The sequence below is a fragment of the Haemorhous mexicanus genome, chromosome 6 (assembly GCF_027477595.1).
Source record: "Haemorhous mexicanus isolate bHaeMex1 chromosome 6, bHaeMex1.pri, whole genome shotgun sequence".
NCBI classification, from domain to species: Eukaryota; Metazoa; Chordata; class Aves; order Passeriformes; family Fringillidae; genus Haemorhous; species Haemorhous mexicanus.
In genome coordinates this window covers 26,788,858-27,074,606 of record NC_082346.1, presented here as the reverse complement: position 1 = coordinate 27,074,606, position 285,749 = coordinate 26,788,858, and the positions used below count along the sequence as shown (strand labels likewise).

The window sequence follows — 285,749 nt, the reverse complement described above, 5'->3', positions numbered from 1 at the left end:
CTCCTTATCTGAGCCTTGCATTTGTGTCCCCAGAGGATCCCAGAGCCAAGGGTTCTCCTTATAAACACCCACATCTGTGGCTCGCTGGTCACCTGCTCAGCACTGGCCTCCTCCAGGAGGTGCTGAATCTCGCACTCCTGGGATGCTCTGTGTCCCATGGGCTGCTGCAGCCCTCCTCTGCTTGTACTCGGTGGGGGCTTAATTATTAATAACAAATTCCTTCAGCCCTGCTAAGGAGCCACAGACAAGCTTGTAGCCCCCTGAGTCTCCCACACTAGACCTAGGCAGGAGACACGGGGGAGATTTAAATCCAGCCCTTGTGATGGGGGGTCCTGGGCTGCCAGCGCTGCAGGGGGCAGGGGCTGCCCGAGAGGGAGATTTAAAAAGCACAGCGACCTGGCAGTGGCAATGCGTGCTAGGTTGGAGTTAATCTCCATTTAATTCTTTTCCAGATAATCCGGTCTCGGCTGTGGTCCCATGCTCCCTGACCCCTTAATCCTATTGCCACAGAACCTGTTTAATGGGGAAGCTGGTGAGGGCTGCTGTGAAATGGCTTGGGACATCCCTCTGGACCCCAGCTCTTTGTCTGCCCCACTTGTCTCTTCCATTCCTGAGGCATGGATCTGGCATTGACAGATCCCTTTCTCCCCCTTCTTTCTCAGCTCTCTTTCCTCCCCATTGGCTGAGAGAGACCCTCAGCCCCAAAGCGAAGAGCGGGCAGGGAGGGGGGACCCAGCTCCCAGGCACATTTACTGGGCAGGTGTGAGGTGATCTATCTGGCAACACGAGCTAGACACCAGTTCTGCAAGCTTTGCTCTGCTTTGGAGAGGGGTGATTGTGATGGAGGCAGCTGCAGGGGGAGAGCAGAGCAGCCATCCCTCGTGTCCCAGCTTTCAGGAAGGAGGCTGGAGCATGGCAAAGCAGCCTGTCAGCAGTGGTGAGGACATGGCTGGGAGGAAATTGGGGTTATAAATTTCAGAAATAGAGCTGGTGGAAAAGCAGGTGGGCTTGCATTACAGAATCTCCCCCACAGTTCTCCTCGTCCAGGGGCCAGAGCAGAGCACAGCCACCGACCGGGGCTGGGTCCTCCTGGCTTTGGTCAGCTGGAAACATCCACCCTGCCGTTCCTACTGCTGCTGACACATGTTTGCCTTTGTACTTCCAGAGCAGTGGGGCTGGAAGCATTGACCCTGATGTGCAGATACACACACACACTGCTGAGGGTTCACTTGAGCAGCTTCCCTGGGTGCCCAGTGAGCAGCCTGCAGCTTCAGGCATTCCCTTGGGATGGGTTCTCTGCTTGTGAGGGATCCACGTAGCTCAGCTGGGGGGGTCATTGCTGGTGCCTTGCCAGGGCTTGCTGGGCAGCTGCCAGGCCGTGGAGGACTCCGACCCTCCTCTGTGGCTGTAGAGCCACTGATTCATGAACAAGATGTTCCTGGGAGTCACGCAGTCAAGCAGTGTGGTGCTCTGGGGACAGGAGCCGTGCCTGACCCACAGACTGCGCTCCCGTGTTGGCTTCCCACCATCCTTCTCTGAAAGGCTGGTGGGGTTTGGATGCTGCCATGCCCTGCAAGTTCCCAGCAGGAGCCTTTACCCTCCACTGAATTTGGGAGTGAGAGCACAGATGTTCAGCTCCTTGGAGCCAGACAACAGGGAAACAACCTGTTCCTGTTCCTCTTCACGCTTCCCTGGACTGACACTAAGGGCAGATTCAATCATTTGTGAGCCCGGAGAGGAAACAGAAAGGTGAAGTGTCCTGAATTGCCTGGGAAAGTTCATGTCTTTTCTGCCTTGCTCATCACGCCTCATCCCTCCTCAGTGTGAGTAAGGCCACAGAAGACATGGGATCACAGGGTAGTGGGTTCAATGCAGGCTCTGAGTGGCTCCCAGGATGCTCTTTTCTGTCAGCTTTTCCTGCAGTGTCTCTCCTTGGCTCTCCAGTAGTGCCCACAGAGCTGGAACTCCCTGTGGAGGTGGTGGATGGCTCCGCTAAACCTGTCTTTTGTACCTGAAGTTTTGCAGGGAGACACTTCATCTCTTGCTCCTTCGCTCTTGCACGCATGTTCAGCCAGAAAAAGTGCTGTTCCCCTAAGGTGAAGTGGTAGGATATTAATTTTCTGAAGCTCTCGATAAGCTATTGAAGATTAATTTTAGGGAAAGCCAGGGGATATGATGGATTGGAGCCCAAGCTTGCTTAAATATGCAATATTAAAAATTGATCGTTGTCTCTCCTTGTCATACACCCTGCCCTGGTGTCTGGGGCAATCCCACAGTCTGACAAAATGCCAGGAAGATACTCAATAAGCCCCACGCCCAGCTGAGTGCAGATTTTAATAACTTGTGTTGTCATTATTATTTTTTAAATCACTTTTATGAGTTTTTGTTTTTTTAATGCCTGGCTCTGTTGCGCAGATTGGCAGCTGGGGGCTTGAAAATCCTTTGCTACATGCCAGGCTGTGAGACATCAGCACCCAGCAGAACCTGCTTCCCTGTCCTCCCCACCAACCCCAGCCACGGGAGTGATGCTCCAGGTGACCGAGGAGCCAGGGTGAAGGCAGCCCATGGTGGGATCAGGGGCCCTGGCCAGGGAGGTGCAGAGGGCTGGTTCAGCCTGGAGACATCCAGAGGTGTGGGTGCAGCGTCATTCACACTTTTGAGGTTTCTTGGCTGCAGGAGGCAGCACTTGATGCGCAAGTGGAAGTTTCATCTCAGTCTTACCTTCCTCAGTTGGAGCTTGTGGGATGTTAATCCTTTTGCATCAACATGGCGTTGTAAACATTAACTCTGATATTTCTCACCTGCTGAGAAGCAACAACATTTTGCCAAAATACCGGAGTTCATCAAAGCAGTGAAGAACTCTTACAGGTATTTTTGAAGCTGGCTGCAAAGTGAGGGTCCCTCTGCAGTATAGAGGCCACAATGACTCCATCAGGGCGCTCAGCAGCAAGAAGAAAGCTCAGTGGGATTCCCATTCATTCCTGCCTGGCTGAGGGAAGTCCAGGCAAAATCCACCTTATCCACTCTAATCAGAAAGCTGCTGACATTATTTTCCTCCCTGCAGTTAATGATTGCAGGAGGAGGGATTTGCTGGCATTTGCACTTCACAGAGAGCTGCAAGAAGAGAAAGTGGGTCCCACTGAGGTTTCAGGGAGAACAAGAGGCATGGTGTAATCTGGCATCAGGCTTTTCTAGCCAAGGTCCATGAGCAGCATAACAATACTGAGAAACTGGAGTGCCTGATGCAACATAACCATCTTCACAGCCAGTTTGACCACTGGCAACTCCTTTGTTGTTGGTGGCTGAGTTTCAGCTGGACTGCAGAGGCATGTATGTGGGACCCTGGGGGTGGCACTGTGACCCTTTGTGCCACACATCCCCTGAGATGAGGTCAGCACGAGGAGCCACAGCTGAATACAGAAGAGTAGCATGCTTGAGCAAAGAGCTATTATTTGCCAAAGGTCGAGTCTTCCCTGATTTGCACTTGGGCTGTAGTAGCACTTGTCCTAATGATTCATCCATGCTCTTCATTGCAGCAGGCTGGTGGTGAGGAGTGATGTGTTTCCACAGCTCCCAGGGGTGTGCTTGGAGTGCTGTGACCCTTGTCAGCAGCCCCTGCAAAGGGACAGGTTCAAAGCACTTATCTGGCCAGTTTGAAATAGATGGCAACTGGCCTCCACAGCTGTAGTCAGTGGTGGCCACCTTCTTCTCACCCATGTCCAGAGGTCGAGGAATGGCCCAGCAGAAGGGGCAGGAGCACACCACCAGCAAGCCCTAGCTTGAATGGACAAGCAAAGCCTGATCTGATCTCAGGCAGTGACATGCTGGTGTGTGTGCTGGGGGACAGCGGTGATGCAAGCACTGAAGAGTGGTGCCTGCTACAAGGGCATTGGTGACAGGATGGTACAAGCTGAGGCCACACTGGGTCACTCTGGGTGACAGTTCAGGACACAGCAATTTTGTGACTACATTTAATGACACACTAGGGCGTGGCTCTCTGCAGTGTGACCCCCTCCATACCCAGCAGCTCGGGCAGGTGTGCTAACGTTGTCCTCTTGTGCAGATAAACTCACCCCGCAGAAATATCAGCTCCATGCACACATCAGCAGCCATACTGTGTTCCACCATTGGCAAGGCCAGGCAAGGGAAGAAAGACAGCAGGAAGGGGCAAGGAGTGGGGTGTTCCTTTTCTCCACCAAATGCAGTTTTATTTCTATGTTAAAAATTTATAGAGCCCTTCATCTAATATTCATAAAGTGAGCGTCTTGGTGATAAATTACTAAGGAACACAACAGGGCAGCCTTTGTGCTTGTCTTGGAGTGCTGGATGGGGACTGGGAGCTCCCCTTTGATCCAGTCTGCCCATACCCTTGATCCAGCACCCCTAGGTGATATCTTGGTTTGTGGGACTGATAGAGACACAGGAGTGGAAGGAGGCCCCTCACTTTTCCTAGCCAAACTTCAGAGTGCCTCCGACTGAGCTGCTTTCTCCCATCCACCCTCAGTTTGAAGAGTGAGACTGCTTCGAGCCATGAAGTGCTGTGAGGGACCCTGGACTGGGATCAGAAGGGGCTCCCAGGCAGCCTGCAGCATGTGCTAGGGACAAGGAAAATTGGGGTTCAGGTGAGGCCAGAGAGCAACCATCAAGAGCTCTGGCTGGAGGAAGAGTGGGTTTCCATGACCTAGGACAGCATTTCAAGGTGACCTGAGCATCCTTTGAAAACTGGGCTGGATCAATGCTATTGATACTCTTAATCATGTCCTTTCCAACAAATCCTGGAGCAGAACTCCTGAGTTCACAGACAACCCATCAGCCTCCTGCCACAGTGTTCCAGGGACTAGCCAGGAGCCCATCCTTGTGGATGTGGACCTCTGTGACACCTCCGGTTCCTTCATGATGTGCCAGAGCTGAAGGGACACAGGGCAGTGAGGAGGGTCAGACCCTGGCATTGGGGAAAGGACATCCCTTCCACACTGCTCCCCCCACCCCTGAGATGGGGCACAGGGCAGTGGTGCTGGCAGGAGAAAGGGGTGGTTATGACATGTTACCCAAGCTCTGTTCCACATCTTCCACGTAGCAGCCTCACATCCCTGAGCTTTCCTGCTGCTGCAGGTTGTACCTGCAGCCAGCAAAACAGTGAAAGCATCAGTGTAGGCAAAATATCCCAAACTGCCTGCATTTCAGCTACAGAGTCACCGTCTGCTCGGGGCCGGGTTAAATGGCACTTCCCTGGAGCATTCCAGGAACATTTTCTCGCTCGCTCAAGCTTCCTAACTAGGCCCAAGGAGGCAGCAAGGGAGCAGACGAGGTGGCCGAAAGCAATTTCAGCCCTTCTCAAGAAATAACTGGCATGTAACAGTGACAGGAAATTGTGCAATTAGTACAACAGGGCAGTGTCAACAAGCTCTTAACGCCAGTTGTTATGGCAACACCAGGAAAAGCGATGTTGGTGCTGGAAAAATCCAGAGACTGAGAAATAACAACAGGAGCCGTGGCTGCCGGGATGGCTCTGGCTTTGCCCGCGGGGCTCCGGCACAGGCAGCGTCCCGAGAGCAGCCCGGCCCCTGAGCACCGCCCCAGGCCAGCCCCGGCCCCGGGCCAGAGAGCACATGGGCAGGGGCACAGCACCTGATCCAGAATGCAGGAGGCCTGAGCCATCAACAGGGACCAGGGAAGACTTTTCTGCATGCAGCCCCATGAAGCTCTTCCCTGTGGCACTGCCCCACAGGAGGGACACCCTGCAGCAGCCCCCATCATCCCCGGACACAGGAGTGGAGCATCAAACAGTGGAGAGCTGGCATCCCCAGCTTGGCTCATGTGCCAGTCAAGTGGCAATGAGTGAACTGGTGAGAGAGAAGATTGAGGGTTTTCTGCTGGCAGAATTGTGGTGCTTTGGGTCTGGCAGCACGTTCTCTAATCCCGGTCAAACGTGTGGCTGAGCATGTCAACCAGGTGCGTCTCATGTGGCTCTGTGGGCAGCTGGCTCCTTTGCATCCATGCCAGGCACAGCCAGGCCTTTCTAGCCCCCTGTGTGCCCCCACTTTAACGCAGCACTCACTCTCCATGCCCACAATGGGGTTGGTGCAGGGGAGCTGCCCTGGAATTAGCTCAGCCCTCTGTTCCCACCTGAGCCCTGCTACAGCTGTGACCTGCACCAGCACACAGACCCTGAGCCACTTTGGAAAGCTCTGGATTTCCAGCTTGAGCCTGGGGTTGCCTGGCTGAGCTGAGGCTGTCCTCGCTGGGTGCCACCAGCACAGCTCTGCACCCCTGGCTCAGCTCTGGTGGGAAGTTCAGCTGCCTGGAGAGGCTGTGATTTGTGGGGTGCAGATGGAGGGGTCTGCAGTAATGTGAGAGAGAGCCATTGATGCTGGAGCTAAGAGAAACTGTGACACTCACCAGTAGAAAGGCAGGGAATTTCTCAACATGTACAAAATGTGCCTCTTTTACCCTGTCCCAAAAATGTCAAAATGGAAAGGATTTGATTTCAGCTCACTGGGGCGTACAGCAGCTCCCTCCCTCCCTCTCTCCCTGTGCTCCTGCCAGCCAGGGCAAGTCTCTACAGCAGGGTTCCCCCAGGAGTCATTCAGACTTCTCTGTGGTTGTGCCCTCTGGTTTACCCCAGAATAAGCCAATGTATACTCCTTTCTCAGCATTGATAGAGCTCTCTTGGTACGAAATTTGGTGCCCACAGAGCAAAGCAAAAGATTCGGGTTACTCCCTGCTCCCTTTTTGTGTGACATTAGATCTTCTTGGACAAAAAGCCTTTGCAGGAGGAGCAGGAGAGACTGTAAGATGCTTTCAGAGAGAGCCAGGACTCCCAGAGTCACAGAGAGCATCATCCTTTGTAGCTCAGCTCTGTTGTTGAGGTCTCCTCTAAGGCTTTAGAATCTGGAGGGGGAACAGCAGAAGGATGCGGGTCTATGAGAAGCTGCTGCAACATGCACACCCATGAAAGTTAAAAGCATATGGCTTCAAAGGGAGTAACATTCTGAGCCCTATGGAGAAAGCTGAGCAATGGAAAGATCAAAGCACTAGAGAGAATTATGTTTTGTTCAAAACTGGTCTTACGGCAGCTTTTGAGGGATTCTTAAGAAAATGTAATGGGATCTCTTAGAAAACAGCAATGCAAGACTTGCAGCTGGTACAGTGAAGACGACCAAAGAATTCCACGTGTTGTTTGTGAAATGTTATTGCCCTTGAAGCAGTAGCTGACTTAGTCATTCAAGTAATTTTAGATGTTGGTGACTGAGTGTTTTTGTTGGTGACTCTGTTTTGAGTACAAGGAGGTGCTTCTCTACCAGCAGACAGCTACGTGTTGCACTTCCATCTGACCAGACAGTAACACCTTTCTTCATTCCACAAAGCATCTTTCCTTGGGACTGCTCTTATCGATTTTGCTGGAGCTGTTTGCAGAGCAAATGCTGTAAAGTGTCTGTAAGGAGGCACAAGTGAGTCCTCAGTGAGGTGGAAGTTTCTGGAAGGCTAATGAGCTCCTAATGAATGTGGCCGATTACCTGATGCTCTTGCCTGCGAAGGCAGTAACAGCATGTGTACGAAGGTAGATCACTATAGCCTAGCTTTGGAAAACCTCTAGCACTGATCCTTCCCAAAGATGGCAGAACCATCAGGTCTCTGCACTTCTGGGCCTGGTGGGATGTGATGTGGTGCATCAGTCCACTCTGCAGGTCAGATCCAGGTGAAGGAGCATGACAGCAGAGTGCAGAGGGTGGGGATGGACTTGTGCTGCCTCTGCACCCCTCTGCAGCTGCTACATCAATATCAGAAAGAGAAAACTATTCCAGAGAGGTAACAGGGAGCTTTGATAAGCCTATTTCCCATCCCACCTGCTAGGAAACATCTGGAGAGCTTCAGCATGACATTCCCTCCAGCACAACTGGTTGGTTCCTTGCTGGGGACCACAGTGAGCATTCTACACTGCCTATGGCTGTTTGGTCGCTCACTGGTTTCCTGGCTGGGACCAGAAGCAAGGCAGGAGTGATCCCATGTCTCACACTGACCCTCAGCTCCATTTCATCCTTGTCTTCTTCCTTCTCTTCATCTGTTTGTTCCCTGATCCTAAGTTATCTGCTGGTGTTATTTAGAACTGAGGGAGGGAGACTTTCTCCCCATGCCAGTGAGCATGGTCACTCTCCAGCCCATGCTGAGCATCAGTGGTCAGAAGGACCCTTTGTCCACACTAGGAGAGCAGCTCCAGCCTGTTAATACATTTCTTTCATCCTTGACCCTAGTGAGATCACAAGGAGGGCAAGTCTCTGATGCCACAAGCAGCCCTGGGACACCTGTGGGAAATCAGCTTCCTCCTGGAGACACCATGGGTGGATGTTCATTTACATCTGTTCCAGCTCTCTACTCTGCATGAATACACAGAGTAAAGAAACTGGCAGTTTTGGAGTGTAGCTTGTTTGAGTTCCTGATAAGTCTGTCCTGGGCAGACTTCATCTTTTTTGGGAGGGGATAAAGTGAGTGGGCTGGAGAATATGTGTGAAGGAAATGTGGGCAAGAGGACAGCCCACCGGCAACACAGGAGGCAGGAGTTCTCCAGCAGCAATCCCAAGCTCACATTGGCACACTTGGGCTCACAGCAGGGAGGGAAAGATGAAAAATCTTTATCAGGATAGTCAGTTCTCTCCTCTTCCTGTGCTCCTTCTCTCAAAGACAACCTTGTACCTGGCAGCACTGTTGGTGTGCTGCCAGGACACATGGCTGCTTCAGGTGAGTGTGGCAGAGGCTCTGCTCAAACACCTCTTTGTGCTGTAGTCTAAGCCCAGGAGAGGTCAGAAGCAAAGGGAGCCTGAAACATTGGAAAAGGCTTGCTTCTCTGGCAGGAAAATCTCAGCAAGGATTTTTGAATATGAATGGTTACGGTTTGGACAGAGGAAGAATGTGCAGAGAGCACCAGAAATAGGACACAGCACAGGGCCTGTTGCCCTGGAGTTTTTTGCAGGTGATTTTTGCACTCTTGTGTATAGTTTTCCAGAGGCTGCAGCAAAGCTGCAGATGAGAGGAAAGATGTCCCTGAATCACTGTCTTCTTAAGGGCCAGGAAGCACAATGTGAAAACACATGGTGAAAACAGTGTGTGCAGTAGGACTTCTCTTAATGAATGGTGCAAAGAGGAGCAAGAAAGTAATCTGATTTACCCATCACCATGTATTTCAGCATCCCAGCTTTTGTGCTTCTGAGGCATGCAACTCGAGGGACTCTCCTTCCTCCAGTAGTCAAGGTTTCTTATGTCCTGGCTTTTCCTCTTGCTCCCAGCTCAGTTTTCCAAGTCCTGTGATCAGCTGAGGCTGACCTCACCCCCTCCCTCCTCTCTCTGGACCATTCCTTGGATAATACTTGCAGGAACAAGAGAGAAGTCATAACTTCTCCAGCCCTGCTACTGAGTGTGTAAGTTTAACTCCCAGTTCCCTTGCTCCTTGGCCATACTGAATATGCCGGTTCTGTGCAGCCTCCTTTGATAGCTGCAGAGGAAGCCTTTGCCAGCAGTGGATCTGTCTGATATTTCTCACTTCACCGTGGCAGCTTTAGAGCTGCTGAGATCCCTGGAGACTCAGCAAGTCTTCAAACAGTCAAAGGAGCTGAGATCCGGTCTCCTGAGACGGCTGAGCACAGCACAGCATCCGCTTCTTGATACAATGCTATCAAGACGTTTCTCTGTATTTCTTTTTTTTTTTTTTTTGCAAATCAAGAGAATGGAGCTGGTTTCTCTCCTGCTGTTATTGGGGGCCATTGGAGAAGGAGGTGTTTTCATTTCAGCTCTTGAGTCAGAGAATAAAGGAGGAGGAGAGGGTGGGGGAGAGGAGGCAGGAAAGGAATATCTGAGAGGATGACAAGGGAGAACATCTGCTCATGGCTTTTCTGTGGAGCTGATCCTCTCTGAGTCACAGGAGGAGGCAGTCAAAGGGCATTGCCTGATGCTGGAAAGCAAAGCCCAGGTTGCTTCAGGTAAACATTAATGAAGGGGTGGTGGACAGCTGGGGGGCTGCAGGGAGCTAGGACACACCAGAACTTGGAGCCCAGCAGCACTTGGCAGGACAGGACTGAAGGAGCCACTGGCTTTGCTGAGCTTCCACCAGCTTTCAGATGCCTTGACCCTTTGACAAGTAAGTTGGTGTGGCACAAGCCGACCTCCTCGTTTCACCCTTGCAGGGGAGGTATTAGTTTTGCCTCCTCCCGGCCCTGTGAGGCACCTTGTTGTACCTCTAATGCCATGCAAAGCCACCCACAGGGCTTCCTGACCTGTCCTGTGCTCTGCCCTGCTGCCCGAGCACACCCTTCAAGGACTCGTGGCTCCCTCGTCCTGGGAGCCACCTCTGCCAGTGCTTCCTGCATCCCAGTCCCTGCTCCTGCCCTGGAGTGCTTCTCACAGAGAGTGTCACAGGGATCAAGCTGCTCAGATACAGTGATGCTCCAGGTTATTTGATGAACACCCTCTTTGTCCCTGGGTAGCACCTGCCAAGCAGCTGGGCCTGGAGCAGGATCTGGCAACATTCAGCCTTGAGTTGCAAGGCAAATTGAGTTGAGCTCCTTCCTTGGGTTTAGCTTCCACCATTAGTATAAAAAATAGCCTTGGCATACAGTACCCCTCCTGCTTGGCTTAGCTCCAAACTTCTCTCCCACTGGACATCCCAGAGCCTTCTGCAGGAATCTGCTTTGTCCCAGTTCTGCTTTGCCATGCTGTAATTTCTGCCTCAATAAAACCACCTTGAAACCAGAGCCTTGCTGAAGCCCTTCAGGCACACTCTGTGTCCATGCAGGTACTCTCTGTTCGCTTTCCTCTCATGTCCCTTGGCACCAGCAGGACAGAGGATCTTCAGCCAAGTTTCTGCTGTCTTGGTGGGTCATCTCAGCAGGGACCTTGCTTTCCCTTGGAGCTGGCTGCAGGTATGGTGCCACTGATAATAGGCCCTTAAAAGTCTCTCTGTACATGCAGGGAATGCATCAGCTGTTAATACCCATATTTCCCATACTGCCCATACTTATTCCCTGCTTCCATATGCATATTCTCTGACAAGCTTCCTTTCTTCTGCCCGAAGCAGGTTCATTTTTAATTCATCTGTGATTTCCTCTAGCTGCTCAGGGCACACAGACTCTATGGCTGCATCCCTGCATGAGAGGGAAGGGAGAAATGAAGGATGCTGGCAGACTATGGCACTCCTCCCCCACTTCTCTGCACTTGATCCCAGGATCTTGAGAGTGCATCTCTCCCTCATTCTCCCCACAGAGGTCTAAGAGGCTTTTAAGCCCCCCTCACACAGGCACGCACTCAGCTCTCCACTAATCTGTGGTGCTATTTATTAACAGACACAGCAAAGGCTGGGCAAAACTAGCGAGTCATTAATTCAGCTGGAATGATGAGCTAATGAGAGGAACCTTGCGAGCTTCCCTCCCCACTCCTGGTGGTTCAGTGCATATTAATCTTCCTGAGTACATGTGCCAGCAGCATCCCCGGCAGCTGAGCACACTGCTGCATGTTTGCTTTATGGGCCCTTGTTCCCCGTGCCCAAGACCTCTGCTTGACTTGCTATAGTTCTTCCCAGTGAATTTGTTCCAAACCAGATGATTTAGTGGCAAGCAGAGACCTCGAGATAGCGAGGAGAGGCTGTGCACATTAATGAAGCCCCTGTTAGCACTCGTGTGCTCTCGCCTGGGCGGGGCCACAGCCAAAGTCCCAGTCCCCTTTTGCCTGGTGGGACCGAGCATGGTGCATCCTTCTGCACGTGGTGAGGGGCTCTGGGGTATGGATTTGTTCAGATGGGCTGGATCACGGCACTTCAGCTGCTACAGGGCAGTCCTAGCATCGCTGAAGTATAATTAATTCTGTGCACTACCCAGGGGGCAGTGGGGAGTTTGAATATGAAGGCTGCAGAACTCTCCTGGGTGAATGCATCCATCCTGATTTGAGCTTTGTGAGCTTTCCCAGTTGTATATCTCCTAAAAATATTCCCACAGAGTCACAAATTCTTGTAGAAGAACTGAAAGGCTGCCAACAAGAGGCTCACTTTTCTCACTGATCGAAATAGCCCACAGCACTCTGGAGATCCATTGACCCCCAGCTGTAAACCACTGACCTGCAGCTCGTAGGGGAGGGAAATGAGAGGGCAGCACTGTGATTCCCACCCAGGTAAAGCTGTGCACTCCAAAGGTACCAGGGCAGGCCATTAGTTAAAAACCCCTGCCTGGCAATATAAACCTGGCACCATCAGGCCAGGGGCTGCATGGTACCTGAGATGCTGGGAACAGGAACCTGTCTAGTCCCTGCCAGGGTCTGGCACAGGATGAGGCTCAGCACACGCTGGGCTCCAGTGCACATTGTCTGCAGTTTTCAGTTTATCTTCTGATCATAAATGTTTGCTTTCTCTTTAAAGGAAAATTTCAGAGGTCTGGTAGCTGCCCCCAGTGGAAAGACAACCACTGGGTCTCAGCCTGGGCCAGGAAAGAGCGAGTGTGGTTTGATGCCATCAAGCAACAACCCAGTTTTAGGTTTAAGCGTGGGAGGACTCTGCTTCTTCCTCAAGCTCAGATGGCTGCTATTGCCTGAGCCCTAAGAGCAGGATGTGTTTAAATATTACTGCTAATTGGGAGTATTTTAGGTCTGTATTTCTCCTAAAAATTAGTTCTCTTGATTGGAAACTCTAAGTCAAGGCATAAAATAACTGTAGGTTGATAAACCTCATGTAAATGTAAGTACTCACAAAATGCATGTTTATTGCTCAAAAGTTAACGCTGAGCCAAGAACTCAGGGAGCAACCAAAACCTGGAATGAGACACAGCACCAGAATATGGCAGCAGCAATGGGCTTGGTGCAGCAGAGCACTGTCCTTGGCTCAAGGATGACCTTGGTCACACTTGAGAGTCTGCTGCAAACACCAAAAAGGAGAACGGCTCATTTTCCACCCTTGTCCTAGCAGTGACATCTTCAAGGCTGAAATCTATACTGCTGAAAATCCACAAGGACCCCATAGCCAGAAACCAAGCCAGAAACTGCCTCTAATGCTGCCTTTAATAAATTGTATGGCTTTTAAATGCAAACATATTTTGAGAGACCTCTTTTGTCTTGTATCTAGGACAGGTAAGGCAGGATCGTAAAACCAAGCGCAGATTCTGATTTTGCACATGTTTCGGTTAATTAACATCCAAATTAAAGCTTATTCAACTGATGAATTTAAAAAAATCATCTAGTGAATAAATGCAATATTAAGCCTTTCAACACCAAGTGAAAAAAAATTCCGAATAAATGTTAATTACATAATAGCTCTAATAAGCTGGTTTAACTACAGTGGAAGCGGCAAAAAGCAAGCATTGGGTTTTGCTGACCAGCACCAGTCAGCTTGCTTCAGGAGAACAGGGAAGTAGCTCAAATGTGAAACAAGATTAGAGTGGATTATTTAAAGGCTTCCTGTTTACAGATTTAGATCAACTTGAATTGAAATCAATCTATCCTTCCTGCCTGGAAGCGATTTGGTGAGGAAAACTATGATGGTGGCAGATCAGGGATTGTGGCAGGTGTGATTCCCCCTCACTACCTTTTCACCTCTCTCCACAGAGAGGTGTTGTACCTAGTTTATATTTTTCAAAAGAAGGCTATGAGACAAGTGGATCATCTAGCAGTACTTCTACTGAAGAGACATTATTGAGCAAGGCATTTCCATTTAACCTAGGATGCCACAGCTGCTGGATCATGCCATGGATCTGCATGGTTGGCAAAACCCTCTTGAAGTCCTCACCTTTGCAAGGAGGGAAGCAGGATGCTGGGTGCCTGGCCACGGCTCCCAAGTGCCCCAAAGCTGCAGCTAGACCCTTGTGTCCCCATCTGCTCAGCCAGGAGAGGGCCTCCTCCTTGCCACTCCCTCAGAGAGCTGCTGCAGATGGGGCTGGTGTGACAGACAAATCCCCAGCGCCCCGGCCCTGCCAGATGCCTGGCACGTCAGTGTTGCTAAGCGAGGAGAAGTTTTAACGTGTTGATTAATGCCCTGACTCTGGGTGAGTAATTAGAATTAATGTGGGATATCAAATCAGGAAATCAGGCATTATTAGGAGGAATTAGTGATTTATTTTCATTTTACGCCTGGCTCACCCCAATCCCCCAACACAGACGGGGGATTTGGCAAGAGATGAAGTTCCTTACTTAGAGCACAAGGATGGAGAAATAAGTGGTGATGGGAGGAGGAGAAAGAAAGTGGAGAGACAGCTCCTACATAGTTAATCTCATCACAGCCAAGTCTCATCACCGCCTGTGACTGCTGTGAGCAAGGTGCACAGCAGCAGTGAGGGACCATCGCTGCTGCTTGGAGTCCCAGCCGGCCACAGCTGGAGCCATGGCGAAGGCCCAGAAGCCACTTGAGCAGGGAAGTGCCATTCTGTGGGTAGGACAAACATGCCAGAGGTTAATCTGTGCCCCTACAACAGCACAGGCAACAAGGCAGTATGGCAAAGCAGGGGAGAGCCTCAGTGGTGCTGATGCTGGGGATCTTGGTCCTCAGAGGGGTCCTGCTCTGGCGCAGCAATGGTGGCCAAGTGGGCTGCAGAACCCCACTGGGCTGCAGAACCTTTGCCCAAACACCCTGCCACATCACACCCAGCCCACCAAAGCTGCTGTCAGTCAGGACGTCGCTGTAAGCCAGCACCTGTGGCTGACAAACAGCTCGCAGCAGACAGCTTCCCAAGCCACCACGGGCAGGCTGGAAATAGACTTACAGGACTTACAGACTTACATAGACTTACAGAATTGCTAAGTTTGTAAAAGACCTTCAAGTTCACCAAGTCCAACCATTAACCTAGCACCACCAAGTCCACCACTAAACCGTATTCCTAAGTGCCACATCTACACGTCTTTTAAAATACTTCCAGGGATGCTGACTCCAACACTTCTTTGGGCAGCCTATTCCAATGCTTGACAATCCCTTCGGTGAAGAAATTTTACAAATATCCAACTTAAACATCCCCTGGCACAGCTTGTGGCCATTGTCTCTTGTCCTATCACTTGTTACTTGGAGGAAGAGACCAACCTCCACCTTTTTACAACCTTGGTGAAAGGAACAGGAATGTTTGAGGTGGCTTAGCAGGGACAAATGGCAGCAGAAACATCCCACTAGCCTTTCACCACCCAAGCTCTGCATTTGCAGGGAGAATTTAAACGCTAAGGAGACCAGAGCTGGTGGTGGAGTAGTAGACTCAGAACTGCTGGTGCCCAGCTGGTAGGAAGAGGCAGGGGGTAACCTCAGGGGACAGTGCCCCAAAAAGCTCCCTTTCATGATCAGACCCATTTGCAAATTCATCTTCTTGGGCAGAAGTTTTAGGCAGAATTTTTTCACTCTTTCTTTTTTTTCCCCAAGATGAAAATGTCATTGGTATAGTTCATAGTACCCCCTGTAGCATCTCAGCCGTATTTAGTGCCTTTGATATGTGCAGCGTGCGTCCTCTCTCCCTCCCATGCAGAGGAGAGAGCTTCAGGAGCAGTGCTCAATATGCACAAAGGCTGTCTCTCAAGAAGTTTATCTTCACCAAAAAAGGCAGGCAACCTTTCTATTTATAATTACTTTGAGTCTGTAAACACGTTAAAAAGCTTCTCTCTCTCCCTCTCTCTCTCTCTCTCTCTCTCTCTCTCTCTCTCTCTCTCTCTCTCTCTCTCTCTCTCTCTCTCTCTCTCTCTCTCTCTCTCTTTCCTTTCTGTTCACTTGCCAGAGAAGAGAGGAAAGCAAACAAGCATAATACAAGATGCAGCACTGTGTGGCTCAGCCAGGCTGTGTAGTGGAAAAATCCTGTGCCATCCTGGGCACTGCAGATGGAGCCTGAGTGCCACAGCTCAGCCTTTACCTCATACCTGAACTTCTCGTCCCAGCTGAAGAGACAGTCGATCTGCTCTTGCACAAAAAGAAAGCAAGACTTAATCAATGAGGTGCCCAGGAAAAAAACAGTCCCTGCCCTGGCACACAGTCCTGTGCAGGGAGGCAAGGATGAAGAGCTGGGTTTGGCAGGGTATGAAGACAGCAAGAGTCCTGTCTCCCAAGCAGAAGGGCTTGGGAAGTTTCAACCCCCACTAAGGTTCATTGACCATGCCCTCTCTGAGGAGGCATAAGAAATTTGCAGAGCCAACTGCTAAAATGCAGCCTGCTGTGAAACATCACAACGATTTACATGTAGATTTTAATCAGAATTGAGATGTATTTGTTTAATTAGCACCACAGGCTTGGATGGAAAAGCTTCACTGGGGAGTCAGGTTAATGTAGAGCTGGACACTGGGCACTCCAGGAGAACAGGCTGCATCCAAAGAACTGCTGCATCGGGACAGCTCAGTCATTCCTGCACCAGGAGCCAGAAGAGGCTTTCTAATGTGGCACTAGCAGGGCAATCAGCTCTTGGCTTTGACAGAAGATGCTTTAGCCTGAGGAACAAAAGCTAGGGGCCATCACAGCAATCTGCAATCCCAGCCCAAGTGTGGCAGGAAACAGTGGTTTTCCACCAAAAGCAGCTTATGTCACTCAGTTGAGGCTTTAAAACAAAAAAACCCCAAACAAATCTAAAGAGAAAAAAACATGTCTTTAGAATAGTCTGCTTTCTCAGCCAGTGTCTGGAACATTTAGTCTCTGCCTGAAGACACCCCAACCAAACCTGGAGCAGGAAGGAAGGGGTGGTGCCAAGTGGCACCTGCCAGCCCAAACACAAGGACATTCTTCAGAGCAAAACCAGGAGCTGCCTCAGCTGCATCTGAAGGGACAGGGTCATCCAGCTGGGGTTGCAACATGCTCCCAGCTGCTCTGTGGTGGCACTGACAGCCCAGCTACGCAGTTGCACGTCAGCCATACCAACGGCCAAGAGACACAAAGGTACCATAAAAAACCTGCAGATGTCTGCATGTAGATTTTTGCCATATCAGGTGTTTCCAGCCTCACAGAAAGAAACTGGGCATCTGCTCAGACCTGCTGGCAGAGCAGTGGTATTCTGGGCACAGCTACTGAGGGACACCATGGCAAGGAGCTGACAAGGGGCAAGAAGCAAAGCTGAGGCTGGGGAGAGAGAGACAGACAGAACTATGTGAAGGGGAAAGCCCAGTGCAGAAGGATGTGAAATCACCAGTGGGACAGGGCAGATGGCAAGGGACAGAGGTCCCAGCTGGCAGGTGTCTGCTGCTGGCTGTGGAATAGGAGCTGTGTCCACCTCTGGCCATTTTCAGGCCACACAAAAAGTGGACAGCAACTTTCCCTGGACAGCAACTTTCCCTGACCAGCTGGGTGGGAAAACTTGGATTGCTGCAGGTGTCACTTTTGGTGCTCACTCCTGTACAGGGCAGGAGCAGGCTGAGGATGTTAAATAATGAGGCACAATACGTCTGTGAGCTCAGTGATGGATAGAGAGTGGCATTAAATGGGACTTGGTGCCTGTCTTTATCTTGTCTTTAGTCATCACAGAGTGGGGGACATAAATGCTGAGCACTGAGGCCATGGGATCTGCCGCCTTTGCTGGCCTGGAGGCAGGTAATGCCAGCAGCAGAGTGCAGAAGGGGCTGGGGGCATCACAGACCCCACAGCTCTCTTTGCTCCATGGTGCTCTGGAAGGTCCCTTCTGAAAGGAAATGTGTTTGGAAGTCCTGTAATCCTAGCTTACTAAAAATTCTTCTCACATTCATCCTCAATTCAAAAGAATTTGAGGAAGAACAAGTCAAATCAAATCAAAGCTTTTCTTCCTATGAGGTACTCTATCTTATCACATGGAGCTAAAAGATGTGCCCACTGCCTCTTACGTCCCTGTGAACCTCTTCCTTTGGTGCTGTCAGCCCTGGTGTCACAGGGATGGGCTTGACTCACCCTGTCCAGGACTGCAGCTCCTCCTCCCAGGGCAGTACTTCCAAGGGAGTCCAGAGTAGGAGAGGGTGGATGGGCAATCCCCAGTGTAACCCAGCCTTAATGCTGGGCTCTGCAGAGCTTGTCTCAGGGACTGCCATCCCTCTTGGCACATGGGTTGCCATGCTACTTTCCACAGTGCCCCTCTGCTCCTTCTTGTCCAGGGGCTGGGATAGGTCTGCCTGCTGCCAGACACCAGTGCCCTTCTCCCCCTCGTCTCCTGGAACCTGCAGGCTCACTTCAGCCAGCCCAAATCAAGAGGCTGCTGAAACAAAGCGCTAAGGAAGGGAGCAGCAAGTGCCACGTGGGGACAGGCCAGGGGCCAGAGCAGGCATAGAGGTCCCTGGCTGCATCCCAATGCCTCACCTGCTGCCCTGGCCCCGGGATGGAGCCCTGCACTCCCAGTACTGCAGGATGGGCAGCTCCCAGGCAGGAGAGAAGGCAGGGCGGCGGGCTGGCCACAGGCAGGAGGCTGCAGGCAGGCTTTGGCACTGGCAGTGGCAGGCACACAGACAAAGCTGGGCTCCACTGCGGCAGATTGATAGGTGTCTGGCGGAAAACATCCTACTGATAGTTGAGAACAAAACGCAAACAGGGAGAAATGACAGCTGTTCCTGTAGCTTTTCCATCATCTCTGCCGATAGCAGCCGCAGCGCCTGCAGCTCCGCGATTGATGCATCTCCGGGGACGCCGGGAGTGCGGATGCCACAATCAGGAAGGATAAAAGAATTGCTGCTGGAACCCAGAGGAGACTTCGGATCCTTATCAGGAACAAAAAGGACATCAATCTGGTGCCAGCACAGGCCCGTCAGATGCAGCCACACACTCAGCAGCCAGCCCAGCAAGGCTGGCAAAGCACGTCCATTGCTGCCTGGCCCCCTTCCCTCGCTCCCTCGCTCCCTCACTCCCTCGCTCCCTCCCTCCCTCTCAGGGCAGCTCTGTTTCAGCCAAGCAGCATCGGGCAGCAGCACCGAGATCCAGCCACTGCTTGGCCGAGAAAATCCTTGGCAGGAAGGATGTGGTAAACAGAGCAGATGAGTCTCTTCGGAGTCCCAGCTGGCTCTGGAGGGGTTGGCCCTCCGGCCTCACGCAGCCTGACAGACCAGCTGGCTGCCCGGTGAGCCCCAGCCAGAGCTGAGGTGCCTCTCAGCTGGCCCCTGCTATCCAACCCTTCAGAGTCCTGGTGCCCTCAGCACGTGGTACTGCTTTGCACAGCACTGTCAGTGGTGAGTATCAACTCCCACAATGCACAAAGCTGGCATTTCTCTTTCAGGTCTACAATCAGGTTTAGTTTCTGGGCATGCTGAGAAGTAGGGAGGAGGCACAGAGCATGTCTGTTGGCTGAAAAGCATCCAGGTGCTTGTGTAAACTGGTCTCCTGGGACTTCCAGCCAAACCCTGCTGTGGGAAGCCCAGCTGCTGCACCTCTGGTCTGTGTGAGGGGCCTGGTACTCATGTGCCATAGCAAACACCTGGTACTCACGTGCCATAGCAAACACAAGCAGCATCTCTTTGTCTGTCAGGACTCGTGGCTTGGAGTTCCCCACTCGGGGCACAGTGATCCCAAAGGACCTTGCTGCTGCCTCTCCTGATGCAACCTGGCTGGTATGCCTCCAGCTTCTTCTGGGGTTGGACAAACCAGCTGCTTGTTAACAACACCCTTCAAACATGCAAATGTTAAAGACAGCCTCACAGGACAGTCTGTCTCCTGGGCACAGCCAGGTCCTGGGCTGGTTGTCATGGGTCCCTCTGTCATGGGTGGCTGGGGCAGCTGGGCTGGTGACTCTGGAGCTGGCCAGAAGGATGGAGGCTGCCAGCACTGACTCTGAGGCTGCTTTCTGCAGCATCCATGCCTCCTGCTGTAGGCTTACATCCCCAGAGCCAGGTGTGGAGATTCTTTACTTTCTGGTGTGCCACAACAGGGCTGAGAGGACCAAGGCTGCTTTCAGGACTGCACCCATCCCCATCACCCACTGTCCTCCACCCCAAAGCAGATGTATAGCACCATCCCCATAAAGCCAGGAAGAGCTGATTGACATCACCGTGCAAAGAGCTACTGCCTAATGCACTTGTGACAGCTTTTGGTGAGAATACAGCTATTTCTGAAAGTCCACTCCCTGTCTGATGGGGGGAGTAGGACAGCACACCAGCAGCCTGCTCTGAGCTGTTCCCCAGCCTGAAGACTGCCTCAGGGATCATGGAATGTCATGGCACAGAGATATTCTGGGATGTGCAGGTACACCAAACCTCTTCTTTAAGCTTTCCTGGTCATGGTGATCAGTAGCAAAACCAAAAGATTTGGGTGGCAAAAAGGGTTTTTAGCCAGAGAGGTGTTTTGTTTGGCACACAGACCCAGGGCCCTTGGGCGTGCAGGGAGCAGTGCTGATGGAGAGAAGCGTGCTGAGACCTCGCTGCAGTGCACAGCAAGGGCTGAGGCTGTGCAAAGTGTTCTGCTCAGCTTAGAACCCAAGCCAAGAGAGAGTTTTCATCATCATGGGGAAATTACATTGTGGCTGTTTGAATGTCCACTGCTACTGCCCTCCGGGGAAGGCTGGAGATACTTCTCCCTCTTCTGGAACGTTTGTGACTCTATTTTGCAGAGGCACTTGAGCTGATTCAGGGCTACTGGAGAGCTGAGCTCCAGAGGGGGAAGGGGTTTTGGGATGGGTTTGAAGTGCTGCAGCCCACACACTGGGCCATGCAGGGCAAGCTGCAGTGGTGAAGGAAGGTAATACGACACACTTGGAAAAATATGAGGATTTGGGGACGAGGTTTTGAGACTCACAGCAAGCTGGAGAGCTGTAAAGGGTGACCCCACTGCTGTGCCTTTCTCAGGACTAGCTGTTTCTTCTGCAAACCCAGATCCTGATGGCAGGAGCATTTTTTTCTCTCTCTCCCACCTCACTTCACTTTTAAATAAGCTTCTATCCCTCACTGCTTGGAGAAACACTTTGAAAACCTGACCCTGATGCACCCTAAAAGCTCAGAAAGCAAGAAGTAAATAAAAAGAGCATTTTTTCTTCTAACTTAAAAAATCACATTTAAGAAAAAAAGCCCAGCAATATTCTAACCCTTCTTGCCCTGATTCAGGAGAAATTTTTTTCCTCTTTCCTTTCAAGGCTAGAGCCTCTGGGGGATTTGGAGTTGTGGTGCCAGTGCAGAAGAAGCCAGTGTGGCCTCTGTGCCCCTTCCTGAGGACGTTCAGTTGTCCCAGTAGCTGATGAATGCTGTCACCTGCCAGCCAGCACTTAGTGGCTGTGGGGGACCATAGCACTGCTCTCACTGACATCCCTTCCTGATGTAGAGCTTTTCCATGAGCATGGATGCAGCCACAGAAGTTGTACTTGCGCTGAGAGACTTGCCACCCTTCTCTGGCCACAGCGTCTTTGCTAATGCAAAGTCTAGTTTATAGTCTGGCCAGGGGCTAATGCAGCCACCTTGAGCTCTCTGGTGGCCAGAGCTCTTTTGGCTCTTCTGCTCCCTGTCCTAGTCCTAGAACCATGTCCTGGGCACATGGCTGTCTCTGGCAGAGAGGGCATCCAGACCTCAGAGCATCCATAGCTGAAGGTGCCTGGCTCCATATTTGCTCCTCACTTTTACTCATCAGCTGTAGGTGCTGGCAGGAACTCTTGAGCTGGAAGGCTGTGAGGCACTGGCAGGTAATCGCTAAAGCGAGCAGGGCTGCATTAATGGGGATGGCAGCAGCCAGCAATGTGCTCTCCATTAGGCTTGGCTCTGCAGCAGCCTGTGGGGAGGCAGGAAAGACAGGGGAACAGGGGACAGAGTCTGCTTGGCTACAGTGCTGCTTCAGGCAGGGCACTGCAAGGGGGCAGATGGGAAACCTGTCTCCCTCTGGGTACTCTGAGCATCGTTAGCTGCACCTCTGCCCCTCCCTGTGGCTCCACACCCCGCTGCTGTGGCTGTGCCTCATCCAGCACCAGAACTGCTTTGCTGATGTGCACTGGGGGATCCCTGCCCGCTGGACAGTCGTGCCAAGGAGATGCAAGTGGCTGACGCAGCCACAGGGTGGGAGGCAAGCAGCCATCTGTGACAGGCATGTGCGTGCCCAGCAGGGAGGGGCGGGGGATCTGCGCCCCCCTTTTCTCCCCCTCTCCTCCCACCTGTTCTAGAATCGTGCTTGGAGGTACTGCAGGCCCTGGGGGGATGTTGCAGCACCCTCTTCCCAAACAACTCGTTAATGAAAAGGGAAGATATTACTCATGCAACACGTGAGAGTGAGAGAAGAGGGAGGAGATGCAGGCCAGGAGCAAGGGCTGTAAACTGAACTGAGGAGGGAGCTCAGGGCTGTCGAGGCAGAAATTTGGCCTCTCGGAGCTGGGGAGTGGCTGCAGACCTGGCTGGCTGAAGGTGTAGCAGGATAGAGGGGCACAGCACAGCCAGATGTGGTTCAGGTCCTACTGCCTCAGATCTTGCCTGGGGCCACCCTGCCAAGCTGCTATCCAAGAGCCGGGATGCTTTGGGTTAGCCTGGGCTTGCCAGACCAGAGGATTCACAGCACAGTCCAAGGCTGCTCTGCCACTGTGGAGGAACTGGGAGCTGTGGCCACGGGAGCTAATGGTTGCCAAGTGAATTGGAAAGAAACAGGTTAGTTGCTGTGGTTTGTCTGCAGTGACAATGAGATGAGCAGGGCTGGAACGGAGTGCCCAGAAGATGGGCAGCAGCCAGTGACCACCTGTGCCATCCTCCCTGCTGTGTGTCATGGGCTGGGCTGCTCTGGAGATGGATGCTCCTGAAGCAAGTGTGTCCCATCCACCAGGGATGCACCACTGCCCAGGGAAGGCTGCCAGCAAGATGAGGGACCTTGCTGTGTATGGGGGCCAGAAAGAAGATGCAGCTGCCCAATGCTGTGTGCTGTAGAGATCAAAGCCACCCTCAACACAGGTGCTCCTTTCAGCTCAGCCACCATGCTGCCCACTGAGCTGTAGGGCAATGGTTCAGTCAAGGGCTTTAGGAGAAATGGTTCAAAAGACCAGCCAGTGTCACTGATGTGGGATGTGAGAGCCAAGGGTGAGGGCAGAGCCCCTCCCTGTGTATGAGAGGGGCTTGCAGGCACTGCATGGCCCAGAGATGCTCTTTCAGCAGGCTGTCTCTCCCACACCCAGCACACAGAGGGATGAGGAGGGACACCAACCACCTGCAGGAGTATACACATCTCCTCTGGCCCCGACCACCAGGGGCTCAGGGACCCCAAAGGCAGAACCTCACTGCACCCCATAGTGGGGCAGCTGGCAGGGAGAAGGGAGGAGCTGGATGCAGCTGTTATGGCAACAGAAGTTCTCAAGATAGGGAAGGGAAAAGGCACTCTTTAAAGCATGTTTCCATGGCAACAAGCATCTTCAAAGGCCTCTATAAAAACAGAAATTTAAAAAAATAATAAAAAGGTTTCCATAGAGGTGGGGACTTCTGTGAGCTGAGCTGCCCCAGGTGCTTTGAGAGCTAAGTGAAGAGCCTGAGACTTCCTGGGAGGGGCAAAGGAGGAGTGGGAGGCAGAGTTTTGCAGCCTGGGAGCTGTGTCATGCCCCCTTCCTCCACTCCGTGTTTGCTGGTTTTTTCTAGGTGGGCCTTTGCCCCATAAGATGGCCAAGTCTGGCAAAGATGGCAGGAAACAAATAGCCTGGAAGAAGATGAGGGGCAAAAATTGCCTGTGCTCTTGCTCTGGCTCTTCCAGCCTTGCTTTCCCTACCCAGGGAAGGACAACCTCACAACCTCCCTGCTGCAAAGATTGTGAGCTCTGCACCTCTGCACCTCCCAGGGATGGAAGGCTGTAAATGGTGAGCTCTGGGTCAACACTGCAGCTGGGAACATGAAGAGTGAGCTGCCTGCTGAGGACAGGGATGTGGCAGCGTGGCCATGGCTGATGTGCCAGCAAAGGGCCAGCTGTCCATGTGGGAGCAGCAGTGACAGCCTGCTCTGTGTGGGGATGGGCTGGCATGGCATGGCAAGGCATGGCCTGGTGCCACCGTGGTCAGGGATCAGGTCCACCCTGCACAATTCTGAACTCTTTTCGTGCTGTGTGTGCTATGGTGCTACAGGAACTTTGCAAGCATAGACAAAAAGGATTTTCTTTCTTCTTAGCACACACCCCTTCACTAGAGAAATATCAGACATTCCTGGAAGGGCACAAGCTCCTGATAAAATTGTATTTGGCCCTGGTCCTGGCTGCACTGTGTGCTGGGGGGGTAGGTTACCTCAACTGGGCATCACAGCAAATGCTTTCAGAAGGGGGCTTCAGCCTGCTTTGTGTTCTTTCCCCTCTTCTCTTCAAAGGCAAATTTGCCCCAGCTTTCCCTATTGTGTCACCACAAGTCTTGGGCTCTCTTTCCTCCCTCTGTGGGGTTGCTGCCTGGTCTGCAGCAGGGACTGGCACACAGCACTGTGAGCAGAAATGGGTGTCCATGGGCTGGCTTTAGAGTAATGAATTTCATTCGTTGGTGCTGAACTGCAGTCCCTTTCTCTGCTTTTACCACTGCCCTCACACACCCCCTTACCAGGCAGCATTATGGTTGTTCCACCCTAAAAACAAATCCTCCCTTTGCTTGCTCAGAAATGGTGAGCACTGACTTTTCTCTACTTTGGGGTGGGGGCAGAGGGGTGGTGGGTAGGAGAACTGCCCTGATGATGAACAGGTCTTGGCTGGAGGAACTTTTTGAGACTGTGGGAAACCATGGGGGCTCCAAATCTTTAAGAACTGTTCAATAAGACAGATGAAAAGACATGTCCCAGATAGCCTTTGCTTCCTGGATCTCTTCAGTGTGGGATGCACTCAGTTTTAGCTGATATAATTTAATCTGTGGTCATTCTTCAAAGAAAAGAGCTTGCAATTAAAGGGAGGGACAATAGCTGTGAGAGTCCTGGCCCTGCAACTGCCACTGGTTTTCTCAGATTACTCCCTGAGGGGTTATGGACTTCCCTGAGAGGAGATTGACCACCCTATAGTGCCTGGCTCCACATCAGAAGACTGTCCAACCCCTTGTCTGCAGAAATCTGGACTTCCATGCCTTATTTAACACTGCTGTTTAGCTTGTTGACTAACAAACTCTACACTCAAATGATCCTGATGCAGAATAATGCTCCTAATCCTGCCACTAGCCCTTGGGATGCTGGAGAACAAGCACTTTCCCAAATCCATGCTCTACAATCACATACTTCCTCTCCTCTATGCCTGATGCAATAGTCCTGCACATGCTCTGGTCCCCACTTTTACCAATAGATTTTGGATGTAGAGAACCTGAAGAGTTCTTTGAGAGGCTTTTTTGTTTAATTGTCTGCCACAGCACAGTATTGTTGGCAAGTGGTGCAGGAGAGTTTGGCTTCACAAACAGGCTAGAGGTATATTGAAAAGGACAAGTAATAAACCAGAAGTCCATTAAAGGGCTTCCTTCAAGTGTGTGAGGGAGATTCTACGAAACCAAAAAGATGCAGCTTAAAGGACTGTCTGAGCTAGCTGGATGCAGCAGGGCTGCATGGCAGAGCCTTTTCCTAGCTTGGAGGAAACAGGAGGGGAGCGATCCAGAGCACGGCACTGACTGCCCAGGAGTCCCCTGTGCTGCTGCAAAGGCGGGAGGCACCACAGCTGCACTCCAGCTACTGTTAGCTCCCACCAGCAGCTCCAGGTAGTAACACCAGGATAAACCACTCACTTCAGTTACATTTATCAGGCTATCAGAGTCATATCAGCAGCCCCACGAGCACAAAATGAGATGTGAGAGCCCATGTGCTGGAGAATGTGGAACTCAGCACAGGGTGTGTAACAGAGAGTGTGGTTAGTGATCCTGGGAGGATCAAGGGGATGCCATTCCAAGTGTGCTGAGAAGTGTGAGCAAGGGATGATGCACACCAACAGACCTCACTCCTCTCCTTGTCAGCCCTCAGGACCTGCATCAGGACCAATTAATGTGGAGCATGATGTGGGACTGGCTGTGCCAGTGAGATGATTCCCCTCCAGCCTTTGGTATTTGTTTTTCTCTAGCCTGTCTGCCTGTCCAGCAGGGGATCCTGGAGACCAGACAGAGCTGGAGTGGGGCAGCAGTGAGTGCTTGTGTTCAGTGAGCTCTCGGGCATTATCTCCACACCCTTTTTATATCCTTTGATGAATAAGCGGATGCGAGGAAGGGGTGCCTACCTTTTGGTTCTTACTATCTGGACCCACACAGAACAGGGCATCAGGGAGGCCATGCCACAGGATGCACTTCTGTTATCAGAATACAAGCTGCTGCAAGGAGCCCTGCAGCTCTTGGGTTATGTTACAGTAGCCAACAGCTCCTCTGTGAGGCATAAATTGGCTCTTCTATGCTTTAATCCGTGGAATAATTTTTCAGGCTGCAACTTGCTGTGCATTGGAGCACTGTCAGCAGCCCTCTTGCTGCTCATATCCTGCGTTCTTGATACACACAGAAAGATAAAAGGGATTGTTTCAGTTCCACCACAGCAGGAGCACTGAGCCACCTTCCTGGCCCCATGCCCAGCCTGAGCCTGCTTCTCAGCCTCACACAGGCTTCTCCTCAATTGCATTTACCTTCCTATTCACACAGAATCAGAGAAGATGCTGAGTTGGAAGGGACCCACAAGGATCATCAAGTCCAACTCCTGGCCGTGCAGAGGATTATCCCCAGAAGTCAAACCCTGTGTCCAAGTGTATTGTCTAAACCTCTTGAACTTGGGTCAGGCTTGGTGCTAGGACCTTTTCCCTGGGGAGCCTGTTCCAGTGCCCAGCCACCCTCTGGGTGAAGAACCTTTTCCTAATATGCAATCTCAACCTCCCCTGACACAGCTTCAGGCCATTCCCTTGGGTCCTGCCAATGGTCACCAGAGTGAAGAGATCAACATCTGCCCCTCCTCTTCCCATCATGAGGAAGTTGCAGACTGCAATGAGGTCTCTCTTCAGTCCACTCTTCTCCAGGCTGAACAGACCAAGTGACCTCAGCCACTCCTCATACAGCTTCCCCTCCAGGCTCTTCAACATCCTTGTGCCCCTCCTTTGGACGCTTTCTAATAGTTTCATGTCTTTCTTATACTGTGGCACCCAAAACTGCACACGGGGCTCAGCTTTACTGAAATCCAAAAAGATGACATCAGCTGGCTTCCCTTGATCAACCAGATGGGTTTCCCTGTCATTAAGGAAATCAGGTTTGATAAGCAGGATTTTTCTCTCATGAAGCCCTCTTGCTGTTGCCAGTGACTGCATTGTCTTTCAGTTGTCTTTCAATATCTCCCAGAATAATATTCTCCATAACCTTACCAGGCCCTGATGTGAGATTGACAGGCCTGTAGTTTCTGGAGTTCTTCTTGCCCTTCTTGAAAATCAGGATAACATTCACCAGCTCCCAGTCAGCTCAGACCTCTCTAGAGTCCCAAGACTACTGAAAAAAACATGGAGAGAGGTTTTGTGATGACATCAGCAGCTCATTGAGGCTTCTTGGATGAATCCCATCAGGGCCCATAGATTTGCAGGGATCCAGCTGGAGCAGCAGATCCTGCACAATCAACTGGGAGGTGATCATTCTCACTGTCATGGTCCCCAAGCTCAGGGCTCTGAGACTCCCTTCAACCCTCATCTGTGTTGAAGATGGAGGCAAAGAATGCATTAAACACAGCTGGACATCCAGCAGCTCCTGCTTGTGGGAGGACCTGCACACTTGCTTTCCTGCTGCTTCAAGAAATTTGGGAGGTCAGGGTTCCTTGTCCCATTTCCTCCCATCCATTCATGAGTGCTGGAGTCCTGTGTGTCTTTAAATCTTCTTATTAATATTCTGAATGTGAGAATGTTCAACATCATCTCAACAGGAGCCAGAGGTTAAAAAGCACAAATATAATGACATGAAAATTCTCCTGTGCAACCAAGTGGAATGGCAGGGGAGGAAGCATCTGGAGAGAACTTTGCTGTCAGCCTCCACTCTGCCCTGAGTTCCTCTGACCAGGACTTTTTATTGACTTGGGGTGGTGCCTCCTCAGTACCAAGATCCCAAGCTACAGGGAGGTTAAAGATTTCAGCTTATAAGTTTTGGAATACACAGCTCCAACTTGATCCCCTGTGCCCCGGGCCAGCTCCTGTCCTCCCTCATTGCTCACAGGTCCTACAGGTGTACAGAACTGGCTTTAAAGCATCCACTCCCGCATTTGCAGCATGGTCTTCATGCTATACATATTCATTTGATAATAGCCAAGGCCCAGTGTATTCCCAGCCAAGCTTGACCTAAATTCAACAGCAAGGTTTATTCTGCAGCTTGAACTGCAGTGGCTGGAGGAAAAAAAACAAACCTTGAAAGGGAGAAACTTGGATTGAATTAAATCTGAATCAAATCACAGCCATCTCCTCTGTGTTTCTTTAATTGGAAGTTCAAATTCCATTTATTGCTCTCAGCTCCATCATTTTTAGTTTCCAATGTGCTGCAGGATTTGTGATCTCAAATGGCTGTAATTGTTGTGCAGGGAAATTTTGACTGCTGTGGCTGCTAGAAATTGAGCAAGGGCTGTGGTGTAGTTTGGATGATGGTTTACCAGGTTCAGAGCTAGCCCTGGGCAGAAGGTTACTGCCTCTGTGAGGCATTACTGGTTTGTTCTTTCATCACCTGTGGAAGGTATTCACTGGGCTGATTTATTTTGTGTTACTGCCGTGACATTCAGGCATAAAGGACATAAAAAGATAGCTTCAAAAAACTCTGTTCTCGGGGAAAAAGAAAATATTCAGGGCTTAATAATGACAAGATAAACAGGTCTTACTCACGTGCCTTTAACCACTGTAACCCCAGGAGGGTTACAGCAATGATATGCTTAATCCTGGCCTGCTTGGCCACCTCTTAACTTTGTTAGTCAGCTCCCTGGAGGAGGAACAAAGCTGCTCATGTATGTACAGCTCTGAGCTATTGGCTGTGCTCCAGAAAACGGTCCTCTCTGTTGCTGGAGAAGGATGCTCACCAAAGCTTTGCTTGTGCTCATTCAAACACAACCCCTTAAGAAATTAATGCTCAACGGATCCCACCTGAAATGTGCAGAGAAAGGAAAATGCCACTCTTCCCTGATGAGTGGCACAGGCACACTGTTGGCTTCAAGAGTGAGCAGGAGCCAATGATGGGAGCTTTCTTTTAATGCCTTGTGTTCCTGAAGAAGCTCAGGCTCTGACACCCTCTTTAGCAAAGCCTTGGGTCCACCTCCACCATCTCAGCCAGCTCAGCAGTGCTGGAAGAGACTGGGAACGAGCTGGATGGAGTAGGATGAGAAGGGAGATGCCTCAGCTGGCCCTCCCCAAAAACACATCAGAACAAACCAAACACCTGAGGGAGCCAGGCAGGAGTTTTCAGAGCCCAGTTAGGGGCAGGCACTGGGCCCAATTGGCCAGCAAAGCAGATGCCACAACTGATCCACATCTTACCTGAAAAGCCACCTTCAGCCCAACTGCAGAGAACGAGGTCAGAGCAGAGCAGCAGCAGAGTCACCCTTTGGTTTCTCCACCTGACCTAGCCTTAAAAACTCAATTTGAAGGTGGCATTAGGGAAGTAAGACATCATTTATCAGGAGTGACAGATACAATCTATAAATTAGCATGCTCAGCCTGGGAGTCAGGAGGCAGAGATATCCATCACTTCCTCCCCAGCAGGCTGATACAGGCACAAAAATTTGCCCAGTTCCCCAGAGCATCATCTGGTCTCCAGCAGATCTGACGACCCAGAAGTGCTGGGGAGGCAAGTGGGGATATTATGTAGGAGAGACATGGAGAAGAACACAGACCCTGACTCCATCCCACCCTGTCCTCTGTGACCTGGGGACAAGTGGGCCCCCAGGAAAATGGGGTCCACATCTCAGTCCAAAGGCACACTACATTTTTAAACACACTGTCAAGGCATCTGAAATAGGATGAGTTGCAAAATGGCTGCAGTCCATTAGAGAAAAGCTGGCTCTTTAAGATACTTCTACACAGCTTGCATCTAGAAGAAAATATAATCTACGGATATTATATTTTCTTTTTATGCATATAAACTACTGTCTTGTGCTCAGTAAATCTGGGGTTTTAGGCTAGCCCTGGGAGGTTCGGGGTGGCTTTTGGTGATACCTGGCATGACTGCTGTAAAAGACACACAAACAAGGACATTTACAACATTGTCACGAGGCACTTGTCTCACTGAATCCCTTTTTTACGTAAAACCAGGGAAACTGGCCCAAATTATGGAAATGGGTTCATCAGGATTCCCCAGCACAGCCTCACTCCCACCCCAGGTACCTGGGTCTGTGATTTAGCCAGTCCCTGTGGGGAGGAATGGCTGTTGGGGTGGCTGAAGGGACCACACCTCCCAAGGCGCATGGAAAGGAAATGATTAGAGGGCTCAGATGGTGCAGCCAGGAAGACTTTTAAAGGCCTCGTAAATAAGAGCCCATGTAGACAGCAGGTACTGTGGGCCTTTATAGGGCTATAAAACACCCTGAGCTGCCACGAAGGCTGGAAGGGTTGGGTAGGAAATCTAATTTCACAGGATTTAAAGCAGGTGAGAGAGATATAAATGTATGTTTTTAATAGTAATTAATGCTGCCATTCAGAAGCACTTAAGCACTGGGTTTGGAGAGTTTCCAAGGGCTTGCCTCATAAATCACAGCCCACTACCTGTCTGCCCTGCTCCTAAGGGGCTGGGCTACTGCTCCCTCACCTGACCTGGCCTTGACAGCAGGGGCATTTCCAGCTCCAGGCAGAGAGCTCAGCATCACTGCAGCAGATGCTCCTGAGCCATGGCAAGTAGCTCCATCCCCAGCCACCCTTTTGAACTGGGGGTCACCCTGGGATGCTGTCCACCTTCCCTCAAGGCAATCCCCTCTTCTTCAGAGACAGAGGGACAAAGGAGCATCTTCTTCACGTTTTTTTTTTTTTTTTTTTTTTTTTTTTTTTTTTTTTTTTTTTTTTTTTTTTGCTGTGAGCTGCCAGTTTTCACCCTGCCTCGTAGTCATTTCTGCTGCACAGGCAGTTGGGTCCCAGCCAGCTCCTGCCTGGCATGAGTGGAAAGCAGAGGCTGCTGCAGCCCACAGGGATGAGGTGGATAGTGGGGGGTGCCCAGGAAACATTCAGGAACTGGGCAATGTATTTAATCCGTGCTGGTTTGTGTCATGCTGTGATTTCTAATTTGTCACCTGGGCCTTTAAGGCTTGCTTCCATACCCTTCTTGGGTGGTGACAGAGGCTAGCATGGGCAGCTGGAGATGTGCCCCATGCACCCCAGAAAGCGGTCTGCACCTGCACCCCAGTCCAGCCCTCGGCTTGTCCCACCCCGGCTTGGGAAGGCTCCAACCGTGTGCCAGCCCTGCCCTCTAGTGTCACTTCTGCCACAGCCGCTCCTTGCAATCCAGAGCGCTCCCCCAGCACCGCTGGTACAGATGTGCAGTCGGAACTTCGGTGGGACTGTTTCAAACAGAGCTTGGCTTTCACGCCAGGGGAGAAGGAGAGGGGAAGAAGGATCGAGGCTCAGATATTTGATGATGATGCAATCTGGGGTGGAAGGAACTTGCTACCTTTACCTCCAGTCTCTGCCCATGGTCAATGCAGGTACCCACAATTTCAAAATTCTGAGGAAGCCAGGAGGGGACAAGACAACCAGGAGATATCTTCATTAACTCTTTCTTATGCACTTCCACTTATGTACAGTGAGAGCATCCCGGCTGGGGATACAGCATGCCCCAGATGCAGAGTCTGAGATGTGGACAATTTTATTGGCTGATGGGACACCTGCACTGCTTCCAGAAACAGCTCAGATTTGCAAAGCTCAGGGCTGCTTTGATGTGGTAGAGCCCTTGTGGAGGTCCTGTTGCCCCTCTACAGAGCTGAGTCAGCATGACTGCTCCAGGGACCTGGCATCAGACGTCCAGAGACGGAAGAGCCCAGGCAGTGTTGGTTTTGATCCAGCTTCAAAGCTAGTTTGGATCCAGCTGGAGTTAGCCCCTTCTGGGCTGAGCTCCAGCAGATTCTGTGTGAGTGCCCCATGTTCTAGGGTCCAGGAAGGTATCTGAGCTGGGTGCAGCTGGATCCAAGCACTTTCCAGATAGTGTCACCAGGCTACTGGAGGACAGCATGTGGGGGAGGCACCAAAGCATCTTTGCAGCAGCTGTCTGGGCCAACAAAGCTGGCACAGAACTGCAGCTAAAATATCCACCTATACCAAAACTGTTCCAATTCCGCAGTGACACCAAACCTCCTCTGCACTGGACTCCCCTGGAGTTCCATGTTTTTCCACAATGAAACTGCAGCAAGATCTATTATCCTGCTACAGCAGCAGGAGGGCTACAGCAGGAAAACTGCCAAGGCCATTTCTCTTACAGACAGGGGGAGTCTCAAAAGAAGCTGCATTGTAATGGGAAACACCAGTGCTAAAAACAGGTGTTCTTTGAGGACAATACCAAGAGATTACTCAATTGTCTCCCCTGGTTCATGTTTACTACCCTAGCAGAGAGAGACCTGATTCAGCTAATCTGATCTGATAAATCTTAGATTTTGCATCAGCCTTCTTCTCCTGTATTGATTATCAGCAAATGCTAAATAACGGTATGACAGCTGAGACCTGTTGTTACCAGGCAGTATCTGCAGTTCAAACTTCAAACCTCAAGCTCAAGCTAATTTTAATGAGATACACAGCAAACCAGAGGAATCATCAGTAGGTCCAGTAAAGTAAAACCCCTGTCACAATAAAGTAATACTGCTGTGACAGATGAGCCCTCCTGGGTTGTTGGTCCCTGCTTGGACACCATTGTGGCACCACACCACCTGTACATATTCTGTGCATACTCACACACATATGCATATGTACAGATATAAATATACTTATATGCTTGTACATATGTGTGTGTTGATACATGTATGAATCTGGATTGATAACTTGTAAGCTCCATACTTTACAAATGTCAGCATCAAAGATGTTTGTGTTAACTGGAAATCAGATACCAATGCTTGTAAGGAACAATAAATTCTTAAATACACTGGAATGACCTCTCTGCTGAGTGGATTTTTTCCCATGTCCCATTCTAGGTAGTAGAATGAGTCCTATTTCTAATCCCAAACCCAGAAACAGAACTGCCAGTGTTTTCTGCTGCATTGTTTGCTCTTCTACATGACTTACAGAGGGCCTATTCCTACAATAAGACAGTGCTCGATAGGTCCAGATCTCTTGTGTGGCCAGGAAATGCAATCTATGCTGTCTCACCACCAGGTTTGATGTACACCCCAAAGCCCATTGCTGTTTTATAAGCCCGGCTGCTGGCTATCAGCTGACTTGCATGCTTCCAAGTAGGTCACCTAATTTTAGTGGGAAGGGGAGAGCTCTCCCCCCAGAGGAGCAGCACCTCTGATATTAAAAAGGTTTTCTGATCACATAGGAAAAAAGTAAATAAGATGCAGGAGTATATGTATGTGTGTGTGCACACCAGCAGCAGGCAGGGCATCAGGCGTGCCAGACACCAGCAGCAGTGCAGGCACCTCACAAGACATGGGAGCAAGAACACTCCCAGCCAGATTTCCCCACATAAAGAACCTGTCAAAGTTGCTTATTTTCCATCCTCAGACCTTTACTAGTGATTTCTTATTTTGTAAGCACTCAGGCAATATGGAGCAGCACACTCCTAAGGCAGGAATAATCCTGAGCTGGCTCCTCACAATATGTGCTACCATGTTAATACACAACCAGGCAGCAGGGCAGGAAAATATTGAGGTCTCATCTGCATATAGAAGTGAATCTTTGCTGCTGTAGCATAATAAACATGCTCTGTAATGAAGTTAAAATTATTTCTCTTCTCCAAAAACAAGGCTAAAAGGTAACTTCATCTGCCTGTAACTGCTTGCTTGTAAAAGAGTCAGCAAAGCTGTAATAAGATCCATTGAACTGGGCAATGCCAACCATGAAAAGGAGTGTGCATTATTTAGTGGAAAAGAACCAGCCAACAGAATAACATTGCTAGTGCCCTATTGAATTCAGTCTCTGGAATTATTTTTAATCAAAATTGATTTTGTTTTTCTCATAGAAAATCAGGTTTAATTCAAGTAAGATTTAATTCAGGGAAGCCTAAGACTGATGTTGTGCAGGAGGCCAGGCTACATTGTCTAAACCTATTTGTTCCTACCTTTACTCTGAAATTTCTAAAACCTATGACTTTAAACCATCTTCCCCCCAAAGCAAAGCACCCGTGGGAGGCAGGTAGGCAGGCAGGGCTTGGCAGAGTCATTCTGCTGGTCAGTTTTTGCACCTAGGAAAGCCTTTATTCAAAGTACTTGTCAAACCATTGCCATGCTGTAGACAAGCTCTACCTAGGGAGGCTGACCAGAACAACTATCACAGAACTACTTCATTATTCAAGAACAAGTCACTTTTATTTTGGAATACACTGTCAGCACCAGGGAGTTATACTGGCAGAGGTGAGAGAGTTATTCTGGTTGATTTTCCCACGTAGACGTGCCATACATGTGTGATAGGGCTGTAGGATAATCCCCCAGGAGAAGCAACAAGGATTTTATTGATTGGGATATTTCAAATTTCTGCAGGCCAAAGCAATCTTCTGTGCACTGAATGAGTCAACAAAATGCAATGGGAAGGGGGTTTTGCCTTCTCCAACTCCTGTGTTTAGTTTAGAGAAGGCACTTTGAATAATGCTAGCAAGTGGCAGAGAGAAGAAAAAAATTGTATCTGACTCTGAATCTGCCAGAGGCATGTCATTGTTGCAACATTAGTGGTAGGAGAGGTCAAATTCCTTGAAATTCAAGCCAAATTATGTGATGCTGAAGCCACAGGTGTGTATAACAGGCCACAAGGACCCATGGAACCAACTGAGTGCCCCACATGCAGACTGTTTGCTTTCCTTTTTTTCTTGACTGACACCACTTATGAGATGAGTGCTGGGACAGGCACTGGAAGAAGGTGGATGGAAGGAACACAGGATAAGAAGTAATGAGTAAATGCTAGCTGACTTCCAGCAGCAGGATCAAAGCGTGGCTGAGCTACAGGGAACACCCACTGGTCATTTCAATAACAGCTTTCCCTGCCTTAATGCCAGCCCCTCTGCAGTCACAATCTGCTGTTTCCATGGCAGGAGCTGCAGGCCCGCATCCAGGGGATGCCACACCCCGTGTGAGCCTGGGCAAGCACCATGCAAGGGGTGGCTCTCCCAGCTGTGCAGGCAGAGCGGGGAGGTGGGGGAGGTGAGCAGGCTAAACTCACTTGGGGTTGTAAGGGCTCTACCAGGCACCTATCACAAGGTGCAGTGCTGAGAAGCGTTGCTCAGAACACAACCCCGAACACTCCCTCACCCTGCAGGCACTTGGGTAGTCCAAAGCAAGCACGTCAGCACCAGCTTTCTTTGTCCAGAGGGAACATGATTCCCATCAGAGCCCAGATGCTGCTTAGAAGGCAAGGGTTGTAAGGAAGGGCAGCATAATTTACTAAACCCACTGATGCACCTGGGAGGAAAAAAATCAAGTGACTTCAGAGTTTTGAGAAAAGCATGTTATGCCTGAAACATTTTCCAGCTGCACCAACTGGCCTAATTAAGTACTTTTCTCCCCAAAACCCCTACTATGCTTCTGTCCTTTCCAACTGTAAGAGCAGCAAAGATTGCTATGGGGGCCAATTAACGCTGCTGGCTTTGCTTCCAAAATCCCCTTAATTATGCCCTGTGCAAATTGCTGGGCCCCAGGACATTGCAAACCAGACACTTTGCAGCAGTCTCAGCTGACAAAAGCGAGGGTCACACTGACCAATGTTTGACAGAGCTCACTGCTGCCTCCCCCACCACATGGAATCTGGCATTAATTCTAATTTATTTCATCCTGTCCAGCAGTTTGAATTCACAACATGCTAGAGTTTCTTATTGAAAGGCTTCTTTTTTATAAAGCACCATTAAGAGAACCTGGGATGACTCGGCATGTGATTATGGGCAGAGGGGGGTTTTGTACCTGGAATGATGGTGTGGCACTGTGGGATGAGTTAGCATGAGAATGTGTGCAGCCTATCCTAACACCCAGGCTACAGTGAAAGCCATTAGCCCCTGTATTGCTTGCAATGTAGCAGGGTAGGGCACAAGTCAGCACAGGCTGTGCTTCAGTTTTGGAGAGGTAAATGGCATTGGCAGAGACATTCTCCTGGTTAGATATCAAAATTATTGATGCAGGAATGGGAACTAGGCAGCCAACTCTTACCTGTGCTGTCCTTGCTTATACATTTCACCATGCCTGCTTCATTTAGGTCGTATTGGGAAGGTTCTATTTACCTCCACAAAAATGCAAACCTGCTTTCTGTACAGAAGATTTAGGCAGCAGAGCACACTGTGCTTTTGATGGGATGTGGGCAAAATCCATGCTAGCAAACCACTGCACGTCCAACACCCAGATCTCACTTGCTCCAACCAGCACATGAAGGATGCTGACACAAGCCAGCAGAGCTGACTTGTTCCTGACACAAGGACCACTATCAGTCCCCTCCTGCCACCCAATGCTCAGTGATGCCAGTGGATACAATGCTGGTCACTGTCAATATCCATGAATGTAGCAGCCCCTCCCCAGGAGTCCCACAGCAAGGCCCTCCCTCCTGGCTGTGGAGGGTGCCCAAGGACCATCCTCAGGTCCTTGTCAAACTGCCCCAGTTGCTGTCTGCCCCTGTTTTCCCAAAACAGGTTCTTTCACCCAGTGTGCAAGATACCAATCCACACACAGAGTTGAGGTATTTGATTCATTTACCATTCTGCATATTAAGGGGTGCTGGGTGGCAAATATACAAGGCCAGTGTGACAGCTACCAAAACTTTTCACTATTCATACATTTTCACAAAAAAACCACATTGTTTGCTAGAGAACAAGGCTAATTCTTGTTGGCTACAAGTTATCTAGATTTTTTGTTGATTAATATTCTATCTTCTATCAACAGATGATTTTCTCACTTCTCATGGTCATTAGTCCGCATGATCAGTCTTTCTCTTCTTTTGGGTCAGTGGGTTTCCTGAGCTGGTGGTCAGGGAGTTGGTGGTTATAATCTCCCCCCAATGGAATTACCTTTTATCCAGTTGAAGCTGACGTCAGCACAGTTGCTGAGTTGCCTTTATTAGTTTTTTCCCTATCTTAGGGGTCCTGCCAAATGTCCTTAGGACCTGTAAATTCTGCATTCTCTGTGTGCCCTGTCAGCTTGTCCCCCAAGTTTTGCCAACTTCCATCTGGGTCTGAGGTCGTTGAAACGTGTCGAAACCTGGACCTTAACCACGCTATTCTGCCGACAAGTAATTTCTTTTTCACACCCGGGCATCACTTAGAGCTTGCTTGTTCGCTGCTCTCTGTTCCACGGATTAAAACTCCTATCTTGTTGATTCGGCCTGGAAGTACATACACAAAGTTCAAATATCAAAGAGCATCCTTTCTTAAGAATTTTTTAATAAATTCCACATTCGCAACAGCCGCGCTGCCGCTGCCGCGCTGCCCCGGGGCGGAGCGGGCGGCGGGGCCGGGCCGGGCCTTCCCCCGACATGGCGCCGCGGCCGGGGCGGTGCAGAGCGGCGCCCGCGGGGCGTGAATAAAGGCTGGCGGGCGGGGCCGCCTCGATCCGGGACGCGCGGGGCGGGCGGAGCGGGCGGGTGAGCGGGGCAGGCGGCGGCCGGAGGAGGCGGGGGCCGGCGGGCGTCGCTGGCGGCCCGGCCCGCCATGAGCAGAGCGCAGCTGACGCGGACGGGGATCCTGCGGATGGCGCTGGGCGGCGGCGGCGCTGACCCGCTGCTGCCGGCGGAGGGCGGCGGGGACCGACGGGCGCCCTTCCTGCTGCGGGCGCTGCGCATCGCCGTGGTGGTCTGCCTCTACTGGTTCACCTCTATCGCCATGGTCTTCCTCAACAAGTACCTGCTGGACAGCCCCTCGCTGCGCCTCGACGCCCCTCTCTTCGTCACCTTCTTCCAGTGCGCCCTCACGGCCGCCCTCTGCCTGGGCCTCAGCCTGGGGGCGGCCTGCGGGGCCCCCTGCGCCGGCCTGCCCACCCTCCGCCTCGACCCCAAGGTGTCCCGCAGCGTCCTGCCCCTCTCCGCCGTCTTCATCGGCATGGTCACCTCCAACAACCTCTGCCTCAAGCATGTCGGCGTGGCCTTCTACAACGTGGGGCGCTCCCTCACCACCGTATTCAACGTGCTGCTCTCCTACCTCCTCCTCAAGCAGACCACCTCCCTCTATGCCCTTCTGGCCTGCGGAGTCATCATAGGTGAGGGGGAGCAGGAAGGGCTGCTCCCATCCGACAGCCAGCCCCGGAGAGACGGTGGTGGGGTGTGTTTCCCTTTCCCACCTGCATGATAGCTCCCTGGTCAGGTGGGGTAGCTCAGGGCTCGTGCCTTGCTCTATGGCAACCAAATTTGTATGTCTGGAGGATGTAGGTGACTCATTAAGAGAAGAAATTGCTCTCATTTGACACAGCTCCCTTTTTCCTTCGAGCACTAAAACTTCTCTACCCTCTAAGGAAGTTTTACTTGCCTTACCTTTTTCTTTCTTCCTCCTTTACAGGCCATAAAATAGCAGGTGGCTTTCTCCCTGTTCCCATGTTCTTGTTGATTATTAACTTTGGTAACAATAACATTTATGTCAGCACCACTGGGACTATACAATAGAGTCAGCCAACTGGTTTTTACAATGGGCTGAATGCATGGGATAAAGGGCTGGTTAGCTGATCAAGCCAAGCGTAGAACACCACCAGAAGACCTGGGTGTGTGGTTAGTATGTAGGGCAAGGCATTGAGTGGCTAAACAGGAATGCTCATAAGTCATTCATTCCAAAGGCAAGATAATCCCAAAAGCTAACTTCCACTGAAGGGCCATTTAGATGCCAAGAATGGTGAACTGATGATTTCAGTCTGGTTCCAGGTGTGCATGCGTTCACTTAGTGTTAGACAGCTGGATGGAATCAGATGGCAATAAGAAAATCTCATCTCCATGGAAGAAGTGAACAGGAACAGAGATACTGTGTTTTCTACAAGTGATGAAAGCAATTGCCTTCAGCTAATCTTTTGTTCAGGCACTGCCCAGGAGTGTGGTGCCTGGCAGCCTGACGGGGTTTCTCTAAGGTTAAGACTCTGTCCTCCTGGCTCCATCTCCTTTTGCTGTGAGAGCATCACCCGTGTCCCTATACAAGCATAGCTGAGCATGCTCTGTGGCCTGACACAAAGCCCCTCCTGTAGGTGCATGGAACCCATTTGTATCTGGGCTTAGTTTCAAGCCTGTTAGGTTGCTTTGCAGGCAACTTCCCAGACAGCCTCCAACAAGAAGCAGCTAATGAAAATGTGGTGCAGTAGCTCATCTCCCTTTTATGGATGGGGGAGAGGTCTCCCTCTCTGCCCTGAAGATGCAAAGCCTGTAGCTCCTGTTTTGGAGGCAGTTAGACAGTGCTTTGCCCATCAAAGTTTAACATGAAGATACTGCACACAGTTTCTGCCTTTTGATTTTTTTTATCATGGTTAATATTACATCCATGTTTTTACTATCTTTCCATCTTCTTCTCTGACCTATATTTTCCTTCATGTTAACAGCAGAGAAAAGTCTATAAAGTTGGGTTTTTCAAACTTTGAAGAATATTTTTTCTCCCCATGTGTCCATTTTCAGCCTTTTCAATTGAAAATAAAATGCTCTCCTGAAAATTACCTATATGCAAAGACTAGCTGGAAAAGTAGTTTCTGAACTGCTGCCTGCTCAGTGTGGGAATTAGTCCTCTGAGGCTGAGTTACCCACACAGTAAATTTCCTGCACTCACAAAATAAATCTTCCCAGTCATGGCATTTTGTGTGTTCATGTAATAGAAGGGGGAAGCCCTTAAGCCTGTCTCTTGCTGTTGTTGTTCCCTATCACGTAAATGATGAATTTTTCACTGTATGTTTTGAGCCTTTCAGCACTTGTTCAGATGATGCCTGATTTGTTTGGTTGCAGGTGGCTTCTGGCTGGGTGTTGACCAGGAAGGAGCAGAGGGTACTCTGTCATGGACAGGTATATTCTTTGGGATCTTAGCAAGCCTTTGTGTCTCTCTCAATGCCATCTACACCAAGAAAGTGCTGCCTGTGGTGGATGGTAGCATCTGGCGCCTGACCTTCTACAACAACATCAACGCTTGTGTCCTGTTCTTCCCCCTCATGGTGCTGCTGGGCGAATTCCGCACCCTCTACCACTTTGACAAGCTGGGGAGCCCCAGTTTTTGGGGCGTGATGACCTTGGGGGGAGTGTTTGGCTTTGCCATTGGGTACGTGACTGGACTTCAAATTAAGTTCACTAGCCCACTCACCCACAACGTGTCTGGGACAGCCAAGGCCTGTGCACAAACAGTGTTGGCTGTTATCTACTTTGAGGAGACAAAGAGCTTCTTGTGGTGGACGAGTAACTTGATGGTTCTGGGGGGCTCCTTTGCCTACACATGGGTGAAAGGACTGGAAATGAGAAAGGTGCAAGAGGATCCTAATGTCAAAAGCGGTGAAAGAAATGAGACTGGTGTGTAGGCGGCTCCTGCACCTCTATTTTTGGGCCTGGGGGGGATAACCTTTGGTGCTCCTTTCCTCCTGGGGAGAAGAAGAGCGAGGAGCAGGAAAAAAATGCACCTGCAAAGTGTATGGGGAACTGTGTCAGGAACCAGAGCCAAAGACCTAACTGGATCATGTGTTATCTCACCCCGTGTCAGAGTTGGAGAGAGCATGTGTTGTGGAGATCAACTGGGTTGGGGGTTTTTTGTGATTGTTTTTTAAAATAGATGTTATTTACCTAATCTGGGAAATTTGCATCTGGGGGGGATGGGTGGGCTCATATCAGACAAAGACTGGAATGGGAGCTTTGTGTAGTTAGGGATCTAAAATTAACTGAACGAATGCAAACTGGAGTTATAAAATCCTGAACCTGCAGGCAAGGAAGAGGCAAGTAGCCAGACTGTTTGGGTTAGACGTCAGTAAACTGTTTTGCTGTATAAGGTTTTTGCAACAGCTGTTCTTCCTGTTGCCCCATTCAGTGCAGAGGATGGAAATTCTCTCCCTTCTGGCTATGTACAAGTCTAAGCAACAGCAGTGCCTCCAAAATGCCTTTCCAAAGAGTCAGTATCACATCCCTCTGATTTTTTTTTCCTGTGTTGCTTTACACCTGGTTTCTCAATTTGAGGAAGCATGGTGAGAGTCAGGAATTAAACTTTTCTTTCTCTCTGCACTGTATCCAGTGAGGCAGAGCGTGCTCAATCTAGTGGCCTTTCTCGCGGAGGAGAGAGCTTGGCCTCTGTGTCACTCGATGACAGGCAGGAGCGGAAAAGTTACTGTGAAACGCTGCTGTAGGGTGGGGATCCCAGTTCACCAAGGGTTTGCAACACTTCTCCTTACCTTCTTTGTAGGGGTAGGTTTGTATTGAAAATGGGTTTGTTACCCATTGCCTTGTTTCAGGGGGCTTGTTCCATGTTTACTTTGTAGCTCCTTTGTGAATCCATCCATGCAATGAGTTTTACTCAACTGTATCAATTCCTTTGCTTGGAACTTGCTGCTGAACGGATCTGAGGAAATCTCTGCCCGTCCCACCCATCCAGTCGGTTCTATGCAATAGAGTATGTCTGTGCTGTGATTTCTGATTCCTGGGCTCAGTAGCAGCAAACATCCTGTGGTGAGCTGTGATGTTGCACCGGCTTTCTAAATCCCTGGCCCTTTTAAGCATTAAGTTACTCCAATAGCGATCCTGGGCAGTCCATGCCATTGCTTCATACCCTGCTCCATGGATCCTACATGATGTACCATGTCCCCTGAGTGATGTCTTACCACACCTACCGAAGAACACTTCACTTCTGCCCAAAATATGTTTCTGTTGAATTTCGGGGGGGGGGGGGGGGGTGGAAGGGGCTCCTGCTCCAGGGTTCACAGCCACAGGTACCTTTCCGGTGCAGGCAGCCATTTGGGGTCTTTGAGCACATTTTGCTTTTTCTTTTTTTTTTTATGGGAATGGAGATTTGCAACGTTGGCCTGTAGCGACCAACCCTGCTGACTAAATTGGGGGGTCGCTCTCTGGGGGTGGCAGCGACATTTCCGGGGCGGTTTCGGACGACGCCGCCCTGCGGGTGACAGCTGCGGCCTCGGCCGCTGGAGGGCAGCACAGCGCCCCCAGCGCGCCGCCCGCCCCGCCCCGCCGCGCTGATTGGCTGCCACCGCTCTCGCCAATCACGCGGCGGGGCGGGGCGGGACCGCGGCTCGGGCGGCGGCGATGGCGGCGGCGGCGGCCGCGCTGGGCCCGGCGCCGGCCCTGTGCCGCTCCGTGCACTGGTTCCGCCGCGGGCTGCGGCTCCACGACAACCCGGCGCTGCAGGAAGCGCTGCGGGACGCCACGTCTCTCCGCTGCATCTATATCCTGGACCCCTGGTTCGCCGCCTCCTCCGCCGTGGGCATCAACCGCTGGCGGTGAGTGGCACCGGGCCTGCGGGCCGCGGGTGGGACCGCGCGGGACGAGGCTCCTGCGGCACCGGAGCGCTCTGGGCGGGACCGCAGCTGCACACGCTTCCGTGTCGGGCTCCCTTAGTGCTGCCTCGACCCTCCTGCGGGAGAGAGGCTGTGCCCCGTCCGCTTGGCCTCGCCGCGGTTTTCTCAGCCATGCTGCCTGTGTGGGAGGATGCCTTCAACTTTATGTAATGTCATTAGACTTTATCAGTGGGGCGAGTGTATGAGAGCAGCAACCGATGGACAGTTAGCTTTGGGAAACCCTTTTCCCGGAATTTAGAGACGAGGGCAAAGAATCCTCAGCTTCGTGGCTGCACCACGCCTCCCCTCTGCCCTTGGGCTGCCGGGCGCGCATAGGCATGTGCGCACGCAACTCCGTTCCTCCCATCGCCCAGATTGTTTAAGGAAATGCACATCGGCTGCTGCTGAGAAACTAGAGATGAAGCTAATGGGCTTTTCCTCATCTCTGCAAATGGAAAAATGTATAGGATGAGTCACCTCCGTGCAAAGATCAAGACCTCAGGTATCTGTAGCCAGTAACATTACATAATGCTCTTGTGTCAGGTCTCAGCAGCCTAAACATTTGGAACCCCAGTCTAGATAGGGAGTCTCCCGGGCAGACTCCCATGCATACAAGTGAAGCAGATCTCCCACTTCTCCCTCAGAGGAAGTCGACAGACAACCACCCAGCTAAAGATGCTTTGAGAGCTCTTGGAAATGTCACGTGGCTGTGCACTAGGGAAACTGTAGTTGTAATTGATTGCTTCTGCTGTGCACCTTGGCTTCATTTCAAGGAGTGAGCTTGTAGGGGTAATATTTGTATGTTTCCCAAATCCCACAGCAGAGGATGGCTTAAAAATTATAAATGTGCAGAAGTTACCTCAGTGTAGTCATTCAAAGTGCGGACAATTGTGAATTCTGTTATAGGAATCTGAATTGATCTTTCCATAGACCAGACTTTCTGCAGGCAGCAGCAGCAGACAGAAATGCCTTTCACGTGCTGCTGTTGTTGCTGACTGCCCTCATTTGGAAGAACCAAAGTGGTGGCACAACAGATTAAATCCTTATCTGTTTAATCCTTGTTTGTTTCCACCAACGTTGTGAAGGGAGGAAAACAGTTAGGAGTCTTCTTTATGTTGTAATCATGGAATATATGAGCAAGCAAAGTTTTTAAAAATATTGTTTTCTTGGAGGTGTGGAACTACTGCAGAAGTCAGAAATGAGCACCACTGGCTGTTAGGCAAAAAACATATTAGCAAATTACTTATGTTGGCCAAAGTTCCATTCATTCCCATTGTGATCCTTGGCTTTGTTTTGCTAATTTTTTTAATCCAAATGTTTGTATTCAGAGTTCTGTTCTTCAAAGGCAAATGCTTATGTTTTACCTAGTTCTCACAAATTTATTTTGTTGGAGAACTTTTATTATTTAACTGCACAGCATGTGTGAGCCATATAGGACTAATGCTTGTTAAAATTTTTAGAACCCCTTGGGCAGTTGATGCTCATACTTAATAAATGGAAAGTGGGCTGGGGCTCAGGGAGTGATTGCTTTAGGTTACCTGGACCTGGTTCTGGGTGTTCTTTGTGGTAGAGTGCCCTTCTTTCTGTGAACCCTGCACCCTTTTCTCCCTCCAGAAGCAGAGCAAATTTGTTCTATCTGGAAGCTCACAGTTCTCATTATGGGCAGTGTAGCTGAGGAGAGAGAAGTTGCCACTTTGCAGTGCAGTTGTAGTAGCTTGGCTTTCTTTGGCTGTGTGTGGGGTCTTGAGGGAGCTGAGGCAGTTCTGGCAGATCACACTGCAGAATGGGCATGGAGGATGGAGGGAAAGGTAAGGGTTGGCAGGCTCACTTACAAAGGGTTGTGGGTTTGCCAGCAGTGCCAGGTACTGAGGAGACATTAAAGTTTTAAAGCTGGTGTCTTTTGCAAGGTTAAATAAAACAAACTGAAGTTACTGTGTAGATGGGGTGATGTGTGACTGGGAAGGTAAATGTTACACATTTGGTGGTTTACAGCTTAGTGGGCATCAGTAAGACATATCATTAAATGCAGAAAGCACTTACATGGCTTTTTAGAGTTTTGGGATGAGAGGGAATAGAGGAATGTCTTGGTATGCTCTCCTCTCTGTGCCTTCATGGTGCAAGGTTAATTGCAGTTCTCTTTGCAATTATTCCAAGTACAGATGATTCTTGCCTTGGGAGATCTTGGTGCTCAGTTTTGTGCTACTGATGAGCTAGGAGAGTACATTTTTCTGCTGTGACATGGTGTATTTATAGCTAGAACTGTAAAACACAGTTTTAAAACTGTAAAGCACAGTTTTTGCTGTATTTCATTACTTTGTTTGGAGTAATGCATCAAAATTTTTCTTCTTCATATGCAAAATCCCTTTTTGCCCCAAAACCTGTGAAAAAATGTACAGTAGGGAATTACATGGTTTATGCTTTCTCCATGTAATGTGGAGAGAAGAATTGACAAGGGTGTTCTTCCATCTCTGAGGGAGAACATGGGAAGTGAGTTGCAGTAAGAAGAAAATCCTGGAAGCCTCTTGGGTCTGGACAAGTACAAATTGCATATGAGTGAATGGGAGCTAGCTGGTGCTGCAATCTTATAAAAGTTGTTAGACCAGAGGTAAACATGAATTCTTGTTTTCTGGTTCTTTTCCAAACTTCCAGTTTCATTTGGTGATGCAGGTTTGCTGGAGTTCCATGCAAATTCTCATTTGCCTTTTAGCTGTAACCCATCTGACTGACACTAACTGCTGGTGTTTCTTCTCTGCAGATTTCTTCTCCAGTCCCTGGAAGATCTGGACAACAGTTTAAGGAAACTGAACTCTCGCTTGTTCGTCGTGCGAGGGCAGCCAACAGATGTCTTCCCAAGACTCTTTAAAGTAAGGGAATAATTTTTTGAAGCATAACAAAGAAAAATTGGTGACCTGGTGCTAAACTTGCTTTCACTCCCTAATGATTGGTGATTTCCTCAGCATCTCTTTAACTATGACTAGTTCTTCACAATAACAATATTTTCTCCTTAACTACAACTAACTAACTACTATCTATAAGGACCAGCTTGAGAGCCAGATCTGCACCTGAACTCAGACTTGCAAAGAAATGTAGTTGTAGGGTGTAACCTACTATCAGGCTGCTCAAGCTTCTGTTTTTGGATGGTGGTCTTGAACTTTGTTTCTCTAAGTCACCTCTCACAGGGCTGTGCTGTGACACACAAGACCCTTCTTTGTTGAGAGCTTCTTCCCTAGTGGCAATTTGCTTATTGCAGGTTTTATTTACGAAGACTGCTGTGTCCATAGACCTTTACAGACAGCAGAAGGAAGTACACTGATCTGTATGTGAATTGCAAGTAGGATTTTGTGTTAAAATTTCAAAATTCAGGAGCTTTTATGTTAGTTGACCTTCCTTTTAGTTTTCTGTTCAAGACTGCAGTTTAGTCATCTCAGCAGCAGGATATAGCTTGGGTCCAAGCTTCCTGCAGATGTACTGTTTAGGAATATGCAGTTACCTTAGTGATCAAAAATGGATTAGTGGGGTACATTTCTAATATGATATGTCTGTGCTGCAGATGTCAGGGCTAGCAAGAGCATCTCCTTGAATATAAGGACTTCTCATACAGTGTCATTCTTCTCCATCCTGCTCTAAGATTGTATTTCCGAAAGTCTTTGAAGCTTTTTGACAATGTCTTTAATAGTGTTACAAAAATAAATGAAAAAAACCCCATGGCTCTTAATAGTCATATGAGTTGGGGGTGTCATGTGGGCTGTGCCTTACATATGGTTGACAGAGCTAATGTCCCCCAAATCCTACTATAGAACAGCTGCCAGAGAAGGAGAGGTGAACTTGAATATGTACCCTCCTTCTGTAAATGGTTCTGATGTGTATTTTCTGGAGGAGGGCAGTTAGTACTGGGGAGGAACTGGACTGTGCAGATGAGAAGGGGCACAGATACTTATTTTGGCGTCTGCATATTAACACATGACACAAACTGTGTGCTGCTTTTAGCCTTTTCAGAGTCTGGATTATTTTTATCTTCTGATCTGCAAGTAAGTTCCAGCTAATAGTAGTTCATGCCCTCTTTAGTTCGTGGTACTCGGGATGATTAAAACTCTATCGGAGAAAAATGCTCAACTGGTTGAAGAACAAAAACTAGTTGACAGAGTCTGAAGTTTGGAGACATTGGTTGTGCAATCAGCCAGAACTGCTTTTTGCTGCAGTCAGTTTTGTGTGGGTAGGTGAGCTGATGAATATCTCATGAGTACTGTAACAGAGCTGAAAAAGGTAGAGGGAAGTTGATGCTCTTACATGATAAATGTATGGCTTTGGTAGGGATTGAGGCCTCTCCAGAGCTGCTGCTCTCAGAGCAGCTCATGCCTCGCTGTCAGCTTTTGTGAAGAGGAGAGTTATGTCACATTTGCTACTGCAATACTTAGACCTAATGTAATTTCTGCTCTCGCTGCCAGTAGCTGAGCTATGTTGTCATTAACAGTAACCGCAAAGGCACTGCTGTGTATGGATACCATGACAGGTGTACTTGTTAGCAATGTGTTAACCTTTGCAGAAGTTTTTTGTCTCACTACTTCTGAATAAACATCTGTAGTTTTACCTCTTCTATAAAAGTGCACTGTTTGTTCACTGAAGTGTTTTCACAATTCCTTTGGCGCTTTTTCCCCTACAGTTTTTCTTTGCTCTAGGTTAGATACTAAGAGGCAAGTCTTCAGTCATGACTTTTCTTTTGTATATCTGCAGCAACTTACTGTCGTACAGGTAACAGATTTTCTGGTTGGTTGTGCTCTTCTTCCTGTGTACTACTGCATCACATAGAGCAGTGGCCTTCTCAAAACTGTAGGAAATACCTGAATTTAAAGTGTTGGCTGCCTACCTAAAATCCCTGTGAGCTTAATGGTTTTTTTATTCTATTCCATTCAGGGTACTAATGTGTATTCCTGTGAGACCAAAACCATCTTTTCCCAGTCCTCCAGTTGCTCCTGGCTTTCTTATAGAAGGAAGAAAAGTTTAAAATGAATCTACTAAATCACATAGGAGCAGGGCAGGGCCTGGAATGTCTGTCTGACCCCTGCTCTGAGTTATGGATGCTGTCATGTTCTTACTTTGAAAAATAGGTGGAGGATCTCTTTAAGATGTACATTCATTGGTACGAAACTTGTTAACTTCCCTGTCCTTCCTAAAATTAATTTTAGAGCTGAATCTGCAAGTTTAGAAATGTAGGTGGCTTGTACAGTTGTTTTCTGCTTCAAAATCCCCTTCCCCATCTTTGGCATTATTTTTAATGGTTTTCAGGGAACTAACACATTTGTTCTTTGTGCTTTGCTTCTGTTTTGCAGGTAAAGTCTCCTGTATGTACAGGGGTGATTTAGACTGTCTCACTTGGAGAATGTGGTTCTTAGTTGTGTGAGGGTGTTTTTTAAATGTCTGTAGATTTCTGGTTGTGTTTGCTAAACAGATCTGTGGGCTGCTGCTCTGCTTGATGGATGTCTTGGGAAGGTCGCTGTGGAAACCATTAAACCTCTTCTCATAGGATTCATTTTCTGAGGAAAACTAGGCCATAGACTTTGAGAACAATTTGTGCTCTAGAAAAGCCTGGAAGAGTCTGAGTGCTCTTTCATAAGGCCTATGCCATGTAATTTGTGAGGGATCTGTTAAAGCTATGAAGCTGAGAATAAGTGCATGGCTTGACTAGGGGGGTTGGAGCTAAGTGATCTTTAAGGTTCCTTCGTGTTCCAACCATTCTATAATTCTATAATTCTAAAATAACTCAGGAAAGGCAGGACTTTAAATCTGAATAGCATTATCATACTCTACTGTGCACACCAGAAAGGTTCACTCAGTTTCTGTCCTATGTCCTGCAATTTCCTGTTTCTGTTTGAGATGGACAATGGTTTCCTATTGTGTGATGTCTGTCTTTAAGGAGATATCAGAAAAAAATTAGACTGTATTGGTTTTACTTAATGTTGCCACAGAAAAACACGGGGGGTTGAGCAGAACTTCTGTTGAAAGAGCTTTCTGAAATGCTTTTTCTGCAAATGCTGGAAAAGGATGGTAAGGTTACTTCAGGACAGCATGTGCAACAAAACGTGTTACTGATAGGCTCAGGAACTGAGCTGAAATCTAAGAACAGTAATAGACAAGAACTGAACTTCCTCTGATGTGTTTTAAACCTGACATCTACAAATTTGCATAGCAGATCTGATGTTTGCTAGAGCTGATAAAATTGTTGCTTCTTTGCTTGTCTCAAATTCAGATTGCTGTTCCTCACAGCAACACTCTCAAAGCTTCCAGAACTTTAAACTGCTCAGGAATTCTGAAATCTTCATTTGTAACTGTGCTGGTTAGAAATAGTCTTTTGTTTGACAGCTGGGTGTATTGTTTTTCTTGCAGGAATGGGGAGTCACTCGTCTCACCTTTGAATATGACTCGGAGCCGTTTGGGAAGGAGAGGGATGCAGCTATCGTCAAACTGGCCAAGGAGGCTGGTGTGGAGGTGGTGATAGAGAACTCCCACACCCTCTATGACCTGGACAGGTATGGGGAGAGAAAGGGCAGAGGTGCGGTCAGGGCTAGGCTGGGATTGTCCTGTCTGCAAAGACTTCAGTCTGTTCCATTACACTGATCACTGTCATCCTGAGTGAGCCTGTAAGGATTACTTGGCACGCTCCACTTTCAATTAGAGCACGTCAAAGTGCTGACAGTGACGTGAATGTACAGAAAGGTGTTGCCTCAAGCTTATTAAACTCTGTACTTGAGTGTCATTTAATTTGCTCAGCTGTGTCCTATTGATTGCTCTCCTTGAGCATGTCCTCAGTGTATGGACTGCTTTTTTTTCGCTTCATTGTAATAAAGGTAGTTGAGCTGTTGTCTCAAACAGGTTATGAAAGCAGGGCTTTTAACTGATGGATGTGTCAGGACAGCTGGAAGAAGTAAAACAAGGTAGATTGGAACAAACTTTCCTCTTTCTAAAACCTGAATGTTTTGTCTTTGTTGTGTGTTTGCTATGTTTGTTGTTTGATGTTGAGTTTTTATATATTTACTTATATGTATAATCCCTCTATATACGTGTAATTTTAAATGGTGGTGACAGTCTTTCAGCTAAGACTCTAAGGTATGCTTGACTTCAAAGTCAGTACAGTGTTTTAGCCCTATTCTTTCAGGTTGCTTTCTTTTTTTACTTTCTCCCTTTTTTCCCCCTTTTCTTTCTGATGTGACTTGTGCCAGTAATGCTGAATGTAGATTTTCTCCTGTAAATCTTTAACATCCATAATTACCTATGGGAAGGAGCTTTGCAGTTAGCATATACTGTGTGGAAATGTTTGTCCCTAGAGTGAGGAGGATTCTTGAACCTGTCTCATGAGCAGGTGCTGTTTTCTAATTCTGCATTAGAAGACCATGTTTATTACCAAAGTTTATTACATCCTCACCCCTCCAATGTCAATGGCCATCACATTCTTCATCACGTCACCTATATCTTTTCCAAAGTGGAGAATTTCAGGTGGAATCTGTTCTAAATCTCTTGTTTTATTACCTTTCCTTATACTTGCAGGTATTTCTAGAGATGGAGAGCAGTGGTGAAAATGACAGCAAATGTGCAAAATGTAGAAGCAACGTGGATTTTTAGAGTGCTATAATGTGTCCTGTCTTTTCCTAACAGTAGCATTATTTCTGTTTTTTCTGAGTGCTGCTAAACATTTAACTGATATCTCAGGGCTTCCTTCCAGAATGGTCATAGCTATTTGAGAGGCTGCTACTGTATAAATAAGATTGCATATGGAGAAACAACATGACCAACACTGTAATTTCATCTGATATTTTTGGCAGCTGGTTATGTGGTATATAGGGAAATTGTAAAGTTGCCTTTTATCTTTAGCTTTCCCAGATAGCTTATTGCGTCAGTAATCTTTATCATCATGCTCTTTTTTGTCTCTTCCCAGATATTTTGTAAAAACTATTGAGCAGCACAAGTCCTAGCTCAGCTCTGTGTAGGATTTCTCTTCCGATTGGAAAAATAGATTCCTTCTCTAATTCTGTAAATCAAAGAATTTTCTGTCTGCATTGACCTTTTCCTTTATTGCAAATAATTGTGGTTTCTTTAATTTTTTTTCAGTGAGGGATCTAGTCAGATGGCTTCTCAAAATTCACATAGGATATATCAACTAAATCTCCCTTGCCCCAGGCTCAAATGTCTCTAATAGATTTTCAGGCACAACTTCCCTTTTAACAAGGCCAAATTAACCCTCTAACATATTGCATATATCCATGCATTCACTGTTCCATTAGTGTTTTCTAACCATCTGCCTAATGTTCACATCAGTCTATTCATTTGTCCCTCTGATGCCCCTGAAATGCTTTTAAAATCTGGAGTGGTATTTACTTTCTTTTTTCCCCCATAGTATTTGGACAGTTTTATGTTACATGCAGCAAGCAGCTATTAGATTGTGTATTTCATGACATCCTTTAAAATTTCTGGGTGAATATTTGGTGGCCCTGGCAAGCTTTTCAAGCATAGCATAGTTTTGTGCACTTTTTTTCACCAGGCACTTTTTCCTGGTCTCCCAATCTGTCACAGCATCTGGTAATGTTTTCTTTTAAAAAACCAAGAGTCATAACCTCCCTAGATACCTCCATAGTGAATACACCTGCAAAAATATATTCAGGGGTTTTCTTGTGCTCTTACAGTCTCTCCTTTGTTTAATGAGTTGATCACTTCTTGGGCATATAAATATATTGGAGTGTCTGTAAATGGGATGGTTTTGGTTAGGGTTTTTTTTTACTACTTACAGTTTCTTTAAAAGGTTTCTCAAACTTTGATTTCAATTAGGAGATGCAAGAAGGCTGTGTTTTTTAATTTAACCTACCAAAGTTTGGTGGGTTTCTGTCTTTGTCTTCATTTTTCCAAAAGATTCTGCCTCTGTTGTCTTAGCTGATGCTATTCTTTAATTGTTTTGACTCTTGTGATCTTTCTGAAGATCTTTTTGACTCTTGTGATCTTTTCACATCTGTATGGTATTGTTGCTCCTGGAAGGGTGTTAAATTGATGCATGCTAAAGTAGCAGAGCAGGCAAGTGATAACTAACATTTTCAGCTATACCTTAGCACTGTCTAAGACTAAATAATGAATTACCACTTCTTGTGGGTTCTTGATTTCTTGTTTCATGGAGCAGTCATTTATGGCAACTAGAAAACTGGGTTTTGGCAGGTGATGGGGTGTGGTAGATACCCAGTCTGTGTGGATGTACTTGAGGTGTCCAGTAACTCTGACAGTTCTTGGTTCTTGGCATCTCTGAGATTTCTCAGCAGCTGGTAATACAGTTTTTGATACTGTATTTCTTGTGGAAGTCTCAGACTATCTCTCCCTCCTGCTTCTAACTCTTGGTATGTGTTGTCCCTCTGCTCACCCTAATGTTTTTCCTGCATAATTAGCAGGTGGTAATAATACCTGGTGGTGGCATCCTACTTCTTATCCTTGTTTAATCAGGTTTCTGACAAGATTGTCAGCCCACTTTCAAACAATTTAGACTAATCTTTCACTCCTACATAAATGAATCCAGCACTTCTCTTGTCCCCTGCAGTGTATTCCTGGTACCACCTTCACCAGCTTCTTTTAAACATTTGCCAAGAGCCTGTTCAGTTAACTTGTGAATTTGACCAGTTTTACCCAGTAGGAAGATTACAATTTGCCCCTTGTTGGCATTGCCAGCATAGCTGTGTGATTATCAGTGCATCTTTCACCTCCTCTTCCCCAAAACAAGGAGAGGGGTGTAGAAAATGAACATCAGTGCTGGTAAATACTCCTAAGAAAATCTGGGAATTCCCAGTCAAGATGAGCAATGTTCAGATTGTAGAAGTCTCACAGAAAAGATAATTTCTTGGGTATCAGCTTAGCCTGCTCATAAGTGTTTACTTACAGTTATTCTGTCTGACAATTTCCAGATGACAGATTGTTTTGTCTCTTCCCTGGATCTGCCTGTTTTCTCCTCCTTAGGATCTAAATCCTTTGTGTGTGTTTACTTATGGTCAGCACTGTGGGTTCTGTAATCCCAGGCAGGCTGGGTTGTTCAGCGGGAGTGGTTTAGGTCAGAAAAGAACACTGTGATCTTGTGTGTTCGTAGCATACATCAGGATCACCTTTTCCTCAAGTACCCGAGCCTAAGGCTGAAATGACAGTAGAATGTGTTCTCATAGGAGCACGTGCTAACTTAATGAACCAAGCGCGGGGAAGCGTGCATGCCTTGGTGCTTCTGCAGTTCAGTACACTGTGCCAAAAAGGTGGGTTATTTCTAAGAAGGTTTAGTCAAACTTCTGCCTGCCACGTCTTGTTATCCTCTCCTGTCTTGCATGGTGCTCTGGTGTCAGGTGTTTTTCCCCACTGCTGATACCCAGCCTGTCATCAAGTCACTTCTTCATCTCTCATCTTCTCAGTATGTGTTTCTGTGGAAGTTGAACTACTTGTTCTTTGTTCAGCATCTATCAGATGGACAGATCAGTTGGTTATCCCTGCATGTCCTCTCTGAATCTGTAGAAATGCCCTTTGTTCTACTAGACAGAGCCCTCCATGAGCTCTCTGGAGCGGAGATTTGGATCAGAGCAATTGCATAAGCTGGCAAGGCTAACAAAGCAGTCCTCGTGAATTGGTACTGGGGTGCTTTGGGCAGCCTGCGTGCCGAGTGCTGGCAGCCAGCTCTTCCTCCCGCAAGGAAGCAGGGGAGCACCTTCAGTCCCTTGCCAGAACCCAGCCTTGTCATTTGCAAGCAAGCTGAGGTGTCAGGTCTTTGGGGCCAGCAGCTTTCCTAAGCCCATTAGCCATCCTGCAGGGGCACTGCTGTGGAGATGACTCAGAAGCTGACACCTGTGAGGGTGGGAATTTGAGTCTGCAGACATTCTGCTGTCACAGGTGACTGACTGTAGGATACTTTATAATCATAGCAGTGCTGGAATTGCTTGGTCTGGTTTGGGTTGCCTGCTTTCCTGAGGTGAGGTGGGACTCATGGTCAAACAGACCTTCTTAACTTCTGGCATCAAGGTACCACTGTCAGATAGTGCTGGGGCAGCATATTGCTAGTTTGGCAGCACAGCCAGTTTTGGGTGTGCTCACTAACTAAGGTTAAGTTCTGTCTGATGAATACAGTGATTCTCTGTTCCACTTCAAGAAAACAAGTGCTGCATGTGGCAAATTGGGCTGGGGGAGATGGGTGAAGTGTGGGTATTAAATCCTAGGGAAGAGCCTCCCTTTTTTTGTCATTGAAAGTCTTGTGAAAGTGTATGGCCTGGATTAGAAGGTCAGTATGAAGAAGGAAAGGACTCCTGCTTGGGGAGCTTCCTGTACAATTTTTTGTATAGAAGCCCTGAACAGTACAACAATACCCAGTAAGTGTACTATAGTATCCCATATTGTGCAATATCCAATATTCAGTACTTCTTTTCCTTGCAGTATTGTGAAAGGTCCAGATTTAGTGCATAATGCCAGTGTCAGGTGCTGTGAAATGTGCAACTTGTCCTAGTCCTATCTTAAAATATTTGTGTCCCCGATCCAATAAGTCTTTAGGAATTCAAGAGCGGTACTAGGTAACTTCACTCATATTCACATCCTTGAGGATTTCAAGTACAGACACTAGCATCCATCTGCTAATCACAGTGATTTGCTCCAAGTAGCTAGCTGTCCACAGAAATTTTAGCTGTGCATCGTGTACAATGGTGTGGATCTCGGGTTCAAAGGCAGCTTTAGCAGGACGGAAAAAAGAGGCAGTGTGGAAGAATAAGCTTCCCTGCCTCCATTACAAGCACCTCAGGGCAAACACGGTGCAGCTTTGTCACATTTTCTCTTCCAAGCTCTGAATTCCTATGGAAACAAGTGAGCCTCTCTAGAGTGCTATAACTGGAAATGCCTCACACCTCATCCAGTGGAAACACTGATTTTCTGCGGATCTTTGGCTGGTCTTGTTTGGGGACACACAAAGCAGCCACAGAGAAGAGTGTGGTGGGTAGTATTCATGAGTTCTGTCATTTCTTGCCATCTCTGGGGTGGAACATGGAGACAGACAGGAAAAAAGTGCATGCAGGAAAGCAGAGGAGATGCACTGTGGTGTGGTGCAGGACAGAACGTGTTGGCTTTAAGGCAAATGCAAATATATCTGTCTCTGTGGCTATGTCTGTGTCAGAGTGCTGTGCCCACACCGTGGCCATGTCTGTTTTAGCCCGGCACTAAAAATGTACAGTACTTAGCACTCTGTCCACATCCCGATGGCCTTCCCTCCCTCCCTGCCCTCTTCGTTAATGTCTTTATTTCCCAGTGTTTACAACTTAAAAGGAGAAAACCGGGAGGAAACTGCAGGAGGCTTCATTTTAATCTGTTCAGCCGTGGTGCCCATGGGGAAGGCTCCGCTTCCCTCGGCCGGGGTGTGTGGGAGGGCTGGCTCCGGGCCGGGGCCGCTGCCGGTGCGGCGGGGAGCAGGGTCACCGCGGAGCACACGTGCGGGAGCCCCGGCGCCGGCGTGTCGCTCCGCCCCGCCACACGTGCGGCCCCGGGGAAGGGGCGGCACATGGCGCCGCCGGAACACTCGGCTTTAAGCCCGGCCCCTTGCATAAGCTGTTGATTGTAATGGGTGGGGAAGGCTGCTGTGCTGCAGCTCCTGTGTGAGCCGTGGGGTTGCCTGCCTCCGCTTTATGTAATGCTGGCGATCCCTGTGCTGTCGGCTTTGCTGTTAACTCCTTCCACTCCTACAGGAGAGCAGTTAAAAATGGCATCTTTCAGCCTGGGGAAGTTGACCTTGCCCAGGGGGCTTCTGAAAGTTCTCTGTCCCAGGAAAAATAAGACTGCATGGCCCCAGCAGGCTGTGGATGCTTGGTGAAGTAGAGGAATGGAGAGCCTTGACTGTCTTTTTCCATAGTGTGATTTAACACAGGTCAATACCATGAGACAGAGCTGCTCGTGACCTTATGATTAGAGGAGGATAGTGATCTCTCTAATCACAGGGAGAGAGGAATGATGCAAACTGGGATTTGTCTCACCCAAGATAGTGGAGGAGGGGTCACTAACAGGCTGAGTCTTCTGTGTCAGAAGGAGGAAGGAAGTATGGTCAGAAACAGATTAGGACATCACAAGGTGTCAGGGGACCCAGATGCAGGTCTAGGATTTGCCACCTTGGGGAGACAGAAAGGCAGTAATCAGATAGAGATTTCATGCAGGGGTCTGATGAGGAGCTCCAGGAGAGGGAAGTGATGCTCAGCTTGATTCAGCTGGAGCTGTTTTGAGGGGGTTTTTTTCCCCTTTGGAGATGAGGAAGTATATGATGCTTTGTCTTCTGATGTATTTTAGAATTTTGTTTGGTTGATTTTAATATCCCTTTGAGGGATGCATCAAGTGAAACGTAGGCCTATGAGGATTTCTGTATCCAGAGTGAAAGGCTATCCTGAGCTATCCTGAGGGTCCAGTTTGGATGTCATTTCCCTGTGTTGTCTGTGGTAGTGAGGCTGTGTTGTTTCACCTTGTTTATTTTATCTCCAGAATAATTGAGCTGAATGGCCACAAGCCACCCCTCACCTACAAGCGCTTCCAGGCCATCATTAGCCGTATGGAGCTCCCAAAGAAGCCAGTGAGCACTGTAATAAGTCAGCAGATGGAAACATGTAAAGTGGACATCCAGGAAAACCATGACGATGTCTATGGGGTCCCATCCCTGGAAGAGCTGGGTATGTGTCAAGAGTGAAGGCAAGGACTACTGCTAGCTGAAACAGGATCTAGTGGAACTGTTTCCAGTGGCTGGCACATGTTCTCACCTGACATGGGCTGCCTCTAGCCATAGCATGGCCTAATTTTTTCAGCAAGTGCCAGACCTTGTGATAACACACTGGCGTCCCTTGCACTGCTGTTGATGCCCAGCATCCCCTTTAGCACTGCTCTGAAGTGCTCTGCATCTGTCATTGTGCTCTCTGCTGTACTGAGCATGTAACCACTGTACTAGGAGCTCATGTCCTCACCAGCTGCTTTCCTCCTACTGCAGTCTCAGGCATGTTGTGTAACAGACCTGAATAGGTAAACTAACTGTGTACCAGGTTTAGATAATTTCATTCTGTTATTGCCGAGCAGCACCAATTTGGGAACCTAGCAAGACAAAAGATATTAGAAAGATTTCTTTTACTCGTCATGCTGTGCCTTACAGTCCTGTAAGACTTGAAGAAGGAGAGTGAATAGCTGACGCATGAGGAATGCAAGACCCACATCAGGGAAATGAATCTAAATGCAAGGGAAGAAAGGACTAATGCAGAATACTGTGTCTGTGACTGGAGGCTCCATACCAGCTTTATAGGAAGTATCTCCTGGCACCTTAAGGCACAGCTTCAACAGTCATGTAAAAGCATGGGGCTTCACAACAGGAGTGTCCTAAGGGCTGCAGTCCTCCATGGGTCTACTTTCTTTATTGTCTAACCAAATGTGAGACTACCTGTAACCTTGTACTGCTCTGCTTGCTGCCAGGGGAGGCTCCTCTGTCTGCCCAGAGCACTGCAGGAGGACTGCATTATTGCTTCCCCCTTTGCAGTGGTTCGTTTGCACTAATCCAGTGCCTTCCCCAGCACCAGCCTCAGCAGAATAGGAGCCTCACCAGGAGCAGCTGGGCTATCTAGTGAGCTGCTGATGTCAATGGCAAAGTTGTAAGGACGAGCTATGAAGCAGATGTTTCATTGCCAGCTGCTCTGGCCTTTGGAGCAGAGCCCTGTGGGTAGTGCTGACACACCAGAGAGAATGCTGGCTGTGAGCAATGGGGAAAGTCACCATAAGGCTGCCTGTAGCATTGCAGGGAGAGGCCCTTGAAGTGCAGTGTCATGAGCAGGCTCTCCCTATATCCTACATGATTTGCCTGCTGTACAAGGATTAAAGCAGCAAATAAGCCACGTTAGGCAACTATAATATGTACTGTCTTGCTGTTGTTAGTGCTTTATCCCATATATATGCCCTTTGTCTGGCATGGCTTCAAATCTTAGAAAGTTCTTTCTCTCAGGCTTTCCTACAGATGGTCTTGCCCCTGCAGTCTGGCAAGGAGGGGAGACAGAAGCTCTGGCACGGCTGGATAAACACTTGGAAAGAAAGGTAACCCCTTATTTAAGTGGCGTTTCCTGCAAACTGTGCCTCCAAATGAAAAATGTAGTGTTTGTTGCCTATTACCCTATTCCCTGCTCTTCCTAGCAGTGATCATAGCGTTCACTTGTGGAAAGGAGTGTATGCTATTGTTGGCATACTCCTGTGGTCTTAGGTTTTGTGCGGAGCAGGGAGCTTATGGGCTTCCTCAGGTCCAAAAATTTAGAGCAGTATGTTATTTATGCTGCTGTTTTAAGCACATTCTACTCTCTTCCTTGTTTTTACTTCTCAGTTTCCTTTAGAGGAATGCAAACTTGGAAATTCTTCTGTTAAGTTGTTCAGTCCCTGCTACACACTGCACACCATCTCTTTTGATCTTTACCTTAGGTATTAGTGGGAGTACCTGCTTATAAAAGAATGCCTTCCCCTTGTCCATCAGCATCTTAATAGGGTGTCTCACTGGCTGGCATTCCTTGAGCCCCTTGTTGAAATAATCAGATTTTTTTCAATGGGGCTGGTGTTCTTGATTATAGTGTACAAAGCAAACAATTTTAAAGTAATGAAAGGTGATCCAGCTGCCAAAGCATGGCTCAGTTTTAACCATTTTGTACTTCTTTAATCCATCAAGCTGGGTGGCTTGATGTCAGTTGTGGAAATCAAAGCATAAATACTTGTGCTGAAGAGGGAATAAATTATCAACGTAATGCTCCACAAAAGGGTCTGAATTTTCCCAGTTTACTTGTTCAGTGTGTCAAATGAGATAGACATACGTGGACATAAACAGTTGTGTTAGCTTGTATCCCTAGGAACCCTCCAGGTTGTTAGCTCCTGTATGCAAAGCAAAATAATCTTCTTGGGCAAAATGACTGGCTCCTTTAAATCCTGAGGCAAAGGGTTTGCATTTTTTGAATGGGGCACGGGGTTGGGATTGCCTGCTGGAGGTGTCTCCCAGCAGTGGTTGGAAGTAAATAGAAGAGTCTGTATTATCAGATGCGAGTGGCCTCACCACCTGCACAGAGGCTTGCCTTTAGTAGTGTCCCACCAATACAAGGGGTTTTTTGCTCATTTCTCCTGAATCTGTCTAGGCATGGGTTGCAAATTACGAAAGACCACGGATGAATGCCAATTCATTGCTGGCCAGCCCTACGGGACTCAGTCCCTACTTGCGTTTTGGCTGCTTGTCCTGCCGCTTGTTTTACTATCGTCTCTGGGAGCTGTATAAGAAGGTAAGACAGAAGGTTCACCTGGAGGGCAGGTGGGGTTTGAGCATATATAGCATGATGCCGGTTGCCAGACAGTGTGCCAGAATTGGTGCAAAATATAAGTTGCCTCCCTAGCATTTAATTGTTGGGCTAAGCTTGTTGCTACTGCCAGAGGAGGCTGTTGGGAAAGAAAGTAATTCCCATGTATGTACTCACACAGGCCTTAAATGTGTTGGTACCTTGTTCTTCAGTCTGGACTTGTGTTATGAGCCATGTAGAGCCATTTACAGTTAGTTTTACATCGTTCCAGTCACTTGTCATTGTACTGAGTGACCTGTGTCAGTGCTCTGACTTTACCATCTGGGCTTTCTGATAAGGGGGGATCTGGCATTGAGCTCCTTTATGGCAGTGGTCAGTAGCTGACGTGGGAAATGTGTTTAAGTGCATGGGTGCCTCATAGCTCAGCTTCAAGAAGCCAGTCCTTCTGTGCTCGTGAGCAGCCGTGTTCCCTCTCCACAGGTGAAGCGGAACAGCACACCCCCCCTCTCTCTGTATGGACAGCTGCTGTGGCGGGAGTTCTTCTACACAGCAGCCACCAACAACCCAAAGTTTGATCGCATGGAGGGGAATCCCATCTGCATACAAATCCCCTGGGACAGGAACCCTGAAGCCTTGGCAAAGTGGGCAGAGGGCAAGACAGGCTTCCCTTGGATTGATGCAATCATGACCCAGCTGAGACAAGAAGGGTGGATCCACCATCTGGCCAGACATGCAGTGGCCTGCTTCCTGACCAGGGGTGACCTCTGGATCAGCTGGGAGTCAGGAGTCAGGGTGAGTCTTGGCATTTTCAGATATTTGCAGGAGGCCATAAGGAAAACAAAGTCTCCCTGGCACTTGCTGCAAGGATGGCACACAGGTATGGCTTTTGCTTCACATGTATAAGGTGCATGGAAGAGAGGATTTGCTAGCAGGCTCTTGGCCAGCCAACAGCCTGACTTCTTTCTGCCTTCGACTGCAAGGCTCTGACTGTGTCACAAGCCTCAAGTAACCATAACTAAATGGGGGTGGCCTTTTCGTTTTGGGTGGGGTTTTTTTGTAAAAATTCTCTCAGTCCATCTGTTTTCTTTGCAAGTTTGATGTCACTTCTTAACCTGACCTTTTTCCTTATTATAAAATCCATCACTGTGCCGGTCAGGGAGTGCTCCATGACTGTGAAATCTGAGTCTAGAGTCTCTCAAGGAAAGAGGTAAAAGACCCTCCTCTTGGGCCATCTGAAAGGACGGACAGCTTGAACCTACCCAGTGTACACAGTACCCTACACAAAAAGTGGAGGCAGGGGTGTCTAGTCACAAAGCTGACAAAAGAGCATAATTGAAAGTGCTGCCTAAAGTGAAGCATTTGTGCATGGATGTAAGTGAGTTACTGCTGAAATCTTTCTGCCCCTCGGTGGTAGTGTGAACTGGGACCTTCAGAAGGGTTCTTTCTTCTTGCTTTGGTGCACGTTCTTCTGTGCAGCATCCTCTCTTTCCCAAGGTTCATGCTTTATATTTGTTATGCCTGCCAGGCTAGGATAGGATCAATACCCAAAGCTTGCTGCAGCACTAGGTAGTGATTTAGTCTGTAGCTGCATGAGAGATGAGCCAGCACTTTATCAGTGTGAGCAGACCATGCCTCCCTAAGTGAAAGTGTCAGGAAGTGAGATGCATTGACCAGCCAACTGACTTCAGCCAGCAGATCCCCTCTGTGCTGCTGCTCTGTTCTCATAGCTCAGTGCCTGCCATTTGAAATAGCATCCTACTGCCACAAAGGTCCTCCCCAGGGAAGGTCTCAGCGCCTTTTCCTTCAATTGCTGCAGGTGTTTGATGAACTGTTGCTGGATGCAGATTTCAGCGTGAATGCAGGCAGCTGGATGTGGCTCTCGTGCAGCGCTTTCTTCCAACAGTTCTTCCACTGTTACTGTCCTGTGGGCTTCGGACGTCGCACAGACCCCAGTGGTGACTATGTGAAGTAAGTGATGTTAACTGGAGCTGATCTTTGTTTCTGCATCTCTAAGCTGAAGTCAGTCAGTGGCTTACAGGTGCATGGCACTTTCTGTGCATTGTGTGTGCTACGCTGCTTTTTCCTTGTGTTGCAGGAGGTATCTGCCCAAACTAAAGGGTTTCCCTTCACGGTATATCTACGAACCATGGAATGCCCCAGAGTCTGTGCAGAAGGCAGCCAAGTGCATCATTGGGGTGGACTACCCCAAACCCATGGTGAACCACGCAGAGACCAGCCGACTGAACATTGAGCGGATGAAGCAGATCTACCAGCAGCTGTCGCGCTATAGGGGCCTCTGTAAGTAGCAGCAATTGCAAAAGTTTGTGTCTTTAATAGGAGGTAAAATGCTGGGAGAAAAGGTCATGATTTAAAATAGGTATTACTTGGCTTCTCTGGCCTGTTCTTGCAAGAGGAAGCAGTGCCTGCCAAATCTGCTCACTTGGTTTCCAGGGAGAACTCCATTATGTTCTCAGGCAACTGAGAGTGGAGTGTTTAGGTCTGAGAGCTGCTGATAGCGTGGCACCATCTATATACCACCAATGGTCCATTCTTCACTTTGTAAGAAAACCTAAGTGTATTCTAAATAAATGCACAGCTGGATCACGGTGTGTGTCTGTAGTCAGCACTGGGTCATTGCAGCTCTGAACTCCTCCTGCTTTGGGATGTGGATGTGCTGGTTAGTGATCACTAAGGTATTTCTGTGAAAAGCTTCTCCCAGCCTAGGTGTGTTTTGTTTCTTAACTCAGATCCTCTTGCCGTTCTCTAGGTTTGCTGGCATCCGTGCCTTCTTGTGTGGAAGATCTCAGTGGCCCGGTCACAGACTCAGCTGCAGGGCAGGGCTGCAGCACCAGTACAGGTGAGTTGGAGCCATTTGTGTGCTTTTAATTTACATGTCACATTAAAGGTTACAGGCAGGAGAGGATCCTTTTCTAATAAGAAGAGGCTATGTAGCTAGGAAAACAGTCACATTCCTTTACACTTTCTTCAAAAGTCCCCAGTGAGCCTTCATGTCTAAAATGGCCGAAGAATAAGAGTTCATTAATGTGAATCTTTTATTGCCTGTATGGGATCTCATACAGCCACTTAAAGGAGAAGTGCAGATCGCTTTAGGGTTAATCAGGTATAATTAAGCTGTCATCTGTCAAAGGAGGATACTTTTGTGTTTGTTTGGGGTGACTTAATTCTGCTTTTAACAAAGATTTTTTTGATAAAAGTTTTCAGGGAGGCTGTAATCAAATGGCTCTGTGCTTGTGGAGTCTTCTTTCTCCCAGCTCTGTGGCAGGTTAGGCATGGGTGTACTTGTGAGGCCATCTAAACACAGGGGAACCATTGCAGTGACTCCTCTTCCTTCTACAGCAGTGAGGCTGTCTCAAGCAGACCAGGCTTCTCCAAAACGCAAACACGAGGGAGCAGAAGAGCCATGCCCTGAAGAACTCTACAAACGAGCCAAAGTGACAGGTCTCCCCACTTCAGAGATCTCTGGCAAGAGTTTGTGATTGTGAGTACTTCCTAGTGTGAGCTGGCTTGAACTACCTGGTTCTGGAAGCTAATAAGGTTCAATTTTTACTCCCCCATTTTAATGAACAAAATGGACTTCTTGTGGAGGGATGTGTAAGGCTCCCAAGTGTAATTCCACAGCCCAAAGATATGGCAGTGGTCTGCCTGCTGGCCATTTGGATTTTGTGTAACACTCTGTTAGCTCTGTTGTCTGGTGGAGAGTGGTGCCCTGCTGCTGGAGCTGTCACAAAGCACAGTTGTTGGTGCATTTGCTCTTGTGAGGCTGCTTCTCCTTCCACAGAGTGGGCTCACAGCCAGGTTCTCCTGTCTGGTGAGGCTATGGGCTAGAGCAGAAGATCAAGCAGGTCCAGTCATCTGCCTGCAATGCTCCAGATCCCAGGAGGCAAGGGGCTGGTCACATGTTCTGCCAACTTTTCTAATGACAAGGGAGGTCAAGGCCAATTGTCTCTTTTACTGTCTCCTACAGCCAGCGACAAGCACCTTGCAAGTGAAGAGAAAGAATGCTGAAGAGGTGACAGAAGAGTAGGAGCTGCTGTCACAGAGGGACTGGAACTCGGGATCTGCAACAGAAAATCCAGGCTCTCATATAACTGTGTAATTCCAATAGCTGCCACAGAAGGGCGCTGCATTACTTGTGTTTGGGAATATTTGGCTTTCTCGTCTCCGGAGAGCCAAATACCTCTCTTCTCAGCCATGCCCAAAATCTGCCCACATTAAAGAGGGCAAAAACATTCTGTCAGCTTGCTCACTCCCAGGTGTATCTTTCTTTTCTGACAATGGCTCAGTGCGTGTGAGTTGATGCATTGATGTAGGAATCAGCATCTGCACATCTGAGAAATAGTGAGCATCCTTCCTCAGCAATAGTACTTGGTAGTGATGTATGCTGATTAATTCAAATTATAGTAGGAGTTAAGAAGGAAGCTGCTACAATGTCAAAAATAGAGTACCCATCCTACGAGAGAACAGGGAAAACTCAGTATTTCTTTCATTAGGCTGACAAGGAAGGAAATGCTTTCTGAGTAAATCAAGGTAATGCTTATGTGGGATGGAAACAAAATGAAGGTCAGCTGTAGCACAAGAACAGGTACACTTGAAAGGCACTTAAAACTTTCCCTGCAAAATAACCTTGCCACTGCAATGTGAGTCACAGTGCTATTGCCTGGAATGGGCAGCTTCAGAGCTGTTTGACATCTGGGGAAGAGGAACTCTCTACAACTCCCTGGAAGGAGGTTGTAGCCAGCTGGGGGTTGGTCTCTTCTCCCAGGCAACCAGTGACAGTACAAGAAGCTGCACTGGGGGAAGTTAAGGCTGAAGAAAGTTCTTCACAGGAAGAATGGTTGGGCATTGGAACAGGCTGCCCAGGGAGGTGGTGGAGTCACCATCCCAGAGGTGTTTAAGAAAAGACTGGATGTGGCACTCAGTGCCATGGTCTAGTTGACATATTGATGTTAGGTCGTATAGGTTGGACTCAGTGATCTCAATGGTCTTTTCCAACCTAGTTGATTCTGTGACTCTGAGAAGGAGAAATTCTTCAGAGAATTGAGGATCATGCCTTTATATGAGCAAAGCAGTATCTCAGAATAGATCTGTTCCAAGTCATAAGGAAGCTACATCTGGGCCCAGCACTCTACAGCATTTCCTTCCCTGATTGAGAGCTCTCAAATGGAGCCTTGTGTCTGGTGTGTAGCTTGTGCAGTGCCTCATACTGATAGAGGATGTATTACACATCAGCTCCTTGAAGTGAGTCTTCCTCGAGTTCAGAGTCCAGTGTCCATTCTGTTTGCTCTCTTCTGTATTGGCATCTGTGTTTTGAATTTGCACACAGTGAACTCCTGTACCTGCCCACTGTTCTCCTTGCCACTTGCATTCACGCTGGTGCTTTGTAGCCTAGAGAGGTGATTGTGTAGCTTTCCTGGCTCTTAACCATACACTCCTTGCTGGGTCCTGTTACTTGTCAGGTCAGCAGAGTGCTGGCAGAGCGCCTCTGCCTGCCACCAAAGAGTGCAAGGGGGAGGGTGCTACTGCAGGACATTCTCTCTCAAGGCTGTTTCCAAGAGGAATTAGATTGAGTAGCTCATCCCGTGCAATGGGCTGCTGTTGGCACTGTTTTCATTTGCTGTCCAAAACCTTTCATCCCTGCCTGACACAGATAGTGTGGGGCTATATGTGAGCTTATGGAACTAACTGCTTGGGGAGTACTGGAGTTGTCTCCCACTGGGATAATCAGATTCAGTTTTGGAGCCTGTGTTTGAACCCAGGGCAACAGGGCCGTGAATAGAAACTGAGTCAAATGTACCTGAGAAACCTGAAGTGATTGAATTGAGTCTGTGAATAAATTTACTGAATAGCTGAATAACCTTTCCTTACCATTCCCTGGGGCTTTGATCTTATGTTCTTTTTCCACAGAGAATCCACTGGGCAGACTGAACAAGTAAACAAAGAGTCACTTTTCCTAACCTTACTTTATTCTAAACTACTATTCGTAGTCTGCCTGGTGGCAGTCATCAACAGGTCTTGTCCCCTTCAGTGTGACCCAGCTGTTACTCCTATTGTCTTGGGGGCAGAAGGTGTAAAAACAAAAGAGATACTCCCCTACCCCCATCTTTTGCTACAGAGAGAAGAAAGGGGAAAGACATGCACTTTGTACACATAGGTTACAGAAATTGTGATTTCTGTCATTTGGAGAGTTTCATGCTTAGGCAATGGTCTGTAAATAAAACTTTTTATAAATGTCTTTAACCCTCTTTTTGATGTCATCCAGTTATTTCACTTGGTAAATGGAATTTTTGGGGCTGGATCTGTGGGGGTAAAGAGTCAAAGGGAGGGGAGGCTACATCTCCTAAGTGATCTAGAAGGCTTTGTGGAGGCGAGGGAGATCCCATTTGCAAGGTTTCTGTCAGTACCTGGGATATGGATGGTGGTATTTGGAAGAACTGCAGCTCAGGCAGTAGCACGGGGAATGACAACACACACATCAGGCCAGCCAAAGAAAGATAAGGGAAAAGCTTCCTTCAAGAAACCTTGTAAGTAGGCTGGGATTTATCCACTCTGGCATCTTTTCCCAACTGAAATGATAAAGGTGGGTAAAACTGTGTGACAAGTAGGGAATGACTGTTCATTGTTTTCATTAATATTTAGAATTGGGCATGCTTGGTTAAAATACAAGATGGCAGATTGAACAAGTCTCTCCCTTGCTTAGCTTTCTGACAAGTTCATCCTCAGTTGTGGGTGCTAACAATTTGAGTTCAAAAAGATTTGACCAGTTTGTGGGGAAGGGAGAAGCCATCAGTAATCATTAGTAAAGATACCATCTTTGTTTCAGAAGCAGCAGAGGACTGCTGGAGGCTGTTGTAAAGAAAGTAGCATGAAATGGATGCCAGTCTGGGGGTTTCTGTTTCCTGTGTTCTGTGTCTCAGAGCAAGCTGGCAATACCTGACCTGACACAGGCACCCCCAGCAGGGGCATAGTGTGAGCTCTTGGCTCAGGCAGAGGGAGCAGTTGCCTTTTGATGCTCTGAGAGCAGTGGCTTTGGGGTGCTCAGCCCTAAGGGTGGTGTGAAGGCTCCTTTCAACTGAGGGTGGATACTGGGGCAGAAAGTCCTACAGAGCTGTGAACAGTTGTTCAGCTTGGGTCTCCTGTCAGTGGTGGACCCTTGGCTAATGACTTCCAAGATAAGTCATGAGCTTTTATTAATACACTAGACTTAGCAATCTAATAACTAGCAAGGACACAGAGTCAAGTTCTTGGGCATCCTGCCATCCTCCTTGGTGCTACTGTGTAGACCCACTAACTGGAACCTCTGTCTTAGCAGAGTTACATGAGGTACATAACTTTTCTTAGTAACCAGCAGGACTTAGGAAGTGCATGTAGCCATGCAGTTCCTTGTTGAGGTTCAGCAGTGGGGCTGATCTGGGACGGAAGTGCCTCAGCTCATGGTATTGCTGAATTGTTCTCTTGTTTCTGGCAAGGACCTTCTGGTCTTGAAAAAATAAAACTTCAGTGCTTGGGGTGCCTCACACATGGCAAAAGCCTTTTGAAAAGAGCATCCTGTGCCTCAGAAGATGACAAGCCAGAATGACAGTAAACTCAGTCCAGCTTTTTCTAGCCCGAGTGGAATAATGTAAATTAAAGCTGGAGAGATTGGGTTTGAGGCTTCTCCTCTGTGCTAGCCAGGATATCTGTTTTACCTGTCACAGGAATGATGGTGATGTGGCTCAGGACTGGAAATGGCTAACTTTGGATTTTTAGCAGAACTGCCTGCTCCATGTGCTGGTGCTTGAGAAAATTCCCATCCTCCATGTCTCTTCTGTCTGCATAAGCAAGGAGCTGGAGTGGCTTCGAGAGGAGCTGGCTGAAAGGTCTGAAAATAGAAAACACACCTGGATATGAAGAAATGGAGCTGGCCATTTGAGGCACGGGGGAAAGAGCAGTGAGAAGGATGGCTGATGGAAAGAGAGCAGTCTGGTGTCACAGCTGTATCTGGGTGGAGACCAGGTGGTTCAGGTGGGGAGGAGGAACAGCAAAACTTCTTTGAGCACGTAACCTCTCCTCAGGTTTCCTCTAAGGCTGAGTTGGTCTGAAGTGAACCTGATTGTCAGCTGGCCAATTTGAAGGAGAAAAATCAGCAGATGCCTTGTGAGCAGAGATGCTGGCTGGGATGGAAGTGCTGTCTCTTAATTTGCAGCAGATGTGTGTGCACTCTCCCAGGGGCCCTGTGCTCTACTGTGCATCTAAGGAATAGACCTGACTGGCAGGTAGGAAGGTCAAACTGGGTCTTCTGCCAGGCCAGCCTGAGCCAGGGCTGGTGACCTGACTAAAGGTCAGGTCACTAAGGGGTGGGTTTTTGTTGCTTGGCATCCAAGCAGAAGGTGAGCTGCAGTGGCGGTGATCTGGCTGTGGGACTGGGCAGCATCCTTACCTTCTGCCCCAGGTCAGAGGCCAAATAACAGCCATGCTGCAGAGAAATCACATTTTGGTAGGCAGGGTTTGTGCTTTGAGATGGAGCTACATCAAAGCTCCCCCAAAGCTCCCTGAATGAATGCTGGTGAGTCTCTTGGGTCCTGCATGTAATACAGTTCAGTCTGCGCATCCAAACGGCAAACGGGACACTTAGATCACCCTCAAGAGGCTGCCTCAGGATTACCTGCACATGGTGACCCCGGGGATGTGTGCTTGTCTCCACACTAGTACAGGAGTAACATCTCTTTCCAGTTTGTCTGGCAGGAGACTAAGATTTCTGAGAGAGCAGGACTGTATGCCTTGGAGGGCTCTGCTTGCTCTTCTCTGGAGGAGCAGCTGACATCCTGGGTCCTGGCCAAGAACTAATACATCGCCTCAATGGCAGTCAGCTCTGCGGTGTGAGAAACACTGATGGGACCGCTTGTTTGAACTGCTAAAGAAGTGCCACTCGTGCCATCCAGGACTGTCACAGACAGGACTGGGAGCACAATGGGCATGCAGGGAATAAGGAAAGGTCTCCTGTTCAGGTACAGAAGTAGCCTTGAGATCTAAAAATACTGATGCTGTCCACTTCTGTCCACAGCACAACCTGCACAGTTTTCAGAGCTTGCAAAGCATGGAGAGGAGAGGCAGGGAAGGGAAACCTGCTCGGGTTTGTAAGGAAGAATAGCAGCAATGAGTACCTACCCAAGACAAAATGCTTCTTGAGACATAGCTGGGTACAAAAATGGGTCTGCCCTTTCTGGGGAAGAGACCTGAAATCTTGAGATGCATTTTTTTCCCTCCTTTGTGCCTGTGGAAGGTGTGCGTATGCTGCTTTTTAAATTCCCTTTGCAGTACTTGCAGCCCTGGCGAACTTCGACAGGGACAGGGTTTGCACTGGGGCTGCCAGACCTGTTGCCAGGTGCGGCAAACGTGCCATGGGTGCCAAAGCGCAGCGTGGCCGTTCCTGCTGCTCCTGCTGCCCAGGAGACCCCTGCAAGTGCCCCTCTGTGTCCAGCCCCTCGCCCTGGGCTCCTGCCTGCCCGCTCGGCCGGCCGGTCCCGCTCCTGGCGGTGCTCCTCCCGGCCTTGGGAGAGCCCGGCCGTCCCCCGCACCTGCCCTTGAGGGTGCAGCCTCCAGCTGCGGGCACATCTGTCCCGCCGGGGCCGGCGTTCCCCGAGGCCCGGGCGGAGCGGATGGGGTCGGGGTGCGAGGTGACGCTTCCATCCGTGCCGTGCCTGTCCTGCAGCTGCCGCCGGGAGCCGCGGGATGGAGCCTCCGGGCCGCGCCCCCGCTCCCCCCGCCCCGGCGGCAGGTATGTCCCTCCCCGCCGGCACCGCCAGCATCCCCCTCCCTTCATCCCTCCTTCCCTGCCTCCCTCCCTCCCGCCCGCCCTCCGCCTGCATGGAGAGAGCCACAGAATGGCGGAGCGAGAGAAAGGAGCTGCATCCCCGCCCGCCTCCTCACCCTTCCTGGGGCTGCACCTCGCCTCGCCCCCCAATTTCAGGTACCGGCCGCCGACCCCCCCGCGGAACCCTCTCGGGGCTGCCCCTGCCCCCTGCCCGGGGCAGCGCTCCCCATCTGCTGCAGCCCCCGCCCGCACGGCCGCGCCGGCCCCCGCCTCCTCCAGCGCTTCTGCCCCCTCGGCGCGCAGCCCCCCGGCCCAGCCATCCCTTCTGCCCCCAGCCCCAGCCACCGCTGAACCCCCACCGCAGACATCGCTCCAGCCCCCCATGGCTGCTTAGCCCGCCCACCCAAGCCATGTTGGCCCTCACCCCACACATACAGCACTGCAGCTTCCCAGCCCCCTGCTTGGCCTCCTGCTCCCCTCGCACCCCATCCCGCCTCCTTACCTGTCTTATCTCCTCTTCCAACACCTCTTCCTCATGGAAGAAAAAAAGCTTCATCTCTCTCCCCTCCCCAAGAAAAGCCTTTTTCCCAGCCCTTTCCTAGAAATCCCAGGTGCTTCTGCTTCCTTCCTGCCCCTGTGAAACAGGAACCCCAAGTGAGACGGTGGGAGAGTGCCAGAATTGATCCTCCTAGCAATACCAAGTGCTCCCATCGATTTGGGATGCAGGGGGCTGTGTCTCCTCTGAAACCCAATGAGGCTTGTCACAGGGACTTCCGATGGCATGGGCCGGGCCAGGCCAGGGATGCCTGTGGGTTTTGGAGCCTCTGGTGCCTGCTAAGGGTAGCTCTGGGACAGGGATGTGCTGGATGGGTGAGGGAGGAGCCCTGCCCCTGCCTGCAGGTGCAGTGTTCACTTGCCATCAGGTGTGGCTCGCTGCTCCTGGCAGCTGTGCCCTCGTCAGCCATTGCTCTCTGCTTGCCTCTGCCACCCAGGGTGCTGGGGGGAGCTGCCTGTGAAGGGAGGAATGGTACCAGCTGCCTTGCATGCTGAGATTTTGGGTGGAAAGGAGGGGGTGGTCCTCACTTGGGACCACAGCTAAGATCATGCCTTCCTCTGTCAGGCCCAGCCCCTGAGGCTGGGGAACCGGTGGGTCCCTGTGAGGAAACAGATGGGTGCAGTCGAGCAAAGGTAGCGTTCAGGCAATTAATACTTGAAGGGCTCTGCTTCTGGCCCCCCATTGCTGGTGGCTCCGAGTCTTTGGCAGCTGCCTCCTATTGCAGCGCTGCCTGCGAGAGCTGCTGGGAGCTGTTGCAACATGGCTGGTGTACCCTGCAAAGCCAGCGATTAAACGCTGCCTCTGGAATCCTCCACCACGGAGAAGGGGCTTGGCCACCGAGCCAGGGGCCGCAGGCTGAGCTGCCGAGCAGCTCTGGGCCTACCACCTGCTGTCCTGGAGGTAGTGGCTGTCCCCTGGGCACCCTCCTGCTTCCCAGCAAACAGCCGTGCCCTGGGAGGGAGAACGAGCTGCTGCTGCTGGCTGTGCCTCAGATCTTTGGAAAAGGAGCCCCGTGTGCTGCCAGCCTGCTCCAGGGAAGAACTGACCTCATAAAGGAGGCTGTGCAGCTGGGTGGAAAACCGGGGAATCGAGGCAGGAGTGCAAAATCTTCCCCGGGCACCAGGCTCAGGGTGTAAGCGGAAGAAAATGCAGTGATGTGTCTGAGCCTGGGGCAGGGTCTGGCAGATCAGAGGCGATGTTGTGGCGGGGAGTGTCGTGTGAGAAGGGAGCCATGCTTGTGAAACACTTGCAAGCTGGGTTGTGTGTCATGGCTTGGCTTGTGCATGTCCCAAGCCCTGCATCCCTGCTGCAGGGCTCAGGAGGGGCTGTCCCCTGCAGATGAGCTGGACCCAGCAGCGATGAGCACGGTTCAGAGTGAAGGCTCAGACCATGGCTGGCAGTGAGGTGGGCCCTGCCCTCTGCCCCTGCTTGCTGCCTGCAGGATGTGGCATTTCAGATTTCTGCCCTTTGGTACATGCACCTGCACTCCCAGCTCCGAGTGGTGACATGCCAGCCCAACATTAGGTGATCGGTTGGCTTGGATTGAGAGAGGGCTTGGTCCTGGCCAGCAAGCCCACTGAAGCTCTGAAGAGACCAGGCATAGTGGCCTGCCAGTGATGGTTTGGTGCTATCTGAGAAGAAGTGGGAGGAAAAGGATGATCCCTCCTTTAGTCTGGAGGTCCTCCAGTGGTGTCTGTTCATCACAACAAGAATAACAGCATTTTAGGAGACAACAGTAAAAAAGTCATTCTCGTCCATCCCCCCTGTTGTCGTTAAGCTTTCCAAAGCCTTGCAGTGCAATCTGTGTTCACTGGACCTCCTCAACATCTTTCTCTGGGACGCTGTGTTGCAGCTCCTTGCCCTGCTAAGAAGCTTTGGCAGTGCTTTGTGGCAGGCTTTCCTGTGAGGGGCTCTCTGGGGCCTCTCTGGGTTAGGGGTCCCTCCACCCAGCATTAGAGGGACAGAGAGGACTGGCACAACTGGGGCGCAGCTGGATGCAGGGCCCTGCAGAGCTCACAGTGTTGCCTGCCCCACTGTCCCCAGGTCTGTGGCTCTAATGTAGCTGGAACCTGGGAGGGGTCACTGAATGATCCCCTCTATCTCCTTCAGCTTTCCCTGATAAAAGGGCAGGAAAGCACCTAGGAAAAGAAACCCTTAGGAGTTATTTCCACAGGTCAGGAGAGAGGGGAAGCTCCTCCACTATTCAGGGGGCCCTCTCAGAAATCACAGCCCTTTGGGAAGGAAGGGGCTCTCTGGGGGAAGAAGTTCTCTCAGTCTTGTCGGGAAGTTCAAAGAGGCACCTTCAGGCTGAGGCAAAAATCAGTTTAGCTCTGTGGTTTGTTTTATGTGTCTGTCGTGCTCACCTGGAGCTGTCAGCAAAGCCTGTTTGGAGGCAATGAATGAGCTGGGCGTCGGAATGGGGCTACCTGTCTTCTTGTGAGGTCAGACAAAAGGGTTGTCTCCCTCTGATGGAGGGGGAGAGGTGCCTTCTCATCCGTTCGAATAAAGCAGTCTCTGTGGCCACTGAGATGGAAGGAAACGACAGGGGCCAGCCAAATGTAGGTTAGTATTATTTTTTCCACTGGTGCTGGTTACAGGACTTGCTCCCAGCACCTAGCAGCAGACCATCAGAGCATGGCTCAGGCAGCTGGGCCTGTTGGAGCGCCCAGCTTCATCACATCATTTTTTTTGCCCTGCATGGAAAATCCTCTGCACTGGCAGTGGGCTGACAGGGGATGGGGTCGAGAGAGGCACAGCAACCAGGACTGATTTTAAGGCTGTTCTTAGGACTGTGATCAAGTTGCTCTTACCATGGGCAGGTAACATCTGCCTCTGTTCATGCACCCACGTGTGTACTCTTGCTCAGAGCTCCTGGGAATCCCAAGTTTATCACTTCTCATGCATACAGCAGGGCTGCCCACCTTCAGGTGCCTCTTGGCACATCCTTCAGGAAAGCACTCATAACCTGCAAGGACAGGGTTCTCCCACCCTCACAAATGGAGACAGACTCCCATACACCTGTGATGCTGTGGCCATTGGCAAGGGAAGTTGGCCAAAATACACGTGTAGGTCCTGCTCAGACCTTCACTGCCAGTGATGGAGCTGAGAGGAGTCAGAGCTGTTTCATTTTGCTGATATTTTTAGCCTCTTTGAGAGGAAGGAAGGGGTGTTTACACCACAGGGAGCAGAGGTGGCTAATGGAGAGCCTTCCTTGTGTTTCCTAGGAAGTCCTGGAGCGTCCATGTGAGAGAAGCAAAGGGCACGAGTAATACAGAGATAGAGATTTCTTTATTCATTGCATTAATTGAGGTTCCAAGCAGATGAGGTGCCTCCAGGCAGAGATGATAGGGAAGATGGAGTCCTGCATGCTGTTCTTGTGAGGCTGAGTGACAATGACCACAGCATCACGAGTGGCATTCACCAGTAGTGTGGCACTGGTGGGGAGAGAGCTTGCAACAGGTTAGCTCAGCAGGGCAGTCCTGGCCCTGAGCTGTCCGGGCATTCCGGGCTCCTGAGACATCACCCCTTTAATCTGTCCAGGAGCAAAGCCAGTGGTGGGAGATGCACCCATTGCTTGAAGCTCCTGGAGTGGGTGTCAGTGAGGGCAAGAGAGCAGTGCTGTGATGGGTGGCAGTGGGGGAGCCACCCCACTGTGTATCAGAGTGGGTGCAGCTCGTGGGAAGGGGGATGCCCTGTCCCCATCTCAGAGTCATGGTGGGTGCCTCTTCTAGAGTTATTTTGGCTTCATCTTGACGGGGTAAGGAGTGAGTGGGTCTGAGAGGCGTGGGGGTGGTTAAGGATTATTTGAGGCTGCTGTACCAACAGTTTGTCAGCAACACCTGATAGCCCCCTCCTGGGAAAGACCCCTATTTCCTTCAGCAGCAGAAGAGGGGTGGGAGCTGGCAGAGCAGCTCGCCAGGTATTTCTCTGGCCCTCAGCATGGGTTAGAGGTTGGGGAAGCCCAGGAATGATCCTGCCTGAGGCAGGAGTGGGTCTGGGGGTTAGGTGGGGGCAGACAGGGAGGGGGCAGTGCTGCTAGCACTGCTCTGCACTGGCTGGGCTTGTCCCTCGGCAAAGGTGCTCCCCTCAGCTTGGAAGTGCAGCTGGCCGTGACGCCAGTCCCGCTGTGCTGGAAACGCTCTGGCCTCTGCCTCAGTGAGGGGCCTCGCTCCACCTGGTGAGAGGCCGGACAGATGCTCCTGTCTGTGTCCCCCTGCTGTGGGAGACAGCAACGCTGCAAGGGCAGGAGGAGGCCGGGTGCTGAGGGTTTCCATGATGGGGTTAGCAGATCCCCTGTGCGACTGTGGGTGCTGAGGAGCCGAGTGCTGGAGCAAGACCAGGAGCCAGGCTGGCTGGCTGGCAGGCAGAGGCAGTCAGCATCCCCAGCAGAGTGCAGGGACTTGGCACTGGCTCAGCTGGGGAGGTTATTTTTTTTTTTTTTTTCTCCCCTCCAGGACAGCTGATTCCATCTATTTTTAATGAGCTTCCCCAGGTTGCGCAGTGAGGATACAGAGTAGCGCCGGCAGCCACAGACTGCGACGGGGCCGGCGGAGAGGCAGTGGGCGCCCAGGGCTCAGCTGTCATCTCCCTCACCGCTCCTCACGGCAGGTCTGGGGGTGTTTTTTGGTGTGGGACTGTGTCCCCCAGTGAAGGGAGGTCCTCCTCAATGCAGCTGCCCTTGAAAATGGAGTCGAGCACCGAGGAGGAGAGCTGGCTGGAAGATCAGTGGGAGAAATGGTAGGGGACCGGCTGGGCCTAGGGAAGGGGGGACTGTCCCGCGGGCATGTAGGGGAATGAGGGGCAGCCCCTCACTGCTGGGCACATCATCCTTCTCTGCGAGTGATGGCCGCAGGACAGGAGCGAACTTGGCACGCAGTTGAGCCCAAAGTTTTCCCGGCTGCGCAGGGAGCTGCGTGACAGCCAGGCACCAGAGTGGCAGGAGGTGTCTGGACACCTCCTGCTGTGCCCCAGCTTTGGCAGGCAGGGCCAGTGCTGGGGAACCCGCTCAGCATCTCCCCATCCCCAAGAGCATGGACAGGGCTGCCTGTCCCCATCCGGAGTGGGGGGCACTGCCGCCCTGTCAGGCTGCTCCTGCAGAGCCAGGGAGCCCCTGGCAGCCCCTCGGCTGTGCTGTGCCCCTCAGCGGGCCCGCAGTGCTCTCTGTGCTCCCACGGCATGGCGGGCGGAGGCCCGAGCATTAGCAGCGGATGATGTCCCACCCTGGTGACCGTGTAACCGGAGAAGAAATCAATTTGTGCTTTGAAGGCTCATCATGAGCCTCCTGCTCCGTATTGCCTCCCTTCCATGGGCATCAGGAAGAGATAGGCAAAGGGGGGTCCAGTCATCCCACCCTGGGCTGAAGGCTGTGTCCTTGCATTCCTGTTGTGCCCTGCAGGGGCTGCCTCCATGGGTGTGGTTGTTCCCAGTTGTCTTCACCCCAGGAGACCACTACTAGTGGGATCCTCAGAAACACAGAGGGGAGATGCTGCCTCCCCCATGGGCTTCTCCCACTCTTTTTCCTCTCCAAGAGCTGGGGCAGGGGAGATGTTACCCCTCCGTGCCACTGGGTTGGGGGAGCCCCAGGATGTGCAAGCAGTGCTTAAAGTGAGAGTGGGAGCTCTGCAGATCACAAAGCACCATTCTCATTCCTTTCTCACTGCACTGCTGGGGACCAGTCCAGAGAGGGGTGATGGACTTGGCACAGCCCTTTCACCCAAGTGTTTCTCAGCCAGAGGAGCTGGGGGCAAAGGGAAATGGTGACAAGCAAAGCAATGTCCATGGCCACTCCAGACAAAACTCAGGGGTCTGAGTAGGTTGGCCAAGGATTTTTGAGCTGGGCTCTTTTATTTACCCCTGTGGTAGCGAGTAAGTGAGAAGAGCATTGAGGTACCACCATGTTGAAATGTTTTAATGCTCAGAAGCCAGGAGTACCTCACCACTCCCCCGGGGCTCATCAGCACATTTTCAGCTGCTGAAAGGATCTCTCTTGTTCTGAAGGGGTGTAAGGAGTCTGTGTGGCTGGGGCTGAGAGCCCAAAGGGACCCCTGAGGCCATGCAGGCCAGCTCAGCAGCACTGATGTTCCCAGGGATGCCCATAGTCACCCTGGGGAGTGATTTTGGTGCAGAGGGAAATCCACTGCCCTCTCTTACTGCAGGCAGCTGGGCTGGAGCATCCCTGGTTGTGGTGGCTGAGAGGTTTGCTGTGCTTACAAGTTCTGTCTTGATGTGGTCACCTGTCCAAGCAGGTCCATCCTCCAGCTGTGCCCTGGACACAGCCTTTCCACTTCCTGTAACCCCGGCCTTTGCCCTGTTGGGTGTCTGTGCCCAGCCAGGACAATTCCAGAGGCTCCCCGGAGTGGTGTGAGCAGAACAAGGCTCCTGTGATGGGGCTGGCTGTGCTGTCTGTTCCATGTTCTCTCAACCTGCATGTCCCTGCTGTCTTTGGTCAGGCAGGGACTGCTTTGGGACACACTCCTCCTGCCTCCCAACAGCCATGGACCGTGCCAAGCCCAGACATTCGATGGGGACAGACCTATGCCCTCTGGGAAGGAGCTGCCTTCCCAGCCTTTCTGCCTAGTAGAGACTGGGAGAGCCTCTCCTGGGGTGTCAGTGCTGCTCCCAGCCCATAGGCACCAGGGCACCCTGCACCCTCCTGTCCACCGCTGGGGCAGTGGGTGACCAGGCCATCTCCACTCCCTCCAGGCTCACCCATGACATCAGCCTTGAGGAATTTGAGGATGAAGACCTCTCTGAGATCACTGATGAGTGTGGAATCAGCCTGCACTGCAAGGAGAGCCTGGCCAGCAGGGTAAGTGTGATGGGGAGAGGGATAGGGATGGGCAGGATGTGCCAGTGGGGCTGGCAGGACCATCAGCCCACATGCAGGACCACCAGATCCCCAGATGAGTGATGCTTGCTCAAGGAACCCACTGCCATGCCCCGAATCCCCTCTGCTTGGCAGTGCCCTCTCCTCACTCCAGCACAGTGCACGTCCTTTCTGAACCTGTCAATCTCAAGGGACTCAATCTCAAAGCTGGTGTGATTTGGTTCCCCCTGTGCTATAGGGGTTGGAGTTTGTTCCTCAGGGATGAGCCCAAGGTTTTGGGTGCAAATTGGGGCATGCCCCTATTTGAGCAGGATGACCAGCAAGCGTCTGGCACCTGACAAGCATTCTCAGGAATCAGGGACATTTGCAAGGTGGTTCCAAAGGTCCCACCTGGGTTGTGCCTCCTGTCCCCACATGCATCCCTGGACCTGGAGATGCAGCTGGGCTGGCAAGGTGAGAGCTGTCCTCTGTTCACAAGAGCTGTTCTCTCTGGATTGCTAGCTAGCTTTAGCTAGAGCTGTTCACAGGTCTTTAGGAGGCTGGAGACCTGGAGACTCCTGAAAGAGGGATGGAGGAGGTCGCTCTGACACAAGCAGGCAGCAGGTGGAATAAGGATGGGAGCTGGGAAGCCTGTGCAGGTACCTCGATTGGGTGTCCCATCCATCTAAGAGCAGGCTGTCAAGAACCAGGTGGGGTTCACACCACTGTTTGAACTTCCCTAGAAGGCCATGGGGGCAGAAATGTGGAGATAAATTGATAATTACATTGGATTTGGAAATATGCAAGGTGTTAAAGGAAAAGCCACGGCCTGAGCATTCTCACACCACTCAAGGAATCACATACACACCTCCTGAGACTTTTAACTGCTGGGAGCAGGGTCTTTTTGTAGCAGGCAGTTCCAGTAAGCTGACAGGTGCCCTTTCTGACCCCTCAGTCAAACACACACTCACTCTAAGGCTGACTCCCCCTCCTTCATGCTCGACCCTAGGTTTCCTGTAGCAAAGCCCCCAGCTCAGATTTTATAAAAATAAATAAATACTTTAGTGGCACAGCATCAGGTCAAGCTGGGTGCCTGTGGAGAGGGACCCTGAACAAAGAAACCCCTGGGCAATTATACCCATACAACTCATGCACCCACCCCTCAGACACTCTCCATGCAACCTCTTGGTCCAGTGGTGATTTTTGGTCTGGGGTCTTCTAACATCTTACTGGGTTCTTTCTCTGTGTCTGTGCAGGCAGGCCATACACTGTTCTTATCTTGTGGAGTTACAGCTTCTGCTGACAGCTGGAGTCTCCTTGTCTTCTGGTTTGTACTTCTGGTGCACCTGCTCACTGGCAGAGCATGGGGAAATAAAAAAGCCCTAGGCTTGGGATAAACACTATTCAGCAACAACCACAGCAGCATCAGCGTGTTATCAATGCTCCTCTCATAAGAAAGACAAAACACAGCATTGCACCAGCTACTAGGAGAATTACTAGGAGAATTAACTCAATTCCAGCCAAATACACCTCTAGGTGTAAACTCACAGCTTGTGTCCCAAGGCTTCAGCAGTTCCAGCTACTGATGCAAGTAAAGCAAGTAAAGTTGAGCAAACAACGTACTAGATCACACAGTATTATAACTCTGTGAATCCATTCTAACTCATTCTGTTGAAAACTTACTTATTTAAGCTAAGAACTAATACCTCTCAACACAGAGTTTCTGCATTTTGTCAATGTGTTTCATGCTAAAGTATGCAAATGCTGGAGGAGCAGCCAAGTGGTTTGAGAATCATTCTGTCCCTCAGAGGAAATACTTCCTCTGCAAAACTGATAAAGACCCGGTGAGGACAGGAAAGGCACAAGAATTTGTCGCAGATTTAAAATTAGAAAGTGAATTTGTGTCGTTTGGAATTCCACACTGCAGGCAGGATGGTACAGGCAGACCTCATCCTTGGGAGGTGAAGGTGTCTTGCTGTGCTCCTTGGTCTAATTCGTGACCTTCCCAGCAAAAATTTGTCTGTTCCCAGCTATGGGGCTGCTGCTCCGTATCTGTGCTCCAACTGCAGGCTCCTCCTGCTGCAGGATGTTATGGCCAGGCTTCCCTGGGACAGTCTGTGCTCATGGGCTGTGTATGCTGAAGGGAGGAGGGATAATGCTGCAGGGAAAACCAAGGGCAAACCCAGTGGTGGGCATCCATGAGGGCAGAGCCGCAGCGAGGGCCTGGCATTGGGAACATCCTCCTGCCTGCAATAGGTGAGGCAGACAGAGACTGTGGGTTTGTTGCTGGATTCTTCCCCTTCCCAGTTCCTCACTGCTGATAGCACCACTGGGCTCAGGGCAGGATTTTCTTTTTCTCTACAGATTGACAGCCCTTGTCTGAAGTTTGGCAGGGAGGGGAAGGGGCAGGGGGGACTTGCATCTCAAGTGCTGCAGCCCTATCTCGAGGGAGAGGAAAATGAGTCTCTTTTGCCCATTTGAAACAGTTTACTCAGGGGTTTCTGTATCCCTGTGCTGCAGCACAAAAACCTGACCCTCAGCAGAGGGTTTGCTCAGGCTCTGGGAGCAAGCCCCATGCCTTCCCTTGGGACAGCTCAGAGCTGCTTTACACAAATGTCTGGGTGCACTGAGAGTCTGCTGGAGCGGGAGGGGAATGCAAGGCTGCCGTAGGGGAAGCAATGAGTTATTCATAAACACAGCAAAGGAGGAAGCTTATCATGCTCAGAAAAAATGCCTGCTAAAAATACGTCCAAATGGTTTATATGGGACACGGAGGATTGCCCGAGGAGCAGAACCGAAAGTGGTGACAACAATGGCTGTGAGAGAGGCTTTTCAATCCCAAATGTTGAAGGCGAGAGCCAGAGAGCTTTCCAAGCTGATTGCTATCCAGAGCGAGCTCGGGGCGACAAGGTTGCAGGATCTGCCTGATGGAAGCAGTCAGGCCCAGAGGGAGCAGCGTGGCCGGGTCTGTGTGCAGCACAGGGGCTGGCAGATCAGGAATGGCCAGCAGGCAGGTCAGGAATGGCCAGCAGATCAGGAATGGCCATCAGGTAGATCAGGAATGGCCAGCAGGCAGGTCAGGAATGGCCAGCAGATCAGGAATGGCTGGCAGGCAGCATCAGCCCGCTAATTCATGGTGTGGTGAGTCAGGGACACTGGGACCAGGGCGTGCCGGGGCCGTGCCGATGCCCTGCCCGTGGCGAGCACCCAGTGCTACAGAGCAGCTGTGGTAGGGAGGCTGAAGGGTCATCCCTGCAGGCCAGGCAGAGGATGAGAGTCTGGCAGTGGAGCAATGTGAGGTGAAAGCAAGCTGCTGGCTCACTGAGTCACACCAGAGCAGAGAGCCATGGGCAAGGGGGCAACAGGATCTGGGGAGCACCGTGAGACAAGGGGCTGGAGTCATCCAGCTGCCCAGCAGTGAGTCTCTGGAGAGGTGGGCAGGCACAGTAACCCAACAGCGAGCAGGAAAGCACTGACCAGTTGCAAGGGGTACAAACCCTGCCTGAGGGCTGTGAAGGTGGCTGCTGGATGGGGACAATCTGAGGTGGGGGGCTCTGAGCAGCACTGGTTGATGACAAAACCTGTGGCAGTAACAGGCAGCCGGTGTGGAGGTCAACACCCAAACAGAGATGGGTTTTGGGGATTTTTTTGGTCCCAGAAAAACGATGACCTCGTTATGGGCTATTTTAGCAGCTCTTCAGAAACAGTGGCTCAGACACACAGAAACTGCAAGGAGGCGTAAGCTGATGTTTGTGCAGAAGGGAACTCTCCACTGACAAGGACCACACTTCATGGATGGGAGACCATGTTCTAAGAGTGAGGAATAATACCATGTGTTGCTGAAAAGAACCTTAATTTCAAGAAGAAGTTCCCAGTGAATGAAATGAGAAGTGAGATAGGCTGAGGAGAGGGCTCGTAGAAGAAGCAGAGCTTTCTTTGGGGCTGTTGAATGGCAAGGCAGGAGGCCAGCTGGGAAGGAGTGGGGGCCAGCAGGGTGAGGGACACAATCTCTACCTCACCAATGGCAGCAGTCAGGTATGTTGAGAGGGATAATTGCAACAAAAACACCAGACTTGGGGTTTGGCCTTCTTTTAGTGGCTTGGAAACGCAGGGTGACAAACTCTGGTTTCACCAAGATGGATCCCAGCAAACAGCCAGGCAGAGGTTAATAGAAGTTTAGTGCCTCATCTATTTTCCAGGAACTGTGGAAAACGGTTAATGCAGGAATGAAAAAAAAACATTTTAAAAAAGAAATACCTCTCTTGGTATTTCTAAGAGCATGAGAACAAGTGCCCAAAAGGAAAAGAGCCGATAAAGGCTCTGCTGAGCCTTCATGGGTCTGCATGAAAAGGTCTGAAACAGCCACAAAGATACAGATATGTGGAGGAAAAAAAAGTTTTTTCAGCATAATAATATTGCTGGAAATGCCAGAGGCTTTTTCTTGATGTTCAGTGCCACTGATCCAAGTGTGCTGCTGCTGGCAGCTGCTCCCAGAAGGCCAGCGGGACCCACTGCAAAGAGGAAAGCAGCTGCCATGAGCCTGCAATCCAGGGACTAGTGGGGAACTGGATGTGTGGGCTGGGAGCAAAGGATAGGGCAGCAAGGTGGCTGCTTTCTCCGTGCAGCTTTACACAGGCTGTCCCGTGAAGCTGCCTCTGTGGTCCTTGGCCAGCTGTGGAGGCTGTGGTGGCTGTGCCAGGCTGGGGGCAGAGAGGCTTCTCCCAGCGCTTTGAAGCCAGCCGGTGGCAGGCAGAAGGGGCACAGCTGTGCCCTCTGCTCAGCAAGTGCCCCTCGCTTCCCTGCACTCACAAAATGCTTTTCCCAGCTGAATGTTTTGCCACTCCTCTGACAGTGAAGGCTGCGAGAGTGCGGCAACAGGGAAGAGACTTGCATCAATTAAGCAACATCTTGTGTATCACCCCACTCTTTCTGCAAGAGCCCTTCATTCCTAGGGAAGCAAGCAGCTTCCTCAGGTGGGCAGCAGCCCTCACACAGGGGATTCCCCAGCTTAGACCAGTGCTCCAGGGATGATCCCAGTACCTCTCAGCTGGAGCAGGGTTGATTCCACTCCAGCCCCTTGGAACCATACATCACAGCATTGGCGCTGTCAGAGAGAGACCAGTTGCTGGACGCTGGGACTTTTTGTCGTGCCGTTGTGACGACACCGTGCAGGTTGGAGGTAGGATCAGCATGGGCACACCAGCATCACATCAGTCCCAGGGATAGGTCTGTAAGGAAGCACGAGTGTCCCCATGACTGCTCTGGGGATAGGTGTGCATCTTGTGTTTATCCTACCGCAAGATTTGGGCACTGGTACTGCTCTCCCATGCACCCTAGTCTCCCCCACAGGGTGAAGGGACTTTGGGAAGTCACCTCACCATTGTGTCTGTGCTGAGACATGAGTGTGCTCAAGCTGACCTTAGGTGACATTAACTTGTTCCTAGAGGGCTCCCAAGGCATCCTGCTCTGGTGTGGCAGTATCCTTGCAGTTAGAAAGGCTTCCCAATGTCTAGTCCCTGCCCTTGCTCTGCAGATCACTGCAGGTCTCACTCACATGGTAAGGCAATTGATTTCTGTGTGGTTTCAAAATCACTTTGTTGAGCTACAGGCCATAAATAATACCTACACTGGCTGTAGTTTCCTCCTAGTTTTTGAACCTGGAATGCTGCACCCCTGCTAGAGTGCCCTTTTCTTCAGAAATGCAGTGATTTGCTTTTCTGCATCCTTCCGGGACTTTTCCCTCTGTGAGTTTTCCAAGTGATTGTTACAACTACAGGATTATGGAAGTGTAGATTGAATGTCACCAGCTGACTCCAATACACCCACTTTGGCTAGGTATAATCTATTCAGTTGCCATTTCCCTCCAGTTCTTTTCCTGTGCCTCGGTTTCCTTGTTAAAATCCATAGGATTTGTCACAGACAGAAATGCAGAACTTGTAGCATGAAGGCTAATGCTCAAAACAAGGGATTTAAATGTTTAAATCCTCAAGAGGACAAGTATTGGTGGCAGTGCTTCTCCAGTTGCTCACCCACTGCAGGACTTCAGCAAGGACACTGGGGGGAAATGACTCCCATGAGAGGGTTTGTACTGTGCCTGCAGCAGGCAGAGCCCTGCCTGTGCTGGCTTTTGTCTGACAGTTCAGGAGCTGGTAGCAACAAGAGCTCTTGGAGTGGCTGCCCGAGCTGCATCCTCCATGCAGTTGGAGACATGGATAGTATTCAGCTGCAAAAACCCTTCCTTCCCCACCTCTGCCTGCTGAGGAGCTTGCAGTCACCACAAACAGCTGATAACACAGGCAATTCAACTCCACGATGCCAAGTTGCTGCCTTTATTGCTGGCTGCAGCAACTCGTGTATGTGCAAGCTCCAGTTAATGCAAGGAGAGGGCCTTGGGAAGGCACCCAGGGACCTTCAAACACACACAGAGGTGACACTGGTGCCTCTTTGCCCAGCAACACAGCCACAAGGAGTGTGGTAGCTCGGCACTTGGGCCCAGCCAGGGTGGTGGGATGGGACACCTGCTCCTTACAGTCCCCACAGGCCACCGTGGCCACCCTGTTCCTAAAGGGTACAGGGGGAAGAGTGGAGCTGCCTCCAGCCAGGGCACAGCCACCACCAGCAGATGACTGGAGAGCCAGTGCTGGGCATCCCTCCCATATGGCCTCAGGCCTGATATATGCAAATGCATTCAAGGAGTGGGCAGAAAAAGCTGTCCTCGATGAGTAAGACAAGGGGGAAGGAGCTGCTGGTCCAAGTGGACATTACAGGGAAGGAGGAGCCTGATTCCTTTCAGAGTAGTGCAGTGAAAATTTCAACCCCCTAGAGAGAAAAAGTAGTAGTAGCAATGCCGTACATGGTGCCAGCATGGTGGTGGGTTCTCCACCCGTGAGGATGTTCAGGTGTGATGGACAAGACCTCAAGTGACCTGCTCCAGTCAGGTGGTAGACCAAGTCTGATCAAACTGATTACATGCTTGCATGAGTCCCACCTGCCAGGACAAGGACCAAGAAAAGGCACAGTCTGCCTTGGAAGGAAGAGTCATAGGGCAGCCCAGGCTGGAAATGACCTCAAAGGATCACCTGGCCAAACCCTGTGTGGGAAGGGGAGTCTGGGTGAGACGATCTGGCACACTCTCTAGTGGCGTCTTGAAAATTTCCAGCGATGAGGACTCTACCATTTCCCTAGGGAGGTTGTTCTGCAGAATGGTTGTTCTCACTGTAAAAAATGTCCTTGTTATGTCGAGACGAAACCTGGGTGTGCACGTTTGCGTGCTTCGTAGTGAATGTGACGGCTGCATGTACCTACAGAGAGACACCTGCCGGGAACAAGCCCCATCACTAAGGGAGGAAGGATGCTGCCCACACCTGCCTGGGGAGGCGGGGAGGGGGCGCGGGGCTCACCGGCTCCGGGAATAACATCGCTGCCCCTTTAAAAGGCAGCGGCCGCGGGTGCCGATGCGGCGGCCCCGGCCCCCCTGCCCGGCCCCGGCGGGAGGCGCGGCGGCCCGTCCCGCCCGCCCGGTGGCCTGATCGCGGGCACTAATCCCGGCAGGGCCATGTGAGCCGGGCGGGCGGCGCGGCCCGGGCGGCGGGCGGCGGGGAGGCCAGCCGGCTGCAGGCCGAGATGCTCCAGCTCGACCTCATCGACGCGGCGGGGGACACGCCGGCCGAGGAGCAGACGGCGCCCGAGCCGCTGCAGAAAGACCCCCCGGCCGGGACCACCGAAGTCTACAGGCCGAAGCGACCCACAACCCTCAACCTCTTCCCGCAGGTGCCTCGGAGCCAGGTGAGGCGGGATGGGGGGTTCGGGGCTATTGGGTGGCGCGGAGGAGGAGGAGGAAGGATGCTCCCGCCGTCTGCCGGGGCTTTTGTCTCGGGCGGATGGAGGGAGGGGGAGGGAATAGAAGGGGATGGTGGGGCTCGGCTGGAGGGGTGGCGGGGCTCGGCTCCGCTGCCCGCGGTGCTCGGCGGGGCAGCCGCCCCCGCCATCCGGGGGTCCCTTCTCATGGCCGCTCGCGTTACCCCGGGCCGGGCGCAGCGCAGGCCGAGCCGGAGGGAGCGATCTGCGGGCCCGGGGGTCCCTGAGTGCCGGGTAGCCGCCCCTGCGCAGCGCCGAGGATCCCAGCACTGCGCTCGGCGGGAGTTCTTTGAGGAGGCTTAGGCGCTGGGTGGGTCCTTCTTTCATCTCTGGTGCCGAGGAGAGGAGAAAACACGCCAGGAATCGTGCCGGCACAGAGATGTGCCCCAGCAGGGTCCGGGTGGCCTGGCAAGAGCCGTGCGGCAGGCGCAGGGTGGGAGCTGTGAAGGGCTCCCGTGGGATGGGGAGCAAACGAGGCGTGGATACCGAACGCGTGAATGAGCCATCGCGGGACGGGGCACCACGCCTCGGACTGGAGAGCCCAGGGCCGGCACCAACAGCTGGCTGGGCTCCAGCTGCCAGCTCTAGGGCAGGTTGGTGACACCAGGTGCCCCATGCCTGGCAGTGGGGACCTGGTGGCCTCAGCTTCTGAGCGGTCTGGCAAGAGAAGCATTAATGTCAGAACCCCGTACAAAATCTGAGACAGAAAAGCAACGCCCAAAATGGTGGCCAGGAGAACAAGGGGGTACTGTTGTCTCGCTCACGCTCAGATTTTGTAAAGATTTTGGATGGTTTTAGCCAAGACTGCCTGCCCACACAGCCATGGTGTTACTGTCACCCCTGGAGTGGATGATGTCTTGGTGCCCTGCATCCTGACCCCCGAGGCAGCGGCTGGAGTCCCTTTGCGCTGCCACTTCTGCAAACTTCACAAGCCCACGCAAAGTGCACGACGTGCAGGGCTATTTTTGCCGCCCTCCTCCATTCAGCTCTGCCTTCTGCCAAGTAGGAGGATTTTCGTCGCGGTGACGTTCAGCCGAGGAGCATGAAGTGAGAGGCAGGTGTCCCCGTGGGTGACAGATGGGGAGTAGTCAGAGCTGGGTGTCACCAGCCCAGCACCCGCAGCTGATGCCAGCTCTCTGCCTGAGGCCATGGGTGGGAGGAGGAGGAGGAAGGCACAGAGCCAAGGATAGGCGCCCGCAGGCAGCTGGCACTGGGGACAAAGGCAGCAGGGCTGGGGAGGGGGGGAGCTCCACTGAGCATAATGGACAAGGGGACAGCAGCAGCCTTGTCCCACCCTGTGCAGGGACCCTCAGGAGCAAGTGGTGTGTGGCAGCCACATCCAGCAGGGGGAGGTGGGGAAGAGCAGGGCCTTCTCCCAGACACTCGGTCCCAACCAGTGTCTGGGGGTGGGAGCAGATGTCTGGAGAGGGATGGGGGTGGGGGGAGTAGATGGTGGAGATGGTAGGCTGGGGAGGGGAAGCTGATGGTCCCCTTGCAAGGAGATGGTGGAGGCTGTGGAGCTCACTGCGAGATGAAGACATGGGGAATGGGAGAGGGGGCTTTGCTGCAGCTGGCAATGGGAGCCTGGAGCCAGCAGGGATGGTGGCACAGGACTGCGGCATGGCTGGCCAGGTAGGATAGCGCTGTTGGTAGGATCTAGTGAGAGACTGGCTGTAAGGTGCGTGGGGTCCCTGTTCCCTAACCAGAGGGACTAGCCAGAGGCACTTTCTCCCTGTCTACATGTGGTGCCCTGAGGAGAGGACAGGGCATCCCTTGAGGACCAGTCTGTCCCCAATCTCTCTCCACTTGTGTGAGACACTGCATCCCCTTGACCTGCCCAGGCTCCCTTCTCCTGCAAGTAGTCAGAAGAGAGGAATATGGCCATGCATCCTCTCTTGAATGCCCAGTTGGGACACCAGGCACTCTGCCAGACAGGGTGTTCACAAAGCAAAGCATCATCCTACCCTCTGCTCTTGTGGGGCCAGGATCCAGTCTGGTGATGTGTCAGTTGCTGCGGGGCCCTCTACGATCATCATCCTAGGCAGGTGGCCTGGAAGTGGTGAGAGGAACATCCCCAGCTTCCCAGAGGGCAGTAAACAGCTATTGTGACTGGCTAGGTTCATCCTCTAAGACTTTGTGAATGCCTCTCTACCCTGGTAGGGCATTACAAACCCCTGAGTGCTCTGGCCTGTGGGCGGGGGTGGGCTCAGTGGGCTGTGCCCGCTGCATTGCTGCCTCCTGTCCCAGTGCAGGCAGCCAGGCTGGCTTGTGTGTGCTGGCCCCCTGGCACTCTGCACACAGAGGCCGTCGTTGTGACAGCTTGCCTGGCCCACATCCCGGCCCATCGTGTCCCTGGGAAAGGCTAGCAGGGACGTGCTGTTATTTGCCTTGGCACAGGCGGGACTCATGGAGGCCATGGTGGGAGGTTGCCAGAGCTCTGTGAAGGGGGTCTCTCCCTCCCCACACGGAGGCAGGCATCTGGCAGGCATGGTTCATCATGTGTGACATGGTGGAATTTTGGGGCAAAGGCTTCCTTCATGTCGGTGAGGAGGCAAAGTAAGGACAGGGCAGCTCCTGTGCTGCTGGGAACAGCTGTGGGTTGGCGATAAGGCCGTGAGAAAATCCAGGGAGTCCCAGCGGGGCTTTGGTACTTAAGTAAAACCTAACAGTGCAAAATGCTGCAGCGGGCAGAAACATTCAGTGCCCCATAGGAGGGGCTGAGAGCGTGTAGCCAGGGACACCCTGGGAATGGATGAGGGCTGGCCCTGCACCAGGCAGGATGCCACACCCTGTGGAGGCAGGCAGGGAGGACTTGTCCCTCATCTGCAGGAGGGTCCTCTTTAGAGGGGCCTTGGTGCTCTTTGCTCCCTGGGTGTTGCAGCGAGGCTGAGCATGTGTTCCCTTGTGCCCAGGCATGGCCAGCCACCCAGGGCTGGGCAGGCAGGGCACAGCACCCACAGAAACACACCCAGGCATGGGCAGCATGGATGGCCTGATCCTGCCTCTCCTCTCATGCTGCTCAGGATTGACATCTGCTAGTGAACTGTGTATGTGTAGATTTGCATACGAGCACACTATCTGTGTACACCCAATACGGGTGTCTCCAGGGGTAGGCATTAATCTATCCAGTGTCTCTGGCTTCTAGCTGAGCAGCAGCACAACACCTGCTCCTTGGCATTTCCCCCATTTCATTAAGCTGGGTGGTTTGAAGGTGGGCAGGGCTGACAGGATGGGAGCAAAGCATGCAGGCAGGCTCAGGTCTTGAATTTTTTGTCTTGGGACTGTCCAGCTGTGGGCTTCTGCAGCCGAGTTTCCCCTGGTGGAGGAATGCAGCCCAGCTGGCTCTTTGCCCACCCTGCTTCAGCCATCATGCCAGCTCTTGCAGCAGCAGCATGGTGAGATATGGGGCTGGTGGTCTCCCCGAGCATCACGTGTCCCAGCAGAGCAGGGTGCTGTGGACCCAGGGAGGAATGGGTGCTGCCGTGCCACATGCTGTTTACTGTTCAGGCTATAAGGCAGCTTTGTTCTTCTCCTCAGGACACTCTGAATAACAACTCTCTGGGAAAAAAGCACAGTTGGCAGGAGCGGGTGTCCCGGTCGTCGTCCCCTCTGAAAACGGGTGAGTTCTCAGGCTTTTGGCCAGGGTCAGCTCCTTGCACCCTTTCATGGTGCTCTGGAGCCTGAGGCAGGTGGTGCTGGAGCAGGAGGTTGGGGAAAACATACCACGTGGATGCAGGGTGCATGTCCATCTTGCTCTCTACAATTACCTGAAAAGTGACTGTTAGTGAGGTGGGAGTTGTTCTCTTCTCCCAAGCAGCACACAGTAGGACAAGAGGAATTAGCCTCAAGATGCACCAGGGAAGGTCTAGGTTGGATATTAGAAAATATTGCTTTGTTGAAATGTTGAACAAGCATTGGAACAGGGAAGTGCTGGAATCACCGTCCCCGGAAGTGTGGAAAATTGTGTAGATGTCATGCTTAGAGACATGGTTTAGTGGTGGACTTGACAGTGTTAATGCTTAGACTTGAGAATCTTAGAGGTCCTTTCCAACTTAAATGATTCTCTGATTCTGTGAGTCTGGGTGGCATCCCTGGACACCTTCCCCGTGAGGGAGCATTCCCTCTGTGTGGCTGTCTACGCTGCTCTCCTCTCCCTACAGGTGAGCAGACCCCTCCCCATGACCACGTTTGCCTGAGTGATGAGGTCAATCACCAAAACAGCACAACCTCCACCAAAGACCGGGGCACATCCACGGAGAGCCCGTGCCGGCGCACGGCAGCCACGCAGATGGCCCCAGCCTGCGTTGCCTCGTCCCGGCCGCCTGAGAAGCACCAGGCCCCCAGCCGGGCCCCACCACACGGTGCCAGCGTCGTGGTGGTAACGAGGGGCCCCGAGGCCCACCGGGACCGCATCCGCTACCAGACGGATGTGAGGCTGGAGGCCACAGAGGAGATCTACCTGACGCCCGTGCAGAAGAACTCGGACCCCCTGGAGACTGACAAGCCGTTCCTGTCTCAGTCCAGTGAGAACCGCATGTCCATCAGCTCCGACATCGACACCTCTGGCTATTCAGCCCTGGCAGGGAAAACCAACCCCTCCATCAGCGAGGAGGATGAGGTGCTGGACTACATGTCCTCCCCTGACAAGACAAACCTGCCCAGGGCCTCCTGTGGTGGCGGGAGTGGTGGCTCCCGGCCGGGGCACAACCTTCAGAGAGCCTCTGTGAGTTCGGACACCAGTGCCCTCTCCTATGACTCTGTCAAATACACGCTGGTGGTGGATGAGAACGTGCAGCTGGAGCTGGTCAGCCTCAAGCAGTGCTACTCAGGCTACAGTGATGAGAGCGACTCGGCCACGGTCTACGACAACTGCATCTCGTCACCCTATGAGTCGGCCATTGGCGAGGAGTACGAGGAGGATGCGCTGAAGCGTGACTCAGTCTGCCTCTCTGAGGACTCCACCCCCGAGGCAGACATCCACTTCTCCAAGAAGTTCCTCAATGTCTTCATGAGTGGTCGGGCACGCTCCTCCAGTGAGTGCAGGGCACTGGGGGAAGGTGGGCTGGAGGCTGCCTGCCTTGGCAGCCCTGCCTGTCTGTGGTAGCTGGTAGCTTCCTGTCTCCTCTCATGCTCAGGAGATAGGAAGCTACCAGCAGACATCAGCCCCGGTTCTGCTTGCTGCAGCCTGTGGCTTTGTCCCTGGTGGTCCAGGAGGCATGGTGGGCTTGGAAAAATGTCGTGAGTGTCAGGTGGGGGTGGCAGTAGGTGTTTGAAGCTGCATTGAGGCATGCCCAGTATACGGCCATGCTGAGGGGAAGGCTGAGTGAGCTCACAAGGGGCCATCATATTCCTGGCATACCACACTCCTCTCCAAGCCCAGAAGAGCACTGTTGGCATGCTCCAGCGGGCAGGGTTTCCCATGGTGTGGCTGGTCCCATGCCAGTGTCACAGCTGTTTGTGTTGGTGCAGGGAGGCCTTGTTCCCAGCAGGGACTGATGGGCACCAGTGCAGCAGCTGCAGCCATGTCTCTCTCTCCTGTGGCATCACATGGCTTTGTCTTGGATGAGCCATCCTGCAGGAGCCTCAGCAGACGGCTGAGCCCATGTCCTTCTCTTGGCTGTGATGCTGATCCCTCAATGCTGACATGTCCTCTTCTGCCTTTATCCTCAGGTGCTGAGTCCTTTGGGTTGTTCTCCTGCATGATCAACGGGGAGGAGCAGGAGCAGACTCACCGTGCTGTCTTTAGGTGAGCTTGCAGGCACCAGGCAGTGTCCCCAGCCTCCATCAGGTGAAAGCTGGTGCTGCACTCCCACCAAGGTGGGGCCATCACAAACTCCAATGTTTCTGCTATGGGAAGCCCTGGGGAACAACCCTGTAGCCTGTAGCTCATGCCCTGCCCAGGAGCAACATTTGCCCAGGCTGCTGCATGGGCAAGACCTCCAAGGGCAGTCAGGGCCTCTGAGGAGCAGCTCGGGTGGTGCAATAGGAGGTACCCTCACATTAGGTGTCAGGATGCTGCTGCCTGTTGAGCCCAAACCTCCTCCAGTGCTTTATTTAGCATGTCAGGTGCCCGTGGCTACCAGGGCACTGCCTGGGTTGTGGTAGGTGCCCCAGCAGTGTGCCTGTGAGAAGGCCACCAGCAGTGCTAGCCAGCCAGCTGCCAGTGCCTCTCTGCCCAGGTTTGTGCCTCGCCACGCGGATGAGCTGGAGCTGGAGGTGGATGATCCTTTGCTGGTGGAGGTGCAGGCAGAAGATTATTGGTATGAGGCCTACAACATGCGCACAGGAGATCGGGGCATCTTCCCTGCCTACTATGCGATTGAAGTCACCAAGGACCCAGACCATGTAACAGGTATTGAGTCTCTGTGCAGTCTCCTGATGTCCCCAGCTTGTGCCACATCCTCCCTGCTGAGCAGTCTGGTGCTGAGCAGGGGGCGAAGGGAGGACCAGACTGGGCATCCAGCAGGGAGCAATGAGCAGGTTCTGCTGTGATGCTGGGAGTTGGTAGCTGGTGTTGAGGGAAGCTTTTCCTTGGCAGGGAAAAGCACAGGGGTGGGAAGGTGGAAAGGGGAGGTGGAGCTCAGCCCGCATAGCTGGTCACCAGAGATGATCCCTGCCACGTGCTCTCTCTTCCAGCTCTGGCCAAGAGCAGTGACTGGGTGGACCAGTTTCGGGTGAAGTTCCTTGGCTCCGTGCAGGTTCCCTACCACAAGGGCAATGATGTGCTCTGTGCGGCCATGCAGAAGGTAGTGTCCCACTCCATCCCAGGGAGCAGGAGTGCTTGCTCCATCTGGCAGCAGGGCAGAGCCTCAGTGGGGAATCATGATCACTGCTCACGTGTCTCACGGCTTTGTCTCTCTCTGCAGATTGCCACCACGCGCCGCCTCACTGTGCACTTTAACCCACCCTCCAGCTGCGTCCTGGAGATCAGTGTGCGCGGGGTCAAGATTGCTGTGAAAGCTGACGACTCCAAGGAGCACAGCAAGGTAGTGCTCCACTCCCTGCTCATCTCATCCCTTCCCTGATTGCTGCCCTGAACTGGCTCATACCCTCTGTGCTACAGGTCATGATTGCATATCAAAATTAAGGGTCTCCACCCCACGTCTGAGGGTGTGAGAAACACCATCATCAGCGTTTCAGGCCCACCGTCGAGGTCCCCCATGCCTCACAAGGCCCCAGCTCCAGGCAGTACTGCCAGCTGATGCTCTCACAGCTGCCAGCCACGTCACTGTGCTGGGATGCTGAGAGCTGAGCCGTACCCGGTAATCTGTCAGCTGCTTCTAAACCTTTCTGCTGCTATTTTGAGTGGTGTCCTCCAGATCTGCCCTGTAATCTCTTTATCTGGCAAGGGCAGGCTGCTGATTAGCATTCTGCGTAAGTAGCCTAGTAAAGCACATTGGGATGCTGAGCAGAGGAAAGTGAGGGCTTTGCAGCAAGCTGTTGGGAAACCTCCCTTCCAACTGAGGGATAGGAGTAGCTCTTGGCTCTGAGTGCTGTGATAGATCTGGGTGAGGTTTCTACAAATCTTGCCTATATCTAGAGGATGCTGTCAACTTAGCTGCATTTTAGACTTGTATAAATAAGTTTTCATTTCTGGCTGGGAGCCTTTGACACCCAGGCTTGAATTGACTTGTTTAGTTCTAAGTTATCCATTCATCTTCTATGTACTAGTGTTTCTGGGAGCCTCTTTAGTGAAGAAGGAGGGCTGTGTGTGCTGGTGAACAGCAACGCTGACTCCAGCCTGAGTACAGTCTGACTCAGGGCCTCCAGGGAAATCCTGCAGGAGCTACTGGCAGTAAAGGCAGCTGAGGTGAGAGCCAGCAGGGCTGCCTGGAAAAGCTCCCTTTGTTCAGGTGCTTGGAACAATCCTGAAACTGCTGCTGATAGCAGCCCAGGATTAGGCTCCAATTAATTTCACTCCTCAGTCTCCAAGTGCATATTTCCAGTGGCCAGAGACCAGCTGCACTGCAGGGTGCGGGGAGAAAAGCTCTGACAGTTCCCCTCTCTCTCTTTCCCCCCCAGGTAAACAAGTGTAGCCATTTTTTCCAGCTGAAGAACATTTCCTTTTGTGGGTACCATCCAAAGAACAACAAGTGAGTAGCAAGGAAGTGTAGTGCAGCTCTCAACACCAGTAGCTCAGCAGTGAGGCTTTGCTGCCTTCCTGCTCCCTTGGGGGTAGCACAACTGGGGCTAGGAAGGGAAGAAAGAGGTTTTCCAGAGCCCTGGTTTGGAGGGCTCCCTGTGAGCCCAGTGCTGCAGCTCTGGACATGGGCTGTGGCATGAGCCTGGGGTGGCCACCAGGATTTATTGGGTGGGGAGGGGTGGATGGTTTCAGATCCCAAATCCCTATGCCTAAGGGAGGGTATGCCTCAGAGATACTGGGGTACCTGTGCCTGTTGGTCTGCTGGTCCAGTCACATCACTTTCTTTGCCCTCAGATATTTTGGGTTCATCACCAAGCACCCTGCTGACCACAGATTTGCCTGTCATGTCTTCGTCTCGGAGGAGTCCACGAAGCCACTGGCAGAGTCTGTTGGGTGAGTCCTGGCTGGGCAGAGAAGGCTGGCTCATAAAGAGCAGGAGGAACAAGACAGTCAGGCTGAATCCTGCCATCTCCCCCTACATGTGGGGCTTGGACCTGGCCCCAGGCTGGCACCTCTTCCTCGAGTCAGCCTGGCTTGAGAGTCAGGGCTGACAGGGCTATGGGCATCATATTCCTGCCAGCACTGGAACAAGTCCCAGGGCAAGGCTTTGCAGGCAGATGGCTGAAAGTCATGCACTGTGCAGGGCACCAGAGCAAGGATGGAGACCCTGTGGCTCTGATGGCAGTTCTGGGGCTAATGCAGAAGAGGTCAGGGCCTGGGGGATCAAACAGGCCACAGGGTAAGGAGTGAGGGTCAGGATGGAAACAAGGATCTATAATTGCCTTGTGGGGAGGCTGCTGCTAAGCTTTGCCTGGTGCTGTGTTGCAGGAGGGCTTTTCAGCAATTCTACAAGGAGTATGTGGAGTACACGTGCCCCACAGAGGACATCTACCTGGAGTAGGGGCTGGCACAGGCGACTCCTGCACAGCCAGGGCTGCAGTCTCGCCCCTTCCCCGTGTCGTGCATGGACAAGAGCTGCTTTGAGCCTGGAGAAGGAGCGGGCCCGGGGCAGGGCTCCCCGGGGCACGGAGCGCCGCCTCTTTTCGTGACTCCCCTTCCTCGGGCTGGGGGGACGGGAGGGGGGAGGGCTGGACAAATTGTGTTTATTGTACAAAATATTCTTAGTTTATTCTATTGGAGAAGCACCCTCTGGGTGCCCTGCTTGTGAGCAGTTGGTGGGGGGCAGTAGTGTGCTCGTGCCCTTTACAGCTGCAGGCTGGGGTGACAGCATCTCCTTGTGACCATGGCACAGCTTCCTGTCACATCCATCTGGGGTGACTTTTAATTGCAGTGGCAGAATCAGTCTCTTGCAGTATGATGATGCAGCAGCTAAAGAAAACAAGACCCACATGCTGGCTCCTGTCTGGGAGATGGGATCACCTCCCTGCCAAGCCCTGGGGAGATGGCTGCAGGGCAGGGGTGGCAGAGGAGGCCCCAGTATCTCCTCTGCCAGATCCAGAATGAGATGAGACAGCTTTCCCCTGCCTCTGTCCCCATCCCTACCCCTTCCATCTTGTATCCATGCCTTGGGGAGAGAGAAAAATTCCCCTCATACCTCCCTGCAGTAACTATACCCTCAGGAGGGAAACCTTTCTCTGCCCCTTTCCCCTCTCCCCCAAGCTGCAGGTGGCAGAGGCAGGGCAGGGGTACCCCAGCTCAGTGGGGCTCAGCCCCTGCACAAAGCTGGGTGTCTGCCTGAACTGGGGCAGGGAAGGGCTAAAGGCTGCAGGGAGCCGTGCAAAGCACCAGGGAGGTAGAAGAGCTCTCCCGATCCCGGTCCCTGCAGCCAGTGATCTCTGTGCTTCAGCTGGATCTGCTGTGATGGCAACAACTATTAAATATGATGGTTCCTGGAGCAGAGCTACTGTGGTGTTTGTTTCCCACTACAAGGGGTTTGGGCCCTGGCTGCTTCTTTCCCTTGGGACCCCAAGAGGAACTGGAGCTTCTCAGTATTGGTCCAAGAGCCCTGGCTGCAATCCTGGGAGGCCAGAGATCATGGGATGGCCCAAAGGGCCTTCTGGCAGCTGTTGCTCCAGCCCTCACCTGCTGGGTTGTGGTGGGCACGGGGGCACGCTGGCTCACAGGCGCCCATCCTCGTAGTACTCCAGCAGGTCCAGCCCGTCGCGCTTGCTTTTGCGAGCTCTGCGCAGCTCCGCCGGCCGCGCCGGGGCCAACCGCGCCATGAAGCCAGGCTGCTTGGGTTTGATGCCGTAATCTGCGGGTGCAGCAGAGGCTGGGCTCAGCTCCGGGACAACCACCCACCTGGAGGCTGGCATGGAAAGGGGGTTCAGAGGGGCAAGGAGAGCACTGTACCATCCACCAGGCCGAAGTGCTTCTCTGGAAGCTCCAGCGGAGCAGAGAAATCCTCAGGAACTGAGTAGCTGTCCCTACAGAGGAAAACAAGGGCCAGGAGTGAGCCAAGGTCCTACACTACTTACCCAGGCTGGCATAAGAGCTCCCACGTGCTGCATCTTCCAGCCAGTCTGGCCAGCTCTCAAGGCCTGGTGCCACAAGTCCCAGCCCATGTCAGGGGTGCCTGCAGGTACTGGGGCAGGGAGGAGAAGGAGGGAAGTGCCATCACCTCTGGCGCACAGGCTGTGGGAGGGCAGCTCCCAGCAGCAGGGCGAGGAGCAGCAGGCAGCACAGCATGGTGCACACTGACCGGTTCCACTGGTTCCACAGCAGTGTCACAGAGGAGCCACCCCGGTTGCCCAGGACACATGCCCTGGGCGGAGCACAGACATGGCACGTCCCAGGTACTGCTGCTGTCCCTCCCTACCTTGTCCCCTTCAGGTCCGGGGCTGCCTCTGCCTGGGCCCTGCTAGCTACTGAGCCTTCCTTGTGCTGGTGCGTGTCCCTCCATATAGTCAGAGCTCCAGGGCTGTCTCTGTCCCTCAGCACCTGCTTGTACCTTCCTCTCAAACCCTCCAAAAGCAGACCCTTGCATCTCATCTCAGTACCACGCTGTCCCAGGAGACACACTTCAGCATCTTCCTCTGCTGTAAGACTGAGCAAAGGGAGCACAGTTCCTTGGTCATGGCTTTTCTGTGCTGCTGTTACCATGTTGCAGGGCCTTGCCAGCTGAGATGGCAACAAACAGAGACCACTCACACTGACAAAGTCCCGTTGTCCCCAGCTGTGGTGGCCCACGAGGGATGTGTGTGTGTGACTACATTTCCGATGCTGGGTGCTGAGGCAAGAAGGTTGTGACCACTGCAGCCTGAGAATCCCTCAGGGACGGTTCAGGTAGGAATATTCCTGATACCACCTGAGGCACACTTACTACCCAGACAACTGCCTGTGAGGCAGTCCAGTGCCACCAGTTGACTAACCCTTTGTCCTGGCCAAGGGAGCTTCCACAGAAGCTCACTGTGCAGACTGGTGCCTCAACTGTCCCCCCATTAGAAGAGACATGGGCCTGTCCTAGGCCCTTTATTAAATGCAACACAGCAGATTTGCTGAATTAATCACTTCTCTGCCCTTGGCCAAGCCCCCAATCACTGGCTGGCAGCCATTCTGCAAACCCTTTTAACACACATTAGGTCCTAGGAAAGCAGCCTGCACACTGCAGCTCTGTGTACCCCCAGGGGAACCCCAGGATTCTTGGGACTGAGGCAGGCACTGGGAATTACAGAGGCTATAGTCATCAGCTGAGCAACATGTGGGGCCCTGATTGACACAGGCCAGACCAAAAGGCTTCTAAAGGACAGAGTATCCCAGGGTAGACAACTGCAAAAGCTGTTGTTTCTGACAGAGAGACCTGCTGGCAACCAGATACAAGGGATCCCATGCAAAGAGGCAGAGGCTCTTCAGTCCAGTTCTCTCCATTTAGTCAGTTTATTTGACAGACAAATCTGCTCCAAGCAGATGGGCCAGGCACGGCCAACACAAGCAGGTTGTGGGTCATCCTCAGCACCACGACATGTGAGACAGTGCTCTCCCAAAATCCACTATGCTGCCTGGCTTTATTATAGCGCAGCTGTACAAAAGAAGAAAAATTAAGTGCTTCAAAATAGAAGTTGTCCCATCACCATCACTGCAGCCACAGAATGGTCCAGAGAAACAGGTGGCCAGGGTCTCCCCACACATTTAGTGTCCATCATTCACGCCTAGATCTGTTAAAAAATTACATACAACCCCCTCCCCGCTCTGCAGAACAGGAACTTTTCATTTATGATATAACTGAAAATTAGACGTTATCAACATCCCTCCCCCAGCCTGCTTGCCCTCCTGAGGAATGTCCAGCCATGATTTTAGCAGAGAGTAATCATCTTCTTTTCTTATCAGCCCCAGTTATAGAAATAGATTTTCTGCCAAGCAGGCAAGTAATCCATCAGTGGCCCTGAAACAAGAGAACAGAGGGATCATACATGTAGAAAGGCAACAGTTTAAAGCACTGTGTCTGTGGGGTATATCCCTCAATTCTCATTATGATCCAAACAACCTCAAATCTCCACTTACACAACTCAGATGAACCAAAGAACACAACAGTTCCTTCTGCCAAGATGTAAGACAACACTGCAATGTGGTGCAGAGATCAGAGCAGGACCAAGAGGGGTGTGAAACATGGTCAGCACAGCCATGGTGTGGGACACCAACCATTCCCTCAGAGCTGACATGTTCAAACTGCACTGGGAAAGGGGGTCTGCAACGTGCAAGAGGAAAACCTACATGCAGAGAGTCAGGAGAACACTGCTGTGACAGGGAAGAAGGAAGATAACACAGCAATAGTGAGCAGGTGCAAACATAGAAGCATCTGCTGTAGAGCGAAAATGCTTACTTTGCACAGGGCTTAATGCAGGCTCCAAAGCTCTCTGAAATCACTAACTGGAGGAAGTGGCTCCTGAGCTAGCCAGCTTTGTGACCTCCCCAAAGAAAGGGCAATCCCATGATGCCAGGCTGATGTAATGTCATATCACTGCCATGAATCACTCCACAAAAAGATTAACATCATCAGGGGAAGAGCAGAGGGAAATGAAATGCTGGCCTATAATAAAGGGATCCTCTGGTGAAGAACTAGAACACAGACCTGGTTTGGCCCTTGATTTACAGTCAGTTGCTGCCTGATTCAATACTTCCACACACCCATTTACCCCTCATGTCCACACTGCAGACTAGGGATCAAGGAAAAGAGCTCAGTACAGGACTGCAAAGCTGGGGCCCTGTTGTACCAGCTGAGGTACAGAAAGCAAGCCCAGGAGAACAGGCCTAGGTGGCAGACACCAAGCTCTGCAGCCTTAGGGCACACAGAGGCTCACTACTGTCATCAAGCCAGGAAGCAATTAATCTTCTCCTTCAGCATTTAAAAATTACTCAAGCATCAACAGAGGGTGCTCTAGTGCTAACCTCTCTAAGGACTTCCCAACTCCTTCCCTAAATTGGAAACCAACTGACAAATGTTCCCAATTGCCCTCATTTTTCTTCACCAGGCAGAAATTGGGATATAAATAAATAAATGGGGATATAACACTGGGACCCACTTACGTGTGATGAAGCCAACTCCAGGCACATAATCAGCCAACAAGCGCAGAAGGAGGAGGATCCTGCCCCTAGAAAGGGAGAGAATATGAACAAGTCCAGCCGGACGTCTCCTGCCCCAGCTGTCGAACACACAAACAGCAATGGCAGCTGTTATACAAGGGCTCAGATTAACCTGGTCACAGGCACCCACACATCTTCAGACCTACTCACCCAGTCCCGTGACACTATTTCAGTTGAAAGGGAAATTTTCAGCAAAAGCCCAGCAAGGGCCCCTTACTCTGAGTATCGGTCATAGAAAGGAGATCTCAGCAGGTAGTACAGCAGTAGGATGGTGCGCCGCCTCAGCTCCGCCCGCTCTCGCCTGTTCAGGTCTTTCAGATCACTCAGCAAACTCAGACTGGAAGGAGGAGGGCAGAGAGCTAAGTCACAGCAAAAGCAGCCAGCAGGGAAAAGAAAGGGGGCTTCTAAAGGCCTCCACTCACAGCTCCACAAAGAGCAGCCCACATCAGCTCAGAACAGAGAGCACTGTAAGTGCTGCAAAGGATGGGTCAATCTCCAAGCTAAAGACCATCCCAGGTGCATATTTCTCTCAGTAGGGCCTGCCCAGGACTGGGGAACGGGGAAGTGTGATGCCCAGCCACCACCAAACCAAGCACCTAGAAGACTCTTCATCAGACTGACCTCGAGATGTCCAGGACTGCTGAGAGGAGCCAGGGCTTCCATGATCTCTGGCCCCATACTCCTAAACTCAGTACTAGGAATACACAGTCAAGGAATGAAAAGATGAGAGATTCCTAACAAGAGGCATGCAGAGAAGTGATCTCCTGCATACTCACAAAGTTCTGCCAAGTGCAGGTGAATACACGCTAAGGCAGGGCTGGGGGCGCAGGGGAAAAGGCTGGAGGACTTGCACCCACAGCTCCAGTGGCTGAGGCCAGCCACCAAAGCGTAAGAACGGGAAGAGATGCAAGTCCCGTGCCCAACGGGGACCGCGCAGGGAGCGCAGCTGGCGAGGCCCTGCCCGGCACCCGGGCCGAGCTGGCAGCACCCTCTGCTGGCACCCGCGAGTGCTGGGAGCCCGCACGGAGAAGGGCAGGATACGGTGGAGCAGGGGGCGGGTAATGTAGATGGATTCTGCGATGGTTTCTTGGAGACCCAGAGGAGTGGGAGGCTGGTTGATCTCCTCCGTTCTTCGGCTCTGCGATTCCTCCCTCTGCTGGGGGGACCCCCAGTGCCGGGACTGCAGGGACGGGGCTGAAACAAGCAGGTCTGTTTACTAACACGAATAAAAGCTTTGTCCCAGCTGGAAACTATGTATCATGTGACTGCTAGCTCACTCCACCTGGCCCCGGATCCCTTCACCCTCCCAGCCAGTTGGATGGGGAGAAGAATCAGAAAAAGGTAAAACTCCTGGATCGACATAGAAGAGTTTAATAATTGAAATAAAAATAATAACAATACCAGTAATATAAAGGAAGATAACAAAACCCAAGAAACACATCCCCAGATTGATGTCCATCCCATTCCCAAACAGGGATTGGCCCGTCCCAGCCAACTCCCCCAGTTTATACAGTGGGCATGACGTTCTACGGCACGGAAGATCCTTTTGGCCAGTTCAGGTCACCCATCCTGGCCAAGCTCCCTCCCAGCTTTTTGCTCATCTTCTCACTAGCAGAACCCAGGAAACTGAAAAGTCCTTGACTTGGAGTAATAGCTGCTTCTCAACAACCTACAATATCAGTTATAATAATGTTATCAACATTATTCTCATACTAAACCCAAAACTCAGCACCATACCAGTTACCAGGAAGAAAACTAATTCTATCCCAGCCCAAACTAGGACACCTTCCTATCATGTTTCCCTGCTTTCTGCACTGTGAAGGTGTGAAAGGGGAAAGGTTGAAGAGGTACTTGTAAGACTCGTGCTCCTCAAAGCATATCCATGATGAAGAGCTGTTCCTGTTGCACAGCTCCCTTGGGAAACACAATTTAGTGCTAGCCTTACAGCACATCTCTAGTTGCTTTGATACCCCCACCTACCCACAGTGGGCCCAGTGACTGGCAAGATATATCCCAATACAAGGTTCTACCCTTTATTGCTCACACCCATGTCATCCATGAAGGCACAGAGCAGGAACAGCACAGGCTGAAAAACAGGCTCAGTTACTTACTGCTTTGCAGAGAGCGCACAACACGGCTGGAACGCCTGCCAACATAGGTCTGATCCTTCCCTGAGGAGCTGTCTTCCATGCCTGCAGAAGGAAACAGCCACAGGGGTCAGGCTTCAAAGCAATACACTTCACACCCCAGAGCTGCCACCAAGAAGAGCAGATTGAAAGGCTGATTTAGTGCAAACTGGACCATTGTGCAGGGGCTAATAGAAGGCAGAGGGTAAAAAGGTAAATTTGCCAGACATTGCCCAGGTCTCAGGCCTCTTTCTTCATCACTAGACCAGGGCACGTGCAGCCTCATGGTTCAGCCAGAAATTCACAGCTTGGACTTCTCCATTCCCTCCTTACAGATAGTAGAGCAATCCTGCCACTAAGCTAACTTGTCCTCTGCAAAGAGGGGAAAGTTGAACACAGCTCAGCCTTGAGTACAGATACCTTATGGTTCCATGTGCTGCACAAGCCACTGCTCTCATGAGTAATTCTAGCAGGACAAGACGTGGCTCAGCAAGGCACCAAGCCAATGATGACAACACCATGGGCTCACCTTGAGGGTGGAGAGGCTGTTGCTTCTCCCTGTTCAGTGGCACAATGGGAGGAGACATCTGGATGCCAGCTTTGTACCACAGCAGGAGCAGGAGACGAAGGATGGCTCTGTGAACAGACACGTGGAAGTCTTCAATACCAGACTACGGAACTGCATTCCTGTTACACTGGAGAGATGGCTTCCACAGAAGAGGGAAACACTCGGGTCTCCTCAGAGCAACTGGCAAGGTGAGAGGTGTAAGTGCTCTCTTCTGTGGCACGGAGTCCAGTGCACCGTGGGGCTCCAAATTCCCCCAGCCTCAGGGACTGGCAGCTCATCTTGTGTGGGATTTTTTCCGGGGTACTATGGAGTGCCCTCCAGGTCCCCTTTCCGAGCGCACGCTGCCCCTTCCCCTCTGCCCGCAGCACTTACTTAGCCAGCTGGATGAGGACAATGATGGTCCACCGGCCCATCTCCCCCCACACCCTGGCTGTCCCCATCTCTGCAAAGACCTCCACGCATTCTAGTACACTCAGCCAGGTCAGCAGCTTCTGCTGGGGCAGCGACTGCAAAACACAGAGGGGAGGAGAGGGACAGGATGCAGGTTCTGCTCGGGAGTTAAAAAGGGCAGAAACACAGCCCAGTCTGGTGGGACCCTTGGAAATAAGCACCAGATGGCCTTGGAAGTCACAGCTCCAGAAACAAAAAGCAATGTCTTTTTGGAGACAATGGAGCCTACTCACAAGCCCACTTATCTACATCCAAGCAGGGGCAGACTGAGACATCACGGCATCACATGGAGTTACCACTCCAAAAATAGGGAGAACATCACATCTGTGTTTTATATTGCCTCCACCCCAACTGACAGAGCAGGATAGCCTCCTGGGTTGTGGCACTGTGCCTGAGCTCCACAGCAAAACCCTCCCCCCTCCTCCTCATCCCAGAGCTGAGTCAGAAGACAACCTCCTCTTTGGACAGAGCTGATGAGGGAGTGTATTGGAAGTAGAGGGAAGGGAACCCAGAGTCCACAGCCACATTTGACTGAATGCTGGCTGAACACAGCATCAGACTAGATTTCAGGCATGAACCCCAAGACAGTGGGTCCTCTTCCAGTCTAGGTCTCTGCTATCCACACGGGAACTTACTACGGCTGTCAACCACAGGGTTTGATTCACCGAAAAGCATCAATAAAGACAATACAGCTGAAATTCTATTCAATTTTTACCAGGGAAGCAAGTCTTGTGCATTTCTGTTTGTTACACACCTGATGCTCCATTCAGGGAGCTGCCAACACCCAAGCCACACAATGGGCAGATTTGTAACAGAAGAGCCTTTTCTGGAAAAAACAACCTCTTCCCCATTCCCCAAAGGGTTTAACAATGCTGGGAGCCAGCCTGGGGCTCATACAAGACAGACATAGTTGCAAGCCACTTACATTTCACAGTATGGAAAGGAAGAGTCTGACAGATGAAATCAAAATCTTCAGTGCTCCAGAGCCACTGCTGTGTAAACAGCAATGGTTTATTCATCAACACCTCTACCTAGCTCAAGTTCTAAGCTTCTCAAAAGAGCCTGTGGAGCTTTTGGTACAAGTCAGGGCCTGATTTCTGTGGTCCAGGGAGTGCTCTGGCCACGCCTCCAAGCCAGGAGCTAAGGGACAGGGCTGCTATTTTACTTGCATTCAGAGGTTGCCTCTGGCTTCTCCATACCTGACCACAAAGAGAGGCCTTCGCAAAGACCTGTTGAGTTTCTACAGACACTGCCTAAAAGCTCCTGCAAGGAAGAAAGCATGTGTCCCAAATCCTCCTCCCACACGCTCCAGCCTTACCACTGGCAGGCTTTCTTGCAGGTCCTTTCGGAGAATCCAGTCATTTAACAGCACTAGGAGGTTGGAGGCAGAGTACACTGGAAGAGAATAACCCAGAATGGATGAACAGAAAGCAAGCCAAACCGGCCCTGCTGTCTCTGTCTCCGACAGGGGATGGGGGAAGGAGGGCAGCAAGTTGTGCAGACTCCTCCCAGGAGCTGCCCGAGAATGCATGGACAAAAGCAGAGCCCGGGGAGCAAGACCCGCATGCACCCGGGCAAGGGCACAGCACCGGCCCCGGCCCGCTGCCCACCTACCCAGCTCCGACAGCGCGTGCGAGTCCGAGAAGCGACCTGCGAAGGGAAGAGAGCGGCTACAGCGAGCGCCCGGAGCCGGGGGAGCCCCCACTCCCCGCTGGGTCCCGGTGCCCGCGCCCCCCCGGCCCAGACCCCGGCCGGAGGGACGAAGGCTCGCCCGCCTCCCCGCTCCCGCACCTGGCAGCAGGTAGGAGAGCCCCCGCACGGTGCCCTCCAGCTGGGCCGTGGCGGCCGGGTGCCGCCTCACGTACTCCTGGTAGCGCTGGCACAGCAGGCGCAGCCGCCACACCGGGCCAGCTCCGCGGGCACGGGCCGAGGCCGCCGCCGCCATGGTGCAGCCGCCGCCGCCGCGCTGCTTCCGGGGCCGCCCCCGCCGCGCCCCGCCCCGACCAGCCGAGCCGGGCCGAGCGCCGAGCGGGCGATGGGCGGCGGGGCGGGGGTTTGAAGGAAGGAGCGGCGGCCGCAGCTGGGCAGGTAAGGGCGGGCTGGGGGTGTCCCGAGCGGGGACGCAGTTGCCGCCGGCTGAGGAGCCGGGATGCGGTCAGTTCTGTGGGGCCCCGGGAAGGAGTCGTTCCTCGAGCGTTGCGGCGGGCGGGGGTCTGCCCACGCGTGGGTCTGGCGCTCCGCGGCACGGCTGGGGGCGGTGTGCGGGGTACCGGACGCCCGTCGGGGGCTGCTCGGCGTAGCTGCCAGGGCTGGCTACGGCACCGGTAAAAAGTTCCCGGTGGCGCTGGGGAATGAGAGCGGGCGCCGGGAGCGGTGCTTGCACCTTCGTCACCCGCCGGGGAGTGGCGTGCGGCGACCCCCGTCCCAGCCGGGAGCTCCCATGGGCACCCGGGTCGCTGCTTGCCTGCGACTGGGGAGCCTCGCTCTGCACCTGGCGAGGGCTCTGCGTAGGGAAGGGTGAGGTGTGACCGAGGAGGCAGGGACCGCCCCGCTCCGCTCGGGGCTGAACGGCCCGTGCCCACTCGCTGCCTGAGGAGCAGGGGAGGTGCTGCCCTGGGGGCACGGAAAGGTCGGGGGGCCGTGGGGTCGGGGCTTTCATACTCGCGACCGTGCGTGACAGTGTCTGTCCCCGCCCGGGGCCGGGAGACCGGAGCGGGGAGCAGAAGGGCGGTGGTCGGGCCGTGCAGTGGGGGCTCGCCCGGAGCCCACGCGGGACTCGCGCGGCCCCCGCAGCGCTCAGTGTTTGCCGCACTAGCACGGGTGTCCCGGTTGGCAGGCGGCAGGAGGCGCGGGGCCCGCCTGGCTGCAGCCTGTTGCAGAAGTGGCTCCAGCCTGTGCCCGGTCCCGCGACCTTCCTCCCGCCGTGCCGTGGCCTGCCCCGGCTCTGCCTCCCGCTCAGCCGAGGCTGCCGGCCAGCACCCCTGCCCGCAGCCGGGCCTGGCTCCGCACGCTGCCCGGGGCGAAGATCGGCGGTGCCCGTGGGCTAGGAGGCGTTTCGTGGCCTCTCGGGTGCGCACAGAGCTGGGCCGAGCCGCCCCTCCTTCCTCCTGTCCGGTTACCTCCGCACAATGGGCACAGTGTGTGCCTGCGGCTTCCTCGGCGAGAATTACAGTTGCATGGGCAGGCACTTTATCCTTCCTGATCTCTCCTCTTCCCCCGAGGGTTTGTTTTCCAGCAGGCTGAGTTCAAAAAGGGCACGAGATACCGCTGGCAAGCAGTCTGGCGCTAAACAAACCTTTTTAGTCAGAATCACATGGATTAGACCCAACTTTCCATTCACATGCAGTGCTACCTGCGAGTTTCTCTGAATTTCACGGTGGCTGGGCTGCTACTGTAAGTGCGAAGGCGGGTGAGATAGCACCCGAAGCCTGTGACAGAGGTTTCCAGCACAGCTTACTGGGGTAGGTGTGTGCTGCTGTTAACTCTAGGGGCATATCCAGTGCAGAGTGCCAGAGCTGCTCTCCTTCAAGGAGATGCTTTAGCTGTGCCAGACAGCAATCTGAGAGCTGGCTGCCTAGGAGACTGCCAAAGACACCTTGTCTTCAGCCAGAGGTGAAGCTTGATGTACAAAGTCCTTGGGCTACTCTGAACAGCACAGCTAGATTCTGTCCCCGAGTAAGGAGCATTTTGGCAGATGCTTTCTCTTCACCCCGTGCCCCCAAACTCTGTCCCACCAACTATCATGTCCCCTTTTGTTCATCTCCTGCTTGCAGAAAGTGATTTTGGAGGACAGTTTGAATAGCATCATGCTGCCTTTTTATGGTAAGTATGTTGCAAGGGAGCACTGTAGGATGGGTGGCTTCCCAGAGCAGCAGCAAGTCTGTGGGACTGGGCAAGACTGCTTTGGCTTATGGTGCCCATGGTGTGTGTGGCGCAGGAGGTGAAAGGCTGGGTTGAGGGACAAGTTTCTGTCTTTACTGTGCCCAGAATGATCTAGGAGCAACTCTCCTTAGTGCTTATTGCCAGTCCGGGTGCTGAGGGCTTGTGCTTACTGGAAATCCACTGGCTGTAACCAAGGCCAAATAGTTCCAATGCTCTGATGATGAGGGGTGCAGGCTCAGCACTAATGGTAAGAAAAGAAGCAAACCAAAAAAAAAAAAAAAAAAAAAAAAGGCAAATGTTCTGCCAGCCCATCTGTGGGTACAGTGCTGAAGTCCAGCTTGCTTGGCTGCTGCTCTTTGCTCAGATCCATGAGACCATGCCATTTCTGGGAAGCCTGACTCCAGGCGCAGCACTGTCACGGGTATAAGGCAGCTCATCCTAAGTAAGACTCAAAACACATCTTTCAGAGTGCTGGGGTGAGAATGTTTTTGGAGCTGGGGAGCAGGATGTGGGAGGATACACTCAGTATATTGATGCTTGGCTGTGTCTTGGGATATGGGTATTTGGGGTGGGAAGTGGATATTCTCCCCAACCTTGTCTTTCTGCTGACCTTTCCCTGCCAGAAGGGAAGTGGCTTGGCAGTATGAGGTTGGGGATGTGGATCTTTTTGGCTGTGGTTGAAAGCGAGCAGTTGTGATGAAGAATGACATGGCCTTTCTGGCCCTGCCTCTTTAGGGCATGCCTTCCTGCCCTCCTCAGCTCTCACACCGTGGTCTGGCTGTGTATTTTCTTTGCTTCTGGATGAGCTCAGCCAATACTTTGGGAAAGCTAGGGATAAATTATGACTAGCTCCAAATAACCTGTAGATGGAGGCATGTCCAGGGAGTATTTTAGTCCCTGTTATATGAACCCTGCCTAGAATGGAAGGCCTTGTTCACTCATGATAACCCACTGGAGGCCAACACCTTTCAGGAGAGCTCCAAAGCTCTGTCCAAATGAGGAGACAAAGGCAATGAAGCACACATGCTCTGAGCATGGCAATGCTGGTGGTGGTGGCTTGTACTTCTGATCTTGGAAAGGCAACAGCTGGCAGGGGAAGCTAGTGGTGTAGTACCTAAGTTCCTGAAGTGTTGCTGATAGGTCTGTTACTTGAAGCAGTAGTCTGATAGGAAGGTAAACGCAGGTCAAGCTTAAGGGGCCTTTTAATGCGTGTTTTGACTTGGAGGCATTTTGTTGCTGTTCTCTGTCAGGGTGCCCCTGCCCTTCCCAGCTTAGCTCAGACTTGGCATCTCTGGAGAAAGACTCTTTTTGGCTTCCCAGGAGGAACAACATATCTGGCAATGTGTGCAGAGCCCTGCTGCGAGATACTGACTGCCTCCTGCCTCCAGATGCCTTTTCCAGAAAGCCATTTAGAGCCACAGATTGTTACTTGGATAACTCCCTTCCTGATTCATTAGCAATGTGTGGTCTCTCCTGTAATACTCAAATCTGTCTGTGCCAAAGGCTGAAATGGAGAGGACATGTCTTTTAATAACCATGTGATGCAGTGGGAAAAAACTTTTGGACACATAGTTCTCTGGTGGCCTGAGTTGATGGAAACAGTCCAAGGGAGAGATACAGCTGAGTCCTGAGGGAGAGGGCACTGCAACTCCTTTCGGGTGTATGACGGATAACTGCTTGTAGATTCTGACCTTTCTTTCCCCCAGCATCACCCCAAGCTCCCCTGACCCCACCTGGAGAAGGCAGCAGACCTTGAGATCGGTCCCACCACGCTGCAGATCTTGTGGGTCCTGTGTGTGGTGCTGTGTAAATAACTGCTGGTGGCTGGGTTGCGGCCGTGTGATGTGGGCTCCATCCTGGAGATGAGGCTCCTGCCACGTGTGAATGGGAACTCTGCTGTCCCAGAGATGCGGTGGCGGATCCAAGTGGACAGTGCTGCTGTGTGACAGGCACATATCTGGGTGTCCCCACTCAGTATTATCTCTGCTGAAGGGGCCTTTGCTTTTCAAGCTCTTTGCTGTTGAAAGTACTCAGTGTTGTTGCCAACAGCTTCTGCTTCCCAGCCTAGGTGGAGGGACTTGGCTCTTACGTGCTGAACTGTTCCCTGGAAATATAAAGCTCTGGTAGCACCTGGGCAAGGGCTGTGGGGTGTATGCCAGAAGGGTTTAGCACTCTGGTTCTGTTCCTGCTGCTCCAGAAGCATCCATCTCCTGAGCTTCCCCTCTTAGACCCCTTTGGTCTGAGGTGGGAGCTGACCAATCAGAACAAGCAGAGTGGGGATGATGGAGGAGACAGATGTCTGTTTACTGACATGTGCTGTAGGGTCCATACATGTCCTCTCTCACTGGCTGCCACCTTGTAGCCACAATCTGACGGAGACTCAAAAAGCAGAAGTTTTGTTGGGCCTTGTTGCTGAAGAAGGGTTTTGCTGAGCACTGCAGTGCTGTACTTCGCTCTTAGAATCGCTGGATTTCACTGTTCAGGTAGCAGCTGTTGTTACTATTTTTTATTTCCAGCCCTTGTTGGGATTGATGTCACCTTCCTTCTGTCATATTGTACTGTGCCAGGCTGGCCTGGGGTTTGCTGTGGCTAGAGAGGTGCAGGAATACAGCACACTGCACACTTGTTTCTCTGTTTGGCCTTTTAAAACAGGTGGGACAGATCAGACCCATGCTTTTACTAGGTTTTCACCTGCTTTTAAGGTCCTGCTCCTGCTGCATCTTAAAGCAATGATGTGTGGATAGAGGGTCATTAAAACAAAATTCCCAGTTTTTCAGTTCCTTTGCCCCAGCATATTAGTATGTCTGTGCTTCTCTTTTGGGATTTTTCCTGATAAGAAGTTAAGAATCCTTCTAGCCTCCTGGGAGAAGGGCTTATTCATTCCATCCTGCAGTTGTGGAATGTGTGTGCCCAACTCTGTGGGAGTTGGAGGAAAGGGGTGCACTGGAAAGATCCCAGCAGAGAAAGAGGATTTCCTCTGAGGAGGAGTAACATGTGCAGACTGCTGTGCTCTCTTCGGCACAAGTTGCATGTGTGATGTTTTTTGCCTGCTTTCTCTCTCCTCCACCTTTACTCCTTCTCTCTCCCTGTATGCACCTATTTGGATAGACTCTCTTAACTGCCATTATGGGGCTGCCCAAAGCATGTCACGGGGGCTCAGGTTACTGGACAAGATAGTTAATCCCTTTATTGCCTCACAAGTTAGACACTTGCTGCTGCTATCGTGTTTGGGAGGGGGCCAGAGAACTTGCATCCCTCCCTCAGCTCCTGATGCTGCTGAAGGATTGGTGTGAGGACAAGTCATGTGTGTTGTGATGGAACATGGTGGCTGTGGCTTTGCCAGCAATTCTGGGGACGTGTGTACAGTCCTCCTTGCATGAGTGGGGAACTTGCAAAGGGCAGTGCAGTGAACTGGGACTGGGAATATGCAGCATGCAGGTAGTCATTCTCCCCTGGGCTGTCTGGGTAGCCTTGGGTGACACTGGGCTATGCTTTGTGGCAGGCTGGAGGATAGGGACAGGACCAAGGTGTTGGGTGCTCTTATCTGTGACTCTCAGATGTGCAGGGGCCTGTCCTCAGAGCTCTCTTATGCAGTAGCTCTTCACGTGACTGTCTTTTGGGTTTCAGGTGTCAGGAAGCTCCAAAACTCTCAAGTACAGCTGAGATGTCTTATCTGCCCTTCAAGCTGAGAATCTTTGGTTAGAGAGGGGTCCTCACAGGCACCACCAGGCCGTGCCAACTTCTCCAGCTGTTCCTAGCCACTCCTGCAACATTGGCAGCCTTCAAAGGTTAGTTATCATGTATGTTAAGTAGATGTTTTACATGTGGTTGCTCCCTTGCTGTTTTAGTGCTTCTAAGTCGGTATACAGGGGATAATGACATAGCAGGGGCTTGACTCTGTGGGTATTTGGGACCTGTGGGAGACTCTGGAGACAACACTGGGGCTTGCAAGCCCCCATAGCCCAGATCTCTGGAGGGAAGGACCAGATTCTCCGCAGCAATCCTTTGAATAAAGTGGGATCCCATCTGTGGCTGTTCACCTGAGTGTGCATGTCTGGATCCTTCTCCCCAGACAATACCATGGTCTATTGCTTATTTCTTGCATAGTGGGCAGTAAGTCGCTGGGACCTGAACTGAGGAGCTGTAACAAGCTCTCTGGGCCAGGGAAAATGGGAAGACCCCCTTCTGAAGGCTGGGAGCTTGTGCTGGCATTGTTCTGTCTTAGCAGCTTCTTTTCCCTCTGTCTGTTACATCAAGTGTTTCTTTGGGGCCACTGTTCTCAGTGGCCACCTCTCTCTCCCTGCCCCTCATTAGTGTAGGGCTTGGCATGCCAGCAGGAGGGAGCCTCAGCAATGTCTATGCCTTGATCGGATTTGTCAAGGCTCCTTCCCTTTTCTTCCTGTTCATTGAGGTCTGAAACAAAGCAAACAGAGGAGAGGAATTCCAAAGAATAGGAGTGAGGGAAGAGAGGAACGCTGGAGTGACAGGCTGCCTTGCACACAGGCAGCCCCCTGCCTTGGCCTGGTGGGGCAGAGCTGGTGGCAGAGCATTTAGGGAGGTGAGGCCATTCCTTGGCACCTCTATTCCCAGCTCTGGCAGCAGCTGTCTGTCTCCCCGTGCTGTGCTCTGGGGCTCCTATCCTCACTGCTCAGGGAGCTTCCGGAGCCTCAGGCTCGCTGCCTACTCTGCACGGGCACGTGTGCCTGAGCACAGCTAGAGGGAAACTGCTTTGTTTGACTTGGGCTGTGGTTAAAGGTTTCCCTCTTTACCTGCATCAAGAAATTTTCCTCTGCTAGGCAGATCCAAAGAAGCCCGACATGGAGGTGAAAGTCCTGCCTGGGTGCCAGGGCAGTGAGGCACTGGCCCCTCCCCATCTTGGAGCCAGATAAGTGCTGGAACAAGGCCCTTTTGTGCAGACAGGTGTGTGAAGTGGAGACAAATAGTGCTCTGGCACTCATACTGTTTCCCAGTATGAAGGCAGGAGACTCGGGAAGGGAGTCATGGCCAGCCAGACAAAGCTGCCACAGGTAAAGCTTTGTCCAGTCTGATAGATCTCCTTGCTCCCTCCTTTGTCATCCCCAGGCCATCACACAGTTTGCCCTTCATCCTGCCCCTGACCTACCCATAGATTGGATCATGGAAGGCAATAGGATGCTCAACAGCCCCAGTATAAAGCACTTGAGGATAAATACATCCCTGCTAGTAACACCCTCCCCTTGCATTTAAGCTGCAAGGAATAGCCTTTAAGCCACAGTCTCTTCTTTCCTTTCCTTCTTCCTCCTTGTTCTCTACCTTCTGGCAATCTTTGCACTCCATGGTTTAATTAAAGAGCAGAACAAAGTGCTTAGACTCCAAAATGTGCAGATTAAGGGGTTACTAATCCTCTTCCTCAATGGGTGCTCACATCCTGTCCAGCCTGTTATCAAGCTTCTGTTCCCTGAGTGGAAACTTGGCCAAACTTGAGACCTCTACCTCTCTTCCTGCTTGCTGTGCTGAGGAGGAAGGGTGAGGAGTGACAAGGAGAGCCATGGGGGAGAAGCCAAGAGAGTTGTGGGCTTACAGAATTCTCATATAAGGTGGGTTTGTAGTCAGCACTGGCTATCTTTGCTTTTTGTATCCTGTCTTGGTTTGGTGATCCAGGTGCAATAAAGCAGGGGTTTGGTGTTTTTCCTTTGGTTTTTTTGAATGCTGTGTTCCTATTCTGACAAAATAAGCTTTCTGTCAGAGGAAGCAACTGCTTCCCTTTGTGTGTGTGCTTGTGTGTTTATTTGCTGGGTGATGTGGTCGAGGTGAGTGCCTTCCCTGTGCATACACCCCTCTTGATTTCCCAACAGTCTCCTCTGTGCTCTTATTCCCAGTGTATGGCCAAGTGCTGCAGCACTGCTGAATGAGTGGGGCTCCCTCACAGGAGTGGGAGGCTGGTTCCTTGCAGGGCTGCATGAGGCCGGTCATATCCTCATCTGGGGAGGCTGAGATCCCTTAATAGACATATGGTGTCAGTGAGAAGGGGAAGGTGGAGTGTTTGTGGGTCCAGATGGAGGCACTAGGAGAGAAGAAGGAGTAGTGAGGATGAGTGTGGTGGGAAGGGTATGACTCTTCCTAGAAGCATCCTGGAAGACCTGATCACAGGATGGTCTGAGAAGTTATGCCTCTCCTGGTGCAGGCTGGGCACTGCACAGAGGTTGCTGTGGATTGCAGAAGACATGAGTTTTTGTCCTCAGCCACTCATGTGCTGCTTGGTTGAGTTGAGCTATGCTGTTTCTTCCCTTTGTCCTTTGGTGTGCAAGTTCATGGTTTAGCTCAGCAGTGTGAGAAGCCCCAGGGACAGGAACACAAGGAGCAGCAGGAAGGGAGGAGGGCTAGTAATGGGTTTGGATATTGGGAGTATTCTCCTTTCCACTGCCTGGCTTTGGGAACTGCCTTCCCTCTGGGATCCACTTCCCCTCCTTTTTTGCCCCCATCAGTCACTACCTCATTTCCAGTCTGCAAGATGCCCTATGTGTTTCTTTTGCAGGTAAGTTTTATGTCTTAGCCTGGACAACAGTTTTTTCTCCAGTGTTGTTAGAGCCTCTTGGCAACGTGCAAGCTTCTCTGTAGCTCAGAATCACTTCTGGTTGTACAAAATGCCCAGGGCACCCTGAGTGGATGGCACTATTGCTGCTTGGGGTTTTTAGAGCCTGCCCTGAGCCATTCTGGTTTGCTATTTATAGTGCAGTTGTTCCATTCCTATGTGGATGAGCTCTGCTTTCAGCCTGACTTGGGCACTGAGGGCATTGATGCCAGGAATAGCTTTGGACAGGGAAGATACAGGAGTGGCTGCTTGAGCACAGCTCCCGCTTTGAGCTGGTCCCTTGTGGAAGAGGTACCAGGCTGCGTCCATGAGCTCAGCTGCTTTTCACACAGAGGAGAAGGACTGCCTTTCCTTGTATGTCAGTGCCTTGTGTGTGCCTGGCTGCTGGACTAGAGTTTGGCATTGTGAAAGATGGAATTTGGAAGGGTTGCTCCAGTGACCAATACTAGCAGGACTAGTGAGGGACCGTGGTGTCATGAGCCGATGGCATGAAGCTGTATCAGCAGAGGATTAGGTTGGTTATTAGGAAAAACCCAGAGGGTGGCTGGGCACTGGAACAGGCTCCCCAGGGAAGTGGTGACAGCACCAAGCCTGACAGAGTTCAAGAAGCTTATGGACAATGCTCTCAGGCACATGGTGTGATTTCTGAGGTTGTCCTGTGCTGAGCTGGGAGTTGGATTTGGTGATCCTTGTGGGTCCCTTCCAGCTCAGGATATCCTATGATTCTGTGCAGGGCATTTGGCATGGGAAGCCCTGCTCCTAGCATGTTCTCCACGCACTGGTAGTGACCATGTGTCTCCTGAACTGCTGCCCACTGGGCGGGTGGATCCCTTGTGGTGGGGTACCTGCACAGGGCCCTGCTCTCTTCTCCCCAGGGAATGTTTGCTAACCCCAAGGGAACTCAAACTAAGGCCTGAAAGGAGCCTGCAGCACAAAAAAAATCAACACCCTCCTCAGCACTGCTGCTTGGGCAGAGCTGCTCCAGTCTTTTGGCTCGTGATGCTCTCAGCTTTTCTGGAGACCAGAGCTAGACAAATAATTAATTGGTTGATTTAGTGCCCAAAATGAAAAGCTGGAGGGAGAAAAACTCAACACGGACAAATTTGAGAGACCCTTTATCTTTTATTTTAAATGCAATGCAGCTCAATTACAAACAAAACAATGCAAAATGAGACTTTTTTGCTTGGAAAACAAAGCATTTTGTTCTTGTCCAAAACTTGTAATGAAGGAGCAAATAGCTCTGAGCTGTCTGGAAACTGCAGTTTTCAATCAATAACTATTCAGCCAAAGCCACTTACCCATTTCTGCTGGTAACAATGCACAGCAGGCACCTGACAACCTGGCTCACCGCCATGCCCCTGGCACCTCCCCAGAGGTGGATGGCGTCGTACCTCTTGTGAGCTTTTCCAGGTAGAGTGCCAATATGGGTTTGTTGGAGTCCCTTTGTCTCCTTTTTTGCTGTAATTAACCTAATTAATTTTGCCTGAGGTGGTGCAGACTGACAAGCATGTGTAGGGGCTAAGTCTGGCTTGTTGTGTTGGGATATGGTCTCCCTTGTCCCACCAGAGAGCACTACCTGGTGCAGGATGTTCAAGAGCATTTCAAGGGAGCAGGGGGATGTGGGGGTAGTCCCTACCCATGGGCACTGCTAGCTGGAAACTTGAGGTAGCAGTACCACACAGGATAAAAGTTCCTGGCTGCCGGCCCTGCTCAGCTCTGACCCCAGGAACTGTTGCAAGCCCGCAGCAGTCAAAGTGTCAGGAAATGGCAGGGTGAACAGGTACTGATGCCCGTAGCACATCCGGAGACCAGCATACGGTGAACTTAATGGATTCAGAGCTGGCCATTAGCTGCAGCACAGACATCAGCAAAAATGCAGATAGTAGAAACCTTATCCCATGAGAGAGGAAGGGAGCTAGAGATCAGCCCCCGTTGCTGCTCCTGTTGCAAGAGGCAGTTGGGGTCCTCCTGCACAGTGCCCAGGCCTGGTCCCTCCTGTGCCAAGCTGTGCTGGCCAGGGAGGCATGAGGAGGAGATTTGATTCAGCACTTCGTGGCTTCTGTGTTTGTCCTCAGTTAGGCTTGAGCTTCACCAGGCCCAGAGAAAGGCCAGTCAGTGTTGATGCTTCACCTGCTGAGTGTCCTCTTAGCATCAAATGATTTGTAGTCCAGGGAAGTAAAGCTGGAAGCAGTGTGTTGAACACCTCCACTGTGAGTTTCTTGGGGTCCTTCCAGCTTCTTCTTGGGCTTAAGAGGAATGAGAGCACTTGGGGACTGTTGCTGTCTGAGTGGGCCCCCTTTACTTTGCCTGAGAGTTGTGGCAGAATGCAGCTGCCCAGCTTGTAAGCACTGCAGGATGTCTGGTAGGCTTAGGCCTCCAATGCCACACACTTGCACATTCTGCCGTGGCACTGCTCTCCCCATGCATGCCCTGCGTGCCCTCTGTGGCTGATGCTCTGCCGCCAGCTGAACCCAGTGCCTGGCTGCAGGCAGGGAGACTGATCTACAAAAGCAGACTGTGTCTAGCAGGGCCTTGTGATTGGAGTCCCTGCCAAGAGGAGCTGCTCCCCTGATACATTCCTGGGTTTCAGACATGAAGAGGTAAGCAGCACAGCATTCCTGTCAGTCCCAGCCTGAGCTTGCTGGTTTCCTCTGGAAACAAACAGCCTGGTGACAAGGGTCTCTGCTTCAGCCAAGCTTGGAGCTTCAGCACCCTTCAGAGACTTTAAGCTCCTCTTCCCCAAGTGCTGTGGTTCTGCCAGAGAAGGAGAAAAGGGCTTTTCAGTGTGACCTCTGCAGAATAAAATGAACTCAGAGTGGCAGAAATGTGTGTGTGGTAATCTTACAGGCCTGAGAAGAGCTTGATGTTTGAGCTGTAACTGAGGCACAGCTGTCTGTTGTTCCAGGAGGATCCTTTCTGGGATTTTCTCAGTAGCTTGGTGGTATCTGGGAGCAGTGGGGAGATGAGGATGCTTCCTCCTTTTACAGCATGTGTTGGTATCCAACTCTGTGAGTGCTGCTGGATCCCACCTCTAGAACATGGTGGCTCTTTTGCCAGAGGTTGCTCTTTCCAGGGAAATTCCAAGGTGAAACTCTCACTTAGGCTTTGCTTATCATAAGACTGGAGAGGGAGGGACGGCATGGTAATCCGGAGCATGGGGTTTTAATCCTGCTCTCCTGGCCAAATTCCATTCCGCCTCTGTAAATTCCTGCTGCTACCCTGCTCTGCACTGCCTGTGTGGTGTCTGCCGGCTGGCACAGCCCCCCTCAAGTGGCAGCATTTCGGGCATGGGGAGCAGGACAGGGAGGTGACCCTGAATCATAAGGCACTTTGTCAAATGGGTGCTGCAGTAGACACTTTAAAGGTGATCTGCTGAATGAGGAACCAGCCTGTCCCCTCCCTCTTTGTAAGAGCAAAAGTGATTGTCCCCAGTTGCCTCTCTTCAAAGTGTGGTGCATTTTCTGAGTTGCCAGTCTGGCTGTGCAGCTCTTGTCACAGCTTTTGGGCCCTTTCTCACCTTCTGCAAACCTGGGAAGCTGTTGTGTTGGGGTTCTACTGAGGCAGTCTAAGCATGTCAGCTAAATTGTCACTCTTCCAAAAATGAGACCTGGGAGAAGAATTTGCAGTTTCTTTCACCTACACCTAGGTAAGACAACAGGCACCATAGCTCCATGAAATCACTCCTCTCCTGGCTGCCCTGCAGCTCTTTACTGGGAACAGCCAGGCTACCTCTTCCCTTGTAATGCCTAGGGGGGAAGCAGTAGAGGGGGCAGCAAGCCTGGGACTGTCCCTGTGCTCCTTCAGGCCTCTGGCTTGGTACTACAGACAGTGTAGCTGTGCCTCAGCATGCCTCTGCAGGTACACATTAGCTCTAGAAGAGACAACAGGCTGAGACACCCACCCTACCATGGGCCTTGCTGCCAATTGTGATGTTGTGAGAAAACAGAGCTGCTCCCCTCTGTGCTTGCAGGGCTGGAGGAAACATGGTAATGTGATGGCAGAATTTCCACTGCCAGCTCTCCCTAAACATTAACTGCTCACCTGATTATTACTGAGCCATAGAGAGCGAAGGCCATTCAGGCTGAGCAATGGGGCCTACAAAGAAAAGGGGATTTCCTGCAAAAGAGTGGATCTTGGAGGAGTGGAGTGCCAGCACAGGGGCAGCTCTCAGGAGGTGCCTGGGGCAAGCAAAGTGGCTGCACTTTCCCAGGAATGAAGGTTGCTTGTGCATGGAAGGGTGGCCGGCACACAGCCAACTTTGGGCTCCTGCCCACGCCTCAGAGGTTGGTGTGAGCATGCACTGGTGTTTGTGCAGCTGCCCAGCTCTGCTGGCATGACATTCTTTGTCCCCCGGCCTTTGCCCTGTTGTCACTGGAGGCAGGGTGTCCCGGGCATGAGACAAGACCCGGGTCCTGCCTGCCCCTTCCCTGGTATCCACCCTGGTCAGCTTCTTCCAGCTAGAGAGGGGACGGGAGTGCCTTTTTCTGTCCCAGTGGCTGTATCCCCCGATCCCTGCTGAAGCAGGAGCTGCTTGCTCCTGGGAAGAATGTGGGGGAGGGAGGATAACCTGCTGTGAACAGCACTTCTGCCCCGCACCCGCACTGGGGTTGGAAGCCGGCAGTATTGGGAAACCTCTCGTCTTACTGCTGGCTGTGCTTGTCTGGTGAGCAAGGAGACTGAGGAGGGAGGGCAGAGAGGCCCCATGCCGTGACTGCAGGGACGGGTAGAGCTGGGAGCTTTACGTGCTGGGCCATGGCTGCTGGTAGCCACTGTGCCCCTTGCCAAGGAGCTTGCTGTGCCTCTAATGTTTCAGAGGATTGAGAGGCTATGTAGCTGCCTTCTGGCTTGCCATCTTCACCCCCATGAGCACCCCAAAAATGCCCCTGCCGTGCCTGTGCTCCCCAGCAGCCTACTTGTTCCTGCCCTGGCTGGAGAGGGTCTGGCTGGGTCTCAAAGCACTCGCTCTTGGTGCTGGGAGCAAACACGGTATGGTGGCCAGGACAAGCGTGTGGAGGAGAGGCTGTGGAGGTCAGCTGGAGCACGAGGCGGTTTCCTCTGCTGAAGCGGTGCTCTTGGCAGCGGGCTGCAGGTCTGGACTGCTCCCAAAGCATGGGTAAGCCCTGCGTGGCCACTGCCTCAGCTGGAGCACATGATGGATACCGTGGGGCAGGGGCAGGACGGTTCCGGGAGCTGAGCGTGTGCCCCGGGGCGGCTGGGGGAGCAAAGGGAAGAGCCCCTGCCCCGCGGGTGCCGCCGGCTCAGAGGAGCAGCAGGGCAGCCCGGGCGTTTCCTCTCCCTGTCGGGGCAGGGCTGGGCTGAAGGGCGCTGCTGAGGAGCCGCTGCCTGTTATACCGGGGCTCTGCAAGGGCAAGCAGGAGCTGCCCGAGCGGGAGGGAGGTAAGCGTGCCTCCCAGGGCAGCCATTTGGCTGTTGCTGTGGCTGCGCGGGCAGGCCGGGGCGCGCCGCGCCTCGCCTCACCGGGGGCTCTGGGGTGGGGGCGATTTACATTGCATCGGAGTGCTGTGCAGGCGCTCCGCATCCCAGTCCTCTGCCTGCTGCCGCTCCTGGCCTTCTCCCACCGCCCCCAGCCCCCTCCAGACGCCAGCGGTACTGAAAACCCCCGGCAAGGGCTTCTCCTCCTGCTCCAGCCCCGGGCCAGGGCTGCTGCCTTTGCCCGGCCCCGGGGCCTGCGCGGTGCGGAGGGGGGAGCTGCAGGTAGAGCCTCTCTCTGCATAGTTAGCATTCCCAGCCCCGGCCTCCTGCTCCTCCTTCCACCATCCTGCAAACCCCTGGCATGCTGGGCAGGTCTGGTTGAACACTGCACCCTTTCAGTGAGCCCTGCTCTTCTGGGCCAGAGCAAGGATGAGACAGTAGGGGAACAGTTCTTTCCCTTTCAGATCCACAGTGAGGCTTGCACTCTGCTAAGTTGATGGGCAAGATGGTAGCAAATATCTCTTCTCTCTGGGTAGCAGCACAGTCTGCATCCCACCCTTGCCATACCTGCATCCCAGGTAGGCCATGGAGCCACTCTTGCCCAGTCATGGGGAGAACAGGTGGGCTCTGCCACCATCCCAAGGCCCCCAAAGATTGCTCAGTGAGGACAAAGTCTTCTGAGGACCTAGTCTTCTGCAATAAAGGAGGAGGCAGGTGCTAGGAAGGGGGTAGATAATCCTGATGCTTCCTTTTTTCACTGTGAAGGAGGGATGTTGAGGCCTGGGAGTGGAAAGGGAGTTGAAAGTAGGATGGATTCCTCCCAATTTACTTTGGGCAACTCTGCACCCCTGGCGCTGGGGGCTCTTGAGTAGAAAGCGAATTTAATCTCTTGTTTTGTTTGTTCTTTCTTCCTCTGAAAGGGGGGCCGGCGGGGTGTGCAGGGGAAGCTTGGGTTTGAGAGCGGGAGGAGGGGGAAAGTGTCAGATCTAGAAGGGAGGAGTAAAGGGAGGACAGGGAACGGCAGCCCCGGGAGGGAGCAGTAGCAGTGGGCTGCCAGCCGGCTTGGGAGGCGCCGGGGAAGGAGGAGGCAGAGGAGGCGAGGGGAGAGGCAGGTAAGGAAACCAGTGCCTGGGGAAAAGGCAAGCAGCCAGGTGAGGAGTAGGACAGGGGGTGGCCGGAAGGGTGGGGGTGTTTTGAGGTGGGGGATGGATGGATCCTTGGGTGCCTCAGGGAGAGGCTGTGAAAAATGACCTGCTGCTGGTTCCATCTGGTTCCGCAGAATTGCCATCCTAGTAGTGTGCTCACATGCAGGCTGGGGACAGAGTACCATTCCTGCAGTGAGGGGCCATGGGGACAAGTGGGAGCAGGACAGGTGCTGCTGTGTGCCATCACCTTCTCTCTCCTTTGTTTGTGCTAAAGTTGCTTCCCTGCCCCTCTGCTTCCCCTGGGTGCTGGCTGACCTCCTTGGCCTTTCCTCACCATGCCCCCCTGCCATTCCCCTCCAGCCTAGCCTGAACAGCCCTCCAACTTTGTGTGAACCTCGGCATGGGAGACGGGCTGGCAGCAGCATGTGGAGATCTTGCCATGTCCAGGATGGCCCGTGGCTGTGGCAGGGAGAAGGGGTGCCTGGGCCTGGTGTGCTCCATGTGTCAGCTCACCGTTCCCTGCCATGCCTGTGCTTGGCCTGCTCTGTAGAGCACAAAAGCAGGTCAAGCCCGGACCTGGCTTGCAGGGAGCTGTGATGCCAGTAGGCACCTTCTCTGCCAGGAAGAGGGCTTTGCAGCTTTCAGGGGCCGTGCCTACTGCCACGGGAGCTCAGCTGTATCTCCAGTGGGCTGGCGTGGACATGCTCCCGCGGGCTGCCCATGCCATGCCCAGCCCTTCTAGAGCCTGGCCATCCCTCACTGAGGGCGGATGGGGCCACCATCTGCAAAACCCGGCCCCAGGGGCCGCGGGGAGGGTCGGGGGCCGCGGTATGTGTTCTCCTAGGCTCCAGCCCCCGCGGCCCCATGGGCATCTGCACATCAATGGGCTCCAGCGGGGTGTGTGCAGGGGGAGCAGACCCTAATCCGGCCCATTCAGCCCGGCGGCAGCTTTTGTTGTCCAGATGTTGCTGCGCCGAGGGCGCGGAGCCGCGGGCTGGGGTGCAGAGCGAGGGCAGGCTGCGGCGGGGGGCAGGCATCTCCTTCCCCGTGGGGTTTTCGCCTGCCCGCGCACCTGGCTCCGCGGGGCTCCGGGCGGGAGCAGGGCTCTGCCCGTCGCCAGAGCGTCCCGCCGGCGGCGGAGGAATGAAAGCGGCGTTACACGCGTGGCAGAGCGCGGCGGGGTGAGGAGGCTGCCCCAGGTGACCCAGGTGCCCCGGGGCGGCCGGGGAGCGACCTTCACCGAAGTGTTTGGGGTTTTCCCATCCAAATGGGCGGGCGGCGGCGCTTGGGTGTGGGAGTTTCCCGAGCCCCCCGGCCCTGCGTGGGCCGCGCTCCGGCCGAGGCGGCGGGGGAGGGACCGCGCCCCTCCCACGGGCAGGCTCCGGGACCCGCCGCCCAGCTCGGGGGGGCCTCTTAGCATTATTACCTCTCCCCTCCTCTGTGAGCTCTAGGACTGTAGCATGGCAGGGAGCAAGGCACAAATCTGGGGAAAATCTCTTGGAAACCTCCTTCTATCCCCATTCCCGTCCATGTTTGAGGTCCCCCCCACAGGCTCTGCAGTCCAGTCTGGATGGCGGGACAAGTCGAGGGGGGTAAATGTTCCATCATGGGCAGGAGTGTGCTGTCTGGAGAGGTAGTGGGTTCTGTTTCACTGCTTTGGTTGCCCAGGTACTGTCCGGGAGGGAACAGGTGATGGAGGATGTCCTGCTGGGGAGATGTTGGCACACCTGGGTGGGGGCTACTGGCCAGACCTCTCTCTGTTTTCCCCTGTCCCTCACAGGCTCTAGGATGCCAGGGCCAGCCGGACTCGGGTTGCCCACCTGATCCTTGTTGCCCGTGTCCTGTCAGCACATCATGTTGCGCTCCTGGCGCATGAAGCTGAAGTTGCTGCTCGCCACAGTGACCCTGGCTATTCTCCTCTCCTGGCTCTACCTTTTTGTGGGAAGTCTCGAATGTGAGTCAGTCCTTCTTGTCCTCCTCAGATCAAGGGACAGTCCACAACAGAGGGCAGGTAGCAGGGGATTAGGCCTTGGGGTGGTTGCTCTGGCCATGCAAGTCACTGCAGGTGAGTCTGACTTTAGGACATCTCCAGTGACATCTCTGGAGATCAGGGGAACAGAGCTGAGATGTTGGCTGGGCACTTGTGAGATATACTGGGACCTCTCAGTTGTGGCTCTGCCCCAGCATTCACACCTGGGCCCTCCTGGCCTCGCCATGCCCTTTGCATGTCCCTATCTCTTCCACAGATGGCCGTTTCCTCCTGCTGCCACCCTGTCTGGGCGAGCAGCCAAGCCGGGATGTGGAGCGGGAGGCGCTGGCCTCACGTGTGCGCAGGGTGGAGGAGGAGAATCAGCAGCTCCGGCTGCAGCTTGGCCGGGCTCAGGTGGAGGGCAGCAATGGCAGCCCGCAGTGGGGGGCTTCTGCTGAGGACAGAGACCCCTCTAAGGGCGAGAGGAGCAACCGCACGGCCTGTCCCAAGCAGAGGACAGTGCACAAGTGTGAGGTGGGTGATGGCACCAGCACGGTGGCATTGTGGATAGGGAATGCTGGGTGGGAGGCTGGGACCCTGTGGAGCATGGATATATGAGCAACTCACCTGGCACTGCTCTCCTTGTGCTCTGGCCGTGCTGGGGCCTCATCCTGGCTCTCCACGGTGCTCAGTGGGTGAGGGTATTTTCCTTCTTCAGAGAAGGAGACCAGACAGGAGGAGTGGCAGCAAGACTCCTGCTCCCCCACTTCTGAGTTAGGGAACTCCCACCTCTCTTTGGAGCTCCTTCTGTATGGGAAAGGTTGGCTTCTGAAGCTTCTCCCTGTAGTGTGGTCCCAGGCAGGAGCTGACAGTCCCTGCAGGGAGGGGGTGTCCAGTCTCCAAAAGGCACCCTTTGTCTTTGAGCAGCTCCTCCACATTGCGATTGTGTGTGCTGGGCACAACGCGAGCCGGGACGTGGTCACCCTGGTGAAATCCATCCTCTTCCACAGGTAATGGGGAGACGTGCCAGCAGCCTGCTGGTTGGGGTTCTCAGATGAGCTGCTGCAGGCTGCAGCGGGGCAGTGCTGCAGAAGAGGGGCTCTAGGACCTCTCTCTACCACTTGTGCTTAGAGTGGCAGAGTGGAATTTGTTTCCCCCAGAGGGTTTTTTTTCCATTTGCCCCCTCAGCTGATATCTGTCCCATGGGTGGGATAGGGAACTATGTCCTTTTCATTCTGCTGTGATGCTGAATGTTGCTGTGCTTGCCCTTGGCAGGAAAAACCCCCTCCACTTTCACTTTATCACGGATTCAGTGGCCCACCAGATCCTCCAGACGCTCTTCCAGTCCTGGATGGTGCCTTCCGTCCAAGTCAGCTTCTACAATGCCGATGACTTGAAGGCAGGTGCTTGTCCTCCCTTTACCCTGTCCCAAGCCAATGCTTAGAGGGTCAAGAGGAGCAGCAGAGAGGGATGAATGGATGGAGGATGATTAACTTTTTCTTGCTGATCCCTGGCTCACCCCCTCCTCTTTCTGGGCTTCTTGCTGGTGCTGCTGAGAGGGGAGCACAAGACTGGTACTGGCGGGGTGGGGAGGTGCCTCGCTGTAGCAGTGCCTCTGTGACAGAGCTGAGTGAGACACTGGGGTCTCTGGTGGCTGGAGGAAATGCTCCAGGCTTGGCTGGCTCCACAGTTCTGCATGCCCTTTTGTTGTTGGCCTCCTCTGCATGGGGTTCCGGGACACACAGTTGTCCTGCCCAGGCAGGGGCAGGGCATGGCCATGCCTGGCCCTGAAGTGTGTTGCCTTGCAGCCGGAGGTGTCATGGATCCCCAACAAGCACTACTCTGGCATCTATGGGCTGATGAAGCTGACACTTACTAAGGCACTACCCTCCAACCTCTCCAAGGTCATTGTCTTGGACACAGACATCACCTTTGCCACCGACATTGCTGAGCTCTGGGCTGTCTTTGGAAAGTTTTCTGGTGAGGACAGGGTGCCCCTGGGGCCCTGACAGGGCCTTGGATGCTGGGCTGAGGGTGGCAGTGCCTGCCTGCCACAGCACCAGCACAGTAGGTTTACTTGGGCCCTCTGAACCAACAGCAAGATGAGCTGCATCCATGTCCCTCTGTTTTCTCAGAAAAGCAGGTGATTGGGCTGGTGGAGAACCAAAGTGACTGGTACTTAGGCAACCTGTGGAAAAACCACAAACCGTGGCCAGCCCTGGGACGTGGCTTCAACACGGGTGAGTGTGGGCTGCCAGGGTGGCAGCTGCAGCCTCATGGCACATGCAGCTGAGGTGGCACTTGGCACAGTGGGAGACTGGGTAAAGTAGGAAGGTGGTGGGTACAAGAGGAGTGCTACAGCATCCCAGAGTTGTGGGTAGGCACAGAGAAGTGGCATGTCCTAGGGGCTGAAGGCATGCAGGCACCTGTGCCTCAGCTCTGTAGTGGCTGGGTGCTCTCTCAGTGACCCAGTGCCCTCTCCCCTGGCCCTCAGGTGTGATCCTGCTCCTCCTGGACCGCTTGCGTCGCCTGGGTTGGGAGCAGATGTGGCGGCTGACAGCAGAGCGGGAGCTCATGAGCATGCTCTCCACCTCGCTGGCTGATCAGGTAATTGTCCCTCCTCTGGGGCAGGTTGGTCCTTCTGCATTCCCACAGCACTGTAGGCACAGGGGATCTTCTTCATCCACCCATGCACTCACTTTTCTCTCTCCTAGGATATCTTCAATGCGGTGATCAAGCAGGACCCATCCCTGGTGTACCGGCTTCCCTGCTTCTGGAATGTGCAGCTTTCTGATCACACCCGCTCTGAGCAATGCTACACTGAGCTCTCAGATCTCAAGGTGGGTGGGGTTGCTGCTTTTGAGACTGGGGAGGGCCTGAAGGACAGTGCAAGGCACTGGAAGTCCAGGGGGACTCAGCATGGGGTCTGAGGGCTTGGGGAGCCTGGTGCTGCTGACTTCTCTTACATGGGGTGACATACTCCTGCTCAGGTGATCCACTGGAACTCGCCCAAGAAGCTGCGGGTGAAGAACAAGCACGTGGAGTTCTTCCGTAACCTTTACCTGACCTTCTTGGAGTATGATGGGAACCTGCTGCGCAGAGAGCTTTTTGGCTGTGCCAGTCTTCCCAGCCCACCCAGGGACCAGGTGAGGCTGGCTGTGACTCTGCCCCCAGCTGCAGAGCTCTGGGTGGGCAGAGACCTCATGCAACCTCCCCTGGGATTCCTACTCTCCCTCACCTTCATGGTGTTGCAGTTGCAGCGGGCACTGGAGGAGTTGGATGAGGACGATCCCTGCTATGACTTCCGCCAGCAGCACCTCATGCAGCACCGCATCCACCTGTTCTTCCTGCAGTATGAGTTCCTGGCCCTTCCCAACCCCACCGATGTCACCCTTGTGGCCCAGCTCTCCATGGACAGGTACTTGCTAGTAGGACCAGTGGGAGGTTAGAACCCACCTCCACACCTCTGGGTAGGCTCTACAGATTTAGAGCTACCAGGGAATCTCATTTCATCGTTCTCACGCCAGCATTTGGAGTGAGAAACAACACCCCAAGCTGGGAACATCAGTTCTTCCTGCTCCCTCCTGAACCTGGTGTGACTGGCATGCGGCTCTCTGGAGGCGCCCATTTCTGGGTTTGGTTCAGAAGCTGCCGCAGGGCAGGTCTGCTGCTCAGGCTGTGCCCTCTGCTCCAGGTTACAGATGCTGGAGGCCATCTGCAAGCACTGGGCAGGCCCCATCAGCCTGGCGCTGTACATGTCAGACGCCGAGGCGCAGCAGTTCCTGCGCTACGCCCAGGCCTCAGAGGTGCTGAGCGCCCGCCGCAACGTCGCCTACCACATTGTCTACAAGGAGGGGCAGTTCTACCCCATCAACCTCCTGCGCAACGTGGCCTTGGCCAACACGCAGACGCCGTACGTCTTCCTGACGGACATCGACTTCCTGCCGATGTATGGCCTCTACGATTACCTCAGGTAAGGCTTTTCCCAGCTGGCTCTTGCTTAGCCTACTGGGGTCCTCAAGCGCCAGAGTTTTCAGGAAATGCCCTGGGTACCACCTCTCAATAGGCAGAAGCTGTTTCCTTTGTGTTCAGCCTTGGGATCCTGCCCTTACTTTTGTCAGACACCAGCAGATGAGGAAGGAGCTGTGGCTTTGAGAATTCCCCTGTTCCTTCTATCCCTGCATGGTACTACTGCAAATTCTCCAAACCCATTAATACCTGCATGGAGTAGTAAGCAGGCTGGAGGGGCTGAGGAAGGAGGCTGTGGGTATGTCTCACAGTCAGGGAGACCTCACACCCTTCCTACTACCATAGGAACTCCATCCAACAGCTGGAGCTGCCCCAGAGGAAGGCAGCTCTTATCGTGCCAGCATTTGAGACCCTGCACTACCGTCTGACCTTTCCCAAATCCAAAGCAGAGCTGCTCTCCATGCTGGACATGGGCTCCCTCTACACCTTCAGGTAGGGACTAGCACTGTCCCACCATCCAAGCAGAAGCCAGCTGTGTACCCTTGTGGCTTGGGGCTGTGCACCCCGTCTCAGAGAGGGGTAGCAGACCCCCTGCATCCTCTACTGTTTCAGTCTCTCATTTCCATCTCTCCCCGTAGGTACCACGTGTGGCCAAAAGGCCATGCCCCAACGGACTATGCCAAATGGCGGACGGCCACCGTGCCCTACCGCGTGTCATGGCAGCCAGACTTTGAGCCTTACGTTGTAGTGAGGCGAGACTGCCCCAGGTATGACCAGAGGTTCGTCGGCTTCGGCTGGAACAAAGTCTCCCACATCATGGAGCTGGATGCACAGGTGGGTGAGGGGCTCCTGGCACCGGGGGGTGTTGGGGGCCTGTAGCTGGGCAGTGACATTTCCGATGATGACAAGGGCTGCTGCTCTATCCTCAGGAGTACGAGCTGCTGGTCCTGCCCAATGCCTTCATGATCCACATGCCCCATGCCCCCAGCTTCGACATCTCCAAGTTCCGCCTGAGTGCAGGGTACCGGGGCTGCCTCCAGACCCTGCGGGAGGAGTTCCACCAGGACCTGTCACGGCGATACGGGGCTGCTGCACTCAAATACCTCACTGCCGAGAGAAGCCTGTGACACCTGGGGTCAGTGGGTGCAGGGTACAAGCAGCACACTGGAGAAGGAAGGGCGCAGGGCCTCCCTCCTGCCTCTGCCCACCGCCGCAGCCCAGCCCGAGGGAACGGCAGCACAGCCTCTCCAGCCCACCAAAGGGATGCCTATAGATAAGATGGAAGACATCAGCTGCAAGAACAGGCAGTGCCTGCAGGTCAAGCTGCTCCAGCCTTCCTGTGTTACAGGGAAACCTCCCCATGCCAGGGTGGGATCTCCTCTCTTCCTTCTTTTAGCCGATGTGGATTCCCAGTCTTCATTAGTTCACCTCACCTTGAGGCCTGGCTCCTCCATAGATCTGGGAGCTGTACCTTACCCTGTTCTGCCTCTGCTCAATGGCCCGAGGTCTCACTCCACACAGCCCTCAGGGGCTTTGGTGAGTTGGAGATGCGGTCGTACAGCAAGCCTTTACATCCTTTGTGGAGCAGGCTCAGAGGAAGCCTCCCAGCACCCTGGGAGGAGCAGCCAGGGAGTACTGCAAGTAGTTGGAGTCTGGGTTCAAACCCAGATCAAGGCTGGGCTTAATGGGGGGAAATATTATTGCTTATCTGTATGGCTACAGTCTCCAGTGGAGCTGGCCCCATACAGGTGGTGTGGGAGTCAGAGCAGAATGAGCTCCCAGACCAGGATGAGTTGTCTGCTGTCACCAGCAGTGAGCTCCCAGGATACACCTGCACCTCCCAGCTGGGAGCAGCCATGCTGGTGACAGATCCTTTCCAGTGCTGGTATTGCCCCACAGGGCAGGGCTGCCAACCATCCCCATGGGCAAAACAGCCGCTTCATAGGCCAGCACAGGCTGGGAGAAGTTCCTGGTGAGGGCCACCCTGCTCCTCCCCAGTTCTCAGCAGCACAGTTATTGCCATCAACAATCAGATACATGGCTGACACTGGACAAGACCATAGCTGAACTCTGTAGGGGAAGGAATCCCATGCTGGGAGCAGCTTGACTGGACACTGTTCTATCGCTATCACACACTGGAGCACAGAGGATGCATTGCTTTCCTCACACTATTTAAATTATTTAATACTTTTCTCATTAGAATTCAGTAATTAGGGTTTCTGGGTTTTATTTTTAATCTTTTCTTCTTCCCAGATGATTTTGCTGGTGGCCCTGGAGGCTCTCCAGGCCAGTTGCTGCTGCAGTCTCCACTGTTCTCTTCTTAGCTTTGCTCTGGGCTGCAAGGGCCTGCTCTGTACAGGGTGAGGATTTCCGTCCATGGTGGGAGCGGCTAAGAGGAACCATAGAAAGTGCGGGGTATGGAAAGGGCACAAACGCCTCTTGCTTATTCTCTCTTTTTAATTTAATTTTTAAATTAAAGCTTTTTTATTCTTTTTCACATTCTTGTTAAAACTGCCTGGTTATTAATTTTTTTCTGCTGTGAGCCTGCACATCCCCTGGAGGGAAGGCAGCAGGAGGAGAGCAATGGAGGAGTAGCCCAAGGCACACAGTGCCTTGCCAGCTCTGAAAGGGCTGGTGCTGCTGACTGAGGTGGGCTTTAGGCTGATGGTTCCTGTGCTGCAATGGGACCTCGGCAGCCTGCCTGCATGGCCAGCACCTCTGAACTGGAGCCTCTGGCTTAGGCATAGAATCAGTTTAATCACACCCAAGGAGAAGAAGATGTGGTTTCATGTGGCAGTGCTGCAGCTTGTCCTTGAGAGCCTTGACTTTATAAGACTCTGGGGAATAAAAGCCAGCTCTGAGGCCCCACGGGACACCAGCCTCGCATCTGCAGGGGGGAGGACGAGGATGGTTTGCCAGGAGCAAGTGTTGAGGCTTTATTTGGGAAAGGGCTGTGAAGACATTGCTCATCACTGTAAAGCCAAGGGCAGCTCCACCTCACCAGTCCCTAGCAAGCAGCTTTTTGTTTAATACAGCCCAAGCTCACTGACACTGTGCTGCTGCTACACTAAGCAAGATCAGAGGGTTAGATCAGATCTGGACACTGCAAGAGCCATGGTGGAGCAGGGCTGAGATGGAGCAGGCCTCTTCCAGACGATTCCTCGGTAGATAGGAGGCAGTGGAAATGCTGGCTCTGTGTTTGTTTGGGAGCTGTGCTGGTACGCCTGTAGCAGGAGGGCTGTACACCGTCGTTTCCAGATAATCCTTCCCAGCCTAGACAGTCACTAGCCCAAAATGTTCCTGCAAGGGTGGAGGTACTTGGAAGTAAGCCCAGCTTGGGCTGGTCTCCATGTGCCCTCTGCCGGGCAGCATCAGCTGGGAGGCACCCACAGAGTCAGAGCCAGAGAGATTGTCTGAACTGAGCACAGCCCCTTTTGGAGCTAAAATTCATTTCTCCTAACGTAGTGCCCTTCTCCCTGCCAAGAAAATGAGCCAGGGTGTTACACAGCCCTCGCACAGAGCCATGCTCAGACACCCCTCCTGGGGCTGGGGGCTTGCTATGGGCACTGCTACAACCCCTGTGCCTGTGGGACCCACTGTCCCCTCCTGGTACATACAGCTAAGGAGACAAGATATTTTACTGTGTTTTATTTAGTAAAATGTTAAAATAAATAAATACAAATTGATCAGATGCTCTGTACCCCCTCCCCCCAACTTTAATTTGCTAAAATCTAAACACATTTGTACCAAAACTGAAACCACAAGGAACTTGAAGGCAGCAGATACTGCAGATCACTATGAGCATCAGGCTAAAAAAAATAGAGATATTTAAAAATCCCAAACCAGTTCACAAGTGGGTGTTCTCATGGTGTGATTCTGTGACAACAGAGCAGTACCAGTCAGAAAGGGCATTTTACACCAGGGCCTGCAAGGAAGGGAGAGTGGTGGGGAATGGGACAGCACAGGTGCCACTGGCTCACAGAGGACAGAGCCTGTGGCTTTGCCATAAGAAACCCAGCTGGGAGAGAAGCTGCCCCCGGCCCCTGGCTAGAGCGACAGCACTGCTGGAACTGGGGGCTGGTCACCAAAATCCCCTGGAGAAATCAGACAGACTGGGGAAAGGACCAGGCTCCGACACAGAGCCCTTCAGGGTGAGCTCCTGCTCCAGGCACATGCCACGACTCCCACTTTACAGCTCAGTCTTGGTGAAACAGCAGGTGGGCACGGGGGAATGGGACGAAGCATGGCACACAGGTGGGATGGTGGCATTAATAAATCTACACAGATTGTGCTGCTGTGAACGTAGGAACATGAAGCCGTGACTGAAGCCTGAGTATTTTCTCCTAAACAAGCAGAGCTGCCTTCACAACCCTCCTGCCCTCAGCTGCAGACATGCCAGAGGAGTTGTTTGCAGTGTAGAGCCAGTCAGCTCCCTAAAGAAAACTCAGCACAGGCAGCCACCCCAGTGCTGCACCAGATCTTGCAGGTGCAGCAGCTCAGCACCACCTGTGTCCACTGCTGCTGACACAGCAAAGTTGTTTCCTTCCTCCACAGGAGCCTGGAAGCCTGGACAGGTCGGCACTAGCAGGCTCCCCTGCTTTGTGCTGTTACCTTGCTTAATCTTTGCTCAGTGGAGTTTGGAACACATGCTTTGCTTCTGTGGGGCTGTGAGAGGAAGCCAAGACTCCTCTGACCATGTAAGATGGCACCTGGGGGGACCCTGCTGCTGTAATTAGAGTGAAGCAGCTTGTGGGACATGACTGCTGCTGGCTCTGCTTCTGTGGTGCTGCCTGAGTCTCAGAGGCTTACGCAGAAGCAAAAACCTTCCTTAAGGAGGGCCTTGGCTGCCTGTCACATATGACATCAGGAGCAACTCAGAGACAGCACACCTTCTGGAAGGGAGAGTGGACAGGTAAGACACTGCCTGGCTCTAGAGTCAATCACTGTTTTGATGTCAGTGATAATTTAAGTGAAGAAACATAAGACTATGATTAGAAATTACACATTAGCCCAGAACAAGCAGAAACATGCAGCCTCCCACCACACCCAGCACGGGGCTTCTTTCAACAGTGCCTACCCCAGTGCCTGCAGCCATGGAAATCTGCTCTTCCAAAGTCTGAACTGCCAGTACCTGCCTTACGGAGGGGAACATGAGGCACAAAGCAATCTCTTTTCCTACCCCAGCAATTCTGGCTCCACCTGAGACACCAATAACAAACTTGGATAACAAGCCAGGGGAACCCCTGCCCTTGCACGTGCACAGCATGTACCCAGTGCTGCTGCAGTATCAAACCTCAGTGCTAGGGATCCAAAATCAAGGGTGGTCACAGAACACAGCCCCAGGAGCTGCCCTGTGACACTGCTTCCCTTCCCCACCTGAGCTATACCCCCAAGGCTCACTAAGTTCTGATTGCTCACTGAGAAAAGTGTTCTCAAAGCACAAAGGCAACCATACTTCATTTGTTTTCCAACAGAACAGATATAAGAAGGCTGGTGACAAAAGGGCAGGGATAAGTTGAGGTTTACTTTTGCCAGTCTAAATTTAGGAAAAAGAAAAAAAGATGCAAAAGGTGGTGCTGAGCTGATCAATACTGCTCACTGGTGCTGCTGCCTTTTTGTGCCAGCTCTCCACCCACAACAGGGCCACACTCTCAAGGCTTTTGAGTTCACCAGGCACTCCTGATAGTAACCAAGTCCTTAAGTGCTTCCTCTTTTCTAGAACTAAGGTGTGGGCTGAGTTTCTCCATCTGAAGCCTTTGACACCTGCTTGGATACTAGAGAGAGAAGAACAGGCACAGAGCTTATCCCTTGTTACACAGGAGAGCTGGGACAGCTGTTTTCCCAGGAGGGTGCCCCCTGGTCTGGCTGCTCAATGTGGCCGAGAGGCAGGCCCTCAGCTCCTCACAGGTTACATTAAACTTAACACAAACATGTCCCTTGTTTAGCTGCACTGGTGAAATGCCCCTTTCCATGTGTCCCTAAAGAAACCAGATCCTGAGAAAACAGGGAGGCATTGCTCACACAGAGGGATTTTGGCACAGAACTGCCATATATGACAGCCCAGAGAGCAGGGATCTTCCACAGATACTCCAGGAGGTGGCTGAGAAGTATCTGAATCACACATCCTATTCCATATCATCTCCTTCACTCACACAGAACCCAGGGCTTCTGGGAGTGGATGCTGGTTTCAGCTAGGCTCATTGTAGCACTTGAACTAGGAAGGTGCAACCACATCAGCAGAGCTGAACCTTTAGCTAGTTTTGGGAATGTTTACAGCCAAGAAAATGTTTAATTAATACAGTCCAGATTAGAGTCGGCTCTAGCTGCCTCAAGGTCTGCTTGATCTGCTTCATCCCCATGTTGTAGCTTGGAAGTCAAATAAGGTTCTCATCAGGATGGGCTCACTCAGCAGCAGAAGCAGAGCTAGGGATGACTTTGTGCCTACTGCCTTTTCAGTCTGCACCTAAGTAGCTCTTTTCTCCCACCACACCTGCTCCTTTTGGAATACAGACCAACCCATGTCAGAAATTGAGGTAGGATAAAAGAGTGGTTTTGTTCTACTCTTTCCACTGAACTTTCAAACCCTGTAACTACAGAAATACCTATCTACTCAGAAGGGAGACCTGCTTCACTCCTGGATTTTTCCTACCCTCACTTTCTCACCTAATGTCTTTCCATATTTTTTCTCTCTGTTCTGGTTTACCCCACATAATCTTTGTTTCCTTTGCTGCTCCTGCTTTTTCTCTCTTCCTTTCCATCTCCAGCCCTGTACCACTTCTCAAAAGAGGCTCCTGTCCTTTAATTTGTCCCTTGCAACATCCACCTCTGGCCCAGGGAGATGGGAAGCCATGGCCTGGCTATTCACATGAGATACACTCCAGGGACTTGCACAGCACAGTGATTTCCACAGCAGCTGTGCTCTTGGCGAGCCTCTGTTCTGTTCATTACTCAGGTATTTTAGTAATACTGACAGGGATACAGACAGACTTTCACACAGGTAAGCTCTTGGTTTTCTGATACAAGCCCGCAATTAAATTAACCTCTGGGAGAGGCATTTGTCTTTTCATGGGTCTTTAATTACCAAGCTTACCAGTGCATGGTACAAATAATTTTCTTTATTGGCAAGTTGATCAACTATGTGCTCAGCCTATACAAGACACAATGATGCAGAAAGTTCTTGTCCCAGGTAAGAGAGAAACAGGAGGGAAATGGGAGCTAAGGGTAAAGGATAGAGAGACTCATAGTACTTTTCAAGTATTACATTCCATTCTGTAGGAGTTAGAAACAGGACTGAGTCTTAAAGAAGGATCTGAGCAAGAGAGCAATAACCTGGAGACAAGACATCTGCAGCTCTCCCTTTTCCCGATCCCATCTGATTTTTGGGTCACTTTCTGGTCCATGTCTGACCACTGAAAACAAGGATCCAGCAGCAGGTCACTGCAAGGCTTGCTCCCACGTCCTCAGAGACCAGTACCTAGCTGGTTGCTGAAGAGTTCTTTGGACCTCTTGCCTTCTGAATGCCAGAAACTACAGAATCCATAGTGCTTGGGAATGGACTTTACTGAGGTAGTTTGTTGGCCAGGCAAGCCTAAGCGCCGAATGAATTAGCTGCACAACAAAACATCTTCCTCTTTCTCCAGGTTCCTGACTCCTACATACTCGTCAGAAAAATCTTTGCAGTAATCCAGCAAAGTTTAACTTGCCTTGGATCTCCAGAATTCCAAGGGAGGACAAGAGGTGAAGAAGGGTCAAAACAACTCTAAAAAGACAGGAGGAACCCTGCCCAAAGGGGCGTGTCCCCAAGGAAGCGTAACACTGGTATTTTGGTGGTTATCTGAGCAGCTCACTGAGAGAGGCCCTCAGTAAAAGACTGAATTTTGGTTTAACATCTTAATATGTTATTTTAAAACCACATTTCATTAAAAGCATGTATTCATCATTAGTGCTTTAGAATCAAAGAGGGTGGGGTGCAACCTAGCTGAGGAAAAGAAAAGAAACATGTGCACTGCAAATTCACAAATGTTTTCTCATGAGAATGTGAAAACATGAAAAATTTCAGAGTTTATTTCCTATACTGTGGGCTGCCACAGCTTGATGGGACTAAGATGGAGGTTTCACTCCAGGTTCTCCTGAATGCTGACCATGCTGCTTTTTACAGCTGTCTCTGCAACAGTACAGGGAAGAAGATTTGAAGCCAAGGAGGTCAGAATTAGGTTTCACATTTCTAGACATTTGGAATACAGATTTGCTTTCTTAAATCTAGCAAAGATAAAATGCAATATTATTTTTTCTGCCAACAATAAAACCAATAGATCTGCCCATACAATTATCACCTCTTTAATTTCCAGGTTTTTAATTCATATCCCCACTGACAGAAACCTGCTTGCAACATAGAACAAAGCCCCGTTTTGCTCATGCAAAACATTACTTCATCCTACCAACATGGTAACTCATGGCTAATGATGTCTTGGAAGAATCAGCCATGCTACTCACCCTACCTTCCAATCATCCCTAGAAGTATTGCTTCCTCCATGTTTTGTACAGCACTAAACTCACTGCTGGCTCTAAACAAAGACAATGAAAAGACCAATGGTGATACCAATTCCTCTAGCCAGGTCACAGGCTCACTTTCCCACTCTGACCACAACACACTTTTCCAGCAGTTTGAAGAACAGCTGGAGAAGGGAAAAAGAAACTTCTGCAACGCTTGCTCTATTTCTGAGCAAAGAGCAGGGTGACTTCTTAAAGCCCCTAGCACTGGGCTGAGAGCAAGGACCATCTTTGATATGATATTCCTTTGTGGTCTCATTTCTTCCCTTATAACAGAGATTTAAAAGCCACTTTTTTCCCACCAATGATAAGCAATGACATAAGAATTAGTTAATATCTTGATGGTGGTTTGGAAAAACAAAACCACAGCCAGTATGACAGCTTCCCAAAGAGCGTAATTTTCAGTAGAAACTCATTCTATCTCAAATATTACATGAGAAAAAACCCCAAACCAGTATGAACCCAAAAGAAAAGCTTGATCTTTAAGCTATCACAGTTTAAATTTCTCCCTTGATTGGAACCTCTTACAGCAGCTAAGAAAAAAACCCATTTTCCTCTGTATCTAGCAAACACCAATTCTCCTTCTACCCTGTTGTAGGTAATTGGGCAGAGATAACCCAAATTCACTGTGTCTACACAGCAGCATTATTGCCAGTGTCAGTGCAGCCCTAGGAATGCTCCTTGCCTATTGGCTAATACTGTTGCAGAGCCAGGAGAAAAGCATCCCAACAGGATCAGTGAGAGAGAAAGAAAACTACCTAAGCAGCATCAAAAAGTCTAAGATCATTTTTCTGCCAAGTAATGATTAAGTAAAGGCATCCTTTTACAGTCTGGAACACAAATGCTGTAACAAAAGGGATATAAAATCTGTACTTATCTGCTTGGGTTCTGGAGACAAGCAGATGCCTCAGGAAAGTAGTAATAGCTGTTTTAACATCTCCTGGCTGATTAACTCTGTGCAAATTTAAATATGGCTACTAGTGAATTTCATTCCCATCCTCTCCTGAATGAGGAAAGAAATCAGAAGGACTATTGAGTCTCCAGGCACAGCCTCCTACCTCCAAATAGTGCACTGCTTCCAAGAGAGCTCAGGTTAACCCAGAAATAAGAGCATGAGAACCACAAAGACTCAGCACACCTATCCCTGGAGACAGTCTCTTACCAGGAATACTCAATGCTTCAGAAGATGCTGTTAAGAATCACTCAAATGCTCAGCTGAAGACCAACATGTTCCAAAAGGCATCTTCTCTTGAATATCTGGCTGTTAGCTGACTGCTCATATTCTACAGAAGGCTCATGTTCAGTTTGTTTTTTCTCATCAACCCTTGAAATAGACAGTCCTTCGTTTAAATGCTGTGGGTTGCTGGCCTAGTGCTGCCCAATGGTAATGACCCCATTGGTAACTGGATTGATGGAAGGACTTTTTAGTATGATCCATTTTGACAGTGTCTGCCCAGCTGTCTCCCTGCCACTTCTGCTAACTGATCCTTCCAGCTCTGCTAGTTCCAGAACAGAACTCACACATCAAAAGACAGAGTCAGGGTTCAGCTCAGAAGTGTGTGTAAGAATCACTTTCCCAACTTAGACAAATGTGAGAACTCAGGGTATCAGTTCTGAGCCCAGAGCTGAAAATAGTGCACACTCCTAGAGAAGGAATACAAGTCCTTAAAGGGCAGAAGGGCAACCTAAAGGAGAGGGAATAAAACAGCTCCAAGAACTCCACAGAAGCCCACTTGGCTGGGGCAGCAAAGAAACTCTCTCAGGCTGTGTGGTGTCTGGAGTATTCACTTGCTCAGAAATGCATCCTTGAAATGCAAAGCTTTTCTATCTTTCACTGTGGAACAGCTGAGCAGGTCTGCCTCACCACCCAACACATGCTCTCAAGGCCACCACACTGGGGACACTGCCTCACCCTGTGTGGGCAGTGGCTCACTGTGCTCCCACAGGAAGTAAGGAAGTAAAGGGAGTTTTCCTGGTACTTCCAGTGGAAATGGGCTTTGCCCAAACATGTAAATGTAGTAGTGAAGCCAGACAGCCCTGGGACACAACCTGACCAGAATCAGCACCCTAAACTGAGCCAGAGCCCAGAGTCAGGAAGCACAAAGCAAGTTCTGTCCAGAGTGAAAAGATTATACATTAGAGATGAACTTGAACAAGAGGAGAGAACAGAGGGTGATTTCAGTCCAACTCACTGTCTCTCATTCAGTCTGTATCACAGAACTATTAAAGCCTTACACAAGCACACTGCCAACTGCTTTTCTCTGGGTTACAAACACATGGAAGAATGGGAGAGAGATAGTAACAGCAGAGACAAGCCTGGGACATCCTCCAGATGGGGTGAGATCCAGCACTGTAGGATTTGATTCTCTTTAGACTTTAGCCAGTAGATATATGGTAGAACCTATGGAAACTGTCCCATTAGATTTTAGAACAAAAACACAGCAGAATATCATCATAAATAAGCAAAGTCTGTGTTAAAAAATTCTAAGTACACAGCATTTTCTCCAGTTCTGACACCTTTTTAATAGAAATCACTTGTTTAGGAAACAAATAGCACTTTTGTAATTTTTTTTACAATGTTTCTTACCTTGATCTTATTTTAAGTAACACTAGGAAGACCTCAATATCTTTTATTTTCCTTTTTAATTTAAAAAAGTTGTTTTTTTTTTCCCCCAGATACAAAGATTTTGCCCTTGCATAAAAAAACAGTGCCCAAAACGATGACACAAGGACTCACAAAGACTCACTGTATCTCACTGACACTATTACTTCTAATCTATACCATGCAAGGTCCCATCTACCTCTTTAATTAGACTGTCAGCCTGAAAAACAGCTTTTCTATTCCTTATTTAGTTCTTGTTACCAAAAGAAGAGAAAGGAAGTGAAAGAAAAGGACATTTCTCTGTTGAGTTCACACATCTGGGTTATGTGCTACTTTGTTCAGGATACCTGTGTTGTTTATAAATACAGAAAAGGGATGGAATCTCATTTTCAAGTAATTGATGCACATTTTCTCTTGGGACACCTCTATCCAATGCTCCCAGCTGACCCTGGCTTCTGGCCCTCTCTTTTCCCATTCCCAAAACAGACTTTCTGGATGAGTGTGAGGACCCATAGGCTCTCAGGCACGTGGTGTGATTCTTGGGGTGTCCTGTGGGGCCAGGAGTTGGACTCGGTGATCCTGACTCAGCATATCCTATGATTCTATGTGCTGGTTACTCAGTGAAAAGTCCATCTCCTTTCCTTTTGTACATCTCCTGTCTAAACAATAGTAAATACTGCTCATTTGATAGACTTGTCCCTTCTGGGCACTGGGATTTGATAATTTATATTTCTGGTTTTTTGGTTTAATAGTACTGAGAGTTTAGAAACAGGAAAAGCCCATAGGCTCTTTGGACTTGTTTTTGTTTTCCCCTAGCTAAACAAACTGTTCTGCAAATAGGAACTTGAAACCTGCTCTCCTCCCTTATCCCTGCTCCTCACCCCAAACAAAAATAAAACAAACCTATAGTGGCTGTGGAGGCTGCTGCAGGCACACACTGGTGTAAAATATAGAGAGAGTAAATATATTATTTCACTTGGCATGGTGCTGGCAAAGAACCCCCAGCTGGCACTATTCATGTAACATGATCCAAACTTCGCATGTACACACAGAATAAGAAGGATCAATTGGCAAACTCCGGTGCCGCCTGGCACAAGCATCTTCACGCTCTCTCTGGAACCAAAGAACTAAAGAATTCTGCACTTTCCAGAAGAAATCCAGTTTTGCTTTTCTAGAGTTTCTTTATTTTGCTCTTTCTCCTCGCCGCCACCTCCCTTGGCTCCTTCTTAACTTCACTGTGTTATTTAGTCTCATCGCCCTTGTTACAGTTCACCATGCAGCTCTGGGAAGGGGAGGGGGCTAAGGTGGAGGTGGCAGCATTAGTATTGTTAGTGGAGTCCATGCCGTTGGAGATGGCTACTGAATTGACCTCAGAGTTTATGGGTTTTGAAAGGTCGATGCCTTGGATGAGGCGGATCAGCTGTTTTACCTTCTCCAAGGAGCTGTGCATCTCCTTCTGTTTTGCAAGGATGGTATTCTTCATTTCCATGCATTTCTACAGCAAAGCAGAAAACCAGTAATAAGTTCGAGCTTATGAATGAAAGAAGGCAAGAGAAGGAATATGATGTTCACAGATCTAAATGTAAGTACTCAGAAAAGACTGCAGCTGCAACTTCACTTTTCCAGCCTAGAAGAGTCTCTAGGCTGTGTTCAGAGGAGAATTCATATTTGCAGGCTGAGGAAATAAAATAGCTGTCACCTGACACGGCTCCCTTTCATTCCAAGGTGGTGTGCAAATGAACACAGACAGCTCCATACTTTTGTGTTTCTTTTGAAGGAAAACTTCCAAGTGTATGTTCTTACAATTCTTCTTATTAGTACTGCATTACTGAAATTTCTTTAACTCAGATCTGCAAGCTCAGGCATCCCACTGCAGCTGACTGCTGACAGTGTGTGTGCAAACCATTAATGGGATACAGCCTTTGCTTTCACATACATTTTAGCAGGAACATCACTTCCTTCTCTCAATAAGTAAAAGGGCACTTGAAAAGGAAAACAAACTCCTTTTCACTTGAAAATCTTATTTTGTGGCCACTTCATTCTCTTAGAAGTGGTAGTAACATAGCTAGCTCATCAGCTAAGTGCCAGGGCAAGGTAACTTTAAAAAAAGCCCACAGATGATGTTTCAAGAGTGAAAAACTGCTTATATGTATATTTGAAACTTACAAAAATGAAGAAACAGTAGCTATGTCTGTTACATTCAGGTTTTTACATGCAGATTGCAACCTTCCTACATTTTTCAAATCTTTTATCCATGCTGATATCCAGACACTGTTGGTTTTAGCTTTACTGTTTTCACATGCAGCTCATGGCATCATAATAATCCTAAAGCTTCTAGACCTAATATGCTTGTTTTGGACAGGTCCAATATGAACATTCTCCTTGCTCACTGCCAATCCCTCAAGTTAAGGCCTTGCATCTGCCTGGGTACACTACTGACAAACAGTGATAGTTGTCTAGTGCTGCTCAGGCTACACTCAGCTATTGCTAACCAGAAGGTGACAGTCTCCAGCACTGCTAGCCAGCCCTTCACAATCATTTTATTTGTATTGACAGCACTGAGGGGTCTGTAAAAACAGGACACTTTTGCTTTAATAGGCAAAGACAGGAAAAATGCAGCCTGGAAAGTGCATCTGTATCTAAAAAGTCTGCCGTTATGAATCCAGCCTTACAGATGTTGCCACACAGGAGATTATATTTTCATTATGTGATACTGACTAGGGCTGCACCAAGAAGGGGCTCAAACTTTACACTGGCATCTCAAGAGACTAATCTGCACATTAAGGTGAGAAGAGTGACCAAATCAATATGTATGTTCCAATTACTGCAATAAACTAAGGTGGAAATGAAGGTTTCTGGTTGGAAGTATGACATTGTCTAGTTAATACCATGCAGAGGCATGTGCAGTGTTCAGCTGCTGACTGCCAAGGCAACACAGCAATGTCCTGAGAGTCAACCGTGAGGAAATGGTCACTTTTCCATCAGAAAAGTCTGGAGAGTGCACCAAGGCTGTAACTATCACTACACACAGAGGCCCAACCATTCTTATTTAACTGAGCCACTAGAGCTGGACTCAATTTACTGCCCACAGACAAAAGCACTCTGGGTCATTTTTGTCACCTGCTGATATTCTATGTCACCATACGTCTACCTACATGTTCAGCAAGGATCATGTATAAGAGACTCGATGTAAGCATATGTTGTCTTTATTTCATTCCTGCTCCCTAAAGTCCTAAAAGGCAAAGGAAAGCACTCACTCAATTCTAAATAAATCCAGTGGATGACAGGTCTAGTAGATGGAGTTGCTCTATAATAGTTTTCTCCCTGCATTGTGGCACCAGAACACAGGTCAAGGGTTATTCATGAGGACAATACTCACTGTTATAGAATTGCTGAGCTGTTTGACCTTCTGCTCTAGTTGTTCTCTTTCCTGTTTTAAATCTGAACTCCATTTAAGTAGTTTCTGTTTTTCCTCTTCTTTTGCTGCAAAACAGAGTATTAAACAGAATATTTTAAACATTTCTCTTACAATAGTGGATAGAGGGTCTAAACTGCTTCATGTAAAGAGGGGAATTGTGTTTAAACCAATGCTTAACAACTTGTGCACTGAATCACTCCCAAAATTTTACCTACATACATGAGCATGACAGGCTTAAGAAATATTTAGACTGCTATTTTTACTTCACTAGTGATCAAGGTTATTTCCTTTTGTATGACAAAATTTCCTTTTGTAAAGGAAGTACCATTCTATCCCATTCCAAAAATAACATCTTCCTTTATTAAAAGCAAAAGAAAAGTGTTCATCATTTTCTTACCTGCTTTATATGCAATATATGAATGAACAATTGCTAAAGTTCCTGGCCATGGGATTGCTTCCTCCTTCTTTAGCATCTGAAAGAAAATTTTCATAGAGATTTAGCTGGTAAAAAACCTACCTCAGAGAAAGCAAAAAAGAGAGAGAGAAAGAGGGAAAGATTGAGGATTTTCTTTCATGGCTATCATTAGCCTCAGCCCTGTTAACAAGAAGCATTACAGACCTGATCTGAGATTTAACAGAGGGAATTATTCACAACTGTATTGTGGCTCTCACAAAGCAAGCCTATTTCTTACAAATGTCAGCATTTTCCTAAATTCCCTCCATAGCCACAAATAAAGTCTGCTAATGATACTGAACAACTTAAAAGGGGAATGAAAGGATAGTATATCTGAACTCAAAACTTGCCAGGAGACATAAACATTACTTCATGGTTCAGTTAAATTGCTGATCTTAGTTCTTCTGGGAAAGAAGTTTCCATGCTGCAGCCTAGTCTCTGCACCCTACATTCAAATATCACATTTCTGGCTAGAAAAACATGAAACTGTCCCATCACCCCTTCTTATCAGAATCATCTTAATAGACTTGTCAAACTCTCTTCATAAGGGTAAGCACCATTTATGTCTGTCAGATCCTTCCTACATTTTGCTTCCTAACAAACTTTAAGAGGAAAGACACATATTTTTAGTACGTGATCAGAGTGGTGTCTCAGAAGACAGAGCACTTGGTCAGTTTACAGTGAAGTTACTCAGATTTCCTCCTTAATTTTGTTGGAAGCCACCACAGAAACATGAAGAGGACGGATAGGTAAGAGTGGGCAAGAGCAGGAGTACCCAAGTCAAATACTCCCTCCTCTCTCTGGCAGCTACTGACCACGTCACTTGAGTTTTGCATTTTCATTCTTCTGAGCAGCACATCATAGGTCAGGCTGTTTTCTCATGCTACCCCTGGCACACCAAAGGCCACGTGGCTGACCAAGTAACGAGCTGTGTTAGACAGCACACAGTTTCAGACTGCCCATTATCAGCAACCCTTTGCAACTCCTAGAGCTCCATGGAAGGGTTAGGAATACAACAGTTTACTTCTTCAACTTGTATGCAATCTCAATGCAATTATAAACAAAATATTAAAATATAACCTGCTCACTTCAACTGTACATTTTCAGAGAGTGATCTAGAAGGAAACTGTTCACCTATACTCATTATACTGATGTTGGATGATATTATTAAAGAGATCACTGAAGACAGTGATCAGACCTTCTAATGTTTGATTTATATAAGCAAGCAGGGGCTTATATTTGCTCTATCTATTGAGGAGGGCTTGTGCAAATGTTTTATTTATCTGTCCAGAACTTTTGAAAAAACAATGAGCTTAAAATGAACAGCAGAATTTCTATGGGTGGTAGATAATCTTTCCCAAAAGTCTGCATACTTTGATCCAGAAAAAGAGTAAAAACATAAGGGTAACAAATAAAGACTCTGAATTCAGAAGCAAGACCTGACAGTTTTGTATCAGCATACATTCCAACAGAGGTAATAATTCAATGAAATTCACACAAGCCTTATTGCACATGAAATAGATTTGTTCAGTGTCAGGCTGTCTTGGTCTAAGTAACCCATGCAATCTGGTTATTTTCTTTAACACCAAAAAATCTTCACATGCATTGGACAGAACTCCTTGTCTGTCAAACAATACCTGGTCTTGACATTTGGGACAGATCCACATGCCCTTAGGAATGGTTTTCAGAGGCGGGTCCAGACAATCCAGGTGATAAACACGTGAACAAGTGTCACACATCAGCAACTGCCCACTTTTTCTGCAAACGCTGCAAAAATCCTCATGGATATCACCCTACAAAATTGAGGGGAAAGGTTTGGGTGAGAGAAAGCAAGAGAGAAGGCAAAAAGTGAACTTTGACCTTTGATATCTACATCTTAGTTGAATTCAAGGTTTACAGCACCAACAATTTTTAAGGTGATTCCAAAAAGTCAAGCCCTTTTTAGACTGTGAAACAGGAAAACCATGCCAGATGTCAGAAACACTGACATCTGTCCTCCCAAACACTGACCTCTGTCCTCCCAAGACAAAATGGTACAGCAAACACTTATTACTATAGCTTCTCTTAACTACTGCTACCCCATAGCCTTTCTTCTTTAAGATTCCCTCTTTACCCTGATCTTTTTATTTGCCTGAAGTGATGAGCTACCCACTTTCTTAACCCTCCTGATTTTTGGATGTAAGCCCAACTCCACTCCCAGAATGCTGATTAGGCTGTCTCTTGCAAGTAATAGTATGTAAGAAACCCCAACTGAGTGACTTAAAAGAACACTGTTAAATATTTAGGTCACCTTTAAAAATGAAACTGTAAGGAAAAGGTGTTGTGCTTCTAAATGAAAAAGAATAGAATGAATTATGTTCTGAGACAATTCTTTTTACTTCAGTTAGGCTTCCTCAAGTTGCACCAAAACAGCTGTGACTCAAAACTTTCTCATTCTCTACAGAGAGTGGATTGTTCCATCACTAACATAGACTGAGAGCTAGGATGAAGGAGTACCAAGAGAGATTTTCTAACACTTTTTTTAAAAGAAAGAATTGAAAAAATGACAAGCTGTGCCTTTTAAAACAACTAGGTTTAGTTACTATTGCATTTCCATCAGAGAGAGTTCTTTTCTACAGCCATTAACATCCCAAAAAGGCAGGTCTGATTTTTGTTTCTTCTTCTCTCTCTGTCTCTCCTTCTGTTCTGATTCGATTTTCAGATATTTGAATGAAGAAGCATGATAGAAAGGTGGCTCAGTGTTCCTAGAGGAAGCAAGGGGCACCCCACCCTCTCCTCTGACCACCAGGCCGTGCTGGCAACTCCACATGTTCGAGGCCCCATCTGGTGTCTGAAGTGCACCCTGTCACTGACTTACATCGAAGTTTCACACACACCCAGATCTGCAAGACTGCAATCATAAGATGTGTGTGTGGAGCAGAACTGTGGGTACACACTCACCTGTATGAAATACCAGCCTATGTAAGGTTTCATTTTGGCACAGATCATCTCTTCACACGTGCAAACAATTTCTATCAATTTGGAGGGATAGCAGATTTGGCCATGCACTCACACATTAAGGTGCCAGACAAGAAAAATTACAGTAATCTCCACTATGGATGACATAATACACATGTAAGAAGAATGACACATGAGCAATCTGCTCAGGTTTCTACTTTCCAGCTCTATTGCTGATGAGGCCCTTCTTCAAAGGGAAAGCTCTTCTAAATTCCCAAAGTTAACACTGATTTCATGTTTTGAAAAGGATCAATCTTCAGTGAATTTTCAGCGCCATGTTTTGGACCTGTAATTCCCAGGGACAGTTGAGAGCTGAGTTATGGTATTACTTCACCTTTAACACCAAAGTGCTCCTTAGTGTTAAGCGAAGATCTAAATGAGTGACATTTCATACTTCTTGTGAAGTGATGTTTTGCAACCAGGCTGGGAAGAACTTCTTTCCCTCTATCATGCATTCTCTGAGTACAAGGAAAAGGCAGCAGGACTTTCAGAGATATCATATAAGCTAAAATAAAATCCTCTTCAAGATAAGGAGAAGTTTAAGAGGGGAATCTCTCATTTTAGAAAAAAATTTCTGTTCTAGAGAATTATGTATCTTAAGATGCATTAGTTGCCACAGACTACACAATGGCTCTTGGTAACAAAGTGCAAAATATTGGTGTGCTGAAAACCAAACCTGTTATGTCTCATATCCTACAGAAAGTGCCCTACAAAAGAGACACATATGCAGTTTCTTCTTAAGGGGAGACATTTAGAAATTTAGACCCAGAATGTCCCAAATTCAACTGAGTGCTGCAAAACCTGTAGTGATACAGGTGACCAGTGCACAGTGCAGCTGAATGCACAGAGATGCCAACACACATACACAGAATTCATAGTCCTATTTTTGGTAATGCAAAATTCAGGGCAATTCCTCAGAGTTAACAATTGTCCTTACCAAAATCCCAGCCAGTGTTTGATTCCAAAGAATTGCCCCAGGTTTTATGGGCAGTTAATAAATATATTCATGAAGGGGGGGTGGTGTTGACATGCACCCACTAATCTCAGCTTCTGAAGCAGCTTTGTGTAGGCTACAGCCAGCCACCTTAGGCTAGGGCAGAGCTCATTGAGGCTGCTCAGACATGCTATAGCCTGGAGTGACCAAAGAATAATTTCAGAACAGATACCATAAAAGGTGATTTAATGTCACTTTCTACTCTACTTCCTCTTCACAAGGGACCAGGGAAGGGTCCCACAAGGGAAAATAAATGTAAGCTTTCTGGACAGCTAACAGTTTTATTTATTTTGATGAAGTGTCTAGAGCAGCGGGGCCTGGCTTTAGGCAACTGAACCAAATAATACAGTAACAAAAGCAGCTGTGTGCTTGAGTTTGTAATACCTATACTTATATGTACATTTCACTGGAATAACATGGGAAAACTAAATATTCTGCAACAGGAATTGTTCATGATCATATAAATAAAGATGATCATAGTGTATGATGGAAGTGAATTAAATTATCAGAAGCAATACTAATTCTGGCATATTCTAACTTTTATGGGCTTGACTTTGCAATCTGAACATTCTACAAGGCTCCTCTCAATTGAAACACTGTTTTGATACAAGTGTTCAGTAATAAGAAGGCATTTTGTGATCAAATACTTGAATCATCACTAAAACAGGTTTTTGTACAATTTTTATTGCTGAGTAATTGACCTTCAAAGGCAATTGCTATCGTCCAAGTGAATATGCCACTACTGCATGAATGAGAACAGCACAAAACCAAGTGCCTAGTAAGTGGCTCACATAACCATTTGGCAAGACAACTGCCAAATTGGAAAAGGAGGAAAAAAAAAAGGGAGAGGGGAAAAAAAAGAGGTTTTGCTCAATCCTGCCAACTGCATTATTTCTTTCCTTTTCCCAGGTTCTAGACCTACTTTCTACCCCTCCATCCTTATCACCAATCCCATTTAAAGTTTCTGCTTCATCCTCCCTTCAAAATTTCTCCCTGTCATTCAGAGAATAACATTTCAGAAGAAATTAAAGAAGGCTGTTCTGGTCCACTGTGCCTCATGCCAAGTGCTTAGCCTGATTTGCAATTTTCATAGGCACTGCAGAAAAGAGGGCAACAACTCATCATACTCTTTTGAGAGCTCTTACACAGTAGGAAAAGACTGAGCAGTATACACACACATGAGAGATGGAAAAGACCCCCACCACATTATCCAGTCCTTCTCTTGGGGCCAATGTAAACTATGTGCTCTTCAGCACATTTGCAAGTCATCTGTACTTCTTATTTTTAAAAGTCCCCAGAGATGGAACTGTCCCATCGTATCCATGAGGGGCTATTCCACAGTTCCATTTATTTGGCTGTCAGGAAAGGGTTTTTGCAGTCATGTGCTATCCTGCTCTAAAAAATGACTATATAAAAGAGAACCTTGTAATTCCACATGCGTATTCCCTGGGTATCAGAATTGCATCTATTTACTTCAGTGCTTCACTTGCACTGCTCCAATTCCTGTTTCCTCAGCAGAACAAGTACAGTTCAGAGGCAAGGAACTGGCCTCTATTCCCTGTTCTACGTGGTCAGTAGAGTTAGTCTCTCAATCCACGTTCTTACAATGGTGCAACTATACAGATGAAAATAGAACAACCCAGCTTTTCCTTAAAGGCCATTTCAGACAGATGGGCCTCAAGTATATGTGACTGTCTAAAAGAAGAACTGCAGAAGGAGAGTATAGCACCAGTATGAAGAAATAACCAAGCACCTTTTGATTCTTAATCTCTTAAATGAAAGTACATTCCAGCTCCTGAGGACTGTTTTACCCCCACTGAAAAGTCCCTACACACTTTCTGCCAAATCAGTGCTGCTCCTGGCTGTTCTGCACGATGAAGCAGTTTCCATCTTTCTCTCATTATAGAAACACAACTTTTTGTTATTATGGCTTGTAACTAATAATTTTCATTCTCCTCTTCCCCACCCACCCCACACACCGCCTGGCCCTTTTCCATGGATGACAGATTCAATTCAGTCAGACAAGATCTCAGAAACTACACAAAGGAAATGAGCTTATCTAGCATGCCTGGTGCCTCCCAATGTTTCAATCCACTGCAGGAGTTATAAATAAAATCTCTACAGGATAACAACACAGGTGCAGGAGGAAAAAAGGATGGGTGTTAAAAAAATGCTGGACTGTTTCACTGCACTGAATCAGGACAAACGATGAGTGAGATTAAAGAAACAAAACCTGCAATGATTTTCCTTGTGCCTGTTTTGAGTAACTTTCTAAAAGTCACCCCCTTCCCAAGAGTTACTTACGTCTGTGGAGCTGGGGCTAGGCAGGGACACAGGCTGAACAGCTGCGGGAAAAGTAAATGTGGTCTCTGTCTTTTCATTTTCAGGGGAGTCAGGATAACTGGAGAGAGGGGACGTGGGGGTCAAAGCCCCGAACCCCAACACCGTGTTGTATTTAGGTGGACGACCTACATATTAACAACAGGGAACACAAACAAAACAAAAAAAAAAGAAAGGAAAAATGATCTTACATACCTTTGGCCAGTGGTCCTCATTGGCTAGCGTGAAAAAGGAAATGATGTAGCACAGAGAGGAAGTTAATATAAAAGTCACAAGTGGAAGGACAGAAGCAAAGATTTAAACATTTTTTAGACATATTTAAGTAGAATTTTGCAAGGAAAGAACATTTAAAAGATGTATTTCAGAAGGAAATAGAAATAAGCTCTGTAGAGGGTCAAAGAATCATTCCCACAAAAGCAGCATGGGGACAATTGCTCCACCTAAAAATGAGGCTATTCAGTTTTTAGGGGAAAAATGTTGGCTTCAAAGTTCCACAGAAGCTACAATAACTACTATTAAATCCTTTCTGCTGTTATCCCACACCTCCCTAAGTGTCAGCATAAATCTACACAGAGGTTAAGTCCTTTATCAGAGGCCAGCACTCACCACTCCCCTACTTTTCATCCCCATTTTTTAAACCTGTCAGTTCACAGATCAGCACTTTCTACCCTACCAGCACATTTTTAAAATTAGGCTACCTAAGAACAGGTCTTGTTTTCTGACCCATAACTGCTAACAGATTTAACCTATCACTGGTCTTCTACTGTAACCCACTCCAAATTCTGTGTTCTCTCTTAGACTTTCTCAGCCAAGTGTGTTTGATTATGCACAATTCGTAGATACTCCTTTAGATTAGCAGATGTGCAAAATGTCTTCATAACAACTCTTATAAAATTACGAATGCAAAGCAGGACAGCAAAAAACCCAGTATGCAACCATCATTTCTGCCTTCCTTCTCTCAGGTAATTTATAGATATGTAAACATAAAGGAGCTAGGATCTAGGAATATTCCTCAGATCTTATGTTTACAGATTGTCAGTCTATACCTATTAACATGCTAAACCTTGCATTTAAGGTCTGGATATGTTCCAGAACTAAGTATGTCCTTGGAAATGGATTTCTGCTAGTGATGTCCACGGGTGAAATTTCTGACATGCTCAGCACCATCTATAATTAAACTAAAGCTCTCAAGGGCAAATGCTTACAAAAGCTTTTCACTCAATATATTGCTGTATTAAATTACAAAACAAATGTATGCTTCCCAATCTTTTGTCAATTGAAAACACGTGCTACTAATTTGGTGATGATGCAACATAAAGGCTCACTCACAATAGGGTGTGATAAAAAAATAGAAAATATAATAGTCAGTTGCAAAAACAGGGTAAGAGAGTATAAAGTACAAATGCATGCAATCATTTTCATTGATACAGTAATTGTTCACTATAAGGTCTAAAATAAAATTAAGAAATCATTACTAGAAGAAGGAACATTTACTTATCCACAGAGTAAATGCAAAAACTCTCTATTTAAAATCTACATAACATAATTTTAAAAAATACATTTAATGTTTTTAGGGGATAGCAGCAGAGACACATTTTATTTAAAAACAGCATAGCTGCAGAAGTGTCAGCTTTGCCACATTCAGTCTGCTGGACTGAAAACATGGATCAAGAACAGAATATGTCAAATTAATATTTCATCTTGCAGCCAAAACCCCCAAAAGATAATGGAACTGGACAGTGCTAGGTGAGACACTGGTTTAATTTTTAAAAAATCTGATTCATTACTTTTTTAGACAGAAAACCTAGGATAGAGAAGGTATTATGAGTCTTTAAGGACTTCAGAAAATCATCAAAAATCAGGTAAACATTGTCACGTAGGTGTGGTCGATGCCATGCACAAATAATGGCATCACATTCTCTCCCACACTGTTCTGTTTCACCTGTTTCACCATAAACTAAGTGTTCTACAGAAGGATTTCTTCTGAATAATACTTCATGCCTATATGAAAGACCATCTCTCATTTAGGACAAGTGGCACTCTGGTTGCAATTAAAGTGCTTAGTGTGAGCATGACAGCTTTTCTCACCCAGGGCAAGTTCTTTTGAAGGACCCATCCCTATTCCCAGTAGGAAACAAGGCTTTTGTCACACTAAGTTTCCTCTCCTATTCAGGGCACAGATGCTTTTCCCACAACCACTTTCTTCTTGACAGTAACAATACAATCTAGTCATTAACAAGGAGATCTTTGCAGCAGCTTCCTAACTAAATGATGTTCAAACATCTCACATTTCTAGTGAATATCCAGTGAATTAGGTGGGTTTTGTTTGGGTTTTTCTGAGTGAAACAGAAATGAAACATTGAACTGCCTAATAGATCTTGCTATGCTAATCCCTAGAAGTCATGGTCTTTGCCTACCATGGAAATTTACTGGACAAATGAAGTACTGTAGAGTCCTTCTTGTTTTGCTCTTCAAATTGACATGGGGACTACAAAAGCAATGTGGAGGAAGAGGCACTGGGCAGGGAGACAGGTCTGGGTATACCTCACCTCTTTTACGTGTCCCGGGGTGCATTGTGCTGTTCAGGTACGTCACTGTACTCTTCTTGCGCTGCAGGGAAGAATGGAACAATTTCTGTTGGGGAACATTTCTGGCAATAACTATATGCAGTAGCTGAGGAACAGCACAGTAAGTACTAAGTGAGATTACTGGCTTTTGTGTTTTCTGAAGCACACCTTCAGAAAGGTTAGCTTTTTTACACTGCTTCTGATGTCTGAACTGCTTCAGGCTGATATGCAAGCAGACCACCACACATTGCCATTTGATGCCAGCTTTATATAGGAGAAGGCAGAAAAAGATACAAGTACTAGAAACACCCCAGTGTATTTACTATTTAAAAATCTGAGCGTTGTGTCATTGCAATGGCCTTTTGAACTATAAATGATAGCTTGCCTTTCTAGTTAGAACTGAGAAAGCTTACAAGGTAGCAAGATGTTAGAAAGACACTCAGGATCAGAATGAAAATACCAGCTTCCCCCAGCAAAAAATTAATACCTCAGGCTCAAAAACGGCTCCACTGTACACTGGATTTGCTGTTGTTCTTCTTTTCCTCTCTTGTCGCTTACTTTGGATTTCTTGTAAAACAAAGCATTCAGGTTAGAAAACAATGGATATCAGAAATTATATAAAATCCACAGAATTCGGTTTGCATGTGAGAAGAGCTGCAAAGATTTCTACAGAACATCAGTCATGCCTGGTATAGGCAACTGTGTTATACTTTTAACTTCTGAAGGTTTGAAAACTAACAGCTGACAAGGAATACAAATACAGTGCTCAATTAACTAATGAAATCATTGCCTTCTTCTCACCAAGTAATCCATGACTAAGGCACTTAAAACTCACGGTCAGTATAACTGGGATCTTTAAAAAATGCCTCTGATAACCTTGCTGATACTTAAAAATACAGGATAGAAATATGCAGGTGGTTGAAATGATAGGCTGTCTTTCAATGTATAGGATTAGAAGTTTAAATTATAAATCAAATTATAATCCATTAACTTGTTCATTACAAATTACAGTCCCATTAAATCATAAAATAAAATAAAAATCTAGACATAGGTTACAGTAAAATTATCCATGGTGTATCTTTGCAGATAGAGGGGTTGTCCAGAGGGCATTGGTACTGCCACAGATTTCTACCATCAGAGCACACGCTTTCTTCCCAGCCTCTGCTCCACTGCATAAATAACTTTATGCTTTGTTTCAATGTCATAAGAAGTACACAAACATATGCACAACAAACTAAGATCAAGAGTACAGACATCCCAAAGGTACTATTGTACAAGAAAATACTGCATTTAATACAAGAAATGTTTTGGAATCCTAATTCAAATTTAGAATGACCATGAAACCAGGAGCTGAACAACCAACCTAAGACATTTTTCCTACCTTCCAGGTGGTCATGAGTAACTAGTCCCAGAGACACCATGAAGGCAAGTTTCTGTGAGAGGGAAGAAAAAAGATCATGAAAAGTGCAACTGTAGGAATGATTCATTTAGGCCCTTTAAAGGTAGCTGACCAGTAACTAAGCACCAAAATAATTTTTAGTGATACTCTGCTTCTATAAATCACTTTACATTCATGTATGTCAAACTTCTTGGAAAAGGACAGACATGGGTCCCATTTTCTAGATGGGAACCTAGCCTGAGATACTGGGAAATATCCATTGCTCATAACCACAGAGTTGGCAGAGCTGGGAACAAGAGAACAGTTTCTTTACTTCCATTCCAGTGCTGAACTGACTATTAGAAGATACCAACACAATTCAATTGCCAGAAAAATATTGCTAGTTTAAGATCATTCTCCATCTATTGTGAACTACAAGGAGCCAACTCTAGCTTAGACTTGCTATTTGCTAAGGGCTATGGGTTTCTTAGAGGATTCTAATTTTAATGCAGGAAATGCAGAGACATGTAAAAATCAGAATGTTGTTGTCTAACTGACAACAGTTAGAGCTCACAAAGCAGTCAATTTGAATCCATCTATGGAAATAAATATGGCAGAGCATTTAGCTGTAATCAGTTCCAAAGTTCTTCATGGGCAGAAGGGCTTTAAGAAATAGCCATTCTGTCCTCTCTTTCACCCCAAACTAAACTGGGCTAAAACACAAGCAGAATGTGGATATACATGACTCTTTCCTTCCTGCTCACCAGAGTAGAAATATTTTATAAAGGAAAACAGACATTTCTTCAGCTTTGAGAATAACTCCAGAGTCTAAAATCTCAAAGGAGTGGAAATCAACTCTGTAGTCTAAACCCCTGTTTAAAGGAAGTATCATGGAGAAATAATGATCTCCTAACTCACAAAAGACTTAGAAGCCAAATGCATTCCAGAACTGAAAAATGCAATGCACTACATCTATTTAGATATTTTACTCTGTAGCCATATCAACTACTGCTGTCCAACAGGAACGTATGGAATGTTACAGTTAAGAAGTCTTGAGGGAACAGAAGGAAAAAATATTTTCTGAAGGACAGTGTCCTTTTTTTTTTCTTAAAAGAAAGCTCTGGGTATTTTCTGATACCTGTGGATTTTCTTCTCGTTTTGGCTTCGGTGCAGCAGGTGGAGTAACTGTACGACTTTCTGTTTGCTTCTCTTCTGTTTCCACATGTGGTTTAATAGCCTGCAAGAGAACAGTGTTTCTCACATTCAGTGACAAGAATTACTTTTTTTACTTTGACTATTAAAGCAAAACAAATACTTTGGCAAATACAGGAGAGAAAATGTTTAAAGCTGACTGTACTAACAAAGACTTAATTGAGGAATCTGATGTGAGAGGAATGTTAAGTAAGGTATTTTCATTTAACAAAGAACAAAACAGCCTTGTCACCAATCCATTACCCCACACAGCCACACAAGATAAAATAGTGATTTTAAGAGTTAACTTTGTTACAGAAATCATTGTAATGTATGGGAATAACAGACGCTTCAAGAAAACTCATCACATCAAGACTTCCACTTAAACCACTCTGCATGGCACATACATTTTGTACTTCTCACTCCTCAGTCTTTGTATTTTATAGAATTATGAATGGCTTAAAAACTATTCCTCTGAACTCCTCCATGTCAGATGTTTCTGAAGCCTTTTTCTTTTCTCAAGTCATAAATCTTCTGCATGACATTCCTCAGCCTACAGCATGGATGTTGAGGCTATAAACTGAGTAAGGTGAGCTACAGACAAACTTTTCCCCTTTATGATATGGAGAAACTATACAGAAAATTTTGTGTGTTATTGAACCACCACCATTCTTCAATATTTTTCTGTAGTTGCCAGTAATTATTCAAAGAGCAAATGAATATTGCTGACATCAAAAGGAACAGGCATCAAAAATCAAATCTTGTAGAAGTGCAACTTCACATGGAAAGGACACACATTGCTGAGTAACCTCTGCAACAGTCCTGAGGTGTGCAAGAACCTACTCTTGAGACTTCACAAGCAGAACTGAGCATAAGCACAACTTTCATGCACATGATTTTCACAGTCTCCATAAGTATTTCAAAAGCAGGAGAAAGGCAACTTCAAGGCACATTAGTCCAGGAAAGAGTTATAAGTGACATATATACTACTATTATCTATATAAATTACATAAATATTATGTTATAGTATGCAATATAGTATACAATGTTACACTATTACTAACATGCAATATACAAGAGAGTTAAAAGTGAATCAGAATATTGCTTTACTTGAGCAGACTGGCAAGGACTCTCAGTTGCAATCCACACTGACATAAGTAATTTTTATTATACAAAAGTCTTTTCTGGAGAGAGACTTTAAACCTACAGAATTCTCTGCTTCTGAAGGTCTCCTTTTCACTCATTCAATTTGATTTAAACACAGGGAACCATCAGACTTCAGAAGCTGAGACTATTTTACCTCCAGTCACAAGATTGCAAGATCAAGGGATCACGGAAGAAATGGCTAAATTTATCTGATTAAATATCCCTACAATTTTGTGCAATTTTTGCCTTTCACATAACCACTCTTTGAAAAACAAAAGGGTTGATATGAAGATGGATTTCAGCTTGTATTTGTTCTTCAAGATACTAGTCAAACCCTGCAATGTAGCCTGCTCATGAACTACTGACGTTTAAACAGTAGAGGGAGCATAAAAACACTGAAGCAGGAGAAAAAGGTGCCAATGGCCCACATTAAAGGAAATGGTAACATCTACCCCAAGAGCTGCAAGTCATTCCATAATTTGTACTGCCACTGGAACATGAATATCTCCAGTATCCACTGAAAACTTCTCCCTGGCTGTCATCCTCTCCAAACCTGCAGAGTAAAGCAATAAACCCAGCACCTAGCATTAGTAGACACTTTATCTGTACCTGTTTTTCAATGTTTGGTTTGCTGATCTGTACAGTCTGAGGCCCAGCAAGCCTGGTGCCCGGTGCTGCTATCACGATGCTGGTGAGCTGTGCCATAGGGAAAGTTTTGGCTATGGTTGCTGTTTGCCCATTAACTACACGAACTGGATGGATGGAGTTCTGAGAGTTGGGTAAAGAGGTGGGTGTGAACTTTGTTGTCAACATCACAGGCCTCTGAATAAGCTGAGGAGCTGCAAGCATTGGAGGAGGTGCAGGGGCAATAGGAATGTTATTTTGGGCAACTGGTTTAGGTCGAACCTACAAAAACAAAATAAGAAAAAGAGAAAAAAAACCCCCCAGAGATTTGTATATCAGTATTTCAAATCAACTTTTCACTAAGTCTTGCAGTTCATCCTGTATAATCTGCAGGAGACTGCTTGATTTTTTTTTAGATAACGTCATTTTTAGCATACTGTCCTAAGTATGTTAAGAGAAAAAAGCACCACATTTTCAAGCATGTTAAGAGAAAAAAGCACCACATTTTCAAGCCTACTTACATAAACCCCATACATAACATTTGCATATATAGTCACCATCCCTGAAATGGTATTTGGATGCACAGATACTTATACAGAATGTTTATTGCCAAATGCTTTATCTGTATCTAAATTAACATCTTGGTTTTACAGGCCAAAAAAATCCATGTGATATTTACAGGCACAGCTGAGGTGCTCATATTAAAAAGTTTTTCAGGGCTTTGTAATGAACCTCCAAGAAATTATGAACAGTTGACTGTGCCCTGAAACAAAAAATTTTTTTTTCCTGCAAATACCTGTTATCTGTCAATTCTATATATTATTTAGATACCTGCACAACCAATCTTGATACGCAAAAAAAGTTACAAGATTATATATTAATCCCTTAGTGAAAGTGCTGAACGTACAGGTAAATGCAGCCATTTCTCTTCTTTCACAAGAAAGAAAAGAACCACAAGAATCTTCCAAAACTCCATCACCAATACTTGCTTATTTCCCATCCCTGTTCTGTTTGTATTTTAACAATGGACTTAAAATATCATTACAGAGTACAGAAGTAGAGTACATTACTTTAAAAATAAAGCTCTTTTTTTTTTTCTTATTTGATTCCTATTGTCCTATCAACCTGCAATACTCCATAAAGCATTTTACCATGAAAAACCAGGTCACATTCCAACAAATCTCACCATACCCAAATCTTAATCAGATACCAGCCTTTACTTTCCTTTTTCTCTTTGCAAAAGATTAACTTTTATTCACAGCATCACATACTTCATACAAATTAAGTAGTTCATCCAAGATATTATTTTTTTTACATAAGAAACAATCAGTGTCCTCCCCAAACCATGAAAAAAAAGTGAACCACAAGTTTTATTACTCAGCTGAAAACAGAGGTCACTCTCCCTTGCAATACAGAAATACTTGGGAATAAACTAGAGATATATAATTTTCTCTTTTTTCACTCATGAGCAACAAGCAACAATGACAGCAATTTAAGGCCTTGGGTGATGCTTTAATTTTGATGACACCTATTCCATGGGTTCATTTCACTTATTGCAAACAAGATCATATATAATCATCATATGCAAATTTCCTAACTACAAACTCATACAGGTGGAGGGTGGCTGAGGAGGTCTCTAATTTGACCTCCTGTTCAGAGCAAGACCACCACAAAATGCAGATTGGCTGCTCAAGGCTTTGTCCAGATAAGTCTTGTAAAACTTCAAGGACGGAGCTTTCACAACATGTCTGGCAAGCCTCTTCTGCTTCTAACTGTCCTCAAGGAGAGAAGTGTTTCCTTATGTGCAGTCTAAAACTTCCCTGCCCTAATTTATGAGCAATGCCTCTAATTTTCCTGCCAAACACTTATGCTTCTTGTTTTTTTCCTTGCTGATAATGGAAGCAACACTGCTGTTAGGGTGCCTTCAAAGCCTCTTCTCCAAATTTGAAAAGGCCAGATTTCTTGGCCTCTCCTTACAGGTTATATATTCCTTCCATCCCAAGCTATCTTAGTGGACTTCCTTCCCATGCTCCCTTCAAATTTATCAGCCAGGGATTCCAAAACTGCAGGTTGTTTATTAGACTGAGTTTTATGATTGCTGAGGAAAGGTGGATAATCTCTTCCCTGAATCTACTGACTGTAATCCTGCTGGTATGGGTCAATATGCTGGTAGGTTTCTTTGCTGAGTGATGGGGCACATCACTCATTGAGCTGCTGTAAACCAAGACCTTTTAATCTGTGCAGCTCCTCAGCCAGTCAGTCGCCAGCCTGTACCTGTGCAGAGAGTTAGTCCATTCCAGGTACAAGACTGCCTTTTCTCATGCTGAGGCTGAAGACATTCCTGCTGGCCCCTTCCTTTATCCTGTCTAGGACTGTCTGCATGTCAGCATTGCCTTGAAGAATATTGACTGCACCCTCGAATTTGTTATCATCTGCAAACCTGTTGAGGATGAATAGTCTTCTCCAGCACATCAGCAGTAAACACCACACAATGTTTATCAAAAGTCTATTCTATCTATGCTATAATGAAGTTCCTCCTTCTATTGTTTGTTCTCTGTATACTCACCTGTGGAAGAAAATTTGGACGAGGAGTAAGTCTGGGAGGAGGGATGAACTGCGGCACTTTTATGGGCTGAGGCGTAGCCTGAACCTGCTGTAAGAACAGAGAAAGCTCAGTAAGAGGTAAGAGGAAACTTTAGCTTCGAAGTTTTTCACCAAAATCAACATCCTGAAGGTACTTTCAGACCTGATGTCCTCAGTTTTCACTCTGTAAATAATTTTTCATAGCAAGAGGTTCCTCATTAGAAATGTATTAAATACAGAACTAAACCTTATTTTCTAGATCCTACACACCTTACTTCATAAATTGTAGTAATATTTCCTTTTAGTTCAACTGTACTACCTATTGTGTTCTGCAATGTAAAACCATTTCATTTGATGATAATAAAAACTCGTGTTTGTTTTAATCATTAAAAAGTAGCATTACAACAGGCAGAAAATAGTAACATTTTGATGTTCAGTTATATGAGCTATGGTCTTTCCATAGTAAATGACACACAGAAGAATGAGAGAACATCTTATGCAAATAGCAAAGATTTGGAAGTTACAACTCTTTCAGCAATATTAATGACACTGTGAGGGGCTCTAAATACACAACTTGAAATTTTCAAAAGTAGTCCATTCATTTGAAACAATTAAGATCTGATTTTAAGGAAACCTAAGTACTTCCCTGAAAGTGTTACTGAAATCAGCTGCATGGAGCTGCCACATGATTAACCACTGAATAGCACTACCAGCCACCAGGAGTACCTGGGGAGAGTCTCTGAAATTAATGTCAATGTTATTTTATACCCTCCTATGCTTCTGTCCACCCACATAAGATTGCAATTTCCCTCAAAAAGGTCTTGTACTGATTAATTAGTACTCGGGAAAATATTCTGATATTTGGGATGAAATTTCCTATAAAAACATAAATCATAGACTAGTATTAAAATAGAATTACCTCCTCAAATCAAAGTTATTCAGCAAAGCAATGAAGTATAGACACAAAGAACAGATGACAGTGGTGCAAGGGATGACACAGGAAAAGAGAACAGTAGAAAAAATTCCACTCAAATAGTCTTCTCTATTCTGATCACAAATATATGCCTCATTAGGAAGCAAAATTACTTCCATCTGCATTAAACTGTATTTTAATAAATAGAGATAAATTAGATTTTGTTTAATAAAGCCATAGCCTTTACTTCAGAACTAAAATTTCCCTGTCATGTTGTTACATAATGCCTGGTTTCCAGACCAAGAAGCCTATATAATGCAGTTCTGAAACACTGGTTCTTTTATTTCTAGGTGGCTAACTAGTCTGGAAAAGACTCTGTGATGTAGCTAAAGCACATGTTTTTAAAGAAACAGCATCTGTTTATGTGCTTAAAAGCGTGCTAAATGAAGCCATGGTAGTGGGCAAACTTAAGGGATCTGTCTAATGATCATGCAAAGGTAACAAGAGATTGACTCAAAAAACCCTAAGAGAAGACCCAAATTGATCAAATGAAGAAAGTCTGACATCTCCTTTGCCTAAGAAAAGAGTAAGAATTCTGCAAAGCATAGCTATACAGATTCAGTAAGGGCAAAACAATCACTACTGCTCCATGACTACGGTTACTAACAGGGGAAACTTTACACAGAGGTGATGACAGCACTGATTTAATTCTATAAAGCAAAACAGTAATAACAACCCACATGGAGAGAAGATGTTTTTCTTATACACTATCACTTTAGCAATGTCAGCTAGTGAAGACTCACACCATGTCCCTACTATCCTCCTTTCTGTGAGAAACCCTGACTGCTTATTTTTTTCCAATAGCTCTCTTGTTAACCAAACCCACACATATCTGCAGGGCAAACACATGAAACGCTTACCAAAGTTACTGTGTTTTTTGTCACTATTTGGACTGCCTCAGCTCCTGGCCCAGTGACCTTATTTGTTGTCTGGAGGTTGACTGGTGCATTCTGCGCATCAGTGCTGAGGACTGCTTTCTGATTGTTGTTGATAGCAGTAACCATGGCAATGGTAGGTCTCTGACCCACAACAGAGGCAGGCATGGTCGCAGTTGCTGCTTTCAAGACGAGAGGTAGTGTCTTAGTGGTGATCATAGAAGCTGTAGTTACAGTTTTCTAAGGGAAACAGAAAATACACTGTAAGAGACAGAGACACTCCGTATCAGACAGGACGTGGGTTGGTTAGTCAGAAACAATAGACAGCATGAGAAAGAAAAGGCAGCTCTAAGCCTATCTACCTGCTGTTCAGACAAGCACAATTATCTTATGCCTCTGAAAACTGGATAGCTAGAAGCATTCTCATCTGAGGCACATGTTTGGTCTGTTTTAATCACCTGCAGCATTGCAGGTTGAATCAAAACAAATTCCTGAGAAAATTACAATTAAGTGTTAGCAGTGGCATATGTATTTTGGATCTTTTAGTTTCATATTACTTCCAAACGTGCACTGTCAATATCAAACATTTAAGGTGGAGGCTTATGAAACATTGCAGCAAACTAGCTTCTCACTGAGTAAAACTCCTATTTTTAAATGGAAACTGTAGTTATCAATCAGAGGAAGATTGTGAGGATCACAATTCATAAATTGTTTTTTTTTAAAAACAAAAATATAATTTTTATTTTGGGCACCCCAGTCTCAGCTTTAGTGATACATATATTTACCTTGCACTGAACTTTCTTTCTCAAGAGCATCAGTAGGGTTGTCCTGAAGTTGTAAGAGCTGGCTGTTAGTCTGCCCAACTGCAGACAATTACGTTTAACTTCTGTGGAATGGGCTAGTTTTGGAATATGTGTTTGACACCATGATTACCCTTGGGCTGTTTTAAAAAGAGCTGTTTTGAATCATGTAACACCAGCATTTATCTGAAATGCCTCAGTACATCATGCCCAAAATGCCAAAGTTGAAGCAACTATAGTTTCACAGGTTTGTTTTAAAATATACTGTCTTCCAAGATGCTGAGGCAAATGGACTTTACAAATCTCATTCAAAAAGCAACAAGGTGAGAGTCTTCATATAAAACCAGAACACATAGCAAACAGAAAGCTCATGACACATAACACTCAACAGAATGGCAAATAATCTTATTTCTTTTCACTTTGGTGTAAAAAATCCATTGCACTAACGGCACTGCATCTTCAAAACTTTAGTCACATGATCAAATGCTCTTATAAATGTACTAAAGTGTACTAAATAACACCACTAAATGTACTAAGTGTACTAAATAACCACTATCCCTTCCTGAAGTCAGCTCTGTGTTCTACAGAGGAAAAAATGGAAAACAAGGGATCAAGGGGTCTTTGTGTTCTGAACATGCCTGATTTAGACTACTTGACTTTAATCATACAAGATCTTTATCTTTTTTCTAATAAAATATTATATTTCCAGTTGAATGCTTCAGTATTTTCACCAATACTGTTCCCTTAAACAAAAACAAAGTTTACTTTCTCACTTCTAATTTCATAATAATTAAACTATGTCCACTAACTGTTAATTATGCACAAGTGTGAAAAAATTCACTGTATAATGCCAAATCAAAGGATAATTTATGCTTCAGTTTTATACATTTATGAAAAATCCAGACATAATTAAATTGTCCTTGTTGCAACACATTTTTCTTAACTTTTTATCTGAGATCTAACAAGCTTATCAACCTCTGCTGCACCTTCCCCAAAGCAAGAGGCTCCATTCCCATAATACAGTAACATTATTCAAGCTTTTCCAATGAGACGTGGTGTCATTTTCACAAGCATTACATTCCACCATAAATGTCCTAAAGAAAGGTGTAATCAATCATGTGATGCAGGACAGTGACTCTTCCAAGGGGTTCTACTAACTCTGCAGATACTCAGAGTACAGCTTCAGTGAGAAGATCATAGAGCTTGAATATCCCTGTTACTTTGCTGAGCATTAATTAGATCGCTTATTCTAAAAAGTAGTCAATGCATTAATTCATACTGAAGTTGCATTCATAGTTAGTCTGCATTATTGCACATAATATTGCAATAATATGACCTTTTAGCAGGCTTGTTACTTATGAAAATTGTAAAAGACCTTCTTACTGGACATATCATGTATATTAAAAATGTCACTGTTAATTATGGCATATATACCTGGATTCCTAAATTTGATTACTCTGAAAACATTCTCTGTAGTGACACAGGCTAGAAAAATGTGTTATTTACAAAAGCAGGCATGAACAAACTGTTCATAGAGAGACAAAGTATTTGACCTTTCTTTGCCGAAAGAGATTGAGACAGTAAGACAGAGGCAAAACCTTAGATGCAGAAACAAGTGAGGATGCTTCACTATTTTAACAACATAAATAAAACCAGAAAAGTGTTTAGAATAAAAGCTGGCTTATTTATCCAAATAAATTTATTTATTTACTTAGGGACAGGACAAACTGCCTTCCAATTTGTAACTACTTTCCAAGTACTAATGTACCATGTAATACAGTACCAAATCAGAAGAGTGTAGCAGTTTTTTGACTGTTTCGCTAGAGGGCTCTTTAACTTTGAACAAAACCTCAATTTTTACAACCCAGGAGATGACCTGGAAGTTAATGAGTGAATTCAAAGTGTGGGATACTGAGAAACACACAAAACTGTGCTTGCTGCTCTTATGTTTCCTGTCTGAGAAACAGAGATCACTGATACAACAGTGACCCATTGTTTGCCTATAAATACTTTAGGACACAGTAATATTTGCTTCTTTGTTCCATTTTAACTTTGATATTGATGTTACTGCTCAAAATGCGTTTTCCTTAGTTAGGTTTGCTTCATTTCTTCAATGCACTTTTCTCAAAACCACAATTAGCTAAGCTTCACAAATGCACTGAGTTAACAAGAGAATTACCAGCCCAACCATTTCTCTCCCCTTTGCTTTCAGCAAAAGGGAAGATGAGAAAGCAAACTTCATGGGTGAATTCTGTCATCTGCCTATGCAGGTAAACGTGACCTCCTAAGATTGCATCAACAGGAAGAAAAGACTTCATATACACTTCTTCTCACAGAACACCTCCCTGCATTCTCTAGCTGTTTCAGTCATACTTTTGTGAATTCAAATATCTGAACAGGAGAAACTTGAAATTCCCCTCTTAAGCAAACCACTTTCTCTGTTGAGTTCTGGGATTATGTCTCTAATCCTATACTGTACTGAAATTCAGTTCACCTTCCCAGTAAAGACCCTATTTTGTAAAACTTGAACTCTGCAATTAACACTGTATACTTTTAGACAAATCCTTGAACATTCAGGTAAGTATTATTTGGTATGACCTACATGTGTTTAAAAAGAACCAAGCAGAAAGAAGAAGGAACTGTTTTCTTGCATTTTGTTCACATTTCTAGAGGGCATTTTGTTAGTCATTTAAAAAAAAAGGATTTTAATCATATACCTCATACAGAGTGTGTAAAGTATTTACTGTTTCTTGAGACCTATTAAGTGTGGTCAGACTCATTCACACACCTAGGGAAAAGACAGGCTCATTTGCTAAACTTTCACTTATTTTTAAGAAAGGTGATACACTGCCAACCTTGTTTTTTGTGGGGTTATGATTCAACTTTGAAACAGTACATTGTTTTTTAAACTCAGATCAGAGATTTTTACCAAAAAACCCAAAAGACCCATATCTGCATATTCATAGAAGAAGGAATTAATTTGGCACACTAGCAGGCATAAGTGAAAGTTTGCAGTTTACTCTCTGCACTTTTCCTTTTTTTAATTTTCAGTGAGCTTCATCTTTAGTAAGAAAAAGAATTGTAGCTTTTTACCTGTGATCCTATCACGTTTGGAGAGGGTGCCGTGGACTGTTGCTGCTGTTGATGGTGGTGCTGCTGTAGCTGTTGTAGTGGTTGTGGCTGTGGTGTCTGTAGTTTGTTTTCTGACTGTGCCAATGGCTGTATTTGAAATTTACTGTCTGGCTGTTCCTGCTTCACTATCAAATTCTTCCGAAGCTGCTCCACCACTCTTTTCTACCAGATAAACAGAATCATAAACAGAAATGATGACAGTTATTTAGCTGCACGTACTAGAGAAAATAATAACACCTAGAGATACATTTATTTAGTGTAAATAAGGAACTGCTTAAAAGCCTAGTGGTGCATCTCTTTTTGAATTTTAACTATTGGTGTTATCTAATAGGCACAGTGTAAAATTGGCCACAGAGGAGTATTACATCCAGCAAGGTGACCTCACTGTTCTTGTAGAAACCCACTGACCAAAATTCAGTCTATTCACAAACCGCTGCAAGATCTCAGAAACCTGTATTTATGTGATTCCACATGCTTTGACATCTTCAAACACACACACTCCTAAACAGTGACAGAAAAGAACTTTGGGTTGAAACCTCCCAGCTGACTTCAAGGCAGTAGGCATGTCATTTTGTAGCAGGCATTGAAACTGAGTGAGAGACAGTCAGTGCAAAGTGGGGATCAGGAAGGGCATGGATGCATGGTCCTTCTGTTCAATATTACTGTTACCTGAAAAAAGTATCAGATCGGAGAGCACTACCTACAGGGGAAGAAAATGGCACAGACCTATTTCTTCCAGCTTAGAGGCTTCATATTACATTTTAGCTTCCATTAAAGTTTAAAATTATTTTAAAAGAGGTTTCTTCTCCTGGTAGCCATTGTGCACCTTTAGACAGTAAGAGGATTTAAAAGGAGATCAGGTGACTTGCAGCATAAGATACATGTAATCTGCATGGATAATAAGGGCTCACAATTTATGTTCATATTATACTTTAGTGTAGACAACACTGAAAACACTGTGAGACTTTTTTACATTCTGCAGGCATGATCAGAAATGGACATTTTTACCTATACTCTAACCACCCCCAAATTTGGACAGCTTTGAAAAGATTTAGCTATCTACCCAAGCCCCCTTGATCAAGAGCATATGCACACTCCCAAGAAATTACACAAAAAGGCACTCTTTGGGAGAGGACAGCGAAGCCAACAGCCATGGGACTGGCTGAACCATGAAAACTCTGGTGGAAACAGGAATGGTCAGGAAACCTCTACCAGAGCCAGGTGCTAACAGTGGGTTGCCACAAGAAGTTGCACTTACATGAGATATAAAGTTAAAAATAACACAACCATTTTGACAATACCAAATGCTTTGATTTTTTGTTTTGTTTTGAAGTACTAGTATTCAGACACAGTACTAAACATAGAGATGAAAAAAAAAAAAAAACCAAACCAAAAAAATCCAGCTACTTACTACAACTGGAAAATATTTTTCCTCAAATTTCATTCACGCATGGTTATGAAATTCTGAGCTAACAAAATATCTGTTTTCTTCATTTTGTGGATATACAGTAGACTTATGATTTTAAATATTTTGCTTATAATGAGCTAATACAGCACAATGCCTCACACAGCAAGTGTGTACCTCTAGCAGGGCAATTTCCCAAATTGACAGATTTGAAAACTGGAACTTTAAAAAGCCAAATAAAAACCACAAGTAACAAACCCTGCATCCCTGTTTCATAATATCGAAATGTGTGAGCTCACATGATTGACCTTTTAGCAAAAGACTGAATTCAGCAACTTGAAGGTACAGAAGGACTGCCTGGCTTCTACAAAACCCACAGCCTGGCTGAGGATGTCTGCTCAGCTCTGACAAGAGAAACACTGGCCCAGCCTCGCTGAAAATTCAGGGAGTTAGTAAAGGACAGCAGCCTGAAGGAACCATTTTACCCTGCATCCACTGAAGTGCTAAAAGCTGTCAAAGCCTAAAAGCTGTAAACTGTTTGCTCCCTTCTGAAAAAAGGATAAAATAATAGAAATGTAGAAGGCATTTCCCTAATTCAGATATTTCACATAGTTTTAAATGTCCTATGTCCATCAGCTTGCTCGTACACATAATAACTGAACAATCATTTAAAATTGCTTTCTGCAAAGATCAACCATGTTAACATGCAAATCAAAGTGCAGCGTCAGCAAGCAGATACAAGAGCTGAAAATGCAGCCAAGGAGGAGGAGAGGAGAAGGCAGTAAAGTAGGAGAGGAAATAATGCAACGTACTTAGAGAATACCTGCCAAAAAATGGACTGAACATACACTCCTCCTGCACAGGAGGCTGAAGAATTACCATACCCAGCATGAACAGGAAGGGAGTTTTTGTCTTCCACAGCTGCCAGTACAAATTTCAGGGATAATGATGCTCTTCTACTGATTCCCTGACTGGAGGAAATCAGCAGCAGTGACTCAAGAATGAATTTCCATCTTGTTCTTTACAATGGGAGGAACATTAGTGAAAAGATTAAAAAAAAAAAAATAGAGAAGGGGGAGGCAGGCTGAGGACTCCTCTGCCTTACTGTTACAGCAGGACAAGAGCCAGCAAGGAGAGCAGGGGAGCAGGAGCGAGGTGAGTCACATGGCATTCACACACTGCCTGTTCCACCCCCGGGCCTGAACCACGGCCTGCAGAGATGGGTAAAACAGGACTGAAGCTCAATATTAGTGCCTTGTGCAAAAAGTGACGCTCAGCATATTTGGCACAAGACGGATAACGTGAGTGGAAAAACGCCGTTGCTCTGGAAGTCTACGCTATCCTGTTGGAGGCTGCTGAGAGCTGCCTGGCAGCAGCATATCCTGCCATCCATATCCATTATGCAGATATTAAATTGGAAGAAACATCTAATGCTTTTAAGATTCAGAGAGTAAAACTGAAGTTCGCACTGCATGCCAATTGCTTACGCAGTTTAATAAGCTGCTTCTACCAACTGTCAGTAAAAATACCACATTGAAACTACAGAAATCATTTTACTCTCTGCAAGACTGTTGGGATTATCTGTTTGTTCGTAATTATCTAGAGAGACGCTCTGAACAACATATTTCAAAGTCCAGAGCTGAATTAGCAAAACCAGACGAGTTTCTCAGCGCTGCACCTACAGAGGAACTCGGGGCAGATCTCCCGTTTTCAGCGCCACCCTCTGCGCGCTCCTCTGCACGGCTCAGCCCACGGCGCTGGTCGGGCTCCGCACGCGGGAAGTGCTGCCCGGCAGTCGCACCAGCGCCCAGCGCGTCTGTCTGCAGCGACCTTAGCAGAGCCTCCTTCCGTAGGGAATTAAACGGGAGGGTGCCATGAAAGAAACTCTTGCTTACTGTCAAACTTCATTAACACTGTGTTTTAAAATTGTTCCTCAGTTATTTGACTGTTCTTAATCAATTTTAAAGACAGTTTGTGCTACAGAAAGTACGGTCTGTATGAGTGAGATTTGCCAAGGCTGATTTAAAGTCCTAGCCGCATGTCTTAAGAGACAGAATGGCAGTCAGATTCAGGTGTTCTAAAAGTATCACAGAATTTTTAAGAAATATTCCGAATTCTCTAAATGTAATCACTGTCATTTTTCCTTACCATATTTAAGAATATTTAATTTAATTCTTACTGACTACTTCAACGTTTATATTGAGATTAACTCAATCACAAACACATCATCATGCACACAACATGAGTTTTCTGCATGTCTTAAAGCTCTAGTTCTCCTCCTATTCCTAGAATAGTTTCTTTTCCTGCCATATTATGAATGTATGAAAAGCATTTGTCTTTCAAGTTTACTGAACCTTCCTCAAAACTGAATGCCAATCCTCTCTTCACATCCACGATGTGAAAGAATTTAATAATCTCATCCATTCTTCCGAACTGCATTCTAACCAAAAAGGAATTGCCAGCCCTATGCAATGGTTACTATCAGACCACTTCCAAACCCATTTGTCGAACAGTGCCCTGTAAGCACACTACATCATCTCAGAGCTCTTGCTGTCTTGACATCTTTATCGCTAATCTCATCAGGAACTGTTCACACTGCTGAGTTCAGAGCCTGAGACATCATATATGACCCTTCCTTAAAGTTAATAATTGCAATCAATAGTATGACATTTGGCTATACCACTTTCTCATTCATGCCACAGGCCAAATCCTAACACAGCACTGGAAGATTATTTTGGTTTGATTAAGCGGAAAATAGATCTTCTTGATCATGTATCTGTGCCAAAACACATCTCTGTGCTCATATAAAAAGTACCATGAATATGTTGTTATAGGATAAGCAAAGTACTTGGAGCAAACTTTAAGTACGGTTTAAGGTTTTTATCCTTATTAGCTAAGCATTATTTCCATTTTAATTGGTCAATCAAGCAAAAATAGTTCTCTGAGTACATTTCGCTTTCAAATACTAGATCCCTGATTGTATTTTGTGACACATTTTCTTCTTCTTTCAGGAAACATGTTCGGAAAAACATCCATACCTAAAGAAAGGTCTGCTTTTAAACTTCAAAAATCAGTAAAAATTAAAATATAAAGATATTTTTTAAATGAGAGAGTAAACTAGCACACTAAATAACCTTGCAATGCATACATTTCATATCACAACATAAAACCAAAGCTGATGTGGTTTGAGCTGCTCAGCTGCCTGCCAGTGACATGCTTTCCTGCTCTCCCAATGTCAGGAAGTCAGCTATTATGGATCCTCGGTTACCAGTGCCCTCCAACGACCAAGATGTTCTCTGGGATGTAAAAGCTGCCCGCTGCTGCGAGTGAAATGGTTAAGAGGAAGTACTGATTTCAAGTATGCTCCAGCTTGGAAGTGGAGAAGATGGAGGGAATTTCACTACTCTGCAATCTTCCTTTCCAGCCTCCCTTCTCTCTCTTTGTCAGTCCTATTTGCAGTCACTACCCAAAGAGAAAGATACCAGAATTTCCATGACAGAAAGAAGCTAAAAGATTTTAGAGATCTGGTACAATTGGTCTTTAACCTGCAAAGAGGGTGCATTCTGGGAATGGAATTTGAGAATGGAAAAATTACAAGCAAGGAGAGTAATTGTACACTCATTTTCTGCTTTAAGATGGTATCTAAAATTTAAAATAGTGAAATCCAATTATAGAAATTGATGACGCAGAATCTACACCAGTAATGAAAAAAATACTTTTGTACAAACCAGCTTGAATTAAACTCTATTGAAAGAATGATCTAAGGACTATAGAAATATTTACAGCTATTTCTGTGGTTACGCTCTATTTTTATGGAATTCTGCACTTGTGGCTGTGCTTCACTTATAGCCAGATCTTTTTATCAACTAAATCTAAACCAACTAGATTAGAAAGAATTTTATTTCCAGAAAAAAAGAGTGATACAATTTCCTACTTCTTAAAGGTGATCAAAATGGCCCCTATATCTTTCAGTCAGAAAAGGCTCCCCCTGAGGCAGAGGTGCTTGAATGCTGAACAGAAATGTAGCCATGGGACTGGGAGGCCACTTCCACCTTGTACTCAAATGCCTTACTGGGCATCATTACTGAAATGTGCCCTGTTTCTTTTTATAGCTGAAAAGCTTGTATTTCTTTAAAGCCTTAATTAAAATACATAGGTATCTAACCTTAGCCAGTCAATGGCTGCATTGCAAACACTCCAGTAAGTGTCCCAAAGAGCATGTGCTGCATTCAGCTCACAGAAAACACAGCCAAAAGCAACACAAAGACACGAGGAGTTCTGCACATCTAAAAGAGGTTTCAGAGCACATGAGGGCAACTGAATGCTTCTCCTGCCTCTGCCATGATGGTCCTGTGGGATGAACTTACACTTAGTGAACCACTTAGTTTTGCAACCCCCCAAATTAATGAGTTTGCTTTGCAGTCTTAATATCTTTAATACAATTTCTGACTATGGCATCTGGTACCTTGTGTAAAATGGAATTTACATAAAACTTAATCCCATAAAAATCTACTTTAATGTTATGTCAGATAAATATTATTAGATAGCATTGGCATGATGTGAAAAGTATTTTCGTCATTAAAAATGCTGGTAGACTTATCACAATTATATTTTAAATTAATTCCTATAGGTGTAATTCTGAAACAAACACACAGTTCAGACATGAACATACATATTTTGAAAGAGATACTGAATATTTCCTTTATGATAGAGAAATACCACTTCAGAAGTAGACTATGACAGTTCTGAAAATAATGTTCATTCCTTAATTCTTAACAGGGGAGAATGCTTAATATTTTTTTTAATTTAAAAACATAGCTAGAATTATAAATTTAAATTATCAAAAAATAGCTGTTGTGCTATTCTGCTTTATGTGACTTCTTGATTGCTTTATTTTCAGTACCGTGTCTTTTACCATTTGCACCACAAGACCAATTAATTTTTGGAAGAGAATGCTGTACCATGAAATACCTTATGCATCACTGTCTTCTTGTTTTAGAATATTTACTCTTGCACAAAGCAGAGCACAGAGAATGAACCAATAGAGGCAGCACACATACAATGTTTTCCTGCAGCTTACATATTAACTAAGTGTAATATCTAGCTTCTTACTCCAGCACATATGTTAACAGAAAGAAATTTGCAAGAACAGCAACAATAATTAAACAATAAAGGAATCAATGAATGGGGAATTAATTGTGTGACAACAGGCAAAACAGAACACAAAAAAGAATTAAGTGCAGTACTTTGATTGTACTAAGGAATAAAGAAATTATAGGAATGATTATTTTTTTTTAATTTGACAAAGTTTGACAAAGTTTGTCTTGCTTTAGGTTATTCTCCTTTACAGAAATACTTTCAAGTACAAATACAAACTGGTAAAAGGATATGGGGACAAGCTCAACATGAAAACATTGAAGAAATTAAAGAATTAAACTGCTGACTACACTGGAAAAGGTGTTCATTTTAATTTTATCTTGCCCATCTTATTGTTTACCCCCATTTGTCTGTTTCATGGTGAGAAAAAAAACATTCTTAAGGGAAAAAATAAAAAAGTCATCTAGACGTAGCTTCAGAAATGAAACAAGAGTCTTGTACTTCAATGTAAAAAAAGTCTGTATGATCTCCAACTGAACCTAGTTTACTAGAAGCATGTAATGTGGTCTTGTAAAATCTGTCATAGCCTGAAACCTACAATATAAAATCTCAGAACAAAAAATACTGTGGATTTTTATTCTTATGCAGGATAATACACAGGAACAGCTACCCCCATGGGAAAGCCATTTGCATCTATACACAGTAGCTGCTTACTAAAGTTAAACACCTCTGCCAGGCCAGTCCCACTATTTCTCTTCTCCTACCTGTGATTTGCCTCATAACATGACATCCTTTAAACTGAATTTGTCTGCATTAAGCAAGCAAAGTAGGGCAATTTAAATAAGTAAACTTATTTCATGTTTTAGAAACAAACAACCTAAAGAGAAGTATACTTTTTAATCTGGTAACTACTCATATTTTGAATAACTCAAAGGGAAAGGATAGTCATAGAGTAATTTTACAACATACTACTGCACATTTTAATGTGCACAGCATCACAGTCCTTGACTAAAATTTAGTCAGCTTCAGTAGGGTCTTGTGCATCCTACAGCTATTCTCATGACTGAATCACACCTCCTCTCTTCCTCATGAAAGGAAACACACGCAGTTCATGCTCATGTGCCTCATCCATGATCAGAAATATCAAGCAAGATGACTAGTTTTACTAAACCACAGAATAGAAATGCATTCTTTTGTGAACAGAAAGATCTGGACGCTCAAACTCTATCATAAAACCCTCTATTGATAACTTTGACTTTGGTAACAGCATCTAATATTTCCTTTCCACAGTTGCTTTACAAATGTCACAAACTAACACCAGCATTTTCCCTGTTGTCAATCAAATACTGTTTAGTGCCAATTCAATCAAAATGTATTACTAATAACATCACATCACAGTTCACTGGAGATCTCTGCTTCATAAGCAGAATGAGTTATTACAGCAAAAAGTCACAGTTTCACCTCACTCAAATGAGAGACTTTTGTTCCCAGTAATTTGAACAGTATATAAAATACAGGAGTTCTGCTCAGCTAAATGTACCTGCTGTCCTATTCTCTTTAGTTAACCAAGGACAATTAAAACAAAGAAAAATGCCTGCTTCACAGAGAAGACATCAAATTAAATCACTGCAGAAGTTCCAAACTGCTGACCTTCAATTGCATCAAGGTTTGTGGACCCTCTGAAGCAAACTCTCTGAAAAACAAAGCCATGGTTCTTCCTTGCCTTCCCAATTTAAATGGTATGGGGAGAGGAACTGTGTTTATCATCACTAAGTATGGCTAAAACTACTCAACAACTGAAGATTTGCTGAACTACCATCATCTTAAATGAAAACACCCAAGAACAGCCATTTTCCCAAAAGAATGGAAAGCTATCTTTTACTTGAGGGTTGCAGAGGTACTGGAGACAGGTCAAGGAAGACCACAACCATAACCAAGGATCCAACAAACTACACTGTGTAATGTGAAGCTTACAGAGGCTCTGCATATCCAGCTTATTGAGAGGTAACTATTCACTGAGTACAGATATTTATACACAGAAAAGAAATCTAATGGCAAGAGAATTTTTAGTTTCTCTGAGAAATGTAAAATGATGATTCTGTATCTGCAAGTTGAAGGTGGACAAATTCAACCTCAAAATCAGATGCAGATATGGTTAAATGCTGGACCAGCCTAATATGAGAGGTAATGGCCTACCATGGTTTAAAGTCTCTAGAAAAAGGGTATACAACTTTCCAAAGGAAATGATTGATCTGAGTTTTGGAGCAGACTGTATAGTAGATTTGAGGGGGGAGGGATCTGGAACTTGGGAAGCCTCTGCTCATTCTCATCTCTTATGAGGGACAGTGCAAGTGCCATCACTGTTCCCAGCATGCTTCTCCAGCACTGAAACTCCACATAAAGACAGCCTTACTGTTTAGAACATGAACATGTACAGAGGCAAAAACAACCAGATATACTCAAGGTTCTTTTTACACCTTCTTCTGAAACAGAAGATACTGGCCATAGGTAGGGAAAAAGAGGCTAAGCAAAGCAAGTTTTTCTTTCTTTGATTGCCTTTTATAGTATGCCTTCCTTACACACTTAGATTTTGATGGTTTTTAGACTTGGAATGGGAAAAAAATTCTCCAGGTCAGACTTGCTGAGATTTTTTTTCCCCTTCCACTGCAATGCAGAACGTGGATTGCCTGTTAGGACTAGCTGGGCCAATTTCCCCTTATCAACCTGCTGACATTGCAAGGGCCTTCAGAATATCTGGCAGCACAATCCAGCACCTGTTGTCTGAAAAACAAAGATGTGGAAGATAAAAATTTAGTACACTTGATACAAGCCAAACTGTCCAATTTTCCCTGAATCAAAAGACATCAGATAGAGTTACTGGGGTAGACTATAATGGCCTCTAACACGCAGGAAGTTAAATCAGTCATTTCCTTGTCTTCCTAGAGGGAAGACACATGTGAGGTGTCTTCCCTCTACCTCCTAGTTGCAGTTTCATAATTAAAGTTTATCTGTATTCTATTAAAAGAAAAAAAAAAAAAAAAAACAAAAAACCAACACACAACTACATGCTATGGATGAAAGACAAAAAACATTTTAAGAACATTATAGTTTTCAACAGACATATATTTTACCTAACTTAATTCATGGGATCAGGCACTAATATTCAATCTCAAATTTTGTTTAGTTTCTGGAATATAAATCCCAGTAACTGTTCTTGCTTCCACCACAACTCTTCTCCATGAAAGTTTAATGCCTTGGTACCAGAGCCCTAGGATGGTGCCATCACTTCATTCTGCAAGGTAATGGTTACGTGATATGCAGACAAGAAGGAGGCACAAATGGCACACAAAGATCTTTCTGTCATCAATGCATACTTCACAGGAGAATGGATTTGAGACCTGCTATATAACTATGGACAATATCCTGCATGAAAAAAGTACTGATAGAGTCCACATAAGGGAATATAAACATTCCTACCCATAAGTTCATAGTACTTCTTCACAATGTGCCTGCCTGTTCAACAGTTATACTGTCATAATTTTAGACTGTTAAACCTCTGCTCTAGGGTTTCTAAAAGATCAGAGCACTTGTCACTCTCAGTGCAGGTAGAGTGAGATAGAGTGGTTGAGCAGTTCATTCTTCTTTCTAATTACACTCCATTAACCTTCCACATGAGAGCTCCCCTGTGCTTTCATACCAGCAGCACCAACTGGCTGTGTTTGATAAGGCTCGGCAGCATTTGCAAGACCAGCACGTGTGACTGAAGGAACAGTTCAGCTCGGCAGCGCTCGCAGAAGCTGCGCTGGCACTGTGTTACTGAGCTGCAGTCAGAGTCAGCTGAATTATACACACATGGACACCAGCCTCACCTTACCCACTTCCCTCACAACTCTACCCCTTGAACTTCAGAGATACATGATCTATCAGAAAGCCAAATGCAGAACTAGGGAATTATTCACAATGGGGAACGCAACAGTTATCACACTTTCACCTCACTGCAAAGACCTGCCAAGAGAAATGTATTTAGAGCACTAAGGCATGCAGGGCAATAGAAAAGAAGTTGTTACATTGTAATTAGATCATGTTAGGGTATGCAACCAGAGTACAGAGAAGGAAAATTACTTTTGAAATTTAAATATTTTTTAAATGCACTTTCAGTATCTGGGGTTGTTTGTTGTATGTTCTGAAGACCACACTGCTTACAAACAGCATTATATTTCTCTGTAACCTTTCTCAACAGTGACCACATAAATGAAGCTTTTCTAAAAAGACACACTTCTTCAATTAATAATGTATTCTATGAGAGTTTTAAACTCAGAGCCAGGAAAGCTATTTTCCATGTGCATGAAGGTAGATTAGCATTTGTGTATACTGAGTAACAGTGTCAGCACATGCTTACACAGATAAAAGGGAAACAAATTTGGAAGGAGGGATTGTAAACAATCTGGAACAGAATCCAAATTATTTTTAAAATAAATGAAACATTACAAAATCCACACTTTTGAATGACATTTTACCCAACCCCTTGAGTTTTTTAACTGTTTCAAATGACTTCGCAACTTAAAACTGGTATATGGAACTGGTCTATATAAATGAGGGATGGCAATACTCTTTTTGCTATTAGCTCCATTATACTTTCCCATGCCTCTCCTGTTTTTTAACATATTTTGGTACTTGCATATGCATGTATCTCCAGAAATAAATATAACTTACTTCTACTGTAGGTTTTTCCAACCTTCAGCTAATATTTTGAAATGACTGCTGTTTTCTAAGACTTGGTAAGTTTGAAGTGTCTGAAACAAAATCTGTTTATGCTAAAAGCCAAGCAATTAATCCAGCCCCTTCCAGTCCTTGTTCAGAATGGCTCAGGAATTTTATTTCAGAGCTCTGGTGCACATTGTCAAAGATCCTCTCCAGTACAAAGAGAAGAGAGGTGGTTCTTCTCTTATAACAGGAAGGTAAATAGTGCTCCTGAACCCACCTAAAAATAACCTGAAGAGACTTGGTTTACAAGGGTGATCATTAAAGGCCGTTAGACACATGTTCTACATCTATAATAGATTTTGGACCTCCTTTCTCCAATTTTCTTAAATTTACTCATCTAAAGATGCCAATTCAATCTTTAGTGCAATTTAACTTGTGCCATCTAAGCCTGTAATGTACAACAGAAACTCAGAATTCGTGGATGTGATCAACCACAGTGAATCTAAAACTGTCAGGCTACTGAGTTTGCTTCAGGAAAGCTGAATAGACAGAGGACAGTTCTTACTTCTAAAACACTTGCTCAAGGTATGAACACAAGTATTTTTTACAACAATTTTTTTAAAGAGTAATGAATGATCTTGTTGGGAGACATTTGATATCAACAAATTGCAAGATTAATTCTGTTGGATATAATTTCTCTACTAAATATCATTCTTAAACCTAATAAATTTGAAACAAACATAGTTAGGACATTGAAGCAATTTAACTACAGCATCCCTATCTCCTGTAAAATCTATCCATAGTGCTTCACTGCTATAATGCAATGAAATCTTGTTTGAGCTAGGATTAAAATTTGTCAGACTAGGATAGCACTGAAGGAAAGCAGAACAACATTTCTGCACCACACATAGCTCTTACTTCTGTAAAAAAGATTTTTACTCATGAATTGTACTCAGTACCTCTGTAACTTGTGCTCTCATATTTTTTGAAGTATGTGCTAGAATCATGACTTAAAGCTCCAGAATTCCTGGCTGTAAGCAGCTAGTGTTGAAACTGCTTTCAGAATAGAGTTTTACAGAAGTGCTTCCACTTCCTGGAGCAGTCAGCCATCGCTGCTAGCCCCATCTGGAATACTGTTTTCTGACAAGTAGGCTATGCTCACCTCTAAAGAATGCAAAATTGCAGCTGATGAAGACTTTTTAAACTAACCACCTGAGAAATGTACCTCTTTCGAACTTTTTGGTAATGTTTGTTATTGTCCCAACACCTCTTATAAATATTTCAAAAGGAACTATTTTGCTCTACACTGTCTTATTATTCTCTGTGTACAGAAGACCTCTCAAAAATAATCCAAGTACCTTTATTTGGTATTATGTCAGTGGAGAAGATTTCTTGTTCATTTGGGGGGCCCATGAGGTGGGTGAATAGATCTTTTAATCCCTCACAAAGAGGTAAGAAAGAGAAAGTAAGCTCTCCTGTAATTCCTCTTTGCGCAATTCTCAACCATATAATATATGTGGTTTTAGGGAAGTCCAAGATTTCTTCTGTGCCACTTCAGGCCCATATTAGATTTAAAAGGCAAATTAGTTTGTTTTATTTTTTAAAAAAAGATTAAACAAAAACATTAAACATATTTTCATCACATAATGAAGTGCAAGATCCTTTTCACACCATATGTTTGACTTGCTACTTACTGCAGAGAACATGCAATGTATAACTGGATAAACACATTTCATTTTACAAACTGGTCTGACGAGCTAAACCTGCACTAGGAGGTATCAGACAGTCTTAATGAAACTCAGAAGTATTATTTCATTGACATTCACTCAGCATTTCTTGCATGACAATTCAGCTGCAAATTCGGAAGCGTTAGCTCAAAACCCACAGACCTCTAAGAAACAGCATCATTAGGTCTTTCTCATGTTTTTCTAAAAGAACCTATCACATCTGTCTCTAATAGCTGTAAATCACAAACCAGTAGTAGTTTGCCTCCACATGGTTTCACACAGATGGATTTTTTTTAAAAAGGAATCACATGTTGCACTGTTGAGAAGGACTGAAAAATTACAGAAACCTAGCAACTGAAGCACAGGTTGTTACAGCAAGCCATCTTGCTTTGTGTCCTCAGGTCCGGTAGCTTTACCCATACTGGGATCTCAGCCTCTTACTATTAACTCAGAAAACTACCTTAAAGCTGTGCTGTTTTTGCAACAAGAGTTTAGTTAATGTAATGTTTACCCTTTTAAACTCCCCTTCATAAAAATAGGCCCCCATGTAATTCTCTTTCTCAAATAACCTCCACAAAATGAGAAGCTGAAAGGAGCTTCAACATTAGGGAGCAGGTTCTGTGGAATCTGAGGTTGAGGGGCTATTAGATGAAAGAAACAATTGAGAAAACATTTTCCCTCACACTACCTCTGAATAAACCAAGGTGATGATGAAATGCAGGGCTGTTTTGGGGAAACAAACTTCAGGGTTTGTTTCTTAACAAATCCAACAGGGCACATATTCAAGAAAATAGAGCATAATTATTTGTTTGTCTTGGTAAAACTATCCTCTATTGTAATTCATCTGGAGTTGAGACAGCATGTAAGCAGAGGAAAAAGGCTTTTAAAAGATCTATCCTACACATGCAAACTTTTATATCGCTAAATACATACTGTTGCATGTAAGCAAATAGTGACCTACCTTTACTTTGAAAAAAAACCCACCAATGACCAAAAGCTGAGAAAATATCAACCAATTGCAACAAGAATGTCAATATGTAATAGGTGTTGTAGAAATTAAAAACACAAAAACCAACCAAACAAAAAAAAACCCAAATCATTAACATGCAAAAAGAAATACTTGACTTTGCACTGTATAGCCAGTATTAATTATGAGCCCAGTAGGACTTTCATGGCAATTGGTTGGAGGATCATATAAATGTGTTTGTGCTGAGTTGGTTAGAGGATGGTGCTAATAATGCCAGGGTCACAGGTTCAATCCCCATATGGACCATTCACTTAGGAGCTGGACTCGATGATCTTTCTGGGTCCCTTCCAACTCCGGCTATTCTGTGACTCTATATCAAAATCACAGTTTTTGTAAATCCAAAACACGTCTGTCAGTTTGCACAGGAAGACAGTCAAGCTGTCACTGATTGTGAGGAAGCTCAGAAGAAAACAAAATAACAATATCAAAAAACAAAATCAGGAAACACAGAAAAGAGTTAGAAAAACAGTTTCTCACAAGCAAAGAGCAAAGAAGCAAAGAGCATTCCCAGACAATGTAAAGCTGAATTGAAAAGTAGTGAACTCTGACAAACAAAAATTAGTCCTTTCTCACTGCCATGGAGGGCTTGTAGAAGAAAGCATTACATTTTAACAGAATTACTTGAAAAAAAGGGCACACTTCAGTCATACTAATCCCTTTTAAAGTCCATTCTCACTGACATGTCAGGCCTATGCCCAAAGGGAAGTCTGAGGTGACACAAGTAGTAGTGCAGGGAACACTCTGAGATTTTTTACAATGCATTTTCATTGAAGAAAAAAGTCCATATTTCATGTATATTTCATATATAAAAGCAAGAACTGGGCAGTAAGCCATGCTTGATTTAACCCCACAGACCCACATTCTTAATGGTTTTTCCTATTTTGCTTCCTTGCTGTTAGGTTGTATGATTAGCACACCATGCTCTGTAGGCCGAAAACCAAGTTTGCAAAGATCTTTTGAAATATTTAACATATACTAGCACTGTGTAAACAGTAATAATAATTCAGAGGCCTTTTCCTACTCTGCATTTCAAATGTATTTATTATGAGCTAGACAAATAATGCAGGATTGTAGCACTCTGCCTCCACATTTCTCATCTTCCTCTTCCAATTTACCAGAGTAATGACGAAAGAGGGGGTTTTGCTCCAAGCCTTTAACTCTTGCAGCACAGATTCTCATACTGTATAGCTCTTGAACTAGAGGATTCATCTTTTTCACAGGGACAGAATCTCATTTCCTTAATCAATTTAGAGAAGATCAGAAGCCTGCCCAGTGACCCACATTGCTCGAGAAACTGCACCAGCAGCAGAGGCTATAGAGGCAGCTGCTTTCAGGCCAGCAACAGCATGCTCAGCATGAACAGACTGTTCTAAGATTTTTCTCCCACACACAAAACCAAACTGTTCCTGTGCCCCCTTTGTGCTGACGGAGCCTGTCTCTCAGTCGATGAGCAAGTCACTATTTAGAAAATTATTTCTCAACCTATTTTGGAAATCCACAGTCATGTACAATTGGCAGCACTGGTGAGTATTCAGCAGCGATTTCAAAGGTTCTTTGTCCTGAGGAGGAGACAGGACCATTCAGCAGCAAGCCGGCAGAACTGCTGAGTACACAGCTGGAGCGTACGTGGGGGAAGGGAAGCCGCGTGTGATTCTGCAATTATATCTGTTAAATGCACACAGATTTGAAGAATGATCACTTGGCATTTCTACTATTTTGCAAGTGCAAACTTTCAACACATTTGCCAGAAGTATTTGGCTGTTTTTTCTTGTAAGAGGATAGAAGATCAGTGCAGAGAAACATTAAACCACATGGACATGCTACATAATTGGTTCTTTCAGCCCCTCGCAGCACAAATGATTTGCAGTAACATGCTCTAATCTTCTTACTAGTTAACAGTCCAGTCCAAGACAAATACATCAAGAACAGATAGAGAGGAAAAAGCTGTGGACAAGATTAACCACACAAGCTTGGCTTTTTTTATGATGCTCACATTTTTTTCTATTGCCCAGCTGCTAGATATTCAAGAGAAAACAGAGTGTACTGTAACAACTGCTACAACAGGCCAGGGGAGCACAAGTCCAGTAAGAACCCTTTCTGTTTGGATCTTCACGGGGCTCTCACTTGTACTACAAAGAATGTCACTTTGATGCCCTGTTTGCATTCCATTTTCAACAACAATGAGGAGGATGGAGGTCTCTGGTTTCTATGACAACCCAGATGGGCCACAATACAAGATACTTACAAATGTTCGACTGCAGGGATGCCAGATCAAATTAAGCTAGAGTTTACATTACTTCATAGAAACTAAAATAAAAAAACCCAAACAAAACATGAATGTCAAAGGAAGGATGACATTTCCTTGGTACATTCCAAAAGATTTCTGAAAGTAGGTGGTAAAGAAAGGAAGGATTTTTCCCTTTGAAAATAAACAATATTGTCAACACAAGCAAATTGAAACCCTCATTTACATGAGTAAATGTTTTCATTAAAACTAGACTGCTGGAAAATTACCATCAGACATTAAAAGCAAAAAACAGATTCCAAAAAATGATTGTATCAATTTACTTGATTCATTATGAACTGGTAAATTTGTAATCCATTTTCTGTAGGGTTTGTTTAATGCCACAACTTGCATTTTGTGATATGGTTCACGTTTTTGTTGTTTCCTGTGATCTGGTTTTTTGTGACATTTTGCAAAAGACATTCAGATGTAGAAAATACCCCATATTTTACTTCAGAAAATAAATTAGTAACAGTGAGTTATTTTAGTTAACATTAACAAAACTACAAAGTTAACATTAACAAAACTACAAAAGCATTTAATATCTGCTCTTAGTAATGTAACTGGCCCGTTGTTACATAGGTGAGGTGATCTTACTTCTCAAAGGCATTGATTAACTCCACGTCTTGGGAAGGCAACTGTAATAGGCCAGCCAGTTTAGGCAACAAGAGTAAAATGCCTTCTGAAGAAACACCTGTAAAAGCTTTTTATAAGATTTTCAGGTGTGACATATATAGATATGATTCCCAAAACAAACCGAGTTAAAGAATTTCTTAATAAATGTGTATTTTTAGGCATATTATTTTGAAAAATCTTCCGCTACACATCAAGGTATTGTCTTTCTATTTAGTCACTGTCCTATTCCAAGTTACTCTCCATTCTCTCTTCCAAATTAATCGCCAGGTAGTTAATAACATTTATTCAATATGTGATAGCCAGCAAGGCTCATGTTACAACTGATAACCATAGACTTTTAGAGGCTTATGTTCTTTGGGGAGAGGAGAGGGAAGAGAGAAAGGCTTAACAGCTGTGCCTAGTCAAAATAATCCAAAATTAGAGGGACTGTAACATTTAAAACTGGAACACAGAACCTTAAAATCTGGGTCTGTGCAGCTGTTGTAACAATTTATTTAAAACTGCAGACACTCTCTCTTCATAAATCGTTCCCCTCTGCAGCACTGCTACCCAGTACTATTTACAGAAGGACTCCAGTCTGGCTTGCAAGTGCCACCTCATCACTCGGGAGCGCCTGGCGCTGCCAGCTGAGAACAACCACCCCTCACACGGCTCGGAGCCACCTGCTGGTACCTGAGCCTCTCCTCCTGTTCAACACCCGGGAGGAGCTGGGACCCCGGGATCATGGAGCTGGAGAGCGTGCCCAAGGCGGGCTCTGAGACACCCAGGTTAGCACCTGCCCATCACCTGCTGCACAGCAATCCTCTTCCACTCCAACCCTTCCCGTTCAAAGCCGTGTCCCCCGAAAGCACCACAGCCTGAGGCCCCAAGGGACAGCAGCACGGCTGGCACATGGCACGGCAGGCTGAGGCTGAAGAAAAGCTGCCTGCTCTGCTGTGTTCCCTGACTCGTGCCGTGGCAAGCGGAGCCAGGGAGACACACCGCGGTGATGCTAACAGCATTTCAGGAAAGAGTGATTCAGGCATTTGCAAGGAGCTCCGGCAGAATGACCAGAGTGCCTGAGTACAACAGGGTGAAGAGCTGAGGGCTGAAATGACACATCTATTATAAAAATTAAAATACCTGACAATTCTGCACAGCTGGGAATTAGCTGCAAATGACATATTAGGATGCAGAAATGTGACTAAGAACGTGGAGAGGCTTGGTTAGACTTAAACTCGGACTACACTGCCTAAACTTCAGATATACAGCTGGGGCTGTGCTCCCACATCATATATAACTGCTACCTGTGTTTCACATAGAAAGTGAAAGACAAAGAGAATTTGTAAAGTGCTAATGCTTACTAAAATTGTAACAGTTTAACAGGAAGAGCAAAATGGACAGGAAGTAAGTAGGAGGGATCTTACAACCTTTAAGTTGTAAGGGATGGTAGTGTTGCAATGAAGAAGCTGTTTGATGTCTTACAGTTGAAGTTACTTTAATCCCAATTTAGTGTGAGTATCAAGAGACTGGGACAAATAACCAGGCAAGTGGGTTCCTCTCACGAAGTCTACTGCCAATCACATACTGCACACATTTCAAAGCATGACATTCTACTCTGCAGAGATACTGCACAGATTAAAGTTGTGTTTGCAAGTTGCACAGCATCTGCTATTGTGCTGGGTTGTTCAACTATAAATTTCAGCCAAGCACAACAGCCTAACTGACTAATAAACCCTATAAGGAATTCGTATCTAGGATGGTATTCAGCTTCTCATACTGTAATTAAAAAATAATCTCTTGCACTATCAACAATACAAACATACTGAGTAAGTAATGCTCAGCATGTGCCCTTTATGTCTTTACAAATTTCAGACAGTTTAGAGTACTTTACACACCTAAAACTTTTGCTGCTGTATTTTCTTCAAAAATCAATTAGAGTACTAAACACTTCTGCCTATTGTTTTCTGCTTTTGTACTTTTTAACAAATCTACCCAGTTATACAATGTATGTGCACACTAAAATAAATATGTTCTCCAAAATTTTCCTCTACAAATGTTTCTGTATCAATTTCTAATTGAATAGGGTCAGAATGATATTCAGAGTAAGAAATCTGAATAGTGAATTTCTGGCAGTAAAAAACAAGCACTGAAAATAAACTCATGCTGTTCAAACTAGTGGCTGCTCCATGCATCTCGAAGAATTTGCACTCCAGAATGTTCGCACTGTAAGACTAAAAATCTACTTTAACAGAACATGGAAGTTAGTAGCAGAAATTCTGACATCCTCAAGACCTGGTCTTCAAAGAAATTACCTATTTAATGCACGGGTAGGTCCTTCACATTAACCCCATCCCTCCCTGAAAAAAAAACAACGAAGTGCTGACTTTTGAATTTTATTTTTTTTTAATGAGCTGAAACAGGTACAGAACAAAAAACTCAAAAACCTCACAAATTTACCTTAGAGAGTTTAAAATTATGCATACTGAAAAAAACCAAACCATACTAAAGCAACCCAAAAATAAACAAGAGGTGTCTCTTCTACTACACTTTTTCTCGTGGCCAAACGACCACAATGGCTAACAAATCATCTAGCTGCTAAATCTGTTTTATAAAACTTTCTTCTACTTGGAAGATACTTCTTGGAAGAAAATCCCAGTTGCAACGGAGTTTCGACCTCCACTTTCTAAAATGCTAAAAACCAGAGAAACCAGAAGCTTACACCCAGTCAGACACGTCATTAAAAAGGCGCAGGCTGCAGGCTCTCACACGCAGCCGTTCGGGTGTCCCCAAGCGCCGAGGCCGCAGAGGCTCCGTCCGGCCCAGGCGGGGGCTCCGCGGGCGCCGGAGCCGGGAGGGCACGGCCGCCATCTAGCGGGGACGGCGGCCGCGGCCGCTCCGCCTTCCTTCCTTCACTCCCTCCCTCCCTCCCTCGGCTAGTCAGCAGGCGCCAGCGGAGATGAAAATTTGTAGCAATGTAAAAGGCACACCGCCACTGTTGAACTTAAATTTCCAGGAGTTTTTTCCGATCTCAAACCACACTTAAAGCTGTCTGCAACTAAACTGAAGTACTGCTGTTACGCTGTAAAGTTTTCGTTCATGCTCATCTCCTAACAAAACTGTTCTAGATTTAACTCCACAGTCAGCTCTAAACATCTCTTGTGTGACATTATTTACTCCTAATGCACATTATGGTGTTTGCATAGGCTCTAACAGAAGTGCGAACAAGACTTCTGAGACTTCCATTGCCAATCCCATGCCAGCTGCTGTGCACTGCTCCAGTGGTTCATGGCAGCTGGAAAAAGCCAGTGGGAGGAGCAGCCCAGGCACCCCAACAAGACAGGGGCCCCTTCTTGCAGATGTGGCACAGCTGGCACATGAGCTTGGATACTGCTCACTGCCAGGTGCAACCAAAGCTGAACTTTAAATCCACTCTTAGACTTATTCACCCTCGTGGCCAATGGAGGTACAGCCAAGCAGGTGTTCAGCTAAAGTCTTTCAGGCTCCTCCGACTTAGTTTCATCTGTCCTCAAACATGAAGAACATAGCCAAAGAAACACACACATATATATAAGAAATGTGAATAAATTAATATTACAAGAAATCTGGCTCTGCACTTCTGTGAGTTATACCAAACTATGATTTACAAAATCACTGGGTATTCTGAGTTGGAAGGGATCCTTGAGTCCAACTCTTAAGTGAAGGGCCCATACAGGGATCAGCCCTGCACCCCCACCTTTACTGGCACCCTGCTCTAACGTGCATGACATATGAGGATAGATGCCTGATACGGCAAGATGCTTGAAAACAAATACTAATTTCTCCATGCTCCTAACAGCAATCTGCCCGGCCACATCCATGCACACAAAAGGTTTCACACTTAAAAGCAGCAGACACCTCTACTGCTGGCCTGACAGCCAGGACTCTAACAAGCACCACTCAGAGATGTGTGCCAGTTCCAGTTGTCCAAAAGGTACTCCAGGCCTCTCCAGCATCACACATTTTAATGTTTCAGATCTTGAGTTAGTAAGTGCCTTCAACATGCAAAGCTGCGAAGCAGTTGTGAAAAAGGTTGTTCTACAAAATACAAGGCCTTAAGGAATGCATGGTGAACTCTAAGGCAAGGAATGCTCACTCATTGCTATTTGTGTTTCTGTTCAGTTCTAACATTTTATTATTGAACATGGACACAAACCATTCAATCTGTCAGGGTGACAATTTTTTGGGTTTTTTGCCTTATAAATGAATTAGCATAGATTGCACAAGGGTATTTCTTCAATATCAGACATGAAACACAATCCCAATACAAAAGAAAAAAGACTCACCCAGTCAGCATTCAAGTTGGCAGGTCAAATCCATATATTTGATTGTCCTGCATAAAACCACAGCTCTAATCTGGTACTTCTACTCAAAATAGGAGGAGGTTCTAGGAAATCCAATGCACATTCAAACATTACTTTAAAAATAGCTGTACTTTTGGCAAACAAAACACCAACAAATTGCTTTTGTTATTTCTCCCACTATTCCATTAACTCCATCAAGACAGAGCCATGCTGAGAGCTAATGAAAGGCCCTTGTTTCAAACCTTCCTCTAATCCACTTGCACAAGGATGAAAAGTATCATATTTATTATGATAGCCAGTAGCAAAATCTGTTGTTGGTTGGTGGGTTTTTTCTTAGCTTTCTTTCATAAATAACTGTCAGATTAAATACACATGAATATTTTCTAAAAAAAAATCATTGACAAAAATACCATAACTGAAATTACATGGACACACAACAGAAGACAGGTGTTGGAAATTTCACTTGCTTCTCATGTATTTTGATGATGTCCCACACACCATATGTTGCTGTGTGTGGAGGCTGAGGCACCGCCCTCCTCTGTCCCAGCCGCTCTGTGGGAGCAGGAGCCCAAGGGGCTGACGGGTCAGCAGAAACTCCAGCATTGCAAAGAACAAAAATTGATTTTTCTTAACTCCACAGTTCTGAGATTAGTCTGCTGCTCCCAAACTTTATAAATAAAACAGTTAAATGTATCCAGGCACTTAGAAAAAACTTCTCCTTTCCTCTGTCCTGATGTTTTTGCACTGTTTGCAGGGGAAAAACCACAACTGTCAGTGCAATTGTTTCATATACTAGAGACTTTAATCCCAACTTGGTCTTCTGTTTACATTATTAAGCAAAAATAAGACTTTAAAAGTTGGAAGAGCTGAGTTAAACTGATATTGGTGAATGCAAAAAAGATTGAAAACATCAACTTTTTTATCCTTCAACTTAGGTTTGAACATGTAAGGAGGAATATGCTACAAAAAATTCAAGATAAAATTAGAATCCTGTGAAAAGGAAGTTTAAATAAGGAAAGTGTAAGGATGAACTTAGCTAAAAATAACAATGTAGTAATTAAGAAGACTTATCAGAACACATAGAATCAAAAAGAAATGCAACCATTTTTTTCTGTTTTGTCTCGACAAGAATGTGTCTCTACTGAAAACAGAAGAACCTTTTTAAAAAAGTGTGGAAACAGAAAGAACAGAGGTTTTAAAAATGAGAAAGCCAGATGTTGAACAGAGCACTCTACTAAATTGTTTTCCGGGATACTGTTGGAAATCACTGATTGAAGAGCCTTACTCCAACAATCTTGTTTCAGGAAGCTACAGTTTTTGTTCCAGTACATTACTGACTTTCTGAGGTGTTATTAATAATTAAACTTTTCTTTTAAAATTACTCATTAATATTAACTTTGTCTAAAGTCTTCCTGGAACCTAATACTTTTAAAAAAATGAACCAGTAAAAATACACTAACCACAAAAGTTAAATAAAAAAATACATTTAATTTGAGAAAGAATCTACTTCCTGTAAATTCACTTTCCACAATTCATCCTCAGCTATACAGCAATAAAGCTGTACAAAAGATGCTTTTAGCCTTCATTTTTTACACCTAAAAGGAATGGAAAAGCAATGGCAATTTACCAACCCAATCTCCTTCCCTACTTTTGCTTCCTCTAGACTAATAGAGAGATTAAGAAAGCAAAAACAGCAGTTCAAACCACTGTATATAAGCCTCAAACCTAAAAGGATAGCAAAGTCATTTGTCACCAGGTGCACATTAAATGTGAGGAATAACCATTAGTGAACTGAATCCAAAGGCATTGTACAAGAGAAATCAGTCTAGCTCCTGGAGCTACTTCATTCCTACTTTTCTAAACTTTTTTCCTATCGCCTGGTGCAGCAGAGCTCCTCACTGTGGAACCAAATGCTTCACCCTGGCGAATACCCACAGACTCAGTGACCATGCTGGGGCAACCTCCGTCCACTACACTTAGGGAGAGCTAACACAAAAGAAGGATTTACAACACCTGGAGTCCCATCAGTCCAAATCTGCCTCAAGGAAGTCCTGAAGAGAAAGAATACCTGAAATTACATATTTTCTGCACACTTAGGCATGTACCTACATTACTCCAGGAATGCTTGGCTGCACGTGTCCTTGTGGTTGGAGAACTTGCCCAAAAAGTGACAGATGACATTCATTTCTCCTTTCAGCTTAAGATAATACAAAAATACATCTCTTTTCCCCAAGAGCTTTCTAAGCCAAGGACACTTCTTATCTTCCCTTCTCTGCCTCATTGTTGAAAAAGAACCCAAAATTTACAGGGATAGAATGAGAAGGGAAGAGGAAGTATAAAGCAAAGGGATTTCTCCTGAGAGAGAATGCTGCACAAGCACCAGCATCTGTTTGCTTTAATTTTATGTTTAATATCACCAGATACCACACATATTAAGTACTCCCATACAGTCTGGCTTATTGGGACTCCCCCCTCACCCTCTACTCCACTGCACAGGAACTATAAAAATCCATCTTTTACGTTCATTCACTCACTGCCACGTCTCCTCTCTCAGAGTGAGCAAAGCTCTGCAAGACATCCTGCAGGCATGTTCCTACCCAGATTCTACCAAGAATCACACGCAAGGGCTTCTGTCAGGTTTCAATTTAGTGGGAGGATTGTCTTAAAGCTCTACCTGAAAAAGCTATGTTCCATCAAAAAAAGCTACAGGTTCCATCTCCTTCACTTGAAGAATCAATTAAGTCAGTATTATTCCTCAGTCTTCTTTGGATTCATTTATTAACTTCTGTATCAAATAGTTCTGGCATTTTTATTTTACATTCTTCTTGAAACACTGCATACAAAGCCATGAAAAATTTGATACAGAATGTACTGAAGAGAACTCTCAGAAACTCTCTAAGATCACAACTCAAATTCTGGTCTGCAAAATTCTACCAACTATAAGCAGAAAACAACTGTATTGCAACATGCAAAGCATTAAATTGTTTTAAGCTGTTCAAATAAGTCTCAGAGTCTTTTTCCTTAAAAACATTTTCTACCCTCAGTTGCCTCAGGAAAAAAAAAATTAAAATTAGGTTGTTATTTGTGGATAACTACACCTTAAGACTACAAATATTTTTCCTTGTTTCTTACAGAGAGGAAAAAATGCTAGAAAAGATGACAGCTTCCAGCAAATAAGCACTGTCAGATGAGTCCAATGGGTTTCCTTATTTGCATTTTGCCTGTAACAGAGTTACTGAGAACTCTCACGTAACACATGCCACTAACTGCTGTTTCCCCCCTCCAAAAACCTTCCTTCCAAAGCAGAAGCAGTAGCTTTAAGAAGTTACTAGAAAACTATGAGGCCTGTCTGTACAGGATGGCTGACCAGCAGGGCATGAGAACCCTCTCTGCCACTAAAGCTCAGGAGCAGCAGCTGCTGTCCCTTCTCAATCTGTAGTAAACTTCTTCTGAAATGTCTATCATATCCATTAATTTTTTTTTAACCTCCTTCAAGTCCTTCACATTGAAGTGAACTTCGTACAGTATAAACAGAATCCACTCAAATCAACTACGGAAGTTCCCAACCCATATGAGGACGAGGAAAAATCCAAATGTTGCCTTTTGATAATTTCTAGTGCATTTATTGCATGTTTTGGATTCTGAAACACGCTGCACTAAGACACAGTTGCAGCAGAAATGACTGCAGTTCCCCAAACAAGGATAATGAATGTTTGTGTGTACTTATGCAGATGCTCTATGTAACTCCAGGTAGACAATGGGAAGGCAGTAAGAACACCAACTGAATGCATGACAGCAGGACACCTTTCTTTTCTTCATCTCTAATAACCTGCAGGTGTCCAGTTTGCCTCTTATGGAAATGACAAATTACAATAATATAGCTCAGTGCAAGGCACTGGCAAAAGTTACAAGACTTATCAGAACAATGTATCTGTATCAAAAGCACATCTCCACCGTGACAGGTTCCGAGTTAGAGCTACAAAAGAACAGGGAGAGTAAGCAATAATTCAAAATTAAACTTCCAGAAATATACAGAGGCCAGTATTACCTATTTGAAAGTCAGCTCCTAGAGGGAATAATGTTTTGAAAGCTTATGAGGTCTTTTGAAAGGCCTATGAGTGAATATCAACATTTTCTGAAGTTTGAAGTATTGTTGTTGATATATCAACCCAATATTATTTTTTTTAAATGCCTGGTTTTGAAGCTCTCCACATGGTATCAGCTATGTCCTTGATGATTAAAAATTAATATGGTTTCTTGGTGAGCACATTATGACAGACACACTGTATTGTCCGAGGGCTAGCAATTTTTCATTTTAAACAGTTGGCTTTTGCTTTAACTTCTTGAATATACAGAGAAAAGCCACTTCACGTGTTTTTTTAAAGCCTTCTAAAGCAGTTCTGGAGTGTCAGCATTCTCATTTGCCACTAGAAGCTCTTTCTGATGAGCTCAGGAGTTCGGCTTCAAATCAAGTTACATCAGAATGACATCAGCTGAATATTAATCAGGGTAGAGGCACAAACAGGTGTGACAAAACCATGCTGTGACTAAAATGTGAAATTCTAATTCATTTCAACTCCCCCAAAGACTATCCATTTAAGTCTATCCAATAAATAAACCAGAAGAGCCTATCAAACATATTGAAATGACAGAAGTTTTCAGTAAAAAAGTCATGCCCTGTAGAATCATCATCTTGAAAAATCAAACAGCAAAATGTAAACTATGAGGTTAGAATAATTCCAGAATGGAGAATTACACATTCACTTCTGGGTGCTGATGGCAAGGCTGTGGTTACATGCTGCTATTATACACTGCTACATCCCTGAAAATTCAGCCTAGCTGCTACTCATTTCTTCAGCTCTGCTGTTTCGGCTGTGGCTGAAATAAAACACACACGTGACACAGGGAAGGCAAGGAGGTAATCTACTACCCAACAGAACAGTAACAAGGTACAGCAAACTACAATGTTGCAGAAAAAGCACAACACTGTCGACCTTTGCTTTTAACATACCTCTCCCTCCAGGTATGCAGATAAAGAGGTGAACATCCAGTGACACTGGATAGATAAAGTAGTGACATTATGAACAAAACAGAACATGCGGACAAAGAGACTTGGGCAATGCTGTTGCCCTCTGTGACTCCTAGATCTGTATGTGCTATACACTATCAGATGAGTTAAATTAAAATCTAAGGGCACATTTTATTCATTAAGGTGCACAGGAAAGTTTGTGAACTTTGATTTGCCTTTTTTTTTTTTTTTTGAACAGAAATATCTTCATTTAAACAGCTGAGTTTTAATATTTTCTGAGTTTGTATTTCTTTTTAACTTTGTAGAAAAAAAGCTGGTTTGCACTGCCAGTGAATCTATAAGACAATGCAACAAACAGTCCCTAAAATGTTTACCTACTTTTTTCCTAACTCAGTTCAATATAATTTTAAAGCAAAACCAAAACTAAACATACATGTATTCAAATCATGTACATATAGATTACTGTGTTCAAAAATTATTTCATGTTACTAGACATTATTGTTTTAATCTCTGACTATAATTTATGGCAAGAAGAATATTAATATTGTACCAGAACACTACACATTTAAAGAAGATCAGTACAAATATACTGAATGTGTTGTGTATTTGAGGGGAATGGAAGTTTATCAAGGATTGATTTGCATTTAAAACAGATGTATTAAACAGAGAAGGACCATCTGATAAGACAAAACTGAACTGTTTTTAGTAAACATGTCCTTCAAGATTTTCTTCAGCTGCTTTTTACTTATAGATTAAGATAGAAAACATTTTCGTCATTATTGTTTTTCAGCTCTTTATGAAGCAATTATAAACCAAAATCAACAGAATACACATAAATGAGGAAATACGCTCTTTACCTGCAGAAGGGACTACTACTGTCATAATTCAACACATTTTCATGAGGCAGTTCATTTGAGTTCTTTAGGATGTCAGAAACAACCTTGTACTGTTTAATATTATCTTAATTAAAATTAGATTTATTCAAATTGAAGCAGGGCATGACATTGATTTGCAATAATTTTAAGTAGGTGCATTTTAAAATAAAAGGAGGTATTTAAATGAACAATCTTTTTTTTTTTTTGGCTTTTTTTTCTTTTAATTATCAACTGCTAACTACTCATCATTGAACACTACACATTTATTTATAGGATGAACCAGGCAAATACCTAATAAAGCACAGTAATACTTCTGGCAATATTCAGGCCTTTATATAATGTTTACAAGCATAGTTAATCTTCACAATAACCTTGTAATGTTGGTAGGGAGTAAAGCATTCATTATTCTTTAACTTCACATATGGGAAAACTGAAATAGAGAGATGAATTTAGAAACAAAAATCAAGTATAGGTCCCCCAAATGCAGTGTCAAGGCCTAAGCAGAAAAAGACTAATTTTAAAGATGCTAAAATCAATAAAAGCAGATGGGGCTCTGAGCCAGTGAAAACAAGTTTTCTCCAGGAGTATGACTTTAGACATTTGGCACTGTGGGCTAACATTTTTATTACATTATAATAGTGTATTATTATTATTATTATTATTATTATTATTATTATTATTATTATTATTATTATTATTATTATTAATTTTATTACATTCTATTCTGTAATTAATTAAATGGGTGTTTAGTTCTGTAGCAAGGCTGGCCAGGTCCTGTTACAGTGTCAAGGCTGTTATCTTACCTACTTATTTTTCTAATAATTAATTACAAGTAGGAATGCATGTTATTTCTTCAGATATAGAAATACAGAGAGGTCTTTATTTAACACTATGTAGAATAAAGAATTGTACAGTGTGTCAATGCCACCTTTGTCAGAATTACAGCAACCAAAGCACCAGCCTGGGACAATTTTTGCCATGGTTTTAACATGAAGCACAACAAAGCTGGCTCCAGGCTTGCACAAGGAGGACACCTTCCTGCATGGACTTCTATGGTACAGAAGTAGAAAGACTACCATTGCCACCTTTGGCTATCCTGATTATTCACCACAGGAAAATGCTATATGCTATGCCATATTAGCTCAAGGTGAAATAACTTCCTAGCAGGACATTGGTACTCTTAATTTGTCTTTATTTCCCTTTAGGGCACAGCATTTTTTCTAGTAACCAGTGAAGAAAGTTTTTCTCAGCTGCAATCTTACAGATCTGTTTTGATTTTTTGGAATAAAACCTGACCTTGCTTTGGGTCAGCACTTTCACTGCAACTTTGGTTTATTCCATCCCCCACAAACACAAAAAGTTAGTTAAAATAATTACAGAAGGAACACTTCTTTGTGTGTGCTGAGGAAGGAGCAGTGAAAGGAAATATATTCCAACATGCAGCTGACTTATGTGAGCACATGGAAATGAAAAATACATGTACTTGCCCAGAGCTGGTCTGGTCTTTGTTTCTGGGCTGGAACAGATTCCTGCCAGGGACATTAAAATCCAACGAGGAAAGAGTGCAGTAGCAGAAAGATGACACAAGGTGGTGATCACTGAAGCACGGAGGAGAGGAAAGGAAGCAGAAAGCCTGGCTGGGGAACACCATAAAATGGAGATGTTGGCTCCAACCGTGATATCTGTCTATCGGGCAGGGGATGCTCTAATGGAAAGCACTTCCTTTGAATCTAAGCCAAAAACTTAAAAGCATCAGCACAGCTGCCTGCATTGTGTTACTTTAGATTTCAAAAGGGAAGGAAAAAAATCCAGAACTACCCCCTGGCTCAGTTCACGAGCTCCACCAGTTTTCTCTGGTTGTGCCTGGAAACTCCTACAAGCATACAAGCTAGCTAAGCAAACACATACACACAAATGTGTGTGAATACTCCCCAGAGAGTATCCCTTTGGAAGAGGGCATGTGTTGGACACCTGGAATTCCAAACACTAACTGCCAGCTTAAAACTTCAGGAAAATTATGTTGGTCAAAATGCCTTAAAATAAAAGCGGGGAAACTGAAACACCAAGAATTTCCAGAAAGTCTTTTACCAAAAAAGATTTATAGAAACCAGAAAATAAGCAAAAAAACCCATACAGAATAGGAAGGGAAAATGTAAAAAATAACCCATTTCACTTCTGGTGTGATAGAAGAGGTTACTAGAGGCACACATGTAACCTTGAAAGGGAAAACCCACCCCTAACAAACTGAAGGAGGAAGCATCATTTATGACAGGTGAAATGAAAGATAGAAATAAGGAGACAAGAGAGGAATGTGAACAGAAAAGAGCAGAGCTACACCAGCAATACCAAGGCGTTCCCAAAACGCATCAAAGCAGGAAGCCACCAACATCATGGGCTGCTGAGGAATCAATGGATGGCTAAGGTCAAAAATTTGCAGAGAAATCAAAACTATGTCTTTGTGACAGGTCTTCTTCACAGAGGATTAATATCTGCCTGTAACTTTATTTCTCATATATCTTGATATGATAAGAGAGATGCCAAAGAGATGATATTGGAATCAAGATGATAAAATTACAGGAGAAATAGGCGCTGAGCATATATATAAAATACCATGAAAGTATGAAGGAATTTACTATGAAAGACTTGAGAAAGTGACAGAAACAGGCATTTTATATACACTACCAGACTAAAATGTAAATACTATACTATATTAACAGATGCTAAAAGAAATCCTAGAAATTACAGCTTAACCATCTTTTCTTCAGTGTAATTAATTTTGCTTAGCTCAGACAAGCCGGTCAGCAATGACATAGCAAAATCCATCAATAAATATATCTGACATTGAAAAACTGGAATGTTTCTTTGGGAATCTCAGGTTTTGCACAATGTGAAAAATTATTTTTAAAAAAGGCAAATATGTAATACAGAAATTATATGGTACCATATGAATTAGCAGTAGGCCTAGGATCTAGAGTATGTATTCTCCTGATTCTGATCTCAGAAACAAGCAAAGTACAATTAATTCAGTGACAGACAACACAAATAAATATGATTTAGAAAGATTTTCATATTAATTAGATTTACATAATTGATTCAGAGGAAGTTCAGCAAATAAATGCTACAGAAAAAACTAAGTCCTCTTAGCCCCTTTAGAAACAGAACAGCAAAGGAACGTTGAAAAAATTTTATGTAAATAATTTTTGGAAAATAGAAAATAAACTAATTTTGTTTAATAACTTTTAGACCTCATAGCCACAAGGTAGTGTGGTGAAGATCTTGCATTCATTTATTTAGGTATGGGCATGGTTATGTAAAGAAAAGACTCCTTCTACCCTTTTATTCCCTATTTGTCCCCAAAAGACAGAAAGTCTAATTTTTCTCAAGGGTTAAGCTACCAAATCAATTACAATTTCATAGCACATTTTGAAAGCAGGAAAGCTAATTACATTATTTAAATATATAAAAATATTTTACCTGTCTCCTTTTCAGGAGTACTCCAAAGAGCAGATCAGGTCAAGATGAAATACAACACTCCAAACTGCTTAGCTGTATATCAGCCTGGTTAGAATAATCATATCGTGAAACAATACCAAATGTAAAAACTGAGTTTCTAAAAAGATTTCTGAAGCTTGCCAGAGTTTCAGAGTAGAGGAGCTGGGGCTACTGGCTAGGTGGGATGCTGGAGAGGAATGACCTTTAGGTGAAATCAAATCAGTTGGTAAAACTTCAGCATAGGAGTGGTGAAACAAGTCACCTGGGCTTTGTGCCTTGGTGTGTTATGCAGACACCTATGCAGGAATCACCTCCAAGTGTAATGAATGCCTGCCATTATAGTTCCCCCATGTGACTTATAAATGGAATTGCCCAAGTGCTTAAAAGGCACTTCTAAGGCATTACCACTGCATGTGTTTAAAATGTCAATTAAAAATAAGGAATAAAGCAAAACATGAAACAGGATGGGAGCGGTTACAGACCTATTTTCATATGCAGCCAAGATTTGTGTGATGCTCAATCTTACCTAACGTTGTCATTTCAGATGGCATTCAGGACATGTAAACAAGCCCTACTACTCCAACAGGTTTGATTCATACAAAAATTCAATAACAAACTGCTAAACAGATCTTCTTTATATGAAAGTACTACACCATCCAAAAGTATTTAAAACACTGAAAATTTAGTTTGGTCCATTTATTTAATTTCTTTAGAATGTGAAAAATATGCATTGCTTTAAAAACAAAATGTGTATGTACAACCAATCACCACTGGTCTGTGATGTGTTAGAGCCCAGCATAGCACTCCAGCTCTCAGCCTGCCCGATTATAAATAGGCTGCCAATCCAGGCAGCAGCAGCAGCAGCAGCTGTCTCTCATCATTCTGCTTTCTCCCTTAATTTCTATTAGATTTCTAACACTATGTAGTGATTTCTGCAAATATTCTCTGCATTTTGCAATAGGTGTTACAAGCACAAATACATTTGCTTTTAAGATTATTCACAATGAACACAATTCTCTGCTAACCTGTTACTGTTGACCTGATTTGTATATGTGTACACACTAACTGGGCCTGCACATTTGCATTGTTTGCTATAAATTAAATGTTCAGTATTATAATTCAGCTGTCTTTAGAGGAACAACTGAACTGCCTGTGCTACAAGACACAGGTAAATAACACATACATGCCTAAACACGAAGCCTGCAGCAACAATCACAAGATAGTGCAGTCTCTATCTATATCATGCAAGCAATACAAACTATGCAACTCAGTGAGGTACTTCTTCAAATACCAACATACTGAAAAGCATACTTGGAAGCCTGCCAGCTCATTTTTTAACTACATATGAAACAAAAATCAAAGAAATAATCTAAACCATCTTATTTCTCTGTTATGCACAGAAATACCATTAAAATACTTTAAAATAATTATGATTCTGGAGTGATTATATAAAGGGTGGCTCTCAGAGAATAGTTCTCAAAAAATGTAAGACATGATCTCTGGTTTTACATTTTCTTGCATGAAGTCTTTACACTGTTTCCACTTGAACACTTATTTTCTGTCCTTAGCAGTATTTTCTCTTGACTATAGAAAAATTACTTTGTCAGACAAGTATTAGTTTTATCTCATCCTGTTGACAAAAGTGTACGTTCAGATAGCACCATATCAGACTATGTTCTTATAAGATGTATTTTTAAGACAGAGTACACAAGTGAAAACTTTCTTGAAGGGCTGTTAATGATTATAATGCTCCAAGTAATTGGGGATGCAGTCACAATTCTTCTACACATTCCTTGGCCAAAAAGTTCAAAGTCCAGTTGGTTTAGAGGCTATTGTAGTAAAGGCACATTATTTCATTTCAATACACACATCTGTTATTGAACAGTCTTTATTTCAGAAAGTTCAGTGTGGTCAATTTAAAGACTGTATTTCCTACTGCATATTTCCTCTAAAATACTGAAATAAACATGTACAACACAACTTCTGGTGTTTAACGTTCAAGAAAGCTGGAAGCAGATGCTCTCAGCAAAAGACATCGGAACAAAGACATTGATCAGGGTTAATCTTATATCTTCCTTCTTTCAGAGCAACACAGGACAGAGTTGTTTGCTTCAGACTTTTGTAGGCAGGATCCTACAACTAGAGACAAAACAGTGTACCGATTTACAAAAAAAAAAAAAAACAAAAAACAAACAAAACAAAAAAAAACCACCAAAAAAAACACCAAAAAAACCCACCCCAAGACCCAGCTACCTGCAGTCTTATATCAATCTTAAGATCATTCTGAACTCAAATTTTCAGTAGCTGCCAACATTTTACCATGACTGCAGTATCAATATAGGTGACTCAGACAACTAAAGAAATAATGAGCAGAACTTTTCACTTGTTCTTCAAGTTTTGTAAGTATTAAAAAGTATAGATTCCTATTCCTGCCCAGGTTCTTAATGATACTACACAGAAACTCATTACTAATCTTTGCAAGCATAATACCAATTATGTGGCTATATCTGCCTAAACCTATTGTATAGCACTGGAACAGAAACAACATACTGGTTGGTTACTTTCCATCAGCTTGGGCTCCAGCAGAAACCATCTCATGAACCTCATAATTCCTACTTTTATGTTCTAATCTTCTGCAGATGAAAACTTGAGGCCACTTAGTCCAAAGTTTTGTCACTATCAGCTTCTAAGATATTTGAAGTACTTGATTAGCTGAGATGTTGCAAGATGTAACTGCTGCTGGAAATGCCTCAGATGATTCTAGACATTTTTGCAGAAGAGTATCTGTCTAGGCACTTAAAGGGAGCTGGTAATATGAGCAGCATACAGTTTATAGATTCAGTAACAGAAGTTCCAGAAGGAGGAATAATAAACAGGAAAGATTTTTTTAAAAAAGTAAAACCCAGCTCAGCTCCATAAAAGCAGCTGAGGAGTGTGCTGTTAAATGGGACTTGAAGGTGGTCAGCCTAAGTACTTCTGCAGGTGAGTCCTGGCAGGTCACAGGATGTATAGATGATAACATGGAAGATGACATGGAAGTAACTGCCTAAGCAGTGACAGATGGATGTGTGGGAACATTAAAGAAGTGGAGCAAGTGGGGGAGAGACAGGAAATTCATCAAGGAACATAAGTAAGGAAGGGCAGAATTATATAGAACTTTGAAAGTACTGAAAAGAGCTCAAATCTGATGCAAATATGGGTGGTGAACAGTAGGGGGAATGCAAAAATAAGAGTGACAATTAAATCAGCAAGCAGGAAGCATTATTTTAACAGCTACATGTTAGGAAGTGAAAAAAGTCTCTATTCCTTCTGTCATAATAGACATGTCTAGAACAGAGCTGAAGATAGTGCACTGGTTAAGACAAGGCATGAAATAAGGCTTGCTCATAGGGATTAAAAAAAAAAGCATGTCTTAAGATGCTAAGAAAGCAAGCACCAGATTTATACCTGACCTAGATGACTACAACCAATGGAATGAACATGCTAAAAAAAAAAAAAGTCTAAAAATTGCACACCTGAATAACATAGAAACTGAAGACTATTGTCTGTAGCAGAAAAATAAAACTAAGAATTAGAGACAGAAAGAGGACAAGAGATGAAACTTTGGCCTCACTGAAATAAATATGAAAATGTACATCTGCTTCACTGCTATCTGGATTTTAAAAAATGAGATAATTCTGGCCATTTTTCAGCTGATGACATGGTATCTGACAAACATTGTGTGAATAACTGCCTAATACTGGAAAATGGACCTGGAGATATCATGGAGAAGCAGAATAAAATATAGTTTCTTAACATATTCATATTAGTAAGATCTCATTAACTAACTGGGAAAGAATCAAGAGATTACAAAAGGAGCTATTTTTTTTTTGCCTTGTATCATCTCAATTTCAAACCTCAGATATTTTTCACTATTTACATTCTAATTTTATAAAGGACTACTCAGTTTAATTAACTAATTTTACCAGTGTTTCAAAACAAACAGACCTGTATTCATATCACTGCAATAAAAGATTGAACACTGAAAAATTTTGCAAAATGTTTGCTCCACATTCTTTTTCAAAGAACTGTAGAGCCTGGCTATAGTTTTATACTCCATTACACCTGCTGCAATCTTTAGAAAATAATTTCAAAGTTAAATAAGAACAAATTTTCCACAATGGTCCAAATGACTACAAAGTCTATTTTTCATTTGCATAAGGTGAGTAGATACTTGAAAGCCTGCACCTTCATGCAGGCAAGCAAGTCCTAACTTTGGAGATTTATTCCATTATTCCTCTTAAATATGAAATGGACAAACCCAGGCTGACTGAAAATAAAGTATATTTGAGAAAGAACTAAGGCCCATAAAAAGCAAGATTAACAGCTTATTCTACAATTAAAAAAGCTCCAAAACACTATTAAAAGCTGTTTTGTTTAGACAACAGTTCCTATGTTTGCAACACACATATCAGAATCAATAAAGCTGATTAGAAACAATTTTTTTTTTTTACACAATAGGATGCAACAGAAAAGTTGGCAAAAAACTTAGCAAATAATTTTATTACATTAATTGCCTGGTTTAACTACTCTTAGAGATGTTGCTAATGGTGTGTTTCCAGGATTTTGCTTTTACTTTCACTTTTACATATGGACTAAATACCTAAGCTACAGACTTGTTTTCCATTCCCAATATTCTAAGACAATTTTTCACCAATTCAGTGAGTATTCACCCCAAAGTGCACTTCAAGACCTGGCTCTATTTTCTAGCTAGCACCTTTCCAAAAGTGTCTGAGACTCATTTTTGGATAGGGGAAAATTGACAGCAGGACCAGTAAAAGTGCTTAAGAACACAACCACTTCCACTATAGACCTGCATTTTTACATTAATGAAAGACATACAATTCGTGCCTTACATTATCATTAACAATAATAATTTTTAAATAGTCATAAAGTTCTCTTATTGGTGTAGTGATCAAGAGCATTATGAACACTGTCACCTTTATTCTATTTGGCATCTTTAAGAGTTAACTGTCAATACTGTTCAGAATGACTGCAGGGAATGCTGCCCTGAAGGCTGCTTTGCTCAGCCTGCCCACGGTTGGAGTGTGTTTCTGGGTTTCCCTCTGGACTGCATCCATTTCAAGATCTTTAGTTTCATTTTCTCTGACAACAGAGATAAATTTTTTTATTTAAAAGATAAAAGACAGCTTCGAGTTGAATTATTTTATTTCTTAGTGATATTCAGAAAATACAAGTTTTCCTTTGGATTCTTGATTCTGTACCAATTCAAGTGATCAAAAACTGTATTTACTGATGAGAATAAAATCTGGGGAGGGGCTGGAATATGCTACACATTGTGCTAAATCATTAGCAACACACAAAGATAAACTCTTTGATACATTAATTGCATAACGTATATTCTGGTCCATTTGGCAGATCAGGCTTTTTGTAAGATATAAAAGTTAAATAAAAATTTTGCAAACTTTTATTGTTAAATATTGCTGAATCCATCCACACAGAATTTATTCAATAAAATTTTTTAATTTCTGCTTCATTTCAAGAGAAATTCAAACAAACTTTTAAAGTTACTGTTCAGTAACTTTGATCTATGTTTTTAATCTTGTTACTTTACTCAACCTGCTTTAAAAAGCAGGAAAATATTTGTTGAGACCTTTTTTCTGATCCAGAACTTCTCCTCATAAACCGAAGTTAAGACTACTGGTTTTAACAACAAAATAGCCTGTCCTTCTGTAAAATTAGCTAAGTAGTATGGAAAGGCATCCTTAGAATTGATCAGAAGTGAATATTCAATAGCAATCAATGACACGAGGACAAGAGAGAGAGCATTATGAGAGAACACTGCTTATGGCATCTAACACCCCTGTGAATATTGTGACACATCTATAGTGTTCTTAGCACTCCCATCATATGCACCAACAGGTAAACAGGTCAGGCTTTCAAAAAAAAATAAAATTGAGTACCATTTTCTATGCCATTTTTATTCTGATGTTCATGAGTGGTCTCGAGTGCACAGAAATTTCCTGAACAAGCAGTGTAAATTGATGTGCAAGTTAGCCATTCCAAGCACTGCACCTATTAACCTACTGCTTTTCTAAATTTAGTTCACAAAGAAAAAAATCAGTCAACAGAACAGAAGATAATTCTGTTCCAGAACCACACCTGTTCACAATCTGATGTCACTGTAAACATCAATTTACTACATTGATTTTGAGATATGAGACAGGACTGAACTGGCACTCAACATTCAACCTGTTCCTTCCCTCCACTGACAGGGCAGCAACCTGCAACAGAAATACCTTGGCTACTTTAAGGCAGAGCCCTACCTGCAGAGCTGCCATCCACTCATTCTTTTTGTGTCCTTCCAACACAAAACAAATAACTAAAATCCATTGCCTTCTAAGAGCTTCTCCCAGAGCAAAGGAAAGCCACTATTAAAAAGAAATAGACAAATCAAAAACAAAGAACCAGTGGAGGACATGAAAATCTCAATTTTTTTTCCTGAAAAAGCTCAAAACTTTCTAGGTAAGATTAAGTAAATATCTCAGATGAAGATCACCAGCAGTAGATCGGACTATATTTTCTTCCCTTCCACAATTCATTTTATAGCAAAATGAAGCATGAAAGTATGTTCCAGGTTCACATGTGAAACTACTGAACATTAGGACCTTGTCCTAAATAGGTGTTTATATTTGTAGGCTCGTCTACACAGATGGTTCTCCACCTACACACATCTAGACGGTGTCCAGACACTATGGCATTATACCAAACCAATGAGATTATAACAGAATTTGCCCTTCCTTGTGTATGAGCAACCAAAGTAGCTTATAATAGTACTTTGTCTCTATTGCATATGAGACAATTTAATACTTCAAAGGACCACACAAACATTAACAAATTGATCTGGAAAGTCTTTTTTAAGTGAGTCTACAGAAGTAAATTCTACAAAGTAGAAATATTACATTCTATAACTCTACATGTGGAACAATTTTTGCACTTTCATTTCATGCACTAGAGAATAAAATCTTCATCCTATGTGACTTCCAGCATAATTACTTCTAAATGAATTAGTTAAAGTGAGTAAGAAAACAGCAGAACAAGACAAACTAAGCCTATACCACAATATATAGCTTTTGTCCATTTGCAGCTTTCTTCATATGGCTGTGAATGAGCTCTCTCCTGTCCATGTGTGGATCTGTCAAGGTATCTAAGTTTCAGGAGAACACATCTACAAACACTGCCACACAATTCCCCAGGTTTGATATAGTATTAAATGCACACAACAAAAAGTGCCAAAAGATTAATTTCAAAAGAAAACTACCCACTTTCAAAAATCAGCAGGTTTTTGTTCCAGGTGGAATATGAATATTTATATCTTAAAGCAATGATGCCAGAAGCAAGCATTCCAAGCAGGATTACTGATGTGAGCATTTCACTTCAGCATCCTGAAGGACATTCCTCTAATAATTTTCCAAGCCCTCGGAACTATAAATTGCAGATTAGGTGGCTACGTGTGAGGAAAACAATGAAAAATTAATCTCTCCTAGAACCATAAAATGTGCATTTAATGATTTATATCAGGCCATTTAATAATTGAATTTGCAGTAAATCTAGGGAACTGGGCAAGTTTGGGTTTGTTGCTTAAGGCTTTAAACATGTTTCCATCTTTGCCATACATTAACAAACTTTCTTTCTGGGCGCTGAGGTTTAGGCCAGCATAAACTTACCACTACAGCACTGACTGAAACCCATTTCAATCCTGAGATCAACTGCTCAAGGATAGATTGATTCTGACAACTTTTAACGCATTATACTTGAAGACAAGAAGCTGAGAAACATTACCTCCTACCCAAATCTCCACAAAAAAATTTACATCAAGACATTTTTTCTATTGAGATTATGCCTTATTTAAATTCAGCAAACCAAGTAAACCAAGTTTGCTAGTCTTTGATCAGCCTTCTTTGAACTATCACCCTGTTGCAAGAAGCTTCAACCAAGTTGCAATTCCTCCAGTTTAACATTAATTCATGCTTGTTTGCAAAGTATGTATTGTTAAAATGTTGCATCTTATAATGTTTAAATTTACAATTAGCTTAGAATTGTTTTTAACTGCTTTTGTTGGGAGAGGAGCAGAGGTCCTGCAGAAGCTCTCTCTTTCTTCCCTTCCTTAAATTCACTATTTAAGTAATGCACCTGCACAAACATTACTGTCTAGTGAAAAAGCTCTTATTGCCTTGCATGCATTTTCCCTTGGAAGACCAGAACACATTTAAGTTTTTCCACATATAAAGGATTTTTTAAAATACAATCTTTAAAAATATATGATTTTAGAACTTGGAAGACATAACATTTATACATAGCTATTTGTGTAGCTATATGGACAGCAATGTGCTTCCATGTCCATGCCCATGTGTGCAGTATCAGATCACTTATATTCAATAGTAGTCAGCATGGGTTTACGAAGGGTAGGTCATGTCTGACCAACCTGGTCTCCTTTTATGACCAGGTGACCTGCCTGGTGGATGCAGGAAAGGCTGTGGATGTTGTCTGTTTAGACTTCAGCAAGGCCTTTGACACTGTCTCCCACAGCATACTCCTGGAGAAGCTGGCAGCCCACAGCTTGGACAGGAGCACCCCTCGCTGGGTTAGGAACTGGCTGGATGGCTGGGCCCAGAGAGTAATGGTGAATGGTGCTGCATCCAGCTGGTGGCCAGTCACCAGTGGTGTCCCTCAGGCATCTGTGCTGGGACCAGACAGACCTATGCAGACAGCCATCTATATTTTTATAGATGACATGGATGAAGGCATCGAGTCTTTCATTAGTAAATACGCAGACGACACTGAGCTGGGAGCTTGTGTTGATCTATTGGAAGGAAGGAGGGCTCTGCAGAGAGACTTAGATTGGTTGGATAGATGGGCAGAGTCAAACAGCATGAAGTTTAATGAGTCTAAGTGCTGAGTTCTACATTTTGGCCACAAAAATCCCCTACAACAAACTGGGGACAGTGTGGCTGGACAGTGTTAAGGCGGAAAGGGACCAGGGGTGCTGGTCAACAGCTGGTTGAATATGAGCCAGCAATGTGCCTTGGTGGCCAAGAAGGCCAATGGCATCCTGGCCTGCATTAGGAATTGTGTGGCCAGCAGGAGCAGGGACGTCATTCTTCCCCTGTACTCAGTGCTGGTGAGACCACATCTTGAGTAGCGTGTCCAGTTCTGGGCCCCTCAGTTTAGGAAGGATGTTGAAATGCTTGAGCACATCCAGAGGAGGGCAACAAGGCTGGTGAGGATTTGGAACACAAACCCTGTGAGGAACGTTTGAAGAAACTGGGGTTGTTTAGCCTGGAGAAAAGGAAGCTTAGAGGTGACGTTGTTGCTCCCTACAACTTCCTGAAGGGAGGGTGTAGTCAGGTGGGAGTCGGTCTCTTCCACCAGGCAACAAGTGACAGAACAAGAGGACACAGTCCCAAGCTATGTCAGGGAAGGTATAAGTTGGATATTAGGAAAAAGTTTTTCACTGAAAGAATAATAAAGTACTGGAACGTTCTTCCCAGGGAGGTGGTAGAATCACCATCTTTGGATGTGTTTAAAAAAAGACTGGACATGGCACTTGGTGCTGTAGTCTAGTTGAGGTGTTAGGGCATAGGTTGGACTCGATGATCTTAGAGGTCTCTTCCAAACTCATTATTCTGTGATTCTGTAATGTAGCTCTTTGCATACTCTAGGTAGTTTGTAAACAGAAATTGACGTATCTTTAGCTACTTAGTCATTTGATGAAATACTCTGAGCCATGTTTAATTGATCAGAGATCTGGCACAGAGAAGCAAAAGGCTTTTGTAAGTACATCCAGTGAATGACAGGAAAGTAGGAATTAGAATTCAGAGCAGTTCCTAACTTCCAGACTATGATTTTTTATTTTTTTTTTACCTACTCACTGAACAGAACGTGCTGCAAATGTGTTCTGCAAAGAGAGAATATGGTGAAATAGTAAGGGGAAAATACAGATGGTAGACAGCTTTTTCTCCTCCTCTTTTTTGTTTTAAACTTCATGGCCAAAACTGTAGTTCCCCCTTTCCTTTCATGAGTACCTTCTCAGTTCCTTCCTCATTCCAAGTAACTGAAAATCATCCTCTGAGCAGCTGGGATGCTTTAGGGTGAACAACACAGATCAGCATATCATAAGTGTAATTAAATTTTAAACCAGCCTTTTAGGGGGCACTAGTTAAACAGAAAGCCCTTTGTATTTTTATCACTTGAACAGCACTAGAAATCAAACTTTCAAATTTGATTATCCCTGGTCTGAAGGTTTTCTACATTACAGAGCATCCATGTGTCCTTTCTGCACAGCCACAGTGTTCCAACGTGCCCTTTTTCACAGTATGAGGAGGCACCTCCTGCCTCTTTTTAGTAAAACTCTTTTGACTCCTCAGTCAACTGTGCAAAATGTGGAAGCACTCGCAGATGGGATGAAGACGCATGCAAGTTACAGGAAAACACTGCAGATCTTATGTTATTTATTGTGCATCCTTAAATACAGACTGACATCTGCCAGCTCACAGTTAAGCAAAACTCACATTTGAATCCACATTTCCAGTGAGCAACCTAGTCAAGAATTAAATTATGTCACATAACATGTATATGTATTGAAAGTAATAGGACTCAGAATAAATGTTAACCTGCAAGGGCCAACCCTGTTAGAGCAAGATAGTCCCCATAGCCAATGTCACATACAGAAACCAAAACAACCAGCAGCCACAGCTGGCCCAGCATGAATGTGCAGGTAGTGCCACTATCAACACAGCAGAGACCAAAAGGAAAGGTTTGGTGGAAATCTGAAACAAGGCTAAAACTCACCCTCCAAGCTGGACAGAAGAGGGGCTTTAATTTCCATACCACCACATCCCTGAAGGTGAGCTAAACATTTTGCATATCAATGCTGCAGTTTGCTAGTATGCCTGGCATGCAGATTCAAGCTGGTGTGAGCAGGATACTCTTGCTATATCCCAGTTACTGTCTTCTCACAGGTAACAAAGTACTTACTATTTGCTGATCAGATTTCAGGCCCTAGCACAGCTTGCTTTTGTGTTTTATACAGCAAGTGGTACGTCCTTCCCAGTTTTAGAACTTGCCTATCCTTCCAGATACACAATGGAAAGAAACTACAAAAAGCCATTAAAACCTATCACAATACAAAGACAATGTTATTCAAAAGGGGTCGATTAAAAAGATGAGTCAAAAAACATACTGTCCAATATTTAATGGAGAATCTGCTGCAGCAGCTAAGGTGAGTTTCAAAGCATGACAAATTCAGTGAAAGTTAGGTGTGTGAATTTGTATAGGAGTTTGTATAGAAATAGGACTGTGAAAACTTCTGAGAACTACCTGAGTTAATAATAATAAAAGTACACACCAAAAGAATGATTTTATTTCTTTCATTAAATTTTATTAAACACAAGCAGCACTGCTACAGTTTTTACTGATTTCCCAGAGCTTGCATCTTGTCTTCTTCTAGGATGGCATGCATCTGTATTTTAAGAGCACAAGTCAGTTACTTGTATGATATTATTAGTTACTAGAGAGTTTTCAAATGCTTGAAATACTGAAGAACATTTCTAGATTATTGAGGTTTTCATCTATTATTGTTTGTTCCTAACAGCTTAAAAACTGACTAGATTTTACATACAATGGTAAGCTGTGCCTTTCTGTAGTTACCCATTTTACCCAAAATCCCCAATTTCTGCAAGCTTTACTAGCATTCAGCATGACAGATTATGAAGCCACATGCTACCCCATCATCTTTTACTGTGTTTCTTGGAGGCTCTCTCTCTGTATAGCCTGCACAAGACTCTGTGTTCTGCAGTCAATTCACACACCTCACTGAACAGCAAGAGCACATATCTAGGCCCACAGCAGGGGGGTTAATTAACTGTATAAGGGACAGAGCTGCCTCTAGAGTTATCTTTTACATGTATACAGAGAATAAACTGAGCTGACAACTCAGGGAGAAATGCAGTAAGCTTTGCACTCCTCACATTCTCGTAAAACAACACTAGTTTTAAAAAATGAATACAAGTTTAGCAGCAGCTTTAGATTATAGTTGAGTAAGAAAGATCCCATCTGAAACACTGACAAAGGAACACTTAGTTTAAGACTCTTTTCAGACTGGAATAAGACCTTGCAGATGAACAAATGAAAACATTTATCTCCTTGTCATAGCACCTGTTCAGATCTACTGCGTTTAGTAAAGGTTGGATGCACAGGAGAGGGGCATTGGTTGATTACTTTCACATTAAGTTAGCAGACAATACAGTAACAAAAAACATTTGCATACAGCACCCTTCCTTTTGGTGTTAGTGCCAGCAGAGCTGCAGCAATATTAATGCCCTGGAAAAGTTTTAGAAAAAAAACCACCAGTGTTTTCAAACCCTCTTCCTAAAACCCTGTAATGGAAGGGGCTTTCCATCCCAGGAAAATAAATTGTCAAATATACAAGTGAACGTATTAAGACTGATGGCACATGCACTGAGATCAGACAGGGATACTAAGTAATACAAATGGAAAAACAACTTATACTTCCATTCAAATAATGCAAGCCCAGTCAATCAATCCTTTTGGGAGAGTGGCATCACTCTGTATTCATGAAGTACATATGTGCTTTGAGCAGGAGGTTGTACTAGATGACCTCTGTAGCTCCCTTTGTACCTACAGATTTCAACTTACCCCATCAAATCACCAATTTTGGTATCAGCCTAGAATGAACATTAGAAAAATAAAACTTGCATTATATGCTCTTGAGTATACCCCAAGCCTGAACTTCTCCATCTTTTTCACTTTCCTGTCTCATAACAATCTTATTTCTTACCACTGAGGCATAACTCACTTCCAAGAAGCATCCTACAGGAGTTTGCGTCTCTAGAGTCAAACTATGTGCTCTATTAACAGTGCACTTTGAAGAGGGTGAAATAGAACAAAGATAAGCCTGGGTCAAAGGATGAAACAAAGCCTACCGCCACATAGTGAGCATATCTGAGATGATCTAATTTGTGATATCTAGACTGTTTGACAAGGGGAAGAGAATTTTCTTCAAGTTTCTTTTTTCATTGTAGTGGTTGTGGTAGCTTGGTAGGGTAGGAAGGAGTTTTTGGACTGTTTTTAATCACCATTATTTTAGTCTTCATCATTTACAATTCTTTCCTTGTGGACCTGGCTGCTGGTTTGTCCAGGAACATCCTGACTGCATCAGCACACAGCATGTTAGAAGTTTCACAGATGTCTTTCCTCCTTACCCCATATCCTGCTACCATTTAAAGCAATTATGATGTGGAATGTGCAGGGGGCGGAGGAGCAGCACCTTGTCTTGCCTGGAAAAAGCAGAAGACCTCTTCTAAGTGCCTGCCCCAAAAGGTAAATTTTAATTAAATCAAAATGCCCATATTCTCATGTTTTAGCATTCTTTGAGTTTCTTGAAAACCTTTTTTAATGATCAAGGGATAAATGTCCTAAGAATAACTGTAACATATTAACATAAAATGATGCTCTACTACATTGGACTGAAATTACCATCTAGAATTCTTGATTCTGAATGTGCTTTTGTTAAGTCTAGCTTTTTCTTAGACTCAGCTGCACTTTGAAACATAAGTGCAAAAAAGCTGTCTTCTTCAGTAGCTCTATCACTACTTAAATTTAAAGTCTAAAAAAACACCAAAGCCATCTCCCCTGTGGTGGTTTGACCTTGGCAGGACACCAGGTGCCCACCAAAGCTGCTCTGTCAACCCCCTTGTCAACTGGACAGGGGAAAGAGAAAATATAAAGAAAGTGTCATGGGTCAAGAAAATAATAGGGAGAAATCACTCACCAGTTACTGTCACGGGTAAAACTGACTCAGAGAAATTAAATTTAATTTACTACCAATGAAATCAGAGAAAGATAATGAAAAGCAAAATCAAAACTTTAAAACACTGTCTCCTCCCTCCTCCCCCCCACCCTTTCTGGACTTAATTTTACTCCTGATTCTCTATCTCCTTCTGCCTTGAGGAGCAGGGAGATGGGAATGGGGGGGTTTATGGTCAGTCTATCACATGCAGTCTTTGCTGCTGTTTCCTCCACAGGAGTAAGACTCCTTCCCCTGCTCCAGTGTGGAGTCCCTTCCACAAGAGACAGTTTCACAAACTTCTGCTTCCCGTGGGCTACAGTGCAACACAAACTGCTCAGAGCAGGACCCTTTCATTGGGTGCAATCCTTCAGGACTGCACTGCTCCAGCATAGCTTCCCTGTGGGGTCACAAGTCCTGACAGCAAATCCACCCCAAGAAAGGATCCCTTCTCCTCAGGTACACAGTTCCTGCCTGTGTACAGGGCTTCTCTAGGGTCCAGCAAGGGCTTCTCACAGGGTCACAGCTTTCTTTCAGGCCTCCACTTGCTCTGATGTGGGCTTCTCCACAGGTGGATCTCTGCTCCCCTGGGCACCCCCATGGGCTGCAGAGGCACAGCCTGACTCACCATGCTGTGCACCAAGTACTTCAAGGGAATGCTTGCTCCTGTACCTGGGGCATCTTCTGCCCCTCCTTCATACTGACTTTGGTGTCTGCCCAGCTATTTCTCTCACACATTCTCACTCCTCCCTTCTCTGACTGCAATCCTCTTCTGCACAATGACTTTATCTTTTTCCTTCTTAAATGTGTTAACCCAGAAGCACTACTGCTATCACTGATGGATTCAGCCTCAGCCAATGGCAGGTCCACCTTGGAGCTGGTTGGAATGGTTTCATTGGACGTAGGGGAAGCTTCCAGCAGATGCTCAGAGAAACCACCCTTGTAGCCTCCCTGCTACCAAAACCTTGCCATGCAAAACCAATACAACCCAGATGTCCCAAACAAATAGCTTTACTGTTATTTAAGCTGAATCAATGCTGAAGAACTTAGAAGGAAAAAAAAACCACCCCTGTTTCTATTCCAATTCACACATAAAAAACAACCCAACAATTTTTAACCAAGCTCCAAGTACAGGACAAATTCTCAGTATAGCTATGGCTGTGAAGGACCACTGAAAACAAAAGAACTGATAAGAAAGCTCACATCCTTCTAGGCAGAATTTACCAGCTTCCTCCATTTTTATAACTAGGCAGCAAGAGTGAGGATAGCCACAGTGGACCACCATTTAGGTCTGATTTTCTGTTGCCCATTAATTGTTTTATTCAAAGCAGAGATTAAGCAATAAACAAGGACTTTGACTGCATAAAGTTTCAGATACCTCATTGCTTCCTGCTTGGACCTACTACACATGATCTATATAAACCCTCAGGATTTGCAACATAAGCTCTCAGGAAGAATTAAAGAGTTCTGTCTCCAAATAATTCAGTTTTGCTTAACAAAAATCATAATACTGTAAGATATCAGGTTGCTCTCTGCTGTCAGCTTTAAAAAGTCTTCTCAGCTCTTCTTCATATATACAACTCAATGAATTCAGTTCTTCAAAGAACACTCAAGAACTACTTTAGATTTCTTTTTGTGCTTCATCTTCATACTTATAGTGTTAGCTAATACTGAAAATAGTATCAATTGTGACAAACAAAATGCAAAGCTTCAACAGAAATTTTCCATGTGCATCTGTAACAATCTCTATCCGCTATACTTCAATTCCAGTCATTTCAGTGCACTGCCATCGTTGTGCCTGCTTCATGCATAGGGCTACTATGTGGATTGCAGTGGGAGAAGCAAGAGAGAGACAGCCTACCTTCCTTTCCGCCATTTAGGAGCTGCAGATACATTTATTGGATCTACATCCCTGGAAAAGGGAGACTACCAAGCCAGAGATTGGGTTCAAAGCTGTGGTTACACAGCTGTTTGGTCCAAGATAAATACAGCTGTCAAATAAAACTGTTTCACCCTTTGTTTCAGTCCTTCCTTTCTGCCACTTCCCTTATGCCAAAAGCTGTGTTCATTCAGCTGCACACAAGCCAAGTGAGCAAAACGGATCATGCTCAAAAAAGGGCACATCTCAGAGATCATTTTCAGCCAGACAGCTTTTTGACTTGGTCACTGCACAGCAATATGAGCACTAGCTCCAGCACAAGAGAGGGGCAGAAGTCAGCAGCTAGACCAGGCAGGAGGACAGGTTTCATGGAGCTGTCCAATTTGAAACATAATCAAAGTGGCCATATAATCACAACCTACAAAATTGTAAGGTATGGGATACTAACTCAGTTTTGTCTCTGAAATACAGTGAATTTGATGCCTTGGAAGCACAGCACTGGAATTACTGGCTCCAGAGGAAGACAAAATAAAGAAGTGCAATCTGACTTTCCTAAATTCTGCACAGTGCTTCAGCAATTCCACACAATGACAATACAAAGTGTTATCATCAGCATCAACCACAGGATGTTCTTAAATAGATATTTCTTAGCAACCTGCTTACAGTCTTTCAAGGACCATTGGCAAAAGACAAAGAAAATAGTAATTTTTAAAAGGTAGGCTTGGGGCGTATTTTCTGTGTATGTCAAGCATTTATTTAAAAAAACGGGTACTTCTCTAGTCTGACTTACCCAATGCCTGTTACAAAAATAAAAAGTGCAAAAGCTTCTTAAAGAAACATTTATGTTCCATAATGGGCAACAGACAGAATAACTCCTTCTATGCCTTATATACCACATATCAATTAAATGATTTATGGAAATGCACTCAGCCCTACAAAATAAAACATTTCAAAACAGTCAGCATTTTTAGGGCAGGCAGGGTAACAGAATGCACTGTGGAAAAAAAGATACATTTAAGGATACTTTCTTATTACTTTGTTTTCTACAGAACTTAATTGGTCTCTTTACCAAAGCAGTTTAAATACAAATATTAAATTACCTGAAGCCATGTAGTAAGTGATTTTTATTTCTTATGATACTACCTTTGCTACCCATCTTCACATCTTTCTCAGTACACTGAAAGCAGAGGCCTTTGGGGCCATTTCCCAGCTGTAAAACCACCACATACATAGAACAGTGCAAACAGGATATGCACAGGCTGCATCATCCTTTCAGGTGATGCATCCCTCCCCCTCTCTGAAGTCTCTCCTCTTTGCTGACTTCCAGAAAGAGCAAGTGGACTGCAAAAAGGGCTTCATCTCCAGTGAACAGGAATAGTCCAAGCAGAATGAGGTAAACATGTGGCTCCACTGGGCAGCCTCCCTTAAAAGCAGGTATGAAAACTGAAATGGACACTGGGAAACACAGAGAAAATAGAAACTAGACAGGCAAACAGAATGGCAACTGTTCTGAAGAGCTGAGAGTGCATTTGGGTGTAACTGCTCTTACAATCCCAACCCAAGCACCAGAGGCAAAATGTCCTCTTTTGGCATCAATCAGCATCTTACATCATGACTTCTTCAATAATGGAGAGGAAGTTACAGCCAGAGATACAAAGGCCAAGTTCCTACAAAACTTTCCAATCAAAGTACACATACCCCAATACCCAAACCCATTGATAAGAAAAAAGACCCAGTGGTGACACCAAACTTAGTGCAAACTTTGTCCTCAGAGCTGGCTGCTAACAGGGTCTCTGCAGTCCTGCCTTCCTCACTTTCAGTTCAGACACTCCTGCCCCTGTTCTGGTCCAAGGTAACTGGTTCATCTTTCAGCCTGACATAGCAGTAATTCTACCAAGTCTTACATAGAGTTTACCAAGTGAGCCCAGGATTATTACAGCACCCAGCATTTCTGCATGGCTTTAGAATGTGATGCTGGTATTAGACACTGTTAGCAGAAAATGTAACTTAATAGAAATTTATACAATTAATTTTCAAAATATTAGGTGGAGAGGGAGGAGGCAAGGAATCTGTTTTCTGAGATTTACTGGCTATCCCAATCTGTTCAAGAGAGCACTGACACTCTATCCCATGGGTTGTGGGTATAATTGTAATGAAAATGCCCAAACAAACAAGAATAAAAGTACCACTGCCACTTGCCTCAAAGTGGGGTAGAATTTTAATCAACAACCGATTTCTCCTCTCATACAGAAGTGTATGAAGCATTGTGCAACCAATAAGTCAAACTTTGCCTTTTCAAGGAAGGGACTTAAACTATAAAGATCTTAAGACCATTTAATATGGGTTCATACATGTAACTAAACACAGAAAAACTTCTAGGACTGTAAGTGCTAAGATGAAGTTTTTGTCTCAGCACTTTCTAGTCCTAATCAGCATTTTGCAAGAGCTGATCATTAATATTTTAAAGGCAAATAAAGGATGTAATGAAATTTTGGAGACATCTGACCCACTAAGATATTTTTGAAAGCTAAGGCTCAAAATGACTGTATGTGTGTAAGTTAAGTGGGTCAGGGAAGCTAACTATCTACTAAATGCCATAATACACATGGTGTTTAAAACACACTTTTCTGAATATGGAAATTTAAAAGCTAGCAAAACAGGCATTCAAGATAATTGTATGAACTATAAAGATGACAGAGATTCTATCACTGCAAAACTTCAAATGATCAGCAATTTTCATTCAAGCAACTTTTGAGTAACTTGGAACCCGCAAAGATTATTCTCAGAAGTACATCAAGTTTAGTTCTACATAACTAAAACCAAATGTTGTAAACCCATTACGAAATGACGGAATAAAGTGCTTACATCACTTAATACAGTAAAAGGAGATAAGCAGGACAAAGAAAGAGGAAAGGGCAAAACCTGTTTATTTACCCTTTACTTTCTAAAAAGTGCTACCTAGATTATTTCATATGCACTGTGCAGTAGTGCCAGTGCTTTGAAAGCATACCTGACTATTGTAAGGGATGTACAAGCTTATTAAATAATAACTCTTCTTCCAAAGGAATTTAGTTTAAAAGTGGCATTTTCATTCAAAACTAAAAAGCAGAACAAAAGAAACACAGAATTTCTAATTAGAAACTTTGTTCTTGAGCATGAGGATCAGAACTGTCTCTTGCTATTCAAATATAAACCCCAGCATATCATACATGGACTTAAATTTACCACTGCCACATGGCAGTCCAAGGCGATTTTACCTTTAAACAGGTACACTATATTAATGTCCCATATAGTGCCATACCACTGCTGCAGGGTCATCCTACATAATACATTGATTATTGCCTGCAATCTTAAAAGAAAAAGGAAGGTTTAGGGATACAGAAGCTGACACATTTTTATACTACCATAATGCATCTTCCTACAGCAAATGTTAAATGTAATGCATTTGGGATTTACTACAAAGACCCAACAAAACCATCAGCTATGTTTTTACCTGATTTATCCAGGAAAATCTATTGTAGAGCATCAGTAAGGTACACCCGGGTAGTAGACCTGTTTCCAAAAATGTTTGGCTATTTATTTCCTCTCTTCTGAGTACTCTGGTTTTATGACTAATATTACTCCTAGCTACTTTGGGGACCACCAAAAAAATCGTGTTTGCAGATCCATCCAGCTGGCAAGCTAGTTGACCCAACAGACTATTTTGTTTGTCTGCTACTGGTGAGAGTGCTTGACTTCTTGCAGCACCCAGACAAATTTGCATTCTAAGTGCCAGTTCTTGAAGTTTTCTCCCTATAGCTCTCCATGTAAGAGGGATTTAAAGGCCTTCAGACAGCTAATCTATGAAGAAGAATAGATGAAAAGCTGAAGATTAAAAATGGCATCATATCAGTGCTTACTGAACTCTAGCCGGAGGATTTATTAGATTTTAGAATCTGAATTGACGGTCACTGAGGGCCTGACCCAATGCTCCTGTTAGCAGGAGATGCACATAGCTCTAAACAAAAGGTGGTAGAAAATATTCCAGAATGCAAATTGATCTGCTAATTCATAATAACTCCCAGATTTCACAACTAAAAGCCCTCTCCGAAAGATCTTTCCATTAACAGATCAAAACTGAATTTGTAGTATCTGCATTTTTCATTTAAATAAATTGCACTTTCCCCAAAATTAAAACCTTTGCAGAAATTTCATTTTTGATTCTTGAAACTGTCAGAAACAAAGCTATGCAACTCCTTGAATGCATTTAAAAGTAATTTGAGAGATATTACTGAGTCTCTCGTCAGTTCTTTGTAACTGCTATAAAGTCCAAATCTGTTCTGTGATAGTCATGTCTAAGTGAATATTTAAAGGAAATTAATATACTAAGTTATTAATAAACTAAGTTTCAAACAGAGAACAGTACCTTTAGGCCACACAATTTAAATTGCCCAGCAGATAAATGTTAAGAGCTTAATATACTGGGATGCTGTAAACTGCTTTCCGCAGATTATTTACTTGGAGAATGGGATTTGTCTGTTTCTTGAGATATATGACAAAATATAGAATGAGTTGGAGAACGCAAGAACCTAATTTTGTCCAAGTTGATTGCTGAAGCATTTATTACTAGCCCAAAGGTGTGTGTGGAGCTTTTGATGCTAGAAAGCTGCTGACAATCATGCACTTCCACAGCACTCTGGGCTGGCCACAACTCTAAAGAACCAACTGCTGCTCTGAAAAACTGCCATACTAGACTGAAAATGAAGCAATTTAAAGAGAGTGAATGGATATGGAGCAAGACTCCACAGGCTTAAATACTGCCAAGTATTCAAATTTTCAGAAGTCTAAAATAAAAGAGTAGTCACTCGCTGTTCTGCAGAACATCAGGCAGCTCTAAAGTATATATCTCAAAAATTCACATCACGTATTATAGTTCCAATGTAATTTTTTGTTTTCAAAGAAAAAATAAGATAAACAAGTTTTGCCTTCTGCAAACAGTACAGTCACTGAGGTTTTTCTCATTGAGTAAGGAAAAAAACAGCTCATTCCTCCTTGCCACACAGGGCAGTCTGGGTTCAACTCCTTAACACACTAATGGCCATTTACTATTGACACATTGCCAACATTTTACTGAGGAAACCTTGAGAAAGAAAAGGCAGGGGGGAAAAAAAAAAGTAATTATAACTTCTTAACTGCTTCTAACTTTCCTCACCTAACTTTGGAGGAAGTTCACAGGACAAAGAAGATACGCTCATTGGAACTTGAGGGCATTCTCCCTGCTAGTTTTTAAAAGTCTACTGTAAGAAGTCACTTAACTTAAAAAGAGACAATAGAACAAGAATTCGTTTTTATAGAACACATCAGATAAACTCTGTAGGGGGAAAAAAGTAATGAACTGAAGCCTAATCTTCCTAGTAGATTTTATAGTCAGTAGAGTGAGAGTTGCCTTCACAAAGCCAACACAATTGTAAAAATTAGATTCCCTTGTCTGATTTGCCTCCTGGTGGTGTCTCCACCACTCTACTGATCCCCCACATTTGGATTTGATTTCAGCAAAATTTCCATCGAATTCTGCAGTCACCATAGCCTAAATTAACCTGTTACATTACTATTAGTGAGGAAAGTTGAAGAAGACCCCTTGCACTTCACTACCAGTTTCAACAAACTTAGGACAAAGGAGGAGATAAAAAGAAGCTCAAAGAATAATGGACCTAATTAAAACAAAAACAAAATCACACCAAGAAAACTGACATTTCATCTGGCCATCACTTATCTTCCCTGGCACTATGTCCGATGTCTCTGCTAACTTGCAATCTAACAGCAGGGGAAAAGTTGCTCTAAAGAAATTATACATTTTCTGGAGTTTCTGAAGGTCAGAACGAGTATTTGAAAAGTTAACTCCAAAGTAAATACAATACTGAAAGAAAGTGACTCTGTATAATGACCAGAAATAGGTGAATTCACATTGACTAGGCTCACATTTGAAGAAAATAAAACTCTCTAATTCCACAAACAGAAAATGAAATCTGAACCAGATTATCTTCAGTGAACATCAAGATTTTCTAAGCATGAAGAGTGCATTCTCTGCCTCCAACAGTGTCAATATAGAAAGAAAGCACAGAGTCTTCATGAAACTCTGTGAAGAGCATTCTTAGCTTTTAATGCTTTAGGGATGTTCACACCCTTTAAGCCCTTCAAGATTATCACAGTCTCCACAACCAAATGAGGAAAAAAATCCATAGTGAGAGTAATAAGAACAGACAACATTCAGTTAGAAAAGTGAAACCCCCAAAAAAATCTGTTTATAAAGCGTACATGTATTTGGCCCACTGACACTTCCCAAATATGTCATCTCTCTAATTCATTTCCAGAAAGGTGTACTTCCTCCTTATTTGCCCACTATAAAGGATCCTTAGTCCACCTGTAAAAACCAGTACAGCTAACAGAAGATAATTCCAAACTAGCATTATAGAAGCAATCCAATATTATCACATCCATCTCAGTCCTTTTTGAACCTATGCAGCAGGAGTTGAACTGAATGGTTCCTCAACACCTTATGAGGGTATAACACATGACCCATCTAACACTGTTTACCTGAGTCAGTCTAGTTCTTGGTGTAGCACCAACCAATAAGATAATATTTGGTAATAAAAGCATTTTAGCCCATGGCTGTACTACAGTCAGTAACTCATAGTGCAAAAACCCCTACATTTCAGGAAGTGGCTTCTTTTCAAATCAGTACAGGCAGAAGAGAAGAAACAGCAGAGACAAGCTTTTGCCTGTATTCTAAACTTTGGACACACTGTCTTTCTCTTTTCTCCCTTCCAAAATTGAACACACTTTAAAAAAGCTGAGGACCAAATAATTCCAATAGCAACTAAAGATCCATACATAAGGCTCTGAAAAGCAGATCCCTGGATTTGATTCCTTTTCTAACTTGCAATAAATCAAAATACTGTTTCTGTGGCTGTGAGGTTGTTCCACTGAGGCATGCAGAACAGAGCAGAAGGAACTACTTTAATCTGTTTTAACTTATAAAAATTCATTAGTAGATTTAATCCCTTTTCCCAGCATCCAACTAAGAGGCATTTAAGGGTGCTATACAAAACAGCCTAAATCCCAGTCATCATCTAATGCTTCGCTTGTCTTCCCTTCAAGTATAAAAGGGAAAAGGGAATAGTAGGCCTTGAAATAACTACTGATGTGTGAGGTTATCCAGCAAGTCAAAACACGCAGGAGCATCTAATAACCAACTCTCCATCAGTAGGGGATTTTCAAGGAAATACTGTAGTTTAATTGCCCATTTTCTATCTACAATGTTGATTTTCAAGAAGAGCAGGCTATTTTGGAGTTATGCCCTGGCTTATATGAAGATGAAAGATGTATCCAACTAGGTTCAATTAAAAAAGTTCTTCAGCTGCTTTCAAATCTGGCTTAAATACAGCATGAACTCAAAAATTAAAAGTTGAGCCAGAAAATCAGTGCTGAGGAAAGCGTAGCAGGGGGGGGTGTGTGGAGAGTTTTCTTTTTTTTTTTTAAGGACATAATGAAATGGTCACTTACATTTCCTAAATTGAGTTATTCCAGTGTTAATTGTATATTAGATATGCAAAAATTAAGTTCACAAACCAATAGGGAGAAGTCTAGGTGGAGTGGCATTGAAAGAAAAATGGGAAATCCAAGTTTACATGCCAGCATGAGTTTAATCATGATTTAAGCTTTATAAAAGGTCTGAGACACCTTAGCAATATTTCAGTTATATACAAATGATTATAACACCAGTTTTGCAAGAGAATTTGGGGCAAAAGAGGCAGCAGGGAGAGATGCATCCACTCTGCCTATCTACAATCATCTGTGCAACGTCCAAAATTTACTTCAGCCAGTATATCTTGAGAATATGGAAGATGATACCTTAATGAGAAGTCATTATATTCACATTTTCACACAATATTTGGATGCAAATTAAATAAATACCAAAGATTAAAATAGTAAGCTTATGCAGATTTTTCAAATATTCACCTCTAAACAGGTGCTGTTCACACCTATCAGTGGGTTCAAAAGCATCTGACAATTCACTGAGGCAGTTAACTTACTTCTCCTTATGTCCAGATAGACCAGTATCTTTTTGACAGGAAAAAAAGGATTGACTACTTCAAACAGTCTAAAAAGAATTATACAGTTTTTTTTCATGTATTTTACAACTGCTTTATAAACAGTTGGCATAAATGCATTCTTGTAGTTACATGCAAATTAGCATACCTTTATCATTCGTGCAATTTACTTTAAAAATATCAGTGTTTATTACAGTTATATGTACAGCTCCAGATTAACAACTGGAACTGAAATTAGGTATCACCTGCTTCACGCTATTAGTAATTAAATGTTCTTATGGCATATTTGCAGACTTGATCCATTACTGACAGAATAATTGACATTTCAATATACCCTCGCTCAATTGTGGAGAAAGGAAGAAGTATCAGAAACTCTAGACAGTACTGGCAGAAGCAGTGACTTTTTAAATTTATTTCCAAATTTTTAGTCCTAAGTTGTGATGTTGCTCATCTGGTATATCTACAACACACAGGCATACCTAGACTACCTTCTTATGCACAAGCATGAAGTGCTCTTTTCTACTTGTTACCTGTACCCAGTTTCCCTCCTGCTCTCTAGCTTTCTTGAGCTTACATTCTTCTCACCAAACACTGCCGCTTCTCTTTACAGAACATGATGGAACATGTTTCGGGAACAATTTTCTGATAATGCGCTCAAAAAGCCTCCATAAAAATTCACCTGTACTATGATTGACAACTGTTCAAGAAGAACAGTCTCATAGGATGGATTTATGCACACTACCAATCTTTTCATTACTAAGTTATGGTACCTGTAATAAATATAGCAACAGTAATGCTTAAAAGCTATTCCTGACAGTTTTTGGAAACTTAAATAACAATCTTCCTTTGTCAATCTAAACCACATGTTTACATTTATTCAACTATACAAAACCATGGTTAAATTACTCTGTCATTTTTTATATCTATCCCGAATACCCTTTCTCATTACTTGCTATTTAGTGGGAAGGTTAAAAGGAGTCTCACCCTGAACATACAGACTTAGAATAACATCCTCTATCTCAATTTGCTGTAAGCTCTAAATACAAGGAAAATTCCTTAGATTTGCCTATTCATAATAATAAACTTGCTTTTATGGTGTTCATTTTTTCTAATTATATTTCACAGTTTCAACTACTCTTCACAATAAAGTATGTTAACGTTTTTCCCCTGTGAAAAAATAAGACCACAAGTATCTCCATATAGCATATATATGCTGATAACTATTTTTGATTACTTTTTCTTCACATATACAGAAATCAAAATAACAAAGGGATCCACTTTATTATTTCAACATCAAGAGGAAATACACTAGAATACAAGTCTAGTTTCCACAACACTATTCTTAGAGAGTAAATGATGTTCACTGCAACTACTTGAAGAGGCATTTGCATTTTATTTTCAAATATAAGGGAAAGAGACATGCGATTTCTTTTGTAAGTGCTTACCACCATCACCCTTTTATCATAGAGTCAAAACACTATTTGTGTAAGCTTTCTTTCACATTTAAGATGGAATATTGCACTTTCCCAAGAGATTGTGATAAGGACACATTTAGAAATTCCTCTATATCTGACACAATATTGCTAAAATAACCTAAATATTTTCACTGCCCATATGACCTCTTCCTTGTCTTCCAAATTAAGTACTATTATGATACATACTCAATCATGATATATCTGTAAATGCGTATTCTTTGTTTTTTTAATTAACTATGGAGGAAAGGAGGCAGAAGGAAAGGTACTGCTTCAAGATTACATCCCTCCCTTCCTCCTTTACACTAGCCCTGCTCAACCTCAGCCTTTCACCAGTGTCACTGGTAACAGTTTCCACCCCATCTCCCCAAAACAAACAAAAAAGAAGTATACACTAAAAACTTCCTCACAGAAAAATTTTAAAAATACATTCTTTAAGTTTTTGTATTGTAATGAGTGTATTTAACCCAGAAAAAAGCTGAGTAATGCAACGTAATTGTGGGTAAAATTCTACAAATCAGAATGCCAAGAGAAGACACTTTTGTAGAATAAAAAGCAAAGGAAAAGTGCTAGACTTTGACTGTGAATTTCTTCCAAAGATGTGAAAACATAGAAAAAAACGGTGCGCCAAAGCAACAGAATTAATTCACATTTACAACCCAAACTTAGATTTGGCAATTACATCTGCTCTGAAAAACTTACTCTTGACTTCTATTTACTGAAGAGGGGGGTCGGGAAAGAAAGAGGAAACCATTCGTAAAACCAATGCATTCAGAGTTTCCAGACTGCAGCTCTCATATTTATAGCCAAGGGAGCAAGACTATTAAGCTGAATTTCACTTATTGCCCACAAAATAGAAAAGTAAGCATAGCTTACAACTCTGTGAAAATAATACAAAGAGACTAGCAGAGGGAAATCTACTGGTCTGAAGGATTCAAGCTTACAGCCCTTTAAATGCAAGTTATCTTCAAGCAAGTTTTTTCTCTTTTTGCAGTTTTCCTTTCAAGTGTTAACACACTCAGCATACATTGCTCTGTCTCTCAGGTATAACAAATCAAAGCCTTTATTTTCGCCTCTGACATTTTCAAAAACATGTGAATATATATTACATACCTTATGCTATAACAGTTCAACCCTGCATCAGCTAACAATTTTTTTTTAGGTTTAAGCCTACACACTGTACAGTCTACTTGCTTTCTTTTTGTACTTTGCCAGATCTCCTCAATTTCACAAACTTCTGAACAGAACTGTCATTATTAATTCTCAGCAAGACACCTAAGCCACTATGAATCACTGCAGCGACTGGCAGCAAGTGTCGGCACTATTCTCACAATGCTTCAGAAACAGAGGGAAGTCCTAAAGCAACTGAAAGCTTTTAGCTAAACCTACCGCTGACTTGGTTCTTGCACAAGTCTTCATCCAACTTCATTAAATAAGAGAGCAAAGAAAAAGTGTGCATTAGGGTGACATAACACTCCACAAGCCAAAAAAATTTCATTATTCTACCTCTCTAACACCAGCATCTCAGCTCCATGTCTCCAGGCAGGGACACCACTTAGGCTGGAACTTTAGTTTCTCAAACTTCATTAAAAGCTTATTGAACAGTGACCATTATGCATCCTATAGCCGTCCACAGTGGAGTTGGGCCCTCAGAGTTTACTCATTGGATATCAGGCACCAGAACTGCATCGCTCTACACAAGAGTACAGATTACATATGTTGCACCCCTTCTTAACACAAGCACTGCACAATGTAAACCATTATATTTACTGTGCAAAACTGCATATTTCTCCACGCTGCGTGAAAATTAAATTGCCAATTAATATTCTACCCATAAAGGGATTGATAATAATGATTTTTCTTGAAAAGAAGTGAAAATGAAAACAGAAGAAGGGCTTTGCTGTAGTCTCAAAGGTGCTGCTTAACTGCATTGCTAAGCCAAAGATTTCTATACAACAGATTCCTGCAAATAAAGAGGGAGTGAGCACTTCTCTGACCAGGGAAGTTGTGGTTTTTTCCCAGAATTTATATTTAGCATGACCATTGCATTTTAGCAGGATTACTACTTTAACAACATTATCATCTGGCAGCTCTGCAGTCCAGTAGTAGAGATAACAAAATATTTAAGCTTCAGCAATCATGGAGAAGTTCACTGATGTTCTGATAATCAAACCCACAAAAATACGAAGGAAACTACTGTGACTTCATACAGACTGTATACACTGTGTGGTAGAAGAAAACTCAAACTTATTTTTCAACGTCTTTTGGAAACTTAACCCATGTTCATCCCATGAACAAGTGTACTTAAGCACTTTCAGTTCAATAGAAAAAATAAAGCTCCATTTCTAGTGAGGGTAATTTAAAATGCATGTTAGTATAGACCATTCTGCAGCATAATTTTACAGAGTTATAAATACAAGTTTAAAAGTTATGGTAGGATGTACTCGCTTTCTTACATTCCACTCAGTGTCTCACTGCCTGTCCGTGCTCATCATGTGAGCTGGTAGCCAATACAGCTTGCTTCATGGTATCAAGACAAGCTCATTTTGAAATTAGCATGGGCATCCAGAGCTTACCAGAGAATCCTGAAACAGCTTGCTGTGAGACATAGCCACATGCAGAGGCTCATGCTGGTTTTAGAGAATAAATCACCTTCAAGAGAGACATGCTATCATATCAGCAAAACCTCAGTTTTTGCTGAACTACTATTCTCATTAAAAAATCATTTTCCTTATTATGCTTACATGCTTCATCCTAGATTCACTGATCCCCTAATAAAGAATACTATATTTTTTTCAGTAAACAAAATTTCTAGATAAATGTAAATCACTGTCTGGCTATTTTTGTAGGGATAGTAATACTCAAAACAGAACACATGCAGCTAAGTAATAGACAAATGGAGGTATCTAGTTGTGATAGTCATGCATTTTACCCATGCTCTAAAATTTTTCCCTCTTCAAAGGTCTAACCTATTGATCTAATTTGGTTCCATTATTGACATATTAAGCAACACAATTAAGGGACTGCTTAAGTCAGTTTACTTGGGATGGGATGATGTGGTGTATAAGGGGTTTGTACATGTGTTGCTGTTTTATGTTTTAAAAAAAAGTGAGAACAAATTCTGTAGATATCTCAATATTAGGTCTTTTTCTTCTTGCTATTCACAAGGCCCATGTTCAAGTTCAACAATCTTTCTATTAAGCATTCAGTTGTAATTATTACTCATACTTTAGAGCTGTCAAACAGAATTCCTACCAAATGGCAAGCACAAGACCATTGTGGCGTAATTTATCATGATAAAATCATCCAACTAATTTTCAAATTGTCTATTAAGTACCCATAACTGACATACATTTAGCTGATCTTGACATTAAGAAAAATTCCAGCATACTCACCCATATACACAGTGTGGACTTACTAAGTCAAAATCTAAAGATTTGCCTAAACCAGAATGGTCGAGTTTAGAGGAAGTTTCAAGATAATAATAAAGAAAGTGGCAAAATTAATCTATTTTCCCATCTCCCTTAACATAAAATGTTATAGAAATTTTTCTTGTGTTGAATATAACTTCCACTGATTAAACTAGTTTCTCATTTGATAGACTCACAATAACTCATTCTATCCTTTGTTGAGAAATCAAATAAAAAATAAAAAATGTCTGGTTGCCCACGCTTATTTTTGCACTTTAAGATTTAGCAGCTCTCTTGGAAGCTAGGAAAAGAGACATCTTTAGAACAAGTATTAAAAATACATCTCTGTTTCCCTACCTGTTTCTCACTCAGAGCTGTGATTTTGGCTTGAAGTTCATGAAGTTGTTTCTTCAAATCAGCGTTCTGATTAGAAAGAAAAAATATCTGTGAGAAAGATATTCCATTTGTTAACAAAGAGTAGTAGCAGGAAGGTGGGTTTTTTTGTTTGTTTGTTTTGTTCTTGCATAGTGTACTACAAATACAGCACCTCTGGATGTACAGCCAATAAAATTCAAATGGCTCAACAGAGCCTTATTTAAGTCGCTGAGTGCAACAATAATCAGAGGACCTTTCTAGCACTCAGAGAGATAGCCCAGTTTGGAAAGAAGATTTCATTCAAACATCCATTAGTGCTTATCACATTATAAAGCACATTTGTACATTTCATCAAGTTTACAAATTAAACAAGAAATGTTTGTTAATACGTAATACAACAGTATCATACTGTATACAACAGTACGCTGTGGTATGTCATCTAAAACATTCTCACCTATGCTACTTATGCAAAGACATTTACACTTAACTATGTAGAGTATAAACATATATACTAAATCTTAATTGACACATATATCAATTGAAGGCAAACATACATAAGTCCTTATTTCCATGTATGCTTATACCTTAGACTGTGCTAAAGAGAATTACATTTGCCTTGACACATCATTCATATTACCACTTTGCTTACAGTAGCACTTCTCGAAGTTTCAGGTTTTAAAGCCATAAGCAACACTAGAAAGACGCAGACAGAAAACAATTTTTACCAGGACTTTTTCTTTTCTACTGAAATTTTAAAAAATTAAAGAAATTTCTGTCCTTAGTTTAAAAACTGTGAAGCTCTGCAGAAATGTGACAGGGAATCAGGTTTTCCTTAATTTTTGTCCTTTCTCACTTTTTTGTTCTCAATTAAGTTGTAAAGTTTTCATACTAGATTATGCAGGTTTAGTCTGCTAAGCAGAAATATTAAAACACAAGACCAACCTCATCACAGGAACTTAATTCATATTCCCTATTTTTATATTCTTCCAATTTTGAAATGCATTTTGATCTCAGCTTGCAGATAGTCTCTGATTCCAGCAAAACCAGATATTGACCAGTCATCCTCCCTAGTTCTAGATTCTACTTAATAATCTGGGATAAAAATGCATTAAGAGCATTGGAAACGGGGACCAGATTTACTTTTCTTGACTCTAGGAACTCTGTATGGCTGCTTGCAACATGATCTCACTTTCAGCAAGTATGAACTGAAAGCAAACTGCTCTTCAGACTAATTGTTAGCAGATCGGACCAGCGAATTTGAGCAGCTCTTACCCAAATTCCATCAGAATAACAACGTTCAAAAAACCAGATTTTCCAATACAACCTGCTTAACCCTCCCGGTCAGAGGTTTAACTACCTGAGTGCTATTAAAAGCTGTCTTCTTACTTTACTGAGCTCAGAAAAAAAGGTACATTCAGAAAATTACATTTTCTGAAAAAGTAAAAAGGACATTTACTATTGTATGGGGTTGGGAGGTCTTAACAGCAAGCCTCACATGAGCAGCCTTTATCCCTCTACTCAACATTCCAGACTGGTTTGAGATCTCCAGAGCACTCCCCATCCAGCATCCAGGAGTGTTTAACTGCTGTACAAGGAAACCAGGGACCTTATGCAGTCTTTGAGAAAGGGATTAATTCTGCTGGTTTTGCAGGGAGTCCAGTTATCCAACTTCAGAAGCTCTGAAACTTCCCAAGGCCAAGTGTCTGTTCTATGGACACTACAGGGCTGGTAGGATGCCCACGACAGGCAATCTGAACACAAGCTATATTGTTTGGACAAAATTTCTTGGACAGAATATCCTATCTCTTCTTGCACCGTGAACCTTCTGATACTCCAAAAATTAAAAAAGTTATTAAAATAATGGCAGCTTTTATAGAGAGCAGCTTCCAATAAAATCAGAAACTTACTGCTCATCTGAACTGCATCATAGCCCAGAAAAGTCACTTGATTTAAACTATTCAGAATATGTATGAGGCAAAAAGCTCCATAAAAGCAAGAATTTTGGTTTTGTTTTAAACAATCCAACAGTCATTGTTCAAAAGCTTATGAACAAGTTTTCTTCTAAACACTGTGTTAAGCAAGGAAGAAGGTGATCTAGAAATATCTAAAATCATCAAGTTTCATGCACTGTTATTTCCTGCATTCTAAGGGAAATGATCCAATATAAAGATAAATAGTTACCTGTGGATCTTGCTTCATTTGGGCAACCAATTTCTAGAAAGAAAAAAAAATGAGACAATACAATGAAGATTTTCATTACGAATATTTTGAACAATTTTAAATTCGGTATTTTTTAAGAACCTTTGTAAAAGCAAAATATTTTGTTTACAGTATTTCAATAGCAAAGCCTGGAGTCCAGTATTATAACATTTCCAAACCCATTCTTATTAATACAGTAAAAGTACTGCATTAAGCCATCACTTTTGCTCCTCCTAAACAGCTCTTGAACAAGTGATGCTTTTTAAAGACAATTTAAGCCAGCTGGGTAAGATAATCTAATAGCTGTGTCTCCTCTAGAACTGCTGGCCTCTTTGCTTGCAGTCACAAGAAACACAAACCACAGATAACTGCTGCAGGCACAAAAGCTGTTTGTATATTCAAGGGCAGAATGTTTCAAGTACTGAAGCTCTGCCTGTGTGTTGACTTGGCTGGTACCAGATGGAAGATCCATGTTCAGAAGTATCTTTGCCACTTTTCTCCCTCAGAGAGAGATTGAGATCATTGTAGAAGAGATGCCCTCCACATCCAAAGGAAAACAGACAGATTGTTACCATTCACTATTCTTCCTCTCTCACTTCCTTCAGGCAGCTGCAGGAGAATGCTGTCTATTGCTAAGCAAGGAAAAAGTTACCAAAGAAGACCAGAGCCCAGAATGAAGACACAATGTAAACCAAAAACTCCTAATATCTTTTCTGGTAAATTTGTAGAAATTGATTTCTCTAATGTTTTCAAAGATTATGTCTTAGGTTTAGTAGCTACTAACACACATTTCTTCCACTGATCTGCTTTAATTACTTTTTGAACCAGGAAACCATTCTAGATTCTGTGACCATAAGTTCCCAAGTTAAATTACAGGACTCTTATGTAAAAGGATGACCTCCTTTTTCTTTTGAATCTGTTTCCTTACAATGCAAGCATGAAGGACTAATACGATTACAGAAAACCAGAGCTGACTTGAGTCAAGAGGAGTTGGAACCTGGACTTGATGATCCTTACAGATCCCTTCCAACTTAAGACACTGTATGATTCTATGGCTGCTTCTCTATTCAGCTCCTTCTTACATTTTTTCCACACCACATATTCCCCCATCAGTCCTCACCTCTTCAAACTGAACAACTCCTCATGCACAAATCATTCCATTGTTTTGTTCACTCTTGGCACTCTTCCATAATTCTCTAGTTTGTCTCTATCATCTGGAGACAAATTTAAAACTACGTGCAACACTCAAGTACTCTGTACTGCAAAAACTCCTTCTATGATGCCAACGGCCAGTTCACAGCCTGCTATCACAGATGTAAAACTGGGCCAGTTTTTCCAAAGTGTATCACTTGGCATTTATCTACACTGAATATTATTGTTTCGTCATGCTGCCATTCAGCATCACAGGAACAGACTTAGCTTATTTTTCCTCGGTGCTTCCTGCCACATTGGAGCTTGACAAGCAACAAATCTGTTAGTTTTTACATAAAGTGCTCCTGCAGACGCAGTCATAAGACAATATAGTCAGTACTGTAAACTCTTTATAAAATATTGCTAAATTTTTGGATCACACAGTACTACGTCATGCAATCCTAAAGAAAAAAATATTCCTCTTAAACATAAGCTACATTTAAGGTATTTTAAAAGCTACTAATCTTTTTGCCATGAAATAAGAAAAGAACAAGGATGCTTAAGGTTCCTTCCACACATCAGCTTGAGGAATGATCCATGAAACTCAACCTTTCTGTAAGAATAATTAAATATAGGTCCTTAAACACCTCTTGTGATCAAAACTATGAAGAGTAGACTGCTTCAAATTTATCTTAATTAAGTCAACACAGCAGCAGAACTACTTAGATGCATCTCTTCTCAGGACAAACAATACAGCTTTGTACAAGGAAGAAGGTGTACACTCAGAGAAGTGATGTGGTCAGGTGTCATTCATGGTGGATTCTCTGATCATGGAAAGTAGACAAAAAAAGCAGCTTTTTCTGAATAATTAAACACCTTTTGGGGGTTCTTACTGGTAGTTTTAGATACACTTTGCCAAAGCAGCATTAGGAAAGCTTCAGACAGAGTTCTGGAAGTAAAACAGAAGAGGCAAAACCCAAGGAGCTATTCTACAAAAAAAACCCACATCATACTGAGCATCACTTGTACAGCCATGTAAGCAGTCACAGGCAACATGCTGCATCAGGAAGTTGGGAGGGTTTGGCTACAGAGCTGAGCTGAATTCCTTGTGCTCATCACAGACACCTGTCCACCACTTCCAACACAACAACAACCAGGGCTTTGTGAGTGTTGGCAATCATTGTTAGAGAGTCCTCAGAAAAAGAAATACTAGAGAAGTAAAAGATGACAAGAGACAATTCTTCATAAATCCTGAGTAGAAAGTAGGAGCATATTATATCTCTTTAGGTTACAAAATTCAGAGCTATATGAGAAAGTTCAAGCATTTCAATTAAAGATATTTTTTTTAAGGCCAAAATCAGTTTAATGGTTATCAATGTGCATGCTGACAAGCAATAACCATGCAAGCATAATTCACAAAACCTTTACTGAAGCACCCAACATTTTGTTGCAAGTGTTATTTTCCATTGTAAACATATAGACTTTTTCTTAGCCTTAATTATAGAAATATACAGCATCTTGAATTTAAAAAGACAGACTTCTGATATCTTGATTTTTCTAGTTTGACTAACTAAAACCAAATCCAATTAAGCTGATTTTTGTGCAAAACTCACTTTTAATGGTAACTGGGAAAAGTTAAAGCAAAGAAAGTCAAAAAACCCCACCAACTTTAAGCTGTTTAAGAAAGGTTTTTCTGAACATTTCTCAGTCTTCATCCCTGTTCATCAGTGTCATTGTGAACAGATACTAAAGGTTATTTAAAATTCACAGTCTTAAAATGTTTGGTTCACTTAGGCATAAAGGGGAATGAAGATGCACACAAGGGGTAAATGCTACCATACAAACATGAGCATGGTTAACATTGATTGCTTTACAGTAGTTAATACTTGAAAAAATTACTTACTGGCCTTAAACATTTCTATGTCTGCAGCAAAATGCCATGGGTAATTTCTGAACTTCCTTAGCTCCACAATAAAATATCATTGAAGTTTTGGCTACAAAGACCTTGGTATTACTGAGGAGGGCAAAATACTTATCCATAGTTCTGGAAATCCATCCTTAGCTTTTTCAGGTTTTGCTCCCTGGATGTAAGTTGTATTTTGTTAAAGCAGACATTGCATGATTTTACCAATTCACCCATTCGAGTCCTTGCAATATGTGCAGCATTGCCATAAGTACTGAGCAAGACATACAGATCACATTTTAGACAAATCACCAAGTAATTTTGAAACGTTTTCCAAATTTCATATGATGGACTACACTGATCAGTGTTACTTATCATGTACTTCTTTTATCCACTGTGTAACAGTTTTGAGTTTCAGATATCTGAAGAGCATCAGAAATACTTGGAGAACTATGTTTAGAAAAGGTCTTATTGTTAAATTTAACATTTCAAGTTTGCAGCTATTCTGTATCTATGGCTGTAACAATTTTCTTCCAAGAATTAATATGCATCTGTCCTCCTATATTTACTACATTAGGTTTTAGTATCATTACTTGTAATAGCTCCTCACTGGCATTGCAAAACAATGGCAAACTGCAAACCTACTGCCATATAGTATTGAACAGGTTACTAGTAAAAAGACCCAACATGTAAAAATTTACAAAGCCCAAGCACTACAACATTTTGGTTATCAAAAATAGTTTAGAAGCTACTGAAGTTGAAGTCATTCCAGAAGAGAAAAACCAGATTAAACTATGCAGCACTATATACCTTTCACTTCAAAGTTCCTCCACCATATTCCTCCATTGCCAACTGAATACTGAAGTTGGCCTCAGAACATCAGAAAAACCTTCCAGACAGAGGCAGCTGAACACTGTTTTCAGAATGCTTTTTTTACTGCTACAAAATACTAAAAAAAAAAAAATCACCACCCACAGTTTGATATGCAGATTTTTCACATTTGCTAAAAAACAACAGGTGGTCAGGTCAAAATGCAGAGTATAATTCTGAAGTAGTTTCAAGCTTAAAAAATAATTATTACTATAGTTGTAGTGCTATTGCTTAATGCTCCCATTAGTAGTAATACTGTCAGCAGTACTAATGCTGCTATTGCTTTAAAGCAAGAAAGTACATAAATTACCTGGTGAACCTGAATTTCCACTTTCAGAGCCTCCTGTAGAGTCTGCAGCTCCATTCTCTACCTTCTCCACTTTCTCTAGAAGTGTCTTTGCTGATTCCAGTGCCTTTAGTTTCTGGTTTCCTCTTTAACACCAGTCCTATAGAAAAATAAAGGTTTTGTTTTGGTTAGTGAAGGAGAAGAGTCCATTTGAAAAAAGGAGATTATAACACAACAGGAATTCAATAGAGAACTATATTCAAATGCAGCTTTCTAGCCTAAATACAGTCAGTCTTTTGAACACAAGAAATCTGCAGGCTCTACAAAATGCCTGCCTCGGAGTCATTTAGCCAAAATTGTTACTTCCCACATATCCCAAAGTTGACACACTTATCCCTTATCTTAGTTTGCAGGCAGCTATTTCCTACCAATATCCTATTGGAGATGCATATTAAATTAGCAAATTTAACTACCGAGAATGTTTTAAAAATCTGTGTAGATGGAAACTTATTCTGGAGAATAGAATTCTACAACCACAATAAATAGTTAAATTGACTGTACTGCATTAACACACTTTTGTGATACTATAGAGCTGTTTTAGATGGGACAGTGTGCATGTTATTTAACAGAGCAAGATTAATATATTAATAACTCACTGCCTAAAGTTTGTGCCAAGTTAGTAATTTCAGTTGAAATCTGTTCTGAAGGAACAGAAGAGTGATATTAAGCAGCACAAGACATTTCAAAAAGATTAATTTTATAATCTTTTTAATCTTGGAAATCTACTTGTAGATCATAAATATAAAGTTTAGCATCTTCACTTGTACTACAAACAAATTAATCCCCCCAATCTCTGACATAGAAAAGCATTATCAAACATACTTCTAAAAGCCCTGAATGCTGGACAAGAGATTTTTTTTTCAGAAATATGTTAAAAGTATCAGCTTCTGAAACAGGATCAAGATTCCCATATGCTCAAATCATAGTGGAACCTATGTAAAAACATCTATAAATGCAAACACATGAAAGTCACTGGAAAACATTATATAGCAATTTTTCCAGTCACTTTTTCATCCAGACACCACAATTAAAGAATTGCTGCAGTGTTAAAATAGTTCCTCTTTTTTTATTCTTTGAAAATTGCTCACATTCATTGCACAGGTGTTGTTGCCAATTCAGAGGCCTTCCTAATGAGACTACAATGTTTTCAAAAGGATCCTGACAGCTTTGATTAGACATGCAGGCTGTAAAAAGAGAGTAATTCCCATAAGTTAAAGAATTTTATTTTAATGCTGTCTCACGACAGTAAACTGAAGTAGTGGACAAATTTGTGAACTCCTGGAAAAAAAAAAAGGTTGAAGGTGAGTGTTTTGTTTTGTTTATTTATCATTTATCTCTTCAAACAGAAATGTTACAAAAGAGTAGACTATAAAGGGGAGTTAAAAAGCATTGCATTTAAACTCTCTGTCAGTGTCGTCTGCTGTTAGCCTAAAGTTACTTATTTAAATAACAAAGGCTTGATCAAACTTTCTAGCCAACACATGAAATGACCTTCTGCAAGGGCCTCTCCCACATGTGACACAGATGAGTGAAAACAGCTGCCTTTGCAGCACTAGTCTCGATAAAATTGTAATCTGTATCAAGGGATACATGGAAATTACATATAGCTCCCTGTCCTATTACCACAAACAGTAATGAGAAAACAGAATCATGGATTATTACTTCCACTCACTGACAAGAACAATTATAGCACGCTTTGAGTCCCCACCACTGCAGTTTCAAAAGAAGCCATGCTTCAGAAAACCACATGGGAGACTGGTTAATGAAAACTGGAGCCCACTGCAGAGGGTAGAAGTCTTTCTGACCCTTGGAAATTCAGTTTCAGGGTAAAGACAGGCAGATATGGCCAGTTTCTTTCTCAGTGTGTCTTCAAAAAATCAGAAGGCACGCATGATGAATAGTTTGCACTGCTCTGCAGCTACGTGCTAACTTCAAACTTGAGAGCAGAGCAGCAAAACAGTTATCTCAACTGAATGTAAAAGAGATCCAAAAGAATGTAAAAAATATCCATCACTTAAATATATGTAATTGTAAGGTCCAAAACATGTTCATGGCAAATATGACACAGTTTTTCTGTAAAAGAACATATAAAGATTGAGCAACTTCTATTAATGCACAACTTAATTTGACAGATAGAATTTGCAGTATTGATGGTTCATAAAAACTAATCCAAGCTAATTGCATCTATGCCTTGAACAGCTAGCAAGATTTTTCAAAATTAATTTTTAAGAGGTTCAAGGACAAAGCAACACTGCCTTGCAGAAAAAAAAAGTAGTTGCTCAGCCTAGCTATGTTTATAGGGGTATAAATATGAAAAAATTTATTTCATTTAAAACTTTGGTCAAGTTGCCAAATTCTGAATATGAAATAGAAACAATTGTTTCTTTCTAGGATACACACTTGTAGCTTCCCTTTCCAAGCAGGAATAACTATTCCATTATCCCTGCCTAGAATTCCCCAAAGTACCTTTTACACAACCAATAGTTAAAAAAACAAAGAAGAACCAAAAATAAATGCCAAAAAAAACCCCAAACATTCCTTACATCCAGCAAAACCTAAACTGCTTTTTTCTGGTTTACACAGAATAAAGTCTATAAATATCTATCAGGGCATCTGGTTAAATATTGCTCATACTTCCTTTGAGAGGAGGTAAAAAAACTACATTAAGTGGCTATACATTTTGCTAGTGTAAAAACATTCAGTATTTTTGAACTTTTCTTCTTTTAGACTGAACTTAAAGGGAAGATTAAAAAACTTAAGTTCAGTAGCATTATAAACTATCTATAATACCACATTCGAAGAGGTGTAAAACCATCTCTGAATTAATCATAGAACATGGTGCATTTTCCACTTTACTGTTATGGCAGTGGAGTTATTTCAAATAAAAAGCTTGTAGATGACTGAAACTGCATTAATAGCTTGGCCTGAAAAAATTCTTAATCTCATTATTTTTAAAGGAAAACAAGCAAATGCCTTGCTCAACACCAGAATTAGTGATTTCCAAAAGGAAGGCACAGGATACAAGAGTACATGCATCTCCTGTACATCCAGTCATACTTCCAAATCTCAGCCAGGAAGAACACTGAGCACGAGGTAAATGAGGCATTTTTGGATTGATTTCATCTATTGGAGGCAGCAGTCCTCCATTCAATTTCTTGCTTGCATTCATTTACTACCAATAATCACTTATTACTTAAGTGGTTGCTTCAAGACTTATAATTTTATACTCAGATAAGTGGCCCAATGCACTGCATATAGACTTTAAATATTCAAAGACTGAATGAAACCTTAAACTCTACAATAATCACATAAGTGATTCACACTTGTTATCTCAAATACAATCTACACGGGAACCTCTAAAATATCACAATACTATTTCAACTATGGCTATTTTGGAAGCTACACTAGAAACACAGCTGACAAGGCATATATATTTATATAAACAAAGGTAGGACACACACAAAGCCATTAATGCCTTCTGTGTGTATGAAAGGACTCTGAATAACTCAGAATTTTAGAGAGAAGTCTTTCTGAGCCAAAAATCCCTTCAAATAAATTTGGTTTTCACATTTACACAGGAAAAAAAAATTATTTTTGAGTAGGTGAATTTAAATGTCCATTTTACCTACAGACCCTTGGGCCCAAATCTCAGTCTTACAGAGATTTAATTTATAAGACTGGGGCTTCCATCAGCAACATTTACTTTTTAAGACTGATTATAAGAATAGATGGAATTTCGGTTTCAGTAACCATCAAACTTTTCCAGGAATGGATGCCAGCTCTTCATATCATCTATTCTTAGGTAAGCCATTTTAGCCTTGGGAAGAAGTACTTACCAGTTTTGAGTAAGTTATCCCTTTCAGCTCTCTACCCCCTCCTACAAAAGAAAAAAAAACAACAACAACAACAAAAAGATAATTATAAATATTTTAAACTAGAGTTTGAAACAAACAAACAAAAATTCAAATATTTGAAAAGTTGGAGAGGGAAGGATTGGGACTTTGGAAAGGGGTTTTTGGTTGGTTTTTCTTCAGGGGAGTTGTAATTTTTTTAAAAAATGCTGAAGCTAACTATAAAACACTGCTTTGAAAGAAAATCTGTTCAAAGAGGCAGGGAAAACTAAGGAGACCTACAATTTTAATCTGGATTAAAATACAAACTATTTCTGTCACTAGCGGGAGAAGCAATTCGAGGTACAAATTTTTCTAGTTCTGTGCAAGGTCACTGTCCCCCTCCCACGGGGGAAAGACCTGCTCTCCATTACATTTATTAAGATCTATATCATAAGCCTTGTCAGTTGCCAAAGCTAAATATGATGAGGTTACCCACCCTAGACATTTGCCCACCATTTCTGCTAGAGGTTACACCAACACCTAAAGAGGGAAGAGCAGGTGGTAGGTCAGCTCAGTCACCAGAGCTCAAGTCCCAGAGTACTGCTAGGGACTGAAACAACAGCAGCATAAGCCAATATGGTGGGACACAAAAGGTGGAGGCCAAGAAAAGGCACTGCCTGTTACGCTGCCTGGGTCATGGGTAGAACACTCTGTAGCACAGCAAGGTAATACCTCTGAAATCACCACATAAATCATAAAACTCATGAGTCAGAGTTCTAAAAAGATAGTTACAATATAAATGATAACTCATTTGCTCAATTACTTTGCCTGATGCTAAATAAAGGCTCCAAAATACTCCCAATTTTCTTGTAATATACTATAATATTAGCGTATTTGAAGCTTTAACTTCACAGCTAACAAGATCTTTGCAGATCTTGTTAGCTGTGTTTCTTGTTTCTATCCACACATAAGTCATCACAGAGCCAAAGTTTAAGCCCCAGCCTTATAAAAAGATACAGCAGTAGAAAGTCACAATCATCTCTTGCTCATTGGAGACCAGCACAAGTGGAAGGTTTCCATTAACTAACCAGCAGAACCAAGTGCTGATGACCACTGAGAACAGAAAAGAAAACAGGAAGCCTACTGCTGGCAGCATTGTCAGTCTCCTAGTCTCAAATTTCATTGTGCATTTTGAACCACAGAATATTACAGGTGATGTTTAATTTTAGAGCAATTTCAGGTAAGTTTCCATAACATCCAGCTGCTACCATGACAGGTTATGAGCTGGGAAGTATGGACTTTTTTGAGGTTGTATTCAAAGTAAGTACCTTCACTCTGGATGCTACAGAGTTTTAAATACTGTCATTTTTGAGGGTGCTAGAGAGACAGGTATTATTCTCAAACTCTAGTTGTTTCTTTTTGGTATTAAAATCCTACTTGTGACCTCCACCTCCCACTATCAATCAGTCACTTAATTGGTCCAGAGACCTACAGAGGAAGCCCTTTCATCACACCAGTACTAAGTGCCCTCTTCAATAAGCAACTACCTGTCCATGCTTATTAATAAAAAAATAATAATAATAAAAATAAAACTCTAACTGCTCTAGATTACTGCCTTTAGAAAGCTAAACAAAATAGTCAGTATTACACATCTGCAAATGGAGTCTTAGAAAAAATAAGCATGATTTTTACTTACAAAAAAGAAAAATATCAATTTACTTGTAACACAAGTACACACAACCTGACAAGAAAGCTGTCACTTAAAAATAACAGCAACTGTTCCTTCCTTCCTATTTTCCCCCTACGTAGAGACTCGCCTCCATAGCAGGACCCTAGCTCCATCAAGATAGAACCGTGCAGAAAAAAGCTGCACAGTTACAAGCCTTCAAATTCCATTTAATCTTGCTGCAACCCCGGACTCAGAAGCCAGGAGCTCCCAAGGACAAAGTTTAGAACACAAGGAGTTTAATCGTGACTATCCAAGTGAACCACTGTGTTGCCTTGGAGAAGTCACTTAGAGAGGACCTATATAGGGAATGGAAATACATTTGCATCCTCTTCTGTAGGTAATTTACTGCAGGCTTTTTCTTTAGTGTTTAGAACAGGTTAACCTTTGAATGTCAAACCTCTGGCAACACAAAATTCTGCCCTCACACAGGTATACTATTTTTACTAACATCCCTGCCTCATTTAGTAGAGAGGACAAGCACAAAGAATGAAGTATCAACTGAATTTCTTGTAATTCTGAATTTTGATTTGCTTGGCTTTTTAAACTCAACATCTAAGCCCTATGACAAATAAAAAATTGGTTTCTTCATAAGCAATGCATTGAGAGCCACAGAAAAACTTGTGCCTGATACAGGCAAGTTTTCTTAAATAGAGAATTGAGACAGAGAAATTAAGAACAAATACCCAAGATTAGTAATCCCAAGCAACCTAAACAGATATAAGTTTTCAACTGCTCTTATAATTTTTATAGTACAGAACAGCAGTAAGTTCGGTTCTTGAAAACTCCCTGTGTTTGTGGATACTGGGAGCCAACATAGAACAGTATTAATGAAAAAGGGATAAAGTCCACTCTGTAGATGAAATGAGATTATTTCTTCTTCACAGCAAACGTACATCTAGAAACTCACACTGCCTCTCTCATGCTCACTACAAAACACATTAGAAAGTTAAGATTAGACAGCTCACAATCACTCATATCAATAGAGAAGTCTGAAGAGTTTAGCATTATACAGGGATTTGTAATAAAAAACTTCAGCAGAAATGTACCACAAAATCTCAGCAATCCAATTTACTGAGGTAGCCTTTTGAAGGCTCTAGAAACATGCTGTAAATTGTCCAAGGTGGGAGCCTGCAAGGTTAACTCTCAGATTATTACAGTATATTCTGTAATATTTTGGGGGTTTTTAAACCCCAGGTCTGGGAGTCAAATTAAGAGCCCTGCCTTCTTCCCAAAATATATATATGATCTATGATTAGAAAAGTTACTCATTTCATGGGGCCATTATGAAAACCAAGATCTCAAAACTCCTATGTTTAAGGCCTGGTAGCACCTGAGGACATCAGAAAAACACATGGTGGTGAAAACATTTTAGCATGCTGCACCTGAAGGCTTAAGACTGTTCAAATGCTAATTATCTGCATATTAAGATGTCTGTTTATAACAATTATGTACTTATTGCTACCTTCAAGTTATACAATCAAGCTACTGTAACTAGAGACTCACTTGGAAAAACTGGAAAAAATTAAATGTCATGTTTAGCAAATTTTTCTTTACATTTTTCCTTACTCTAGAAACTAGCAAATGTTTACTGTCAGACCATGGAAGTCTATCCATTCATATCACGTTACAATCTTTAATTATGTATCTTTTACTTTTTGCCAAAAGGATCTTCATCTTGTTTAGGACACAGAAAAAAAAAGGAATAAATGCTGTGCATAGCCAATTGTGAACCTGATATTTTTTCACATTTCAGAGAATTGCTCTACAATATGAGGGTAAGGCATTATTAATTTTGTCTCTGTGTGCACAAAACACACACCACACAGGAGGGATTCAGAGTTTTTTCTCTGGACTTTTGTTTTTAGATGTGAACTCAAAACAAGAGCTCTCCCTCCCATATTTGAAAGACATTCTGTATGTAGAGAGCACTCTATCACTATCTTCTAAAAAAACAAGTCATAGCAGATACTTTACTGTGATTTTCAAGTCAGCAACTCATATTCCTTCACGGGGCAGGATTTCTGCAGTCTTAAGAAGACCAAACACAGGCCAGACAGGGTATATAACAAATTTCATATGACATTATTATAAGGCTCATGTTTCAATGACCATCATTTGCAGTGCTTGTGCTGTTGCTTCTGTGACAAAAAGAAGCCTCCTTTGTGCCAGTGCATAGAATCTGATCTTCCCGTTATGCTGCAGCTGGGAGAATTCCCAGTCAGCCCCACTAACACATGCCAGGCAGGTGGTAAAGAGACCAACAGGATTGCTCAAGATAACTGAGACTGCACTGAAGTACACAAGTCATGCCTTCCGGTTTGTCCATCTGTACAACTGCTCTCTCCTCCTCCTTCCTTATCCCCACACAATACTGATAGATTAACTCCACCTAAACTGGTCAAGGAGCCTGGATTTTCTGCTTATGCATGCAGACAACTTAAAGGATTCAAACTACAAACTTCAGTTCTACCTAAAAGTTCTTCTGCTATGATTTGTCATGAAGCAAATGCAGTTTAGAGTTTAAGACACCTGAAGCTGACTTCACTTGGAGACAGATTGCTTCACTGTCCCTGAAACACTTCATAAAATCATCAAGCTAAGTTTAAACAGAAGGTTGTGAAACCATCATTTGTCTTTGCAGAAGCAGTACTATATTTAACACATAGAAAATCAGCTAGAAGACTCAATACAGTTTAAAAGACCATCTCTAGTGTAGAGATAAAACCACTTCACAAGCTGATTCTTAAAATATCCACCAAAACTTGCTGTGGCACCAAACACATGTAAACAGCTGACAATTACCTTCTTAGCTCTTGTCCTATGACTACAGCTCCATTGGGCATTAGTAATTCTTCCTGAACACAGGCTTTCCTGGCATCTTGGAGGGGGGGGGGATGGACTATGAAATCACACTCTCTGTCAAAATGATAAAGTACATTTGGCCAAGTAGAAAATTAGCACAAACATGTTTTAAATCTCAGAATCATCTCTGTCACTTGAGCAGATTCAAGATATATTGCTCTACCCTTTTTACCTGTGCATAAACCCCTCTTCTTTGCACATCTCTTGAATCAGAGAAGCATCTCTAACCCATGACCATTAGTGATCCTGGCACATTTCTTTCTGACTTGGTATCAAGGGCTCCCCATTTAACCTAACATTCATAGAATTACCATCAGTAAAATTCTCCTTTTTGTACCCAGCCACCAGTGTACAAGGGTTTTACAGCACTGTTGCATTCAGAAGTTCTAGTATTGCAGAACCACTAAGCCTCACTTTGCTCAGTGAGTTACTTTTCACCAGGTTCTAGGTACACACAAAATCATTCTATAAGCAGTGTGGCTAAATTCTTGCTCATGTAAAGAAAAGTTGTATGACCTGGATTTTTATTTCAGTGAATTACTTTTTAGAAGGACTGGTTAGCTAAACACACACCAAGAGTACTAATAAGGTCTGTAAGTTTACCTTTTATTAGCAGTGCAACAGCAAAGCTCGTATTTGAAGTGGGGAGCTGAGGAATCTTTTGCAAAATTAAAATATTTACATGATGTGAAGGTATAAATTAGCAGAAGGCAGAGTTTGGCATTTGTTTCTAAAAATGTTTTGCTGCATTATTTGGTATTTCATAATGCTGCTGGAAACGTGTTGGTTGGGATTTTTTTTTTAAACATTGTTTAACAATTTAACTTCAAAAAGATGTCAGTTAATCTGTGAAGTCTTAAAACTGTAATTTTTCTTTTTAAATTATTTTCAAGTATTTACAAAGTATATATACCACTGGGAAGGAAAATATGATGGAAGGCCAACAGAAAATGGAAGGAGCTGTCCCCTCCTAACTGTAACAGCCCACTATTTGGGTCTCAAAATTTATAAGAAATGCAAAAGGAAGTTATTTGAATGTTTTTGCTTTATGGTTTTGTTTTGTTTTTTAATAGCATGTCTAGCAAAATCAGTTTATTAACCTATATTGTTCTTAAACTGTGTTGTGAATTTCTTATTCCAGTCCCTGAGAAGTTCCTGCCTTCCTTTCATACCTCAGAGACAGAGGACTACTTGGGAAAAAGGGGAAGAGAGGCAGTTGAGAGGAGGAGAGAAGACCCATTCTAGAAAGAACACACACAATAAATCCTCAAAATTGATTTAACAACCACAAATGCAAGGAACTAGAAAAAATTAAGAAAACTCTACCCCAGTACCTATAAAACTAATTTTGCCCCTGAAATTTCCTTAAGAAGGGAGGGATCTCTGATTTCTAGTTTTAACCTTTTAAACACGAGAAGAAATTTCTAATTGAGTGCCAAACCCTCTTTCCCCTCCTAGCAACCCACTTTATCTTGGAAAGAACTGGGAATGATACATTAGTGAGGCAGAAGTGCCTTAAGAGTTTTGGGATGAGGTCTAGGGTACAAAAGGAGATGATCTGGGTAGTGTTGCAAGACTGCAGGCATGAAATGCAAAACTAGAGGTACCTCTGACTATCACTGGAAGCGCAACTGCACTTGTGATAGAGAGAACCCCAGGTATGTGCACGCCCTGCTTGTACAGACTATTCTTTGAATTTTATCTATCTGCCAGAGACATTCAGAGGACACCAAAAAAATGTCAGAAGAGCAGCCCAAGGCCTCAACGACACAGCCTTGGCCCTGCATTTCCACGGGGAAAGAGGTGCCGTTACCGCAGGCGGCCAGCAGGGGGAAATGCCAAACAAGTGAAGGAAAAAAAAAAAGTTAAAAGAGAAAATACTAAACATGAGGAATAAAATTCGGCAAAACACACACATCTCAATTGAGATGGAAGGAAGAGATTCTACTCTCGGAGAGGGAAAGCAGGATACATGAAGTATATATGACTCAAAGCATTCTTCCAGAATTTAGAGAGGAAACAGTGAAAGTACAAGTCCAAAACAAAGCAAGTAAAAGCAAGCTTTCAGTTTTGTGTTAGCACAGAGTGACTGCAAATCAGTTAAAGGCTTCTTACATCTAGTGTTTTGATAAAAAGCAAAATATTGTGACTAAACAACCGAGAGGACTAAGATGAAACATTATATATTTTTAAAGGATTATACAACTTGAATGCATAAACTAATTTATTTAAAGTGAGCACACATATCCTAGAAGATCATTTTGCATTACAGAAGACTTCGTATTACATTAAAACAGAATCCCAAGAGTCTGAACTTTTTTTTCCCCTAAAGAAATTTCAGAACAGCAGGGCTCAATTAAAGACCCCAAATTTCCTCCTTATAAATATTACCTACGCAGCATCTCCATGCTTACGAAGTATAGTGAAAACTACTCAAAGGGAGTGTTGGTTAAGTGTATAAATCTGTGTTAAATGCACTTTGATGAAGGGCAACTTGCATGTAACAGACAGGAAACAGACACAATTCCACAATGTGTTTTAAAATTAAGAAATAAAAAAGCAAATTGTGATAATTTGTTGAACAAAGAAATTTAATGGGCATTTTCAATGAAGAAAAAAAGACAAACCCTGCAATCACAAGGGCTTTCTGTTTAAAATATCACTGCTGAGAATCACAAGGAGCAGCAGTGAGATTTTCAGTGACAGATTTAGAGAGATTAGCTACACAAGCTTCTACTGATGTTACTGTTCCACAAATATCAGACAGAAGCAAGTACACATGTAATAACATGCAAACATTTTAAAATGCAGGTGTATTGTGATTAGTGATTGTATGGCAGGGTATCTTAAAACAACAGGTAATCTTTTATAGTTCTGCATTTATAAAGTTCTTTCAAAATCAAATGCTGTATTTTCAGTAAAACCCTTGTCTCAATGTGTCCATGAAAGCTAAATGCAGTTTGGCAAGCAAGCACAAGGAAAGTTTAGACTACCAGTATAGCAAGAGACCTAAGTGGAGCCCAGTTCTGCTCAAAGTTTATAGTTCTACCTTCAATTTCTTTCTTATTATTTAGCCTGCAGGCTAAATAGCACTCCCAGAGTCAGCTAATCTAGCTGGCCAAGGCACTCTCGTTCATGTCCTCTTCCAGCTGAGAGGTCCTACCTTCAGCAGTCCTCACTTTTTCTGGGGGGAGTGGTGGGCAAGGGGGTGTCACACTCCACAAAAGGTTGAAGTGATTCACATATTGGGATGGGAAATATCATGCACAAGCTTCAGCAGTAGAACCACTGTGCTGGCAGCACAAGGGAGACCTTCCTTCCTTACTTCAGCAGTTATCAAGTTCCATTGTGCTATACTGGGTACAGGACTGTGCACTTTGCTGATTCTTTTTAATTAAAATGATCCTCAAGAAGTGACCTTTCACTTTCCCCATATGGTCAGAAATTTCACTTGTGAGCTACATTTTCAGAGACAAAGTCACATTTGAACATCCTTTTCATTTTGATTCTAGAAGACCTACAGAACAACTAGGGGTAAAAATGCATCTGAGTTTGGCAGTCCTGAATTCTTTCTGTTCTGCTTGTTACTCAGAATAGAAATCACTATTATTTTCTGTGTAACCTCATTATGGCACAGGCATTCTTTAAATACTAAGATTAAGTCAACCTATGCTGACTTTGCTATGGTCAACTTTCATGTCAGTAAACTCCAACAGGTACTGGCCCCCACTTACTCTGTCAAAGTTCTTATAATAAACTGGACTCTTCAGTTTAATTATTTCATCACATGCATTAAAAGGAAACCATTTAATGTATATAAGGTACAGTAAATAAACTTGAAAATTAACTGATAATACACATTTTAGTATTCTGTACTTTATGATACTGAAAAATACTTATAAGAATATTTATAAGAATATAGGAGTACATTTCATCTGATGTGGAGCTTCCATTCTAACAGGAAGTGACATGGCTCAAAATGAGAAACTATACATAAATTCTTGCCTTTACAAACTACAGATTACTTGCTCTAATATGTTAGGCTTCTAAATTATTGCCAAAAGACAATATGAAAATGATTTGTTGGTGAACAGATGCTCACATGAAACAAGTATCAAAAGAATAATCATTTGTTTCTTAATCTGTCTTCAGATTTTACAAACAAAACGAAAAAGGTAATGGTCACCTGCTAAAATTGGGGTTTTTTCTAGAACAAATACTGGTAATTCAGTTTGATGAAGTTCTACGTAAAACAGTCTCAGACTTCTGTTGATTCTGTCGGGTGCTCTGGACTCTGAAAAGGTGGCTGGGACCCTCTGCTGCTACCAGACAGGTATCACATTTTCCTCTCCTTTTGACTACAACATGTAAGTACAGCCTTATTGCATTTAGTAAAAACCACTCTTGTTTTATATTTGCATTTGATTCACTCTTTAGCCAAACTTATTTCAATTTCACCAGCTATTATTTCTTTAAACCATGCTGTCATTTTGTCATTCCTGTCTCCTGAGCACAGAGACCAGCAAAGAAAGAAAAAAAAAAAAAAAAAAAAAAAAAGACCAGCTTGAGACCCTCCAACAATAAGTACTGTATTCCCTATGTAGAGATTAATTAGATAAGAATCAATAAGGTTTCTATGAGTTTCTAGTTTTGTGTACTAATAAATTATGATAGAGCATATAAAGGTATCTATGTGTTTCACATATAGCCTAAATAAAAAGGCAGTAAACAGAATTGGGTAAAACATGCTTGTTTCAAACTCTGAACATATCAGAATATTGAAAGCTCCTTTCTCTCCCCCTCCATCCCAAAATAAAAGCGTGAGTGAGAAGGGATTTCATTACATTCTTAGAACTGTGAGAAGCGAAGTCAAAGGCAGCCACTGGCGTTCAGCATGCAGGCTGTACACACTCCCAAGTACGTCACGCTGACAAAACACGCTGACGGAGCGATCTGCCTTCCCAAGGCCTCCAACGCACTGTCGCTAGGCCTAAATCAGGTAGCTCTGTGTGCAGTGCTGCTGCAGATGAGCAAGTGTCCACCCCTTCTCCCCATTTCCCTTAGATTTAACTACCAGATTGTTCTAGCATCAGCTTTTTCTCTCTGCTTCCTTCAGCTGTAATGACTGTATTTAGAAAGACGACAGCATCATGATTTACTGTGAAAGATTCGGCCCTAATGTTTTCCTTCTTTACTAGACCAGCTCCCCTGCAGCTTCTAAGCCATTGTCAGCTGTTGTTTTTTGTTCCTTGAATGCAACAGGACTTGGCCTGCCAGGCTGCATCACTGTTTTCACAGCACACCTCTAAGAGGAAGAAAATCTCCTCTTCCCTGCTTCCTGCTGAGCACTGTGAATATTTAGATTTTTCCTTTCTCCCAACAGACACACAAGTCCAACACTGTTGAATATTCACACATTCCCTCTCTTTCAACAACAATTCCTTCTTTCCCTGTTTATTTTCATACAAAACTATTAAATGAAGGTGTAACTAAGCTGTGGCCCAAGTACCTCAGAAGATTTTAGAGAACTTGATTCTTCTGCCAAGGTACTCCTATTTTGACAACTACATTGAGCCATTTACTTTACTTAATGCAGCTTTTTTCTGCTCTTAGGATTTCTAATCTACCCCATAGCTTTGCAGCACTCATGTTCAGGACAAAGAACTTTGTCTCTATAAGTCATGAAGTTTCTCATTCAGGCAAGATGGAATAATGGTGAGATAAACCCCATATTTTCTCATGGCTTTACCCTGGATGACACTCAGATGAACTACTCAATGCAACACAGCCTCATGGGACTGACACAAAACTACTGGAGAAACACAACGGCATCAACTAAAGTATAGATGAACTCCCAAAATTCATCCTCACCAAGCCAAGCAAAACGGGGTAACCTTCTGGAGGTCAAACACGTATCATAATACTGCATTAAATAAATAAATTCATACAAAAAAACCCTTAAAAATCACTAAGACTTAAAGGAAATTATAGAGATGCAAACTTTACCTGAAGACTGGCGGCCAAAATTGACTCATTTTTTTTCTTAAAAACTTGTAGTTCTACACTCAAAAAAAATATCAACAGGAAACCTAAAATATTCACCAGTTTGTTTCTTCCAGGGATCAGCTAAACTCAATTCAAAGAGAAAATATTTTTCTAGGCAAAAGTAGAGTATCCAGAGTATATACAACTTAAAAAAAAATTATATATATATATTTATTGCAATAGTGATTTAACTAGCTTATTGCAATGGAAATGCTGACAGCACTTCAGAAAACATTTATGACAGAGTCTTAATGAACTATTAGACTACAACCTACACAAAAAAAGATGGACAAGCTAGAACAAGTTTATATACACACCTTGGAAATACCTGTTTTCTATTCTCCATTACAGATTTGTTTTCTGATCTTAGCAGCTGTTTTCTTCTCTCTATTCTGCACAACATACCTCAACTAAATTACAAGTTTTGTTTCAGTCCCTTGTCATTCAAAAACCACCTGCTCTAGAAGGAAGGAAAAGAACAATGGTACCATTCTCCATACTCTTTTCATTCCCCTCTGCTGCAAAAAAACTATATTTGCTTGTTCCAGACAGAAGGTATTTAGGTTCCCAAAGCCAAACATGAGCATTTTAAAGAATTCTAAACCCAGAGGTATTTAATGTCTCAGAAGTCACTCCCAGTGAGTAATAGTCCTTCTTGTCATTTTAACCTGTGCTAAATGGCATATTTTCAAATAATCTGTTGGAGAAGCAGTAAGAATTTAAATTATTTCCACCCTTTCTATTTTCTCAAGTTGCATTACCAAGCACATAACAACTGGCACAAATTCTGTGGGGGAAGAGGCTTGTACATCATCCTTTCATACACTCTATAGGCTCTAGTCCTGGAAGAGGGCAGAATGGTAAGAAATACATTTTTTCTGAAGTGGTTGTTTGGTGAATGGTTGGTGAATGGTTGTTTACTGAACAGACCAAAGGACCCTGGGATCAGCAGTAGCATGTGTTGCCAGTTTCTGAAGATCATGTGACTTGCCTCTGTCAAGTCACTTTAAGAGTTTCATCTTCCAAATACAAAATAACGATACCTGATTTATAACAATGCAAGTACTTATTTCTTGGCTTTGTATGTTTTTAGAACATAACACACAAAACCATGCTTTGTCCAAGTAGAGACAGACACCAAAGCAAGCTTCAGCTGCTTAACTTCATGAGCTACAAAACCAAAACACAATATTCAGTCTTCTCATTCATGAACATCAAAAACTGTCAGTCTTACTTTTCAAAAATCTGCATCAAAGTTCTCATTCAAGCATTCAAGGTAACAGCAATCTTTATGAATTAAACTTTTTGTGGTTATTGAGTTCCTACTGCAGTCACACAGTACACTAGAGACTGTTCAAATTCTACAACAGCTAAATACTAATCTACTAAAAAAATATTTTTTCCACAACTTGCAAAGCATCACAAGCATGCACCCACACAAGAGTACAAAGTGCTGTGAGCTTCTGAATACAATAATGTAAAATTGTAATTCAAATTACTAAAGGCAATTACAAATAGCAAGAAGTTGAAGGAGGATTGATTCCCCCAACAATAACCTAAACCACCTAGATATCTGAAAATTTGTATAATCCATGCACACTGAGGAAAGCTGAAGAAAAGGATGCAATTCCTACTGCAGGTAAATCAGCATTACCATGTGTTGCCAAGTTCTGAACTAGTTCATTTGAATATCCTCTGTCAATTAACAGTTTGGATGTCAAATCTGCATGCTCCTACATGACACATAAGTCTCCTTGTCCTCTAGGCTAGGAGTCTTCTGGACCGAACTGTCTGTTGTAGCCCTTCTTCCTATCCCCCAGATATAGGAATGAACACGCACACACTGCTGTGTGAGTTAAATAATTTAACACCCAATCAATACCTACAGCAGCATAAGACAGGTAAATTCATATATATAGAAGCATAATATTCAAAAGAAACATTACTTTCAAGCAGTATTTATTCTCTGAGAAGTATCTGTTCCCACTGTCCTAACAGTTCAACTAGTTAATACAAACTTCCCCCATAATCAAATTAAGATATTCTAGTTAGACAAGGAGTAAACCTATGAAAGTTTACACCTGCCATTTGCCTGACAGTCAAACTGCCTTAAAACTCATTGATATCAATGCTAGGTGAGTGAAGTTTTGAGTTTCAAACCAGAGGATCTAATTTTAAAAAAATTCTACCACAATAACAAAATGAGATGAGCAGGAGATTCTTGGTATCTATTAAAAAAAAAAAAATCTCACAGCTAGTCATAGTAAAAACATCACAGACTTGGTTAAAAAGGCAGGACAAGGACTTCTTCAGCTCTTTTCTCTTCCTTGGAAGAGAAAAGAACTGAAGAAAAGAGGCTGGGATGAGGCAGGATGTAGGAACAAATTATAGAGGCAGGAATGAATTATATCACCCTTTGAAGGTGATATAATTCATGATACTGAGATTACAAAGCACTGGCCATTTAAACAAAAACCCAAAACATAGAAAACAAAACCACACACATACAAAGAAAAAAAAAACCCAACAACAAAACCCCACATTTCTAAGGAACACTCTCTGCCAAGTATTCATATAAAAGATTGCAATCTTAATGAAATTAAGCTTTTGGACATCCAACTTCAAAGCAAATGAAAAGAGATGCTGGAAGACCTACATCTCAAATACCAAAATGTTCATACAGCATATTACAACAAAAACAAAAAGAAGCAAACCCATTTGTATACCTTACACCACCTTACAGAGTAAAAGTCATGAGAGGACCTACACAAAAGTAATAAAGAAAACACTGAACAGTCAAAGAGCAGGGAAGTTACCCCAACAAGGATCAGGGTTAAGTCTGTGAACATACTTTTAAATTATCTGGCAAATAGGAAGTTTGCACACATTGTGATGCTTTCCATCATTTCAGATAGTTGTAATTAAAGTAAACTTCAGAGAGTTACAAGGGATCTGATAATACCAAATGACTGGTTTTCATTTATCATTTTGTTGTCCCAGGTCGAGAAGTGCAAAATAATATACTCAGAGGAAAAAATAATCTAGCTATAAATACACAACGATGAAGTGAAACTAGGCATGACTACTTACAATAAAGATTTCAAGATTACTGCAAGCAAACAGTTCAACTCTCAGCAGCAAGAAGTCCTAGAAAACTCCCAGAAGGTATTAGAAACAGAACAGAGGAAAACAGGGAACATTCTGCTGTGATGCACGCTGCATATAATTCTGGCTGCTCCACCTCAAAAAAGGAAGAAATAGAAATGGTACCGAGAGGAATGACAACGAGACAGTATGTTTAAAACAAATGATACTATTTTTTTCTTGCACCAATCTATCTCACACACAGAAAATGCAGGTAAACTGCAAGAACTTGCTGCTGTGAAACACTGTGTAAGCCACATGTATTTATAAATTAGTTCAAAAAGGCAGCAAATTCACCTATAAATAGTTTGATGTTGCTATTCACAGTGCAATAGCCCAAATGTAGCTTCCACCTCAGCTGCTAAACAACTGTCAGAAACCTACTGTTAATATTTCTGCAGCTGACAGAATGCACCCATTTCCTACACTGTTCAGTCAGCTGCTGCTGCTAGGCACTGATAAAGGCAAGATGCTGGATTAGATGGACATTTGGTCCAGCAGAGTATGTTAGTTCCTATGTTAAATCACATTGAGCAGCCATGCTGGTATATGTCTTTGTTTGTTTTGGAGATTAGTTTTCTGGTAAATAAACCAGGCTATAATTCAAGCACATAATGTTAAAAGCAGAAATTGCAGCTTCTGAAGCAGACATCAAACTGGTTTGTGTAATGTAATGCAACACTGAAATAAAGCCATAAACAAGTACTGAAGGCTATAGAGTTTTTCTTTGTTTTTGTATAACCCACCAGACTGATGAAAAATTCTCCTCCAAGCCCCTCACCAATCAGGGTGTTAATGGGAGGAGACTCAGGCAGCCTCTCCTAACTGAGAAAGACTCAGAAAGTTGGAAAGCAGCACTAAACATAAGCCATGGATGTTTGCTCCAAAAACTGCCAAGACCCATTTAAGACTGGCAACAATTTGGCATCATCCCAGCTGACCAGAGAGAAGATCTCCTGAACCAATGGATTCAAAAGGAACATGTAGATGAATGTCTGACTTCTCTCCAAGAAAACTGAACTTGTTTCAGGTCCTGCCTGACCCTGGAAGAGTGCAGGATGCTCTCTGTTTTAATGAGGAAGACTAGGTGAAAAAGTACTACTGTCAAAGAAAATGCCTAAGCTCAAGCTGAGGCCCAGGACAAACAATGAACAGAATTCTGCTAGAAGTATTGCTAATCCTGCTAGAAAGCACTGCCTAAACAATTTGGTGATTGCCTGCCTTCTCATCACTGTCAGCTTCCTTCTCTTCTGACAGATGAGCTTTTGAAGATAGCCAAACTGAAAGCCATGTAGGATAAACAAGCAGGTCTCAATCTGTGGGAAACAGAGAAGTTTCATTTTCTAAAGCCCAAAATTACAACAGGTCCGGAAAACAAAGCAAGTGTCCAGTATATAAAACCTTCCAGTATTGCTGTAGGCGGTAAGATGAAGATGAACATACCCAATAAGCTTATCATCTTTACCAGGAACAAGCAACTATTGAGGATAAAAACATGTAAAAAAACCAGAAGCAGCTTTATGAGCAGTTTCATGAACTCCCAGATATTGCCTCAGTGAGATTATTGCCAATCTACACCATTGAGAAAGCTGACCACAATCCAGTTTATTTGAGAAAGATCCAGTTTACATGCGAAATTCCTTAAATCACATAAAAGGACAAGAAAATAAGAATTTCAGGCAATGTTTTTTTTTCCCTTCATTTCACATTGGGGCTATTATAATTTTGTTATTTAAATAACCCTCTCCTTACAGAATCATACATATTGGTTTAGGGTTCTTTCATTTTGTTTTGCAGGGAGAAGTATCATCTAGACCAGTAATAGCATTGGAATTGGTCTTGCTGAAAGAAAACAGCAACACAATGCCCTTATCCTAGAGATGTTTGTGCAAACTACACCAGCAACAAATAGCACCACAAACTAACAATTCAAAGAAATTGGCACTCTTGTTTGTAGTTGGGAAATTTTGATTTACTATATGTTTTCTCACTCCATGCTGATATAGGCTCAATGTTTCAGGTTGAATTTGTTGGTATCTCTGAGAGAAACACAGGAAGATATAATCATGTGTGTGTACTGAGTTTATTCATGCTTCAGTACTTCTGTTAATCATCCATAGGGCGACATTTCTCTCTTCTCCATCCCACCTGCAAATCCACCAGACATGCATAATTTGTCTTCCTGATACATAACTTGGAAAATTTTCTTCTCAAGTGCTCCATGTTTCATTAAGAGTAACTTCTAGTGTACTCCCAACAGTTTCGCTCAAATCTTATTCACATTTTTTGCTCCCAATAAAAAATAAATGCTTATCCTCTTGGTCTCCTCTCAAGTTCAAGGTGAGTTTCTGCTCTTCCCTCATATCTACCGATACTTCTTCAACGACTACACAGGAAAACTCTGTTGATTCTGATATACTCCAAAATATAGGCATTTTGATTCCTCTTCTTCCCTTCTCACACACTAGGAGGTACCGAGATGGAGGAACAACTGGAAAACTGTACAGATATCTCCAGATTTATGCACATTTGCCTGCAATTCCAAGCCATTGGTCCTAGAGACGATGAAGGCTGATCTTCCCAGTGCAGTACAGTTCTCATGAAGTTGCATACTTCACATTTCCCTGACACTTCCACACAAAGCAAAACTGCTTTCTTTTGCAATACAAAGAACAAGAATTTAAAGTCTTCTGTCTGAGGAATGCAATGCCAGTGAACAATGTCTCTTTGGACCTAAGGCCTTTAATGCCAAGGCAATATATCCTGCCCTGAGATTTATTTTACAAACATTTCATTAAGCAGTGGTGATGTATGCAGGACTAATTGCACATGAACAGAAGCACGCCAATCACTGGATTGTTAACACAAGATACTCTCTGAAATTTCATTAAACCCGTCTATAAATCAAGACATGACCAAAACAAGAATTCAGAGAAGTCACACTGCAAAGTATGAGACGTAGTGGTTACCTAAGCTGCCTTGTGTTTGGCCTTGAATCTGTCTCCACAGTAACAGAGTAGAGATGTCAACACACAAATAGTTCAGTAAAGACACTGTACTAACCCAGCTTACTGATGAAAGACAACTCCAGGCTTATGCAGAAGCAGTCTCAAAACATGAACAACTCAACTCTTAATGAAACATGAGAGGGGCATATGCCAAAGTTTCTGTGTTCCACAAATAGTCTAAGACACCAGCAGAGACCACCAGCACTGACACTAAGGGCTATGGCTGTAGATACTCCAGAACAAGAGATATGCATTTAAAAAATCATGATTCAACATCCCACCAGAGCCCAGAGCTTAACAACACGGGTAGTCACAGATATGGGGTTCTAAGTATGAGACTCACAGTTTTAAGTGAGCCATTTACAGTAAACAGTGGGGCATATAACAAAAAAGGAGCCATACTTTTCATGTTTGCATTGGAACATAGGTCCCTTATTATGCAGCTCTTAGAGATAGTGGAACCAACACTGGACCCAGCCAGCTGTGACAGATGCAGAAACCTGAGTATTGACAACTCTGCTGATTTTTCACTTGGAAAAGGCATTTTTACAAATTAACAGAACAAGATATCTGTCCCTGAACAGTACTCACTTGGGAGGATTGAAGAATTCTGCACACATAAGCTGTACACAAAATAGTTTTAACAAGCAGTTAAGACTTCAGCACTGACGACACTCATTACTCAGTGTTGCTTTTGCTGTGCACTGCATTCCACTCAACTAGACCTGTAAAATCCTTTGTACCAGACTTAAAGTATGGCACAGAAACAGTGATGGTATGCAGTAAAGCTACTGGTACCTCATTCATATGAAGGACATAGACAAAGTACATTCAGGAGATGTTTTATAAACAATCATACCTACATGATAACATGTAATTTCTTGTATTAATTCATTGCAACAGAGCTAGAAAGGCAGACAAAAAAATTTCAGCAGCAACAACTACCACCACCATCTTTCTTCTCTTTTTTTCATGTTCTGCATAACTTAGGACAGTTTCTTTGCACCAATGCTTACCCATGCAACTTAGATTTTACTGGATTTCAAATTCACATTTATCATTATCTCCCCACATATCAGAAGGTCTCCCATTCCCATTCAAGCCTTTACTTTTCCTTCAACCCTAGATAACCTACAAAAATATACCCAACACTTCAAAAAGAAAAAAAATGTACCCTATTTATTTTGCACAAACAGTTTTACAAGAATCTCACTTCCATTGGGATGACACTATGTATTTGTACACCACCCATACTTAATCAGTGTATCCGTTTTAGGCTCACTTTTGTTTACAAGATAGCAACATTACAGATATGAATGAAGCAGACAGTTTTCTGGATTAAACACACAAGGGAAGGCCTCCCTTCCTATTTGAAGGTCTTCAATAAAATTACTGCAATGCAGAATAAATCAATTTTTCTCTCTACCTCAGTTTCTAATCCAAACATGGGAATAACGCTACTTACCAGACTGACCTGTTATCTTTTAAGTAGAGCAGACTCTTGAATAATAACAAGCACACCTATACTCCAATGAATAAACTATGCTGATTCACAACAGCAGATTGCCTGGGCCAAATTCCATGTTGCATTAACAAGTCAACAGGAAGCACTCCAAAATTATTACACTGATGTGCTCTGATTTTCCTTTCCCTACATACCAGTCAGCTGGCATTCTCACTGCTCCCAGTACACAGGTATCAATCTCAAATACTGCCTTTCCTTCCCCTTTTATTTTATTCTCCCTCCTTACCCCCTAAAAGACTTTTTTTCTTCTTCTTCTTTCCCCTCCTCAAAACTTACACAAATGGGAACTGTAGCATCTGGAGAATGGTATTTGTAGCTGGGGTAGTCACAGTGTGGGAGTACGGATGGTAGTCACTAATCTGAAAGGAAGAATTCAAGTAACCATACACTTTATAGTTCCTTTCTTCACAAAACCATGATTATTCAACACAAGTAAAAAGATTTACACACTGGGTTACAAATATAACACTGAATCACTGGGCCAACTTAACATGGAATCACATAATCATACAATTAGCATTTAAGGGAAGTGCAAGACTGCTGTACAATGGAAGTAGACTTCAGCTACAAGTAAACTAAGTGTCCAAAACAGTTTTAGTCACATTGATTGCCACAAATTTTTAACTGACTGTTTACTTAAAGTTGGAAGAATAAATTGTAGGTTTATCTAATTTTAATGGCTACTATAAACAATTGAAAGGCATATCATTTTCAATCTTCACAATGCTGACAGAGAGTGAAAAGTATCACGGAGCATGGTGTGATTGCGCTTTTTGAACAAAAGGATTGGCAATTTTAAGAAGGCTGTTATGGCAGCCAATTATTTTTATTCCCAAGGGGCCAGGGTGCTTCACCCAGAGGGAAAGGCAGTAACATGCTGCTGAGGGCCACTCCTTCACATCCCCTCACACCAACATCATCACAATCTTCTCCTGCTCTCCTGGGATCCACTGATTCCACATATACAACAGCCCTACACCAACATTGTCCTAGAAGATGGAGCAAACCACCCCGTGGCAGGAAGATTTACCACAACAGCAGAGACTAAGATGAGACAAAACAGTGAGGAGTACTAAACTTGTGCTGCCTACACCAGTATGCATTTGTATATGCTGATATGCAGTTGTATCAAGAGCAACACTCACACTACTGTGATATCAGTGTAGCGCCCATCATTAGGGAGACTGCTTTGCAAAGTTACTCTTTAAACAAAAAGTTTTGTTTAAAAATTAATGCCCTGATTTTTAATGATCTTATTGTTGTACTACAAAAGATGTTTAAACATATCTCTCTACACACAGGCGCATGCACACAAATTCTCATGCACTCCTCTTATTACTTTGTCCTTACATATTCCTCTCCTTTCCATTTCAAGAACAGGGTTGTTGTGGTTTTTTGGGTTTTTTTTCTTTTTATAACATCTTCGAGAAAAATCACAGTTCCTATCAATTTAAACTATGGTTATTATCCTGTGGGGGGGAGAAGGGGGTGGTGGTGGAAGCCATGAGGACTAGAAATAAACAAGAACATTTACTGTATAATTTTAAGTCCCCTTCTAATGCAATTTCTGATCCCCAAGAAACCCACATGAGTCCTACTGCCAATTGGAATACCAAAGAGGTGTCATAGGAAATGGTTTAGAATGCATCCTGCATATGTGGGAATATGGAAAAAATGTTTAAAAATATGCAGATAGTATTTAACTCCGTTTCCCAATTTATGCAAGAGTTTCTGAAAAAATGACAGGAGCTTCTGGTTTACTTGAGAGAAAAGTACTGGCATGTCTAATGTATAGTAGTTTCTACACACAAACAGGGATTAACAGATACTTCTGCCCTTCCTTAGTTTAAGCTTTCAAGTGAGTTGGAGTGAGATGATCTATATACATGATCATTAAATCACCTAAAATATTAAAAATTAAGTATAAGGAAAAACCAGCATTTTTAAACAAAAACAATCCTGAGCACAGAAGTGTAGATTAAGTTAGAAAAAGGAAGCCAGAAAGAAGGTCCCAAATGGTGAGGAATCGAACAATTTTATCTTACTTCAGGAAGGAGCAATGATTGTTGCTCATGCAATTTTGTAGCAATGACAACCTCAGTGCAATATAACCTGAGGTAGGTATTCGCAGGGCACTGACCTACACCCAACTAATGGAATCTGCAGCTGAGAAGATACTGTTACCACAGTAGGACACTAACCCTGCACCAGCACTTCCCAGGCCAACACCACCAGGATTTGGACTGACTGCAAAGAAAGCAGACAGGAAAAAACATTTCATTACACTAAACACTACACAAGCTCTTCCTCAACAGCGAGGAATCCAAATGCAATTCCTGCAAGAAGTAAGGTGGAAGAAGACCTTGTAAGTCTTATGGCAAAAAGAAACTGCTGCAACATGGATGAGGAATTATGGGAAGGGAGGGTATTTCCATGTTTATTTTAGAGGCTGACATTCAAAAGACAGTAGAGCCGGCAAAATATGCCAAATTGCAGGTAAAAAGTGGAAACTAAGGCTGATTCTGAAACAAATTTCATAGTGATAAATCCACTGACTTCAGCACAGTTCTCTAAGACCGCAAAATAAGAGGTATAGTGTGGTGGGTTTCCTCCTTGGGAGAAGAACTGCAGTAGACTCAAGGGCAGGTACCCTGCATTCAGAAACAGCACAAACCTGGCTAGTGCTTCCCAATTTATTTCTGACCAGAATGTACTCTCTGATAGGGTAAAAAGGGAAGCTGAGGTAGCCACATCCTTTCCTTTTGGGGTCACTGACAAAAGCATTCTTAATACAGCAAATTCATGCTACACACAATAGATTTACATGATGAAGATGCTTATCAGAGACAATTACTGCAAGCTAAGCAGAAGTGAAGTGGTATCTGAAGCTCCAGATAGATGCAAATTACCAAAAAACTTCATTATTAGCAATATAGGCCACTGTAGTCCTTTTACAGAGTTATGAAAAAGGCTTGTTAGTGAGGTTGAGGGGTTGGATTTTTTACTGTGCTTTTAATTGTTTGGGCTTATTTTTTTTTTAAGTCCATCATAAATCAGGTTATTCAAATTTCAGACTAAATATCACAATGTCACATTAGCAAGAGGGATAGAGACAAAGTATTCCTTGGACACATCAAGGACTAATTTCTGGCTTTCATGCAAAATTTTGTTGCGCTAACAAATTAAGTAAAAGCCCTGAATAAATTGATTCCAAGTTCTTACAAACCATTACAAGAGCTCAATATTAACCCCTTTTTAAAGATATAGCAAAGACACTAGGAGACAAAGTATCCAGAGGGATCACCAGCAGCCTCTGGTACCAAAGTACCCCCAGGGATCACCAGCAGCCTCTTAAACAGATGCCGGATTCTTCAAATTTTGTCCAGAGCTTCAGGCCTGCAAAATCCACCTAAAACTATATTGGGGGGGGGGGGGGGGGGGGGGGGGGGGGAGAATCCTGGTACTCTCAATTAAGCTGTGAAGTTTCCCATTGGCTTGAGCAGGGCCACAATTTCTTCACAGATGAGGACAGATTTGCTCTTATGAGATAAGAAGTACTTACAGAAGTTTTTCTTTACAACTGTGCATCAAACCCTTTTGTACATCCTTACTTCTCACTTTCCTTATCTAGGATACCCTGATACAGCAGCGTTACAAAGGGCACTGTTGCAGGCTCTCTACAGAAGGTAAAACGTCCTTGAAGGACAAGTCATCTTTCCACTACATATAGATGTATCTTGTCTTCTTCTCTTGCCTGTTGTATAGGCCCAAGCAGCCAATGAATTGGAATTTCAGCCTCGCATAGCAACAATGTCAGCCTTTCTAATCATGTCAAGATACTAATAGTAACTATTTCAGCTAAGTGCCTGTCCTGTCAGCAATTTTCTCCACATGGGCTGTCAAGGGGCTGGGAGCACTTTAAGAAAACAATATTACTGTTTACCAAGTCCTTTACAATTACAACATCTGTAAGGTTTTAGACTAATCTCTTTATCTTTTTGTATCAGTTTTAAACAGCGTCAGCAACATATAGTGTGTACAATGTATCAGCGCTGACAAAATACTCAAGGAAGCTATTACCACCTAAATATCTGTCATAGACATAATCTGTACAGGTGAAGAAATGAGCAACTTTTTTTAGGCTTTGGGTGGTTTTTTGCACAACCTATGAAGCACATGTGAGTTCTGAATTTATAATGAGTAGTATTTCTGAACACTTACTAAAAGAAAAAGAATTTTGTCACACAGACCTAGATATTAGCTAATTATGATGATTACAAAGAAGCTACTTTCCAACATTAGAAGCCTGGAGGTCTTAATCCTGCTGCTACTTAGAGTTTCTGATTTCAGGCATTCAGCTATTCTCTCTAACTTTTGCAGGACTTAGGGTTAAATAACATGACTTCTTGCAAGACTGGACCTCTAATTAATTTCTCCAAAAACATTTTAAAAAATGTATTTCACATTGTCTGATACTTAAATACAAGCCTTTTAATATTAATATCTCATACAAACTGAAGAACAAAGAAATTGACAGAGATCAGTTAAAGTTAAGTGTTTGCTTACTTGAAAATTAACTGCATTATCCAAATCACAGCACACAAGATTACAGCAGATACTAAACTTGTTGCTGGATGAGCAACCAAAATCAACTTAATGTCCATTTGAACTTTGGCAAATCTGACAAAGTGTTGTGTGAAAATACACATTTCTACAGATATAAATAAAGTATTCTGAAAAGTTACTATTACTCTGTACCTACTTCAGAAACACCTCACATTCTTTGATGCGAGTACAAGTGCAGAAGTCAGGGCTAAACACACCTGACAAAAACTGCCAGATGTGTTCTGCTTCTGGTGGCACCTGCCAGCACCTCTGTTTGTGACTCTGTGTCCCCTTGGGAACCAGCAATGGAGTCACCAGCCCCCCACAGCATGAACATAAATTGGATCCCCTGCTCTGATGCATAAGGCAGCTATGTCATCACTTACTCTCAAGAAACACAGCAGAGAAACTAGTTCTCATCAGTTAAAAATGCTGTTAAAACTCCCTTTCACTGTGTGAAAAGAAATCCACTGTGACCCACTGTCCTCCCAGCAACTGAAGAGGACAACATGGCTGCCATACCGCCAGTTACAGAAATCCGCTTCTGCCAAATGTTTCCATCCATAACATTGCTCTGAAAGATTAAAAATCCCCAGAATATCAAATAAGATACTTGCAATCACAGATGAAGCAAGCTGTTAGTACAATTAATATATTCTTTGTACAAAAACATAAGCAGTTGGAAGACTTCCTTTACTGACTGCTTTTCTCTAAACATATTATGCAGCTATAAACCATTTTTGATTTGTAAACAAAAATACCTGACTGCTGCACAGGCTTAAGCTGACTAACAAGAACTGGATAAGGTATCGAGAACTGTGTTTTAAGAATATGATATCATCTCAGATGCTTCACTCCAAATCCTCCCCTTCTGCTCAAGAAAACTACAGGTCCCAGGATGCCTTAGGATAGCACAATCCAGGCAGGCCATTGCAATAAAAACAGAGCACTGCACACTGGGGCCTGTAGTTTCCATGAGCACATTCTTACCCAAGATGAGACCAGATGTAGGCCATATTGCACACTTCCACAGGCCTGCAAACAACACACACACCCCGAACGGGGAGACCGCTGCTGGTAAATGTCAGGTAAGCAGGATCAATAGCCAGTTCTCATGCGTTGAAGTTAAGAGGCCAAAGATCTCTGCAGAAATAAATATCAGCTAACCAAGAGTCCTCACAGAATAGCAGTTTGACTACTTTTAAACATGCACAGTTTGCTGTAGCTTTTTAGCATCTTTTACTAAAATGCAACAAGAATTTATGGGGCTTTCCTCCCAAGACTGCTACATTTAATAACATTAAAGAGTACTCTTTTGAATAGCAATAGGAAAAGTATGTTTGGTGAGGGGCATATTCTCCCTGCCCAGAATTCAGTTATCTGGAAAACAAATTGCTCTCCTCTTCCATTTCTACAATGTGCTGAAGCAGGGGCTTGCCTCTCTCTCCTGAAAAGAAGTGGCTCTTAGCTGAAAATTAAATAGCTGTGTCTCAGCGTAGGCCTCAGAGAGGAATATGCTGTACTTCAGTAAAGGGAATGGCAGCTCCCCCTACCAGTCTGTTCTAAGAAGGTTTTAATCGAGGAAGGAAACAAGCAGGGAACAAAATGAAAAAGTCCTCCTTTTTTTTCCCCCTCCCACTTCCCTGAACTCTGGATTATTATTATTAAAACAACTAAAAAAACAATAATACACATATAAAATTCCACCTAAAAACTTATATGCTTCCCTAGTCCTTGAAGTACAAGACAGTCTTTGCAGCATTTCCAGGCTAGCAGGCAGCACCTGCAGAGACATGCAAAAGAAAAAGGACCATGCAAAAGGAAAAGGCTGGGCCAAGAGAAAGACAGCATCCCACTGCAAGAGAAAGAAATGGTGATGCGTCAGTCACCTGAAAGTCATCCTGATGCACTTCCCTATAAAGGCAAGAGGCCTCAGGAGCATCTAAAGGTTTTGTCAATACAGCTGTCCGTAGGCCAGACAGCTGTTGCCATAGTTACTATCAGCCAGCTTATCAGAAAATAATTATTGCGATTACTCAGAAGTTTTGTTAAAACAATTTAAAGCTTCAATAGGATACCACTCAATCTCCTCAATTAACCGTTCACAACTATGCTGCCTTCGGGATCCATACAGTTAACTTGGATCTGCAGGGTTGAAGTGGAAGAGGGGAAGGAATCAATGTTCCTTCTCCCTTTCATACTGACAGCTTGTATTTCATACACAGAAACAAGGAAGCTGAACCACCCCTAAGCCTGGCTGCTCTGCTAGAGTTCTCTCACAGGCCATCTTAGAGTCACAGGCTCAAATCTGCCCTCATTTGGTTTAACTACTCACACATCCATACTGCAATTCAAGAAACACACATTTTCAAAGTGTACTTTTAATTACACATGCAAAGGTAGAGTCCCTCACTTCAGAGGCAGATGACACAACTTCTGTACCAAGTGAACTTTCTCTCTTGTCCTACAAGTGCAGTACTGTCAGGTAGAATAGTGGTATCAGAAAACACACATTTTAAGAAAATGGGCATTAAAAATGCATAGAAGCTGTATGAACGAGGCCTAGAACAGAGCTCAGAGGAAGCAGAGCCTCACTACTCCTGTACTACTTATAGATGCATTCCCACCAGTAACAACAAACATTAGGCTTGGGCTGGGGTCTGGGGGATGGAGGCAGCATGTTTGTTTTGTGGTGCGCGGTTTTTCAAAGCATGCTTTGAGCATACAGTCTCTAATCAAAAGAGTGAGCATTTGTAATGACAGCAAACAAGAAAACTCGGGCAAGAGGGAACAAATAATAGGTCAAACCATCTAGGCAAAGATCTTTCAAGGCATAGGGAACTTATTCCACCAGAGATATTAAGCTGGTGTCAACAGTATGCTGGAAAATAATGCTGCAGATAAGCCTCTATCATGCAGCACATTTTTTCCTCAAAAACCTGGAATGATCAAAGTATTAAAACAAAAGATTCTGTGGCATAGTTGGGGCTTTGTTAGGACAGTAGGCAGGGAAGACCAAAGGAAGGACCTGTTAGAACTTTCTACACTTAAAAAAATATTTTAGGGACAGGTGATTCTAACTGCTAAGTCTGATTACGATGCAAGTGCATCTTTCCTCAGCAATAAGTACTTTTTAAACACTCTTTAGCTTTCTGTACATTTTACAGCCTATGATCTACACTTCACTTTTGTGAAGTTTTGACATAACAAAAGCAGAATCAAACAAACTTTAAATCACACTTTAACAATTTCAGTCCAGAGAGGAACTTTGTAAAGTGCAGGAGCCATAAATAAAAACTTATGAAAGAAACAAAGTGGCTGCATTTTTTTTTTTTAATGAGACTCTATGTGCCATAAGGAAAAAAATGAAAAGAAAAATGAGAAAATACAAAGTTGCCACCCCTCCCCCATCAAATGTAAATAAAATTATTTTTTGCCTGCATAATGCATATCTCCACCACCAGCAAAAGCCAGACACTGGCTTTGTGCTATACTGAAGAGGAAATAATACTGTAAGATACCTCTAAAAACTATCCTTCTATACCCTCTAATTACAGGGTACAGAAGTAAGTACCAGCCCTTTGCATTCAGCAGACATCTCAAAACCTTCTGCGCTCTGCCCCACCTTTCCACTACATGGTTTCTTCCTAAAAAACCTTTGTGCTGCTAAAATACAGCAGAAACAGGATGTGAGCTGCTTTCTGGCACAGAGTAATTGAACAAGGGCAATTCACGAACATACAGGAGCCAGGTCTTTTGTAGAGTCTTACACTTCTAGTATACAGCTACACATGTGACTGCACAGTTGTGAGCATAAAGGGTGAAGGGGACAGTGAAGAAATATTATTAGAAGCTTAAGAATAGGTTTTTACAACTGCCCCTTCTACACAAGAAGCCTGTCCTGAAGGAGATGCTTTACAGCTCACATTCCCGTGAGATGACCCTCCAAAAGCAAAGCTCTATCACCCTATGAAGTTCTTTCTCATATTAAATATTTTAAACAAGTAAAACCAATAAACACAAAACAACAGTAAAAAGGTTAGGGTCACCAACACGTTTCTCACATGACATTCACCCTGAGTTTCTGGTACCCATGCAAAATGCCAGAAACACATGAAATAAGATAGTCCATCCAGGTTCCTTCAAACTAGAACTAAAATAAAAGAGAAATCTCCATTGCAAACAATTGTCAGTAGTATCAATTCATTTGACCAAATAAAATTCTTCATGGTTCTGAGAAAAAGGATAAAGGAACTGAACAGCTACAATGTGTTCATTATAACACAAACAAACTGCATGAACAACACAAGTGATAGCCAGGCTCACTATCAAAGCTTTCCAACTGCACACAGAATTATACAACTTTTTAAGGAGTCAATAAAACATATCTTATTTTCTAAAAAAAAAAAAAAAAAAAAAAAAGAACAGAAGTCCATGAAAATCGTGTCCTTTGTAAGGATCCACACCAAGGAATTTTTAATTTTTTTTAATCAGAATTTCTACAGTGAAGTTTAAAAGGCACACACAAAACCACATCTCTAAAAAAAAAGTAAAGTTGGAATAAGAAACAGTTAGGACCAATATTTGAAACAGAGCTGAAGCTGAATAGCCTACACTGAAGAGACAGCTTTACAAAACCTAAACTTAAAGCCGAGATCTCACTATTGATCCTGGGAAACACAACAGCACCTTTTTCTAAGCAGCCTAAGTTTTAATTTCCTACTTTTGCTTTTTTTAAGTTCTTTGAAGGAAAGTTTTTTTTATTTTCCCTAAAGGAAGAAAACCACTTTCAAATGCATGCTTCCATCAACAAAACTAGTTCAGGACGCACATAGAGGAGAGCAAAGATTTAAAACTTTCAGGTAAAAAATCTTAAAAACACTAATGGCAAAAAAATTAGTAATAACAAAGACTCCTCCACACAACATTTTGAATTACAGAACATGTTAGCTTTGCTAGTTAAAGGAAAAATCACCAAAACCCCTAATGGGATCCACTCCAAATTTCTTGTTGCTCAGGTCACTAAGGCTGAAATCTTGGGATATGACATAGCTGACATCCATCTGGTGGCAAGTATTCCCAGTGAGCAAGCACCTACCTTCTGCTAGACAATGGGTCTCAAGACCTTGAAGAGGTACTCTATACACACTACTATACAACATGAAATGAATGGATAGAGAGGCTGCTCCATAATCCCTCTGTATCAGCTCAAATCCCTAGCTGATATAACTATCATAAAATAATATCTTTACCATAGTGAAGTTGAAAGTTTTAAAAACATTTGAGAACCTCATCATCTATTTTTTAAATACAGTTTTAAAGTTTCATTTACTGAGCTACAGAATTCCTTTCTAAAAATCAACATTTAAAAATGCACCCAAAGAAAGTTGCATTTAGCTATCATGAAGCACGCACAGATATAGACAAAATTTACAAAGACTGTGATCTTTCTCCTAAGATATGATAATTAACTTCTTTAACTAATATGGGTAGTTATGATTTTTTTTATTTCTTTGTGATCCTTCTCAGTTCTCAGTAGTAATTTAATGTTACTATTTAATAAAAACTATAAAGTTGTATTATACACAATCACTAACAAGTTCAATATTAAAGTTCTGTAGTTAATGTTAACCTGGTAGAAGTAATGAATTTTAGAATTTTAAAGGCTTTTTTAAAACAAGGCATTGAAACACATGTCATTTTTTTCAGAAATGAAGCCTCAAAATAAGCCTCTCTTCATTAAAGTTAGAAATTCCCCTGCTATGTTGCAGGTCTAGTCTCACCAGCTAACTCCGGGAAATCACAGGAAAGCCAGAGGAAGCCAAGTTACAAAACTGAAACTAAGCAGGTGTCTTCATTGTTAGAAGTGAGCACAATGAGAAAAAGGGGCGGGGGGGGCGGGGGGGGCGGGGGGTGGGAGGGAGTGAGAGAAAAAAAATAAACAAACAGCCAAAATCCATTTTATTTCTGATATCTGAAAACTTATACCTAATCAAAAAAAGAAGCCTCTATCTACACATATGGGTGTATAGGAGTATCTATCCTTTAACCTGATAACAAGCAACAGCGCAAGAAAATTTGCCTGGCCCAAAGAAGCCTGCCTCCTCCTCTAGCCCTGCCATTACAGAGCACACATCTCCACCTGATTTTTCCATGCTCAGACCCACCGTACATCTGAGGACACAACTTTCTCGTGACACGCAGTTATTACCCCCAGTGGGACCTTTTTACACGCAGCCTCCACAGTGAACAAAAGTTCATTGTCAAGCTCAGTGCTTGGGCCCAAACAAATATCCAAGAGGATAGAAAGGGCAGAGAAAGGGAGAAAGTGCTCCTATCTGCAATTATAAGATTTGCAGGCAATCACCGTTACTTACAATTAAAAAGTGGGAACAGGTGTAGCAGATATCATAGTTTGATAGCTGAACAAAGAATATTACAGCACGTGACTGAAATGTGATGACATTTGTTCACCAATCGAAAACAAAAGCCACTCTCCAATGGCACTCTTTCCTCCACCCCCAAGAATTAGGAACTTAGAAATTTCTCCATATTGAAACACATCTGTTCATAGCCTTATTTTTTGACACTTGAGAAGTTGTTGAATGAAGAGCTCCATGCATTAATAAAATACTAATTCACCCAAAAAACCTCAGCGTACTAAACCATCAGCACCCACCAAACTGCAGAGGTGGTTGAGAAGAAAGCTCTACCGACAGTGAAGCACGGAATAATAAAGAACAGGAAAAAACAAAACACACACCACCACAAAAATTAAAAAAAAAAAAGAAAAAAGAAAAAAAGAAAAAAATCCTGCAGGAAGGCAAGTAAAGAAAGGAAAGGAACATGCATAAGAGGACTACACCAAATGGCAGAGTCCCACATAGAGCCCCACTCCACCTACACGGGCGCAGGAGGGAGGGAAACAAACCAAAATAAAGAAGTGTCCGTTCCCAGTGTTGGGGCAGGCGTGGGCACCCCCGGCCCCGTACCTGTGCGGGAAGGGCAGCCCCAGGGCGGGGGGAGCAGGCCCGGCTCCGGAATAACAAGTTGCTGAAGAAACGGAATTTTCCCGGCGCTGCTCGGGCCACAAAGACGAATGAAAGGAAGGAGGGAAGAGGGAAAAAAAAAAAAAAAAAAAAAAAAAAAAAAAAAAAAAAAAAAAAAAAGGAAAAACCGCAGCAGCGGATTTACTACGAATTATCCATCACCGAGAGCGGCATCATTTCCCAGATAATAATAAAACTTCCCCGACAGCATCGCGGCGAAGGACCCGACCGAGAGAAAAGGGCCTGGAAATAATCATCCTGAAGGAAACCGGAGGGGAGGGGATAAGCCTCCCTCCCCCACCCCATCCCCAGTGCAATGTGTCATCTCCTTCCCCTGCTCCTCCCCCCAACCCCAATGTGTCACCTCCTCCTTTTACCCCAAGTGTCACCCTCCTCCACCTCTCCCGCTCCCGCTCGCAAACTTCTGCCGGGGAGGCCGGGGGGCCGCCCCGGGACGCTCCGCTATTCCCCGCCACCCCCCCGAGGGAGGGGCCGGGGGCCGCGGCGAAGTTGCTGCTCCTCATCGCCAAGTTGGCCGGAGAGTGCGGGGCGCGCCGGCGCCATCCCGGGGGGCGCAGGGGGGAGAGGGGGGGACGGCGCCCGGGGGGCGGGGGGGGCAGGGAGGAAGAGGAGGAGGAGGCGAATCCGAAAGGTGGGATACTACACCCTGCTGGCGGCGGCGGTGCTGCTGCGGGCCGGCCGGGGTCCCCCTGGCAGGACCTCTCTGTGAGGGGGAGGACTCTTCTTCATAGGGGGAGGGTGCCGGCGCCGCCGCTCCTCTGGGCCTCCCTGTCCCCCTCTTCTGGGCGCCTCTCTCTCTCTCCTCTCACTTTCTTTAAGCTAAGCGGGGAGTGGAAGATGGTAGGTTGCTCCCTTCTCCTCCTCCTCTTCGCTCGCTCTCGCCTCTGTGGGGTCCTTTTCCTTCCCCCTCTCCGCGGGGGGCTCCTCCTGCGGCGGGGAGGAGGGAGCGGGCGGGGAGGGCGGCACGAAGCCGAAGAGGCGCAGGAGGAGAGAAACTGTAACACAAAAACAAGCCGAGAAGCTGAACTCTTCTTCAATCCCATTCACCCGGCCCGGCCGCAGCACACCGCTCGCCGGGATCCCTCCGCCGCCGGCCTCCCTGCCTGCCTGCCTGCGGCGCGCTCCCGACACGCCGCCGCGCGCGCCCCCGTCCGCCCCGGCCCGGCCCGGCCCGGCCCGCCGCTGGAGACCCGCCGGGGAAGCGGGGACCGGCGCGCCCACGCCCACGCTCTCCCCTCCCCGTTGCAACGGCGGGACGCCTCCGGCCGGGCCCGGGCCAGGGCAAGGGGGGCAGCCAGGAGGGCGGGCTCGCCGGCTTCTCCTGAGGGGGGACTACTTGACGTGTCGGTGCGGCGAATTTATTTCCCTTTGCCTAAGGAACGGGCTGTGCTGCGGCCCCCATTGCCTAGGGAAAAAGCCCGGATGTAAAGTGAGTGAAACTAAAGTAGAGTGAAGTAGGGCACCAAACTCTGCCGGAGCAGCGGCGCCGCCGGCCTCGGCCGCGGGGGGCACTGGGCGGCCGCACCGCTCCGCACCGCCGGTACTGGGAGGCCGTGGGGGCGCGGGGGCCGGGGAGAGCAGTGCGGGGGCGGCCGCGCGCCAGCCGAGACCCCCCCCCCCGCCCCCCCCACATACACAGACACAGACACAGACACACACACACACACACACACACATACACATACACATACACGCACTCACACCCCTCCCTCCCCCCCGCGCCCGCCCGGCCGGCCCGGCTGCGCGGGGCTCGGCGGGGGCGGCGCACGGGTGCGCGCGCGAGGCCGCGCGCAGGAAGCGGAGAGCGGGGGGGGGGGGGGGCGCGCGCGGGCGGGAGGAGCCGGCGCGCGGGGCCCTGCCGCGAGGGGCTCCGCACAGGAAGTTGATGCAACAGGGCCGCGAGAGGGGGGGCGGGGGGCGCGCGCAGGAAGCGGCGGCGGGAGGGAGCGCGGGAGCGCGGCGGCCTCATCCCCGTGCGTGAGGCGCGGATGCGCCGCGGCCCGTTCGCCCGGGCCAAGAGCCGCCCTCTCTCGCTCCCTCCGTCCCCGCATCGCCGGCCCTGCCATGTTATTCGAAGGAATAGCGCACACGCTCTCCGCGCGGCCGGGTAGGAAGGGAGGGTGTTCCCTCCTCCACCTCGCCGTTCACACAGCGGGCTTGGCTTATTTATTTATTAACTTACTACTCCAGTGCCGGGCGATGCTGCCATTTGCTTTCGCGCGAGCGGCGGCGCATCAGCCTTCTCTGCTTTTTTTTTTTTTTTCCCCCTCCCCATTCCTCTTCCAATTCCCCTCCAGAAAGGGGAAAGAAAAAAAAATACAAAATTAAAAAAAAAAAAAAAAAGGAAGAAGAAGCCAACAAAAACCAACCATGGCGAGTCAGAAACTTTCATGGGCAGGTTCAAAGCAGGGAAGTTAACACGCCATGGATTAGAACGTTTCTGCGGCACTCGTTGGCGTGGAAATCAAATATACGAGACTTGGGCTTCGGGGGCTCCCCGGTCCCTCCCCCGTACCCTGAGCCGTTCTGGGCCCGCCTCTGCCGGCGGATCAGGGACCACGGTCCCCCCGGTTCCCTGCCACCGCACAATGAGCTGCTGGGGGCTGCCCGAACGCCAGCAGCCAGCCCATGCAGGATCAGTCCTTATCTGCAGTACACTAGCTGAAGTTACAAGCATGCCCCTGTGCGTCTCCGGCTTCCGAAAGTCTCCAGAGTCTCAGAAATACTTAAAGCCTCGCATTTCTGTCGGAGCTACCATTGCTAAAAGCAGTAGGACGTGTTCTGGACGCCGCGGGATTTGCATGAGCTCTCACAAAAAGCCGGGATTTGATGCAATGCAAAACTGATTTTTTTTTTTTTAATAGCCTCTTATATCGCTTTATTCCTTCGAAATGCTCACGAAATGCTCACAAGTTGTGAAGAAAAGTGTTTGCGTTATCTCTGCAACTGCTCCAGGAAGCCACGATGAACTCTTTATTATATTGTGAAACTAAATCCATAAAGCAGTCATGATGAGTAACTCGGGGACGAGTCGTAATTGGGCAGAAACGCACAGTTTTATCATCTGGAGGATTCTAGAGGGCTCAGTGTGAGTGAGAACTTACAGCGAGGTTCTCTCTCAACTGTAAAAAAGAGATCTATAAGCCATTGTTTATTTAATTACTGTTAATTTTCCACTTCTTTTCCATCAATTGGTTGCCAAGTTCTGTGTGATTTAATTGTGAACTTTACAACATTTAGTGCCCTTCATAAAGCTGTAGCTCCTGGACTCATACAAAACCTTAAATGCACAGAAAGGAAAACATATGAAGCAAATAGAGTAATCTAAAAATGCCTTTTTTTTTAATGTCATATTGTTTGGGTTTTTTCTTTTTGAGGCAATCTCTCTTACCTTTTTTTTTTCCCTTTTCTTTTTTTTTTCCTTTTTTGCAAGCCAGGTATGATACTAAACAGTAGGGTTGACAGAATACTAAGAAAAGGAAAACACAAATTATATCTGGGTGCTCATCAAATATTTACTGATAGGTGCACAGTTCATGGGATATCAGGGAAGGTCACATGCACAAGACCACCAAAAATCTAGCAGCCACCACAGTAGAACTTTCAACGTGTCAAACTGTAACAAGAAGTGTCATGGTTAGTATAACTGAGATATTAGATATTACACTATTTCTAATAAATATATATTTGCTTTTTATACTTCTTTCTACTTTATTTCTACAGCCTTTGAATAGATCAAGTGAGCTTGGGCTAAAGTCTATTACTGTCAGATTAGCTTGTAGTTTGCTGTGATTTCTCCTGTGGCTGGGGTGCCGCCCAGCCCTCTCCCTCCTTAGCCCTCCAATCTCAAATCCATAACCAATTTTTAAACCCTGCTGAAAATCTCAGCTCCAATACTCAGATTTTCCCTCCTCCACGTAAACTTTTACTAGCAGCACTTTAAGCTGTAGAGGCCAAGTGTTACAGCCAAGACAGCTTGGATTTTGATTTTACCTTCAGTTAGTTTGAAGCAAGGAGTCAGCTTACTCTGAAAACAATCAGACCAGAGTTTCTTTTGTCCTTCTGTTTTTTTTGATAGAGGCACCAGAAAAATAAATAACTGAGTAAAGCCTGTTTGCTTAGTGTTTTTTATCTTTCTGGTTAACAAGCAAGTTGAAAGAATCTAGAATGAGTGATTTAAGTGTTATTAGAGATTTGGCATGTTTATTTTGCTGAGGAGTCAATACACACAGCCCAGAGTTTGTTTTTTAAAGATGAACTTTAGACAAAGTTCAAAGGAAAAATAATCATCAGTTGTTACTGTAGATGCACCCAGAAATTCTTCATGGTTTGTCTTAGAGCTCAGACCATGATGAGTATCTCACACATTGCCCACAGTGATCTCTGGGTCATGGCAAGGTAGAGTGGCTCAGACCATTTTCATAGAAACATAGAATCATTCACGTTGAAAGGGGTCTTAAAGCTTGTCTAGTTCCATCCTGCCTGCCATGTGCAGGGACACCTTCCACTAGAGCAGAATGCTCAGGGCCCCATCCAGCCCGGCCTTGAACACTTCCAGGGATGGGACATCCACAGCCTCTCTGAGCAACCTGTTTCAGTGCCTTGCAATCCTCACAGTGAAGAATCTCCTTCTAACATCTAATCAAAATCTACTCTCTTTCGGAATAAATCCATTATCCCTTGTTCTTTCCCTACATGCCCCCGTCAGAAGTGCTTCTCCAGCTTTTTGTACACTCCCTTTAGGAATTGGAAGGCTGCTATAAAGTCTTCTCCAGGCTGAAGAGCCCCAGCCCTTTCAGCCTGTCTTCACATGAGAAATACTCCAGCCTTCTGATCATCTTCATTGCACTCCTCCAGTCTCTCTCCAGCAGATCCACATCACTGATGTTGGGGATCACAGAGCTGGACAAATCACTCCAGTTTCTCATAGGGTGCCATGAGAGCAGAGGGGCTGAATGCCCTCGCCCACCTTGCTGCCACGCTGCTTTCGATGCAGCCCAGGATGCTGTTGGCTTTCTGGGCTGCCAGCACACATTGCTGGGTCGTGTTGGACTTCATATCAACCAGTCTGAACTCAGCAGTTTAAGCCACAGACTTTGATTATTACAGACATGCCCAAAGTCTTTAAAAACTGCACATGTGCACTTTGTTCAGACTTGCAATGCTGAAGAGAAGTGGTTCCTGCCTCTGTGCTACTTAACTTCACTTCCACATCAGCAAAAAGGGCCCCCATTTGTGTAAATGAAGAATTCACCTTCTAGTATCATGAGAAGTGGTTTGATGTACAAAATGGAAAGCAGTGGTATCATCAGATGCACAGCTAAATGTTTGAATAAACGGACTGGTTTTGTACGTTGGGTCTATACAGAGATATCTACCATGATTTCCTTTCAGTGAAAGGAAATCTTGCTAGAAGCTTAGGGAAAAAAATTCTCTTTTGCTTGTTGAGTCTTTGTGCACAAAGTTGACCCACACACCTCTGCCTCTGAATGTGATGTTTGTGCTGCTTATCAAAAGTCATAGTTCAGTTTGTCTGGGTTTTCCACATCTGCTTGATCACAGCACTCTGGATGCTCGTCCAGTCCCCTTTGCCTAGTTTTCATCCTAAGAGCACTTAGAAGTACAAGCCAAATACAAAGCCTTATCAAAGTTAGTGAAAAAATCAGAAAACTTAATAGGATTTGATGAGACCTTGTAAGCAGCTCCTAGATTTTATTTCTCATTGAATATTATTTCACCAGTTTGGGAGAATTTCAGAGAAAGAAGCACAGTCCATGTAAAATATTAATGCAGGGGCATCTCAAGAATAGTGGTCATTGCTATTGTGCCAACTGTTCAAAATAAAAAGTTACATCATAACATGCTAGCTTTGCTATAGCCAGCCCATCTTGCAGTGCTGTTTATTGAGAATACTTAGAACAAAACCTGAGAAGATATTGGTTAACATGTATAAACAGTCTTCTAGCAACTTGTGTTAAAAAGAATTAGCAGCAAGTGCACTGACAGGTCACAGATTAGGGTTGACAGTGGAGCAGTCACATAGAAATTTCTGTTCCCCTGATTTTCAGCAACAAAACTACCTTAAACACTAAACCAAGAGTTAGTTACTTGCCTATTGCTGTTTTTCACTGTGCTTTTGGCAGGAGGGCTAGATGGCTGCAACTGAGGGAAGATAGCCTGTGCAGCTTAAAAATGAAAGCTATAAGACCATTTCAGGCAAGACATAGCCCAGCCTAAGAAGACAGTTGGGAATCTGTCTTTCTCATCAGTGTTTGAGCACAAGGTTATCTCACCAGCAGGATTCAGGCAAAGAGTGCCTTCTACAAGCAAATATTTTCCCCTTCGCAGGTCAGGGAAGGATAGGGCATTGCTCACTTTCAAATGATAAGGAAAATTAACAAAACTGTTTAGACCACCAGTTGGGACCAGAGCCTGAAAACCTGATGAGCATGAGGCGCTCACCATTAAGGACATCAGCCAAAGAGGAAACTGCATTGCTTAACACAACAACCTCTGACTTTGACTGTGGACTATTGCCTTACATAGGAGTTATTGCTTACAGCAGCCAATGAAGCAGACCCCTGCTTACCCTGTCTCATCCCAAAGTGACTTTCTGACTTGTCAGCTGTCAGTTGGTCCAGCCAGGAGCAGTGCAGCTGCAAATCTCACTCCTGAATGCTCTGCCTGGGAGGCAGCTAGGGTGAACTAAAAACAGTCATAGGAGTGCATTGTCCAGGATCTATATTCAGGTAAAAGTAATTCAACATTCAGGCTGCCCTGTTGCTTTTGTAAAATTCATGTTCTCTGGGCTGCCCTCAGCAGCTAAGCCAGGGAAGGCCTGTCAGCACAGCACAGCATTGTGTCTGCAGTGGGATTTCACTGGAGATGCAAGCTCTTCTGAGAGTAGTCTTGAAAGGAGACTGTGTCCTCCTGTCTCTTCCCCTAATCACTTATTACTTTGCTTACCAGAGGCATAGGTTATTTCATACAGAAAGTAGAGGACCATAGCTCAGAGGGGGTGGCCTGGCCTGTTGCACCAGAGAGCACAGGGGACCTATGAGGACTCAGCACTGTCTCTTACCTGCCAGCAGCTCCCAGAGCTCTTCTTCCTTGGCTTCCCACTTAGGCTTTCAGTCTTGTTAAAGTTTTGATATGTAAAGTCAGGAAGGTTGTCAGCTCCTTATGTAATCTAACCTCCAGCAAAACACTGTTTCAAACAGTATTCCTGTATCAGATCTGAAATTAAGGGAGGCCAGAGAGCATTTAATCTTTCACAAGCCATGCTTGCTTTCTTCTTCTGTATGTGCATCTTCTTTCAGAGAAGCTGGTGATGTTGCTGCTTCCATACTAAAGGAAGATCTGAGGAGCGATACTTTCTCTGGGAGTCAAGAGGAATGGGTTTCCTTGCCTTTTTTTTTTTTTTTTTTCTTTCTCCTTAAGTAGAAGTGAGCAGTCATAAAGAGGACATTGCTCATGGCTCTCAGGTGGCTGGCCAGGCTGACTAAGCAGAGTTTCGGATCCTGTACACTGTTTAGAATCACAATGAGCTAGAGATTGTGTGCCAAGATGCAAATGGTCCAGGGAAAGGATCCTCGTTTTTAAGCCAGTAGTATGAAGTATCCTAGGAGCAATTGCAGTTCCATTATCAGATACAAGAAACTGGTTTTGACTCATTGTCCTTTTTGTTAAACAATATAATGCCCCCTAATTCAAGATGATTTGTTGTAATGTTGGTCATGCTACTAAATTTTTCAGCTGGCAATTGTTGGACCATTAGTGATTAGAGATATCTAGTCTCCATCAAAATGCCCTTTTCTAGATACTTTCACAAGAATTCTTCCACTTCTGTTGTTGAGGAACATGGGAAAAAATGTAGAATTAGAAAACTGTGGATGGAAATGAAACCACTGAATATGTTTTCAAGGACTGCTGAAAGGAAATGACAACTTTTGTAATGAAGCATTTCGGTGTGTCACTAACCTGATAAGCAAATAGAAATGCAGAGTGGTAAACCAAGGGCATGAGCCACAGACCAAGACAGCAGCTTCCAGGATGTATTGCAGGCATATAGACATCTCAACAGCCTCCCACATGCACAGAAATCAGATATTGTGATGAACAGCAACCAAAAAAAAATTTAAAAGTCAATTTCTGTGAACAATAAAACACTAGTAGATGGGACATAAAGTCTTTTTAGTCCTTTTAGGTGTCAATGGTCATTTTGGCACCTTGAGGAGAGACATCATAAAGCAAAGTCTGCTCCAAAGTCCAAGGAACATATAATGTAAAAAGTCACTAAGAGGAAAGACAGGGAATCAGAGGACCTAAGAAAAACTACAGGATTATGATAATTCCAGGATGTTAAGTACTTCAAATATAAATACCGATTGTGGTTTTCAAAAATACTTCTGTAAATTTGTCCCCTAAATCCTTCAATATCACTAGATACATAAACAGCCTGGAGTTTGAATGGATGGAACATCTGAAAAGCAATTTGGTTATTTTAAGTATTTAATTAAACATATATTTGAGCCACCAGGTTAGGACTATCAGCTGAGCAGCATCTTGTCCTATAGAGTAATGTAGCACGAGCATCAGTGTTTGAAAGCAATAAAAAAGTACTAAGCCTTGAGAAGTATTAAACTACTGGATTCTTGTGTATTTATTAAAGGTTGCCTTGACTTTACCCTGCTGGAAATAGCCCACCATAGGCACAGGAACAAGGGGGGGAAGATGAGTTGTGAAACCAGTGTTATGAAGGGATGGGGAAGGGGGATCTAAGAGCAGAGCTGTGCCTGGCTTTGCATGCAAGAATAAGAGTTAACAGTGACTCAGTGGACAGAAAGGTCAGTGCTAGTACAGGTATTCAGAGTCAGTTTTCATGGCCTAACAATAAATAGTGTTAGTCACCTCTAGATTATCTGGGATTAAGTGTATCATGGATAAAGAGACCCCTGAGATGACTGATGCTGAATTGGCATGGTCTTGCTCACACAACACCGTACCACACAGCATTGCATCTTCTGAGGAGCTGTGGCAACCCTGTCATCACAGCCTCTGGAGTCACCAGTCCTTCCCAATGGCATGACACCTCCTTCTCCAAGCTTCCTTGGCTATTTCTGGGCTTCTGCTTTGACTGTGTTATCTTGTCTTGCTGCTTTCTGGGATAATCCAGAGTTTAATGTGGCTGGGTTTTGAACACAGTGAGAGGGGGCAAAGTAAAGATCAAAAAAAAGTCAATAAAACTGATGGACTGGCGAGACATCTGCACAGTAAGACAGTGCCCTTTTTATTTAGTCATGTCTTACAATACAGCTACCACATCATAAATTCAGAGAGACATGTTTGTAGAGAGAGGTCCTCACAGATATTTTATTTATAATTGATTTTAATATCTTCCACTCAAGTCTTCTGTTGTTTGAGTGATAGGCAAGTTGCAAAATATATCACTCAAGACTTAGGGAATTGGGCAATTAAACATGTTTGTGTGTTCTTTGTGTTCAAAATTGATTAATAACAGTAAGATACACCAACATTGTGCTTTTCAGCTAAAAGACAGTTAGATAATGTCAATAAATTCACAAATCTCATTGGCATTCTTGTGTATTTGAAGAGCACACCTAAGCATAAATGTATTTTTTTCTCACTAGGAGGAACAGAATGCAAAGTCTGTTTCTTTCAAAACTCTTCTAGGCTATCAAGTAGAAATCATAGAATCACAAAATATCCTGGGTTTGAAGGGGCCCACAAGGATCAATGAGTTCAATTCCTGCCCTGTAATCATACCATGTGCCTGAGGACATTTTCCAAACACTTCTTGAGCTCTGTCAGGCTTGGTGCTGGGACCTTTTCCCTGGGGAGCCTGTTCCAGTGCCCACCCACCCTCTGGGTGAAGAACTTTTTCCTAATATCCAATCTAAACCTCCCCTGACACAGCTTCAGGCCATTCTCTTGGGTCCTGTCAATGGTCACCAGAGTGAAGAGATCAACATCTGCCCCTCCTCTTCCCCTCATGAGGAATTTGTAGACTGCAACAAGGTCTCCCATCAGTCTTCTCCAGGCTGAACAGACCAATTGACCCAAGCTGCTCCTCCTACAGCTTCCCCTCCAGGACCTTCACCATCTTCATTGGGCTCCTTTGGACACTCTGTAATAGTTTCATGCCTTTCTTATATTGTGGCACCCAAAACTGTCCCGAACACTTGAGCTGAGGCTGCCCCAGTGCAGAGCAAAGTGGGACAATCCCTTCCTTTGCCCGGCTGGTGCTGCTGGGCCTGATGCTCCCCTGGACAGGGTTGGCCTTCCTAGCTGCCAGGGCACTGCTGACTCATAATCCACTTTCTGTCAACCAGGACCCCCATGTCCCTTTCCTGTGTTGGTGCCCTCCAGCCTCTTGTTCCCCAGTCTGTCCACACATCCAGGGTTGCCCCACCCCAGGTGCAGAATCAGGCACCTGCCAATGTTAACCTTCAAATGGTTGATGAATGCCCAGCCCTCTGATTTGTCAAGGTCTCTCTGCAGGGCCTCCCTGCCTTTCAGGGAGTCAGCAGCTCCTCCCAATTTTAAGTGTCACTGGCAAACTTATTTAGTATGCCTTTGAGTCCTGCATCCAGTTCTTTAATGAAGATGTTGATAAGCACTGGCCCCAAGATGGAGCCCTGCAGAGCCCCACTAGAGACCAGCTGCCAGTCTGATGTCACCCCATTCACTATAACCCTACGTGCCCAACCTGCAAGCCAGTTGCTTACCCAACACATGATGTGTTTATCCAGCTGTGGGCTGGACATTTGAAGAATGCTGTGAAATACAGTATCAAAAACTTTACTGAAATACAAAAAGATTACTTCAATTGGCTTCCCTTGATCAACCAGGTGGGTTTCCTTGTTATAAAAGGAAGATAAGTTTGACAAGCAGAATTTTCACCTTATGAACCTATGCTGGCTGTGGCTGATAATCATGTTGTCCTTCAGTTGTTTTTCAATAACTCCCAGAATAATCCTGTTCATATGATTATGCCATTTTCAGGTCATGACAATCATGACAGGACATAATTTAATTAGTTCGTCTTGCAGTGGACTTGGAAACACCATATGAAATTTGAATAAAAGCCTATGATAGTTTGAAAACACTGCAAAGTTCCAGGTCACCTTAGTGTCACTGGTAATATCAGTGGGGCTCCTGAAAACATTCACTCAGTGCTTGCTATCAGTTAGGCAGTTAAACAAGGAGTCAAAAATTACCTGAAGTAAATGAATTTCAACAGGAGTTTGTATTTTCTCTATTTATGAAGCCATTATGCACCCACCCCCTCAGAGCAAGCTGAAGGATATTGTTTCAAAAAAGATACATGAGAATTAGAAAGGCAACAGAAGGGATGGGGAATAACTTTCACCTTGAGGAAAAAAACCAACCTGGGGTCTAGGGCGTTTCAGATGAAATAACAGAAACTGAAGAGGGAACGTAAGAGGCCTGCTAAGAAATGGAGAAAAAAATCAGGATTGTTCACCATCAAGTTGCAAGAGTAAGTGCTACTGAGTGAAATGATTAGACAATTTTTGAAACAAACAAAAAGCAATACTTTTTTGCTCAATGCATAATCACATTTGGAACTCATTGGTGCAAGATTTCATGGACCCTGATAGTATAAATGTGTTCAGAAAGGCATGAAACAGATCTACTGAAGGATACAACATCTGACTCAGCAAGCAGTTTTACCAATGATTGCCAGAGGCTCATGGGAGAAGATCCTTCTGGATACATCCCATTTCTTACAACCCCCCTTAAACAACTTAGTTGGGACATTTTCAGAGAAAGCCTGCTCTAGGATGACCCACCTTTGGTCTCCTTCAGTATCGTCACTTCTATGAGTTCAGGAATAAAGGAAGAAGTAATATTTCAGTAAAGGAGAAAAAAATCTGTGCAAGCGACTTCTGTATTCATGAGTGCCAATGGTATACAGGCTTTGCTCTTGAATAAAGTGAAACTACATGTACTGTGGTCGGGTTTTCTTCTTCTGAAAAAGAAAACAGGCCTTACATTGTCATTCATATCACATTTTTTGAATGAGACGCAGTTTATTTTTCAATAAAAACACTGTTCTGGGAGGAATCACATAGAGGGGCTGTTTGAAAGCTCTGGAGGAAATGGACTGCATGCCCCTACTAAACCAAAACAGTTTGATCCTTCATCTTCACCACTGTTCCGAGGCAGCCAGTGCTAGGCAGGAGCCAGCCTGGGGACAGCCCAGTGGTGCTGGTGCCTGGTGTGGCTCTGCTGGGCCTCCGTGGTGGGTTTGTAGCCATCCACCAGTGCTTCCATCCCAGGGAGCCTCTTCCCAGGAGAGTGGAGATCAGGGCCAACCCACATAGCAGCTTCTGCTTAGGGCCGCTGCTATGTAGAGAAGGAAGAGGAGAAGGAGGAAGATAAAGAAGAGGGAAGAATTCAGAAAGCATCAGAGTCTTGAGGGTTTATTTCCAGGCAAGAGCACATCTGTCTGTAAATAGCTTGGTGAATGTGTATGAAGTACCACTGGTTCTGCTGAGGTGCACAAGAGAAAAAGGATGGCCACAGGGAGCTGCAGGGGCTGGTTTGCTGAAAAGTCACCACTCTTTCCAAACCCTTCTCCCTGAACCACATAAACTTAGAAGAGCAGCAGATCCCTCATTCCTGAGGGAACATCTGAAGGTGAAATGTCCTATGCACAGCACTTCAGAGACAAAGCAATGCATGTTACACAACAATGAAGCTCTATTTACAAGTATCTGTCTGAAATTTGAAGCTTTCAGTTTGGACGTAAGGAAAGGCTTGTGTACCTAGAAGCTTGTTGGTGTTTTTCAGCAGTACTGGTTGATTTCATAATATATATATTACCTTCACAACTTGCCCTTCTTTATCCTTAGACCATGGCAACGACAGCACTACTAAATATAATATTGAGACTTGGCAAAATATATTTTTAACTCCCTAGTTTCACATGAACCATGTCTTCCCTTGCTTGCTTGGGATACTTGCAGCTTTCTAGAGCTTCAGTATGAGTAAAACTGAACTTAGAGGGCCGGAGAGTAATTATGTCAATGGATACTTCTGGGGAGTTCACTCAAAAGTTTAAAATCCTTTCAGGAATGCCTCCTGGCAAAGATGAGAAGACTGGATATTAACCTTGATGGATAAAATGAGAGACCTCAAACTCTACATGCTCTCACGGGGAAGAAATGCCTCCAATACAGATTTAGAGAAATATTCAAGGGCAATGTCAAAATACATAAAACCATTTCCCAACCACCACACCCGTCAGCAATCCTACTTTCACCTAGAACTGAAAGAAATTAATTATTCCCCAGAAAAAAATGTTTTCCTGCTATTTGTAAAATTCCAAGAGATAGGAAGTTAGTCCCCTTCTACCATGGAGTCCTTAGAGGGGATCAAATAGCTTGTGTTTATTTATCTTTACTAGCATAACCAGCTGTCAGTGGATTATCTCCTTCTGTCATCGATATGGCTTCCTTTCATGATCAGGCAGCTGCAGGAGCAGCAGAGATTTTTTTTCCCCTGTTTTTTGGCTTGTTAGTTAATTGTGTCTCTCACTTTTAGTTGAGGGAGTGAACTGCTTGGTGGGGAATCTGCCCCTGAGGCCAGTCTATCCTGCTTCTCTGCTATGCAACTGAAAAATTTAGAGGGTTCTTCTTAGTTTCAATGGTGAGAGTAAAATGGCATAATAAGACAAACAATAACATCATTTTGTACCCTCTGGCTCAGGATACAGCTGCCCAATAGATGTGCTTTGAAATGATACAGGCATGGCACGTCATGCTGGGAAGTGGGGGGATTTTCCACTGCAAGGTAGGATTGTCCCAGATGTACAATGTTGACCGCAGTACAGCAATATTGACACCTGATTCAGATAAGAATGATTTGGCACTGTACACATTTTTTGGCACAGTTAAGGAAAGACTGACTATTTCCACCCCTAGAAACTTAATATTCAGCATCAGCATTAACAAACTCCCTCCCTTAACTCAGTCTGAATCTGTGTGCAGAGAGAAAACATGCACCTGTCTTTCTGCTACTGCCATCGGCAAACCTGGGATTAACGTCTGCAGGGGGGATATGCCTGTGCTCAGTACAGAGTGTGCAGAATTAGGATTTTTCAGATATGGGCCTTATCTTCACCTGGGAGAGGAAACTGAACAGTAATAAGGAGTCCTCCACAATGCCAACTTTCCACATTGCCAAAGCTTCTTTCTGCATTGCCACAGTTTAGTGCATGCAGTTGGATCATTTTGAGGGAGACCCCAAGTGGTGTGGGGTGAGAAAGGTCCTGTGATACTTAAATCTATGAGGATCTAGGATAACAGCAGTGTTTGGGCTGGAGCAGGGTGATGCCTGCGTAGTACACCTGCTTTTGGAGTGCTCCACAGTAATTTGAAGGCTGAGATTCCTTTGCATTTTAAGGTGGGGATAGGTCATCTCAATTAAAAGGGGACTGAGATGCTTCTTTGGAGACCAGCTGAGGCTACACAGTCCCAGGGAGATGGACGATGCTTCAAGAAAAACATCTCAGGCTACCACAATTCAGAAACGTCCCTTATGCCCCCATTTGGAATGATGTGAGATCTCAGTTTGGCATTGAGAGGATGCCTCAGATTCACTGCAGAGCATTTATTCTGTGAGAGGCATGTAGGGGGCACTCAACATTCAGGGACTTTCAGATCTGAGTCCATTGGCCTCAATATGCCAGTACCGATATTAAGGATACCACCATCTGGATGGGGAGTTAGCTTAAGGAACATCAGTTTTTGGAAAGCAGGATTGTATGATATAGAAGGGACCAGAGAACTTCCGTTTGTAGAGGGGAAGTTGCCCAAGGGCACCTCCATGGTGCTGCCAGGATACTTGGGTATGGTGGGTATCAGAAGGGCTGAGCTTGGAGGTCTCTGGGTGTCTGGATCTGGGAGGGTAGCTTGCAACTTAGATGCAAGACACATATGGTGCTGAGCACCTTCTCCCCTGTGTCTCTGGCTTCTTAATTTGGGAAGATCCATTATGCCTTCATCCCCTGTGAAACCCCTGGTCCAAACAGTACTTCTGGCAACCTCTATGCAGTTGGTGGGAGGAGTATAGGAAAACATTGAAGTCCAAATTTGTATGGGCTTTCTGTGTCTACACCCAGGCTTTGTTGGGCTTGGACAAGGGGTGGTAAACAGGCCTGAGCAGCATTCTTGGGTATGGCAAGCTAGTGGTCAAAGTCTAGAGAGTGGTTGGTGTTGCATTAGTTCCTGTGTTGGAGAGCAAGGTGAAGGCTTGCAAGCTACAGTGAGGCTCAGAAAATGTCATGGTGAGGCACTGTCATTCCTGACAGGCTTCTTCCTTTACAGGTCTCGTACTGTGTTCAGTTCTGGGCCTCTCACTACAAGAAAGACATTGTGGCGCTGGAGCAAGTCCAGAGAAGGGCAACAGAGCTGGTGAAGGGTCTGGAGTACAAGCTGATGAGGAACAGCTGAGGGAGATGGAGGTTTCTAGCCTGGAGAAAAGAAGGCTCAGGAGAGAACTTTATCACTCTCTACAACTACCCAAAAGGAGGTTATAGTGAGGTGGGGGTTGGCCTTTTCTCCAAGGACAAAAGAAAACAGCCTCAAATTGCACCAGGGATTGTTTAGATTGGATATGAGACAAAAAATTTTCACAGAAAGAGTTTTAAAGCATTGCAACAGACTGCCCAGGAAAGTGGTGACCATCTCTGGAAGTGTTCTAAAAACATGTGGATCTAACACTTGAGGACATGGTTTAATGGAGAACATGGTTGTGGTTCTACAATGATGGTTGGACTCCATAATATTAAAGGTCTTTCATTCCTTTTTTCTCCCTCTCTTTCCCTTCAGACCTAAGTGCAAGAATACTTCTACCTTTAATTACTCTCCTCCATGAAATCTCCCTTCTCTCCTGTCTCCTAATGCATATCCTCTCCCACATCCTTCTGTTTCCCCTTGCTCTTGTGTACATGCTTACCCAGCTTCCCATCTCTTTTCCTCCCTCCTTTCTTGATATTTTTCTTTTCCCTCCTTTTTACTGCCTGTATCCCAGTGAGTGTCCCTTCCTGTCTTCCTTTTCCTCCATCCTCTTCCTTGCTCTCTTGCAATTTCCCTAGCTCCCAGATTTCTTTTCCTGCTATTGCCCCTCTCCAGCCCAAAAGTTTCCTACTCTCACTCTGTTTCTGGGAAGACTGGCTTGAGATAGCCTGTGAGGGTGACAAGCCTGAAAAGAAGGCCTTAAAATAAGAAATCAAGAAGAACGAGCCACAGGGAAAGCTGAAGAAGTGAAGTGTATAGGAAGAGAGTAAAAGAAAGAAAATGAGACCAGGGAGGCAGAAAGAAGAACTAAGAGTCACAAATCTCCCAGACATGGTAGAGGGAGAGAAAAAACAAAATAAAACAGCTGGAAAACGCAGCAGAAAAGATAAGGCTGTTCCTAGTTATCTAGCACTGTGGCAATGAGTCAGAATCAGCGAGTTTCTGATCTCCTACTCAAATGTAAACAAATATTCCTTCATCTTTATTGCAGTGGTGCCCAAAGGATGCCAATCACACAGCACAGCAGGTTTATTTGCACACAAGAGACCTCACAACCCCTGGCAGCACTTCTCCTGTAAGTCAAAGTCAAAAAGAAGGAGGAGGGTACAGCATACCTGCAAAGCTGTAGGGTGGGTATCAGGCTGGGGGTTAATAACTGGTTGAGATTTTCCAAGGTTTTTTTCCCACCAAACCTGAAACACGTGAAGATTACCTGCTGGAAAGATGACACGGTCTGACCTGTGGGAACACTGGTCTGTGGAGAAGGAGCTGTGGGTCCTGGTGAAAAACAATCTGTCCATGAGCCTGTAGTGCCTTTGTGACCAAGAAGGCCGATGGTATCTGGGGGCACATCAGCAAGAGCACTGCCAGCAGGTTGAGAGGTGATCCTACTCTAGCCAGCCCTGATGAGGCTTCACCTGGAGCACTGGGCCCAGTTCTGGGCTCCTCAGTACAAGTGAAGCATGGAACTCCTAGAGCAGGTCCAGCAGAGGACAACAAAAATTATTAAGAGATTGGAGCATCTCTCTTACAAGGAAAGACTGAGAGAATTGAGCCTGTTCAGCTTCAAGAAGAGACAACTGAGAGAAGGATCTCATCAATGCCTATCAGCATCCAAAGGGAGGGTGTCAGAGGATGGAGCCAGGCTCTGCTCGGTGTTGCCGAGCAGTAGAACAAGAGGCCGTGGGCAGACTGAAGCAGAAGTGCCATGAACATGAGAAACAACTTCACCATGTGGGGGACCAAGCATTGTAACAAGTACCCCAGAGAGGTCATGGAGTCTCCTTTTTTGGAGATACTCAAAAGCCATCTGGACACCATTCTGAGTAAAGTACTCTTGGGTACCCTGCTTGGGCAGGGAGGTTGGACTAGATCATCTTCAGTGGTCCCTTCCAACCTTCCTGAATCTGTGAAGATGTTTGCCCACAGTTGAGCCAGCATGGCCGCTCTGGCAGGAGAGCCTGGCCCTCAACAGCTCTGGTCTTTCTCTTTGGCCTGAGATATATCAAGCAGCTAGATATTCTGCTCCTCTGCCCTTTGCTTCTTGTAACTGAATCAACACAGTTCCAAATCACTCTTACCTCATGTATTCAGTAAAGCCATAATTAGCTATGTTAACTGGAGAAAAGTGCTGGGCGGACCCTTGTTTAAGATTCTTGGAGTGTGAAGTTCTACTGATTTTGCTCGTCTCTTTGGACCCAAACCACATGAAAACTAATAGTTATGATAAAGAGGGATTACCTTTGCTAGGTACATCTTGCCTATATCTGACCATGTGTCAGTGTGAAAATACCTCCCTGTCAGGAGAAGCTAAGTAAAGGTTGCATTAACTGCTATTTACCCTTGTCCTGTGGTATGCAGCCAGTGTGAAATTCAAAGACAATTTAGAATGCTGTCACAGTCCTACTGATGGTATTTTGCACTCCCTTTATTTAGTACAAAGCAAATTGTACTTCAGGTGTTTGATTTTTTTTTTTTTTAATTAAGACATTAAACACATTTGCTTTCCAGCTGGCAATACTCCATCCCTCTCATGCAGTGGTTTTGACTTCCAGGGGGATGGCTTTCCAGAAATGTTTGTGCACAGCTGCTCACTGTACAAATATACCCTTAGGATCTACTTGTAGTGAGTATTCTCCCTTTAAATCCAGGTAAGTTGGTTGGGAAGCAGAAGGGTCACTAAATATACTTTGGTCCTTTGCAATCAGTCTCTGAAGAGAAGAAAGTTTCCTTTGGCAGCACAAATCTATTAATTCCATCAGCAAGACAGCACAGATTGAGGCTGCTGGCACTTAATATATGTAAACTGTCAGGAATTCTAAGCCACCCATCCACACCAGCTCTTCTGAAGGCAAAGCACTGTGCCCATGTCTCTCAAACACAGCATAGTCTTGACCAACTCTTGTTGACTATTTCTGGCATGAACTAGGGAAGCCCTTACATAGATTTTAACACTTGAAGGCATCACACCTGTTGCAACGCTATATTTCAAACATGTAGCAGAAAACAGAAAAACAAAGTGCAAGAAAAGTGATCTGCGTTCAGATCTTCTCTTTTCCAGTGGCTTGCTGGTGGTGCAAAAGCCAAATCACTGGATTTCTCTGCCTCCTCTTCCTTATGCAAACAAGGGGAAGTGATACTTAGTCATTATTAGAACATCCAGGGATGCAAATTACTGTGTCAATGATTACTGTTTGTTCTCAAAATACATGCCATTTCCCTTTATCCCATTTACAACACTGGATTAGTCACTTCCAATATTACAGAATCAGAACCATTCATTCCTTCAGATAAAGTACTAAAAAAAAAAACGGGTCTCTGATCTCTGAGAGGTGGGCCCACTATTTAACCCACGTGTATGTGGGATCAAGTTGCATAGATACTGGAGTGATGGAGGCTATTAAGCACTGAAGTGACCGATAAACAGCACAAAAAGTGCATAATATAATGAGGATACAGCAAATGCTTGTCTCATGTAACATCTGATGGCTAATGAGTATTTGTAACTCATCTGCAAGAACAGCTTTACTTTCTTGCAATGATACTGATTACATCAGGAACTTCATAGTAGTACAGAACAGTACATAAATTAAAATCATTAGACTGAGGGGATACACAGCTATTAGCACACATCAGCGTGCTTTCTTGAATGTGGATTTTACAAAGTAGGAAATGTCTTCAAGAATCTACCTACCTCTTTGTGGTTTTGCAAAGGCGTTTTTTGCTGCTACATGTGTATTAGTGCCAACTTCTCCCTTGCTGAATTTGGAATTATAAAAAAAAACCCCTGATCTTTGACTATACATTGTTGCAGCAAGGGCGGAAAATGTTTTATTGAAGCTTGCTGGAATTTTGAATGAGCTTTAATCACGGAGATACTGGAGACAATTACTCAGGCTGTGGCTACACACAAAATTGCAGCAATTGAACTGAAGATTGGAAACTGATAAAGTAGTTCAAGCCTGTAGAAAAATACCTTCCACTGCTTAGGTCAGCATGGGCCCCACACACCTTTCTTTGCAGGTAAGGAGGAAGTAACAGTTGTCATTCATCTTGATTCTTACAAGGTTTGAACACCATTCCTCACAATATTCTCCTAAGAAAACAAAGAAAACACAGTTTAGATTAAAATTTTCATAAAGTAGGTGCCTGACTGGTTAAAAAAATAGATTTAAAACCTAGTTATCTATTGTTCTCCATCAGACTTAGAGGAATTTTCAAATAGGATCCTTCCAACATCTGTGTGGAATCCATTTTATGCAGTATTTTCATTAACAACCTGTGACGAGGGAATAAAGAGTACTCATAAAATCTGCAGACATCATCTAGCTGGGAGAGGATGCAAACAGTTTGGCGGATGGACTGAGAATTCAAAATGATGTTGCTAAATTGGAGAAAATCAACGACTCAGTAAAGAAAAGTGCAAAGTGCTACACTTAAGAGGAAGAAATCAAAAGCACAAAGAAAAAAGAGGGACTAAGTGGCCAGGCAGCAGTACTGCAGAAAAGCAGCTGGGGGTGTCAGCCATGAACTGAAGTCAACAGTATGGTGCTGCTCCAAAAAAAGGCTGAGCTAATGCAGAGTGCTGGGTGCACAATGCAGCAGATGACCATTTTGCTCTTCCTGTCCTGGGGAATGACAGACACAAATGGAAGGCTTCACAGCCCAGCAGCAAACCTGAGAAGAGGCTTTGGAAGATTAAGGAGGTTTGTTTAAGATGGGCAGGCCTGGAGAATGATAGACTAACCATTGGTTTCTGGATGACTGCTGGAAATGGGACAAATAGAGGTTTCTGCCTCAAAACAGAGAGCCTAGAAAGTTCTGAAAACCCCTGCCATTTAGGCATAAGGGCATGAAGTCATAGAGCAACAGAGGTGGCTGTGCGCAGTGTCCTCCATCATGCTGTGGCCAACTTCATCCAGAGCTGCTATAGGTAAGATCAGGCCTGACAGTGGACAGCAAATGTAGGGTGCAGATGGATACAAGCTCAAGGCACCTGCTCAGAGTGGCCACGGCTGAATCATACCATCCCAGAAATTAAGACAAAATTACTTATTTTGCTGTAAAGCCCTCAGATGCCAACACTTAATTTGACAGTGGAAGCAGAGCAAATTCCTCCTACCTACCAAGTGATGGAGAAACCCTATAGCAGCTGGCAGCAAAAGGCCATTAGTTATGTCCCCGGCCTTTCCCATTGAGCCATTTCTAAACATCCTGGTGAAGAGACCCTGGGAGGCTTCCAGGAGGCAACATAAAGTGCCTAAGTCCTTGTCAGTGCAAGCAGTCCCTGCTTGTCTGCCTGTATCCATGTGGACAGTTTTTGTTTCAGTAGCTACTAGTCTCTGTTGTGATTTAAATGGGAAAAAAATTGACAATATTTTCCTCCTCGTTTTCAGTTTTCTCTAGAGCTGGCTGTACTTTCTTCAAATACCAGAGCTTTGAGTTTCATTTAGGAAACAATAAAACCAAAAATGCAGAAAAATAATGAAACCCACTGAGTTTTTCACCCTGTTTCTCAACAAGAAGAAAAGCCTAGCAAGTGCTAAGTGACAAATAGGGGTTTGCCAACCCCCACTGCCGAAATGTAGTGACTAAGATCTCCTTTCTTTTGGATGAAATGGGATTAGCAGATATATATTGGTCTTAAAAATCGATCAAGAGACATAGGATTCTCATAAAAGTTGGGAAGTTGAGAAGTTCCATGGAGATCCATTATTACTGAGGAAGCTGTGTCCCCTGCAGTAGACCATAGCTGGAAGGATGTGAGAAAACTGAACTATACTGTTTGCTGTGGAATGGGGTGGAAAGGAACAAAGAGCACTGTGACTGAGCAGGTAGAGGGATGGATGGGTAGGTAGTGGGAGTTGAGACTAATTGGACTTGCTGCAAGACACTGAGGAGACTTTTCACCTGTCCCTGTGCCACAACATCTTCAACTATAAAATGAGATGAGCCTAGCTTTTCCTTATAAATAAATCTAACTAACTCTCTTTTATGAATGACTTTCCTTATAAATAGCTTGCCTTATAAATAGCTTACATGGCAAACACTACATAGGACATAACGGGCTCTGTGGCATTTTTCATAATAAACACATTTCTAAACCCAAATAGCTCAGTAAAACAGTTACAGATGCTATGCTACTTAAGGGAAGCATGTGCTTTCAAAATGTGTTGTTAGGATAAAAACCCAATTCATTGGACTGATTTAAATGTATTAGCAAGCATCTAACCTGCAGTAATTGCAAAAATCGAATTACAAAATTAAAATGATTATCAAGGCACCCCTCAATGTTCATGATACTACATCTATTTTAAACAGAAATTCATAGTATCTGAAGCATCCCATAAAATAAACAACATAATCACTAACTAAAGAAGGAGTTGTTTTTTGCAAATCTTTTGGGTTAGAGTTAAAATAAGTAACTTTACCGATTAGTCACAGAGTGTTTGCTTACTCGGGCTGGAAGCCAGTCCATGTCAGCACTCCCTGGAGTAAATCCACGTGCAACAGCCCAGTGTCACAGAGATGCCCCAAGTGACAGTGACTAACAGTGCAAAGGGGTGTCTTGTGATCCCAATTCATGTGCACGCAGGGCAAGACCCATATCTTCCAACACTTACGAAGACAAGCTGTAACCTCAGACTGAGATGGTTCACCAGGGAAACTGCTTCACTTGAAAAACCCCATCTGCTCCCCTTTCTTGAAACATTCTTGCCATTAAGGGGTTCTTGTATGGTGGGTCTCCTCCTCTACTTGTAGATTGCAGTTTAATGGAATGGAATAAGCTGGGCAATGCTTATTGGTGACTCCAACATGATGTTATTTGTTGGAGAAAATAAAACACGTCGGTCCATTATTTTTTTTTTACTTCTGCCAATGGCCAGACAACGGTGATTAGCTGGGAAATGTTTGAACAAGCATTGGCATTCAGTGCCTCTTTACACTGTGGATACTTTGGGATTCTTCCTGACTTTGTCTGGTGCTTCAAAAGACAAGTTCACATACAGGGCCTTCCTTTCCATCATATTCCAGGAACCACTTTTCACTTCTGAGAATTACTAGGTGCCAAGACTGATGGCTGAGGTGGTTGCTGGTGGAGCAGGCAGAGAGGATGAACTTGACCTAGTTAGCAGGAACATACTGATCTTGTCAAATATTTCTGACAAAGCATTCAGTGGTTTCATTTCAGTTAGGGTCAAAGAAACCTTCATTTCCACAAGATTAAAAAAAATCTCATTTAAATTATTTTAAGGCAACTGTGAAGTTCAGTTCTCCAATCTTGTCAAAATGAGGGTCTTCAACCAGGTGTTCCTGGTACCATCTATCAATAGGACTATTTCTCTGTACAGGCAGCCGTTTGTGAAACTCTGCTTAGCCCTTTCACAACACCCTCTTAGCACTTTCCAAGAGCCATTTAGCACTTAGCACAGCAAGCAATATGTGGCCAAGGACATGGGAAAAAAAGAGGGATATATTAGGGCCAACTGCTGTTTGAGGGAATTTGCTTATTAAAGTAGATTATAGTATCAGAAATAGTAATTTGGTACTGTTGTGGGCAAAAAAAAAGAAAAACAAAATAAACCCAACCAACCTTCCAGGGATAAATTTGTCCAGACTCTGGTTCTGACTACTTTTTAACCAAATCAAAATCTGCAGTCACCAGAAGCTCACTGGAATCTATGTCTTTGTTCAGTATATAATTTTTGAACTTTGTTGCCATCTCATGAAGAACTTACCAATTACCCAGATATTTCCCCCTCTAAATAAGTATGCACTACAACTGAGAAACTGCCCATGGAATATCTGTTAAAAGGAATAGGATGTTTGGTGGCCTGTGTCCAGGATAAGCTGTTTCTGAGCAGCTTCCTGTTCTATCATTGTCAGCTCTAGTGTCCATGATTTGGACTTCAGATCGAAGTCTTCCGTGTCTGATGCTCCACTTGCTGCACTTCGCTGCAGTCTCTGCAGTGCTTTGTGGCTGGGAAAGATCTGCCCATGCTCTCTCTGGAGCAGCTCAGCCTATACATGCATTTTATAATTATTTATATTTCCCAGCTTATATACAGACAATTTTCTGTGTAGTTTCTTACCAAATGCACTACACAGTGTGTTCAGTTTCACCATGTCTCTTGCAGATTTTTCATAAATTGGCATCACTTTATAGATCTTCCACTGATTTCCTCTTCTGTTTCTATGGATGTTCTTTCCTCTGCATGACCTGGAGACAGCTTGGCAACCCAAGGCAGCCTGAAGAGCTACTTCTATGCAGAAACTGCAGGTCCTAGAGTGTGCTGAGCCAACATCAAAGATAAAACATTAAAGATACTGACACAGCAATGGCACTGGCAATCAGCTCTTGCACGTGTGAAGAATCTGTAAGGATGCCCTTATACAGCTCCTTCTTCTATCCCTCTGATTAAGGTGATCTGCTACCATTTTACATCACTTTGTCAAATCTATGTTTGTCAGTGCAGTCTTGCTGTCACCAAGAAAATTAATGTCTGTGCAACTTCCCATGTTCTGCTAATTATCCTCTATCTGATACAACTTTGATCACTTCTTGAATATGGGATTTTCTCTGTAGCCAAGCACTAAGAATGCTTCATAAATCCTAGTTTTTACAAGGGTGGGGAGCTAACCTGGGTTCACTCTGAACTTTAGTTTTCTAGCTTTTTTTGGATTTTGTTTTAAATACTGGGTGGTTTGGCAAAAGGTAGGTGTTTGATGCAATTCAGAACATAAGTCAACAGACTGCAAAAGTGGAAAGAATTAATTCCTTACTTATCCCATCCTTCTGCACTGCAAACCCAGGCTCCTGCAGGGAACAGATGACATGACACCATCAACATACTGATGCACAGTGAGCAGTAGCACTTCTCACTGCACGGTCACCTTGCTGCCAGGGCCGTGGAGACAGACTGGAGCCAGCTGCCAGCTAGCAACTCCCAACAGGATAGCCGTGGCTGCTGGGGCTTCAGTGTTGGGTCTTTCCCCATCCTCTCAGCAAGTTTGCAGTTGGCATGAAATGTCATGCTGCTCACAACATTCCGCTTAGAGGCCAAGCTGCCAGTGAAAACCAGCTCTACCGTTTGAATTGCTCTCCTAAGTTACAGAGTCAGCTTTATTCAGTAGGGAAGTTGTCGGCTTGGACAGGTAATTACATTCTCAGTTATCTCCTCCTTTAAAATCTTCCTCCGTGTTTACATCTTGGACCTGTTTTGGCATTTGGACGAGGCTGGTGCTCGTCTATCAGTGCAATGATCCAAAGATATACAGAAGCCCTACACAATGACCTCACCTATAAGAGGCAGCTTTAGTGTCACCTCTGTCCTCCTTCCCCCAAGGAAAGCTTCCCTCTTGGATGGCTTAGTGAAACCAGTATGTTTTGAGCTGGAGCTGAAGAAGGAGCTGCTTAGCCAAAGCAGCCATTCGAGGACTTCTCTCCCACGGCCTTGCTTAAGGATGGAGGGGAGGCAGCTCCTCTCTGCTGGAATGGACAGCTCGAGATACGGGCTGGGCAGGCCTGACGCCGGCTCTGCAGCTCGGTCGCGCGAAGCCCATCCGAAGGAGTGACCCGGCAGAGCCGCTCTTCCCGGCGCGTTCCCCGGCGCGCTCCCCGGCTGCCCGCGGGAGCGCGCACGGCGGCGCACGCGGACCCGCCCTGGCCCGCCGTGGCCGCGGCGGCGGCGCCCTCTGGCGGCCGTGCCGGGTGCGCGCGGCTCCGCGTGCCGCGGCTGCCCGGGCCCGCCCGGCGCCGGGCACTCGCGGCACGCCAGAGTTCCGCGCCTTCGCTTTGCATTCTTTGCTGTTTGGGGTTTTTGCTGACTAAAATGACGTTAAAGACCAGCGGGTTTTGCGCAAACTTTCCAGAAAATCACCGGTAACTGCGGAGAGGGGGGTGGAATACATCGGAGGAGGGAATACTTAGCACTCCTTTTACGGCCTGGGCAGTGGCTTTGCCGTGTAACTTTATCTACAAAAACAACCTCAGCCTCGATGCTTGGCTCAGCACTCATGGAACACATGGTGCAGACACCGGCACAGCCATGGCTACGGCATAGGCACGGGCATGGACACAGCATGGCCACGGCCACAGCCACATTACAGGTACAGACAACGACATGGGCACGGCATGGACAAAGCTACTGCCACA

General features: G+C 45.1%; 7 protein-coding genes across 27 annotated transcripts; 4 read left to right on the top strand and 3 right to left on the bottom strand.

Annotated features, from left to right (window-relative positions):
* Positions 1 to 37,483: 37,483 nt before the first annotated feature.
* On the top strand, positions 37,484 to 41,324 carry SLC35C1 (solute carrier family 35 member C1). Its single transcript, XM_059849449.1, has 2 exons — positions 37,484 to 38,067; positions 39,776 to 41,324. Exons 1-2 carry the CDS (start codon positions 37,524 to 37,526, stop codon positions 40,333 to 40,335), a joined length of 1,104 nt encoding a protein of 367 aa, XP_059705432.1. The 5' UTR covers positions 37,484 to 37,523; the 3' UTR covers positions 40,336 to 41,324.
* A 721-nt stretch (positions 41,325 to 42,045) lies between these two features.
* On the top strand, positions 42,046 to 64,874 carry CRY2 (cryptochrome circadian regulator 2). 3 transcript variants are annotated; one of them, XM_059849447.1, is made up of 12 exons: positions 42,046 to 42,252; positions 45,065 to 45,173; positions 48,691 to 48,833; positions 55,807 to 55,991; positions 57,299 to 57,387; positions 58,461 to 58,601; positions 59,097 to 59,408; positions 60,433 to 60,584; positions 60,712 to 60,914; positions 61,384 to 61,473; positions 61,977 to 62,115; positions 62,602 to 64,874. In XM_059849447.1, the coding sequence occupies exons 1-11, from the start codon at positions 42,059 to 42,061 to the stop codon at positions 62,111 to 62,113; spliced, it is 1,755 nt and encodes a 584-aa protein (XP_059705430.1). In that variant the 5' UTR covers positions 42,046 to 42,058; the 3' UTR covers positions 62,114 to 62,115; positions 62,602 to 64,874. The 3 variants fall into 3 exon arrangements, with proteins under 3 accessions (XP_059705430.1, XP_059705429.1, XP_059705431.1); XM_059849446.1 differs by having other exon boundaries at positions 61,974 to 62,115; XM_059849448.1 differs by lacking the exons at positions 42,046 to 42,252; positions 45,065 to 45,173; positions 48,691 to 48,833 and adding an exon at positions 48,931 to 49,238 and having other exon boundaries at positions 61,974 to 62,115.
* A 3,589-nt stretch (positions 64,875 to 68,463) lies between these two features.
* Positions 68,464 to 93,643, top strand: MAPK8IP1 (mitogen-activated protein kinase 8 interacting protein 1). The gene is made up of 12 exons (XM_059849431.1): positions 68,464 to 68,583; positions 75,686 to 75,791; positions 83,340 to 83,573; positions 87,183 to 87,264; positions 87,806 to 88,678; positions 89,316 to 89,391; positions 89,825 to 89,997; positions 90,282 to 90,391; positions 90,512 to 90,631; positions 91,668 to 91,738; positions 92,083 to 92,181; positions 92,617 to 93,643. Exons 1-12 carry the CDS (start codon positions 68,498 to 68,500, stop codon positions 92,687 to 92,689), a joined length of 2,103 nt encoding a protein of 700 aa, XP_059705414.1. The 5' UTR covers positions 68,464 to 68,497; the 3' UTR covers positions 92,690 to 93,643.
* FREY1 (Frey regulator of sperm-oocyte fusion 1) lies at positions 92,979 to 95,566 on the bottom strand. The gene is made up of 4 exons (XM_059849445.1): positions 94,370 to 95,566; positions 94,102 to 94,175; positions 93,832 to 94,003; positions 92,979 to 93,117 (listed from the first exon to the last, which is right to left on the bottom strand). Exons 1-3 carry the CDS (start codon positions 94,435 to 94,437, stop codon positions 93,867 to 93,869), a joined length of 279 nt encoding a protein of 92 aa, XP_059705428.1. The 5' UTR covers positions 94,438 to 95,566; the 3' UTR covers positions 92,979 to 93,117; positions 93,832 to 93,866.
* Positions 95,567 to 95,601: 35 nt separating this feature from the next.
* Positions 95,602 to 102,445, bottom strand: PEX16 (peroxisomal biogenesis factor 16). 2 transcript variants are annotated; one of them, XM_059849444.1, is made up of 12 exons: positions 102,265 to 102,436; positions 102,088 to 102,123; positions 101,792 to 101,868; positions 100,396 to 100,529; positions 99,985 to 100,091; positions 99,441 to 99,521; positions 98,371 to 98,523; positions 97,951 to 98,023; positions 97,547 to 97,666; positions 97,273 to 97,337; positions 96,250 to 96,455; positions 95,602 to 96,130 (listed from the first exon to the last, which is right to left on the bottom strand). In XM_059849444.1, the coding sequence occupies exons 1-12, from the start codon at positions 102,416 to 102,418 to the stop codon at positions 96,122 to 96,124; spliced, it is 1,215 nt and encodes a 404-aa protein (XP_059705427.1). In that variant the 5' UTR covers positions 102,419 to 102,436; the 3' UTR covers positions 95,602 to 96,121. The 2 variants fall into 2 exon arrangements, with proteins under 2 accessions (XP_059705427.1, XP_059705426.1); XM_059849443.1 differs by lacking the exon at positions 96,250 to 96,455 and having other exon boundaries at positions 102,265 to 102,445.
* Positions 102,446 to 102,455: 10 nt separating this feature from the next.
* Positions 102,456 to 125,939, top strand: LARGE2 (LARGE xylosyl- and glucuronyltransferase 2). Of its 9 annotated transcripts, none has more exons than XM_059849423.1 (16): positions 102,456 to 102,561; positions 107,983 to 108,143; positions 119,285 to 119,458; positions 119,751 to 120,007; positions 120,401 to 120,483; positions 120,749 to 120,872; positions 121,282 to 121,453; positions 121,609 to 121,713; positions 121,968 to 122,080; positions 122,188 to 122,313; positions 122,464 to 122,619; positions 122,728 to 122,891; positions 123,168 to 123,446; positions 123,788 to 123,934; positions 124,081 to 124,276; positions 124,372 to 125,939. In XM_059849423.1, exons 3-16 carry the CDS (start codon positions 119,359 to 119,361, stop codon positions 124,567 to 124,569), a joined length of 2,220 nt encoding a protein of 739 aa, XP_059705406.1. In that variant the 5' UTR covers positions 102,456 to 102,561; positions 107,983 to 108,143; positions 119,285 to 119,358; the 3' UTR covers positions 124,570 to 125,939. The 9 variants fall into 9 exon arrangements, with proteins under 9 accessions (XP_059705406.1, XP_059705408.1, XP_059705411.1 ...); XM_059849424.1 differs by lacking the exon at positions 102,456 to 102,561 and adding an exon at positions 102,610 to 102,627; XM_059849422.1 differs by lacking the exon at positions 102,456 to 102,561 and adding an exon at positions 104,243 to 104,295.
* Positions 125,940 to 127,075: 1,136 nt separating this feature from the next.
* Positions 127,076 to 261,098, bottom strand: PHF21A (PHD finger protein 21A). 10 transcript variants are annotated; one of them, XM_059849437.1, is made up of 19 exons: positions 260,673 to 261,098; positions 259,950 to 260,035; positions 230,043 to 230,083; positions 226,171 to 226,306; positions 221,939 to 221,971; positions 219,740 to 219,826; positions 160,028 to 160,228; positions 156,120 to 156,374; positions 154,270 to 154,356; positions 151,689 to 151,985; positions 149,881 to 149,979; positions 148,746 to 148,797; positions 147,852 to 147,931; positions 147,347 to 147,407; positions 144,993 to 145,015; positions 140,104 to 140,259; positions 138,410 to 138,485; positions 137,974 to 138,077; positions 127,076 to 136,089 (listed from the first exon to the last, which is right to left on the bottom strand). In XM_059849437.1, exons 4-19 carry the CDS (start codon positions 226,222 to 226,224, stop codon positions 135,835 to 135,837), a joined length of 1,920 nt encoding a protein of 639 aa, XP_059705420.1. In that variant the 5' UTR covers positions 226,225 to 226,306; positions 230,043 to 230,083; positions 259,950 to 260,035; positions 260,673 to 261,098; the 3' UTR covers positions 127,076 to 135,834. The 10 variants fall into 10 exon arrangements, with proteins under 10 accessions (XP_059705420.1, XP_059705417.1, XP_059705421.1 ...); XM_059849434.1 differs by lacking the exon at positions 144,993 to 145,015 and adding an exon at positions 144,762 to 144,925 and having other exon boundaries at positions 154,270 to 154,353; XM_059849438.1 differs by having other exon boundaries at positions 219,740 to 219,805.
* Between the last annotated feature and the right edge of the window lie 24,651 nt (positions 261,099 to 285,749).

What these genes read in the sequence shown, in the direction of transcription:
- MAPK8IP1 (XM_059849431.1), top strand. Translation starts at nt 68,498, where the DNA reads ATGGCGGAGCGAGAGAAAGGAGCTGCATCCCCGCCCGCCTCCTCACCC. An exon ending in AGGAGAGCCTGGCCAGCAGG is followed by an intron (nt 75,792 to 83,339) that starts GTAAGTGTGATG and finishes TAATCCCGGCAG; the next exon opens with GGCCATGTGAGCCGGGCGGG. An exon ending in GGACCCAGACCATGTAACAG is followed by an intron (nt 89,998 to 90,281) that starts GTATTGAGTCTC and finishes TCTCTCTTCCAG; the next exon opens with CTCTGGCCAAGAGCAGTGAC.
- CRY2 (XM_059849446.1), top strand. Translation starts at nt 42,059, where the DNA reads ATGGCGGCGGCGGCGGCCGCGCTGGGCCCGGCGCCGGCCCTGTGCCGC. An exon ending in GTGGGCATCAACCGCTGGCG is followed by an intron (nt 42,253 to 45,064) that starts GTGAGTGGCACC and finishes TCTTCTCTGCAG; the next exon opens with ATTTCTTCTCCAGTCCCTGG. An exon ending in TCTTCCCAAGACTCTTTAAA is followed by an intron (nt 45,174 to 48,690) that starts GTAAGGGAATAA and finishes TTTTTCTTGCAG; the next exon opens with GAATGGGGAGTCACTCGTCT.
- PHF21A (XM_059849432.1), bottom strand. Translation starts at nt 226,224, where the DNA reads ATGGAGCTGCAGACTCTACAGGAGGCTCTGAAAGTGGAAATTCAGGTT. An exon ending in GTCCAAATTTTCTTCCACAG is followed by an intron (nt 151,986 to 154,269) that starts GTGAGTATACAG and finishes TTGTTTTTGTAG; the next exon opens with GTTCGACCTAAACCAGTTGC. An exon ending in AACCAAACATTGAAAAACAG is followed by an intron (nt 149,980 to 151,688) that starts GTACAGATAAAG and finishes GTTCTCTTGCAG; the next exon opens with GCTATTAAACCACATGTGGA.
- LARGE2 (XM_059849423.1), top strand. Translation starts at nt 119,359, where the DNA reads ATGTTGCGCTCCTGGCGCATGAAGCTGAAGTTGCTGCTCGCCACAGTG. An exon ending in TGTCTTTGGAAAGTTTTCTG is followed by an intron (nt 121,454 to 121,608) that starts GTGAGGACAGGG and finishes CTGTTTTCTCAG; the next exon opens with AAAAGCAGGTGATTGGGCTG. An exon ending in CCAGCCCACCCAGGGACCAG is followed by an intron (nt 122,620 to 122,727) that starts GTGAGGCTGGCT and finishes ATGGTGTTGCAG; the next exon opens with TTGCAGCGGGCACTGGAGGA.
- SLC35C1 (XM_059849449.1), top strand. Translation starts at nt 37,524, where the DNA reads ATGAGCAGAGCGCAGCTGACGCGGACGGGGATCCTGCGGATGGCGCTG. An exon ending in GGCCTGCGGAGTCATCATAG is followed by an intron (nt 38,068 to 39,775) that starts GTGAGGGGGAGC and finishes GTTTGGTTGCAG; the next exon opens with GTGGCTTCTGGCTGGGTGTT.
- PEX16 (XM_059849444.1), bottom strand. Translation starts at nt 102,418, where the DNA reads ATGGCGGCGGCGGCCTCGGCCCGTGCCCGCGGAGCTGGCCCGGTGTGG. An exon ending in GCTCTCCTACCTGCTGCCAG is followed by an intron (nt 102,124 to 102,264) that starts GTGCGGGAGCGG and finishes TTCCCTTCGCAG; the next exon opens with GTCGCTTCTCGGACTCGCAC. An exon ending in TACCCGCCCCCTGCTCCACC is followed by an intron (nt 98,024 to 98,370) that starts GTATCCTGCCCT and finishes GTGTATTCCTAG; the next exon opens with TACTGAGTTTAGGAGTATGG.
- FREY1 (XM_059849445.1), bottom strand. Translation starts at nt 94,437, where the DNA reads ATGCTGTGCTGCCTGCTGCTCCTCGCCCTGCTGCTGGGAGCTGCCCTC. An exon ending in CCACAGCCTGTGCGCCAGAG is followed by an intron (nt 94,176 to 94,369) that starts GTGATGGCACTT and finishes TTTCCTCTGTAG; the next exon opens with GGACAGCTACTCAGTTCCTG. An exon ending in GCACTTCGGCCTGGTGGATG is followed by an intron (nt 94,004 to 94,101) that starts GTACAGTGCTCT and finishes CTGCACCCGCAG; the next exon opens with ATTACGGCATCAAACCCAAG.